This window comes from Podarcis gaigeae (assembly GCF_964106915.1).
Source record: "Podarcis gaigeae genome assembly, chromosome: 6".
NCBI classification, from domain to species: Eukaryota; Metazoa; Chordata; class Lepidosauria; order Squamata; family Lacertidae; genus Podarcis; species Podarcis gaigeae.
In genome coordinates, this window is record NC_139682.1 from 69,391,134 (window position 1) to 69,606,080 (window position 214,947).

General features: G+C 43.9%; 7 protein-coding genes across 23 annotated transcripts; 1 reads left to right on the top strand and 6 right to left on the bottom strand.

Moving 5' to 3' along the window:
• Positions 1-1,492: 1,492 nt before the first annotated feature.
• LPAR3 (lysophosphatidic acid receptor 3) lies at positions 1,493-28,269 on the bottom strand. 2 transcript variants are annotated; one of them, XM_083743524.1, is made up of 3 exons: positions 27,740-28,269; positions 14,211-14,967; positions 1,493-3,654 (listed from the first exon to the last, which is right to left on the bottom strand). In XM_083743524.1, the coding sequence occupies exons 2-3, from the start codon at positions 14,944-14,946 to the stop codon at positions 3,326-3,328; spliced, it is 1,065 nt and encodes a 354-aa protein (XP_083599650.1). In that variant the 5' UTR covers positions 14,947-14,967; positions 27,740-28,269; the 3' UTR covers positions 1,493-3,325. The 2 variants fall into 2 exon arrangements, with proteins under 2 accessions (XP_083599650.1, XP_083599651.1); XM_083743525.1 differs by lacking the exon at positions 27,740-28,269 and adding an exon at positions 16,862-16,898.
• Positions 28,270-39,273: 11,004 nt separating this feature from the next.
• On the bottom strand, positions 39,274-57,469 carry MCOLN2 (mucolipin TRP cation channel 2). 2 transcript variants are annotated; one of them, XM_083743425.1, is made up of 14 exons: positions 57,330-57,469; positions 54,393-54,555; positions 50,073-50,246; positions 49,681-49,834; positions 48,653-48,728; positions 48,467-48,563; positions 46,729-46,828; positions 46,141-46,253; positions 45,017-45,166; positions 44,763-44,864; positions 44,425-44,547; positions 43,423-43,629; positions 41,823-41,938; positions 39,274-39,915 (listed from the first exon to the last, which is right to left on the bottom strand). In XM_083743425.1, exons 1-14 carry the CDS (start codon positions 57,446-57,448, stop codon positions 39,879-39,881), a joined length of 1,731 nt encoding a protein of 576 aa, XP_083599551.1. In that variant the 5' UTR covers positions 57,449-57,469; the 3' UTR covers positions 39,274-39,878. The 2 variants fall into 2 exon arrangements, with proteins under 2 accessions (XP_083599551.1, XP_083599552.1); XM_083743426.1 differs by lacking the exon at positions 57,330-57,469 and adding an exon at positions 54,839-55,098.
• On the top strand, positions 52,715-123,928 carry DNAI3 (dynein axonemal intermediate chain 3). Of its 6 annotated transcripts, XM_083743325.1 has the most exons (24): positions 69,262-69,480; positions 78,238-78,340; positions 99,736-99,893; positions 101,636-101,677; positions 103,154-103,335; positions 104,234-104,338; positions 104,442-104,588; positions 105,382-105,584; positions 107,160-107,276; positions 107,923-108,113; positions 109,209-109,333; positions 109,458-109,547; positions 110,300-110,389; positions 112,192-112,320; positions 113,154-113,227; positions 114,717-114,864; positions 115,728-115,815; positions 116,926-117,056; positions 117,370-117,433; positions 118,564-118,694; positions 119,544-119,748; positions 120,634-120,725; positions 121,358-121,480; positions 123,419-123,928. In XM_083743325.1, the coding sequence occupies exons 3-24, from the start codon at positions 99,752-99,754 to the stop codon at positions 123,563-123,565; spliced, it is 2,766 nt and encodes a 921-aa protein (XP_083599451.1). In that variant the 5' UTR covers positions 69,262-69,480; positions 78,238-78,340; positions 99,736-99,751; the 3' UTR covers positions 123,566-123,928. The 6 variants fall into 6 exon arrangements, 5 of the variants coding, with proteins under 5 accessions (XP_083599448.1, XP_083599452.1, XP_083599451.1 ...); XM_083743322.1 differs by lacking the exons at positions 69,262-69,480; positions 78,238-78,340 and adding an exon at positions 52,715-52,849; XM_083743326.1 differs by lacking the exons at positions 69,262-69,480; positions 78,238-78,340 and adding an exon at positions 57,632-57,648.
• MCOLN3 (mucolipin TRP cation channel 3) lies at positions 62,423-86,369 on the bottom strand. Of its 4 annotated transcripts, none has more exons than XM_083743437.1 (14): positions 86,174-86,369; positions 81,581-81,813; positions 79,360-79,527; positions 75,572-75,725; positions 74,025-74,109; positions 73,844-73,940; positions 72,044-72,143; positions 70,541-70,653; positions 70,283-70,432; positions 69,062-69,163; positions 68,806-68,928; positions 67,753-67,959; positions 65,672-65,802; positions 62,423-63,006 (listed from the first exon to the last, which is right to left on the bottom strand). In XM_083743437.1, exons 2-14 carry the CDS (start codon positions 81,809-81,811, stop codon positions 63,000-63,002), a joined length of 1,668 nt encoding a protein of 555 aa, XP_083599563.1. In that variant the 5' UTR covers positions 81,812-81,813; positions 86,174-86,369; the 3' UTR covers positions 62,423-62,999. The 4 variants fall into 4 exon arrangements, with proteins under 4 accessions (XP_083599563.1, XP_083599562.1, XP_083599564.1 ...); XM_083743436.1 differs by lacking the exon at positions 86,174-86,369 and adding an exon at positions 86,021-86,161; XM_083743438.1 differs by lacking the exon at positions 86,174-86,369 and adding an exon at positions 84,863-84,904.
• Positions 123,929-125,395: 1,467 nt separating the features above from the next.
• SYDE2 (synapse defective Rho GTPase homolog 2) lies at positions 125,396-170,782 on the bottom strand. 6 transcript variants are annotated; one of them, XR_014565387.1, is made up of 8 exons: positions 168,587-170,782; positions 162,704-163,402; positions 152,171-153,270; positions 150,871-150,997; positions 142,935-143,116; positions 138,955-139,186; positions 129,176-129,278; positions 125,396-125,853 (listed from the first exon to the last, which is right to left on the bottom strand). XR_014565387.1 is itself a non-coding variant. In XM_083743206.1 (8 exons), the coding sequence occupies exons 1-7, from the start codon at positions 170,043-170,045 to the stop codon at positions 132,395-132,397; spliced, it is 4,290 nt and encodes a 1,429-aa protein (XP_083599332.1). In that variant the 5' UTR covers positions 170,046-170,780; the 3' UTR covers positions 129,285-129,469; positions 132,392-132,394. The 6 variants fall into 6 exon arrangements, 5 of the variants coding, with proteins under 5 accessions (XP_083599332.1, XP_083599335.1, XP_083599334.1 ...); XM_083743206.1 differs by lacking the exons at positions 125,396-125,853; positions 129,176-129,278 and adding exons at positions 129,285-129,469; positions 132,392-132,885 and having other exon boundaries at positions 168,587-170,780; XM_083743208.1 differs by lacking the exons at positions 125,396-125,853; positions 129,176-129,278 and adding exons at positions 130,583-132,885; positions 133,468-133,522 and having other exon boundaries at positions 168,587-170,781.
• Positions 170,783-194,813: 24,031 nt separating this feature from the next.
• On the bottom strand, positions 194,814-199,651 carry LOC310846644 (UPF0690 protein C1orf52 homolog). Its single transcript, XM_083743602.1, has 3 exons — positions 199,035-199,651; positions 197,166-197,376; positions 194,814-195,388 (listed from the first exon to the last, which is right to left on the bottom strand). The coding sequence occupies exons 1-3, from the start codon at positions 199,317-199,319 to the stop codon at positions 195,309-195,311; spliced, it is 576 nt and encodes a 191-aa protein (XP_083599728.1). The 5' UTR covers positions 199,320-199,651; the 3' UTR covers positions 194,814-195,308.
• A 2,251-nt stretch (positions 199,652-201,902) lies between these two features.
• BCL10 (BCL10 immune signaling adaptor) lies at positions 201,903-208,825 on the bottom strand. 2 transcript variants are annotated; one of them, XM_083743584.1, is made up of 3 exons: positions 208,487-208,825; positions 205,917-206,205; positions 201,903-205,296 (listed from the first exon to the last, which is right to left on the bottom strand). In XM_083743584.1, exons 1-3 carry the CDS (start codon positions 208,556-208,558, stop codon positions 204,938-204,940), a joined length of 720 nt encoding a protein of 239 aa, XP_083599710.1. In that variant the 5' UTR covers positions 208,559-208,825; the 3' UTR covers positions 201,903-204,937. The 2 variants fall into 2 exon arrangements, with proteins under 2 accessions (XP_083599710.1, XP_083599711.1); XM_083743585.1 differs by having other exon boundaries at positions 208,499-208,743.
• Between the last annotated feature and the right edge of the window lie 6,122 nt (positions 208,826-214,947).

A 214,947-nucleotide genomic window follows, 5' to 3' on the forward strand; every position in this document is an offset into this window, starting at 1 on the left:
GAAAGTCTCAGGATTAGTCCCTGACATCTCCTGGCAGGGCTGGAAAAGACCAGACCCTCCAAGTGTCCCTATTTTCCAGGGACACTCCTGGATTTCTGATTTGATCCTGGAATGTCCCACTGTCCATTAGGATGTCCCTATTTTCATCGGAGAGATGTTGGAGGTTATGCAACCCCCAAGCCAAGGAGATAAGTGACTATACAAGCTATGGAAGACATCCGAAGGCAGCGCTGTTTCGGGAAGTTTTTAAATGTTTGATTATGCTTTTATATATGTTGGAAGCCACCCAGAGTGGCTGGGGCATGTTGCAGGATACGGAAGACTCCTGCCAGAAACCCCGAAGAGCCACTGCCATTCAGCATGGACAATGCAGAACCCGATGTGCCTGCATCCCAGGATTTGGCAATGAGAAGTTTGTCCGGGGGTCTTGGAGATTTCACAGGAGCTCAAAGAGCAGAAGCCGTGTTAAAATGGGTCACTGGCATGTAGGGGTGGAGGAAGGGGTTGTGGTGGGGGCGGACCACCCCGGGTGTCTTCACTGAGGTGGGTGACATTTGGCACGCTGCCCACCTGTGACTCCCAAGCCTACCCTGAGCCGTCGGGGTAAGGGGGGAGCTGCGCCGCTTTCATGGCGCCATTCCCCCCCCTTCCCCTTTTGTTTTGACAGCTTGGGGGAGGCTTGGGAGTCGTGGGCAGGTGGCGCACCAAATGTCCGCCATCAGCGGCTTGCTCTGCCCCTGGATGCAGGGCGCGTGCACCACTCCATGCACCCGAGCTGCTATCCCGTGCCTGGGAGGGCACCCTCTGTGCCCTGCCCCCTCTCAGGTCACGCTCTGCCCCCCTTGGGAGCGCACCCGCCCTCGGCAGTGCGGGCATATGCATGCTCCAGCAGTTTGGAGGCAAAAGGGAGAGGCGTGACCAGGCAGTAGTTAAGAGGATGAAAATCCATCAAGAGAGAGGATGTGATCTTTGTACAGCAGGCACCTGAAACGGAGAGACAGGTTGGTGATGCTATAGGATAATAGTGAGGGATATGGCAGTCAGGAGAAACTGGACCTGCAAGGGCGTGCACAGGTATTAGATGAGAGCAGCAGACTGACACAGAGATGTATACAATTTTAGATCTTGGTTACACTAATGTGAGCCAATGACATGCCTAATAAAATAGGAACGGAGCATCCTGCAATTAGGCTTTCAAATTTTCACATTGCACCGTAGGCTGGCGTTGTTGTTTTTTTCACTTCTAAGTTAGCTAGCAGTGTGCAACTGGGCAAACTGTATCACGAACAATGGGCATCATTCCTTCAAGGCTTAGCCTTCATCTGCTGGGCCCCAGGAGATCTAACATCAAATTCCAGTCTTAATTCTTCTTGCCACAATGCCCTGGTGCTAATTATTTGGCAGCAGTGACTGCAGATATCTCTGAACACAGATAATGACACCTGCTTGCAAAACGATTGAGTAAGAGAAAAAAACTGGACTGATAGACTGGTTTAGGCATGCTATTAAGCCAGACCTAAGTAGGCCTGGAACTTTGTTTATTTTTGTTTTCATGCAGGGAGCATGCAAGAAGAGAAAGTGCAGTTTTCTCTCATTTGACATATTATTTTGCAATCCTAGGAGATGCATAATTTTAAACATTCATGAATTTGATTAAATGCACATGCTAATAAGAAGTGGTATTTCTCTCGCCAAGGTAGGCGGCAAATTCTGGTCCTGTTTTCTGGCAGCATTTAGAGGGAAAGGTGTCTGTATTGCTTCTAGAAAAATCCCAGTGTCTGAAGATGGTCCCCCAAACAATGAGGTACCCAAACTCAGATATAAAGCATTGCATTTATTTACAGTTCTGGACCATCGCCTGAAGTATACCACTGATCTCACACACAGTCCACAGGAGATAAAACCACTTAAAAAGTACAGTGTGAAAATTAATCTATGCACATAAAAAAATACTTTGAAATAACAAAAAGTATGATCCCATGCCGTTGCAAGAAGTTTTTCCCTCACTAACTTGAAAGGATTCAATCCATAAATCACAAAGTGCACATATATTATGTCTCTGTTATACAGGTCTAACTTTCACCACACAATAGTCTAAATCCTTTTTTTTTTTTTTAAGCCGGGACTTTTCAGAAACTCAAATTTAATAACCAGACTTCCAGCATCTTTTGTGCTAGCAACTCAGGCCTGAACTTGTGACAGCTGAAAGGTAAGACCAGAGGCTTAAAAATACCGCTCATTGCCCCACCTTCAACTGAAACAGACAGTGATTATTTGGCTTGTTTCTTTAAGAGCAAACAGTTCTCTCCCTACAAACAAGTCACAAATGTTGCATATGCACGGAATAATATGTTATTGGGAGATTGGCTGCCTTTACGTGCAATTAGTTTATTGCAGAAATCTCCTGAACTCCCCCACCCCATAATCACAGCTTGGAAGGAAAGTCAGGATGCTCAGAAATCATTACATTTACTGGGATGGGGCAGGGGCACCAGATAAACATGAAGAAGAGCTGTTTTGGTTTTGCAACCCTGTTACGCCATGAAAAAGAAAAATGTTTACTGGAGGAGCACAAACACCGTACCACACAGGAGACTGAAGAGCCCAGTCCGATATATGGTTACTCGGGAGCAAGTCCCACTGAGTTCAAGAGGGCTTTAGGGCTGCAATCGGAAGCAATGCATATCATTTGGAAGCAAACCCCCCCCCCCCACTGAGCAAAATGACACATACTCCAATGTAAACATGCGTAGGGACAGGCTCCAACTTTGGTCTGGATCTCACAGTATTGAATAGCCCTCCATACAACAACTAAAATAAAATAAAACAAAAATATTTCCACGGTGAGAATTAAAACATGAATCAGAAAGCTAGTTTACAACTCTTCTCCCTGATATCCTAGTTCTCTATGTGGAGATGATAGATGGATAGATAATAGATATAGATAGATACGGATTTAGATGTGAGAACCAGCCTCATCTCAGCAGTCTGTAGTGGTATATGCCACACACATTGGTAACTAGGCCTCTGAAGAATGAGGACTCCACAATGCCGGTTGTACAGGTTTTCCAACTTAAAAACACACACTGCAGAATAAGTCCGCTCCTTCTATTCTTCTCCATCCCTTCCAGCATATCCCCCCCCCCATCCAATAATTATTTACAATGATGTCAGGCCACACTGGGGTTTGGGTTTCCTGGCACACAGAGTATGTACTTCTGCTGTTTCAGGATTATGAACTCGGCTGGTTCAGTGCTTGGTCCGTTTGCATCCGCCGCACAAGCCACAGTCCACTTCTTAAGGAGGAAGAACGAGAGAGTGTGACTCAGGTGTTTCCTTTGCCACTGATCGTCCCTTGGGTGATGCCATTTTCTAAGTATTGACTAGAGGTGTCCATACTCCTGTTGAGCACCGTGGAGGGGATCCGCGAAGACCGGCGCTCCGGCCTCTCCTCAAAAGAGCAGCAGATCATGCGCCTCATCGTGCTCGACATCTCGTCGTCTTTGTACGAGTAAATGATGGGGTTCATGAGAGAGTTCAGAAGGGCCAGGAGGAGGAACCACCGCTTCACATTCTGTACCTCACAACGAGTGCAGTTCAAGCCATCGAGAAGAAGGACGACGAGGCCGGGAGTCCAGCACACAACAAAGGCACCTATCAGAGAGAGAAGGAAGCAGAGAGAGAGAGAATGGATGTGTTTGTTTGTTTCAATTTGTTTGGATTTGTTTGTTTGTTTGTTTGTATTGTGCTGCATTAAGTATTTGAGGTTAGGACAAGACAAAGAGGACTACATAGCCTTCAGTATTCCTCAGATGAAAACAGGAGCATTTCTCACTCGCCCCTCAACTGACCCCCCTCAACCTCCCATTTTTTGCCACACAGACCTGCCCCTGCCGCAGAGCACCACTACACCAATGGGACACAGAACACCCACCCTCCACTGTCTTGAGAAACCCACTTAATCCAGATTTTATTTTATTCTTTGGTAGATTTACAAAACGAAAAACACGTATCAATACAGTGGTACCTCAGGTTAAGTGCTTAATTTGTTCCAGAGGTCCGTTCTTAACCTGAAACTGTTCTTAACCTGAAGTACCACTTTAGCTAATGAGGCCTCCCGCTGCTGCCGTGCCACAGCACGATTTCTGTTCTCATCCTGAAGCAAAGTTCTTAACCCGAGGCACTATTTCTGGGATAGCGGAGTCTGTAACCTGAAGCGTCTGTAACCTGAAGCATATTTAACCCGAGGTACCACTGTACATAAATTTTAGAAAGGAGCAAGATTAGACATGGACATACAAAGCATTAAAAGAAGAAAAGAGACTCTGCTCTACTCCTCCTTTCTTCCTGCCCAGGGCAGCCCTACCCTCTGCCTGCCCCTCAGAGCCAGCACATTAAGCGGGACTGGGCCTTGCTGGCGATGGCAGCCTCTACTCCTCGTTGCCTGCTCTCCAGCAGTTGCTTCAAGCTGCCCAAGGGAGGAAGCTGGCAGCTGTGGCCAGGAAGAGGCCATGGGGTGCTTCCTTCGCAGCCATCACTGGAGGAGGCAGCTGCTGCTCAAGACAAATACTGGTTCATCCTTCTCCCCGACCTCAGCAACCCTGGTATATGCATGGAAAACCACGTTGCAAAATTCAGAGAAATTTGGATTTTGAAGGATGGCTGTGTTTCAATTTGAGCATTGTTTCAAAAAGTGCAAATTTGGGAAGCTCACCTTCAAATGCAAACCAAGTCAAATTTCTTTCTTGCAATAAGTTGAGAAAAACTGTGGTTCGTCGCCCATTTGTGATAGTGCAACAACCGGTTTGCAATATTTATCTCCTGTCTCGAAACACCTCCCGGAACAATGTGCAGACCAGCCAGGCATGCAGGTTGGTGACGCTGGTCAGAATCTATGAACCACCACACGCAAGCACTGCATTTCTTTTATTTCATAAATTTATATTTCGTACATCAACCCTGCTGGGTTCCCAGAGCAACTAACAAATCAGGGAGACTAAAACCACACAGTAAAACAGACAAACTCAATTAATATTTATGGAACAGGCTAATTGTATCGCTCTTTCATCTCTGGTGCCGGCATTGCCGGTTTGTCATTCCATGCTTCTTAGTGCAAAAAGAGAGAGAAAGGGAAGGAGGGAGGGAGGCCAGAGCTAATGCACAAACCAGCATGTGCTTAGCTCAAGCCACAATTGCTGCCTAGTTTACAAAAATAGGAAAATTACAGCTCTGCACAAAAGGCAGGCTGCAGAAGACGCACAGAGGAAGTGCTACCCATTTATGTGTTGTTGTTGTTGTTTAAAAAAATCAAAGTCAAAAGCTTACATTTTAGGAAGCCTTTTCCCTTCTCCCCTAAAGCCGGCAAAGAAATATTCCAGCAAGTTATGCCAGCGCTCTGTTTCCCCGCCTACAAACCATGCAAATGTAGGGCAATGGAAACCGAATCTGAACGGGGACAAGAGTTCAAATCCCAATCCCGCAGTCACCTTGAAATGGGCAGCTTTATTTCAATTCCCCTATCAGTGTTGCAGGCATTGTAAGAAATGCATATGGCGGTGAGACCTAACTGTGGGCAGATCAATGCCGTAAATTCAAAGCACATGCCGTTCCTCAAAGAACCCTGGGAACTGTAAGTTTGACATGGGTACTGGGAACTGTGGTGAAAACTACAGGATTTGGGGGGGGGGTTTGAGGTGTTTTAAATGTACTTCAACTGTATGGTGTGGCTCTGCCCTGTCCCTCCCTGCATTCCACGTACAGGACAAGTCCAAGGCGAAGTACATCTCAATCACTTTTGAAACAGCTACTCACTTCATTTGCACAATACAAAAAATGTCAGTGTAAGCTATATAGACGTAAGCGATACGAATTTATACGAAGAGAGAGACCTTTTATTTGCTTTTTGGTTTCTGCAAGCATCATTTCTGCTCAAATATAAGCATGTTAGGACAGACTGCCGATCACTCTTCAGCTTAGCAAAAACCAAGGTCATGTGTGGACTTGCCTGGAATGTCACCTCCTTTCCTTTCAAAAGGCTGCTTTGCATTTTTCACTGCAATGCTTCTGCGCAAGCTACATGCAGTGAAGCATCTAGACCATGGGGGGAAAACACTGTCCTACTAGATCGGATGAAAGATCCATCCAGTCCTGTCCTGTGTTTTTAAGAGCAGCCAACAGGAGACCGCTGAAAGCTCAACATGACCTCCTATTCATCCTTAGTTGTGAATTCCTACCATAGGTGACATTTCCATTTACAATCATACCTTGGAAGTCGAGTGGAATTCGTTCTGGAGGTCCGTTTGACTTCCAAAACATTTGGAAACCAAAGCAAGGCTTTGAAAGCCACAGAAGCCCCGTCACACGTTAGGCTTCCAAAAATACATCGCAAACCGGAACACTCACTTCCAGGTTTGCAGCGTTCGGGAGCCAAAACATTCGAGAACTAAGCTGTTTGAAAACCAAGATACGACTGTAGCTGCACTGGCTAAATAGAGCTTTCCACCATGGGTGTGTAGCTCAACAAGGTCTGAGCATGCTCACAAACTTTTGAGAGTCTAGAAGAGTATGGAAGAGTAGTGAATTTCATGAGACAACAGCACATTGCGTGAAGATACACTTTATTTTCTTGCCTGCAAACCTATAGTCAATGGATTAGGTGATCCTGAGTTCTACTATTATAAGAAAGGAAGAAAATATTTTATTTTATAAACCTCTATATCACGATCCAGGGACACAGGTGGCGCTGTGGGTTAAAGCCTCAGCGCCTAGGACTTGCCGATCGAAAGGTCGGCGGTTCGAATCCCTGCGGCGGGGTGCGCTCCCGCTGCTCGGTCCCAGCGCCTGCCAACCTAGCAGTTCGAAAGCACCTCTGGGTGCAAGTAGCTAAATAGGGACCGCTTACCAGCGGGAAGGTAAACGGCGTTTCCGTGTGCGGCTCTGGCTCGCCAGAGCAGCGATGTCACGCTGGCCACGTGACCCGGAAGTGTCTCCGGACAGCGCTGGCCCCTGGCCTCTTGAGTGAGATGGGCGCACAACCCCAGAGTCTGTCAAGACTGGCCCGTACGGGCAGGGGTACCTTTACCTTTACCTTTTATATCACGATCCAGCCGCCACTTAAAACACCTACTTGTTAAACAAGCCAGCCTCGTATCAACCCATTGTTTGAAGTTGGCTTGTTTTAAAATTGACGAGTGCGCCTTTTAAACCACGATTCCTAGTTCACATGGCAAGGAATGAAACTGAAAGCACAGTGAATTCCTGATCACCTGGATTGCTTAAAGTGCAACTGAATACTGATTTATTCTGCCTCCTGACTGCAGGGGGTACACAAGAGGAGAGTGCTTGAGCCCAAAGTATCACCTAGGTTTGCAAAGGCTTGTGCACTAAACCATGGCTTGGCATTATGTGCACATTGGACCACTGTGCCTCTATTCATAGATTACTTGTGCAATTGATTAATTGTACTTATTAACTACTTTAGGCTTCATTTCAGAGGGAAAAGGAGGGAACAACACAACCATAAAACGCAATGAAGCATCTGTTGAGTGGATACTTGAATTGACAAGCAGTTATCTGGATCATTTTCTGCTAAATCTGGATCTGATCACGTCAAGGACAAACAAAAAGCCGGGGACTATGGAATTGTGGGTTGGGATCCATGCTGTGTTCTTAAGGGAAACTCAAGTGGGAGCGGGGAATCACGAGGGGAAAGGAGCAAGAAGAAGAACAAAAGGGTCGAAGATAGAGCTCTCCCCTATCTGTCCAAGGGTCAGAGTAACACAGACATTGCACACGTAGGTCAATGGAACTGGCAACCACAGCAAGTAATTTCTGTCTAACGTTATCTAAATTTCTCCACCTCTCAATTGGGTAAGCCTCCCAAGAAGACAGCTATCATTATCCAAAGATATGAGAGCACATGATAAAATTGACTCGGTGGAAATATTTGCTAGTCAATCACAATAATAAGACAATGACCGGATAAGAGTTTTTCTTCTTTTTCTCGTAATTCTGGGACACGGGGTCAACCAGTAAACCTGAAAAGTGGAGATGTGGGCCAGGACACAGGAAGTGCCTCTTCCCACTCAGCACAGCTAAGCCAAGGAGCTCACTGCCACAAGATGTACTGAATGAGGAAGTGTAAATTAAAGGATGGTGAACTTTTCCACATGTGGTGGACATGCGAAAAAATGGGGGGGGAAATGGCATATGATATATAATGAAATGAAAAAACTGTTTAAATACACATTCCCAAGAAACCAGAGGCTTTCTTGCTAGGGATAATAGGAGATGAAGTAAGAAAAGAGGATTGTAAGTTATTTATGTATGCCACAACCGCTGCTAAGATTCTCGTGGCCCAGAAATGGAAAACCCAGGAGATTCCAACTTTAATAGAGTGGCAGACTAAAATGTTTGAATATGTTGAGTTGGCGAAAATGACTTATAAGATTAGATACCAAAAAGTAACAAAGTTTGAAGGGGAGTGGAGTAAATTTGTTGTGTATATACGGAATAATTGTAGAAGCTTAAAAACTGTAGCAGGGTTAATAAATCTTGTGATGTGGATGGAGTGTAAATAAGAATCTGTAAGAGTGGACGTTAATTTGTGAAAGCCGAAGCAGGGAAGGAAAGAAGTCCAAGCGCAACAAAGCGCAGGGTAAATAAGAAAATACTAAAATGTTGAATGTAAGAGTTTATGTTTTATTTGACTTTGTTTCTGAAAATTTATTAAAAAGCATTTAAAAAATAAAAAAAGATGTACTGAATGAGGACTATCAAATTGGAAAGTTTTTTGTAGGGGAGGAGGATACAACTATTGGTGGCTGTAAAACAAGATGAGAGGCATCATGGCTCTGAATGCCAGCTGCTGGAGAGCAGCAGAATAAGAGGGTCAGCTAGCCCTTATTTATGGATCAGGTTGGCTGCTCTGGAAAACAGGGTGCTGAAAAAAGGCAGCCTAGAAAGGGTTCTTGTAATCTAGATGTTGGTATCACGTTGGAACAGAAAGAAGCAGGCAGACTGGGAATAATGCAGAACCATTTCTGGTCTGCTTTCTAGGAAATGGAAAGATGAAATGAATTCTCACACAGGCTACAAGTCTAAACATCTTCAACGGCTGACAACCAGAAAACCGTTTCAGATAAAAAAGGAAGGCACTCAAAATAAATTGAAGGCATTGTGACTAAAATACGTAGTTTCCAGAGAGTGGAAACTGTCATTTAAAGAAACCCAGCTAGATTCTAATCTCCCAACATAATAGGAGAAGGAATCAGAAACATCTGAAAAGCAACTGGCATGACGTCTGACTGGAGTGAAAATGCTGCTCTCCTGAGCAAATTAATAGGCTATAGCTTACTGCGAAACTAAGCCCTTATCTGGCCCTGCCAAAATTTATGGAGAGCGTTGCCATCCATTTCGGTATGAGCTGGGTAAAGTCACAGCAGTGCATTATTTTACAAGCGGTTTGCACCAGCGGGCTCTGCTTTTCCACTGAAAGGCAGCAAAACATACTTGAATCAGTGCAAATATGTGCACTGGGAACCTTTCATCCAGAGGCAATTGCAATTCTTGTTAGCAGTACTTATTTGAGGAAGGCTTATTGGGTATTCGTTCTACTTGCTTTCCTGCTCAGGTATCTTTAAAAACTAAGTAATAAAAACCAATTGCTGCTACAAGTTTTCAGAATTAGGGTTGAAGCCCCCTTTCCCTGGCAAGACTCTTTGCCCCTGTAATGACTGCAGAAATTAAGCAACTGAAGTTCTCATTATCACTGTGTATTCAGGCCAGGAAAACAGTATTCGCTTCTTAAATTTCAGCCTGCCATGCTGCTGGTAAAAAGTGCAATAGTTTTGTGTGTGTGGGTCGTAGATATATAGAGTTCAAAAGCTTACGGTAGGTATTTAGGGTTGCATCTTCTCTGTATTTAAAAACTAATTTTTAAAGGTTATGCCTCACTGTAGCACAGGGGTAGCAGTCTTAATAGGATCTGGAGGGGCACCACAATCTGAAATGGCATCAGAAGGCCTCAGGCTATGCAGAGAGAAGTTAGCTCTAAGCAAGGATTCTCCACTGACAAAGTCAAAAGGGCGCAATCAAGGTCACAGCCAAGATATAGCAAAAGCTGGCCAGAACTCTAGGAACCAGAATCACCAACGGCAAGTTTGATATTGACCCAAGATAGTACCCCACTCCCCACTAGGTGTACAGTGGTACCTCGGTCTATGAACAGCCCTGTTAATGAACTATTTGGGCAACGAACTCCGCAAAACTGGAAGTAGGTGTTCCGGCTAGCGAACGTTGCCTTGGAAGCCGTACGGTGGAAGGGCACCAGCCCCTGTAGGGAAAGCGCGCCTCGGTTTAAGCATGTTTTGGGTTAAGAACGGACTTCCAGACCAAATTAAGTTCGTAGACCAAGGTACCACTGTACTTCTTTGTCCTCTCCCTTATAAGTGAATGGATGACGTACCCTCATATCTGTATGAGGAAGTACTGCACTGAGGGGGTTGAAGATATGCCCCTCACAGTGGACATGTTCCAGCCATCAGGAGATGGGAGGCGCAATGCATCTGTGCACATGCACGCGCACAAACGCACACACATGAACAAACAAACCACAAAGCCCCCAAAATACAATTATCTAGGTACATACACACAACCAAACCATAAAGCCCTTCTTCCATTTGTAACCTGCTTATTGTAGTAGTATAGTTAAAAGTCACTAAAAAGAAATTCCCACACCCTCTAACTTTAGAAAGTCTTTCTTTGATATCAGAAGTGTGGTCATTTATTGTGGATTACTCAGCAGTAAGAGAAAGGTGCTGTTGCTTTTTACTGTGACTTCGGCATTCCTGAAGAATAATTATGGGGCTAAGAAGCCTGAACAAACCATGGCTCAAAACACATCTTGATGCTATAGATGCGTAAGATTTGACGAATAAGAGAGCAAAGCTTTTGCTGGGACTGTGTTGGTTCTGGTGTCCTGTAACCTGTCTCCCAGCATGTCCAAACAGGCAGGGAAAAGAAGGAGAGGAAATGTAAACCACCCAGGGAAGAAAAGAGAGAGGCGTGGGAGGATTTCTAACCTCCCAGAATGCACATCATGGTTTTAAGCAAACAGATTGTGTTGCCTCCTACCAATGGTAATAGTCAATAATATAAGACTATATGGGGTAGGGCCATAGCTCAGTGGTAAAATGGTAAGTGTGCTTTGCATACAACAGGTCCCAGGTTCAATCCCTGACATCTCCAGGTAGGGCTGGGATGAACCCCATCTGAAACCATGAAGAGCTGCTGCCAGCCAGAGTACACAGTACTGAACTAGATGGGCCAATGGCCTGAATCAGTATAAGGCAGCTTGCTATGTCCATCTACCCCAGTGTTTCCCAAACATAGATCTCCAGCTGTTTTTGGACTAAAACTCCCAACCCATCATCCCTAGCTAGCAGAGCCAGTGGTCAAGGACGATGGGAATTGTAGTCCAAAAGCAGCTGGAGCCCCAAGTTGGGGGAGGGAGGAACTGCTCTACCCAAAGCTATTATTTTGTATCTACTAAAATCAGCTGCATTGACCCAGTGGAAAAACAAACGTGCCTCACAATGGGACAGCTGTATTGTAGAAGACAATCCCTACTTTGAATTCACTATGTCAACCACAATGTATTTGTTTAGATCTCATAGCTGGGTCCCCGTCCCCCTCCGCCTTTCCCACACATACTTTGTGTTGCACTACGAGAAAACAAGGCCTCCTTGAGAAATTCTGATGCCAGACCTAAGCAGCGGAGTCCTTGGGCCTGGCATTCAGTAGATAAATGGTCGAAGCATTCGGACTATGAAAAGAGAGGCTGTCCTCCATGTTACAGATATCTTGCAATGTTACAATAGGGTCAGTAGCGGTCTCCCCCAAGCCAGAGCAATGCTTTCTTTTGTTACCTCCTGTGAAAAGGACATGGCATGGTTATGAAAGAAGCTATTCGGTGCCTGACAGGCAATTGCAACATGAATAACAGCCACGGCAAGATGCTCAGGGTCACCTCATCTCACTTAGCATTCCTTGACTGTTATAATATTTGCACTGCACACTGTAGATGCCCAAGCAGGTGAGAATGAAAATTCAATACTAGATTTGGTTTGGATATAAAGGCGTTCTGTAAAACAGCCTTCCCCAGCCTTCAACGTGGTGCCCTCCAGATGTTCTGGCTTGCAGCTCCCATCAGCCCCTTAGCTAGCATGGCCAAGGACAACAGGAAGTTGTAGCCCAAGATAAACAAGAAGGTACTACATCAGGGAAGGAAGCTGTATTCGGAGTCTTCCAATCATGGGAGAGGGTTCACCTGCCAGTAATTAGAATAGAGGCTCCATCTCAGCAGGTTTTCAGAACCTGGGCACTAGGGACAGAGCAATATAATGATTGTGAGGAGAATGAGCTCTGGGGAGAGGGAATGGGTAGAAGGTGATAAGCTTTATAAACAGGGGAAGTTAAGATCTATCACAGTGCCAATAAACCACCAGAGAGATTCTAGACTGGCCTTACTTATAAAAGGACTGCATTTCAAGTTGGAAGGGACCAAACCTTCCTCTTAATACTGTGGCTGAATTGTGGTAAAAGGCACTTAATGAAACCCCCAAGTTCCACACACACCCAACTCCCATCCCCATTTTACTCAAATCATACCCATCCTATAGCCTTCCTAAAGCTGTAGCTGAAAGGATAACCACAAAAAAGGGTTAAAGGGCCAATCTATGGAGTAGATTGAACCCATCTCAATATTTTGGGACGCAGTGAACAAAAGTTAACAAGCCCACAGATTGGTTGGTTTATTTATTTTTAAAAACCAGGGCATCAGCCCAGCCACATCATTTATGGCCAGGACGTTAGAGTGAAGGGTGTGTAAGAAATTTATTATTATTACTATTATTATTAGCCTGACAGAAAGAGTGAACTAGCTTCTCTTTCCCTACCCCCCCCCCCAAGTTTTCAAGAGTTGATGTGCCTGGAGGCAATTCCAACTCATCTCAGATGACCATATATTTAGGTTAAAGCCTGATTCCAACCTATTTTTTTTTCTTGTACTACTACCAAGTATACTAACAAGCTTCATATAGTTTGTGAGACTTTGGGCTTCCTCTTGGGATCTTTTGCTCTTTGTTGCAAAGCTGTTGGTGCCAATTAATGCAATCAGACATATTGCTTCTATTCCTAGTTCTTAGGTTTCCCATCAGTGTATCCACCACCTGTGCATGACCTAGGGATGGGATTAAAATTCAATTCAGCTTGTAGTTAAAGCTATCAAATTCACACTTTATGAAACAATATGAGAACCAAAACACAACTTCTACAAATTTTGTGATGCAGTTCACTAAACAAATGCTGACTAGAATGCATATATTAGAGGAAAGTGTGCATAAAATGAACATACAATATTAATAAAAGAAAAAAAACACGCAAATGATGCATTGTATTAGGAGAAAATGATTGCAAAGAAGTAGTCAAAACTGCAGGTAAAAATGTGTTTATGAATTTACACTAAAATGCTAGTGAATTTTCCTGGTGATTTTATTTTTGGCTGCAGAAATGGGGAGAACCGAATTTAAAACTGGAAAAACGAGGAACCGAGAGAGCCAAAATTGACAGATCTGTCCATCCCTGTGCATGACTACCACAAACCCTAGAGCAGAATAGTAGGGTTGGGTGTGAAGTCAAGCTATCAGCATGAATGTCAGAAACCCTAAAGGAGGAGATATGTACAAGCCACCTCCTAAGATATTGCATTTGAAGAAGGGAGGGTGTTGTTACCATACCTCACATTTATAATTTTTCAGCATGCTGGGAATGCAAGAAGCTTGCAGGTAGATACATCCTCCATCTGCAGTTTAAATGGCTCTGTTTACCCACTTTGTAAACTAAAGCTGGTTATGATTCATAAGCAGCCCAAGGCCAATAATCAGGTCAATGGCTGTGTAGGCCTCCCATGGCACCATGAACATAGATCCAAGAGAAAGGATGAGGCATGGGGTAATAACACCCTCTTGCAGCTGAAGACAGATGGTGAGTTTCCATCCCAACATCCCAGAACCCCTATCCTACAATAAGGACAAAGTGGGCCCTAATCACTGGAAATGTAACCACAGGTGGCTCAACCAAGATCTACCATCCTTCTCAAACTGAATGATGATGATACAACACAAGCACATCTGCCCTCCACATCCTCTTACCTAAGACCGCCATGACTGTCTTCATAAGTTTCATTGGAGTCCTCCTGCGGCTGATGGATCCACTTGTGTGCGGAGATAAAACATTTGTTTTCCTCTGGACGTACATGTAGATTCTTATGTACACCACCACCATGATGAAGAAAACCCCCAGGTTGGAGACGGTCCAAAATATCAAGTAACTCCTGCTATAAATAGGAGCCAGCGAAGAGCAGGTTGAGATGTCACACAGGCAGTTCCAGCCCAAGGTGGGCACTGCGCCCATGAAAATAGCTATGGCCCAGATCAACAAAATGAAAAAGGTGACCCTCTTCTTTGTGAGGTTGCTGTGGACCCTCATCCGAACAACAGACAGGTGGCGCTCAACGGCAATGACTAGCAAGTTGGCCAGAGAAGCCGTCAGGCTAGTGTCCAGAAGTCCCTGTCGCAAAAACCACCTGTTAACAGTTAGCGTTTTGGAGACTGGGCCGGTGTTGAACATCAAGAATACATAAGCGATGCCTGCAAAGAAGTCCGCAGCTGCTAGGTTGGCTAGCAGGTAGTAGAAAGGGAAGTGGAACTTCTTGTTTTTGACCACAGCGGCTATGACCAGTGAATTGGAGATGAAAATGAAGAGGCAAAAGAAGGCCCCAAAACATAAGACAATGACGAGAGTTGTCCCCGTCCACTCATCTGCTGTGGCTGTGTTACTCATGTTATAGAAGAAGTCCATGCGTTTATCATAGTGACATTCATTCATCCTGGATTAGAGTATGGCATCCTAAGGGGGAGAGAAAAAGAAAGGAAGGTTAAAAAAAATGGAGGATAGGAGTGGTGCCATCTTGCAATTGCCATGGATAAGGAAGCTGTCCCAAACAAATATTTCTCACCTTCAAAAGTCAAATCATGCAACTACACAGGTTACGCGAAGCAGGCAAGCTAAATCCATTTATGTGCACATTTATGCCTTTTACTCCAGTTTCAAAACCTTGATGTTTTTAGGTAGAGTCCTTATGTGGACATGCCCCATTTTAAGAGTTCCTGCACGCCACAAGCAAGCCACGTGTCAGACTCCAGATCCAAGCACATTCAACACTCTTCCAAACGAATCAGATACTCTTTGTCACTTTATAGCAAGACATTCTGAGTGCCCGTTAATATATATAAAAAAATAAAAAACCCAGAGCATAAATTAAATATATAAATGCCTTTACAAATGGCTTATTTATGTAATTAAATGTCCCAAATGTCCCGTCCATGGATTTAATCACATGGAATTTACTAAATTTATTACATTTCTATCCCACTGTATTGGTCACAATATCAGGCACATATATTTGATGTGATGAGCAATCACATTGAGCCTTTCCTAGTTTTACTAAGGAGTCCTGCCCCGTTCTTTAAGAACCCCCAAGCCTCAGGGGAAACATTTGGAAACCCTTCAGGGCAATCAATCAATCAATCAATCAATCAAATGTTTAAGAGATTAGGAGTGGCAATTCTGCCGCAACCTTAAAAGTAAGTTCTGTTTCACTAGGAGTTGTGTTTGTTATATATATTTGCATATATTCTCTATACGGTAATTTATATGCTAGGTAATAATTTTCACTCTCCTAGGTTGCTAGCTTTATTTGTGCACACAAGAGTCAGTTAAGTAGGCATCACTCGCCATTTCTAACTTAAAATGTGCATACTGTGTGCTAATTGTGACACAGAACCCAGGTTCTCCATTCCTCCCAGTTTATACTGCAGAGCGCATGGGTGGTTGGTTGAAAAAAATTAACAGAGCTCTCGCACTTCTAACAGCTGTGTGGAAGAGAGGTGAGAGCAGCCTTCAGTTTGTAAGAACCAACTTCATTTCACCGCCCCCCACTGAACCCCAAGATCTAACTGGAGCCAAGTACAAAAGATGTCCACTTAGAATTAAAGAACTTTGCGACCAGGAAATAGTTCTAAATCCCAGAACTGAATGGACCTTGCAGCTCTTCCACACAACAATCCAATCCTGGTAACCTTTGCTTCCGCTTCCTTCATTTCAGCACTGTAATGTGGAGGGACAGGGGCATTTTGTTGTTGTCATTGTTAAATACTGGGAGTTTAGCATCCTTGATGGTCAACTTCAAATCATCCAAAGATCTACCACCCTACCTTCTGTCCACCCCAGGTATAGGAAGTGGCATTTCAGCAGATGTAGCATATAATGCCAGGTAAACCTGCTGAAATCCCTTCTGGTACACAGCGGTGAAAGGTGCGAGATTGGAATGCTTTGCTAAGCTGGAAGCCGTCACCTTTGATTCAGGTAGGCCATTACTTTTGGGAAGAGCAGCAGACCTGCCACAATTTATGCAACCAAGGCCTCTCCTTATCCCTCTATCACTTGCGAACCATAGAACTCACAATTTTCCTCCCTAGTTGCTATAGCTACTCAAATAGCACTAGTGTTGCTCATTCCCTACCAGTCTGATCCTGTCCTCTTCTTGTTCCTGTCAACAGTGTGTTGGCAAGCGCATGAAGAATCAGGTTCCCTGTGAGGTAACTTCAGAGTTTGAAGACTTAAAGGAAGAGGAAGGAATGCAGTAGCCAATGGTGTGTCAGCCAGAGGACTGCAATATTTTTTTGTTTTGTTTCTGGACAAGCTTTTGTGCAGAGCCAGAGGCAACAAATTTACAAGTTACCTTTGTATCATATGCTGGTTTCTACACAGACCTCCCACCCTTCATCTAGGCAAGCAAAAGATATCATCAGAGTTCAAGGGCACATTCCAGTCAGGCAAAAAACACACTCAAGGAGGCTGTGAAGCAAGACTGCTGAGGGACATGGCTTCAGGAGAAGTGGTGTGGTCTGGGGAGAGTCCTGAGGGCCAGACAGAGAGGGCGGGAGTCGCCTTGGGATACGAAGCCCTATAAAGAGAGAGGATGCTTTGCTTGATTGATCTACCTTGCTCGATTGAGCAACCCAATTATAAAGCCTTGCCCAAGGTAAATGAACAGAGGAAGGAGGCCTCCAGCAACCATGTCAAGAATCACATGTGTGCTGTTAACCTTCCCTGGGTCAGTCCACACAAACATTTTGGCCCTTTTTCTGGGCCTCAGAACAACTGAATCAAAGACTAGCTGCTGGCTTTTGGGGCTCCTCTGAGCCAGAACCTTTCTTGTTGAGGAAGAGCACTGGACCTCCATGACTGTGATCCATTGGAGCTCCTCCTTACCCAAGGAAGAATCGCAAGGTTGGAAAAGGACGGGCTCATTTGTTTCATTGCGGGATTCCACGAAAAATCTCTGCCACCCCTTAATTTCATCTCACTTTACCCCTCCTTCTCTCACCACACACTCTGCTCATCCGCTTCGGAGCATCTTCGGTTCACTAGCAGCAGTCCTTTGCATTTTGGCCAAAGCCTTATTTGGGATTTCAGGGAGATAGGCTGCTGTCGTCATATTCAGACCTGTGTGCTTGTTTCTCAAAGCAGCACACTTGTTTTACCAAGTCCGCTCACCTCTGGCAGTCGAGCATTGGGGCAATCCCTTGTTTTGGATGGAGGGGAGGTTTCAGTCCCCGCCTGCCCCTCCAAATGCTAGGGTATCCCATTAAAGGGATCCAGGGAGAGTGGTCGTGTCCACATGCCCAGGGGGCTGGGGCTGAAGACACTCCCCCAGAAGGCGGTCCCTGTGGGGGTCACCCTATTTGATGTAAGTCTTAGGAACCCCCTCCTGGATTGACCTCGCATCACTTCTGGCTGGCGGGCCAGAAGTATTCAGATTGCCCCATGCCCAAGCCAAACCTCTTTCATCTGTATTCAATAATGTTGTGGCCTGTTTTTACCCAAAAAACCAGCCTCATTTGTCTCTTATTTATATGTGTTGGGGTATGGGAAGTCCGATGCCTTGTCCTGCAAATGGACCAGCAGTTGAAGCAAAGGGGAGCCAACATGCTGCCTTCCAGATGTGAGACTATGGCTCCCCATCAGCCCCACTCAACATGGGCAATGATCAGGGATTGTAGCAGCTGTAGACCAAAACATCTGGCAGGCACCATACTAGCTTCCCTTGAATTAAAGGGCTGAGTGAAACAGAGTAGTGAAGCCTACACAAACATGGCGAATATAGGCAAATATAGCTAGTAGAGATTCTGCCCCCAAAACACTTTTATATACCCTCGCTTGACTTTCCTATACAGGGCTGCCTTCAGACGTCTTCTAAAGATTGTACAGTTACTTATCTCCTTGGTTCGGGGGGGGGGGTCACATAACTCCATACCCTCCAACATTTCTCCAATGATATTAGGGAAGTCCTAAAGAAAAGCGGAACATTCCGGGATCAAATCAGAAACTGGGATGGCTGCTGTAAATCCAGGACTGCCCCTGAAAACGAGGGACACTTGGAGGGTCTGATATTGGTGGGCATGTTACGGTACTTTTTCCAGAGGTGTGTTTGAGTGCACAGCCTTTAAGGTCAGGTGGAACTTACGTTATTTGCAGAGGAGGGTATAAGCAATCCCTGTCCCGTCTAGTTTTCAGGACTCTGGGTAATTCTGTAGATAATGCCTCACCAGGACTTTCCCATGGCAGAAACACCTTGCCTGCATTGTTATTTACAGGGAAAAGAACATGCTGCCTGTTCTTTACAGACACTGTGTACTCAACTTTCTGCTTTGCTTCTGCTGTATTCTCACAGAGCCACCGACCAGGATTTCAGCTGAAGGTGTGGGTCTCACCACCCCACATGCGTTTCAAGTCCTGAAGTGCACAATGGATAATGATATCCTCTCTAGAAAGGTGCTCATCTTGCACAGTAGTGCTTTATACCACCCACATCCCCTGCAAACGGCTTTGCAGGGTGGGTGGGTGTGTCATTCTGTCTGGCAAGCCGAACTGCTTGCACAGATGGAACAAGTGCAATGTTGAATTGCACCCCCTGACTTGATAAGGAGCCTTCCCAAGATGAAAATTGGGAGATGGGAAGCAGCTATGAGGATCAGTGTTCTTGCATTCTCAGCAACATGGCCACGCTCATGGGTGCGATCATGGGCGTACGAAGGGGAGCGGAGGGGGTGGTCCGCCCTGGGCACCACTCTGGAGGGGGGTTGACAAGATGGCCAGCTGCCCCCCTCCAGCTGTAGAGCAGCCGAGGGCGCACACACAGTTAGTATGGGCGCCGCTCGAGTGACGTCTGTATGGGTTGCCGCGCATGCGCAGTCCATACGGACGTCACACGTGCGCCGCCAGGTGGTTCGCCCCATCCCTCGGTGTCCCACCCTGGCTGCCGGAAAGGGTTCCTCTGCCACTGGGTGCGATCACACCTTTTAAGTCAATAGGTAACTCGGAAGAAGCAGCTGCATGGAGCTAGAGGAGCTACCAAGAACGCCAAGAAAACAACATAAATGTGAAATATGAAGACAAACGTTTTGATTGGGGTTTGATAATGTTCCTTTCACATAAAGAAGTGCTTGCTGGATCAGGCCAAAGGGCCTCCTCTTGCACAGCATCCTGTTTTCACAGTGGTCAACCAGATGCCTGTGGGAAACCCTCAAGCACAAATAATGTGGTCATCTTATACACACATCAATGAATCATTAACTTTTCACTTAGTGTAACAATGCAAAACGCAAATTGATTTGTAGGGAAAGGGTTTGCAACCGGATCTCTCTGATGGAGTGCTGGTTCACAAAATTAATGGCTCCCCTCCCTTTTTTTTTTTTTTTTTTTTTACACTGGAACATGCAGGCTTATTCTTTAAGAAGAAGAAAAAAAGATAAGTATATCTTTCCTGCGCTGGAATAAACAAGGTTTCTGGTAAAAATGAAGACATAAAACATTTCTGGATTCCATACATACATACATACATTCAAATATCTCAAGGAAGGTCACATAGAAGAAGGAACAAGCTTGCTTTCTCCTGCTCTGGAGGGCTGGACTTGAAGCAACAGCTTCAAGTTACAAGAATGACCGCTCCCGACAATAAATGGGGGGCGCCCTTTGCGTGGTCGCGCGCAGCCCCCTGGACCCTATGCAGCACCAATACCACAGGCTTGGCTTCACCTTCCCCAGGTGGGATACCTGGAGGTCTCCGCCCACCTCAACCAGTTGCCCAATCCCACCTGGGGAGGCGTTGCCAAGGTGATCAGGCCAGGTAGGGGGAGGGACCACCCTGCCCACACAATAGGGGGAGGATCTTACCTAGGAATCGTGACTAAACATGTGGGAAAACTTTCTGATGGGAAGAGCTGTTCAACAGTGGAACAGTCTCTCTTGGGAGGTTGTGGACTCTCCCTCCCTGGAGGTTTTTAAACAGAGATTGGATGGCCATCTGTCAGGGATGCTTTAGCTGAGATTCCTGAATTGCTGGGCTTTGGACTAGATGACCCTTGGGGTCCCTTCCAACTCTACAATTCTCTGATTCTATAATTTATAAAAAGATAGAGTTGGGGGGGGGATACTTTGTGAAATATTTATTAACATTTCCAAAAAAAAAAAAACTACTTATGAAAGTGTGCCAAGAGGAATAATAATAATAATAGGAAAAATAAATTTATAAACAGAAATAATGGAAAGCAATAGCATTTTTTTAAAGCTGGTTTTCAAAGGCACTTCTGCCAAGTAAGCAAAACCTCAATTGTTCAAGCATCATCAGCTGTTTGAAAGACTGGATAATATTTGACCATGATCACATAACATCTGACAAGTTAGTTTGATTGGTGTGTTGGCCAATCGTAACAATGTCTATTGAATACTGCGACTATTTAAATATATTGTACAGAAGATACCTTTGGATAATCCAAGTGAAAAGCAGTCCACAAGTGTGTCTTATCATCACTTTATTACTTCCCAGGCATGAGTAAATAATTAAAAGTCAACAGAGGCAAGCCACACACGGAAAGACAATATTATGCAATGCTAATGTTAGACATTGTGGGCCATTTTTGTACCATACTCCTCTAGTTCAAAGCTATTGCAGCCATGCTAAAACCTGTTAAGGGCAGACACCCAGTACATCTCTAGTTACCACAAATTTAGACTCTGGAGGCTTTCATAATTTAAGATCTTCTGAAATTACGGTTTAGGAAGTCTATACATGGCATCTAACCTAAAAACGTCATGACAAAGCTTTCATTTAAAGACTCCTAGAGTTGAGGACTAAAGAAAGAGTTGGCATCTCAGCCTGTAATGAGGAAATAATCTCAGCATTTAAGACATTATAAAGCCGGTCTCTATACTATTTACTAAATATGTATGTGCCAACTCCTTTCGTCACCATCATATCCTTTCCCCCTTAAGCTTTGCTCTTCACCCGGGCAGTATATACCGAGAGCAGGATTGGAATTCAGCAGAGATTACTGGATTGAGCCTTGATCGGGATGACTGGATACTTCAACATGTCGGCCAACAAAACAATACACAGCTGTGCAGAGTCACTGTATCTCAGCCTTTTGTCTTCTAGTCTAGACAATTCAATACAGAATCAGTTGCGAAGATATTGGTACTGGGAACGCAATGCAAATGAAGCTTTCCTCCTCCCCCCCCCCCCAAAAAAGCATACAAGATTTTAGAAGAGCAACTTCATTGACCTGTGGCAGCAAAAGCACATTTGCCAAGATCCAGAGGGGACATTCCATGCTCAGAAACTGCGATGTACACTTTGAGGAGCCATAGCTCAATAGTAGCGCATCTTGCTTTGCATGCAGATGGTCACAGGTTCAAATCCCAGCTGTCCCTCCTGCACTCCGTTCTGCAGCATTGTTTGGCACCTCTGCAGTGTGGCACCCAGCGTGACCACACCGCCTCTGTGGGGATGATTGGGCAGATAATACAGCAAATAAAAGTGTCTTCTGGAGGGGCTGGTGGGGAGTTGATGAGCAGAGTAGGCGGGGGCACAGCCCCTCCGGTATTCCTATATCTACACTGCCCTCATTACAGGAGTCTGTGCCTGCATGTTTGGGCCAGTGCAAAAGTTGCACCAACCACGCCTGCAAACGTTGTTTGCATTCTGAAAGCAGGAAAAGAGCCAAAGTGATTTTTGATCTCGTAAAGCCACGAGCAGGCCCCTTCAAAGTCCCTGAAATGTCTTGATTACAGTGGACTGAAAGTAAAATAAGAGTCCAACCTAGACAAATCTAGGATTTGCAGCCTGGTACAGGGTATATTTTCGTTTCGCTTTCCAGTGCACATCCAAAACTTATATAAAGAGAGGAAAGATAGAAATACCCATGTTGCTATCAATAGCCATCAAGCCATAAGCACTATATCAAGCATGTTTTCCTCTATTTCACACATTGCATAATTAAGTATCTGGAATGAGTTGGGAATAATGTCCAGAATATTTCATTGGAGAATGTGACACGTGGTATAGAATTTTAATTCAGAATGTTCCTAGGTTGTGGTTGCTTTGGCTTTCAGACAATATCTTAATCTAAATCACAGGTTAGACAAATAAAAAGTCCAATATCAATGGAGCAGATAACAGAAAAACTTCATTTGAGTTGGCTGGGCATATCCACACCACACATGGCTTTCCACCAAAGTATCCTGGGAACTGAAGTTTGCCAAGGGTGCTGGGAATTGTAGCTCTCTCTGTGTGGGTAAACTAAAGTTCCCATAATTCTCTGGGGGTAGCCATGTGCTTTAAATGTACGCCATGCATGTGACCAATGTCACATGTCATGGAAGGCTGCCATATTAAAGCAATTCTGAGTCCTTTCTCATGGTGGAGAATTTTTCTACCAGTTGAAACTATTTTTTACACGTGTGACTAATTTTCTGCTGCCCCAGTAAGTATAAACAAGAATAAAGATAACATCAACTGTTCGTCTCTAAGGTGCTACTGGAAGGATTTTTTTTTTTTTAATTTTGCTTCAACTACAGCAGACCAACATGGCTACCTACCTGTAACATCAACTGTTCTGACACAAATTAACAGTATCGGAAGTACTCTTGTTCAGATTGCTGTATGCAAAATCTTATTCTTACTACACTGGAAGAATGAAGGGCATGTAATTTAAAGTGGAAAAGTTTACACTGTTGGCTTGTTCTCTTAAGCCCTCTTGAAGCAGGAGAGGGGTGGGGACCCTTCTTCAGCTGAAGCACCACATTTTTTCTCACAAATAACCTTCTGAGCGTCAGAAGCAAACGGCTGGCAGGGCCAGAGGTGAAGTGGGTGGGATCAGAAGCAAAGGTGGGTGGAACGATGGGGTTGACTCCCACCTTTGCAAAGGACGTTGCAATCAAGCGACACAAAAGCTTGACACTTCCACCTGCCTGCCAATCTTGCACCACGGCAAACATGCAAACGTGCATCACTGCCATAGTACGGGGCGTATTCCAGCTTGAATGTGGACTATGAGGAGATCTGGCCAGAGGGAACTTGGGGCGGCATTTGGCCCATCATCTACAGGTACCTCAGTCAGTAGAGCACGAGACTCTTAATCTCAAGGTTGTGAGCTTGAGCCCCATGTTGGGCAAAAGATTCCTTTCATTGCAGGGGGTTGGACTAGATGGTCCTTGTGGTCCCTTGCAGCTCTGTGAAAATTGTGCAAATCCTGATGTAGGAAAAAAAAGGGCAGGAAGAATATGCTCAGCAGCAAAAGGATGATGTGCGTGAGGAATGCCGAATCCTGACCCAAACCAATGGCTGCCTCCTCACTGTGCTCTCTCTCCAAGCACTTTATTCGCAGCTGGGATGAGGAAAAGGAACACCTTGAGACATAGACTGTAGGCAAGGAATGAAGTCCACAATCCCTGAGGCCAGCTAATTATGCTGCCAAGTTCTGTCCCCTTTTTGTTTAAAAAGAGCCCTGTTTAAACGAACGGTTCCACTGCCATCACATCTAGCTTGGTCCTCAGACTTAGGACTCAGCTACATTAGTCAGAAAACAGTGTTTTGAATGCATTATAAGCATGCAACACAGGATGGCGCTGGAGAGCAAAAAACATTCTTTGCGATTTTCCTTAGTGTTTTTCCCCCTTTCGTTATAAAAAATTAATTTCTGACTTATTTATAGTATCCCGTCCCCCCATGTGTAGATCCACCCTTAGTGAAGGGGCAATTAATGCTGTGAAGAAGTAACATCCAGCCATCCCCAGTAACACACTTACGATGAAAAGCCACCACAGGCTGCAAGTATTGTGTTACATTGTGTTACAGAAATTTTACTAAAAATTTCTCAGACAAGCATGTACTTTATTTAGTACTTTTTAAGGTTATTTACACACCACCCTTAATTTAGAAAATCTCAGAACAGTTGTCAAATCCAGAGCAGTTTAGAGGGTAGACACAATGCAAGTATCAAAACACACACACACACACACAGAGAGAGAGAGAGAGAGAGAGAGAGAGAGAGAGAGACTTTAGCTCCTGGCTATATTTGATAACACAGTGAATTCATCACTGTTATCGGCCTCAGCAGTGGCGAACCTTAGAGCATTTAATCTCCACTTGGTGCCACTCTATTTCATGCATCGATTTGCCTCGCAATAGGCATTTGCCCACAAGGCTCAGTGACTTCAAACTCTGGCTTATAATCAATTACGTCTATTTGCTAGCCTTCCCGCTCAACAGTAAATGGAAAGGATTGCCGCGAATTCATTGGCGTTATTATTGTTGTTGTAGTCACAATTATTATTTTATGTTATGTACCATTAGCCAACTTCCAAATGAATATAGGTACAGAGGTTAGGTTAGCACGGCTGCTTAAGTGTATAATACTTTGCATGGCTGACAAAAATAGTCTCATCCTTAGGGACACTGTTCCTTAAAGAGCCACCCTCTGATTGTCACAAGGGAGGTCCAAGATAAGGGAAGAAGCCAACCCTTTGCATCTTATCTGCGGCCCAACAATGCACCGAAGAGCCCCAGCAGAATCCCAGTCTGCAATCACCCAAATGAATGATTAGGTTTCAGCCTTACAAGACACCCAGGATTATTACTGGATCCTGGTTTAAATATATCTGCCTGTCCAGGCGCTCTTGTAAACATATATCCCGAAAGAAGGCAGTTCCACTCCTGTTAGTAATATTATCTCTCAGGGTTGGAGCCTTATTGCAATTCTTTCCACTCTCCAGTAGCCAAGGATTCAGCCTTTTCCAGTGCTACTGCCTGCCCATGTAGTGAGCTGGCTAGCGATCACAAAGTGATTGAAAAGGCGACTGGGACAAGGCACTCAGCACAAAAACAAAGGCAACACCGCAGCCCTAACTTAAGACAACCTGTCTATTGAACATTCGTTCTGATTGGTTTGCACAGAGTTAGCAGGGAGGTTATACAACACCAGCTGTTTATTGAGCATTTGCCAGTACAGTGGTACCTCGGGTTAAGTACTTAATTCGTTCCGGAGGTCCATTCTTAACCTGAAACTGTTCTTAACCTTAAGCACCACTATAGCTAACGGGGCCTCCTGCTGCTGCCGCGCTGCCGCAGCACGATTTCTGTTCTCATCCTGAAGCAAAGTTCTTAACCTGAAGCACCACTTTAGCTAATGGAGCCTCCCGCTGCCGCTGCGCCACTGGAGCACGATTTCTGTTCTCATCTTGAAGCAAAGTTCTTAACCCGAGGTACTACTTCCGGGTTAGCGGAGTCTGTAACCTGAAGCGTATGTAACCTGAAGCGTATGTAACCCAAGGTACCACTGTAGTTCTGTTGTGCAAGAGCACCACGTTCACTTTAATTGCACAAACTGAATTTGCCAGTATGTGGTTGAATACCACCCTCAAATTAGCAACCGTCTGGAACGACTCACTGTCTGGATGAAGAAGAAGAAGAAGAAGAAGAAGAAGAAGAAGAAGAAGAAGAAGAAGAAGAGTGTGTGATTTCTAGCCAGATTAGCATTGCAGTCAAATGATGGATGCAGGAACTGCAAACGGGGGGGGGGGGGGGGGGAGAAAACACTTTTACGTTGGCCCCAAGGCGGTTGGATGAATAAAGCAAAGGTAAGAGCTTATGCCAGAATGGCTTCATCAGAACCAAACACGTTGCAGAGGAAAATCGAAATGGCGGTGCTCAATGGATTGTGGATGAGGATTACCAAAAAAAAACCCCCAAACAACTGCCCCTGGCTTGGCTGCATCAGAGTTGGTCACAACAACAAACAGGCATTTAGTAGCCCAGATACATGAGCGTATGAACATGGGCAATTGCCTGCTACAATGATACACTTACTCTGAAGTCCATACATTAAATTAAACACACTTCTTCTTGGTGGTGTTGGTGATGAGAAGTTCATTCTTCCCTTGTTGGCAATCCTGCCAGCTTTGCTAACAAGGCAAGGGCAGGTCACGGCTGCTCCCATCTCTAATTGCACACCTGCCCTCTCCCTCTGAAAGCAGGGGCGGATTTTGGTAATACGGCAACCTGAGCAAGGACAAATTTTGGCACACACACCCAATATGACAAATAGGTTACGTTATTATTTTGCGCCCCCTTGGCTCGGCGCCCTGTGAGGGGGGGGACCGCCGGCACCACCCTAAATCCGGCACTGCTGGAAGGCTCTACCTCAAAGGTGAAGAAACCTGTGGCCCTTCAGATCAAACTTCTCCCATCAGCCTCAGCCAGCATGGCCCATGGTAAGGAAAAATGGGAGCTGGGGCCCACAGGCTCCCATCTTTGCTCTACCTTCTGCCTCCTCTCTTTAGGCAGTGCTGAAAGGCAGCCTGGCTCTAGCTGGGTCACCTAGAGGGAGCGAAAGGTGACCCCAGGAACTCCATGGAAGAGCAGCCACCATTTCTCCTCACTCGTGCTTTCTCACTCTGTCGGGGCAGGGTGATGGGGCCCAATCCCCTAAACAGCACCACCCAGAGGCATGGGCATAGTCAGGGAAGGCAGGGGGTGGCTGCCCACCACCACCACAAAAATCAAGTAAATAAATAAAAATACTTAGAAATTGTAGAAAGATTTTGATAAGATTTTTCTGGGTTCCAAAGAAAGTAATTTGAAACAACTGCCGTTGAGACATTTCCTTCCGAATATGCTAGACAGAGGAGGGCAACAGGTGGGTGTCCTGCCCTCCTAGTTACACTCATGCTCAGAGGGAGAGTGCAAGCAAGGGTCATTAAGTCATGCAGGAATCTCAGGCACGGTCTCCCATCCAACCTGGAGCCACACCGGACCCTGCTTAGCTTTGCAACTGTGCTAGCATCGCTAGGAGAAGAAGGGAAGCTGCTCCTTCAGTGGCCCAAACTCCGGAGAGGAGAGAGGCGTCCCGCGTTCCCGATCCCCGCTGTTCTGTCGCTCCCCACTTCCTCGGAGAAAACTCTTTTTCCTTGCTTTGCACGTTGTCCACCCTCCTCCTCCTCCTCCGCGCGCGCGCGCCTCAGCACCGCGGCGGAAGCTGCTGGGCGAAGCAACAGTTTGGTCTCCGCGCGAAGCCAGAGGCGCTTGAAGAAGAAGGCGGCGGCGGCGCTCGAGTCCGGATCCCCGGGCACTTCCTAGCTTCCCACGGGGACCCCGCTTCCACAAGTGGAAAAGGCGCCGAGAAGGGAGCCACATTGCAGGCGTGTCAGTCACCCTTCCCTTCCCTACCCCACTCCCTGCCCGTCTCCCCTCACGGCAGGGCGCAAGCCCCTCACTCACCACAGCAGCCCGCGCGCGCGCGCCTCAGTTGCAGCCTGCCCGCATGCCCGGCTGGCACCCGCCACGCCGCTCGCCCGCCCGCTCGCTCGCTCTCCGGCGCCGGCTCCTTCCCGTCAAGCCGGACGGTGCACGGCGGACGTTTTTGGCGGCGGCGGCCCCCAGAGCCGCCGGCGTGGGCGTGGGCGTGGGCTGCCTCCTTCCCCCACCGAAGGCGGTGCGAGGGCGGGGAACCCTGGGGCGAGCCGAGGCGCCCTCCGTCGGTCAAGGCTGCCTTCTGGGCCGGCGCCGGGTACGTCGCCGCGCGGTTTCTTTCGCAACCTGCCGCTCTCGGGTCCTTCCCATTGGGCCCTCGGTAGTTTGTTATGGTTTCAGTCGCAAGCGAAGAGCTGAGGAGCTTCTCGGGGCGCTGCTGCTCTTCCCGAGCGAATGTGGAGCAAGGCGCAAGGGCAGCAGCGGCACTGGGAAAGCCCAGTCGCTGCTGCTTGGCTTCCCTGCCTGCTCCCGCCTCTTTCCTCCTCCTCCTCCTCCTCTCCCAGCCCCTGGCTGGCTGGATCAGTCCCTCACAGCCACGAGTGAAAAACTCCTGCTGCTCCTCTACATTTTCTTCTCCCCTCCCTGCACTCCACATGCGTGCATACTCAGTGAAGACTAGCCCCCCCCCCCCCCCAGGGCAAAGGGGGCAGTGCCCCACCGAGACCTGTCTGCCCTCACCTTTCAGGATTCTCAACCTGTGGGTCCCCAGATGTTGTTGGACTACAACTCCCATCATCCCTGAGCTCTGGCCTTGCTAGCTAGGGGTGAAGGGAGTTGTAGTTCAACAACATCTGGGGACCCACAGGTTGAGAAAGGCTGCTCCAACTGGTCCAGGGATGGCACTTCCTTGACGTTGTCGGTGTTTCCCTTGTGAAATGGGCCCTGGCCAGGATGGGGGCAGAATTGGAATGTGTGCCTGTGGCTCTGGCGCCACCTCCTGTAGGGCTTCCTGCCTGGATGGGGCATCTGTCACGAGATGCCTGCATCACAGGGGGGTTGGACTAGATGACCCTCAGAGTCCCTTTCCAACCCTTTAAGATTCTGTGATTCCACCCTACCAGCCCCCACAGGCATGGGGATTGTGGTAGCGTACAGATCTCCAGACTTCCGCGCGCATGCACACACAATTACTTCATGCGACAGAAGGGAGAAGGTACCTTCTGTCCTGTCTTAGCCTCTGGAAACTTGCATGGATGGCAGGTGTGCCTTGCTGCCCCTAATGCAGCAAGATTTGCAGCCATGCAGAAAAGTTATGAACCAGACAGGGGCTGAATTGGCCACCCCTGTGCAATCAGCTATGCCCAAAAGGCACTCTGATCCTTTGCACCTTGCCAGGACTTTGAGGTCATCAGAGGATGCCCTCCCCAGGTGCCACAGAATTTGGGGACCCATGCAATAGTGACACCTGACTCTGGACTGCCCTCCATTCTCAGGTGCAAACAGCAGCAGCACCCATGCGAGTTTTGCCACTAGGTAAACATGGCTACTCACCCAAGTAGTTGACTAAAGTGATACCCTTCGCTTGGCTGCTGCAGATATTAGTATATTGTCTGTTTTTACATTAAATTGTATGTGAATGAAATGTTGTTTTATTGCAGAGGTGAGGAACCTGAAGCCCTTCCAGATGTTATTTGGACTCCAGCCCCAATGGTAGCCCAGCAATATCTTTGTGTGCCGCAGGTTAGCCACCCTTGTCTTTTTGTGTTGTTTTAATGCTGTTTCTCATTCTTGGGGGTTGTGTGAACAATGAATAACATGTTACAAATAGTGTAAACAGATAAGCAGAGCAGCCATGCCCAGAGGCAGTATGGCTCTGAGTACCAGATGTTGTGGACCAACTATTGGAACACAGAACGTTTCACTAGCTAGACTTTGGTCTGAGCCCTCGCACAGCTCCAGTCAATATCATCAGGTGCTTGCTACAAGGAACTTCTGCCTGAGACCCCGAGGAGCTGCTGCAAATCAGTGTAGACAATATTGGGCTAGGTGGATAAATAATCCAACTTTGGCCCTGTTCGCCACTGGAACCCTTTTTATTTCTGTGCATTAGTTCTGTTACATAGAATTACCTCGGCAGCTTCCAATGTTCCTAAAGCAATTCTTATGCCTTTCCTCACCCAACACAGATATCTCCTTTCTTTGAATTTCTCCTACCCCACCTCCCTTTTTAAAAGCCAATTCTGTTTTCTAATTCCTTTCCTGCTTTTTACACAAATTACAATTTTGGTTCTGAGATAACCCATAGAGACTCAATGAACGAAGGGAAATGAGCGCTCATTCTCAGAAAACTTGTTAAGTGGCCATATTGATGTCTGCCTCCACTTGTGGGACAGCTCGCTGCATGAGCTAACCAGAAATCTGCCTTGCCGGTTCTTGTCATAGGCAGAATTAAGAGCTGATCTAAGCGCCAGGCATCTTCTTGACTTTATACCACCACAAAACATAAAGAGCTGACACGAGACTTTTGGCAGCCTACCTCTCGATTGTTGTTGCAAGACAGACAGCAATGAACATGACAAGTGTTTTCAGTAAAGCATTAATTTCCAGCTCTTCCACAATATTGCTTGAAACATTAATCTTGCCAATAAACAGCAAATCAAATCAAATAAAGGAAGATGCTGTGTCTTCGCTTTTCAACAAATTCAATTAGGAAGCACTGAAAGAAAGTATCGGACATTTGAGCTGAAATATTCATGCGCTGGAGTTTCAAAGCAAATATTTGTAGAGACCATCCGTAACTTTATCTAAGCAAGAAAACCATGAGCACTAGAAACCTAAATAAATATGAAAGCTGTGCTCTCGAAAAGTTCAGCAAGAAATTTCAGGTCTCGTAAAAGTATCAACTTTTCATATCCCTCTAATATAGAAGGTCCTTCTCAAGTCTGACATCCAGTGCTTTTTTCTGGGGTTACGCATACCCCTAAACATTTTGTGAATCTTTGTACTTTTGTCCATTTACTGTATTTATTTTTCTCAATTTGAACTATAAAATGGTGATTTTCTTGAGTCAAAATGAGAGTACCCCTAAACATTTTTTTAGAAAAAAAGCACTGCCGACGGGCTGTAGAAACATAGAGCCAGCAAAAGAGGTTTCAGCTCCCCAAACCTGTGTGCCTCTTTTTGAAGCTAACAACAGACACACCCTATATATGACTAGGCCAGACATGCAGTCTGATACAACCATCAAGCCCAGTTAGCCCTGTTGTAGACCCAAACAATGACTCGCCCACCTGACCAGTATCTCAGTGATCTTGCCCTTGCGTTTATTGCTCTTATAAAGTCAGCAAACTGGATTTGATATCTTTGCTGTTAGGTTAATCTGTAGTTGAGTCGTGATAGAATCATAGAACTTGTAGAGCTGGAGGGGATTGCCAAGGGTCATCTAGTTCAAACCTCTGCAGCAGTGCAGCTCCACCGTACGGCACGTGAAGCTACGGAGAATCAGTTGTGCGTGAGCTGTACTTCTGCAAGATTCACTCTTGCTCGGTTGGCAGCGAGCAATCTTGCCCACACCAATGTTTTACCTTGCATTATTACATGCTTTACCTCGGAGATGTTTTAAGGCACTAAAGAGAAATGAAACCTCTCCATTTATCTCTTCAGTGGAAGTAGCTTCCAGTAAGTTGGAAAATAATAATCATAATCATATTTTTTTATTCACACCCCACCCATCTGGCTGGGTTTCCCCAGCCACTCCTCAGATACCTTTTTGCCATTTGTTGAGGAGGTAATGCTGTGGGCAGAGAACCTGCATGTGACTGCTTGGCGGGGGGCTGAAATTCAAGAGGGCCAGAACCATCCCAAGCTATCCACATAGCAGCAGAAGGTGGGTCAGTGTCAAACAATATACACCCAATTCTGGTTGCCACAACATCCTCTTCTTGTTGTTTAAAACATTGTTCAGTCAGGGTATAGCCACCCAAGCATATGCATGATTACAGTTGCTCAATTTTATTATTTTTACTTTTAATATATATTAACCTTTGCTGCAACAAAGTGATGCTTAATCTCAGCTACGTGTCCATGAAGTTGAAATGAATGGTGTGGTTTTTTTGTTAATCTGTATATGCACACCACAGGGACGCGGGTGGCGCTGTGGGTTAAACCACAGAGCCTGCCGATCAGAAGATTGGTGGTTCGAATCCCCACGACGGGGTGAGCTCCTGTTGCTCGGTCCCAGCTCCTGTCAACCTAGCAGTTCGAAAGCACGTCAAAGTGCAAGTAGATAAATAGGTACTGCTCTGGCGGGAAGGTAAATGACGTTTCCGTGTGCTGCTCTGGTTCGCCAGAAGCGGCTTAGTCCTGCTGGCCACATGACCCAGAAGCTGTACGCTGGCTCCCTCGACCAATAAAGCGAGATGAGCGCCGCAACCCCAGAGTCGGTCATGACTGGACCCAATGGTCAGGGGTCCCTTTACCTTTTTATAAACACACCACGAAATAGCAATTGGAATATATGCCAAATAGGAATATTCAGGTGGATACTAGCTATGTGTATGAGAACTCAGAATCTACATTGAACTTCAAATCAAGGAGACTCTGTCTTAACACACACATAGAGGGGGGAGAAACCCCCATGTGCTATGGTACGTAATTGTTCCATTACATATTGTAAAACAGAAGGTCATTTTAGTTATTAAGATGGAGAGGCTGAGAAGACAGCTTCGTTGCCAAGGTTTGTTCAACATTCCATATATAATTTAATTGCCCCTGAGAACTTTGTGGAACTTCAAAAACACAGCGAAGCCAAATTTAAGTCACTTGGATCAGCCGAATTTATGAGCATGAACTTCACTGAGACTACTTGGCTCAGATTTTAAAAATTAATCTTCAGCGTTTCTTAAAATAAAATAAAAAGTAATGCAAGTCCCCACTTGGCGTTGTGGAATCCAAAGACCCTCCCCTTTGAAAAAGAAACTATAGCACAGAGGTTTGATAAAAGTCACACCCCACCCCCCCCCCCCCGGAGGTAAGCTTCACAACTTTAAAACCTTATACAGCTTATACACATTCATTTTTCTCTTTTGCATTTGAAAATGTAATGACAAAATACTAACTAGTTTGTGAGGAGCAGGTAAATAAGCCTAGCTTGCATTGTGGTTTTCTCCATTATCACCTCCAGTCTCATCTGTCAAGTTTGCTTTCAATAAGTACTATTTCAGCCACTTTAAAAAAAATCATTTTCTCTCCCATTAAGCTGAATAGTGTAGCTCACATTACTTAAAAGCTGTGCAACTGCAAAGCGTTTTTTGTTAGTTAGTTAGTTTCAGCAGGATGAGAACTCTGGATTATGAATTCTTCTCAGTGGAGACAGACTTTTCAAAAAATTGCAAACATATCTGCTGTTTGCTTATTATTATAGGCAAGCAGGCAAAAGGCTCATGGATTACACAGAGTCAACAGAGCCACTTTTATGCCACTCAACATTTCCTGTTGCCACTCTGATGCCACAGCTTTCCTATTTATTTTAATGTTTCTAGCACTCATGGTTTCCATATCTTGTTTGCTAAAACTGACAGTAGCAATACCAAAAGCTGGAAGCGAGAGGGTATAACGTAACAGTAATTGAAAAGCCATAATGATTTCCACACTGTAACAGGGCTGGATAATATACTCTTTCGGTATGTATACATTTAGAGGTAAGTGGAATGCTCTCCCCAGGGAGGTTCGCCTGGCGCCTTCATTATACTCCTTCAGTGTGGTGTAGTGGTTAAGAGCGGTAGACTCGTAATCTGGGGAACCGGGTTCGCGTCTCCGCTCCTCCACATGCAGCTGCTGGGTGACCTTGGGCCAGTCACACTTCCTTGAAGTCTCTCAGGCCCACTCACCTCACAGAGTGTTTGTTGTGGGGGAGGAAGGGGAAGGAGAATGTTAGCCGCTGTGAGACTCCTGAAGGGGAGTGAAAGGCGGGATATCAAATCCAAACTCTTCTTCTTCTTCTTCTTCAGCCGCCAGGTGAAAACATTCCTCTTCAACCAGGCTTTTGGCTAACATCTTAAATCCTTTTAAAATGTGTTTGTGGGAGTGAAGGTTATTGATTTGTGGTGGGGGGGGGTTGGTTATTGCTTTTATCATGCATTTTGTGCTTTTACATTGTGTTTTTATGTTGTGAACTTCCCTGAGATCTGCGGATGGATAGCAGTAAATAAATAAATAATAATAATAATGGCGCTGTGGGTTAAACCACAGAGCCTAGGACTTGCTGATCGGAAGGTTGGCGGTTCGAATTCCATGACGGGGTGAGCTCCCTTTGCTCGGGCCCTGCTCCTGCCCACCTAGCAGTTCAAAAGCACGTCAAAGTGCAAGTAGATAAATAGGTACCACTCCGGTGGGAAGGTAAGCAGCGTTTCCGTGCACTGTTCTGGTTTGCCAGAAGCGGCTTAGTCATGCTGGCCACATGACCCAGAAGCTGTACGCCGGCTCCCTCAGCCAATAAAGCAAGATGAGCGCTGCAACCCCAGAGTTGGCCACGACTGGACCTAATGGTCAGGGTCCCTTTACCTTTATCTGTTCAGGTATTCTGTTCAGAAGAAATTCTTATTAATGGCAACAAAGAGAGGGCTTCGTGTAAATTTATCTCAGAAATTTCATGTTAACTTATGAACAAATGTTGCAGTCTGGAGTGCTGTTGTTGAAGATTCCAGCCAGTTGTGCCCTGTTCTGGAGAACTCCATTCTGTTCGTCCTTACCCTGACAACAACCAGTCAGAATTCTGTGGCCACTGAGCATTCTCAGTTATGATTAAGCTGCTGCTCTTGTTCTAAAAGATTTTTGTAGTTCTGCAAACCTGGCATTTTACTGAAGCTGTTAGAACCTTCCTCTCGTGCACGAATGCTGCGACTCTGGCTACATTACACTATCAGCGTATAGGAAACTTGCTATCAATATATACAATAGTACTTTAGTTAGTTAGTTGATAAGTGGTCCAGCCATACTACATCCCTATAATTACATCTGAGAATGATGAAATCTGTGTATGTCTTGCTATATGAGAAATATTCTTGGAGTATTTTCATTTGAAAAACTGGGAGCATCAAGCAGGCTTCCAATTTGAAAAAAGACACAAGAACAACTGAGTGAATTAACAATGTCTATTCTGGAGAAAAGGGCTACTGTGGAAGCAATCAAGTCAGTAGAATACTACATTTTTCCAGAGTCTTTTACAAATATGTAAGATAAATGGACAGTTATAAGAATATATGATCAATACTGAATCATTTGAAGACTGAAATTCCTAACTCTGGAGGTTTAGGGTACTCAAACTCTTATGGTTAATGACTTGGTCCTGAAGATAGCTTTTCCTCTCTGTCATTAGGCTTAAACCCAGATCATTTATATTTTCCTTCCTGCAGCTGATCCAGTAAAAGGCTTTCAGTGAAAAGGCGGGAGGGGGGGACAAGAACTGGACTAGACCAAATGTACTCACAACAAAGAGCGCCACAGAATCGCACTACATCACTGGAGTGGAAACTTTGCACATTTATAAATACAACCAATTTGGGACACACATGTGGTTGTGTTACGCCTCCCCATCTAAAGCTACTAAAATGAAACTGTCTAGAATTAAATCAGTGGCAGAATGACCCCACCCACCCAATCTTGCTACTTGGTTATAACACTCACCTGTACTGCTCACCTCACTAAGGCCATGTACATTAAGTTTGTTGTGTGTCTCCCCCACCCACCGAAGATGGCAAATGACAGCATCACTTTCTGGTGTAGCAGCAAATTAGGAAAGTTGGTTTGCAGAGTTCAAAGCTGTCTTGCCTCTCCCTTCCACTGCATCTTAGGCCACACTTAGGTCTAGTTCTCAGATTTCTTGCTGCTACAGAGTGCTGAGTCATTGCCATCATTTCAATTAAACTAACGACTTTCATTCCCTCAACCTTTGAAGATGATTCATAGTAGGACTGCAACATATTTCTCCACAGTGGCCTCCAGCTATTGAAAGCATATTCCATGTGGAAATTCACAGCATTTCCGTTGTGCTTTGGGGACAGCATTTTTATTATTATTATTCCTCCTAGTTTTTAAAGGAGGACACACAATGCTAACACTAAATTAGATTTCTCTTGGGGGTAGAAAAAAAATTATATACTCTTCTTTGCTAGATTAACCTGCACTCACACTTGCCCAGATCTCATAACACAGAATCATGTTAATTATTCAATAGTGTGTGTACACATTATCCTAAGTCACCATAGACAATATTTACATTGGAGGGCAGGGATACAAGTTTATAAAACACAGTAACAGATCAACCCATCACCCAAACATTATAAAACATAATATTTCCCTGAAGAACATACCAATAATTCCGTTTTAGAAGTCTCTGGACTGCAATTCCTAGAAATTATAGTTTGGAAATAATCTGAATAAAAGCAATTGCAAAATTGTTGATTTTTCTTAGATGTGATCCAGACCAATACAGCTAGAAATTACTGAGTTCAGCTCCTCTACCACTTTAATGTAAAGTGTTAAGTAGCAAGGTTGGTCAGTATGATGCAACATCCTCTCAGTTTACCCCCTAGCTTAGGTTATAACTACTCTTTTGAACCACAGTCATGTTTCTAGCACTCCCTCCTCTGTCTATTAAATAAGGTATAAGGTGCTCTAAGTGCTTTGTAGAAAAGCACTCAAAAACCAATCAGGTCAATGAGATTTTCAGCTTATTAATTGCCTTTGCACTTTCTCCAGTATTACTTTGCCATTTAGGTAAGTTACAATCCTCCAAAATACATTTGAAATTAACTTGGAGCATTTCATTTCCCTCCCGAGTCACTGCTTTTATATAACGGTGCATAGTACTTGACAAATCTTCCATTGTTTTCGAATCTAAAGTCTTGGCTCCATCTTGGTTCCAATTTTTGCATTTCTTTTTAAGGGCAGTTTACTTCACTTATTCTAAGGGCAGTGGCATGTTTATTTACCTGTTCAAATTACTTCTAAGATACAAGTGAAATCTTCTTTTATCCTTCACTTCTGTTTTATCTTATCTAGTTCATATATTTTATCTTCCATCATTTTACCTGCTGCTGGAGAACCAGGTATATTATGCCTTCATTTAAGATCCTAATAGTTTTTATTTTTCATGCTGTGCTGTTTATAATTGCAACTTTACTACTAATTGCTGCAACCCCCTTGTAACAGATTTCATTGTGGTCCCATACCACTGTTGCCTTTAAGGTAGTACAGTATTGGATTGTCTCTTCCATGTTCTTGTAAAATAACTTAAAATTAAACCTCCAATTGGGGTGTCATATGGAGTCTGAAAATACAGAATTGTACCATCATGAGGCATGTACTAATATTTTGTATACCCTGGATGCAGATTGGGCACACAAAAAGGTTTATAGAGGAAAAAACATAACTTATTTTAGAAAAGGAACTGTGAGTGCTGAATAGAAGGTATACTACTAATGATTTGGACAGGGAGCCCTCGTATGCATATCTGCCAAATCAAAGCAGCAGTTTTGTAAAAATAATAATAATAATAATAAATAAAATTGTAAACATTTCTGCAAACTACCATTCCTCAATAGGGCAGGGCAATATATTGATACCTATATCATCCAAAACTAGTTTGAAGTCCATTATCGTGATTTCAGTTTCATAATTTTTGACCTGGCAATATATATCTCAAATCATGGTGTGTGTGATGCAAAAATCACAATGAGGGAAAACCATGAAGCCAGCCAATGTTTCTCTCAATCTTGCTGTTAACTCTTGGTTCAGCTCTCCCCTGGCTGCTACAGGGGGCAGCGAATCGTAAGAGCCAGCAAAAATCACAATGCAGGGAAAACTGTGAAGCCAGCCAATGCCTTTACATAGCTCCATCCTTATTTCAAACATTGTGTATATGGAGATGTTTAACTGGTGATATAGCACAATGTTGAAAACCATATATGGCCCAGCCCTATTCCTCATTCAAGGTTAGTCTGCATGTGGTCTCCAACCACCTTTAAATCACCTCCCGTTAATATTAGCAATTTTTGTCAAGGTCTTTCTGAGAAAGTGCCTTTGTGTTACGTTGGGGCTGTATACCAAAACTATTGTGATAAACCCTTGATAGTGACAGGTACCTGGAGGGGTGCCAGTAACTATATGGCACTTAAAAGGGGAAATTAGAGTATAATATGATTGCTATCCCGTGAGACTTTTAAGTGCCAGATGCAGAAAAGTGAAGTCCTAATTGTTTTTGTTTCAATGAACATTGCCAACAGTTAACACAGCAAATCTGAAGGCAGATCATGCTAGGTTCTTTCCTTATGTACTGGGCAATAGGATCTCTCTTGGCTGGGTTTCCTAGACCTTTCACTTTCCAATAAACCCGTTTTCAGTCGCTCTATCCACTGTCATTATTGGGAGTTGAACTGAGTTTGAACATAATAAAATCTACAAGAGTTCACTGCCTGATATATAGCAAACTTAGAACAAACACCCACCCATGTAACAAACAAAACAGAAAAGCTATTTTGCTCCAAAAGATACCAAGGGCTATCACACCTCTTGCAAGCATCTGGCTAAGCATAGGCTAAGCTACGCTAAGATCAGCAGGTCCTGATCTTTCCACAAAGGCAGTCCCACCTGCTATGCAAGTCTGACTCTCAGATATTAGCGCGTGAGAATTATCATCAATACATGTGTCGTTTGCACTTCAATAAAAGGTTTTATGTAATGAAAAGGTCCTTGCATTCAGGGTTTTCTAAACTAATTTTCTCGAAACAGCTTTTTAAGCTCGTTGCCTTTTAAAGCTTTTAGCAAAAGCATGGGTTGTTTTGGAAAAATCTGGTATGAAACCTGGTTATTATTCACCTCACTATGAACTGTCATTCCACTCTACCTAATTCAAAGGGCTATTTAATGGGGGCAGCCTAAGGAAAATAAAATAAAAATTCACCCTCTGCCACCAAACGGATAACAAAGAACAGGACCCCAATTTGGCTGGTTTGCTTGCTTCCCTTCCTTCTTAGGGTGCAGGCTGTAGCCTGTGCTGTTGGTTCCCCCTCTTTTGAATTTACTGCTAGGAGTCACACAACCTGCCTTGACTTGCCATTGTTTCTACTGCAGATGCCAGGAAAGACTTGGGGCTCTAATACCAGCTTTGAGGCTTTATAATTGCCTTAAAGTTCAAGCGGCTCACCCAAAGTTCCACCCTCCTTCTCAATCCCGCATTGTCCTCACCTGCACTACTGCTTTATACCTGGTGGACAGTGGTTACAAGAAGACACTGAGAAGTGAAGAAAGGCAGGGTAGATCTTAATAGGAGGCAAAGCCCCCTAGGCCTTCCTGGCTGAGGGGGTCCTGGTGGGGCTCTATCATCCATTGATGGTTTTAGGGTGCAGCCTCTTTTCTGCTTCGGAAGCCAATGAAGAGCGAACAGGCCTCCCATTGCTATGGATTTGTAAAGGATTTGCAGGCAAGTTTCATCTCCTGGCCAATGTAAAGAATTGCAGCCTCATTTAGATGCAAGGGGACAATAGGGATGACACACACAATGATTGATTCTTTGTTTGTTTTAAAGGGGGGGGGGAATGCACACCTGGCTGAGTGAACCTCAAATGACCAAACAGCTTTTTAGATCAATTTCATGAAACAAAATCCAGAAAGAAGAGAAGGCATTGTGGTACAAGTTTTGCATAGGTTTAAAGGGAAAACCTACATTTGTAATTCCAAAAAAAGAAACCTTAAAAATGGTACTGTCACCAAGAACCGCAATATTCTGTGTTCTTTTAGGAGGTGAGTTTCATTTAAATATTTTAATAAAAAAATACCTAGAAAGCAGGTTGCAAATCAAGAAGTGACCAAATGATAACCGATTCTCTGAAGTTCATTGACCACGACTTGCAAGATGAGCTATTTACAACTAAAGCAAGAAATGGTCATCAGTTGTTGATGAAATGCTAGCTCAAGATGTACAGTTTTTGAGCTTTCCAACTGTGGACTGCAGGACGACTCCACCACTTCTCCTTATAAAGTTGTAGACGTTGGTTCGTAGAGGGGGAAAAGAACCACATGGCGGTGGTTCTACTGCAGTTCAGGAGGCTCAGCTTTTCCCTGCAGTTACCTCCACATGTGCAAAAATTTATGCCAGCACCACCCATCTTCAGTTAATAAGTATCAAGTTGTCATCGCTCTTCCGTCTGCAGAAAGAAGAAGTTCACCGTTTCAGATGGATAAGAATGAAAAGGCAGGATAAAGCGCTAAAATCTGTAGCTGCAGCTGTTTTCTGCGCTTCCAACCTCCTCAGTTATCCTGGCAATGATGAGTCCCAGGCTCTGCTATCATCAGTCCCCTTTCATATATTTAAAGCTCTCTTTGGGTGTTCCCTACATCCAGAGTTCATGAAAAGAGGCAAGAGGGTCTCACAACACATTCCAGATGTTCAGCAGGAATCGCAGGTGGAACATCAGAAAGTTGCCAGTCAGGCCATCGGTCTATCTAGCATGGAGTAGTCTGCATCAAGTAGCAGCAGCCCCAGACTAGGTTACCTCCCAACAATATTTGGAGATGCCAGCAACTGAACCTGCATACAAGGCAGACCCTTTCCCACTAAGCCACAGCCCTTCAGTTATGTATTAAGCTTGGATCCTAGAACAATAGAATTCTAGAATGCAACAACTGATTGGCTTGCAGGAAAAGACCAATCAGGCTCCAGGAGGGAAGCAAAATCAGCCAATCAGATGGGACTCGTGTAAATAATGTATATAAAAGCCTGAGGTTTGGGGGGCAATTCAATCACTGTTTTACAAGCTGCAGCAAAGAGCATGAAATCACTACAGTATATTTCACCGAGTATATTTCACCTTCCCTGCTATGTGCCTACTATGAGGAGCCAAAGACTGGCACAACACCTTGGTGTAAAGAGAGAGATCCAGCAAAGACTGAATACTGGACAACATGCATCTCCAGGGGGCACTTGTGCACCCTCTATTTTAGTTCAAGGCTAGCGCATACATGTTCAGTGTCAGCAAACGACTGCTATGCTCGTGAGAGATATGCAAGGATAGACGTGGGGCAGGAAAACAAGTCCGGTGCGCTCTGCCCTTAACCTCAAGCTGTCCTTGGACAATAAATACAGGATGTGTCCATATGGGGCTATTTAAAAAATTATCCAAAATGGGTGAATATTGCTTCAATATTGATAGGCGTTTCCTTTCATTTTTGTAAAAAAAGAAGAAAACTAGGTCTTTAGGGATATTGAAGGAGCTATTTAAAATGTGGCATTCTTCAGCTGCAGCTTGGAAGTCTTGCTTGACAGAGGTGGGTTTGTAAATATTAACACTCAGGACTAAAAGACTTTAGAAGAAGAAAAATTGGTTAGTTCCATAGGTGAAATCCAGCACTTACTTCCATTCAACCCTTCTGCTGCTTGGTCCTAGTTGCTCCTGGAGCCCCAGTGCTAGAGCAATATTAGATGCCACAGCACTCTTAAATTTCAGGGTTTTAGGTTTGATCCTTTTTTTCCTATGTGATCACTAAGAGAGGCATTCTGGACAATACACCTCACAACCATATGGTCCCTGTTGGCTTCCTGGTGGGCAGCCCTGTCCTTAGCACAGTTGCTCCACAAGAGGAGAGATTTGCACGTGATCCCTTTCTTCCCCTCCATTGCTAGAAGAAGCCGCTTCCAAATAGTTTTATTTTATTACTTATTATAAATATTTATCTACCGCTATACCAGCCAAACGTATCAAAACAGTTTGTAACAGTGAGATAAAACAATACAAAAACAGTTTAAAAAAACCAACAAGGTTCAAAACAAAGACCAGTAACCCATTGTGGGGGATGTACTCTTCTGTCAAGGAGACTTTAGTGGCGATCCCTGCATTGCAGGTGATTTGAAGACATGACCCTTGTGGCTCCCTTCCAACTCGTATGATTCTTAACTGCTTGCATAAGCCTGGCAGAATTTAAAGTTTCCAGCAGGTGTTTAAAAGCTGGCACGGAAGGTATGACAGCAGAAAAGCCAGGAGGATACCTTAACCTGAAAGCTCTTTGCAAAGAACTCTATGGAATTTAAAGGAATCTGAAGAAACAACACACTGACCTCCTGCAGCAGCAGAAACTCCTGAACGTTCGTGGCTCTATGCTGTATTCTTCACTGTTACATTCTTTTAGGAATTCTTGTAGGTCTGTGTCTGGGAAACCGATCAGTTGGTATTTCTGAAACAGGAGTTGGGGTGGGGGGAACAATCTGTTTAGGAAGCCACTCTACGTTTCATACTGCTCTCCCGACCCTGTATATCACGGGTGGAGAGGAATGGATGAAGTTACAGCAGAAGCTTGCAAGGCTAAACCAAGTTGTAGGGTTGCGATCAATTTTTTTTCTTTTTATAGTGCACACTGTAAGGAGGGAGATAAAAATGCTCTCCCCTTTGCATCCTCTTATTCTAAATAGAACAAGCTCAACCTGCAACATCAGTACAAAACTACTAATGTACTTATGCATGGGCTTGACAAAATAATCACACAATTTGCTGCTCCCTATACCCTTTCCAAGACACACTCTGCCAGGCTACTTTAGTACAGGGTTTTCAATACTACTGTTCAAAACAATCAGGGCAGGGAAGACAGTGCTATCTTCTGGCTTTCAGTGTCTTTTGAGGCTGTGCAGCCAAAACAGGACTGCCCAGGCCCATGCAGAGGTGGGGGGGGCAGCCGAGTACACTTGCCCTGGGCCACGGAGGGGTAAGCTGGCCAGGGGGCTCCCGTCAGGGACCGACCACTTTTTTTTTTTTTTGCGTTTATAACTTTATTCCAACAAGACCTCAGATAAACTCTACATGGGCCTGGGACTGCCTTTTACCTGCCTCTCGCCCTGTGGAACGCCCTCCCACCAGATGTCAAAGAGAAAAACAACTACCAGCCTTTTAGAAGACATCTGAAGGCAGCCCTGTTTAGGGAAGCTTTTAATGTTTAATAGGTTATTGCATTCTGGTGTTCTGTTGGAAGCCGCCCAGGTGGGCGGGGTATAAATAATAAATTACCGTATTTTTTGCTCTATAAGACACACCAGACCACAAGACGCACCTAGTTTTTGGAGGAGGAAAACAAGGAAAAAAATATTATGAATCTCAGAAGCCAGAACAGCAAGAGGGATCGCTGTGCAGTGAAAGCAGTGATCCCTCTTGCTCTTCTGGCTTCTGGGATAGCTGTGCAGCCTGCATTCGCTCCATAAGACGCACACACATTTCCCCTTATTTTTTAGGAGGGAGAAAGTGAGTCTTATAGAGCAAAAAATACGGTATTATTGTTATTGTTATTATCCCTGCCTTATTATAACAGCAAAAGTTGGAAGAGCTGAAGTTTCATATTCTATGTGGAGAAATAGCTGTCAAATGGAACATTACCATTCCCAAAAATAGAGAAGTCATAGTTTTGCAATTTACTACAGACAGAGATTGGAAAGTTCCATCACCGTCACATATGGTGCATGCCAGGGCAAGCGAGTGAAATTGAGAGGAAGCCAATTTTCATGCCCCTTTTAACAAACTCTACCCACCCAGTCTACACAGTTACATACTTTTAAGGAGCATCAACAAAAGTTAGTAAATGTTATTGAAGTCCAGCTCACCATCTGGAAACTTCTTGTTACTGCTTGAACAATAGCTCATCTCTCTTGATAAACACAAACTCAATAAATTTACCTTTATTGTATCATATGCATCCGTAATAAGGGCAATGAAAAGGCTGAGAATCATGTATATGAAGAGGCTAATGAAGGAAAACAAGTAGAGTCGGCTGAAGAGCCACACTAAAGTACTCTTCTGCTGGATTTGAGCAAACGTCGCGAACATGTCATCGCCGTTGACCAAAGAAAACAGACACTCAGCTACCGTGTTCAGATCTTCAAACTAGAACGCAGGAAAAACTGGCATTAGAGACAACTGCACTTGAAAGAATCAAAGGCTTGCTTTATAAAATCTTTTTTTAAATCCGCTATAAATTGAACTGCACAGGCCTAAACATCATTCAAACCTCTTAAGTCTGAACTAAAAAGCCAAATGCCATCATATAAACGGTGTGAAATATAAAATAAAATTCTTTGTTCAGAAACTGCCTACTGAGTTAGAAAATAGTGCCGGGACTCTGCATAATGCACGTGCAAAGTTTTATAAAGAACAATGCGCCTTTTCTGTCAGCGATTTCAGCAAGATCAAATTTAAACTGCTGTTTGAAGGTATTTTAGACCAAAGAAGAGGATGGAAATGCTTGAACTTCTGACCTAACTACCAAGACCGTCTTCTTTCAGTGAAGAGATCATGTTCACAGTCGATGGGCAACTGTGATACAAGACTGCCCTCTTGTGAGAAACCTGAGGGTGAGCCACGGACAAAAAGCCCTACTAGTTTTCAGTTCCCTCCTGAGCAAACCGTTATTTCCTTCGATTTTCTTTTCCAGTAAAGAGTTTTGCTTTACAAAACCAAGTGTTGCGAGCTATTTGGACTCCAAGACATATGCGCTTCATTCAGAATGCAGTGTGAAGCATGCATATACAAATAAGTATCTTGAATGCAGAGTATGCACAGATTAATTTTTTTTTTGGCAGGCTTTGAGAACTGTGCTTCAGCCACACCTGGAGAGCAGCGTGTTTGCTTACATGTACTTTTTACATTATCCCAGTTACACAAGCTCAGACACCCACATACCTTGTCGTGGTATGGTCCTAAAACGATCCAGCCACAAAAAGTATATCCGAGGTATATCATCCCGGCACAGCAACAGAACCTTAGCACTTTGGGCAGTGAAGCTTGCATTGTTAAAATGAGCACCTATGAAAGGAGGAGAGTGTTAATTTCTTTTCTTGGAAGAAAGGTGGAATCTAAACCATCATTGTACCCACGGTTGTAAACATGTGGTTCCCAGGGAGTCTCCCATCCAGACATTGACCAGACCCAGACCTGCTTGTCTGAAGTAAGGTGGTGTTCTCACACGCATTAAAAGAAAGGAAAACTCTACTACTGATTTTTTTTACTCTAGTGCTTACATTATAGGTCTGGAAGTATCCTAAGTACCGAATGACTCCAACCCAAACGAATAAAGTAGACGTGCCAAGCAAAATACTGCAGACATCATAGCTTGTAAGATTCTGGAAGAAAACAAAGGAAAACAAGATATTGCACAGTTGATTCCTCCAATACCTCGAAAGCATGGCTTGCCAATTTAGGATTCCCACAGCCGCTGCTCCAGAACAGGCCAAAATATTTATGACTGGTTTTTTGTTTGTTTTTTAAGGCTCACCTTGGCTTTTATTTCCATTTTCATGATGGAGCCTATGATAGTCATCACATCACTGATAATCACCAGGACGTACCATCCATTTAAGAACTCCAGGCGGTCTGCATTGCACACGTGGCGATTATATCGCTCCAGGAAGAAATTCACAAATCTCTGTTTTTAAGCGTTGAGAAGAACGATTAGAAAGCTCCCACTCTTTCAGAGCAGAAAACCTATTTACTTCACGTTACTAGAGTCTACCAAGTGACTATAACAGGTATTGCACTAAATTGTAGAGTGGTTTTGTTTCACGACTATGGATGGCCACCAGAAGATTGCGAAAGATAACTAAATTTTATATTTGCCATAAATGTGTGGGCAATAATTCCTTTACACAGCGCATGACCCCTTACCGGTCTTGTTGTCTAGTCTAGCATACTGTTCTTACAGTGGCCAACCAGATTCCTTAAGCCCAGAAGCAGGGCATGAGTGCAGCAGCAGTACTCCCAATTCTGTTCTAAACTCCCCAATTGAAATATACTCGGAGTCGAGAGTGGATTTCATGCTCTTTATTCAGCTCATAGTGATGAGGAGGAATGGAAGTTCCCCCAGAATGTCTGCTTTATATAAATTATTTACACAATAGGCTCCACATGATTGGCTAATTCCGGAGGATTCTCCTGTAGGCCAATCAGGTTGCGGATTCACTTCCACCTGGAGCTGGATTGGGTGGCTCCTGTGAACCAATCAGACTGCTGCATTCTGGATCCTATTGTTCGAGGACCAGTCAGACTGCTGCATTCTGAATCCTATTGTTCGAGGACCAATCAGACTGCTGCATTTTGGATCCTATTCAACTCGGTACATAACACCAATTCTGTTCTAATCAACTAGTATTCAAAGGTATGGTGCCTCTGACAGTGGATGACAGCCTTATCCTCCATGTTGCTTGAGAGACAATCCAAAATTGCCAATGGTACAGCCACCATAGAGAACTCCTGACTAAGCTACAAGGCAGATAATGCCAGACAAATTGTTCTTACTTTATTTCTTGTAGGTTCAGCCCATCCTTCCTGTTTTAGGATAGTTTTTTGTTGTTGTTTTTTAAGCCAAGCACACATCTACTACAAAGACAAAGGTATGCTTACTTTTTGCAGCTTCAGAGCAAGAATGATGGATCGTGTGCAGAGGATAAGGGAAGCGATGCAGATGACAATGACAGCCCCATCAAAAACCAAAAGATACTGCGTGTTTTTCTGAACTATTAGAGGAGAGTAAAAAAATGCAAAATTTAATCAGCATAGGGGTGCTCAAGTAATTTAGAGAGAAAGTCTAAATTGCATTCCCCTTTCTTTCAGTAAGTCTTAAATGAAACAGAGGGCTGAGAAGCAAAAGAAGAGTTAATAGAATTCAGTCTTATAAAGAGGGCTTGCAAAACAATCCAAGTAGTGTCCCGCTTGAGCTAAAATTTTAACATTATTATAGCAAAGTAAAAATGCAGACATGGGATCAGGTTTATTGGCTAGCAGGATCACCTTTGCTAGCTGCAGCACAATGTCGCTGAACAAGCCTGTCCCTGTGTAAAAATTGCTGCTTGCAAGAAAGTTAGCTCTGCAAATTGCCACAGTGCCACCAGCCCCAACGCCAACTCATCAGCGAAACACACACGAAAATCCCAGGCTTCTTTGTGCTCATCTTCAAACATGGATATAGTTCTCTCACACACAGATACTTACGAGAGCCAGTTATGTTCCAGTCTTTACATTCTTCAATATCAGCATCCGTATCAAAAAATATTTTCATTTTACCACTGTGGGCTTTATTGTTAAAAGTAATCTGTTGAGATAAATGTTGTTTTTAGTTTACTTGCTTGAAGCAATACAGCATCAGTGTGCATTACTCACACACAGTGCTGTTTTTTCCCAGAAAAAGACGTGCTGGAGCTCACCATGAACTTCTCCCTTGTACTCTTAGAAGGGCAATGGTGCCCACCTGAGATGTGTCGGAATGGAGCTTCTGGAAATATAGGCCCTGCTCACACATATCAACTTTTACACACCTGAAAATTTTAAAATCAATATACTTCGTGTGCAAACACACACACAGACACGCACCTTCCAAAAGCCTGACAATGTTGACCCAAACCTACTGTGGCCAGAACACAACCAGCCATCAATACCCTGAAAATTGGGATCTATAAATTGGATGCTAGGTTAGACCCCTCCAATTCCACCAAACAAGCCAGAGCATACGTGTAACACACACACACACACACACACACAGCTTTCCTAAGGGGTCTGGATATAAGTAAGAATTGAACTGGGATCTTTTTAAACAAACATGATGTCACATGGTGTCTCCAAAGAACCACCATCCGATTTAAAGACTGCGCAGTAAAAATAAAAAATAAATCACACATCCAATGCATTGATGGAAGGCACATATACTATGTAAAAAGAAAAAAATTGAGGATCCATGAGGGTAACAACAAGGCACAGAACACATCTGTGGACACGTGATCTATAAATTTGATGGCAACCCTTGTAAATAGTATGGTGATCTGTAACAATCCATGTCATTCATTCATTCATACATACACATTACACACACACACACTTTGGCAGCGCTGGAAAACACCACATGTGCTATTTTTTTGAAGTGGCATTACAAAATAAAATAATATTATTATTATTTTGTACATGTCTAATAGGGTCCCTTTTGAAAACACTGAGGATGCTGGCATAAAGCTAAAAGTTGTTAATTTTCTTAACAGGTGTAATAGAAAAATACAGACCAAACCTTTAAGACACTCTGTGCCCAATTATGGCAAATATGCATTTGGAACGAGGACTAAAACTGAATTGGACAATATTTACAACGAGAAATAGGCAGAAGTGTTCTCATCCAATATTATATCACAAGGTTGGTGTAAAAATCAGTGATTTTTACTGTTCTGTCAATGGAAACAATTGCAACCTGTGATTTGACAGAGGTTGAGGGAAGTGGGGTGCGGGGAATTATGCACTTTATGTTACAAATGTTTCATTGGATCCAGTGCGTGCATGTTCTTTCTTTCCCTTGCCCCACCCTGATTCTTCTGGAATTCAAATTCCCACCCACCCATCTCCTTTTTCAGTGTCCCATATTGCTCCCCTTTACCTCCTGTCCATAGCTGTCAACTTTTCCCTTTTCTTGCGAGGAATCCTATTCGGAATAAGGGAAATTCCCTTTAAAAAAGGGAAAAGTTGACAGCTATGCTCCTGTCCTCTTGGCCACTCTTTGCTGATCCAAACTTGGAGCTAAAGAGGAAGTGTAGAACTCTGCCACTCTGCCAACTTCCTCCTTCAGCTCTATGTACTTTTCAAGGTGGGGGCGGGGAGCCTATTGAACTGAAAAGGAACTGAAGCCCATTGTAAGTAATTTAAGAGACAGGATCACATTGTCTATGTGTATAATAACAAGAACAGCACTTACAGTATTTTCAAACTCATAGCAGTCAGGCAGTTCACGAGAATGGATGGTTTGTAGATCAATGCCTTTCAGTTTGAATGAAATTATCACCTGTATCAGCCTGGGTGCAAGAAGATACTGTATTATGTTAGGTTCTCCCCGCTTCTTTAGAAACACAAATAAAACTGGTGTCCCCAAACCGCACTTTACCTATAAAACTCAAAGTTGAAAAAAGACGAATTCTTAAAGTGGCCCGTTTCGTCGTGTGGTTTCACAACAATGCATTCTGGAAGTGAAAGGAAAAACCAAAAGACATAAATGCATTTCTAATTGTACCACAAGGAACCTAGAACTGTGATCCTAGAGACATCTACTTGGGAATAATTCATTTTAGGACTATTAAGACTATGGATGATTATGCAGCAAAACAGCAACCTTTTTGACCCCAGGGTTTGACCCCACTTTGCAATGCCATGCAATGGCAAATCTCAAAAACAGTCTGTGTCATCTTCTGCATGTAAATAGCAGGCTACTTCTCTATCCATGCAGCCCAAAGTCTATGATGCATGTCTAATTCCCACCAAATTGGCTATGGGGAACAATAGGCTCTGTCTGTATATAAAGCGAGTCCATGCAGACAATGAAACTGCTCCAAGAATTTGTTCATCTGTATTAGTTTGCCACAATGGTAAGGAGTTTTAATATGCATTGGGGGCAGAATAGTCATATGCAGTATACTGTAGCTCTTGATTTTATACTGGTACCTCTGTCAAGACACAGATGCAACTTTTAGTGCATGTGTTCAAATATAAACCCCAAAGAAAGAAATCTACAAGGCAGCAAGAGCAAATTCACAGGAATACCTGGAACTTCTATACAGGTTGGTAAATTGTTGTGTGCTGTAATCACATCAAGGAATGGAAGACTTGTGGTAGAGAGACGCCACAGCTGCATATTTTTTTACAGATAGGAGCATTCGCAAGAAGTAACAACATGATAAAAGCACTTGTAAACAGCCTCAAAGTATAAAATGAGTTCCCTGGTGTAATGGGAAGCCTTGAAGATTCTACACCTTCATACACCTGTTGTTTTTAAAAACATTGTACTGTACTGTACAAACTGTACAAAAAGAGTACAAACCTGTATAAAAACAGGTGATATAATGGGATTCAATTCCTCCTTCGTCACTGAAGTTAGACCGATTTTCTCCCAGAGGAAAAAAAAAATTAGCACCATACCTTCTTCAACCGTGCTGTCTATGTGCAGTGTATCATTGGAGGAAAGTACTGTGCCTTTCTTATACTCTTCTTTACAAATCTTTAAGCCTCGCAAGTCATCTTCATCTTGCTCATAACCAAGTGTACCCAGGGATATATTCTTCAGTTGCCGGTACTAGTTGAGAAGCAAACACACAAAACAAAAACACTTCTTCAGAAAGGCTGCAAACCAGTAATGGCAAAACCGTATTTTCAAGTGATATGCTAAGAGTATCTGTTCACATCTGGAACGAGATGCTGGTGAATATGGGTTTGAAAGTGGTTGTTGCTACAACCCAGAAACTGGACCATCTAAAGCAATGTGAACTATGATATTAAACTCTGTGTGTGGATGCCATAAAACGGAAGCTTACCTGATCAACCACAAAATGTATGCTATCGTAAGCATCTTGCTGTGTGTACACACTGCAGCTGTAGTCATCCTCATCAATGCCAGGGTAGTTTCTCAGAAACAGGTGCTTGAAAGCCATAGTGTTCTCCTCTTTGAAAGAAACCACCAACTGGTTACTCAGACCAAAAAGGACGAGCTTTACATAAATGAAAAAAGAAAGAAAAAAAGAAAGAGGTAGGTAGATTCTGTCATACATAACACAATGCATCCAATGATGGGCCCTTTCAGATGTAACACACCCTGGATCACTAGAACATGATTCAGTAATGTGGGAGCAAATATTAGGCCTGAAAGGTGCTGCTTCATTCCAGGTACCAACATCAACAATTCAGTCCTGCATATACTAGCCAGGATATTAAACTAATTTGCTCCAGATTTAAGATCCTGGGGAGTAAGCAGACTTTGTAAAAACAAGGATTCCCCACTTAAGAACCCTGACATGATCAGAACACAAGGTAAACATGTGAAAGGGAAAACATCCAATTGTTTTACAGCTAAACTATGGTTCTACCACTGAGAGAAACTATGGTATAGCAAGCTTGGATTGTGGCACATTGCTTAGGAATTTGACCATGATCAATCTGATGACTGGAAATGCAGAGGGAATGATACGATCAGGTCATTCATTTCTTGACCTCAATCCCCATTATCATATATTGTAAAACAAAATGTTGCGTCTCATCTTAAGTTGCTGTATTATGGCATGGAAAATGTCAAGACTTTCCGTTAGAGATTGGGCACCGATTTATGAAGAACTGTATTTACCTTACTGTAAAGTCTTTACTGTTAGCTATACTGTAAATGCTTCCCTTTCTCCCCTCATCCACACAAATCCAATTAGCACTCCACAAAGTTCCAGGTAGAGGCCATGCCTAGCATGACTGTCAAAGAACTTTTAAACTGGAAAAGCAGGGGAATGTACCGTATTTTTCGCTCCATAAGATGCACCTGACCATAAGACGCACATAGTTTTTAGAGGAGGAAAACAAGAAAAAAAAAATCTGAACGAAACAGTGGATGTATGATTTTTGTGGTTCATGCTGTGGCCACAGACATGATATGTGATTTGACAGTGAGTTTGGGGTAGCCCAATGCAAAAATCCTGAGAATCCATGTGGATCTGTGCCATTGCGGCCCCATGAAACAGTGGATGCGTGATTTTTTGATGCAAGCTGTATCAATGGGCATGCTATGTGATCTGATGGTGAATTTGGGGTGACCCAGTGCAAAAATCCTGAGGATCTATGTGCTTTTACCTCCCCCTCCCAGGCAGCCTCCTTTATCTCTAGTCCCTTATCCCTCCCGATTGCTTGCCAATCAGCTTCTCAGCGGTTTTGTTTCAACACCCCCTTCCCTCTTTCTAAAAAAAAGAGGCATGAACTGCTTTTTGCCCCTGGGCAATTCGTCTCCAGGGACTACACATTCGCTCCATAAGACACACGGACATTTCCCCTTACTTTTTAGGAGGAAAAAAGTGCATCTTATGGAGTGAAAAATATGGTACTTGGATTCTAATGAACATAAACCATGAGCTATGGCTCCCCCGCCCCCGAATCATCTACAAATGATCTGAAGGAACATAAGGAGTACACACAGTGTCGCGTATTAAATGAAATAAATGGTTTTTAAAACCACTTTAGGCATTTAAAGTTGCTGGCCTTTTAAAGTTTTCGTAAGGGTAAAAAGATGCTTGGTTGACATCTCTTTGATGTTTCATGACCAGCGAGAAATGAACATCTTCAGAGTAGCAGGGAGGAAGTTTTGTGAATCTAGAGAGGCTTTCCCATAACTAAGTCTTCAATAATTCTGAATGTAGTCATGTAGGCTTAACAATCCGATGAATACTCCCAGTGATCTTAAATATCTGTGTAGAGCTTAAATAGATAAATAGCACTTGGGAGAATCCATCTCTACCACGGGGCAAAGCAGCTGGGGAATTGAATTGGTTCTACTTCTGCTCTTCGCAGTGGCCAACACAAGCTAAATTAACTCAGGTTTGTACAGCAGCTTCTAATAATCTCTTTCTCTCTTCCCCTCTCTTCCATCTTCAAATCCCTACCAATCTTCTGACAGTAAAGAGGTAACGGTAAAGGGACCCCTGACCATCAGGTCCAGTCGTGACCAACTCTGGGGTTGTGGCGCTCATCTCACTTTATTGGCCGAGGGAGCCGGCGTACAGCTTCCGGGTCATGTGGCCAGCAGGACTAAGCCACTTCTGGCAAACCAGAGCAGTGCACGAAAACACCGTTTACCTTCCCGCCCGAGCGATACCTATTTATCTACTTGCACTTTGACGTGCCTTCGAACTGCTAGGTTGGCAGGAGCAGGGACTGAGCAACGGGAGCTCACCCCGTCGCGGGGATTCAAACCGCCAACCTTCTGATTGGCAATTCCTAGGCTCTGTGGTTTAACCCACAGAGCCACCCACATCCCTTTCTGACAGTAGCAAGCAATAAAAACCAGAACATCCAACAAGAAACAAACTTGTTATAGTTGTTTTCCTAAAATTAGCATTACTTTTAAATTATCACAATGCATTTGAGAATGTAAGAGCCTGCAGGATCATGCCAATAGCCCATCTAATCCTGTATCCTGTTTGCACAGTGACAGCCAGTGAGAAACTGGAAAGAAGGACTTGCACACAAGAGCACTCTCTCCTCCTTTAACTAGCATTCAGAAACACAATACCTCCATGGTCCATGGATTTTACATCTTTCCTGCCCAATCAAGAACTGACAGGTAGGCAGAATTTTTTTTAATTTTTTTAGTCTAAGAGGTGGCCTGAATGTGCATTCATTTTATAGCTCTAGGTTTATAATTCAAAGCAGCACATGCTAAAACAGGGCAATCAATTCACTTGACCACAAGAGATTAAAAAACACTTTTTGCAATGCAAAGCTACCGAGGCTGCAAGAAAGTGACCCCAGGTGGAAAAACACAAAGTACGGTAAATACTTCATCCTTCATACTTACATGGCAGCATACTGCAATCCAGCATGAAGGCAAAAAGGAAATATTTTATTACTGTAGTGATACGTCAGCACTGCCCTCAAAACTGTTCCGAGATTAAAAGTCAGCATGTTCTTAGACAAACTGCTCCTATGACCCTTTAACTTCAAAACTCGGCACTTGTATATTCACATAAATACGTTGCACAAACTTCTGAACCCTCTTGCCTTTTGTAAAAGTTTGATGTCCCCGAGAAAGTGCCAGGACAATAAATACACTCAAGTGGGGGGGGGGGAGGTGCACAGAGAAACACAATGAGAAGCTACAAGGGGAAAAAGGGGTATTTGTAGGATACATGAGCTCTGCTTCCCTAATGGCAGAAGAAGAAGAAGAAGGGGGGGGGGCTTTTTGCAAATTCCTCACTGGCGTTTTCGAGACATTCTCTATGGCTGCTGAAAATAGGGCATGAGTGCAGCAGCAGTACTCCAATTCTGTTCTAAACTCCCCAATTGAAATATACTCGGAGTCGAGAGTGGATTTCATGCTCTTTATTCAGCTCATAGTGGTGAGGAGGAATGGAGGTTCCCCCAGAATGTCTGCTTTATATACATTATTTACACAATGGGCCCCACGTGATTGGCTAATTCTGGGATTCTCCTGTAGGCCAATCAGGTTGTGGATTCACTTCCACATGGAGCTGGATTGGGTGGCTCCTGTGGACCAATCAGACTGCTGCATTCTAGATCCTATTGTTCTAGGACCAATCAGACTGCTGCATTTTGGATCCTATTCAGCTCGGTACATAACAGCTGCAATTCTGTTGACCCCACATGTTTACAAAAGTGTGCAGAGCCTTCTAAGAAACTAGCATAGCTCTAGCTTGGGTTGATTCTGTGCTGAGCCACTCCCATGCTGTCAAGCACATGGCACTGCTCGCCATTCGTACATTTCAAGGCAAGGCTATCAAGACAATCCTTCGCAACATCTAGCAGCTTATTCTTACCCAGCATCCAACACACAGGTTACTCCAATAATAAGGGAGGTGCAAGGCTGGAGGTCCCCCAAATGTGGAAGCCCATCCCTGTATGTGGAATACCTTTCAGGCATAAAGCACAAGGAACTATCAGGAACTAAGGCTAAAGTTCCAGCAGAGTGAAGTTAAAGGAAGAAGGGAAAACATGCATAAACAGACAAATCATCATGATCTTAAGCTGAATACCATCCAAAGGAAACATTAGCAACCTGGAGTCACCGATAGGACTGTTCATTTACTTATTCATTAGGCATGAAGAAACAATATCCGATTCCGTGCAAGTAAATTTTTTAAAGTTACCTGGGTAGTAACCAAAACTATCTTCAAAATCTGAAGTCCCAGTTTCCATGGTATCTGACGTCTAGCTCGATATTTATCACATGGATTCATGAAGTAGAACTTTAAATCCTCTTTTAGGGACTGTTCTTCTTTAAAATCCATATCCAGCTGTGTCATCATACTTCTGCCACAAACAAAAGGTTGAGGATTTAAATTTAACACATCTTAACATTGTGCACACGGATACTCCATACCATCATTGAAAAGCATTAAAGAATAAGGCCTTCGCATTAAAGAGAACGAAGGCACATTGCCCCAGGTTCCAAAGGGAAGGTTTGTTTCATCACACCTTGTCAGCCTGCTTATACATCTCTGCTGGCATTTTAAAAAATAGCAGCTAGTAAACATTAACATAAAGTAAATCAGATTAACCCAAGATAAGCCGAAGTCTTCTGTAACCTAGATACCTTTGTAAGAAGACTTGAATTGTTCTTAGGATTTTTCAGACTTCTTTCTGCAAAGCAACTTCAGTATAACCAATCTGAGCTATGGGCTAAGGTCCAAATTACGTATTATACACAAGGGGAGGGACACTTCAACCCATTTCCCAATCCAAGACAACTTCCAGCCCTTGCCTGCAAGATTCCATGCTTCTGAGGGTGTGCAATAGGGGAAGAGCAGAAGAAAAGCAGAACAAGGGGAATGTCATTCTGCTTTCCCTATTTCACCACTGAGAATCATGTGCATTGTTCACTCCCAAATCTGAGGCTTAGCAAAAAAAAAAAAAGGGAAAAAGAAAGAAAGCAGGCTGTGAAAAAATTCCTTGCATACAATTGCATAAGGTACAGTTTGGTTCCTAAGACACTGGGAGGAAGGGTTCTCGCAGTGTGTTGTTGACGCCTTACCAACAGAAAAGCAGCCGAGACAATTTCGTTTCCTCTAACCTTTTTGCTATAACTAGTCCTGTAAAGCTGCACAAACGTCAAAGCTATAAAAACATCCCACTGTCGTAAAAGGAATTATTGAAGCCAAAGGTCTCTGTGGTTGTGCATTAGCCAAACAAACCCAGAACTTGCCACCTATCTCACGACTAAAAATAATCACACTGAAAGACCCACTGTATTCTCTGGTGTGAGAGCAAACACAGCCTTCCCGGAAAGTCCTAAATAAGTACTTAACTCAGTTCTGCCCTGCTAGTTGCAGAGCACTGAGCTGTGAGCACAGGAACAGCACCGTCTGCATGGTGCGCTGGGCAGGAGATATGCATGGATGGAGTCTCAAGCAGAGTTTTGGTATGTCACAAAACACTAGCTGGACAACTGCAGAATAAGCCAAAGCTGTTTTGAAAAGTCTGTGGGTTCCTGTGTAGTTTTCATCTTGTAATGCCCACGTCACTTAGCTTCAGAGGCAAACCCATCCCATCCAAACCCACCGGTTTCAAAGATGTGAAATTATCCAAGATGCCAACTCATGGCTTGTAGTAAAGATCTGCGGTGGCATCAGGGTACTGTGTCTTCTGATGGAGAATTTGAAAGGTTTGAACAGAAGCATTCACATGTTACATTTGTGACTCCAGTCCTGATCCTGTTACAACTCTCACCTACTTGCAAGACACCTATTTGAGTAGCATCACTTGGTGCAATTATTTCAGTAAAGCATTGCATAAATGCCCAAATCTTAACTATGGGAGGAAGATCTTACAGGCCTCCTTGTGGGTCTCTTGCTTCTTCTGCCTTATCAGGCCAGATCCAGATGTCATCAGCCTAATCAGGTAGGTTACCATTCATTTACCAGCTTTCAGGAAGGCTGCCAAAATCTCTGAAGCAGGTAGCTTGAGTTTGCTATACTCTCTGCGTCACTTTTCTTTAAAAAACAGGAAAACAACCACCAAAACAACAGCCAACTCAGTCAGTAGAGCAAAAGGCTGCTAATCTTAGAGTCGCAGGTTTGAGCCCCACATTGAGTAAAAGATTTCTGCATTGCAGGATGTTGGACAAGATTAGCCTTGTGGTCCCTTCCAACACATGGAAAGCGTAATGCTGGTGGTCAACAAAAGAGGTTTAAAGACTGTCTCAAGGCAAATCTAAAAAAATGTAGTATAAACATTGACAGCTGGGAAACACTAGCCTGCGAGCGCTCCAGCTGGAGAACAGCCTTTACCAAAGATGTCATGGGCTTTGAAGACACTTGAATGCAGGATGCAAGGGAGAAACGTGCTAAGAGGAAGGCACGCTTGGCAAATCCACATCGTGATCAACTCCCACCCGGAAACCAATGTCCCCACCGTGGAAGGATGTTGGATCCAGAATTGGCCTCCACAGTCACTTACGGACTCATTGTTAAAACCGTGTTTATGGAAGATAATCTTACTCGGCTACGAGTGATTGCCAAAGAAGAAGAAGAAGAAGACAATTCTATTATTGAAACGCCAGGTGAAGTTTGGCACACTCGTTCTGAATAACCCCAAGACACTAAAATCAATATCTGGGTATTGTTATAGATTTGGGGGAGACCCCTCTAAACACTAGAAATTAATAAATGGGAGGATTTTGATTAATTGTGAAATAGATGAAAGTACAAGTTGCAGAACTGTTCCAGTTGAAATAGTATATTAAACTTAGCTAACTTGAAAAAGGGTACCATAGCACCAAACCAGGTTTATTTATTAGCTGTCCTTGCACTTCTAAATTCTACTGCATTTTTTTTTTTTTAAATCCCTCTCCCCATGGACCAACAGTATTGCCTGCATAATTTGATGAACTCTTGGTTTCAATTTGGAGAGGGTGGGGAGGGCAGTTTAAAAATAATAAACGAGAACAGATCACAGCGCAGCCCTGTCGACGTCTACTCCGGAGTAACCCTGCCAAGTTCATGGGGGCCAACTTGCCGCTTCTGCCCCTCCGCTTCAAGGAGCGTAGTTTCCGCGAACCCACCTCCCCGCGCCCGCTCTGCGCTCACCTGGTCACCCCCGCGGGCAGGTAGCCCAGCGCCATGCCGCTGCGCGGAGACGGGGGCTGGGCGCCTCCTCCTGCGGCTCTGCCCGCGGAGACGTACTCAGTAAGCCGCGCGGGACTCATCGCGGAGGAAGAGCCCGGCCGGCGAGGGCGTCACGTGGAAGGAGCGAGGAAAAGCGAAAGCTGCCGGCGCCCTCGGCGGCCGCGCAGCCCCGCGCCGCCTGCGCGCTTGGGCGAACTCGGAGCGTCGGAGGACCCGCTCCGTGCGCGCCGGAGGGGACGCTCCGCCATTCGGCTTTAAAGGCGCCCTGCCGCCGCCCAAGGTGAGGAGCTGCTGCGGTCAGCTGTGGGCGAGACGCCGGCTTGGGCTTCCCTCAACGGGGCGGAAGGCCTTTTCGCAGGTGAGAGGGAGATCGGAGGCCCGTCGAGTCGGGAGAAAGGAGGGGTCCCCAGCGGGTCTTGGCCAGTCCTAGGCGTGCATAGGTGCAAGCAGGGGCGCCAACTGGAATAAAAAATGTGTGTGTGTCAGGTAAGCCCCACGCTGTATGATTATCACGAGGCACACAGCGCATGCACACCTTTGGAATGGGAATGCCCACCAATTTGCCCCCCCCCCCCTTAGCACATTTTGCCAACTAATGCACCTTAGCTGTTTGGAAGGGAGCCCCCATGTTATGTAATGAAGTTCTCACCCTGGGCCAGCAGGGGGATACTGTAGATAGTTTTCACTCAGGTCCACATATGCAAATAAGGGATGGAAAGTGACGTTCAGTGATTGGATAGTTACAGAAAGTTGTTACAGTTGCGTTGTAGTGGAGCTCTATCGGAGGCTGGCTGAACCCTTCAATTCAGTTCAGTTCAGGCCTGTGAATAAACAAGAGTTGTTTGAAGAATCGCTGTGTCTTCTGATATGTTCACCCACAACTTAACACCCCATAAGGCCGTTTCAGAACCCAGAGTCAAAAATGTCCTGAGGGCACATCTCGAATCAATTCCCATTTGGTTTAATGGGGTTTGCCATAGTGGGAGGGAGAGGACTACTGTCTTGCAACCTATGTGGGAGCTTGTTGGACTGACTGGTAGATGGATCTTCTGTCTCGGACAACAAGGCTTTTGCATTCTTCCTTGGGCCCAGGACTTGAAGACTTTTAAATTGCAGAGATAAAATAAATTTAAAAAGATCCACGTGCTTAAACCGTCCACTCCTGCCATAGATGCAGCTACATTAAGAAAATCAATTAAAAAAGTATAACTGAGGTCATGCCCCTTTCATAAATCCTGTCTACACCTGTGGCTCCTGGCACCAATGAAATAGGTCTAAGCAGAGTTTCCCAAATGTAGGTCTTCAACTGTTTTTTGGACTACAACTCCCATCATCCCTAGCTAGCAGGACCAGTAGTCAGGAATGATAGGAATCGTAGGCCCAAAACAGCTGGAGACCCAAGTTTGGTAAACCCTGAAAAGACCTAAATGCCCGAAACAGAGCATAACATTGGCCTGTTAGGCAACTCTCTTATGCATACTTTGTAGAAACCACAGGGTGTTTTTAAAGTCTTGTGTGTGTGTTTTGGAGAACTCAAAAATAATTTTTGTGAATGCAATGGTTAATTTAATCTGTTTTTTTTTAAAAAAAAAATTGATCAATTTGTATTGCTATTGTCTGTTAAGAGACAGGATGTTTTGTGTTGCTGTGTTCCATGAAGTGGGACTATTGTCTTTTGTTCTTTCTCTCTTTGCTGTCTGATGAGAAAGAGAAAGGAGCTATGTCAGAATGCTCTGAGTGTATTACAGTGGTATCTTGGGTTAAGTACTTAATTTGTTCCGGAGGTCCGTTCTTAACCTGAAACTGTTCTTAACCTGAAGCACCACTTTAGCTAATGGGGCCTTCTGCTGCCGCTGCGCCGCCACTGCACGATTTCTGTTCTCATCCTGAAGCATATGCAACGTGAAGTGTATGTAACCCGGGGTACCACTGTATATGTAAATAAAGTAAATTAGCCAAAATGCTGAGCTACTGAGTTCTGTTACACAATCTGCGGATCCCTAAGTGTGCTGATGCTTCTTAGTATCAGACGCTGTGATGTTTGGGTTGGAGAACGCTTTTGAAGCTCCGACCGACCAGGAGGGAGAGAACATGCCAGTCGGGCATGTGTCTCTGCCAGGGTCCTACATGAGAGTACAATGATCCTAACATTGCCTACACTGACTGGCAGCGCTTCTCCAGGATTTCGAATAGGGAATCTTTCCCAGTCCTTCTACCTGGAGATGCCAGGAATTAAATGGGGAACCTTTTGCATACAGAAGAGATGCTTTGTCAAAGAGCCGTGACCTTTCTCTGATTAGGTATCTGTAATACAGCTGCTGTGGGACAAGATGGTTGGACAGTGTTCTCAAAACTACCAACATGAATTTGACGAAACTGCGGGAGGCAGTGGAAAACAGAAGTGCCTGGCGTGCTCTGGTCCATGGGGTCACGAAGCGTCAGACACGACTAAATGACTAAACAACAACAAAATACAGCTGCATCTAAAAACTTCACATGGCAAGTGCTATTTTATGAAAGGCCAGGATGATGATTGCCTCTTCTAAGATGCTGCAGTATGATGGATAATTCATCACGGAACTCAAATGACACAAGATGTGGTTGCAACAGCTTTCCAGATGGATTCCACAAATGATGGTTTGTGGCAATGCTTCTATTCTTCTGCTTAGAGTATGTATGTGTGGGGTTTTGTGTCAGCGTCACATGTGTGGGTTCTCTTACTATTCGCTTGTTGTATTTCCTGGTGGTAAGAGAGGTTGGGGGGGTGGCCTAGGGTGTGGTTGGTTGTCTGTAGTGAGATTTGTTTTTGTGTGAGTGGGGTATGTATGTGTGTGTTTTTGGTTAGCTGGATTGATTTGTATGGTGCCGGCCAATTCTCCTTGTTGTCTTGTTGGGCTGTGTATGTGTGAAACGGGCACCTAACCTAACAATGTATGCAACACTAATGTCTCAAAACAAATGAAACTGATCTGTAGAAAACACAACTTGAAAAAAGAGACAATGCACGTATTTTTGTAAACTAAGAAATCTTTAATAAAAATATTTTTTTTAAAAAAAGCACAACAGCTAATAACCATGATAGGCTAACAGAGCATTTCTGCTTCAAAATAGAATGCATGGGGGCAAACAAATAGAGGTGCTGCATTTAATTCCTTGAACAGGGTTTGAAATTGTGTGTGGTGCCTACATGAGTAGAAAGGACTAACCTGCCCCAGAACATACAGGAAGTTAGCATGAGTTCATGTTGCCTCTTTGCAAAGCCTGAGTAAGGCATTTCCTTCCACTCTCAAGGTCTTAGTTGAAGTAAATAACCTGTAAGATACCTTCTCACTCTTTAAGACTTCTATGACAAGCAGGATTCAGCAGGTGCCACTTTTCATGGTAGAAAAAGGGACACCTTTTTTTACTTTTAACCTGTTGGATAGGTGTTAAGAGCTGCAAGAGCTGTGTCAGAAAGTGGGTGAAAACAACCCTAAAATTGGCAGTGGTTAAGTGATAGATACGTGATGAGGCTTAAGCTTGCCTGGAAGACATGACTTTGAAGTCTTGTTCCTTCATTCCAACCAATAGAGGCAGCTCTGCTTACTTAGTGATAAGATAAAAGTTCTATAGCCTTAAAAATCTAGTCAAAGGAGGAAGGGCATCAGGAAGCACCAAAAAGACAACAGAGAAGGCAGCTGCCTAATATTCTGCTGGAAGAAATTCCAGAGGCTAGGTGCCAGGGTCCTTGAAACAGAAAAACGTTTTTTCTGGACTTGCCCCCAAATAAAGAAATTCTGGTGACATTAAAAGCAGAAACAATTGTTTTTGTTCACTGTTGCTGCTTTCTTTTGGTGGGTTGCAATCTGGATGGTAGGCATAAAGGATTTTAGTGGGAGGTGGAGTTAATCTTCTTTGTAATAATGCAACCCTGCAGTTTTATGATTCCGCTTTCTTTTACCATTCTCTACAAACTTGGGTAGATCCATTTTAGCCAAACCGCAACGATAAACATTTTCCAAAATACAAGAAAGAAGCAACGAGAAACTGCAGGTTGAACAAAAATTTATTCTCAGTGTCAATATTAATTAACGTTCAAGTTAAATACTTAACCATAGCATCCTATAAAATGTGAACAAACAACACATAATGTTTCCCAAAGTTTGTACACAGTACATAAAAAGTATTTCTGCTCATTCAGTAGTACTCTGTCATGATTGTTGCTTTTACATTTGAAATATTTAAAAGTCAAAAAATATATTTCCTTTATTTTTTCACATTTGCTTTCTCAGTAAATACATTTTAGCAAATAAGGCATCTATAAAAGTCGGGTTCCACATAAAGGTTTTGGACCAGTGTTTAGCAGTTCTAACATCTAACACAAGTTGCAGAATTGTTTTAAGAGCTATATTTAGAGTAGTTCTATGTGCTTGCCCACTCTTACGTTATTGCAAATAGTCTGCACTTGTTTAATATAAAGGCTTGAAAAATTACACTACATTTGCAATGAAATGTGTTCACATCTCTGACCACCTTGTTTCGTGTTAATGGATGTGAAACACAGGAATGTCCCTCCTTCTTTCGAGCAAGTGTCAATCCTGGCCTCTTTGTCCACTTAAATCAAAATAATGGCAGAGAACACCAGCCACTAAGACTTTGTTTACACCACATTGAAGAAACCTGAACATCTGTGTAGCAAATTAGAAAGATTTTTATGTGGTTTCATCAACTAAGTTGATCAAACTCCTTTTTCAGAAGGATGGAAATCCCATTTTCCAGCTACTGTTCCTGCTAAGTGCTATCAGTTCATTTGAGTGTTTGAGAGGAACTGCCTCCTTCCTGTAAGTAGGACCCTTGGGGGGGCATCTACCAGCAGAGATTGGGGACCTGTAGCCCTCCAGATGTTGCAGGACTATAATTGGAGGGCCACATGTTCTCCAGTCCTGCCATAAAAGGAGGCAAATTCTATCTGCATGATTTCTGGTGGAGTATATAATACTCTGCCTTGCCAACCCAGTTCTCACTGTCATTGGTTTAATCTATTTGTCTAGCCAAAGACTACAGCAGTTTCCAGTGCTCTTGTTCTAGAAAAAGAAGTGCCAGAACTCACCGTGAACACCTCCCTTGTTCTCACAGAATGGCAACAGCACCCACCTGAGAGGTGCTGGAACTGAGGTCCTGTGAGTTCCCTCTGAAAAAGGCCCTCCTGAAGCCCATTAGGTTTTTATAAGTTTTGATAGTCTCTGCACCCTCACTTTGGCCCTGATCCCTTGGCAGCATCAAGAAGGCCACTGCCTCAACTTATAATGCAGATGTGTACACAGAACTAAAACAAACAAAGCAGTTTTGAAAAACAACTAGTGTCCTTAATCATTAGTGGACAGTATTCACACATGGTGCCTATAGGACTAAGATAGTAATATACCTATATTCAACAATGCTTCTAAACCCAGGCAATTCTGCTTTGATTTTTGCTGAAGTTCTAATGAATGCACTAGGAAGTAATTAAAGTTAGCTAATCTTGCAAGGACCTTCGTGGGTGTTTCGTGCCTTGTGTACAGGAATTTTCTCTTTGATGGTTCAGTTAAGTATCTGTAATGAGAGCGCCGTCCAGGAATCTCCAAATATATTCAAGAATTCTTGCTATTCTCATTAAGACCTTGAAAACGGGGGAGGGATCAAGATTAGTTCCTTGGAACACAACTAATGGAACAACTAAAACTATAGCATAGTTACCTGGAAATAAAGTCTCAGTGAACTCAATATTTATTTCTAAGTAAACTTGCTGTATTGGGACGCGGGTGGTGCTGTGGGTTAAACAACAGAGCCTAGGGCTTACCGATCAGAAGGTCAGCGGTTTGAATCCCTGCGACGGGGTGAGCTCCTGTTGTTCGGTCCCTGCTCCTGCCAACCTAGCATTTCGAAAGCACGCAGTGCAAGTAGATAAATAGGTACTGCTCCGGCGGGAAGGTAAACAGCGTTTCCGTGCACTGCTCCGGTTCGCCAGAAGCGGCTTAGTCATGCTGGCTACATGACCCAGAAGCTGTACGCCAGCTCCCTCGGCCAGTAAAGCGAAATGAGTGCCACAACCCCAGAGTCGTCTGCAACTGGACCTAATGGTCAGGGGTCCCTTTACCTTTAAACTTGCTGTAGGGTTGTACTGCATGTCTGATAATTGAATTGATTGTGCATGTAAGCAGTTTCGGCTGAGCTTGGTGTGCTCAAAACACCGTATCATTTGGTTTCATGAAGCAATACTTCTTGTTTTGTGTGAAAGACATTATGTGTACTGCATTTTACGGGCAAGATCACATTTCTAGTTCCTGCCAAAAGAGTACAGTGGTACATGCTGTGGCCCATTGTTATGGCCCTGCATTAAAACCCTTCTCACAACATGTTTCTTCTTAATGCATCGTCTGGATCCCTCATGAACGTGCCTTAAGTTTGGGGTCATCAATGTGGTACCCTCCACTCCTTTCTTTTGATACCTACCAATCCCAATTTTTGGATTTTAAAAAATTTACCTCAGGCTACCTTGCTGGAAGGGACGCGGGTGGCACTGTGGGTTAAACCACAGAGCCTAGGACTTGCCGATCAGAAGGTCGGCGGTTCGAATCCCCGCAACGGGATGAGCTCCTGTTGCTCGGTCCCTGCTCCTGCCAACCTAGCAGTTCGAAAGCATGTCAAAGTGCAAGTAGATAAGTAGGTACCACTCCGGTGGGAAGGTAAATGGCGTTTCCGTGTGCTGCTCTGGTTCGCCAGAAGCTGCTTAGTCATGCTGGCTACATGACCCGGAAGCTGTATGCCAGCTCCCTCGGCCAATAAAGCAAGATGAGCGCCACAACTCCAGAGTGGCCAGGACTGGACCTAATGGTCAGGGGTCCCTTTACCTTTGCCTTCCTGGAAAGCTCAGATTTCCAGTGGCACCCCCTTTCCAATTTGTTTTCCCCTGGATGCCTCTTGGCCCCACACAGGCCCAGAGATATTCCAAGAACATGACGCAGGCAGGGCGATTTGCTGCCCTGTTTGTTGGCAGCCCCAGTTGCCTTTGAAATGGGGGTGAGGAGTGAAATGTTGTTGTGCTGCAACTCCCAACATCACTGAACTATTGACCAGCACCGGGGAGGGCAACCTGCCACTCAGGGCACATTTCCCCATTCACACACCCATACCTCATTCTGGGCCTGCATACCCTGATGCAACTGGGAGACTTTCGCTTTCCAGATGCCCATGAATCCTATCCTGCTCAATGGTTAATTTTTTGCTACTCTCAGATATGCTGCTTTAATGCAAATCTGTGTGAATATAGGTATAAATGACTATGGAGCGTGTGTTATGCATTTCTACCTAAACCTGGTGTCATTTGGAGCTGCCCAAAGCACATTTCTGGATGGTTTTTAAATCCACAGGCCCTTATAGCTATACTAAATCTGCCCGGTGGGGGGGGGGGGTATCACATTTAATAACATATCAGGCAAATGCAATAGTTCAGGCATAGGCCTGATGTTTGGGGACTACAACTCCCATCATCCCTAGCTAACAGAACTCAGTGGTCAGGGATGATGGGAGTTGTAGTCCCAAAACATCTGGAGGGCTGAGTTTGCCTATGCCTGCAGTAGTTTGTATTCAAATAGAACTAAGTGCATCTTTGCAGAGGGTGTTTAATACAGAGTGGCTCAATGCTTATTTTGGAGTATAGAGTAATACAGGCACTCCCCCCACCTCCATATGTTTGACTCGTGCATGACCACGCATACACACGGCACCGGGAAATAATTCAATTCATACCCAGAAATGGTAGGAGAGAGTGTGAAAGTCCTTGTGGCTCACAGAGACACCCTCCCCAGAGCCCAAAGAGTACATCAGTGTGGGTGGAGGAAGCTTATGAAAAGACAGGCGGCACAGTGGGGCTTTGTTTACACTGCTTAGCCGCCCCAGCTAGCAGCTGGCGTGCAGGGGAGTGCAGCAGCAGAAGCTGTTTTCCTGAATGCCCCCCAGCCTCCTGCTAACACCAGAGCTTCAATTCTAGTTGTGGATATTTTTGGATACAGTATTTTTTTGTTGTGGATTGAAGAGAGAGCGGCAGGGAGGGCTTTTAGAGGGTGCTTCCCCACTTCACGCAGGTTCATTTATGTGCATGGGGCCCCGGAATGTAAGTGGGGAGTTGCCTGTCTAAACTTCAGTTCTGTAATCTGGCAACTGCCAAATTGGAAACTGTAGCAACCAGTTCAGTTTTGCATAATTGGGGTGGAGCAGTGAGCACAAGCTAGCAGTGATACTTTCTGGAAACAACTCTCCGTATGGGTTTGCATTTAGTTACTAACCTTTTACAGCAGCAGAAGATTGTTACAGGGCCTTCGTCTTCTAACCTGTACCTCCCAGAGTTTGGTAGATCTTTGCACTGTGCTACGAATGCACGGAGCTCTGTCTCTGGAAAGCCTTCTTGCTGGTAGTGCTTAAAAAAAAAGCGTTGTTGTTAGCATCAATGCACAGAATCTCAAACAAACCACTGTACGCAAATCAATGGAGAGATGTAATTTTAATTGTTATTCAGCATACCATTTCACCTGTGGTTTTTTTTAAAAGGGGGGGTTGGAGTGCTGTGGGTGGACTTGCTGGGTAGAAAATTTGGGCTAGGAGAGAAGGATAAAGTGGTTTATTTTATTATAAAATATTTTTATATACCTGTCATGTAAACGTGCAAAATGCACTTTCTTCAAACCATGGGAGACGAATCTTCAAAGTATGAAGGAAAATCATATTCTTGCTAATGCTTTCCCACCTCCCCACAAAACTCCCAAAACAGGCTAGAGATTAGGGCAGCACATGCACAGTGCCTTGATGCTTGCCTTAAAAAAATCTGCTGGTACTAATTCTCAGCTGCAGACTCCAAGGTCTTTCTTTAATGTCTGATGCAGATAGATGCTGGAGATGTAATGCTGAAAATGCATTGCATATGATGCAGGTGTGTCCAGTGATATTTTCCTTTGGGTCTGAAGTTACTGTTGGCATTAATTTTGTCCTGGAGAAATCCTAGATATTTGCAGTGTCCACGTACTTTTAAATTATATTCCCGTGGTATGGGAACCAACAGCAGGACAACAAAAGTGTATCTAGCAAAACCTTCTGGTTGCTGGGACTTCAAGCGTTTGGGAAACCCAAAATCTACTATGCAATTCTCCAAGCACCTCACTGCAATTGTTGCATTGGAATGTATTCCCTATAAACATCGAATTCATTTGGATATCTATTGGGACGTTTGGATGTCATAGAAACATATATGTTTAAACTGGGGCTGATTTATTTGGTTGCCCTTGACTGCTTTATGTGAGTTGGTGTTTTCTTCTACGTCTTCTCTTTTTCTTTCTCAACTCCAACGGTAGCAGATGAGGATTTGTATTGAAGTATTTACATTTTTAAATGGCAAGTTTAATTAATAAAGAAAAGAAATACAAATTCTCAGCTGATAAAGAGCTGGAGAAGTCTGAAGTGAAACAGGTGGCCTGCCATCTACTTCCCTTCAAACCTAGAGCCTAAAGTGGAAAAGAATGGGGCTCCTTCCTTCCACAAGAGACCAGCTGCGAACCTTTTTGCTGAAACAAGATGTTTTGGCTCAAGCAGCCAGACTGCAGCAGTTGTCCCCAGGGCTGGCCCCCTCTATAGCAGTGGAGAAGTTTAAGGGAGAAGTTTCTTAATAACTGGGGAGTGGGAGAAAAACATTAACATTGGTTCCCTACAAGGAAATAATAATAATAATAAAATAATAATAATAATAATAATAATAATAATAATAATACATAATACATAATACATAATACATAATATTTTATTTATACCCCACCCATCTGACTCGGTTTCCCCAGCCACTCTGGGTGGCTCCCAACAGAATATTAAAAACATGATACAACATCAAACATTAAAAACTTCCCTAAACAGGCCTGTCTTCAGATGTCTTCTAAAAGTCAGATAGTTGTTTATTTCCTTGACATCTGGTGGGAGGGCATTTCACAGGGTGGGCGCTACTACCGAGAAGGCCCTTTGCCTGGTTCCCTGTAGCTTCACTTCTCGCAGTGAGGGAACTGCCAGAAGGCCCTTGGAGCTGGACCTCAGCATCCGGGCAGAACGATGGGGGTGGAGATGCTCCTTCAAGTATACTGAGCTGAGGCCATTTAGGGCTTTAAAGGTCAGTACCAACACTTTGAATTGTGCTCGGAAACCTACTGGGAGCCAATGTAGGCCTTTCAGGACTGGTGTTATATGGCCGCTCCCCGTCACCAGTCTAGCTGCTACATTCTGGATTAATTGTAGTTTCCGGGTCACCTTCAAAGGTGACATAGAGCACATTGTAGTAGTCCAAGAGGGAGGTAACTGGAGCATGCATCACTCTGGAAAGGTTCACACATACCTTAACTGTTTCATAGGTGTCTGTAATGAGGGCAATGAAGAGACTCAGAACCATGTAGATAAAAAGGCTAATGAAAGAGTAGAGGTAGATTCGACTGAACAGCCAAACCAAGTAGCTTTTCTGCTGCATCTTTGCAAAAGTAGCAAACATGTCGTCTCCGTTTATCAACGAAAAGAGACATTCAGAAACCATGTTCAAGGAACGGAACTGGAAGAGAGGAACCAGAACAAAACAAAAAAAGATTGGTGTTTGTTTTTGACAGATTAGTGAAGCAAGTTCAAACAAACATGTTATATACCTTATTGGGGATGTGTGGGTCCCAGCCACACATAGTGTACAGTAAATACAGTGGTACCTCGGGTTACAGACGTTTCTGGTTACAGACACTACAGGTTACAGACTCTGCTAACCCAGAAATAGTACCTCGGGTTAAGAACTTCACTTCAGAATGAGAAGAGAAATTGCGCAGCAGCGGTAGCAGGAGGTTCCATTAGCTAAAGTGGTGCTTCAGGTTAAGAACAGTTTCAGGTTAAGAACGGACCTCTGGAACGAATTAAGTCCTTAACCCAAGGTACCACTATAGTAGATCATTTGGACAATACTTTAATACTATCTCCGTATACAGGGCCATACATGGGAATGGACAGGCAAAACTGGAGTCCCAATCAGAGGTAAATTGGGTGTTGTGGGCATAATCTAATTTTGTGCAGACTGCCACTCGTGCAACAGAACTCCTCTCCTTTTCCGGTGTGCCTCCAAAATATGTTACAGAGAGTCCTCCAACTCTTCACAGCAGATTCTGAGGCTGCACACAAGGCTGCAGGGGAGAGGAGAGGACAGTGAAGTCTTGTTACACAAGCTGAATGCGATTCTTCTTCTACACAGACAGCTTTGGAAACTACTCTGTGTTTGGGGCATGCTGCCCTAAATAAAATCCACGGGTGGCTTTTTCATCTCCCTCAGTAGGTATGGTTTTTTATGGGGCAGAAGGAGCTAAATAAATTTATATGCAAGGCTTAAACAAACAAACAAACAACCCCTAGATTGCAATACCTTGACGTGATATGGGCCCAGCACAATCCAGCCGCAGAAACAATAGCCCAGATAAATCATAGCAGCACAACAACAAAATCGGATGACGTTGGGCAAAGCCGCACGTAGTGTCAAAATAAGCAGCTGCAGAAAACAAAACAAAAAGCAAAACAATCCAGTGTTGCCGATCAGACTTCAGCCCTGCATTCAGTACAGCTAGATAGCAACAGGAAACAAAATAAATGCCAACAGCATGGAGGTCCTAGGTAATCCTTACATTGTACTTCTGAAAGAAGCCTAGGTAGCGAATCACTCCAAGCCACACGAGCATGGTGGAGGTTCCCAAGAGGATGCTGCAGACATCGTAGCTTGTTAGACTCTGTACGAAACAGAATTTTGGAACGTTATTAGCTGTTTTGTATAACTACCCAGATTAGGTATAATAGCATTGAATCTTAGTCACATTATGGTGGTGATTGGGAGGATGGGAGCAAGGTAGATCTGGATCACAACCTGCCTCCTTATCAAACACCTGTCTTGGTGAGATGTAGCATTTGATAAGATACGTGGACTGCATTTTGTACAAGCTGTCCTAGATAAAACCCTCTCTATTCACTATAAGACAGGAGGCACCCCAGACTTGCCAGACAAAAATCAGGGGGAAACATCAACTACTTTTGCAGCAATAGCAGACAGGTAAGGCCATTCTTTTCCTGAGGGGTGTCACTATGACCCAGGTGAACAAGGATCCTCCAGAGGCTCAAGGTGCACTGGAGAGATAAGTAGAGATGCTTTTAGATCAGGGTTCCCCAGCTGTTTTTTGTACAACTCCCATCATCCCTAGCAAGCAGGACCAGTGGTCAGGGATGTTGGGAACTGTAGTCCAAAAACAGCTGGAGACCCAACTTTGGGGAACCCTGTTTTAGATGAAATTAGTATTTGGAAAGTGGTTTGTATTAGAACATTAATTTAATATACATGCACAACTGATGATATTCCTCCACGTGCCCAGAGATGCTTCTGGCTCCCACTTCATACATTAAACTATGGAACTCACTCCTACAGGAGCCAGCAATGGCCTCCAAGCTGGACGGCTTTAAAAGTGGATTAGACAGATTCATGGATTAGACAGATAAATGGCTACTAGCTATGGCATCTGCCTCCACAGTTATAGAAGCAGCAATGCTTCTGAATACCATCTACTAGAATCTGGTCAGCCTCAATGTAAGAACAGGATGCTGGTCTTGATGGGCCATTGGCCTGTCCAGCAGCATCTTCTTATCTTCACAACATGAATGGGGGGGAAAGCAGGCAAAAAATATTTAGGCAGCAATCCCTAGACCTACAAAGCTGGGAGTATGCCCCATTGAACTTAAGACTTATTTCTGAACTGACATGTATAGGATTGCTGTTAACCTAGGATGCCAAGAAATTAAAGGCCAGTTGAAGAGCAGGGGAAACATTTGTTTCCTGTTCAGCATAAAAGCCTGCTACCTACCTTAGCCTGTATCTCCATCTTCAGCGTAGAACCAATTAGTGTTAGAACATCACTAACTATGATCATGATATACCAGCCATTCACAAATTCCATCTGATCCGTGAAAGAGACTTCTTTCTTATAGTGTTGTTGGAAGAAAGATACAAATTCCTGAGAGAGGGGACACAGACATAGAGGGAAAAAGGGGAGGAATTATTATATGAGAAGCTGCAAACGACAATACACTGGGAAGTGCTGTCCAGCAAACCCTAAACTCACCCTCTGCAGACGAACTCCTTTAATCACAGATCGTGTGCAGAGAACCAGGGATGCTAGACATGTCAATATGACAAAGGCGTCAAAGATCATCATGTAGTGCGTGTTCTTCTGTACTGGAAGAGAAAGAGGGGGAAAACCCTAACAAACTTGTAGGTAATTGTCATTCCCTCCTCCACCCCATTCTCATTCACACCAGTACGTTTGTGTAGGTCAGAGTAGTATCTTACAAACGTAGACTTGCCATGGAAGGATATAATGATATTTGGAATTCATTTTTATAAATACCATATTAGGCTAAGGGCTAATAACTACAATAACGTTTCATTTTATTTTATTTTTGTAATGTATACAATTTCCTTTTCATTTTTTGTCCTTTTTCTTTTCTTTTCTTTTGAAATTCATTTTTATTAGATTTTGCAAACAAACAAAAAAAGTTTATAACAATTCCAAATACATATCCATTTAAAGAGATTTCTCTCTTGTGACTTCCCCCCAGCCCTTCCATGGGTTCTAATGTGAACATTTTCAGCTACATATTATTTCCTAATCTATATTTTGTATTCATCCATATTATGCATAATACCTGTTACATTACAAGTAATATTAAAATCCTGCTAATGTTTTCATCTGCTTACAGTGGTCTCCTAAGTAAGTTATAAATTTTTCCCATTCTTTTAAAGAGTTTTTGTCCTCTTGGTGCCTGAGCTTTCCAGTCAGCTTTGCCATTTCGGCTAGTCCATCAGCTTAGTTTGCCATTCCTCTCTGGCAGGGACTCTTTCTTCCTTCAATCTCTGGGCTGGTAGCATCTGTGCAGCTATTGTCACATACATAAATATTTTGTTTTCTACATGGGTACTATTCATTTTTGTGTTTTATCTTACTCTGTGCACTTGTAATTATGTACTTTTTATTTTTCAGTAAAGTGTGCATATTCTCTCTCTCTCTCAAACACACACACACACACACACACACACACACACACAGTGTGTGTGTTTGTGTATAAAAGCCAGACACACCTTTATTGAGGTCTTGGACTTCAGCCCCAAAGCCAATGGCAATAATTTTTTATTTTAAGAGAGTGTTAAATGTCATCTTGCTAAATATGCCTTCCTTCTCCTTCTCAACAATAACACCAACAATATCCATAAACTGCTTATCTTTAAAAAGTGCTAAATGAAAAGTAGCCCTTAGCAATGATGCTAAGTGAGAAGTCGATTTCCTATTGGGAGACTTGTCCTCAGTGGAGATGAGGTTTCTATTTTTCGTTAATATTTGGATCATGGTGCAACTTCGGTTGGCCAAGCAATTCTACTAGTCAAAGTTTTCAGCGAACTTGAGGGAACATGCTCATGAATATGAAACCTTCAAGGAAACAGTCAAAGCCGATACAGGGTGGAATTCATCCTTTCCCACCTGTTGCACTGATTGAATATGCATTTTTTAAAAGACCTGGACATTGAAGAAGATGAGACAAGAAACCTTGAATATGAGATTTTTACTTACGTGATCCAGAAACATGCCAGTCTTTACATTCCTTGATGGCAATATCGTTGTCTAGGCTAATTTTGATTCTCCCACTGTGTGCTTTGTTATCAAAGACTATCTGTGGGGTCAGAGACAAAAAAGCAGTTATCTATTTGGAGAGAAAGCTCTGAAGCCATATATCATACTGACGTGCCGTTGAGACAGGCTGGATCTGACAAACATTCTTCTAGCAAGACACATCAGATTGAAACGTCTTATGATTCCCAATTGTTTGCTCGAAAGCAGTTAAATGGAAGCAAGGATGAATAGTTGGCTGCAAGCAGAATTTGAAACACAACGGACAAACACAATGTTTTGCAACTTTTCATGCCATTCCCAGCATTAGAGAGCTTTCCACGGAGATACTACACACCACTCCTGGGGTAATAGCATTCACTTTTAGAAGATAAGCAAGTATCTAACACAGAGATAACCAACACGTAGTGTCTGCCAGATGTTGTTTGATTATAGCTCCTGTTGGCCCCAGCTAACACGGCTCATGGTCAGAAGTGATGGGAGATGGGCCACGTCTGGAGAGTGCCACCTTGGCTATTCCTGGTTTAGCTATAACTGCTGCACCATGATAGCCAAAATTATATTCTTGAAAAGAGGCCTGGAGTTGGCGCCTGGAATCCTTGGGCAGCTGCAATGCCCATAACGGATGATTGACCCGGAATCTTCTTTTTCAAAAATCTCTTCTGTGCTTCAGTTGACACCAGGCAACTAGGCTTGGAAGCCACCATTTTAATTTCCCACAGTGCCTTGGCAAAACCTCAGCTAGTGGGAGGAATTAAAACAGCAGCTCATTGTCTAGCAATGGTTGAAGTGCTGCTGTCCAACACCACCAAGTTGGCCTGCCAGGACCCAACATATAAGTGGTCCCCCCTCACCCCCCCCAGTACTTCTGCAAGGATGCCCTTAGCCCACTGATGAAATCTTTGAAGTCAAAATGGCTGAACTGCCTCAAGGAAAATGGGGCTTCGGTGCTCTGCGCATCTTCTCAACATCTCCCTTGGCTATTGTCACTTTGTCCATGCCTCTGTCGGCATCCTTCGGATCATGCCCTTCCAGCCATGACAATCCCCCGATCCCTGGTGCGACATAAATCAGCGACTCAGACTTCAAAAGTCTGACCACGCTATATTAGCAGAGCATACTGTGCAAACAGAACAGGCATGAGGCTTGTGGAAGCATACTAACAGCTAAAGATTCATTAAATCAGGACAAAGAAAACATGTCGTCTCCCTTTCTTCTCCTCAGAGAGACAGTGAAAAGCAAAAGCTATACACACAATGGAAGTTCCCAGCAACTGTGCTGGTATGTAAACAGACATGTGACATGCAACAGTTCCATGTCTGCAACTAAAGGTGGAATGGAATTTTCCAACATCCTCATCCTCCATATACTCCACTGGCAAAATCCAAGTTGTAATGGAAAAGGAAACATGAATTTATACTTCATAAACTGGATATCCCTGAAGTGCAAGTCTATACACTTTACCTATGTTCCATATGCCTTAATATTGTTTAGTAAGTATTTGCAAATGGTGAACCAAACTATTGATGTTAAAATAACAGAAATGATCCCTGCCACATGACTTGGCATCTGGTGCCCCTTGCAAGGGATAGCTTCAGCCCCATGATTTGCTAGGCCCTTTCTGCCTCGTACGTCTTCTTGAAGCTTTGAGTTCACCATACCCCTTCTCCAAGCTGCCCTTTGGAAAAACTGGTTGGGGCCCTACAGCAAATGGGAACATTTCAACCTGAAGCCTGTACTTACTGTCAGAGTGAAATCATAGCAATCTGGTAGTTCGTGGTGACGGACTGTCTGGAGATTGATAGCCTTCAGTTTGAATGTGAGCTGCAGAGTCACAAGTCTAGAAGAAGAGTTTGGGGATTTTATTTCACCATTACTAACAACAACATGCGAGTGCACCAGCAACCGAGAACTCCCGCCTCACCTATGGAAGTCTAGAGTGAAGTTGAAAACGCTCTTCCCCAGTGTCCTGTTTTCCAAAGGCAGCATGGGTTCCACATAAAAGCATTCTGTGAGGAAAAAACAAGACAGATTTTGTGGGAAGTACTCTGCATCTCGCAAGGCAAAGAAGAGTCTAGATCAGTGTTTCCCAAGGAATTGGTGGTGGATTACAGGAAAAAAAGGCGGACATTCAGCCCTTGTATATCAACGGGGAACGGGTGGAGAGGGTGGCGGAATTCAGGTTTTTGGGAGTGACTATCGATCAGGGCATGACTTGGAGCGCAAATACCACTGCTCTGGTGAAGAAGGCCCAGCAGAGAATTTATTTCCTCAGACTTTTAAAGAAGAACAATCTGAGTGAGAGACTGCTGGTGTCCTTCTACCGAGGCTCCATAGAGAGCATTCTCACATACTGTATTTGTGCCTGGTTCTCCAGCTGTACAGCTAGGAAGAGGAAGGTGCTCCAGAAGGTCATAACCACAGCCCAAAGGATTATTGGTCATCCCCTCCCATCTTTGGAAGAACTGTACGGTTCCCGTTGTCTTAGGAAAGCAAACAATATCCTGCAGGATGCATCTCACCCGGGACACAGTCTGTTTGTACTACTGCCTTCTGGCAGGAGATACAGAAACATCAAGTCAAGGACAAATAGACTGAAAAATAGTTTCTATCCAAGAGCTGTGGCCTTTTTAAATGCAGTAACTCGATAGTGTGACCTGGGAGTTTGATGGGTGTGGGTGTGGGTGGAATGTGGTTTGTTTGGTTGTTGTTGTTGTGTTGCTTTGTTGTTTTTAAGGGATGGCATCCAATTTCGTTGCACTTGTGCAATGTTGCACTTGTGTAATGACAATAAAGAATCTATCTATCTATCTATCTATCTAAACTTGGGTTCCCAGCTGTTTTGTGACTACAAATCCCATCATCCTTAGCTAGCAAGACCAGTGGTCAGGGATGATGGGAACTGTAGTCCAAAAGCAGCTGGAAGCCCAGGTTTGGGAAGATCCTGCTGTCCACAAGGGTAGGCATGTTTGATTTGACATGCATTGGGAAGCTCTCCCTTTGATTAAGTTACCCACCATGTACCTTTTTCTCCCTGTACTGTGCCCCAGGAGAAGGAAGAAGGAAGTGGTGGTTTTGATCTTGGTATATGGCCACCCACAACTTCATTGGGCAGTTAAGGATAAGCCCCTCAGTGTCAGGACTGCCGACATCTGTTTTTCAAATGTGGGGCAATGCTGAATCAATGTGAAATGGGCTCTTATTTCAGAATGAACACCAGTTTCTCAATAAATAAATAAAAACCAGGGGAAAACAGCAACACAATGGATCTAGATTATGTATGTGGGCTATATAGGGGGGGGGAGGAAACCAAGTACTTAAGTCTCCATTGATTCTAGAATGAGATGGTGTGTGTACAAACCTCAAGAGTAACAGTTGGTATTGCATATGAGTGATGACAGGAAATTGACCTCTTCCCCACCCCCTTCTCTCTCTCAAACACAAGACTTGAGTAATAAAAATATATATTACCAGTTTCGATTTCTGGATCAATATCAAAAGTGTCATTTCCAGGACAAATGGTTCCTCGCTTGTAGAAGTATTGGCATATGGCCATAGGTGTCTCTTCGGCTCCTTTCTTCTCGTAGGCGTGATTTCCAACAGATATGGTACGCAGCTGTAAATACTAACCCAAAACTGACAGATGGTTAATGAACCCATATGAACCTGCCTGACAATCAAGAGGAAGCTCAGATGGCTCTCTCTCCATCCTGTTGATGCACGATATCAGATAAGCAGCTACTGGAGGCAGGATCATCCCAGTGGTGGTTCCAAATGTGTGTGGAACGTCCTCCCTTTGGAGATACAGTGGTGCCTCGCAAGACGAAATTAATTCGTTCCGCAAGTTTTTTCTTCTTGCGAGTTTTTCGTCCACCGAAGCACGGTTTCCCATAGGAATGCACTGAAAATCAATTAATGCATTCCTATGGAGACCGCCTTCAGACCAGCCTTCAGAAGAGTTCCCGCAGGGCTGCCTAGGCTGCGGATAGCAGCCTGCTGCCCGGCGCGAGGGGCGCTCTGAAGCAGAGCGCCCCTCGCGCGGGGCAGACATCTCCAGCTTGGGGAGCCCTGCAGGACTTCCCCGCAGGGCTCTCCAAGCTGCGGATAGCAGCCTGCTGCCCCGCACGAGGGGCAGACATCCGCAGCTTGGGGAGCCCTGCAGGACTTCCCCGCAGGGCTCTCCAAGCTGCGGATAGGGGCAGCAGGCTGCTATCCGCAGCTTGGAGAGCCCTGCGGGGAACTCCTGCAGGGCTCCCCAAGCTGCGGATGTCTGCCCGGCGTGAGGGGCGCTCTGAAGCAGAGTGCCCCTCACGCGGGGCAGCAGGCTGCTATCCGCAGCCTAGGCAGCCCTGCGGGAACTCTTCTGAAGGCTGGTGGGGGAGAAGGGCTTTTCTTCCGACCGCCAGCCTTCAGAACAGCCTTCTGAATGTTGGCGGTGGGGAGGAAAACCTTCCTCCCACCACAAGCCTTCAGGACAGGTCCTGGAACAGAGGAGAAGGCGCGCTGCGCTTCCTCGCTGTCCCCGGAGATTTCCCTATGGGCTTTCGTCTTGCGAAGCAAACCCATAGGGAAATTTGTCTTGCGAAGCCGCTAAAAATCGGAAAACCCTTTCGTCTTGCGGGTTTTTTGTTTAGTGAGGCATTCGTCTTGCGGGGCATCACTATATTCTGGTCCCCTCTCTTGGTTTTTAGGTGATCAACTGGAGTCTAAGTCTACAAAAGTTTATGCCATAATAACATTGAGGTGCCACTCTTTGCTGGTGTTGCTGCAGCAGACCAGCACAGATCACCTCTCTGGAAATATTATTTAAAATACCTTCGTTTCAACATGCTTTTAATGTTTAATTTTAAATGTGCCGCTTTGAATGCATTTTATGTTATTGGCTGCATTAGGTTTTTGTAACTGTAATTACAAAATAACATTTTCTATTGTCTTGTCTTTGGTGTTTATTCATTTTGTAAACTCTTCTGATTTTCAGAAATAGGTCATCCTCCTGTCAGGTCAAGGGAGCATCTGAGGGCATCCAGATAAATGAGCTATGTTTGGTTTCACTGGGTTTAGTTAAATTTGTATGGACAAAGTCGAGATCGGAATCTGCATTTTATTGAGCTTCTATTTGCCTTCTTCCCTTAAGTAAGCAAAGAACAAGGAATTAGGACAAAGATGAGCAGTTTCTTTGCCCTTTAAGGATTTTTCACGGGGAGTTTCACAACAGAAACCCAAATAGTTGAAAACCAGCAAGTGACTACAAGTGACTCACAAAAAGCACACTTAAGGCATGTACCAATTTGAATGAGACTGTATCTACAGGCTCTTGAACTATGGTAGTTTATAAGTGGGAAGGAGTTTCTGGAATTCTGATTTGGGAATTAAGTTTGGCTCATGAGAATGGTGTTATCTATTAACTATTACTATGCTCAGACGCTGAAGACAAATAACAGGGGTTAGCCTGCCTGTGACCCTGCAGAATTACTACAGAGCTGGCCCTATCATTAGACAGGATGAAGTGATCGCTATAGACAACTATTTTGGGTTTCTTGAAAGGCCAGCAAATGGTTAGGTATTTAATCATTCTTGGATTTTTACAGCCAGAGACAAGGAGGAGCGCTTGGGGGGGGGGTGCCTCAAGAGCCAAAATAACTTGACTGGCCTTATGTATTCTGCACCTAGAATGGCAGCATTTGCTACTCTGCCTCAGGCAGTACAGTCTCTTGGGCCACGTGGAAACAAGATGGGATACAAGGAAATCCTTATATTGTTGCCCTTGCCAAACAGGTAGGTAGCCAGACAAGGACAGAAGCAGGTTCCACATCATTAGCTCCCAAATGTTGTGGTGAGAAAATGGTTTTCAAGCTGCTATCAAAACAAGTACATGTCCCAGATTTGGGCTCAAGTAGACTTCTTCACCTAAGCCCAAGGGTGGGGGACTAGGTCAATCTGGCAGATGGGTTCCTTCATCTTGACACACCCATCCATGAACTAAGCTTAACAGGTGGGTGGGGCCAGTCACCTGACATCACGCCCATTTTTAGCCTACATGGTTTGAAATCAAACTCTGAGGGGCAAAACATTCTGCAATGCATAGACATTCATCTGACTGTCAGCACTTGAGAAGCCTTGTGCAATATGTTTTTCAGGGACCACGGATCAGCCATTATCTGCCCTACACCATACAGCTAACCCAAGTCCTTTTTAGCCATTATCACTTGAGGAGTGAACACTGGTACGGCAGATCTGCAGGTACATTCTTTTGGCCTCACTCTCTGTAGCCATGCAAACTAGGTGAGGGTCCCTACTTCTCTGTAGAATGTGCAAGACACCTCTGCATGATTTTGCTGAAAATGAAGCAAAAAGCTGAATGAGTCATACAGCTCTGGGGCAGGGCTAAAGGTCTCTCTCTGCAGACAACAGCACAGAGATGGAGGAACCTGTGGGGTGCTCTAGATGTTGCTGGGCTCCCAATGCCCATCATCCCAGACCATTAAGCTCTGCTGGCTGAAGGGAGCTAAAGTCCAAGAACACGGGGAGGACTAACAGGTTCCCCATTCCCTGCAGAAGCACCTGAAAATAGTTTTAGTGTTGACTACTTTTGTTGTGCAATTCTGTCTGTACAGAAAGTCTGTATGGTCAGTGTAGTGTTGGACTAGGAGCAATCCAACAGGTTCAAATCTCTACTCATCTATAAAGTTCATTGGGTGACCTTGGGCCACTCAACCCAGCCTGTCTCACAATGTTGTTTTGAGGGTAATGTATGAACAGAACCTTGTATTTTGTCAGTCTTGAGCTCCTTCAAGTAAAAGGTGGGAGAAAGATGTAAATAATAATAATAAATTTTATTTATACCCTGCCCTCCCTGGCCAGAGCCAGGCTCAGGGTGACTAACACCAGTAAAATTACAATAAAAACATAATGGGGGGGCAATTTATTAAAATATGGGTTAAAATACAATTTAAAATGCAACCTCATTTTAATAGTAGCCCATAGATCAAAACCATCAGGGGAGGGAAACATAAGGTCTGAGTCCAAACCAATGGCCAGGTGGAACAGCTCCGTCTTGCAGTCCCTGCGAAAAGATGTCAAGTCCCGCAGGGCCCTAGTCTCTTGTGACAGAGCGTTCCACCTAGTCGGGGAGTAGTTGCTTGGTTTTTTTAAGCCAGCTTTAAATTTCATGGGAAACGGCACCCTTGTAGAATAACCCCAGCTGCTATATTTATTGTATTGTAAATTGCTTCTACATGGCTCGTAGGAAGTGAAGTTACCTGATTTATTGCAAAATAGATCTGATCATAGACATCTATCTGCGTATAAACTGCATAGGTGTCATCCAGTCTGTCCGTGTAGCCTTTCAAGAAGAGATGTTTAAAAGCCACCGTGTTCTCCTCTTTAAATTCCACTACCATTTGGTTGCTTAACCCAAACACTACCAGCTGAAGGCAACCGCACACAAAATGAAAGAAAGAAAAGAGAGCAAAAGTTGTTGTTTTTTATATTCCAAATAATTTCAGCTGGTTAAAAGCTGCATGTTTCTACACAGGCCATTTCTCTGCTGTGTGGACAGCTATGGCTAAGACCATATTTATATTTATCAAATTTATATCCCACCCTTCCTCCCGAAAGATCCCAGGGTAGCAAACACACATCTGTAATTTAAAATAAAAATGTATTTAAAAACAGTGAAAAACATACTTTTGAAAAATGAATCGCAATAAAACAAGTACCGCATTTTTGCTCTATAAGACTCACCAGACCATAAGACGCACCTAGTTTTTGGAGGAGGAAAACAAGAAAAAAAATATTCTGAATCTCAGAAGCCAGAACAACAAGAGGGATCACTGCGCAGCAAAAGCAGCAATCCCTCTTGCTGTTCAGGCTTCTCGGATAGCTGTGCAGCCTGCATTCACTCCATAAGGCGCACACACATTTCCCCTTAATTTTTAGGCGGGAAAAAGTGAGTCTTATAGAGCAAAAAATATTGTAACCAATGATGTGTCTGGATAGGCCCGTCGAAAACGTTTTCAGCAGGCATCTAAAATAATACAATTATGGCACTTTACCATAAACCTGGGATGCGGGTGGTGCTGTGGGTTAAACCACAGAGCCTAGGACTTGCCGATCAGAAGATCAGCGGTTCGAATCCCCACGATGGGTGAGCTCCCATCGCTCGGTCCCTGCTCCTGCCAACCTAGCAGTTTGAAAGCACGTCAAAGTGCAAGTAGATAAATAGGTACTGCTCCGGCGGGAAGGTAAACGGCGTTTCCGTGCACTGCTCTGGTTTGCCAGAAGTGGCTTAATCATGCTGGCCTCATGACCCGGAAGTGGTACGCTGGCTCCCTTGGCCAATAAAGTGAGATGAGCGCCGCAACCCGAGTCATCCATGACTGCACCTAATAGTCAAGGGTCCCTTTACCTTTACCATAAACTTATAAGGGCTGAGTTCAGAAATGCAACCTTATTCTTCTCTTCGGTTCTTAAATTATTCAGCAAAGAAAAAGTTGGCAAGGTAGGAGTATATTCTCAGTTTACTGGGTGTATCCCTCCCTGGTTCCAATCCGTTGTGTTGTGTGTTCAAAGCACATTGCTTCTGCCAGAGAATCCTGAGAACTGCGGTTTGTTGAGGGTGCTGGGAATCTCTGAAGATACAGTCCCTAGGATTCCCTAGGATTCTGTGAGGGGGAAATGTATGGTGTATAGTTGTATACTGTCCACCATGCTTGATGCAACAGCTAGATTAGGAGGCCCAGGGCAGGTCATGTGACAACAAAAGGAAATGTCTAGAGCAGGGTTTCTCACACTTGGGTCTCCATCTGTTTTGGGGCTACACTTCCCATCATCACTGACCACTGGTCCTGCTAGCTAGGGATGATGGGCATTGTAGTCCAAAAGCAGCTGGAGATCCAAGTTTGGGAAACCCTGATCTAGAGGGCTCCGAAAGAACAAGCGGGGGTAGCTCCCACCTCTCACTTTGCTTAGTGGCATAGCTGGGTGTTTATTGGGCCTCCAATATCAGAGGAGTTTATTTTTCTCGCAAACTTTCATAATTTGAAACACTGGAGCCATTTCCATTTTATTTCAAGTTTTGACATTTTCCATTAGTATTAAAAGTAATTCCAGAAATGTATTTCTCAAATGAGTACAGTGGTACCTCAGGTTACATACGCTTCAGGTTACATACGCTTCAGGTTACAGACTCCGCTAACCCAGAAATAATGCTTCAGGTTAAGAACTTTGCTTCAGGATGAGAACAGAAATTGTGCTCCGGCGGCACGGCAGCAGCAGGAGGCCCCATTAGGTAAAGTGGTGCTTCAGGTTAAGAACAGGTTCAGGTTAAGTACGGACCTCCGGAATGAATTAAGTACATAACCCAAGATACCACTGTATCTCAATTCAGTATCAATAGCCTCTTGCAGTCATGTCCAAGCAACATAATACGGTTTGGGGCGTTTCTAAAAGGCAACCTGCAGCTTTCCCATTGTCTCTCACCTGGATAGTAACCATGGCAATTTTCAGAAGTTGTATCCCAAGTTTCCAAGGCTTCCTCCCCCGGGCCCAGAATTTTTCACAGGGGTTCATGAAGAAAAATTTAAGTTTCCTTCTCAGCTGATCTTCCAGAAGCAACTCCTGACACATTGAAGGGCGCCTCTTGTAGCTGTAGACGTTTTCATCATCATGGGAACTGCAGCTGCTTACAACCACCACTTCAGGGTTTTCCATTGCTGGAATGTGCAACCCAGTGATTAAACCAAAGAGACATTAGCAAGCTCAGAATGACTAACAGAAAATATTACACTTGTGGTTAGGAGCATCTCTACTATATGAGCTGGACTATCGTCTCCATGAAGGAAACAGACAATCATAGAGTTGTAGAGTTGGGAGGGACCTTTGAGGGTCATCTGGCCCAACCGCCTGAGGCAGTGGTTCTCAAAGGGTGTGGCAGGAGTAGATGGTGTGGCAGGAAGATTCAAGGACCATCAAAGAAACTTAAACATTTTAGTGTAGCATTGTATCAGAATTTTATTTTATTTTTTAATTTGCAGAATCTGGACAGGTACATTTTCAAAATGAGAGCGAGAACATCAAATGATATTGAGGATAATCCTCGTTTTGACCCTGAACTGCCGTGTTGTGCTGGAGAGTGTTGGAGAGAATGCATTAGCTATTCTGCTGCAGTTCTCCACAACATGGTGTTGTGAACAGGGATTTTCAACTCTTGACAAATATGAAAGATCAGAAGAGAGAAAGCCTTCTTTGTGTTGATGAGGAGATGAGAGTTTGCTTGTCTCAAATTAGACCTAATATAAATGAGATTACCCAGCAAAAGCAAGCTCATGCCTCTCTCATTCAGTTTGAATAGGTACATATGTAATAGGCTCGTTTACAATTATATTTTGGGAATGGTCCCATGTTCTTATGTAGCTGCATTGTTTTTATACTTTCTGGATGTCCCATGATCATATTATAAAGTAGTTGTGTTCTATGTTATATATCAAGCACTGCCAGGAGTTGGTTTCTTTTTGTTTTCCAAAGTATTTCTTATCAATAGGAAGATTTGGTGTGGTACGACCAAATTTTTATTCTGAAACTGTGCCCGAGAAGAAAGAACCACTTTGAGAACCACTGCCCTTAGGAGTGGCACAGCCCAGATGTGTACGGTGTAAAACAGAAACCAGGTATATACACTCATCCCAAGGACCAGCCAACCCATATGATCAGGCTTATTAGGTCATCAACTAAGCACAGCAGGGAAGGGTGAATTAGTTAAGAGTACAGAAAAACTAATTCACACACAGTTCCCATGCTTCACTCACAGAAAGCACTATTTTTAGAGATGAGCAATGGAGGCATTTTCCATAAACACAGTATTTCCACATCTTGGTTTTTTTCTGGTTTTCCTACTAGAGCTTGGATACAATAGAAGACAGATTTCTTAAAAAATAAAAAGCTATGCAAAAAACCACACCCTTGCATATAAATTCTTAATTGGAACTTATCTGTATTTCTTATAATACGGGTCATCAGATCAGAGTGTTCTTTATTTCTTACCCACATACAGTTCCAAGATACGGATTTACTAAATCAGCAATCCGCGGTTCTCCAGCTATTGTGCTCCAGTCATCAGCTTCAGCCAGCATAGACAATCATCAGGGAATGCTAGGAGTTGTAGTCCAGCAACATCTGGAAAGCCTCAGGTTCTCCATCCTTTCACACGGGGTTTCCCAAACATGGGTCTCCAGCTATTCTTGAACTACAAATGCCATCATCCCTAGCTAGCAGGTACAGTGGTCGGGGATGATGGGAACTGTAGTCCAAAAACAACTGGAGACCCAAATTTGGGAAACCTCGCTTTCACTAAATACAAATCGGTATCAAGATAATTATTTGCAGAATGCAGATTCTTTAAAGGTGAGGAAACCAAAGGGAAAGCATCTCTTTACCCCTGAGTTTTAATTTACTAACTTATTTCTCTGACCAGCAATGAGGCTGTCAAACAGGAAGCCTGGTGCCTTCTAGATATTGTTAGGGCTAGGGTGGCCTGTAGTCAGGGATGAAGGAGGTTTCCGTCCAGCAATTTCTGGATGGGCACAGGTTCCCCAACCTTGTAGTAACGGGAAGGAAGGTACTTGGAAGTCTTAGTTGCAACTGTGCAGCTGCTTTAGATTTGAGGTCCCCAGAAAGTAGATTACATCTGGCCAATGGAGAACATCCCCTTTGCTCTACTTGTTACACAAATGTCGTAGAAGTGCTTACAGCTTGACCGATGACATTGCTTCTAGTTCTCTTGCCCCTATCTCTTGCAAGTGGTATGTGAATTATTTAGCGTTTTACCTGCAGCAGTGACCAAAATATGCCAAGAGCCTACAAGCAGGGTGCAGTGCATTCATTTAAGAACAGGTATAGCTCAATCTGAAGGTATGCTTAGAAGTAAATCTGATGGTGCTTTTCCCAAAGGAAATGCACATTGGATGACGGCTTTCAGCAGGGAAGTAATCCCACTAGGGGCCTTAACTTTCAAGTAAACATACATATAATCAAGTTGTTAAAAACATCACAAAACGCTGACCTGATCTCTTTGGGTCATTTAGGCTGCAATTCTATACACATTTACCTGAGAGAGTATGTTCTATTAAACCCAACAGGACTTACTTCTGAGTAGACATGTATAGGGTTACTGTAATTGCCATTATAGAAAACAAGAACAGCTCAATTTTTGAAAGAAAATTCTGCACACGTGAGAAAGCAGCTGCTTTCTACAAAGTAGTGACTTTGATTCACTTTTTGCCAAACCAGGGTCCGTAACTACAGACAAATGCAGCAAAATTCTGCACTAGATAGAAGTCCCTAATTTAGCTCTTTAAAAATATGTTAACATACAACCTGAGCTTGAAAAAACCCACAAGGCTGGCTATGCAGCTGATAAGTGCCAACCTATGTCGACTCTCTTGTCTCCCTCACACACCAATTGATGGAAACAAGGGCATTGCAAGAGTGGCACACATTTACACAGGAATTGATGTTCTGTTCATTTTCACAGCTGATAGCATGACAAGATACACAGCACGGATACATGCAAAAAAATGCTAACTAACAGGAGCATCACACAGAGTCCCTAATGTATCCATAAATGACTGCAATTAAAATTGCCAAATGCGTTGATCAGGAACATTTTCATGTCCAAAGTTTCCACATTTTGTGTTACTGTTTGAACGAGAAACTTTGTCATGGCCACATGGGTAAAATCATCAGGCATTTGGAGTGATTACTCACATTTCTGCAAGGTTACTGGATATACCCATATCAAAGTCCCACCAGTGGCGTAGCGTGGGGGGTGCAGGGGGGACAGCCGCACCAGGTGCAACATCTGGGGGGGCGCGCTCGCACTCGCGAGGGGATCTATGGGGACCCTGCTCCGGGTTAGGGGGCGCAAATTACTTGCCTTGCCCCGGGTGCTGACAACCCACGCTACGCCACTGAGTCCCATATCTACTGATCTAGAGATTGTAGGTGAAGACTTCATCTTCACCATCCCAGCCTCTCTTAGGAAGGAAGCAAGGAAATCAATGGGGCATATTCCCAGATAAGTGTGGTTAGGATTGCAGTCAAACTTTCAAGTATAAGTCATTGTATGGATAAATCAAATTGGTTTGAATCAGATATGTGATTAAATCTGCATAAGCTTACATGACTTAAGAATAGTTTTGAAACAAAGGGGGAAAGCTTGGGTATAAATTATCCAAAATCCATGAATAAAACAAATTGATACTTAACTTGCATTTTTAATTGTCCATTTAATAAGGATCTCCTTTTAATCAGTTGCAAGATGCTGAATCTAATATATTAACCAATTAAAGGTTGCAGCCCCATCTATTTCCAGTGCCACCCCTCATCCCTGAAAATCTGACCAAGCAGGCTATGCCTCTGAACATGCACAAAGTGCCTTTCCCTCTACCAATGAGTTCCCTCCAAAGCACTGGAGAAGAGAAGCAAGGATCCCTGGGGGCATAGAATTGGAAGGTACCCCAAGGGTCATCTAGTCCAACCCCCTGCAAAGCAGGAATCTCAACGAAAGCATCCATTTCCATATACCAACTGATCATGGGAAAGAGATTCATTTAAAAATCCTTGTGCGCGTCCACCTGCCTGTCTGGTGCTCAGCTCCAAAATCCAGCATCTTTGAAGAAGGGCCACAAAACGAAGCAGGGAAGGTCTGTCTCCTCTCCCTGCCCCCACCCCGGTTATATGACCTCCGCGGGATCTTCAACCAGGAGGAGAGCCTTTCCTTGCCTCGGAGAGAAAGCAGGAGCGCCCGGACTGACCTTTGGAGGGACGGCGAGAGAAGCAGCGCATTGGGGCGCCTGAGCCTACCGCGCCTCTCCCTTCCATGCGCTCCCCCCATCCGTGAACCAGCCTCTCCGGGCGACTTACTCATTGAGGCGGCCCCAAGCGCTTACGGACGCCGCCGGCTGAACACGACACCACCAGGGACGCCGAGAGAGAGAGAGAGACTTCCTCGCGCCCGGGCGCAAAGCGACACCTGATGCCCGCGGAGAGGGCAACGCGCCACCGCCGCTCGCTTACCTGCCCGGGAAGGGCGCGCGCATCGCCAGGAGGAGGAGGCGGCCGGCGCCTCAAGGGGAGTCCGCTTTCATCCCTGCTGCTGCCGCGGAGGAGGAGGAGGGGAGCGTCCTCCTCAGCAGGAGGCGGGAGGGCGGCCCCTCACTCCGAGCTGGTGCCGGCGAAGCTGCCCGGGCGCAGGAACTGCAGCGGCGAAGGCGGCGCAGGAGGAGGACGCGCCACGTGACTGGCGAAGCGCGCTCCTGCAGCAGCAACAGCACCTTGGGCCTCCGCCTCCCTCAGGGGAAGATAGCCAGTGTGTGCACAAACTAGACCAGAAATGCCGCCCTACTTACCTCTCTTTATCTACAGCAGCAGCAGCAGAAGTCCAAGTTGAGAGACACAGCACACACACACAAATGTTTGAAGGCCCTGGCTCCCCCAAAGTTAATGGGCATTGCCCAGTGCAAAATTTACGTATAACCAAATAAAAAAAAGGAAAAAAACTGGATGTACATTTCCAAGTGTTTTGTGTTGTGTATGTAGGCTCCTACAACTTCTTCATGGATCAGTGCCTTGTCGTGGCGAAGGGGCTTGAATAACTCAGAGAAGCTATGAGCAGGGCCACCCAAGACGGACAGGTCATAGTGGAGAGTTTTGACCAAACTTGATCCACCTGGAGGAGGAACTGGCAAGCCACTCCAGTATCCCTGCCAAGAAAACTCCATGGACAAAGACAACAGGCATATAAAAGTTATGACGCAGGAAGATGAGCCTCTCAGGTCGGAAGGCGTCCAACATGCTACTGAGGAAGAGCGGAGGACAAGTACAAGTAGATTCAGAGCTGATGAAGCGGCTGGGCCAAAGCTGAAAGGTCGCTCAGTTGCGGATATGCCTGGAAGTGAATGGAAAGTCCAATGCTGTAAAGAAAATATTGCATAGGAACCTGGAATGTAAGAACCACGAACCGTGGTAAGCTGGATGTGGTCAAAAATGAGATAGCAAGAATAAATATTTACATCCTGGGCATCAGTGAACTAAAATGGACGGGAATGGGCGAATTCAGTTCGGAGGACCATCATATCTACTACTGTGGGCAAGAATCCTGTAAAAGAAAGGGAGTGGCCCTCATAGTCAACAAAAGAGTGGTGAAAGCTGTACTGGAATGCAATATCAAAAATGAAAGAATGATCTTGATACGAATCCAAGGCAGACATTTTAACATTACAGTACAGTGGTACCTTGGGTTACAGACGCTTCAGGTTACAGACGCTTCAAGAAGAGATGGCAAGAATACACAGAGGAATTATACCAGAAAGATATGGATGGCTCGTACACCCCAGGTAGTGTGGTTGCTGACCTTGAGCCAGACATCCTGGAGAGTGAAGTCAAATGGGCCTTAGAAAGCACTGCTAATAACAAGGCCAGTGGAAGTGATGATATTCCAGCTGAACTATTTAAAATTTTAAAAGATGATGCTGTTAAGGTGCTACATTCAATATGCCAGCAAGTTTGGAAAACTCAGCAGTGGCCAGAGGATTGGAGAAGATCAGTCTACATCCCAATCCCAAAGAAGGGCAGTGCCAAAGAATGCTCCAACTATGGCACAATTGCGCTCATTTCACATGCTAGCAAGGTTATGCTTAAAATTCCAGAAAAACATCTACTTCTACTTCATTGACTACACAAAAGCTTTTGACTGTGTTGACCACAGCAAACTATGGCAAGTTCTTAAAGAAATGGGAGTGCCTGATCACCTCATCTGTCTCCTGAGAAATCTCTATGTGGGACAAGAAGCTACAGTTAGAACAGGATATGGAATAACTGATTGGTTTAAAATTGGGAGAGGACTACGACAAGGCTGTATATTGTCTCCCTGCTTATTTAACTTATATGCAGAATTCATCATGCAAAAGGCTGGACTGGATGAATCCCAAGACGGAATTAAGATTGCCAGAAGAAATATCAACAACCTCAGATATGCTGATGACACAGCCTTGACGGCAGAAAGTGAGGAAGAATTAAATAACCTTTTAATGAGGGTGAAAGAGAAGAGCGCAAAATATGGTCTGAAGCTCAACATCAAAAAAACTAAGATCATGGCCACTGGTCCTATCACCTCCTGGCAAATAGAAGGGGAAGAAATGGAGGCAGTGAGAGATTTTACTTTCTTGGGTTCCATGTTCACTGCAGATGGTGGCAGCAGCCACGAAATTAAAAGACGCCTGCTTCTTGGGAGAAAAGCAATGACAAATCTAGACAGCATCTTAAAAAGCAGAGACATCACCTTGCCAACAAAGGTCCGTATCGTTAAAGCTATGGTTTTCCCAGTAGTGATGTATGGAAGTGAGAGCTGGACCATAAAGAAGGCTGATCGCCGAAGAATTGATGCTTTTGAATGATGGTGCTGGAGGAGAGTCTTGAGAGTCCCATGGACTGCAAGAAGATCAAACCTATCCATTCTTAAGGAAAGCAGCCCTGAGTGCTCACTGGAAGGACAGATCCTGAAGCTAAGGCTCCAATACTTTGGCCACCTCATGAGAAGAGAAGACTCCCTGGAAAAGACCCTGATGTTGGGAAAGAGTGAAGGCACAAGGAGAAGGGAACAACAGAGGACGAGATGGTTGGACAGTGTTCTTGAAGCTACCAACATGAGTTTGACCAAACTGCAGGAGGCGGTGGAAGACAGGAGTGCCTGGCGTGCTCTGGTTCATGGGGTCATGAAGAGTCAGACACGACTAAACGACTAAACAACAACAAGGCTTCTATGATGTAAGCAATGGGCCCCACTTGCTAGCCTGCTCCCTAAAATATCACTGGTTTGCTCATTTCTATATATAGGGTGCCTACATTATGCATGTGCAAATGGCTTTAGATAGGTATTAGGTCCATAAATTACCATATAGCATATATTCAACACAAAAAACAGTGACAATTTGTTGTTGACAAAGGAAAGCTGGACATATAAAGGGCCCCATTTCCTTCACTAGCTTAGAGCCTCATCAAACCTAAATCCGGCCCTGGTTGACACACACACACACACACACACACAAATATTTGAAGGGCCTGGGTCCCCCAAAGTTAATGGGCATTGCCATTCAGATGGTGTGTGTGTGTGTGTGCCACATCTTGCGATTGATTATGTGAAGTGGGGTTTACCTGGCCCCCACAATATGTTATTCAAGTTGGCACACCTGGCTTAAGCTGCTAGTACAGTACAGCTAGATTGCTGCCTGCAGCGGATCTAGCTCTTATCTTATGGGGTAATGGACAAAGGCAGCATGAGGTTATTTTTATTTTTCTTCCACCCAGAGGGTAGCCCTCTTGGTATAGACCAGGGCGGTCCAACTTTTCATACTAAGGGTACTTTGGCACAGAATCTGCGGGCCGCACAGCGAATTACATTTCCATGCTGTAAATTCAAGTGTTTGCAATATATTTAATGTTATTTAATATGCACACAATCAGTATATTGAACTTATATTATTAAATGCACCATTAATATCTTTAATAGAGGTAGTCATTAAATAAATTTGATACACAAACAGATGAATGAGTTTCATTAGCAAAGCTGACTCAAAAAATATATATCAATTTTAAGGCTTAAATATGTTTTTTTCCTGAATGTTGCCACCATTCCAACAGAACGCAGCAAAACAGGTAATATAGACTGGAGAGGTGCTGCAGTTCTGTTCACCTGCTTTTCTCCATGAGGTGCACAGGTGGGTGGGAGAGAGGAAATTTATAGCACCCTGGGAATACACCCATCCTTGCAGAACGTGAGCTGCATTTACTATTGTAGACTAATTAAAAGGTACTTCCAGCAAGTATCGAGAGTCAATACTTTAATAATAGACCTCTGGGAGAAGGGAGTGCCACAATGATTGTTCAGTTAAAAATAACTTTCTAAATCCCTTTTGCTGTTTGAACTTGTTGTACTGATGTCATAAGGACACTCTAGTGGTGGAAGAAATGAGGGAAGGCAGTATCTGTGGTATACATAGTGCCTAATAGACCAAGATCTGCCCCTTCTTGAATGGTGCCCAAGGGGTCATAGGTGGTCAGATGCTGGAACAAAGGCATAGTGTCCCCTGTGACCTGTCTGGGTGAGGTGGCAGGTCATTATTCTGCCTGTATAGCTCAGTGGTGCTAATAACGCCTGGGTTGCAGGTTCAATCCTCATATGGGACAACTGCATTGCAGGGGATTGGACTAGAGTCAGATATTCCTCAGTATCCCTTCCAACTATGCAGTTCTGTGAATGAAACATACTATAGCTATGGAACTTCCTGAGCAGTTATCAAGGGCATCCCCTCGTGTTCTGCATTAAAGCAGCCAAGCCTCAAGTTTATGGCCGCATAAACCCCGGGTTTTAGATTATGACTGGATAGCATTACACACTTGCACTTTTCTCATAAGATATGGGCTGTGGAATGCATATCTCACCATCACTGGCATCTGAGTTTCTTCCAGGCACACCTGCAGACCCAGAAGCACTCCGAAATAGCAAACATGGGAGCATCCAAATCCTGTCTCCTCATCTACACACAATGATTCTTATGACTTCTATTCAGCTTTAGTTATCTCACCTACAGCTGGTGTCCCACCATGGCCAGATTTATTGTTAAGCTCGTAATGCGCAGTATATTTCCACCTCATAATTATTAAAATCCCAGAGGAATCCAAGAATTCCACAGAGCAGAAAGGTGTGGTTTCAAGAAGGCTGAAACCCCCACACTTTGTAGTTTAGAAATTAAGCACAAGATGGATAAGTACATAAAACTTCCTGTAGTTCTTGCTCTCTACCCAGGAAATTTGGATATGGTTAGAGTTATTGAATAGTGAAGGAAAGGCTCTCTACACAGTCTGTATTGGCATTACCGTTACTTCGTAATTAATGTATCAATGCAGCATAGCTTTAGGGAAACTTTTAATGACTGTAAATCTTTCTTTTTGAGCTGTAGGTTATCGCATTACCCATTACAATCAATTTAGAAATTCAAGATCAGTCTCACTGGTACTAAGATGTCGAGATTTATTCATTTTATTCGTCATAGCCACCGTTTTAAAAGATGGTGACCAAATTATAAGATTAGAAATATAACCCAAAATAAGTATCAACCTGGGCACCTTGGAATTTGTTTTTGTTATTAAAAAGTCTCTGGAAATACATTGGTGTTATAAAGATGTCTGGAGATACGTGTTGTTTTTTTTAAAGATGTACAGTCTTTGTGAAAACATTTTATGTAACAGCAATTGTGTCAGTCGTTCCTCGTTCTCTCTCCCTCCCAAATTCAGGAAAGAAAACTGCATGCAAGTTTAGTTCCTGAATCTTTAATGAAATCTCCTTTTCGGTCACAAAGTAACAATTATAGGGAGCAATCTCTTGCTAGGGGAGAGCTACTCTGAATAGCTTCCTTTGACTGCATCTCCGCAGATGTAATCCAAATAACGCTCAAGTATAATTAAGCTCTTGAAAGTTATCAGATGAGCAAGTCAGCCACAGACGCGAAGGCATATTTTGCTGCAGTGATCCAGCCGCCTTCTCTAGCTTTCCCAATGGCTCAGCACGTTTTATCTTTCGAAATAAAATTGAAAATAAAATACAAACGCCTTAAGGATAGGGAAAAAAGAACTGCAAGCTGAAAAGTGGACGTTTGGTACTTCAAAGGAAGCGCCAACAACGAGCTCCAATGAATCGCACCCCAAACCTGCGCAAAAAGAAAACTACAATTCCCCCTCCTCTTTCCACCTGTGGCTGCGAGAAGGCCAGAACAAGTGCATGCTGGGAGTTGTAGTCCTCTCGATTTTCCCCAGCGTCGTTTGTCGAAGCGTCCAATGGCTCTTTCCTCCAGGAGGGACGGGTTAAGTCCTTCGAATGCTTATTGGCTCTTTCAACTGCCAGTCTTTAATAGCAACTGTTGATCATAGCAACTGAACGACGCCGGCTGTAGGAAGGCGGCATTCAGATTGGGAAGCGGACGGAGGGTGGGGGACGCTGCAAAGCAGGTAAGGAGCGGGGACAGTGCAACTTCGGGCGGGGGGCAGCTGCGTTGGGGCACCCCAAGTCTCCCATGGAGCCAGCTAGGTCGCTGACCGGGAGCTTGCAGGTTGCAGCCAGAGTGTGCAAGCATGCCCTAATTCTTTATCCGAGCTATTCCCTCAAAGTCTTTCGTTTCATTGGCGTCTCATCTAATTCCTTAGAAATGCACCTTCAGCCGTGCTGTGCATGCCTGGTCACCAATCTGAATATTGCACCCAGTGCTATTTTTCTAGGGAAAACAAGTGCTGGAACTCCTCATGAACGCCTCCCTTGTTCTCTTATAATGGCAATGGCGCCCACCGGTGAGTTCCAGCTGGGGAAAAAAAAACCCTGATTGCACCCACTGCATAGATAGGGAACTGATGGCATGCTCACATCCTGCCCAGATCTAAACACTCAGCTAGCCCATAATTATACTTCAAGTTTAGCTTGGCATCTGTTTATGTGAACTCTGGGCCAACCTATACTGTGCTACTTCCCTCTGGCTTAAGGAGGAGGAAGAAACAGAATTGCTTGATTCAGGGTTTCCCAAACTTAGGTCTCTGGCTGCTGTTGGACTACAATTCCCATCATTCCTAGCTAGCAGGAACTATGGTCTGGGATGATGGGAACTGTGGTCCAAACACAGCTGGAAACCCAACTTTCGGGGTTTGGGAAACCCTGCAGAGGCCACATCCACACCCTTTAAAGCACATTACTCCGCCCCAGGGAATCCTGGAAAGTGCAATTTACCGCACTCACAGAGCTACAGTTCCCAGAATCCTTTGGGTGGGGGCATGCTTTTTAAATGTATGGTGTAGATGTGACAAGAGCCGGAGACTCTTCATTCATCTGGCGAAGTCTTTTCCAGAGCTACCGACTGGGAGAGGCTACTGTGGAGGCTTATTGACTACAATGACAGCACATTCACACAGGGAGTTTACTGATTAGTTCAAGACTAATCAGCTGCACCTGCAAGTGAAGTGATCATTTTCAACACATGTGTCAGGGTAGGGGAATTACAGTCAAGAAAAGTGGTAATCTGCATAGGACAGGTTTGGGGAACCAGTTCCTCTCAAAATGTTGCTGAACTACAACTTCAATTATCCCTGGCCATTGGCCATTCTGACTGGGACTGATGGGAATTGGTGTCCAATGACTTCTGGAAGGTCACACAAGTTCCCCTGTCCCTGACACTGAGGAATATTACACAAAACCAGAGCTTTTTTTTCATTGCAACTCAGGTCCAGCACCTCTCAAGTGGGCACCATTGCCATTATAAGAGAACAATGGAAGCATTCATGTTGAGTTTTGGCACACCTCTTTTTCTACCACTGCGCAAATCTGATCCTAAAGAATGGAAGAGAGGGGAAAATAAATAATTAAATCACACATTATGGTTGCGGGATCAGTAATAAGTCAAGAGATATAGCTAGATAATGGCCCAGAAAAACTGGTTGATGTTTTCTCAGTCAGAGTGACTGCTTGGGAGAGAGATGAAGATTTCTCAAGCATTAATTTTGCATGTGACATATGCCTGTTGTATGGAGCAAAGATGTTTCAAAGAGACAGAAGGCAAAGTTGTTGTTGTTTTTTTTAAAGAGAACTAAAGGATATTAAAAAAATAAAAATTGTTTCGATGTGCACTCAAAAACCCTTACTGTTCTCTACCCCACATGGCATCTATAAAACATATATCTGTAGTGAAAGTTGCTTAAATTTGTTTTTGGGTAAATCTGAAAAAAATGTACAAGCAGATTACTTCCAGAGGGTTAGTGATATTTTGCTGCAGCAAAACAAACCAAAGAAACTTGTGGCGCTTTAAAGATTGACAAAAGTATGGTGACACAAACATATATGGATCGCAGTGCACTTCATCATATGCTTCTCCTTGTATGGTAGTGATACTCTGAGCATATTTCCTGTTGCAAAGGCACAAAGTAGCACAGCAGTCCAATGCACAATGTAAATCCATTCAGCAACAAACATGTAAAATGATTATCACCTGCAGGATTACTGTGTGCAATTGTGTAGAGAACTACAGCCTAAAATGATGTGACCATGGTCTGCAGCCTCTGATACTAAACCCTCTCTTTCATACAGACCATGATGAAGATTCCCCCACTTTCATTTCCAAATGATACAGGATTCCATTCCACATGATGCAAAATATTGAAAAGATTAACCTGACTTGAGTACTGTTATCACCTTAAGTATATTAGCAGCAAGGCCTTCCTAGGGCAAGTGCACAGCAGTTGTCTTCGCAGGAAGCTCATTGGAGGAGCTGGCTGGCTAGTTAAAGGGCACCTGTCTTATTTTGTAGTTTTCTGCTTCTGTAGAGATTATCCCCATAGCAACCTTGTGAGGTAGGCCAGGCTGGGAGACTGTGGCTGGCCCAAAGTCACCCTGGTTGAAACCTGGTCTCTCTGGTTCTGGCCCAACACACTAATCTCTACATCATACCTACTCTCTTTACCCCAGTTTTTGACAGCGCTCTCTCTCTCTCTCTCCTCTTCCGTTCATGATGCACTCACTGAAATTGTTGAGTTTCTCCACATTCATACCTTCATTTCCCATTAACTGGATTCACAAACTGGGTTTTTAGAAATTATGGGCTTTCAGAAAAAAATACCAGAGGAGTCATAGAAATATATTGTGTGGCTGCTGTACAATTTTCAAGGTTAAAATTAAAACTATCAGATAGTAGATCACTTCAGTACTCAGATATTATATCTTTTCAGGCTTTAGCTGTAAAAATATGAGGCAGTTTGTTTTCTGACAGAAGCATGGATCTTCAAGGACTGAGATATCAAGCACATTTGTTAAAAAGAACTTCATGTTTTACACCTGTGTATTCTGATGATTCAGTTCTTTTGTAATGAAATAAATTGCAGTCTTTAATGGGTACTGCACATAAACATGATGTTTAAATAGTTCAATCTGGTCACTGATTAATCGTTATTTCTTCTTGATACAGACATCATCCATGCTTTGCTGATAACTAATTAACTTTCCTCCCCTTGCGCACCTAGCAACATGGTAGTTTGGTTTCATAACGCTAACTATTTCAGCCCATTAGATAATTAGAAGAACATACTTCTCTGTTTTTCTTACTTTTAAGTTAATACAAAATACTTAGATACAAAGTTAACAGCCGCCTGTAGTTCTGCTAATGCACTGTCAGTTCTAAACATTATTTCTTCATGACTCAGGATTTAGGTTGGCTAAATGCACAACTACAAACACCTGGGCTAAAACACTTAACAGTTGCCTTTCACTCATATAACAGTTTCATGGGAAAGTGTTTTTAATTAGCCCAAACCAGGTGGGGGGTGTTTGAGCAAAATATAATTATATTTTTGAGCTGCGGTTCCAAAAGACCAAACACTGTCTACCTAAATAAAGATTGTAGGGAAACAGTAGAGGCCCTTAGGAGCCTTGGTCACTACCTATTGGGATTTTTTTCCACCTCAAGTGAACTGCATTAATTTTTATCATTCTGTTCCACAGCACTCATGTCAAAGAGTGCAGGAGGAGTTTAAAGAGCTGTTCCCTTCTGTTGACTCAGAGTAAAAAGATTGTGGCAGGACCTTTTCATAAGCCACACCCTCAGATCTAGTTGTTCTTCTGTAATCTTGGTTGTGTCATGTCTGGCTGTGGTTACTGAACTAAGGGTATCTGAAGAAGTGTGCATGCACACGAAAGCTCATACCAAGAACTGACTTAGTTGGTCTTTAAGGTGCTACTGGAAGGATTTTTTTTTGTTTTGACTATGGCAGACCAACACGGCTACCTATCTGTAACTGAACTAAGGGAGTTATTTAACATGCACAAAGCTATTGTGATTATTTCGCATATTACAGGGCAGAAGTTCTAGCACTTAAAATAGGTCCTGATGGCCGAGGGTTCACATATAGCCCTGAAGAGATGCTCCTTTGTGCCTTCCACCATGGACCAAAATCATCATGCTTCTAGAAGGCTATGTCTGTATTTGAGCTTTTGAGGTGTGGTTCGTATGATCGTGCAGTTTGTTCAGATCACATGTAAAAAAACAACAACATGGATTGATTTGTTCTCCGCTTCCATGTTTGTTGTCTCAAAATGTAGCATCTCAATGAATATGCACCAAATTTGCCCATGATTAAACTTACTGGCTGGAGATTCAGAACCGACTAAATGAAGGCATTTTAAAAATCATGTGCATAATTCATTTAAGGCAGGGTTGAAGAGCCTACAGGGTTTTTTGTACGATCCTCGGCACCCTCCCAAGGCTACATTCCCTTCTTCCCAGTGCCACACATTTCACTGGTGCTGCTTCATGCCTTAAGTGCTGGGATCATAGACTCATAGAATTGTGGAGCTGGAAGGGACCACCAAGGGCCATCTAGTCCACCCCCTGCAATACAGGAATCTTTTGCCCAACGTGAGATTCAGAGTCTCCTGCTCTACCAACTGAGCTATCTCAGAGTTGCCAAAACTATCCCATTAGTGGCCAGTCACTAAAGGCTCACCCATACTTTTGCTTGGGCCATATTTTTATTGTACCCTCCTGCCCTGAGAGCTTTTCTCATTGTTCTGATGCTGTGCCTTGTGAAAATCTGATTTTACTCGCTGTGTCTGATTTTTATCGGGTAATCCAAGAGAGATTTTGCTTAACCAAGCTTCAATTCAGCAGCCTCTTCTCTCATAGCCAGAATTTCTCCCCCCACTAGCATTAATCTGCCTAAAAATCTTGCATGTATTTTTTAAAAAAATGTATTTATTGATAGAACTCAGTTGAACTAATAAATATAAAATGGATGAATGTGCAAATGATGGCATTTTTGCTTTGCAAAGAGGAAATGATGGACGAGCTGGAAGGAACAGGAAATGAAGGCCCAAGGTCCATTTCAACTAGATACTTTTGCTGTTGAGAATTAGACAAGACTTAGTTCTGAGTAAACATACTTAGACTCTTCCCAGTGGAGGTTGGCCACTGAATATTTTTATGGGAAAGGTAGCATTTTATTACTTAAATACAATGCGGGACCACAATTTTAATTCTACTTCCATCAAGTTGTAAAACAGCAACACTTTAGCAGCTCAAAAAGGTCTCAGGGTAGAAAGATCCTTGTTTTGCTTTTCTACTTTACATAGCCCTGGCTATTTCTTAACAGTGCCTGCCCAGCCCTCCAACATTATTGATTGTAGCCATTAGCTACTAATGCTGTATTAATGAGCTCCTCTCACTCATTCTTGATATCTGGTATTCTCTTTCCACTTTCCAAAGTTTCAGCACTCAAAAAGAAGGATCAGAGTTACATGCATTTTTAAACAAGTCAACAAAAACAATACACCATAGCTTTAGGGCAATCAGTTTGATAAGTAGCTGTTTTTAGGAACTTTCTGCCTTGCCTTGTAAACCGCTTTTCTAAAATTAGCTCTGTGATTAATCTCAGAAACGCCAGTGTTGTCTTTGTTCATGTGACTAGAATGTTTGGATGACTTGAGAGAGAAGCAAATCACATGTTCCAATCTGTGGTTATTCCAGTTCCCTGTAAAGTGGCGATTGCCAGCTTCCCTAGCCACCAATTTGATGTTTGGGTCATCCTTTGTGATTTTTCCAGACCCTGGAAGTATGGTTGCCATCTTTCAAAAAGAGAAAATCTGGGCACAGAAGTTGTTGAGCTATCTTTGGCAATGTTTGCCTGAGTTTTCCTGGGCGTTTCAGCAATTTCCACTGTTTCTGGGGCTGAGTACCACCTATGTCTGTTAAATTCTGGACATATGGCAAATCTACCTGAAAGTCATACAGGGAAAGAAGAGAATATTTGCTTAAATCTCTCCCTGTGACATCAGGCTTAGCACTGAACTTAGGTTGGATCGCATTCTCTATTTCCCATCTCTTTTGTTATCCGCTTGTTAGAATTCGGTTTCTGGTATAGCATTGGGTTAAACACGGTGACACTTTGAAAAATAAATAAAAACAGTGACTCAAATTATGAAGCCGCTATTTCATTTCCTGTTATGCACATCATTTCCACATGATGGTGCTGGAGTTATCACTTTTTAAAAATCTTCCTCCATTCATCTTTTCTGTTTAAGCGATTCATTAATGCTTTGTTCTTAAGAACAGAACCAGCTGCTTTAGCAGAGCTATGATTTATATTCAACCAGCTTGACAACTTTTGCAGCCCCTTGCCTAGACCCCTGTCTTATCATTGTGGAATCACTGAGTTGTAAAGGACTGTGCAGTCGGTCATTTAGTCCAACCCGGCTTTGCAATTAGGTGTGTTGATAGTCTCGGGAGTGTTAATGAAACAGCATGTAACCTAATATATTTGCCTTAAGCAACCTTGCAAGGTCATAGAGGGACACTCAAATAGTGCATAGCTATGCTCAACCCAAGGAGCATCCTCTGTACTTTTTTTATTATTATGCAACCCAAGGAGATAAGTAACTAATATGGCCTTTGTAAGACATCTGAAGGCAGGGAAGGGTTTGTTTGTTTGTTTGTTTGTTTAAGTTTAATGTTTTGTTATGTTTTTATATATGATGGAAGTCACCCAAAGTGGCTGGGGCAACCCGGGCCTCTGATGGACAGGATATAAATAATAAAACTGTTGTTGTTGTTTGTTGTTATGGAATAGGACACCCCTGATTTCATCAGAGAAATATCGGAGGGTATGTTACAGTTGTACCCCATCTTTCCTCCAAATTAGCCTAGAGTGGCAAATCTGAAAAGCAATTTCAATACAGATTCAGACTTGGAAAAATCAGAGGGAGGCAGGAAGGCTTGTTGGAAGAGGAAGGTATTCAGTAGGTGCCAAAAGAAAACAAAGATGGTGTCTTTCAGGGAAGGGGGAGGGATTACACAGCACTAAAGGCCCAATTTCTTGTGCAGAGCTGACCTGCTGTTAAGATGGCATCTGCAGGAAGCCTAGCCTGTTGAGCACAGTGATCAGCTGGGTATATAAAGAGTGAGGCTATCTTTCAGCTATTCTGGTCCCAAGCTGTATAGGGCTTTGTTCACCAAAGAAGTAACTTCAGCTTAACCTGGTAGCTAATTGGCAACCAGTGCAAGTCTTTCGACAGTGGGGTGACATCTTGGCAATGTCCCACCCCAGTGAGTAGTCAAACCACTGCATTTTGCATCAGCTGAAGCTTCCGGACCAACTTCAAGGGCAGCACCACAAAGAGTGCATTGCAGTAAACCAGTCTGGAGGGGACCAGTACATGGATGACAGTGGTGAGGTAAAATGTACTCCTAGTCATGGAGGTCATCTGGGCCTCTAGTGATAGATGTGGAGCCAGGAGCAGCAAAATGACTTGGGAGCAGCAAAATGCTTGGAGCAGAAAAATGACTTGGGCTAAACTGAAGCAAACATCATTCTGCCTCAGTAGCACATAAGGCAACCTTTTGCCAACCTGGTTCCATTCAGCTGTTTTGGACTACAACTCCCATGTCTCAGCCAGCACTGTCTCACAACTAATGGGATGTAACTATCATGTTATGAATGAGTTTTTAAGCCACCCCCCTGAATTCCGCCTCATTATCCACATTGATGTGCCACCTATTTTCCAGGCAGAAATCTTTCAAAATGGCTGAAAGCGCAGACACTCCCGTACCGCGTTCTGCTCCTGGTTCAGCGAAGAAACCTAAAGCTAAAGGATCGCCGAAACCTAAAAAGTCGCCCAAAGGATCGCCAAAAGGCTCACCCAAAGGGAAGCAAAGAAGTGCTGGTAAGTATAATACTGCAGAACTGTGGAACTAAAGAAAGTAATTTGTCAGGAATTTGGATGCCAGGCAACAATACATGTGACAGTATGCCCAACAACATTTCTCTGTGATGTTTTCATGTACAGTCGTACCTTGGTTGTCGAACGGAATCGGTTCCGGAAGTCATTTTGACTTCCAAAAATGATTGACAACCAAAGCACGGCTTCTGATTTTCTGAGTTTCCTGCAGCCAGTTAGAAGCCATGGAAGCTGCGTAGGACATTCAGGTTCCAAAGAACGTTCACAAACCGGGACACTCACTTCCGGGTTTGTGGTGTTCAGGAACCAAAACGTTCGAGTCGCAAGGCATTCGGGATCCAAGGTATGACCGTGCTCAAAAGCTGAAGGTTTTCAGTTATTGTTGATGGCTCCCCCACCCCTCCATTTCAGCTAAGGCAGCTCCTTGAAAAGGCCGGGGCGAAACTCAACATGTTGCAGAAGCGAAAGTGGTAGGTTCAGTGGGTTGGGTCCTCAGAATAATCAGATGAAGGAAGCACATGTGGAAGTAAATTGCACCTTCCCCCAACCCCCTCTTCACCACAATCCCCTGCACTTCCTGAAAAAGTTGGAGGATTGGGCAAAATTGGGTAGCTTTGCATTGGCTTTGTGGTTTTAGACAGTTCTCCCTTTTCCCCTACGGAGTCTACCATACCCCATCCCAAGCCATGCCAAGTTCTGTGATAGGAAAAGAGGGCAGCAGTAGAGTTGGGAGGGCAGATGCACACATGACTCGCCCCTCCCCCCAAGAAAGATCCTGGAAACTGTGGCTTCCCCTTCACAGAACTACAGTTGCCAGTACCCTGAACAAACTAAAGCTCCCAGGATTCTTTGTGAGGGGTGTCACCTGCTTTAAATGTGTGTTGGTTGTGCTTTAAATGTATCAGTGTAGACCTGCCCTCCCGAGTTTTTAAAACTTTCCTTCCATGATTTTTCTTCCATTGTGTTTTTGGGATCCAATGCGTTGTTGGGAATTATTAGGAAAGGGCTGAAAATGTATCTGCCAGTATTATGTACACACGCACACACACACACACACAGAGAGAGAGAGAGAGAGAGAGAGAGTGAGTTTGGCCACATTTGGAGTAATGTACATTTGGCTGTTATTATCTTGTCTGGGGAATCATATAGCACTGGCTATGAAAAGAACAACCGAAATGATAAAAGTGAAACTTTAAAGTGTTTGGGGGCCTTTTGATTCAGGAAAAAATATTTTGTGGGGAGCATGAGAAAGGTTTATAAAGTTGCGAATGGAAGAGATTTTAGCAGCCGCAGCCCCCAGGCTAGAGCTCACCCACTGAAATTGATTGACGAAAGGAGGTTTTAAAATGGAATTCAATTCATGGGGTATACTAGTCCTCATCATTTTATGAAACCTCCAGGTGGAAACAGAATTATAGCTTTTTTATTTTAAAGCGCCTAAAAAATGTACTGTACACAGATCAGAAGCATGAGATCGTGTCCACAGGCTTACAATCTAAAAGTCATGAGGGGGAAAAGGGATGGGAAGAGAAAAGGAAAACAAGCAAACTCAGATAGTGTAATACAGTGTGACCTCTGAATAAGAGATACTGGAGAAGACAGTGGTGTGAGTGGGTTGTTCATGCCTTCGGTTCCAGAGGATACTTGACAAGAATTTGCCCTTGGTCTGCTTCAGCAGGGCTCTTCTTAATGTTCTTATGCTTAGACCCCACTTTATCTCATTTCAGCAAAAAAAGATGAAGAAGTGGATTTATCGATGGCAAGCATGGGTAAGTTCGACACGGAAAAAACACTTTTTGAAGAATATGCAGCAGACATAGAGTCTTAAGGCCATAAGACTAGCTGTGAAAGGAAAAAAGAAATATTTCTCTTCAGAAGCTGCATCTTCTGCCTTTTAGCTATGGGGAAAATAACACACAACACATGTCCGTTTGAGATTTTGTAGGAAAGAGGAGCAGATCATTAGCTGGGATTCATAAGTGCTAAGTAGAATACAGTAGAATACAGTGTACAGTGGTACCTCGGGTTAAGAACTTAACTCGTTCTGGAAGCCCGTTCTTAACCTGAAACTGTTCTTAACCTGAGGTACCAATTTAGCTAATGGGGCCTCCTGCTGCCGCAGCCACGCAATTTCTGTTCTTATCCTGAAGCAAAGTTCTTAACCCAAGGTACTATTTCTGGGTTAGCGGAGTCTGTAACCCGAGGTACCACTGTATCTCATAAGACATTTGGTATGTGCAGTGCAATGGTTGGGCTGGGATCTCAGAGACTCTGGTTCAAATTCCCTTTTGATCATGAAGCTCAGCCAGCGACCTTGGGAAAGTCACTGTTTCTCAGCCTAAACTACCCTACATGGTTGTAGTGAGGAAAACATGGAGAGGGGAGAACCATGAACTCCTTGGAGGAATGGTGGGATAATATCCATCTATCCATCTATAGGGCCCACCATTTTTGTCCTACTCCATTTGCAGAAGGTTTCTGGCCATTTGTGTGGGCTTGTGGGTACTTTCTGCCTCAAGCGAAATATCTCCAAGCCGATTTCTCTTGGGGCTCCTGGTGCCAAATTTACGAATATGCCAGATATCTCTCTCCTCCTTTTGTAGGTTTTAATGAATAGCTGCAGTTGAGCAGGTGCAGTGGAGGACCAGAAATGACAGGGCTTAAGGGATAAATGTAGGGTTTATGAAATGTAACATATTAAGTGAGAGACGTTTGCTGAGGGATTTAGATTTCTGGATGAGCTGGATTAAAATAGGATTTAGCATTTTGTCAGTTCAAAAAAAAAAAAAAAAAGGATTAAGTGAGTGAAGACTTTCTCCCCAAAGCATGTGTACATTAAGCTTATCAATATTCCCAAATTTATATTTCATTCAGCTTTGTAAATGCCTAAAAATAAAGAAGCCTGTCCTTGACATCTTCACGGACATAAATTCCTTCACCCTGAGCCACTGAGCTCTTTTCCATCCATAATATATCCACAGTGGTTGCCTCATTAACTGCAATAAAGGGGTTTCGTTTTAGGGCAGCGTACATCAAGTATGGAAAGAGTATATGGCAAAAGAAGTAAAAAGGTATTGCTCTGAGGGGGTGGGAATCTCGTTTAATTTCACTAACACTTGTAAGGGTACTAAAAGTATCTAGTTATACTTGTTGAAGAATTCTAGAGTGTGTGGGACAAATTGGTACTTGAAACACAGCAAGCCTTTTAAGAAGAGGTGTTTCTATACTGTTCTTTACTCTTTCAGGCCACCCGGAAATCTTCCCCTTGGTCCTCACTGAGAAAACTCAGGAGATATTTAATTGCCGTGCTGACATCGATGTCACGGCGGAAAACCCTCACAAACTTTTGAAGAGAGAGGACATCATTGATGACATGAAAGCAAGAGCTGCAGTTTCTGACTTCCACCCTTTCAAAAAAATTATCTTAGTGAGTTACCCTGTCGGGGCATGTTGTATACCAGGGGTTGTGGTGGAATTCGGTAAACTGATCGCCTAACTTTATTTCACTTAAGATTTGTTACTCCTCCTCCTGGCAAACAAGCTTAGAAGTGGTTGTGATGGAGGGATGAGGTTCACAAAAGGAATGCCCAACATTAACCCGGACTGTGGTGTATGTGTTGCCCACAACAGTATCTCTGGTTTGTAAATGTACCTATGGGCCCCAGAAATGACCCCTAGTATATGGTGTGGGATGAGCATTTGTGATCTAGAAAGAAATCAGTTGCATTGGCAGGCAGAGGGCATTCTAGAAAGTAATGGGAAGAAGGAGGATGCATTGAGGAAGAAGCTTAAGAGACCCTGCTCCTCTGAAGCAGTTAGTGCTAGACCAAAAACGTAAGCGGAGAACCTTCCAATCCATCAGTATTAAAGTGATGTCATGGAATCGTAGAATTGGACGGGACCCCAAGGGTCATCCAGTCTAACCCCATGCAATGCAGGAATCTAAACAAAAGCATCTATGACACATGGCAATCCAACCTCTGCTTAAAAACCTCCAAGGAAGGAGAGTCCACAACCTCATGAAGGAGGCTATTCCACTGTTGAATGGCTCTTACTCTCAAGTTTTTCCTAATGTTTTGTTGGAATCTCCTTTCTTGTAACTTGAATCCATTGGTTCGAGCCCTAACCCTCCAGAGCAGGAGAAAACCAGCTTGTTCCCTCTGCCATGTGACAGCCCTTGAGATATTTGAAGATGGCTATCAGATCTCCTTGGTCTCCTTTTTCCCAAGCTTAAACCTATCCAACTCCTTCAACTGTCAGTTATGGTTGGATGTAGAAATCATTCAAAACTGCTTAAAACTTTTCAACTATTTGTATTCATACAGGAATATCCTGGGGAAGAACTTCTGGTAGTCTTTGACAGGGAATTAAAATATGGGCAAATATTTTATCTTATTGCAACGGAAGAGGCCAAGGAAAGCATTTTACATGTAAGCATTTAAAAAAATAAAATAAAAAATACTGCATTTATCTTTATTTGTATCGGATTGATACACTTTGTATTGATAAATTTGCAAATATTTTTCCTGATAGCCTCCCGAGCCAGAGGAAGAGGAAGGGGAGGTCAAAGAGGGCACCCCGGAAGAATATGTGTACAAGCCTCCAGTGTGGAAACCTTGGGTCTCGCTTGGAAGTGAAAAAGAAATTGAAGAAGAATCGGTTAAGGAAAGAACGACAAAGGTCAGTCTTCCTAACAGTGTCTTATACAGTCGTACCTTGGAAGTTGAATGGAATCCGTTCTGGAAGCCTGCTCGACTTCCAAAATGTTTGAAAACCAAAGCGCGGCTTCTGATTGACTGCAGGAAGCTCCTGCAGCCAATCGGAAGCTGCGAAAGCCCCGTCGGACGTTCAGCTTCCAAAAGAACATTCGAAAACTGGAACGCTTACTTCCGGGTTTCGATCGTTCGGGAGCCAAGACATTTGAGAGCCAAGGTACGACTGTCTACTTTAAATAACAGTCTTAAATATACTATATTTTTAAAAGCAATAAACTGTAGGATCCTGGGTTGCCCAATTTTGACTAGAAATCTTTCAGATTTCAAAGCCTGAGTACGGAGTAGATTTAGAAAGCATCCGGAAAAACAAGAACCAAACTCTTACATAATCTTTGCTAGCCTTTGCCAAAGTGTGGATTTTAAGCAGAGAAAATGAGGTGGTAACCTGTGAAATACTCCACAGAAGAGGACCTCTGGGTGTGAATGAGAAGGTTTGGTGAGAATACTTGAGACTACTCCACCAACAAACTGGTCCCATAACAAGCACGTCCCAAGAGTTCAGTTGTTTCTTCCCATGGGGGAATGATGAGCATGTTGAAAAGCGGTCGTAAAATCAGATCAAACGCAGGTCCTGTAAGAGAGCTTAAAGATCTGTTATTCTCTACTTCATGGCTGTGTGCCATACCCTCAAGACAATGCACAGTCAAACATATAAAAACCAGAGTTTCCATTGAGAAATATTTTGGCTGAAATTTCAGGTTAAATATAAGATTTCTCGGCGGCAGAGAGAATTTGGGGCTCGGGTTAAATTTCACAACAGAAACGCTTCGGCTGACCCCAAACACGGCTACGTGGAATGTACGAGTTATTTCGATAAGAACTTTACCATTCGGCAGCTTGAGAAAAATGTTGGCACTCAGGTTGTCCCGATAGTAGAAGAAACAGGAACTCAAACAAAATGGTAAGTATAAGACACACTCTCTCTCCCATTTTAAATAATTGTTAAAAAGAAACAATGCCCCCATTAATTTTGGGCCATGTTATTTTCTTTCGTTATCTGAATGGAGGGAAATCTAGAATTGGGAACTTTTCACTTTTTAAAATTTACTTTCAAGCAAAGCCATATGAAGCCGGGTGCGCCATTTCAGATTATTTATTTTTAATTACACCCTGCCTTTCTTGCCTGATGCGGTTCAAGGCAATGTACATGGGCTTCCTACTTGGCCGCCCATCCAGTTACTGACCAGACTTATACCTGCTTAGCTTTAACAAGGATTGCTAACCACAACATACTGTTATAGCACTAGCATAGCACTTTAATAGTCATGGCTCCTCCCCATGAATCATGGGAACTGTAGTTTGTTAAAGGTGCTAGGGACTGTAGCTCTGTGAGGGTTTTCCTAACAACTCTCAGCACCTTTAACAAACTGTATTTCCCATTATTTCTTTTTTGGGGCGTGGGGGGTGAAATCCATTACAGTGGTACCTCGGGTTACATACGCTTCAGGTTATAGACTCCGCTAACGGGGGTGCGGTGGCAGCAGGAGGACCCATTAGCTAAAGTGGTGCTTCAGGTTAAGAACAGTTTCAGGTTAAGAACGGACCTCCAGAACGAATTAAGTTCTTAACCCGAGGTACCACTGGTACTGTTAATGTGGTATAATAGCACTTTAAAGGTATGGTGTGGTTTCTATATTATGCAACTTCAGATCATTCCCAGGGATATGTCTTCTGACTATTCCCTGAGATTATGTACTTCAAACATCACTTCCTAACAAACGACTACATTTTCTTTTGTGAGGATGGGACTAGGCACAATATTAGATGGGTCTAATGCAAAAAAAAAAAAGTTCTTCTCCACTCCTCATATTTTTTACTACTACTATTATTCATTATTTATTAAATTTGTATACCACTCTTCATCCGAAGATCACAACATAAAACTACAAAATGCGGACACAAAATACATAACGAAACGAAAACAAACCAATACCCCACCCCCTTTTGGCATTCAAAAGGCCAAAGGATGTTAATCAGCCAAAGGCCTAGTTATAGAGAAACGTTTTCGCCAGGCGCACAAAGGGCACCAGGCGAGCCTCCCTGGGGAGAGCATTCCACAAGTGGGGAGCCACTGCAGAAAAGGCCTGTTCTTGTGTTGCCACCCTCCGGACCTCTCGCTGCCATCCTTCTCTCCGCTGCCACCGGTGGGTCAGGTTTAACAGGTCCAAGCATGACTTTGCCTGCCCCACAAATGATGTCTTATATGCCTTCAAGCATAGGCCTAGTTAGGCCCACAGGTCAGAGAGGCTGCCCACAGCTGGTTTAGCCAGACTTACCTGTGTGCTTTCTCATATCCCATCAGTAACAGGTGGTGCTGTGGAGCAGGAATGCGGGAACACTGGGAAATGTGTGGCATACACAAATCTGGCTAAAGGAGGAAACACTCTATGAAGTTGCATCAATCCTGCCTTCATTGTTTTGGATTTTCCTTTTCCCTCCCAAATTTTTCTGAACAGTATGTTTTCACTCGCCTTAGGACCTACCCCAAAAACGCAACAACGCAGTATTTTCCAAGGGACTTTTCAGATGAAGAAAAAGAAAAGTATTTGTCATCGGAAGACCTGAAAGACTTCATTGTCTCTGTGGCTTTAAGGTGAAGTATCAAGGTCCACTGAAAGTTCTGTATGGAGACATAGGCAATATTTCTTGCAGTCATAAAGTATGAGGCTACGGTGACTTGAGGAATACTCAGCCCAAGAAATTATATATAAAACTGTTGATCTTGAAGACTTCAGCTTTCCCTCCTTAGGGTTCTTAATCTTTAAACCAGACAGCCCTTCAAACAGAGAACTGTCCTCTGTAAAGGAGGACACATGACCACTCTATAAGGCACCTGGACATATTTTTTATCTCCAGCATCTTGAGCAGCTCCTGGTGTCATGTAGAAAATGTCTTCCTCTCAAACGTGTGCCTAAGATCTGTGTAATAGGTCTGGAGCAATGTTTCCCAAGCTTACTGGGAGGTCTCCAGCTTTTTTGGACCACAGCTCCCATCATCCCTAGTTAGCAAGACCAGTGGTCAGGGATGATGAGAATTGCAGCCCGAAAACAGCTGGAGGCCCAAGTTTGGGAAACACTGGTCTACAGTATCAAATAAAGAAGCCATGGCACATAATCCTTTAGTGCTAGTGACACTATTTTTAAAAATTCCCCAAAATAACAAATCTACACTATACCACGATTTGAGATGCAGTATCTGAATTTTTTTTATTAAAAACAAAAAAAATGTCCCCATTCCAGAGTTGAAATAGCACTGCAGCAGAATGAGATCCTGAATGCCTTTTTTGACGACTGGAAAGCCCTTGCGGAAGACGAAAGTGGTTTTGCAGGCAAGTCCGACGTTTCCCTCAAGGAGTACCAGTCATTCACAGACCTGCATTACCTCAAGGACAGGACCGTGAGCTGCGTCTGCTGGCACCCAACCATTTATGGTAAAGTTTGCAGAGCGTTCGGTTTGTGGGCAGAAACGTTGTGAGGGTTGTTCTGAAGTCTTGGGTTTAAAGATTAGCCACTGTCCCCGTTCCACTGGCCCTTTCTCTGAACAAATCAGCAACACGAAGGAAAATGAGATGAGGAAATCTTTTGTAACGTGCTAGCACAAGGGTAGTCAACGTGGTGTCCTTCAGATCCTGTTGGACCTCAACTCTCCCATAAGCCCCATCCAGCAGTCAATGGCTAGGGATGCTGGGAGTTGGAATCCAACACATCTGGACTGCACCACATTGTCTGCCCCTGTTTTAGCAAACTTGGGTTACCTCACGCTAGGCAAGCTGTAACAGAAATGAAAGTGAAACGGGTGTTATTGCTGCAGTCCCCTTCTGCTTCATTACCATGATCTCTTAAGAGTCAAGCTGCATGTTAACACCAGTGGCGTAGCATGGGGGAACCACGGGGTGGTTGCCCCAGGCCCCAAATTGTTAGGGGCGCAAAATTTCAACACCCGACACTGCCTCAATACAGGTGTGGGCTTCCGTTGAAAATGATGCAAACCAGGAAGTGAGCTCTCCAAACCACGGAACAACTTCCTTTTCTTATCCCTGAGGCTGCAACCTCTTGGGTGATGCAGACACTGTTAGGCCGGTGAATGTGCATGCATACTTGCATCCATTTCCCTCCCTCGCAACCCGCCTTCCACACGGCTCTGGGCACCAGCAACCCATGCTACTTTAAAACTCCTGCTACAGGCAGGCTAGTGCTCCACTTAGGAGGCAGAATATAAAGCAGTGTCTGTAACGAATGTCGGCAGAGCAGATAAGAGAGTTGTTTCTTCACTGCCACTCCGCACCATCGCATTAGGTGGCCCAGAACCTTGATTAGTAAAAGACTGAGGACAGCCAAAAGAGAAACATCTCTTCACATAATGCTTGTGGAATTCACTGCCATCAAGAAGTGAAGGTGATGATTAGCTTTTAGGATTTGTACCTCCTTTAAAACACCCCTGGACAATTCTTGCCGCAATTTTTGACAGTGTGGTTGGGTGTGGTTTTACCCTTGCAAAAGGTGAAATGACATTTGTCTTCAATCAGGGATTATCGCAGTGGCAGTAACAGAGCGACTGTCTTACGAGGAGCGGGTGAACAACTCTGGGCGACTGCTCTTGTGGAAAGCACCAATTCTCTTTTGGAGCTTCGCAGACCCAATTCACCCCCAGGTATTTCAAGGAGGGCTTGAATGTTTCTGAGGTGTTTAAAGAACAGAACCAATAATTTCAGCATAAGACTGTCCTCAGATCTGATCTATTCCTCCCTCCCCATGTGGATATTTATGTTTTCTAGCTGATGCTGGAGTGCCCTGAAGATATCTACTGCTTTCAGTTCTCCCCAAGCAATCCCAACATCATTGCAGGAGGCTGTATAAATGGACAGGTTAGGATTCCGTTACTTTTCAGCTACTTGTTTGCATTTGCAACATACCTCTTCTACATCAGTATTGTGGAATAAGTTGCTCCAGCAGGTTTGCAGATGTTTGGGGGACCAGCAAGGGCTAAGGCCCATGCAGGGTCTGGTCATTCTCATCTAAACCTCGAAATCGGGGGTTCCCAACCTTTTTTGGGGTCTGTGGTCACATTTGCAAACTGGAAAAAATGCCAGGGGCATCACATACACACCACAACCAAGCACACACTACAACCTCTTCTTTTGGTGACAGCAGAATGCTTCCTTCAAGCCTGCTTTCAGCACAGGAGTGGGATCCTATGGGTGCCAGGGAAGACCTCTGTGGGCCCATGGGTGTCTGGGGGCGCTGCATTGGCCAAGCCCTGCTCAGAATGCTAACTTTGCCTACATGAGTACTTTGAGGCCTCCCTAGATGTTGCACCAAACCCTCGTTTAGATAATTCAGGGTTTATTGAAGTATGCCTGGAATCCCCATGCCATTGTGTGGGACTCCTCAGTACCGGAGACATGTTAATGTTTTTGGTTTTTTTAAAATAAAATAAAAATGATTCCCTTTCTATTAGTACAAAACAGATTTCTCCCTGTGAGCTCAGCTAGCCCTCTCTGCATATTCTGTAGAGTCATATTCTACCCTTCCATCACGTGGCACATTAAAGTGTCCATTAAAACAGGACAATCTTCCTTCTAACGTGTCGTTTCCCCTCTCTGCCCTCCCATTCCAGGTTGTACTGTGGGACATTTCAGCATACGAAGAGAGGTTACGAAATGCGAAGTCCGGCACAGGCGGGAGCAAGAATGCCACAGTTAACATGGTTGGTACTTTTAAAGATTCTGCTTTTAGCGTTCCGTATCATGAATTCCTCAAGGAACCACTGAGAATTGCTTCACGTTTTCTTCTGTGCATGGATGAAGTTGCAGGCTTTCCAGAGCACTTGTGTGCACACAAGTGTAACGTAGGAATAAGGGGCTGGAAGTGGGGCAGATCCACCAGGCTCGCTTTCTGGTAGGTGGGTTGCTTGTGGCTTGCCAGAAGGGGAGAGGAGGTGGCGGGAGAGAAGCTAGCATGCTGCAAATGCCCCGCCAGGAGCATAAGATGGGCTGTTTTGGTGTGCTCATGTCACACCTACGTCTCTGCCACCACATTCCCTTCCCTTTCCCCTCTCCTTTGAGCAACAGCAGCCCACCTGCCAGGTGTAACAGCTCGGCTCTGCTTTCTCCCCTTCAGCAAGATGCTTCTGCAAGGCACCCCAAAGCTATAGCCCTTAGCAATTTCCATTTTTGTGACCACTGGGGAAAGTGAATGCCCAGTTCCCACATTGCATTTGTTTATTGCATGCAGTATGTGGAGCAAAGTGCCATAGGCCTGAGAATGTACACATTGCACCGTTTATTATAGTTTATTGAAGAAACAAGCGTTTGAAATTTGCAACGATCCTTTCAAGGGATCTGAAAGGGACTACTGTATTTTTTTGCTCTATAGGACACACTTTTCCCCCTCCAAAAATTAAGGGGAAATGTGTGTGCGTCCTATGGAGCGAATGCAGGCTCCTTGGCTTCAGCGATAGCAACATGAAGCCTCCAAAGCGCAGAGGGAGCGCTCCCTCCACGCTCCGGAGGCTTCGTGTTGCTTTCACTGAAGCCTGGAGAGCGAGAGGGGTCGGTGCACACCGATCCCTTTCGCTCTCCAGGCTTCAGGGATAGCTGCCTGAAGCCTTCGGAGCGCAGCCCGAGTTCCTGCTGCGCTCCGCAGGCTTCAGGTTCCTTTCGCTGAAGCTGGGAGAGCAAGACTCTCCTGGCTTCAGCAGAGAGGGAGAGCTGTGCAGCGCCCCTTCAGCCAAGCGGGAGGAGAAATGGAAGGGGCTCCGTTTCTCCTGCCGCTTCGCTGAAGGGGCGCTGAGCAGAGAGGGGGATTTTTTTTCTTGTTCTCCCCCTCTAAAACAAGGTGCGTCCTATGGTTGGGTGCGTCCTATAGAGCGAAAAATACGGTAGTTCAGGTGTGAAAGGAAACTGTGGCTTTGTGCTTTTAGTTGCCCCTGAAAAACATACGCTCATACAATGTAGAAGTATTACCGCATTTTTCATGTATAAGTTTTTCCCCTAAAAAATAATGTCACTGTCCTCCCATTTTCTTAAATCTGAGTCCCCCCCCATATAGGGGGCATCTTATACATGGGGGCGACTTATAGACGAAAAAATGTGGAATTTTTTTTCACTCAATTCATATAATATGGGCTAGCTTGATAGGTCAGGTTATATCAATGAATGCTTGGCAGTTCCCCCCCTCCCAAGATGTATCAAAAATTATTCACTATAAAAACAGGAATGGCAAGTGGATGCAGGAAGCAATGCCCACCAGGAACGCATGGAAAAACTAGAAAGAGCTGGGTCATGCAATGGATGCAAATGATAGCTCAGTCAGTAGAGCATTAGGCTCTTAATCTCAGGGCCGCAGGTTCAAACCCTGTGTTGGGTGAAAGATTCCTGCATTGCAGGGGGTTAGATTATATGCAGGGCGTTGGATAACATATGACCCCCATGTCCCTTCCAACTCTCAGCATTCTATGATTCTGTCATGTATGGAAATTAGTGGACACTAATTTGTGTTCAATTTCAGCCAAGTTTCATGCTGGAACAACAAGTTGGGAAGGAGCCACACTTGGTGAGATACTGTGCAGTCTCTTCCATCGAATATGGCCATAAATCAGTAATAACAGATATACAGTGGTTGCCAGAGTTTTTTGAGGTAAGAGTCCATCCTAAGTACTTCATATTTGTACCGTTAATGCAAAAGAGAAAAATTACAAATAATGCCCTATTTGTTACATCTGTATAACTGTCTGGGACCAACACAGGAACAGTGATCTATACTAAGCAACTCATGCATATTAAGCTCAGTATTAATTACCCGTGTAATTTCAAAGGGCTGCTTCACACCATACTTCTTCGTTGTGTTTTGGTGAATGAGATAAATTTAATTATTGCATGAAAAACTCTGCATACGCTTGTAACTCGTGTTTGTGTCTGTGTGTGTGTGTTTCCCTTGTGCCCTTTAAAAAAAATGTGTGATACGGATGTTGAGTGAATACGGATGTTGAGTGTGAATTTCTAGCCTGTCCTCATGACAGCGACTATAGATAATTCCCCAGTGTTCCAAACACTTTTTACGTACATTATTTCAACAACCTTTTCAACAGCTTTGTAAGGTAGGCCAAACGATCGTCATGCCGCAGTCGAGGGGGTATGGCAGTGGTTTGTCTTAGGCGCCCTAGCATGTTTATGAAAGAGGCAAGATTTGAATTAGGCCCCATCTGCTCTATACATTGATAGCAGCATCATGCCGGTTTAAACCTTCATGGCCTCCTCCAGAGAATCCTGCGAACTGTAGTTTGTTAAGGGTGCTTGGAGTTGTTAGGAGATCCCTATTCCATCGCAGAGCCACAATTGTGTTCTTAACAGCTGGGGGGCCACAGTTTCCCCATCCCTGCTGTTGAGCATGCCTTCTCCAAAGTACTTGTATAGCTACTGCATTTTGTATTTTTGTTCCTAATAAACGTTGTTTTACTTGCTATTTCTAAGGTCAACAGAATGGGCACTATGTTTGAAAACAGAGCTGGAGTTTGTGTACAGCTTGTCACCTGCTCACCAGACTGGTAAGTATTTCATCGTCTTCAAGGTTTATTACGCAAGGCCCAGTTCAGATGTCACAATCTCCGACTTTTAAACCCTGGTTTATTGGACCAGGAATGAGTTGTGTGCCTGCAGGCTCCCTCCTTGCCCATCCTCTTTGCTTCTGCTCTCCTGTGGCTTGCTTTGGCAAAGATACCTCGATTTCCTAAATCAGTTTCCTGTGATACCATAACCAGGAAACTGTGGTTTGGCAGTGTCTTCAAACAGATTGTGACTTCTGAGCCAGGTTGATAAGGTACTGTCTTCACTCTTTCTTCAATTCCCTCTCTTTCTTTCCATTGTTTAGTGTAACAACTACTCCTTTTGTGTAATAACTACTGAATACCAATAGATGAGAGAAGAGAATCCTGATGTCCCATACTACCAATTAAGCTGTTGAAAAATGTTACTTACTTTAGCACGAGCATTTTCACATAAGAGTATTCTTCAGCTGCTCCATTACCATTGAGTTTGCACATGCCGTGGAGTGTCTAGATGTTAGATTTAGTGTGTTGGCAAAGGAAGACCAAGAGCAGGAAAGCCTTTCTCTTTCAAACCGGCATTCGGAATAGTCCTCTAAATAGGAGAGGTTTCAGAGACTGACTTGGATTACCTTGCCCCCCACATGCTCAAGGTTAGAATTGGTGACGTGCACCCAAGCTAACCACAGCCAGTCTGCCATGTATGGAAAACCCATCAAGAGGCTTGAAAGATATTTTGTTTCATGCTACCTACCTGGAACTGCAAAAAGGGGATTACCAGATAGCTAAAATGGGCTGCGTTTGGCTTGGAGGATGAATCACAAGTTGCTCAGGGCTGGATGAGAGTAAGAATCCTGACGAGAACCAGCTCGCCATCAGTAAGAATCAGTCTCACACAGAGGTGGGTTGAAGAATTATGGCTGCCTTAGAGCTGCAGCAGCACAGCCTTTATTGTGTAAAGTCCGAAAGATACAAAATACAAGGAATGCAACTTTTTCTAAGCCAGCAGATAAGGACCATCGCACTAGACCACGCAGACAATCAGGCTATGTTACGTGGACCAATCATTAGGACAGCATGAGCTGTCCACGCGTTGATCATGCTCCAAGGATGCTTTTAGCTATGAAAGCACCCTGCAACTTTGCTCATGCTCTTATGTACAAGCAACCATTTCCCCACAGAATCCTCCCCTTTTATTGTAGATTAATCGGTGGATTTAGGGCTTTCTTCTGCTCATTTTACTTCTCCACCACCTCCCATCTTGACCTGTTTCTGGTTGGCACCCCAGTAGGGACTCACCTTTTACCCTGTCGGATGCTCTCCGTTTGTAGCGTACTGTAATCCTTTTGACACCCCAAGGGGCTCCTTTTTCTGTGACATCTGCTTACCTGATGTATTCGGTTGTTCCTAAACAACTGCTATCTCACTGAAAGTGGATGAGGCAGGCTGGATCTACAACCTAACTTTTCTATCGTTGTCTATTCCTCCGCAGCACAATATATTTTTGGGATCTCCGAGCCCACAGGCCTACTCTCCAGCCTTCAAGTGAGAAGAAAAAGGAGGATAAGCTGATTTTGGCTCCGCCTGATGTGCCTACTACCTTCAAACACCTGGATCTCTGCTGGAGGCCTCTCATTAAGGTACGGGGCTGTGAATTTAGAAGAACCGCCAAGGTCTATTGATAGAGATGATGTGGCTACATCATATAGTTTTATTGTTAATTTCTCCACCGTACTTTTCATCTCCTCAAGGCAGTGAGGTTTCTCTCTGAGCAATCTTATGTTTCCGGGGGAAAATTATTTAAAATTGCATATACAAATTGTCCCACTCTGCAGCAGGGATGGTGGATAAACATGATTCATTTAAAAGCAAGCCCTACCCAACCCACATGTTCCAAAAGAAAATGCAAACTGAAACACAGCCGTCCTTCTGGTTTCTCTTCAGATCATATAAATCTTTTGCCTTTTACGAAATTCGCACAGCTCTGAATTTCACAGTGCAATTCTCCAACCGGGGAATGTTTACCAAAAAACCCTGCATCCCTAGGGTAAAGTGTGCATTCGTGAAAATAGCAGGCACAAATGCATTATTATGGAGGGAAACCTGCTTGGAAAAAAGGTGTATATTAGGCAAAATGACATAGGAAAATGTGTTTGTGGGGAGAAATTCATACTAAAATGCTGATGAGTACACATAAGGACTTTATTTTTTTAAAAGAAAATGCAATCTGATGTGGAAATGGAAAGGAACTGAACTTATGAATGGAAAAATGATTTGGACAGCAAGCCCCACAGGGACTGATGGGAGTTGTAGTCCAAATCGCCTGGCAGGCACCAGGTTGGTGAGGGCTCACATGGCACAACGAACACTTCTGACCTCTTATCTCAGTACCACTGAATGTGTAAGCTGCCTTTCTGTCTGGTCACACCAGAAGGTGATGTAACTTTTAACTCAAGTTTCTTTGTGGAGTATACGGTCCAATGCTCTTCGTATCTTAAAACAGGTGAACCTGCCCAAGACAGATACAGGTGCAGAGTACAGCCCTATAAAACTTAGCTTTAGAGAAGAGCATTACCATACCAAAATTCAAGGTATATATATATATATATATTTACATTATATATGCATGCATTATATATACATATGGACTGATGCCAGCATATCTCCCTCCACCTGGTTTCTACACCATTCAGCGTTGCCCCTAACCCTCTGGGGAGAGGTTTGGGGGAGCACAGGAAGCTAAGCTTTCTGCTTGCAAAACCTCTAAACCCAACACTATACCCATAATGTGGGTGCTTATTAAATCTACTTTTAGTGGAGAGAGGTGGGGGGAAGGGAGCAGGGGTGCAAACTTGAATATAATATTGGGGGGGCAGGTACACCCCACCCCACATAATTGATCAAAAGACATGTCGCACACACCCCATTTTAATGGCAATGCTCATCAACGGGGGGCGGGGAGGAGGCTGGTTCCCTCAAATATTTGGGGGGGAGGTGTCCTTGGTCCCTAGGAGTTTGAGAGAGCACATTCATTAAATGCCATACATTCTTTTCTCGGGGCATGTCTATTCGCCATAACATAACCTGGTGAAACTGACAGCAGTTTCTCTCATAAAACACGGAGAAACATACCCATTGAGGGAGTTAGATAACAATTCTCTATTGAGAACTCCTCTAATTCAGGGGTGGCCAACTCCCGAGAGACTGCGATCTACTCACAGACAGGGAGTGGCAGTGATCTACCCCATTTTGGGGGGTTCAGGTTAAATTTGCTGAGGTGTTTTTTGGGAGGGCGAAAGCCCAGTTTTTTAGGGGTTCATGGCAAAATTGTTGAGCTTTTCTTCAGGGAGACAAACTTGTTGAGCTGCTTTGGGGGAGCCAGTGATCTACTGCAGACGTCCAGTGATCTACCAGTAGATCACGATCTACCTGTTGGACGTGCCTGCTCGAACTGAATAAACTGCAGGACAATGACAATTCTGGAATGTGGATTTTCCATAGCTTGCCACCTTCTGCCCACCTGAGCTTAAAGATGATAGATGAAAGGCATTAATTAATGGGAACGATTGCTGTGCTTAGTAGTAGTTGTTTTTAATGCAAAACACGTAAAATGATAGCAATGAGCGAGTAGGAATGTGGAAAGTTTCGAGTTTTTTTGTTTATACAATTCGCATAATGATTTTATCCACATTCTTCCAAAGACAAAACACAGCCCCAAGTCAAACAGGAGACACTTGTGGAAAAGCTGCCATACAGCGAGATACAGGCCACGTCCATGAAACCTCTGAAGCTGCTAGAAAATGTCACCAGCAGCTTTTTTGTTGGGACTGAGGTAAGTTGGACATTTGGGTGTACAATTGTTCTTTAAGGTGGGGGAGGGTAAGAGACAATTGGAGAATGCAAGGCCTGAATTTAAAGGAAAAGTAATAACCACACCATAAAGTATTTTGTTTTTTTCAAAGCGCCTCTTAAACCATCCCGGCATTTCTTCTTCATTCTCTCAGCTTGTGGCCCATCTTAAAAACAAGGCATCATGCAGGAAATTGTTTCGATTTTGCAAACACTTTTGTATGCTTCAAAAGAGATCAAAGCTCAGCTTAAAAAAAATAAAATTGTGACCAGTATTTCACTTTATGGCATTGCAGGATGGTGAAGTCCTTTATACCGACTGGAAGATGGAGAGAGATGGGGACTCAGGAAGACTGCTTAGTATGCTTTGAATTTCTCTGGGTGGGCAGGGATTGCTGTGGGATTTGGGTGGCTTTTGTTTTGGTTTTTTAAACTAACCAAGGACAACACAGTTCTGAAAAAAAATCTGCATGTAACAGTTTCTTCAGTCAATGTTAATGTTACTCAGCTGAACAGGATACAGTAGTGAGTTTGGCATTAGAGAGGTGTTGCTGAGTAAAAGAGAGAGGGAGAGGTAGAAAAGGCGAATAAATGCTGAGAACACTACTACTAGCAATGGGGCATGGGGGATAAATTCAATTCTCTTCGCATTTCCAAAGCAACAGTTGAATCAAAAGGAAACCACTGTTGAAAATTTACACTTCTCCAAATTGTGCTGTGTAGTTTTCCAGCCAAGCAATGCTTTAAAAAGTGCATGTCTTCAGGGTAATATTGCTTTGGCAAAACATTTATATCAGGAGAAATCATGTGGGTATATTGGCAGAAACTCCTGACAAATTTTCATATGGACTTTAAATTCTCCTCGCACACTGCAGCGAAGGTTTATTACTCAAGGAGATACATGCATGTATTATTGTGCTGTGGGGTTCAGATGAGAACAGATTAACAGAGCATCTTTCAAAAACTAGATGTAGGTAAAGGAACTGGTTAGATTAGGTTAAGGGGCAATGCAAGGGGGTTGCCTAGAGTCCTGGGAATTTTTTTGTGCAGGGTGGGACCTAGATCTCCTGACCCTCCTTTAAAACACAAAAACTTTGCTTAAAGGGCAGCAGAGCACACGGCAATGTGTGGGGCTGGTAAGACCCAATCTACCTTCTTTAATTTGCACTGAGGAACTATATGTATTTGTGCAAATATGTGGCATATGGGCCTGTACTTTGAGGCCTTCTTCACATCTGCACACATGCCATTTTAAACAATCATGGCTTCCTCCAGAATCCTAGCAACTCTAGTTCATTTAGAGTGCTTGGAATTGTAGCTCTGTGACGAGTATCCTAGCAATTTTTCTCTTTATCCTGACCTCTTTAAAAGGCACAGAATAGTCACTTACCAACTAGTTCAACACCTTGCAAGAGCCAGATAAAATGTGACAAAGAGACAAATGTATGCACATGCAAAACACGAGTCTCTCTCTCTCTCTTTCTCGTAAGGTCAAAAGCCATCCAACACGTACATCATCCATGATGGACTTGTTCATACTGTACAGAGGTCTCCGTTTTTCAAAGACATAATTCTCACCGTTGGAGGCTGGAATTTTGCAATATGGAAAGAAGGTGTCACGGTATGTTCCTCTGGAATGGGAAATCCTTAAGAAAGGGGTGACAAGTCCATTCCAAATGTAGCACAAGGTGATTCAGAAAGGTGTGAGGAAAGGTAGGAACATGTTTTCAGCTGTTTTTTTGGGGGGGGGGGCTGTTTACCTATTTCCTTTGATATCCTGCAGATGGTTTATATGTAGATGACTCCTCTCGGTGAATATAACAGAATATTTTAAAACCAGCCATGATTCTCTAATCAAGAGCTGTTATAGCTCGGAAGATATTGGGTATTTTTTGCAAGAAACAAAAACATGAAAATACCCCTATTTCTTGCACCTGTTTGAATAATGCTGTGCCCCACTGATTCAGGACATAATGAAGGATATCCTTCAGTTTCCCACAGGTGTAGAGATTTCACTATTTCAATGTATATGCATAAATTCACGAGGCAAGGGTAGCTTCTTCTGCCAACAGAGTGGAATTTATCAGTTATGAATATCTGATGAATTTATCAATTTATCATATCCCCATGCACCTGCCATAAACTGAGGATACAGATCCCCAATAAATTTCTATTTTAATCTTCCTGTATTCTTCAGTTGCGGTTAAGCTACCCAAATATAACAAAATCCTTTAAAAAGCACTCTCACGTAGAATTGTAACTGGTTGTACAATGTGTAAGACCTGTCAGCATAATGATTGAAAGTTGATGAAGAGTTTAATGGGGATTTCCCCGCAGCCACCATTTTAATGGGATGGGATGGGAAAAGGCAGGAATACTCAAAAAAGACAGGAAGATGGAAGTGTTAGGTGAACAATTTTAATCTGGTATTTGTTTCATGTAACTATTGGCCTTTGCTTTTTTAATGAAGAGCGGTCCCCTCCTTGAGTCAAGTTGCACAGCAAAGAGATACACTGTTGGGCAGTGGTCCTTATCAAGGCCAGGTGTTTTCTTCATTGGGAGAGAAGATGGAAATATTGACATTTGGGACCTGTTGGAGAAGACTCACGAAGCATCTCAGACCCAAAACGTCTGTATTGCACTGATTACTTGCATCAAACCCTGGATTTACTCTTGTATGTCAGTGGTACCATATTTCTTATTTCCTTACTTTGAATGTGTAACTTTGCAGTGGGTCGGCCAGGTTAGAAAGAAAGGCAATGTTTTAAAAAAGGAAGGCAATTCAAATGGAGATATCAACTTGTATCACATGCACAGTTGGCTATAAGATGGCGAGGGAAAGGAAGAATAGGGAAAGCAGCAATGAAATTTTGCCTAAGCCTGCTGGTCTAGCATTACCCTCCGTCTTCAGCAGCTGAAAGTGGAATGAGTGCTGGAAAAAAGGCCTTGGGTGAACTACACATTACAAGCAGATGCATGAAACAGAGTCCAGGTGCCATTTTTTAAAATATGAAAAGCTGCTTCAGGAGCCACTCCCAGGTGGTTTTCTAGGGGAAATCCTTTCCTGACACCCCATGTGGTTTCACATTTCTGCTTTCCCCCTTGTTTTGTCAGCACCAGTTTCCAACCTCCCCAAATGGCCTTTTAGTTTGTTTTTAAATAGCACTGGGACTCAGTTGCACATATGAATGTAGAACATGTAGTTAGCTCTGCAGTCAGACACGCAGAGAGTTAATCTTTTATCTTTGGATGTTAGAAGTTGTAATGTTTTGTTGTGATATTTCTGTATGCACACTGAGATATTTGCTCCTGCTTTTAGCTCTCTAGTGCCAAACTCTGAACAAATAGGCTTATAAACTGTATTTGGGGATTCCAGTTTAATAAGGTTTGGGGGAGGAGCCAAACAGGACAGGCAAGGCGGCCACGGAGAACATGCAAGAGATTGAGTTCCCAAATTGACCCTTACAGCTCATTTGCTCTCTGCCATAAATACTAAACACAAAAAAATTCTTCTATGTTTTGTGTACAACTCCTTCTGCATTCTCTGTCTTCTCTTACAGCGAAGCAACACTTTTTAGCGGTATCCGACGACTTTGGCACCCTGCATGTTTTGGAAATTTCGTGGACATTAAGCCACCCTTCCCTCAATGAGGTTTGTAACCTGTTCCAGAAACTTGGCTGGGGCAGGGGAGCCGCAAACAAGATTTCTTGCATGGGTTTCTAAGAGTTACATGTTGTAGTTGGCTTGGCACTGCAGGGGGGTGGACTGGATGACCCTTGGGGTCCCTTCCAACTCTATGATCTGGTGGCATCCTGTTGACTAACAGAGAAAAATGGATGTGCCATTTATTTAGACAAGGTATGATCGGAGGTGCAAACACAATGGTTTGTTGCATTTGTGTAACAGTCATATCAGAAAGCCGGCAATTGTGTAGTGAGGCGAATGTGAGCCAAACTCAACTGGAAAACAGGCAAATTACCTTGGCCAGCCACTTTGGTCGGGGAAGAAGACCTAAATGCAGCCTCTGATTGGCATAACTGACAAACTTCTGGCGGCTGGATTTGGGGGGAAACTAATTACCAAGAGACTCATTCGTTCTTTTCTTAAATTAAATTTTAATCCCACTATTCTTCTGAGCAGCTCAGATTAGGAAGGTACATGGTTCTCTCTCCTTCCTTTCCTCATTTTCCCACACATCATGGCTGGAAAAGGGGCAACTGTGTTTTCGTTGATGGATATTTAAAATGCCTCTGTCATAACCTAAAAATGCCTTGGAATATCAGCGTTCTAGTGTCCTTCATTACTTTGAGCGAGAAGTCAAACATCTGGAGTTTTCTGAAAAGCGGCGAGAATTCAGAGAAGAAGAAAGAGAGAATATGGAGCGTGAGAATATGATGAAGAAAACGGTAAGATTCTTTTAAAGTGACAAAAAAAGTTAGGAGTGCTAAGGTTTTGAAAAATGTGCCTATTTTTCATGTATTCTATTTATTTTCCATTCCTTTAGTTTATAAGCAGTCGGACCCTGTGCAGTATAGGGCAGCTAAATTTAACCACAATCATAATTTAAGGAAGGTTAGGTTTCCCCATCTTCCCGTGTGCTTCTTCCTCTCTCCCTTCATTCGGACGTTACACAAAACCATGGTTTGTGATAGCCACAGTTAAGAGCACCATGGTTAGCACTAACAGTGCTTTGTAAACTGGCTTCAATTAATGGTTGGCTCCAGTGCTATTTTTCTAGAAAAGGAGGTTCTGGAACTCACCATTAGCACCTCCCTTGTTCTCTTACAGGGGCGATGGTGCTTACTTGAGGCCAGCCCCTACTGATTCCATGTCTGAGGTAGCAAATTCAATGAAGGATACCTTTTAGTACAGCATGTTTGAGCTGCTGTACTGGTAAAGTGTTCTTGTTTTAGAAGCAGGGTTTGTACCCTGAATATGAACACTTACCGTATTTTTCGCCCTATAGGGCGCACCGGCCCATAGGGCACACCTAGTTTTCAGGGGGGAGGGAATCAAGGGAAAAAATATGATTCCCCCCCCCTACAGCTCTGGGAACAGCAGACAGGCTGCACACAGCCTGTGTGCTACTCCAAGACCTCCTCCCTGCTTTTGCGGGAGGTGATGGAATTCCCCCACATCCTGCAAAAGCCTACAGGAGCCGCGCGCGACTCCTGCGGGCTTTTTGACCAGGAGGGAGAAGGGACTGAAATGGCCAGTCAGTCCCTTCTCCCTCCTCAGGGAAAAGCCCCCAAGAGCAGCGCGCTCTTTAAAATATCCCCCCCCCCCCCGTAGAAAAGCCAGCAGAAGCTGCACAGCCTTTAAAGAGCGCGCGGCTCCTGCGGGCTTTTCAACCCAGCTTGTGGGGCTGGCGGTGGGGGGAAGCGCTGCTTTCCCCCACCGCCAGCCTCAAAGAGCAGACTCTCCTGGCTTCAGCGAAAGCAACGCACAGGCTTCGGAGGCTTCGCGTTGCTATCACTGAAGCCAAGGAGCCTGCATTTGCCCCATAGGGCATATTTTTCGCTATATAGGACACACTTTTTCCCCTCCAAAAATTAAGGAGAAATTTGTGTGCATCCTATGGAGCGAATGCAGGCTCCTTGGCTTTAACGATAGCAAGGCAAAGCCTCCGAAGTGCAGAGGGAACGCTCGCTCCGGGGGCTTCGCGTTGCTTTCGCTGAAGCCTGGAGAGCGAGAGGGGTCTGTGCGAGCAAGATTCTCCTGGCTTCAGCAAAAGGAACCCAAAGCCTGTGGAGCACAGCAGGAACTCATGCTGCGCTCTGAAGGCTTCAGGGATCTTTGAGGCTGGCGGTGGGGGAAAGCAGCACTAGCCCCAAAGAGCAGGTTGAAAGGAACCCGAAGCCTCCGGAGCCTAGCGGGAACTCCCACCACGCTCCTGAGGCTTTGGGTTGCCTTCACTGAAGCTTCGGGTTGCCTTCATTGAAGCCTGGAGTGCGCACTGACCCCTATCGCTCTCCAGGCTTCCAAGGAACTCCCGCTCACCTTGACCGCACAGAACACACCTTGTTTTAAAGGGGGAGAACAAGAAAACAAAAATCTCCCCCTCTCTGCGCAGCACCCCTTCAGTGAAGCGGCAGGAGACATGGAAGGGGCTCCGTTTCTCCTGCCGCTTCGCTGAAAGGGCGCTGAGCAGAGAGGGGGAGAATTCTTTTCCTTGTTCTCCCCCTCTAAAACAAGGTGCGTCTATGGTCGCATACGTCCTATAGAGCGAAAAATACGGTATATCATTGCCTACCTAAACAGGCTATATTTTAAGGCTTTGAGAATTAACTTTCCCCCTCCAACTCAGAAAATGTATTTATAACTTACCCCCTCCTTCCTTGCAGAGAGCACTTGGTGGCCAGCGGTCAAGAGAATTAATGGAAGAACAGACAAATCAAGATTATACAGAGTTTTTGGATCTAGAGAAGACCATTCTGACTCGTCTTGGGGTGCTGAAGGGGCCAGACAGATACGCCTCCAGGACCAACTAGCTGCATAAGACACCAGTGTCATATTCAGGACATTGTAACTTGTTGTAAGCAACATATTTAGAATGACACTGATCCAAAGACATGGGAGCACCTGAGGAGACCCTTGTGTGGCTTTGAAAATTTGCAATGCAGGAGAGCTCCCGCAAGCCAAAAGGACCTGCTGCTGTACTGTTGAATTTGCAGCTTGTCTTTTTTTTTTTTACTGTAGGACTGTTGAAAATGCCCCCTTCCCCAATATGGTTGTAGGTGCTGTTCCTCCATACCTCTACACTATGTATCATAATAAATATACAGGTAAGCAACATTTTCACACATGGCTAAAGGTGCGTATTGACAATAAAATAATAATTGGTTTTGCATTAATTAGAACCTGTAGCACCTTAATGCAAATATTAAAAACAATATTTAATATTGTTAATATGTATGCCCATTAAGTGCCCTGGAATACAGCATAATATGGAAACAGCAGCAACGCCAGGAAGCATCACAAGTAATCATTTCAGAAATGCACATCAGGCTTCTTTCCATATCTACTACATATTCAGTCGTTATCACATAACATTCTCTGTGTATGCTAACAGCTGGCCTCAGCAACACTTCAGTTTTCAAAGTGACTAAGGTTGATTTAGGCCAGAGCTTTTCCAAACTTTTCACATTGGTAACACACTTTTTAGATCTGCATCATTTCGCAACATAGTAATTCAGTTTTACTAGCAAACTGGAGGTTAAACGAATGCTGAATGAAAAAATGGGTGCCGTAACAGCCATGACTTAACGATTAACAGTAAGCAACCAGCCACACAAAAGTCAGCGGTTGCTACAACCCCTCCACAAACACATCATCTCCCCATGTAGCCAAGCAAGAGGCATAATCACCATTCAAACTCACCTGCAGTCAGCTTGTTTATTTACATAGTTCTTCTGTCCAATACACATTCTCAACATATGAACGTCAGGATGCACAAACTGCAATAGTAAAAAGATTTGTGTTGAAGGGAGCACCTTTCCCTTGACACACAAAAGCAGGTCACCGGCTGCTTGTGCTGCAGCAGGAGAGCAGCTTTCCCCCTGGAGGAGTTAAACAACAGCTTGACTATTTACCTGTGCAAAGGAACAGCAGCTGATTAATATTAATGTCGCTCTCTTATCGGTTGGGGTGACATTTTTCATCATGCAGTGCTATGTTACCAGGTCAGGTGCCATCAGAGACCATTAGGCAGAAATGAAAGGCTTCAGAGAAGGGCAGGTTAGACTCTTAAGAGGGTGAATCCACACTTTCCACAGCCTGCTGTGGTAGCAGAGGCTCCTGTCAGACAAGCGTCCATACAGCCAGGGCAGAAAGTGGAAAGACACATGGAGACAGTTTGCAAAGCGACTCTTACCGGTCTGAAATATTCACTGCTCCTGTCTAGCTTTGATCAGTGAAAATAACAAATCGGGAATCATAGAGTTGGAGGAGACCTCAAGGGCCAACTAATCCAACCCCCTGCAATGCAGGAATCTCCACTAAAGCATCCATGACAGACGGCCATCCAGCCTCTGTTTAAAAGCCACCAATGAAAGGGAGTCCCCAACTTCCCAAGTGAGACCATTCCACTGCCAAACAGCTCTTACCCTCAGAAAGTTCTTCCTGATGTTTAGTCAGAATCTCCTTCCTTGTAACTTGAATCCATTGGTTCGAGTCCTACCTTCCAGAGCAGGAGAAGACATGTGAAAGCCCTTTAAATATCTGAAGATGGCCATCGTACCTCCTCTAATTCAACAATCCATAGTAGACGCTAACCTGCTTGGGGCACAGGAAAGTGATAATTAGAAGCTGGGAAGAAAACATTAAAAAAAGAAGTAACAGAAGGTCTAACAGAATACAGTGGCCAAAGACCATTTTAGGTCTCCGTCCTCCTTTTTCTACCCAGTCCAAATGATCTTCCAGCCACCAACTCTTAGATCCTCTCTCACACACCTGGTAGCAGCAGGCCTCTGAATGCCAGTTGGAAGAGGGGAGGGCTCTTGAGCTCAGATCCTGCTTATAGGCTTCGTATAGGCATCTGGGTTGGCCACCGTGAGAGCAAGACAAGGTAGCCTGTTGCTCCGATTTACCAGGGCTCTTTTTATGTTCTTACATGACCCAGACTGTATGCCCAAGGCATGGTTCCAGACAGCACATTCAAATATCACGAGATGATGAACAAGTAAACCCTTAAAATATGTTTACCCACCTTTCTCTTACATACGCAGGCAGGCTAAAGAACAGCAAAGGTGGATCCCTGCCACTACCTTTTCAATAAAAACTGAAGTATTTGGGTACAGCCACAATTATATATATATTGTGAGAAACATGCTTCAAATGTCACACATGCATTTCGTGTACTAGACTAGCCCCCCTAAAACATGAGTGGCCTTGAACGACCAGATGTGTCCCAAGCTTATCAGATTTAGAGATTTGTGCTGCAAAAATCCAGAGGATCTATTTTTAGACGAGAAGTTACCAGCTATTTTTAGCATAATGTAGCTATCTCTGCCGCCTGCCCACCCCAACGCCAGGGCAGTGAGGAGGGGACTGGCTGACTCACCTAACACTAGTTTCCTTGAGCGTATTTTGCAAAATAAGCTACCAAGGGCCCCACAAAAATGAGCTGGAAGGTTCAGCCTAGGTGAACAAACTCGGGGCCTCCATCTGAACCATATGGTGGAGGCAGGGTTAGATCAATAAACTTGTACTTGACCATGTTCCATCTGTCAGCATTCAAATATGAAAGGTGGACAGAGACAGATGGAGGCAGATAACAAGAGGCCACAGTTCAGTAGTCTCTGTCAAATGCATCTCTCTCTATTCACGAGTAAGGAATATGAGCGGCTGCACTTAAGAACTGAAGAACCAAAATGCCTGCAAACAAAAACTTCACTATTGTTGGAATTATTGCACTGCAAAAGGCTTCCACACAAAAAAAGAGAGCATTTTAAAAAAGTTAATAAAAAGCACACGCACCCCTTAAACTGCAACTTTAAGAATGATCACATGAACCATTCATTTGCACTGTTGCATAAACCTAGACAACCCTGCTGAAGATGCCAAACACAGATTAGCTCTGCTGGCCTGTTTGCACCATGCTGACCTCAAACCCCCACCTCCCGCACTCCATGCCTGCCTGCTGCAGTAGTAAATCAGCCAGATGGAAGGCAGGTAAACGATATGGGTTCACCAAGATATCCACTATTGGCTGACCTAGAATCTTCTCTTGAAAAACTGAAAATCCTAGGCTCGTCTGTTAGAAGATGATGTTCATCTTCTTTCCTAAAGCAAACAAGCTGTAATCCTTGCATTTATTGTTGTTTATCTACAATCTGAATCCTAATCCTATTCTTTAGGGGGCGGGGAACTATGCCTGATTGCAATATGTACATAGAGTGGATCCTATTACATAAACTGTTACATAATATAACAAGGAACAGCTTATACAAACATATATCACCAGTTTAGGTGGCTTGAACAAAGGACAGAAAGCTGAAATTTGGTACAGGTTTGGGGCTCTTTTGCATTCACACACTTAACCAGCTACGGACTGGGGGTGGGTGGGGGACTGCACTACCAGTCAGCAATGTATTTATGCTGGTAAAATGTAAGCTGTATTAACCAGGGTGGAATCCAGGGATTCCTCTGTTCTTAATAAGAGCAGAAAACATTGGTATGCATGGCACTGAAGTGAGCAAAAACCATCAAGTGGGTCATCATCACAGTTCTTAATTTCCACACATCTAATTTGTAAATCATGCAGGCACACAATCTACCTCTAAGCAGGGATGTGCTGAAGCCATTAATTTAAAACAGATTTGAAGCCATTTAATACAGGCTCTCAGATTGCATTTCAATTTAACAAATGCATCATTAAATTGTTTCCTGACAGATGATGAATTCCCATTTGGGAGACACAAGTTTTCACATAATTTTTTTATCATTTGTGCTTGTTGAAACAAGCACAGCTTTCTTTCAGTTCTAAAATAATGTGTATGGAAAACGTGCATCTCTCCCAAATGGCCACAAACAATTGCTACGAAGAAAACAGATATAAATACACCTGACATGGTGGACTTAATATTAGGCTTTCTTAAAACTAAAGTTTTTTGTTGTAATCTAACAAAAACTACTGGCCAAAATGCCAAGACGACATGAAGTCTTGAAATTTGCTAACAGAATTACATTCAGTCACTGCTCATACATTACTGAGTTCCACAGCCTGTTCTATGGATGGGAGAACAACCATGAACTTCAGCCTTGCTTTCCTGAAGAGGGCCAGTTTCCAGCCCCTAGAGCTATACCCCTTCCATGCTTGCCCTGAGCAACCACAAAGGTGAGTTGCCTTGAACTCTCTCTTTAGGCCAGTGGTGAGGAACCTGTGATCGTCTAGATGTTGTCAAGACTACAATTCCCATCATCCGCAACCAGCTTCATCAGCAGGGATGGTGGGAGCTGGAGTCCAGCAACATCTGGAAGACCACAGTTTCTGCACCCCTGCTTATAGGCAGGTGTACAGGTCAGGCCCAGTGGGAAAGTGAAAGTGAATGGCAGGTGGGCACAGAAGTTCAAGGGGGGGGGCAGTGAGTGCACCCCCCACCACCCTTGGAAATGGTCTGGATGAGAAGAATTTGCATGTACAGTCATATGCACAATGGCCTAATTTGTGTGATTATTCCCCCTCTAACAGATATGTTGCAGCAGGGAGGTGGGGGGACGACAACAATGACAATAGAGTCCTTGTGTGCTTGTAGCTCATTAGGCCTCTGGGAAATTGATCAAATTACTCAACAACATGATGTTCTGGCTCGAGATACAATGTGGATAGAGTAGAATTTTACTCATTTTCTGTTGGGAATTTGTATGTTCAAAAGCTGTTCAAAAGCTGAACATTCTGATAGCATATCTATGTGCGCTAAAAGGGCATTGTGATTTTCACAACGTGACAAAGTAGGCTACTTCCATTCTCATTATGCAAAGGGCAAGCATGAAAAACGCAAAGCCCATTATTGAGCTAGGATCTCTCTCTGGCTCAATTCCAATCATCTATCCGCTGAGACATGAAGGCTTCGTTTGTACATCCATGTTCATTGCTAGACAACTGCAACACCAGTGGCTTTCCTGCATGAATGAGACCCAAAACTACGAAACAAGGTTTTGCTACTTATTCTGATGTACAAAAACTAAAGAGTTTTCCAGTGTTGAAGTTCTCATTTATCGAAAACTAGTCAGCGGAACAACACAAATGCAGAAGATCAGAAGCAAGCAGATCAGACAGGCAATGAGTTTTCAAAGGTAGAAATGGTAAGTTGCCTCTGGGAAGACGTTCGGAAGGAGACAATACTGTACTCCATCTCTAGAAGTGTATCCCAGAGGACCAAGATGGCAACAGAGAAGAAGGCCATAACATTAGGAGCACTTTCACACTGTAAACTTCAATGACCAGGCAGGTCTATTATAGGAGACATATCTTCAGCTGAACTCATTCCATAACAAGCAAAATATTAAACCTGGCTTGGTAGCAAACAGCAAAACACATGCTATAACAATGCAACAATTCAGCCAGTGAGCTGGAAACAAATCTGTTTCTGATAAACTACCTCTGTCTGGGAAGAAATAGCACTGAAGTTGCCACTCAAATTCTTGCATGAGATTAGGCCTTCATCCTCCCTCTCAGTTGCTGAGCGCATTGAACGACTAGCCCTGAAAAATATGAAGGAAAACTTATATTCACAACCACAGCAAATTCTGTGTGGGCAAATACATTTTCAAGGTATTATGTGGAATCAGAAATACATCCAACTTATCTTCAAATAATGGCAACCGGGGCTTTTTCCAGCCGGAACTTGCTGGAATTCTGTTGCGGCACCTCTCAGGTGAGCACCATTGTCATTCTAAGAGAACGAGGAAGTTGTTCATGGTGAGTTCCTGCACCTCTTTTCCTAGAAAAATTGCACTGATGGCAACCTTTTACAAAATGCAACCCATTTTTATTCTTAATCCAGATTTTATTCAGAATTAACATTTATATTTTTAAAAATAATCCACTTCCTGTACATATATACTTTTAAAAAAATACATCAGCTTATCAATAAATGCTTCAGGTTAAAATTTCCAAACAGTACCGTTGTTATTTAATTGCAATGACTGTATTGTGTACTGAGACACTAACGATAATAAATTAATAAAAAGGACGCTGGATAAAAAGTGGAGATATTTAGGAAAAAACGTGGCAAAAAAATCGTGCACCAAATTTGTGCATCCTATTGTAAATAAATAATAACAATAACAACAACAGTAGCCAGACAAAATATAGGAGGGGAACAAACAATTAAAATAGCATTTTCACAAGGTCCATAGGCCAAGAGAGCGGCCGCTAACATAATACAGGAGAAAATGAAATCTTACAGTGTGTCATGAGTTTGCAAGATCCAAAGCACTATTTAAGAAACCTTTGCTGCCTTATATTTTTTAAAGCATTTCCATTTAAGAACTTACTCATCTGCATTATTAATAATGCAGCCTTTTTTAATGAGGCAATTGGTTGTATAATTTTTATTGCTCGGATCTTATTGCTAGACAGTGGACAGAAGTTGAGTTTTCATTTATATATTTGCATAAGACTTGCATTTGCTTTGGTTAACTACTAAGATAGCCAACATCCGAGGACAAGTTTAATAAATGTTTTGTCACATTTACCCTTCTAAGGGAAGGGCTGAGGAGCTGTCAATAATATTCATTTAAGACAACTGGCAAGATAAACAGTAAATTGATAGTCTCATTTAATATTTCTGGTATGAGAGCAAATATTAAGAACTTCAAAATGCATTCAGGACCTAGATATATTATTTTTAAAAGGCACTTTCTCAATTCACATGTCAACCTTTAAAAATAGGATGGACTTTTTTGGGGAGGGGACTACAGCCATTTTAGCATCTACTAAGCTTTCAGAACATCTAAAATACCCCACTTGAATCAATATGACTACTCTCCTCCTTTTTTTAAAAAAAACAAAAAACAGGCCATAATTTCTGATCACTGCATTTGTAGTCACGAGGACTACAGCTTCATAAACATGGTTCAGCATAGGGATCTGCACTCTTGAATTATGTTTGCTACTTGAGGCTGAACCAGAAAACATGTTCAGTCTTTAAATCCATCCCAATTTAAGTCTCATGGAGTTTTGTGTGTGCGTGTGCGCGCGCGCATGTGTGTGTGTGCGCATCTAACTGATTCTGAACATTTGCCTTTAACAGAGCCTTTGATCATGCATGAAATACTGCTCTGTCCATCGTTTGCATCTGGCTGAACTTTGGAAAGGGTTACAGGGATGTGTATTTGGGGGGCAATGTGCATTTCAAACAATATGCATATTTGTGAGCCACCACAGTGTGAAATTTGGACTCTGGGAAACAATCGTTCCCATTCCCAAAGCCTCTCTAGAAACTCTTAAAAATGTGGAAATTGCACGATGCGACAAGCACACATTATGTGGGAAAGTTACGCACTTGTACGTCTGAGAGATATCAATGTCATCTGTGGCCTTCGAACTCCTCGCGGGTATTCAGCAAGTCCCTTCTGGTCCGACCCATATCCACTGCTGCTTAGCTGGCCATTTATTTTGGCATCGCGCAACACACATTCCTTTTAGAAGTTGTGCTCATGTTTAAATCTAAAACGGCCCTTTCCTGAAGTACCGATGATTACAAAGGGTTTGAGACAGGCAGCAATTGCTCTTCATAATGTCTCATAGAACTTGCCCTGCAAGGCTCTCATTTCTTGACTTGCGGCGAGGGAAAGGGAAGGCTGGACAGGGAAGAGGAGGAACGCAGTGTCCTCCTATTTCCGACAAGCCAAGTATGCTGCCTGTAGATGCATAATGCATGTGTCTTGCAGGAGGAGGCAGGATTTCCTATGCTATGTTCCAAAGCAGGGATGGGGAACCTTCCACCTGCAGCTGAATTTAATCTGTCTCCTTGCTGCTTATCAGCTGGAACAGCTTAGCAGGGGGGAACAGAGGGAAGACAGGGAGGGCTATGGTGAACTCCCCATGCTCAAGCACTGTACCCCACATGGAGTAGATCAAGCCCAATGCTTTTTAATATATGTATATAAATATGTACAAAACAAAAAAAAAGTTAGAAAAATATTTAATTTCTTTTCACTTTTAAATAATTGCTGGAAAGTGTTAATGCAGGAATACATTAATATTTGTACATTTAAACGTTTTCATATATAGCTATATAGGTATATATAAAAAGCTTTTTTTTTTCATAGCAGCCTTTGCATTGCAAGTGAATAAGGTGTCAAAATATGGTAGAAAAAAAATGATCTACCTACAGTTTGCGCTGCAAATTATCAGGTAAGCAGCAATGTTAATCCTCCCTTTCTGGGAAAACATCTGTACCAGGGCTAAAGTTTCAGGAACAAATGAGTGCTGTTCCTGTTGTAACGTAGACAGAGATGGTGCCTTGCGTACCTTGCATAAATTGTCCAGACTTCCTAAGTGCATAGTACCTTGAAAGGGAAACGGAAATTCTGCAATCATCTTATGAAAAGTAACGTACCATTTTAAACCCAGAAGGGCCAACCCGAAACCATCCTCAACAGAGAAGAAGGAAGGGGGAGGAAAATTACAACAAAGCAATAAACAGATTGTGTAATGTGAATGCACTAAGCCCACGGTGGATCAAAATCGCTGCACGATGCAATGGAAATAACAGCACTGCACCCGTCTCTCTTTTGGGGAAGAAACGGGGGGGGGGGGGGAGAGACAGCAAAAAAAAGAGAGAGGAGGTATTGCAGGGGGAAATTACTTATCAGTAACTGATGTTGAGCTTGTTTTTATTGAGTTCCCGTTCCAGGTTTCCTATCAGAGTATCAATGCTTTCCTGCAGATCTTTGAGGTTTACTCTGTGGTTCCCTGCAGAGTCCATGGCTTGCACCGTCAAATAGGCCTGAAAAGTGTGTTCTTTGGACATGCAATGGGGCCGTTCAGCGAGCTTCTCCGAGCCATCCACTCTGCCACCGTCATCGCCACTTTCGGCATCTTCCGAAGGAACATCATCATAGTCTGCTTCGTTCAGGGCCTCCTTGGGGCTGACGAAGTAGCTCTCTCCACAGCCACTCCAGTCTCCGGCATAGCGGTTGCTTGAAGGGCTATCCAGTCTGGCTGGCCGGGACCTGAGGATGCCTGACATCTCAGTACTGCTCAAGTTCAACATCTGAGGCCGCTGCTTCTTAGGTCTCAAGTAATTCACAGACGACTGCTGCTCAGACAATGCAGATTCCTTGACAGCTGAATGTTGCACTAAGACAAACAGCAGTTTTAAGACATGTTAGCTGAACGGTGTATATTACAAGAAACCAACAGTGTTAACATTTGCATTATTTCTCTCTATTTATCTACAATTGGAACATGCATGTATGCATGCACACTTAACAGCCAAAACATTCTACTACTGGGGTAGTGGAGCTAGCTAGTAATCCTATATTAGGAGGGGGAAGCCTGGGAGAAAACGTTCCATCTCAAAACTATCATGCCTTAGTCCACCTGCAACCGCAGGAGTCTGTTAAATTTTCTAAGCGCCTCAATGAACTCTGCACGTTAATCACAAACCCGCAAACGCAACGCAGTTCAAGTGAGGGCTGGGCTTTCATCTGCCATCCACATTCAGCTGTGTAAGACAAAAGCAAGGCCCGGCAAGTGTTAAAACAGCTTGCAAATATAGCCACCACTCTAGAAAGCTGACCATTTTGGATCCAAGTGTGTGCAAAGCCAGCTGAAGCTTTTCAAAGGTATCTTTCCCCCCCACCTCTAAGCAGCCATATACTCCAGCTCAGAGACAGTGGTGGGGAATACATGCAACACACATCTGACAATTTTTGTTACCTGAACTCATGGATCTACACCCCAAGAAACTAAGTCTCCTCTGGTTACCGGCTCCCTATGGTTAAATAGTACAAATGTTTTATTGGCAGCTGACGGCTGCATATTTCAACTGTAAAATATCTTTATCCCATGGTGCTTCTACCATCATGCCATTTTTGTTCAATTTTAGCTGTTTGCTGACTGCAATATGGAACATGAAAGGGGCATAATTCCTCCCCCAAATGCTTAAATACTTGCTAAGGTTAGGGCTGGGCGATATATCGTCCAAATCTGAAGTCCGTATCGTGATATTGGTTACATAATCGGTAATTATAATGTGCGTGCGCACGTGTGCTATACAAAAATCACGATACGGGGAAAACATGAAGCCAGCCAATGTCTCTACATAGCTCCATCCTTATTTCACACATCATGATATGTTGGTATATTGCGAGGTTTAGCTGTTGATATATAATGCAATGTTGAAAACCAGGTATCGCTCTGGCGTGGCTAAGGATGAGAGAGAAGGAAAGGCTATCAACAGAGAACTATGGGGGAAATGTAGGTTGTCATGATCCAGAAGAAACTGAGGGGACCTGGTAGCAGTGCTTGAATCTGGGACTGGGGTGAGGGGAAAAGGGGGCCTGTCGTCACCACATTTTGTGACAGGGGACGACTTCCCATCTTCTGTATTTAGAAGTCTACAGGAGTGGGGCACCGTGATTTGGAGAAAACTGATGAAAGTCTGGGGTGGGCCTTGTGGATTTCATGAGAGGCCTCCGCTACCTTTCCCCTCACAGTTCAAGCGCTGAGTAGGATAGACTAATCCAAGTCTGGGGAAACATCTTATTTAGGTATGAAGATGGAAGATAACTGGGCTAAGAAAAAGGGGAGGATAGGATCATGCATGGCATGGCGGACATATGAAAGGGGAAAGGGAGAGAGTTAGATCTTGTTATGCTTTGACAGTTTGATAGACAGAAGGGGTCTTCTTGCATTTCATACTTTAAAACTACAGTTTAAGCCTCTCAGATATGATTCTTGCTAATATGGGAAAGGATGCGGACGTTAACGTGACAGAACATTCTAGGAAGCACAGGTTTGGCAACTATATTACAGAAAGCCAGTGTTTTTGAACTAGTTTTTCCAACCGTGCAAACTCCCCATCCAACATCCCACACTAAAAAAAGAAGACAAATGAACACACAGGGGCCATCTCCCCATAGATACAATACATGGCCAGACAGTCCAAAGGTCTTTGCATCAGTGGCGTGCCATGAAATTTTTTGTACAGGAAGAGTTAGGGCCAGAGGTGCCAGCTTGCCAGGGCGATGGGGTGACGTCACACACATGTTTTGATGTCCTAATGCCACACACATGGGCATCGTGTCTTCCTCCCTAAGCTGGACAGAAGCTTCCTGGGCTTTGGGAAGGAGGGGATAGGGCTATGACAGGATGCTGGAGTCCTCCTGCCTGTTTCCCAAAGCTGGGAATTAAAAAAACAAACAAACCCCACAATAAGGCGGCAATTCTGCAAAAGCTGCTCCTTCAGCCATATGACTTAGTGGAGTCAAAGCAGAGTGATGTTGGCAGTTGTGTTCATTGTGCTCTGCAAACAGCAGAATGGTCTCTGCCAGAGCATTCTGTATTGTCTGCAGAATCAAGTTACCAACCAAGGAGCCTTTTCAGATGATTTCCAGATGGTCTAATTCAGACACAGTTCAGGCCTATAGTTGGTCAATCTGAAGGGCTTGACTAGGAGATGGAGGACTTTAGTGAGGAAAGCAACAAGGGACTGAAAAATCTGTAGTAGTGTTCTGGATTGGGGCATGGAGAGGATCCCTCCTCCCTTCAAGTTCTCTGAAGATGAATATTCTCTGTGCCTCTCGTATTTTTGAGGGAAATGGTGAGTCTAGCTACCCTTCCAAGAAAAAAAAAGAGAGAAAATGTTTCCACTGATGGAAATATTGATGTTGACTTGTGTTGAAAGTACGCGTTCCTTGGCTTTGAAAGACAAGGTCAGATTCTTTGCAGGGTCACCAGATTACAAGAGCACACTGCTGTGATCCTCAGCCATGTAAGTCACTGAAAAACACCATAGAAGTCACCACCAAGAGGCTCAAAAGTACAACCGTAGAGGTCAAAAGTAAAAAAGCAGGACATGTTACCTGCACAAAAATGGGGAATAGGAGTCTCTCTTTTTTGAAAAAAGTAAAAATTGCAGGCACAGCATTTGCAGTAGTATGTAAAGAGTCAAATCCTGCCCATAAACAGCACAGCACAAGCTGGGAGGCCCCTGCAAAAGCAGGTCTTATTGGTGGGGATACGTCTTGTTATTAGTCTTTAACAATTCGGCTTTTTTTCTTTAAGAAACCGGGAGTGGGGAGAACCCTCCACAGCAACAAAAGCTCTTCTGTTTAGGCTTTGCTCTCTTAAGGCAAAAGGGTCATGTGTTAAACCTTAAGTGCCAGCGTTGTTGAGCTTTCCTACTGAACAAGGAGCATGTGTTTTCCATTAAAAAATTTAAAAAAACCATGAGGAGCACAAACATGGTTATCTAGTTTTTCAAATCCATTGGAGGCGTAATCTCTGAGAGCCCAAGCTCTGGCTTTTGGCTCCTTCGTTGGAACAGAGCTCACTCCACAATGTTTAATTAAATTTTTGAAGAGCCGAAATACGCTGTACAGTATCATGCCTCTACAAGGAGTTTTTGCAATCCTCTCGTTTGTGCCATGGTTAGCTTCCTTGACAATAATCACACACACACACACACAAATTTTATAGCAAAGCAGTCTCCATACATTCTGTACGTTTATAACTCCGACATTCAAATCAGAGATTCATAAATCCTAGGCAACCAGCCATAGCCCTCATTTCCTGGGCAAACATGAAGATTTGTCCAATTACCGAGACTATCTCAGCTTCCACTGACAGCACGGCCACATCATGGTTGCAACAAACAGACCTTGAAAGCAAGGCTGCAGGTTATAGCTAGCATTATACATGTGACCACCAAAAGATGCTGTTGCTTAGGAGCAGAAACATTACTCTGAAGGCACTTTCTTCTTTCAGCCTGGCCTGCCACAGCAGTTCGGGGAGTAGCTGCCTTGAGAGGTTTCCGTTGTACCCGTTATGGGAAAGGTGGTGAACGAACTTGTACAGCAACTAGGGCGTTGCAGAAGCTCTCATGGGCAAGGAAAGACAAAAGCAAGAGCACCAAGGAACAGGGACCCATTTGGTGGGGGATGCTCCTTGCACTTATAGAGCAGCAAACAGAATAGCTCAGGGGACAGCATCAACAATGGTATTTCGTGGCACGTGGACAGCAAGTGAGTGCTTCTAAATGTTTGGGTTCAGTTAAATATTTTTGTCTTCATTGCATTTGTGCAATATCTCTTCTGCTCCCAATTCAGCGAAATTTAATTGCAGATCTGCACTGCATCCTGCTTGCTGGACTCACAGAATTGTAGAGTGGAAACGGACCCTGATGATCAACTAGGTCCAACCCCCCGCAATGTAGGAATATGCAGCTGTCCCATACGGGGATCAAACCTGCAACCTTGGCGTTATCAGCATCACCAACTGAGAATGTTAGCACACAACTCCAGACAGCTATGTTGCTATGCACTGGGTGGACCAACAGGTGGATGAAGAATATTCCACATTACTGCACAGATTGGAAATGGAGATATTGTTGCTACATAAACACTGGAAGGCCATAAATATCCATTTCTAAGGGTGGGCTGGGCTTTCAGTACATTACCAATCGACAACCTGTAGCACAGTGAAGCTAGGGTTCTGCCCTGAATACCCAATCTTTCCTACCATCAGGGTTTGATGGTAGAAACTGGAATGGTAGGAGATGGACACAATTTCTAAATGTGGTGTAGGCACCCAAAGGGCAGTTGAAGCAGACTTGCCCCATCTACTCTATGGTCCGTATCAGCAACCAGACTGGAACCAGTGGGTAGCACAAGGGAACCCTCCATCTCCTCAGGGAAGCTTCAGATGACTCATCTGATCTGGCAAGTGATGCCACAAACCTATCGCAAAATGAGTTTCACTTGATCACAGCTGACCTTAACAGCTGTCATTAAGTGTGGCTCATTCAAAACTACAAAAAGGCAGACAATCGAAAACACACTTATGCAGAAAATGACAGTCCTCCCTGTACACAGCCTTTCACAGACTTGCCTACTTAATCTGCTGCGATCATCAGCTTTATTCCTGACTACTGAAGCAGTTCTGCTTGAAATGGGATTAAGAGCTTGATATCAAATATTTCTGGCTCTGGAAAGCATTCTGGAAATATTCCTAAGACATAAGTTATTTGCTGAGGCACCAGTAATCGGCAATGGAGAAAAATACTGAGAGTGTGTGTCTTTTGCTGCAACCACCAGAACTATATGGTGATGATGAGCATTCTGAAATATCACAAGCAAACTCTGGATTCATACCTAAAATGGCATTTTTTTGCTATGCTATACATTGGGGGTGGGCGGGGGGAAGGAACACTTCAACATTCATATTCTATTTATCCACTTCCTTTCCTCTAGTTGGCATGCCAAAAAATAAAAAAACCACCACCAATTTTTATTTAAACCCGTTTGCATCACCTTTCTCAAATAAACTCAAGAATATACAATAAATAAGTGAATATATAAAAATAAAGGTTAGAACATTTCAACTTCCCCATAACACAGTAACTGACCTTAAGGTGGCCATTCTCAAGCAAAGGAACTTCACGTGGGAAACTCCAGCTTGACGCCTGCTGAATTACAACTTATCAAGAAGTTTGGTCCTATCACCAGCAGCCTGAATCAAGGTAACTCCACTATAGGTGTGATTAGCTTACTCATGCCTGGATTGTGTATTTGTGTTACCATCAACACTGCTTTGTGAATGGTCCTTGTTATGACGTTACATTCATTCCGACTTTAATGTAATTGTCACACTATGCAATTTGTGATTTTCATTTGCCCCTGACCTCATTGCTTATAATACTGTTTCCTCCTCTACAACAGGTGTGTGTGTGTGTGTGTGTACATACATATATACACATATATATGTACCTATACTTGCCCATTTAGGGCATCGGATGAAGTGGTCCCTACTCTGCAAAAGCTAAGCTGTAATACATGTACTAAGACACTCTGGTTTGTTTGGTTTTTTGCAGCAACAGACTAAGACTGCAATCCAAATCTGTCAGAGCTGCTGCTACTGAGGCCCTGCAGGCTGCATCAGGTTTTTTTGCTGGCCAGTGTCGGCCCTGAGAGCAGCCTGGGCTCTAGCAGGGTTGGGTCAACACTGCCCTGCCCTTGAAATGCCCCATTTGAGGGCTATCCACTGGGCAAACCAGTGGGGAACCAGCTGAGTTGGCAGAAGTGAGCCTAGGAATGCCTCACTCCTAAACCCAGCGTAGGGGGTTTGGATTACAGCCCAACACAGCCCCCCCTCTGCAAATAAAGAGTTAAATTACTTCCAGATATGCTCCTCTAAGACTTTTACCTGGCCACAGCTGGAGGAGGTAATGCAAAACCTCTATGTGTTTTTTGAAATCCAAGGCACTGGCAAGCTCTTCTGAATCTGTGAAAACTCTGTTGTTGTGATTGGTGGTTTCCTGCCGCTGGCTCAGTAACACAGGCCCAAAACACACAGCTAAGTTCTGGCATGTCATTCTGTTTACTTCATGGTACGAAGCCACCAATTTCAGATGGTCCAACAGCATCCTTAGAGTAGCCTAAGAATAAAATAAAAATGGGGTGGGGAATAATTTGAGTTAGTTAGCTTCAGGGTGGTGGGGGGGGGGAGAGAGGGTTTTTGTTTTGTTTCTAATCCTCTCGAAGAATCGGGCCTTTTCACATAGCCACAATATCGTCATTTATGCATGATGCCAACAGTCAACAGAAGATAACCTTTCGATAGTACCTTTTTGTGTGCCACGTAGAAGGGTGCAGATAACTGTTGTTTTCACAGCTGCTCTGTGTTCTGTAATTCCTTCTTCAGGAAAAAATTGCCAAAGAGCGCTAAGCTGCAGTCCTAAGCACACTTGCTTGGAAATAAGCCTAGCTGAAAACAGTGGGATTTGCTTCCACATAAACATAGAATTGTGCTTCATCACATACTTGGGTGCATAATCAGTCACAGATGGGCCATTTTAGTTACAGTTTAAAAAATCTTTAGTATGTTTTATGCTCACACTGGGTCCTCCCCCCGCTCTTTGGAAGAATTATAAAACACATTCGGTCTCAAAGTGAAGCCTTAGCTATCAAGGAACTGTTTTATTGGCACAGCAGCCCATAGGATCAAGGGCCGAATTATAACCATAATGCCAGCACAGAAATTCCATCTCCCCCCCCCCCAATAAACAGCCCTGCAGCTAGACTGCAGGGGGCTCTTTGCCTCAGCACTTGGCTCTTCAGCAGTGGGCATCACGACAGCAAAAACCAGAGCAATGAATCTACCACAGCATGCATGGTTTCCTTCTGCAGGTGTGTCCTTTTCTCCAACTGGTACCATCACATAATTTTCTCTTACGCCAACAACAGCAACATGTGAGAGTTCCACCACGGAACTCACCTAGCCAGTATCCCTCCAGGATGTTGTGGGACTACGATTCCCATCATCCTTTCTGTCAGGGTGGGTGTCAGCGATAACTCACACGGTGGCAGTAAATTTAACTTTCTTCATTCAAGGAAACAAGCTCAGGAGGCCAGGCCTAGTGAACACAACAACACTTCCTGGTAGATCTTGCCCCAATGTGGCAGTTGCAAGGACTGAAAGTCCACGTATTCCCCCAGCTCCCTAATTCGCCTCCTCCCCCAGTTTTCCCCCAGGCAATCTGGGGCTCTGTCATCTTGCGTGTCTTTGCTCTACCCTCTTCATACTTCTTTGGGTTCTGGGAGACCAGAAAGGAGGTGAGGTGGTTGCAGCAGGAGGGTGGGCTTCAACACCAGCCTGCCTCATCTCTGCCTCTTGGATAAGGAAAGGGTAAGATGCCGGAGGAAAACAAATATTATTTTTAAAAATAAAGCTTTGGGATTAAGTAACTCAATGTAGAAAAAAAAGTCTCCCCTGTCTAGCTGCCCGAGTATAAAATGGCGCAGCTGGTTCCCTTCACTGGGAAGGTTAGAATGCCCACATGCCTTGGCTGTATGTGAAATTAATTAAGCAGCAGTCTTTCGTTAGAGGTACTTGAAAATTACAGTGGCCCAGGGATAGTCAACACGTGGCAGCTTAGCAAGTCAATAAAATCATTGTCTCCTGATATATTCAGAACAGGCACACGCATTATTGTTGACTGTCGGTTAAACATTCACAGTGTTTGGGCTTTGCTCAAAATCAATGGGCCTTTCCATCAGCATTGCTGAACGATCTCGCCTTTCGTTTATTTTCAGTCACTCACAGACGTCGCACCATCTCATTCATAAACAAAATGCTGCACTTTACCGTTTTTAAATTACTATTTCAAAGCAACCACACAGCGCTTGCCAAAGCTGCTTTTAACAGCATGGGGATCTAAAAGGGGCCATGCATGCCTAAGAGAGAACTGTTGGGAGATTTGCTTTTTTATTTTCCACTGTGGAAGACAAAGCCACTGTTCAGTCCCCCCCACCCCCCACCCCAGTTTCTCTCTTTGGTAGTGGGAACTGTGTAGAAAATAAACAAATAATTAAAAGCAGAGCTGTAGTTGCAGGTGTTGTTTGCTGCCATGTACATATGTTCTTTCTTTGGCTCCCAGGCCCTCTGTTTACATGGGAATGATCTACTGAGATGGAGCATTAAGTTGCTCTGCTTAGCAGATGATTTTAAACATCTGCGGTCTAAAGTTCGTTTTGCTCACTACCGGGGACATGGCGACAGTAGCAGAACACTAACCTTCTTGCAGGACACTTGCAATCTACCATATTTTTCGCCCTATAGGATGTACTTTTTCCCCTCCAAAAATGAAGGGGAAATGTGTGTGCGTCCTATGGGGCGCAAATGCAGGCTTCAGGAAACTATCCGCAAGCCTTGGGACCCGGTGGGAGTTCCCGACGGGCTCCCAAGGCTTGCGGACAGCAGCCTGCAGCCCGAAACCCAGGGAGCGCAGCGGGGCGCACCCTGCGCTTCAGGCAGATATCTGCAAGCCTGGGCTCCCAAGGCTTGCGGATAGCAGCCTGTTCTGGGGGCTGGGGAAGCTCAGGCTTCCCCCGCCCCCCGCCCCACAAGCTCCGGGAGCGATGGTAAGGTTGCGCAACCTCGCCTTCGCTCCCGGACCCCCAGCCCCGAGGCTAAAAACGAAGCCAGGACAGCGAGCGGGATCCATCCCCTCGCTGTCATGGCTTCTTTGCTCTTTGGGGCTCGGGGGGGGGGGAAATTTTTTTTCTTTATTCCCTCCCCCCCCCAAAAAAAATATAAGTGCGCCCTATAGTGCGAAAAATGCGGTATATTATCTAGATACCAAGTCTGCAGGTTAGTTTCCTAACACACTCTCACATCCATCTCTAGCGCACACACACACACACACACACACACACACACACACAAACCAGGCAAACAAGAAGCATTATCAGAGTTCATGGATCTATTTGAGAATGATTTCCACACTGGAAATGGTAGGTCTATGAGAATAGTGGTCTCTTTAACACTCTTAACCCAGCACGCTTAAAAAACTAAGGTTCTGATCATTCTATTCACTGTGGTGGAATTAAATTTCACACAGTTTAATTTCAGATTTACAGGCATCTCTCCCCATGCAGTCTAGAGAAATATGGTTGTCATGATTTCAGACTGGATGATATTATTTAATATTATTTAGGTTCTGTATGCCCTGGTCCTTAGGGTGGATAAATTATTGAATTTTCTGTTATAGTTTAACAATCTCTGTGGTTCCATAATAATTTGAAAGCTAATACAAATATTTCAAAAACAAAAAACCTAAGTTTCCCATAATTCTTTGGGAGACGTCTTGACTGTTTAAAGTAGCACGTTTACTGCTTTAAATTTATAGCGCAGAGGGAGCCACACAGAGAAAAATGACTTCAGAACTGCATAGTCAACTGGACCACATTCTACCTCAGCAAACATCATGCCACTCTCAGCCTGGTTGCTAAGCGACAGCTCCACCTATTCCCCTCTTGACTAGTTGACTTTAATACCAATAAAATTAAACCTTTAATTTGCACATGGAATGATCTCTGCTGTTGCACCTCCAGCAATGCCAACATAAATCTGGACAGAATGTCAGCTAACACTATTTAGCATCATGGACAACCAGCAATGCAAAGACAAATACAGCTTAATATTGCCGTGAATAAGAATGGGTTCACTAGACCGATCTAACTACCCGCTTAGCAATATTTTCAGACGCCCCTGTTGTATGATTCATGTAGTCCAACATCTTATGGAAGAGCCCATTTGTCTCAGGTCATGACGCAATCCGTTTTCTTTAAAACGGATTTGGAATTTAATATACCATCTACAACAGACCAGTATACGATACTTACCTTCTCCACTTCCGGAAGGCAATCCAAGAGAGCCACGGTATGCTCAGAATCACCAGGGTTATTATCACATCCATTCGCTGTCATTTTCAAGGGCTTTTTCACCATGGCATCTAACACAGCTTCGTAGAGTTGTTTGGTTATCAAGGGGGAAGGCAGCTCTCTTAAATAGTCCTTGAGAACACCTTCAGAAGAGATGCAGACAAGGTGCAATGAACAAACAGACGCCTCCCTGCACACACTGTGAGCATATGTACAAAGCACAAGGGTACCACTCCCAGAGCATCCCAGACCTCAAGACATGTATGTATGAGCATATATCCCAAGGCATGTATGCATGAGCACATGTGTTACAAATGGCCCATTTTGCATATTATAAAATCCTGCAAATAATTCCAGTTCTCCGATCTTGCAACAATTTCTAATTCCGATTTTTAAACCTTTCCTCACGAATTCTGTATTCAATGTTTGCTAATGGATGGATGGCCAAAAAGAAAATAGTATCTAATAATTAAATAATACGGGGAAGCTGTCACAACACTATAATGCTTTCCATTTCAACGTCAGATGAGTTATGCCATATAGAATTCCAATAATCTTAGAACTGGGCATTCAGGGTAGAATGCAATGACTGGGACATTTTCCTTTTCTGCATATTCTGTTTTCCCATTTTGCTTTATCCTCTTTGATAGTGCAATACTCTTATGGAGCATGGGAGATACCTTATACTGAGTCCATGTCCTTAGTGTTGTCTACAATGATTGGCAGTGGCTCCCTAGAGGACATTCCTAGCCCTAGTGAGCCCTAGTCCTACCATTCACCATATCAGGAAATCTTGTAGTACCAGTTCTTGAATAGCGGCAGAAGAAAAAGTACTGTTAACTTTACCATTGTGATGCTATTCAAAGCCCAGAACTGGCGCTCACACAAAAAAACCACACCCTAGGGAGAGAAATCTTTACAGCCTGAAGCAGCTGCTCAAACCTAAAGCAGCAAGATGAGGATCGGCTGAAGGGAAGAAAATTAAGCTTGCGTTTAGAACTTTTTACACTGTGGTTGGGTCTATACCCACAGCAGAACAAGGTGGCAGAATGGATTATATCATGCTTCAAGCTAGAAGCATGCTGCTTTTAACCACTCCTCTACTGAACTCCACCACCCCCTAAAAAACCCAAACACATACCTCCATGGAAATATGAAAGTAAATCATTGAGGAGAAGAGTTCTAGTCTACCTTTCTGCCTATTGTGCTGATCAGCTTGAAGCATTCAAAAATTGGAGCATTCAAAAATTTAATCCCCCCGTTTCTAGCAACCTCTGGTCTGAAATGATACCATCGATTCTACCGCCTCGTCCTGTTGCATCTGTAGACTGGACCTATGATGCCATCTTCCACAGGAGTGTGGAATGTGTTGTGGTTGTGGAAGAGAAACTGCATCAAGGAGCCAGCAAACATTTCACCCGCAAACCAAAAATAGAGGGGTTTTGGGTTTGTTTGTTTGTTTGTTTGTTTAGCAACTTCTGAATTCCTCTGCTACAATTTAGAACAGTTTGTTGTCTATAGGTCTCTTTACTCTTGTTAGTCAAGTGTACAGAGTTTTAAATGTGGTGATGAGTGCTACAGGGCTGTGCACTGCGGTTGCCATAGCTTCTGCAGCAGGGACCTTTCACCATGTACATCACACAGCTTCCACATGTTTGACTGCTCCCCACTGAGTACGCTTTGGCAGACACGGTGGAGGCAGGAGAAGCCATGCAATACTGGAAAAAGAGATAAGCAATCAACCCTACCCTTGCCCTCTCTTCACATAAGTAACATGCCAAACACCAGCAATATTCTATCACACTAGGTTTTCCCCTTTCCAATGCAAAGCCACTACAGGAAACGTAGGATGATGAGCGCAAATGCAAATTTCAATGTAACAGGTACTTGTGCAAAAATAAATCCTGATGTCAAACACATAGCATCACATCCGTGCGCAAGAGTATTTCATACTAGCAGAAATACCTGGCATTACAAGAGTAATTTCATACTAGGAGAAATACCTGGCATCACTTGAATTTGTTATTTTATTAAAAAAAATAATCACTGCAGTTTTAAAATCAGTAGTTAAAATCAGCACACTTTTGAAAGGTTCAGTCTGCCATCTTGCTTGAAAATGGTGTCCAAAGATACAAATAAATAAATAAATAAATGCTCCTTTAACTCAGGAACCAGCCAGCATGCAAAATCTGGTTGTGGTATCTTGAGTTGTGTCCAAATGCCAAGCGAACAGAAGACGACAAACAACTTTCCGAGATAGATAGTGAGATCTCAGACACTTTGTATAGTTTGCTTTGTAGATCATGTAACCGTATTCATTTCAGGCCCCAACATTTTGCTTTGAGAAACTAAAGTCAAGCAGTCAAGTTAAAACAAACTGCATCCCCAACACAAAATTCTGCAACCATACAAACTTTAAAACTACTGCCTCCCCTTTTTAGGAATACCCCAAATGGCAACAAAGATATTTGTTTTATGCTACCAAGTATCTAGGCTCAGAAATCCAAACACCTAACTTTATAAACTCTTAAAATGGCAGCTCAGTTGTTTTAATTGGGAGGTGGGGCGAATGCAGTGGTGCACGAGACCTTTTTTGTATTGTTCACAACTCATGGCCCAACTAGGCAAGCACAGTCTGCTCTTCAATAAATAGCACCATTTAATGTAGAATGAAAACAAAGAGAACTGAAAATAGGAAGCCGAGATACCAGTTTAAGTATCTGCCAAATAAAGGCCTTGCTAATCCTCGAACCATGACAGAAATACCACTGCTGAGTGTTCCTTAACAAAGCAAGACTTGTTGCAAGCCTCAGTGTGCCTACCACAAATCCTGCCCTATGACCCAACTGTAATGTGAACTGTGTTAATTGAAGACTTTGTTAAGAGCAAAAATCCTTAAGAGTAAAGTGAGGGATTCTATTCTCACTCTTTGTTTGGGGAAGGGGGGGGCGCGCTGCTGAAAAAGCCCTAAAGACTACATAATTTTGATGTCAAGGAATATTGGAACCAGCCAGAATGTAAAGGCTAATTGTTTAATCACAACATGACACTAAAGAGCTCTTTATGAATTCCACAGCTCCTAAGTGGCCCATCTGACGCAAGAGTCTTCAAACCTTGCTAGTAAGTGAGGAGGGTTTGATGGTTACTTTGCAAGCCAAAGAGATGCATTTCACACAATTATTTCAAGTCTAGGTAGGCCTAAATTTACAACCTCGACAAGCAGTGGAACCAAATAGACAGAAGCTGGTCTTTGTAAATCATGGTTTGGGAATACAGTGAAACAGGGTGGGGTGGGGATATCAAATTCTGTCACCAGAATGGTTAAAAAAAAAAAAGGTTTTGCAGACAGCTCATATGCAACTGATAGGAAAGGAATCTGTCCTGTACAGTATTTTAAACACATTCAGTTACAGAGGCACCACTTGCAATGTCTATTCATAGCATCAGCATTGAGCTATGTAACAGAGTAACCTGGCATTTCCTTCTCAAAACACTTTCTCCTGCTTAATTCCTGAACAGAATAACTTGTGAGCCCTCTGACCCACATCCCCTTTCCAAATCCTTTCACTAGCTGAGCTCTGTAAGAGACGGCAGTTATTTTTATGGAGTTGCCTCTCCTGACAGCTGCGTTTTTCTTGAAACACCACTGTCCACACAGAACTAATTTAGGCAGCAAGCAGAAAACACATAGCTCCCCCAATCCACCTCATTAATTTCCCATTTTTCTGACCCACTGAACTGTTAAGAGTATGACATGCTTTACTCCAAGATGAGAATCCACATGGCTGGAAGCAGAAATGATGCGGCAATGTCAGAAACCAACCAGGATCCAAATCCAGCAGAACACATTATTCTAAATCACATGTGCATTTAATTGCTTGCCAGCCAGAGGAGCATTCCTCAGTTGAGGTTTAATAATTAAATGCACATTCCTTGACCAACTGGAGTTTTCAAAGTAAAACAGTGCCTTTTAGAGTCTTAGGGACACCCCACAGTTAATTAAAAAGTGAGAATGGGGAGAGCATCAAATACGAATCAGCTTTTAAAAGAACTACGATTTATGCTGAGGTTTCAACAAAATACTTTTAACAAGAACAATGTGTTTTATCATACACATGTACACATCAGCCTCAAAATAATAAATGTTAAGAACTAAAACCGTCCTCAATCCCAGCAGTGAAATTGCACCCATTTCACTGATACACCGTCTGCACCATCCACATCAGTAAATACATATCTTCTAAAAACAGAATTTGGTATTTGGAGTTAGCACCCAAATAGTCATACCCTTCAAAGCTGTAGGACAAGTTTCTAGCCCTCACAGTTGCAAATGCCTACAAAGCGCCTGCTGAAAGTTAATACAGTGGTACCTCGGGTTAAGAACTTAATTCGTTCTGGAGGTCCGGTCTTAACCTGAAACTGTTCTTAACCTGAAGCACCACTTTAGCTAATGGGGCCTCCCGCTGCCGCCATGCCACTGGAGCATGATTTCTGTTCTCATCTTGAAGCAAAGTTCTTAACCCGAGGTAATATTTCTGGGTTAGCGGAGTCTGTAACCTGAAGCGTATGTAACCTGAAGTGTATGTAACCCGAGGTACCACTGTAACTCCATGGAGAGTTGAATTCTCCTGACCTTTGAAGGAGTCACAAGATGAGCTTTAATGAAAAGTATGAGCCTCTGTTGCGTTTCCCTGGTTACCACTAGCCCTTTTGGTTCCTACTACCTTTCTAACACAATGAACACCTCCCATTTCTATGTCTCTCCTTCCCTTTCTCTTTACCACAGTGGTCTACAACTTCTGGTTGGCCAAACCTTCTGCCAACCCTCACACCAGCATCAGCAGGGAGAGTATGCTGCTGGCAAAAGAACTACACGGGCGACTTTGTGCCCAAGTGCTTCTCCCCTGTGCAGGACAGCCTCAACCCAACTCTGCAGTTTTGACGCTGGGAGGAATCTGGTTCCTCGCCAGAGGGCATTGCCGCCATTGCCGTGGCAAAGCAAAAACGGCTGAAACCTGCTTCGTTGTATCTGATCTTGTCCGAAAACAAACAAACCTTTCAAAGACCCGAGTCCACCAGCACTCTTCTTCTGAGAAGGGGATTCTGGTTTTGCTTAAGCAGCATCCGGTTTGGATTTCTGTTACAGCCATTATTGCTCTCATCTATTGAAACAAATAGCACGGCCTTATCTGAAGCGTTGCAGGGCTTACGAGTTAAAACACATGCTGGCAAGCAGCACTGTGCGTACTGTCAGGCTGGCAGCCTGGCTAGCCCACAGTGTTGCCTGCTTTGACTGGCAACACTCTGTAAGGTCTCAGGGAGCATATTTCCCCAGCCCTGCTCCTTTTAACTGGAGATGCCAGGTCCCCCGAACCTGTGGACATCTGCATGCAGACAGCAATGTCTTTACCCATTGAGTTATTATTTCTCTTTGTTTCTGCTGAGCTCCCAGGTAATTTCAACAGGTGCTGCTGAGGCTCATTTAGGCTTTTGACTAACGACGAGAGCTAAAAAAATTTCCTGTTTTGTTGTTTTTTTAAGTGAAAGCTAGGATTCTTATGAACTCAATAACAACACACACATCTTACCATCCTTGCATTGGGCTTTAAAGACTAACCATTCAGCAGTCACACACTCAACTTGATGCAGGCATTATTGGAATTTGTCATTAGCTGGGGAACAGTGGTTTTTTTGTTTTGTTTCTTTAAAAAGGGCTGCCACCAAAATGAAGGATACAGGCACTGCAATGTTTGCTGGAGAGTTGAAGTACAATCGTACCTTAGTTCTTGAACAGAATAACCATTTGAAAACCAAGGCACGGCTTCCGATTAGCTGCAGGAGCGTCCTGCAGCCAACTGGAAGCCACAGCAGACATTCGGCTTCTGAAAACGGTTCAAAACTAGAACACTCACTTCCAGGTTTCAATCGTTTGGGAGCTGATTTGTTCGGAAGACAAGGCATTTGAGATCTAAAGTATGACTGGAACTGGAATTTTCACCAATGCTCAAAAACAAAACCACATTTAAATGTAATATATAATCATGCTATGGATGCTAGCCTAGATGGCTATTTTAAAAGAAGCATTATACCAGGGATGGGGAACCTGTGGACCCCACCCCAGATGTTGTTGGACTACAACTTCCATCATCTCCAACCACTGTTCATGCATTCCACGCTTTAGACAGATTAATGCAGGATAGGTCTATGAGCAGCTGTTTGCCATGATTGCTAAACGAAACCTCCATGTTACAAAGTAGCGTACCTCTGTATACTAGATACTGGGGAAACACAACAGGCAAGGCCTACTGATTTCTTGCCCTCCTTGCAAGCTTCCGAGACCTCTCTGCCTGACTTATGTTGGGAAACAGAATGCTAGACTAGATGGGACTATTGACCTGAGTCTTCTATGTTCTCATTACTGCACAGTGCTACAAAGCCTAGCCTGTGCACACAAATGAAAGCAGAGCAGCCGCAGCACCTCAAATCAAGAGAGACAAGATTGAAAGAGACATTCTATTCTCAAAACGGCTGTAATTCAGATGGCGTTGCTTGAAACTGTCCATCCCACAGGAAATTCCACACTTGAGGCTCACTGTCATCCAAGATGGAAAAGGAGCACAAAGAGGAATTTTCCATAAAAAGGAACCCATGAGCATTTTTATTCAGCTGAGGGGAAAGCTTAATCGGAGATTTCAAGAGATGAATCAAGACAGTCCAAGCAAGGTACTCAGATTCATCTACACCAGAGAAGATGCTCAGAATTGCTATATTTTATTTCAGAAGTTTTTACTGAACTAATAATGGACAGGTGCAGCACTGCCCAGACTCAGAACACAATTTAGTCAAACAGGCCCTAGTAAACACACACTTTGAACCTTGTGGGGCTAACACTTGGAGGTTGAACTGAAGTAGCAAGATGATGTGTGAGGAAAGGGTTAAGGGCTCATTCTCTCCCCCTCACTTCTCTGACCTAAATTCCCCTCCAGTTTGCTCTTTTAGACAAGACTGTTAACAGGCACCAGCATGTAATGTGCAGTTAATACCCCCCAAGATAAGCAATTTCGATGTCATAAAAGTTGTCCTTGTTGCTAAATTCTAAAGCAGCTCTAAAATCTCCTCCAGTATTCCCATGGCTTTGTGACCCCTGAAAACTACCTGGGGAGGACAATTCCATCAGCAAAATAAGTCAAAATATATAAATTTTGTTCCACCCTAAGCCAAACTTGGGTGGCACTGTGGGTTAAACCACAGAGCCTAGGGCTTGCCGATCAGAAGGTCGGCGGTTCGAATCCCCGCGATGGGGTGAGCTCCTGTTGCTCGATCCCTGCTCCTGCCAACCTAGCAGTTCGAAAGCACGTCAAAGTGCAAGTAGATAAATAGGTATTGCTCCGGCAGGAAGGTAAACGGCATTTCCGTGCGCTGCTCTGGTTCGCCAGAAGCGGCTTAGTCCACATGACCTGGAATCTGTATGCCGGCTCCCTCGGCCAATAAAGCGAGATGAGCGCCGCAACCCCAGAGTCGGTCACGACTGGACCTAATGGTCAGGGGTCCCTTTACCTTTACCTTTAAGCCAAACATGCAGGACAATCTGAGCAATTCTCTGTTTGATACTACATTTTTGGAAGCCGAACATCCGACACAGCTTCCGCGGCTTCTGATTGAGTGCAGAAAGCACCTGCAGCCAATCAGAAGCCACGCTTTGGTTTCCGAATGGTTCTGGGAGTTGAACAAACTTCCGGAACGGATTAAGTTTGACAACCAAGGTACCACTGTAATGATATCTATGGCTCCACTTGTAGACTACCAAAATGAAAATAATTTTCACATTGACATTGACAGACATTTTAAGCATATTCTTCCGTAAAAAAAATATATCAAGGTTTTTAATTTTCTTTACCTGTTATCACATTTATATCTGGGTACTGGGTTTCACAGAGGGTAACTGCTTTGCTATCCTTCTCGAATGCCTCACGGAGCTCTTTCTTGACGGCTGCTGAGCCACATAAACGGTAGAGGCCTACAACCTAGAAGCAAAATCATAACCTTACAACATGGCAGAGGTTTGCTACCTAAGGAATACTAAGGTTGTAAGTTAAATACCAAGCACAAACACAGTTTTCAGTAAGCCCAGTAGAAGCATCAAGATATTCATGCAAGACCCCCAAAGGTGCTGAGAGACATGCAGATTGTATCATTGGCACGCAGTACTAGTTTTTCGCGAGAAAAAGACATAACGGTTATCAATATTCTATGGAGTACTCTGCCAGAGATATAACGAAATGGATTAATATTGTTGGCATCCATCTGTCTCGGGAGACAATGGAGGAGTGTGCCTTGGGGGTGGAGTCAAACTGTTGGAAGCCTGGAAATTAATATCAGGTGATAAAATAAGCTGAAACTGAGAATTACAAAGGACATCAGTTTGCTTCTTTGGAGGCAATGAATGCTTTCTACATAGATAGTCAGCCAGTAGGCAAAATCGTCTTTAGGCTATATGTAGCAAAGTTGTTTAGAAATTGCCCCAAAGGCTCCTTTATTAGGAACCCATAAAAGGCTTAATAAATAAGCCACAGGGAGAGAAATCTCTCTCTCTCTCTCCACTCTTGGAAATTCAATAATCCCATTATGACCAGAGGACGCAATAACCTCTGATAGGAATTACATGCTCTCAGCTTATCATGTGATGACTGTAATTCCCATAAAAGCAACAAAACATTTAAACTTGACCTGTGAGGAATCTATCCATCAAAACTGCTTACTACAACTTCATCTTCCACACTGGGACAGTAAAAACTAGCTGTTTTGTTTGTTCAGTTTTGTTTAGATTAGCACACAAAAAAAACCTCCAATTAATTTCACTACCACCATATTCCAGGTTTGGAAGTTCCTGAGGCCAGAGGAAACTTGGACCCACAATAGATTTGTTGGTGTTCCAGAAGGCACAGACTGCTTTTATCCCTCCACTTCTTGTATCATACAAACACATCATGTCTCCATGACTGAAAAGAGCAGGAGAGAGCAGCCTTCATCCCACTGCAATGCAGGTGTACTACCCCAAACTAAAGAAGTGAAGGATATGGTGAAACCAACAAAGGCAACATTATTTATAGCAAAAGTAAATAAATAAGGGTAAAGCTCTAAGCAGCAAAAATTAAATGCAGAAGAATGCAGTGGTTGTTATTTTTAATTAACTCTACCTGGCAGCCTCTTTTTTCAATCTCTATAATGCACTTCTTCATCAACAGGGGCACCATCAAGCCTACGTTTTCCTTCTCCACAACCTTCCGAGCATCTACTCCAAACATTACCGGTTCTCTTTCTCCATCTAGTCCATTGAGAGAATTCTCCCACTGCTCCAGAAGGGTCAGCTTGACATAAATAATACCTCGGGGCTCCAGCTTTACTGCCAACTGATGAGTCTTCGTCACCCGAAAAAGAGCAGGGAGGACCACCGTCCCATGGCAGCAGACCCGGTTTTTCCTCGGTGTGGGCTCCCAGCTGAAGACCACCAATTTCAAATGCTGGGCGTTCTCTATTTCTATGTTGAAAGTGTGATCCATGTCCAAAAAGGTCGTCCTGCACGTCAGCAAGGCAGTCCTCGCTTTGTTTACCGAATCTACCTGAATGGCGCAGAAGACGTCTCTGGAGTCCATCCTTGGCGGTTTCAGGTCCTCCGCGCCATAGAAATGGATGCTCATGAGTCCAGATATGTACTGGGAACATTTAGGTTGGTCGGAGAAACTGTAGTGCCTGAAAGCGTCAATGTCTATTTCCGCCTTACTACCGTTGCTGCTTGGGAATGCTTCCTTTCCTCCTTTCCCAGCCCGGCTTTCGAGGCCGTGCTTCCCTGATTTTGTTATAAGCTCAGGAGAGTCTCCGTCGCTGAGGTAGCCGCCTTTGCTGGAGGATTTTGAATTGCCACTGCTTTTCTTTTTGTAGTTGTGCTGAGAGGACACGCTGCTGTCAAGATGGTACCGGCTTATGACATTCCTGCTAGCTGCTGCCGTGATGTTCCTGGAAGAAGGTAGCAACCCGTGACCTATGACCTGGCAGTTATTCTTAAGCAACGAAGAATTGTCCGTGCTACTATGGCTTGAATTTCCCTTGACACTCAGCTTCCTGCTCAGCTCTGGCAATTTTTTCATTTTCATGGAAAGTTTCCTCACCGTTCTCGGGGATTTTATTTTGTCAGGGAAGGACCAGTTTATCGAACCACCTTTCTTCAAAGGGTTAGAACTCGGAGGAGAACCTTCTGCTGCTCCCATCTCAGACTTGCTTGCAGACAAGATTCCAGGACCTTTGCAGGGGTGGGGAAAAGAAGAAAGGGACATATTAAAAATGAAGGGAAAGGATACTGTAATTTAATAAGCTACTAATTTGCCAGGACCTGAAAAAGATATGTGTGGTATTATTCAGGACAACGCAGAGCATCAGATGCACCTACAACATGCTCTGACCTATGGACTGTACTTTTCTGCCTTGTTCTGCCAAAAGCAGAACCACACAAGCAGTGGCGTAGCGTGGGTTCTCAGCACCCGGGGCAAGGCAAGTAATTTGCGCCCCCTAACCCTAACCCCCAGATGTTGCGCCCGGCCCCCCCTGCACCCCCCCCACGCTACGCCACTGCACACAAGGAACCTGCCCCATCCTTCCCTTAAGAATCTGCCTAGGAACAATTAACTGATCCCTGCCCGGTTATGTACTGTTCTGTCTCTCTGCATTGCCTTCTCAGACTTGTTAATTTAGCTTCTTTCAGAAGAAGAGACTCCTGAATGAAACTGTTCTTTGCAAGCAAGTCATTTGGGGGGGAGAGACTCCTGTGCCTTGTCTGCAGGTCAAGCCACTGGAAAAGAATGGAAAATTAAAGGGGACCTAACTTTGCTCTGGGACGTGGGTGGCGCTGTGGGTTAAACACGGAGCCTAGGACTTGCCGATCAGAAGGTCAGCAGTTCGAATCCCTGCGACGGGGTGAGCTCTGTTGTTCGGTCCCTGCTCCTACCAACCTAGCAGTTCAAAAGCACGAAGTGCAAGTAGATAAATAGGTACCGCTCCAGTGGGAAGGTAAACGGTGTTTCTGTGCGCTGCTCTGGTTCGTCAGAAGCGGCTTAGTCATGCTGGCCACATGACCCGGAAGCTGTACGCCAGTTTCCTCGGCCAATAAAGCGAGATGAGTGCCGCAACCCCAGAGTCGGCCCCAACTGGACCTAATGGTCAGGGGTCCCTTTACCTTTTTTTAGCTTTGCTCTAGAACTTGCATCTTTTAAACAGCTGCATCCCGTTTAAGCATAGTTTGCCCCCTCTTATCAAACAACCATGTCCGCCTCTGCTTCTGATGGGCAGGGTGGAGATGGAATGCTTTTGGAAGTCTTTTAACAGTTCTAACTTGCCTTGCTTCCTCAAGCCCCAAAGTGCCCCTTTCTGTGTGTCATGGAAAGCTGCTGGCTCCCAGGTGATAGCCACCTAGGAATTAAGAAAGCATCCAGTGGATTCAGCAAAGGATTACCAGCTTGCATGCTGATCCAGGATGACTGTTCTTTTTTAAAAAATAAATAAATTATCATAGCCAGGAGAAGAAAAACTGAGCATTAATCAGAAGCCCTGCATCCTGTGGTTGCATGAGGGCATCATAACAAATTAAGCTTTATTATGGTAAGCCTAGGTGAGTCTCGAGGAGGAGATCGGAAGCTCTGGCTTCTGTTTTGACTAACTACAGGGTTTGGAGAAATGTGACCTCTAAACCGTGGTTAATCTTAACTATGGTTTGCTGAAATAGGCCAGCTTCCTAACACCTAATTTCTCCAGTAAAACTATTTTTATCTGCCTTAGCTTTTCCAGATGACCTGTTTATTGAGGGTTCATCCTGGTTTGTTTGCAGAAAGATTAAATGATCAGCATTTAGATTTTTTTCCCAAGGAGCCTGGAAAACGTTGCAATGAAGCAAAAGTTATTCCACACTTTCCATTGCATTTTCGTTCACTTTCCATATCAGAAAGAGTCCTACCTTTTGAGGAAGCAGTTTCGTTGCACAAGAAGCTTCCAAATCAGCTTTGATTTCACAAGCTGAATTTGCCAGTATATGATTGAATCCAATCAGAAAATAGCAAAGAAACTGCAAGTACTCTTATTTACTATTGTACTTCACTATGATATCTGCTCATGTTTAGCAGTCTGTAAGTTTTCCAAATAAATAAGATAAACTGTGCATGCTTTTTGTTGGGTTCTGACAAAACAAGCTGTAGTTAACGAAAAATAAAAGCACCTGCTCTCCTTGTGAGTTACAGTTTAGTGCAAAGTCTCAATTTGCAAAGCATGGTTTGAGATCAGCCAGCAAACTAGAATCCAAAACCATAGAATATGTTTCAGCTAACCATAGTTGTTATGCTACCTCTGGAAGCTCTTGCACCGAGAAACAAGACTGCTGATGAGATGAAAAGTAAAAGCAGGCATGTATCTCTAAAAAAGTTGGCCCGTATGCTGGGAACTCAAACAACCATCTGGAATCTAAATTACGGTTAGTGCAAACCACTCTCTCTAAACAGAGAGAAAAACAGTGGCTTTATTTCGATTTTCTCTCTTTGGATTTACAGAGCTATATCAAAAATGTAATTCACATTTTTATAATTCACAACAACTGGCGAATTCACAGAACTGGTCATAATTCATAGGAACTGGTCAGGTGAGATTCTAGAATATATTACTGTCTTTCTGACAGTTTCTCTTTAGCAGCATCTGCTACCAACTGCTTCCTAATTTTTGTTATCAGAGCAGACTCTACTGAGGCTGCGACTTCACAAGAAGCTGTTAACAAGACAGTTGCTCCACTACAAAGTTATTTCATCTGGATGTTTTGGAGCAGCAGCTATTGAGTGTACATGTGATTATGTTACAAAGAACCCTTCCACCACTGCCTCAATCCAAAAATCCCATACACCTCAGAAGCCAGCATACTTCCAAAACTAACAAAATTATCTCCTGAGCCTTTCATAGACCAACAGGTTAACAAATGCCTATTTGTCTAATTTTAGCAATGACCATATTTTGGACAGAATAAGAATTGAAGATTCAATAACATTAGCATTGCCCAAGAACCTACTCTCATGCCAAGAGAGACTCAGGTGAAATATTATTCAGTTTATCCTTTTACTTATGATGTATAGCGGCTGCTCACTCCAGGACACATGCAAAGGTCATTAGAAAGCAGTTAGGTTAGGATTCATAACAAGAAGAGTTTTCTTAGTTTCCTAGTCTACGCAAAAGGAACCAGACTGAACCTCTAGGCCATCACTTCCTAACCTACAATGAGAAGAGGGACTGAGGAAGTACTTCCATCAGTCACAGCAGCAAAAAGTTCAAATAGTCACACTGCATTCTCACTTCCGGTGATAAAAATTCCTGCTTGAAGGAAAAATAAAATGAATTCTTAAACAACACTATAATACAAAATGATTTCCTCCCTCCCTTTTTTATTTTAAAAAAATACGCACCAAGTACTTCTACTAGTAACTATGTACTGTACATCTTTACTGCACTTTGCCTAGAAATACCAAACCTGTTGACTAATCACACAGGACAAAGCAAGCATGATTCTTCAATACCCATGCTACGTTTCATGTTAGAAAACGAAGCTCAACAAGTTAAAGTTCATCAAAATCCTTCAGGAAGCTGAATAACTCTCTTCCCAGATACAAATTCACAAGGAGCTTCATTTTTTTAAAAAAAAAGACAAAAAAAAGTTAAAAGAATACAATGCTGCACAAAGTCTGTTTTCCAAACGCCTCAGTGAATCTTCTTGTTTCTCCCAGTTGCTACGCTTCTGTTGAAGCTGTTTCCCTGCAGGGAACAGACTATTTCTAGCACGCCTGCTGTGCTTTTCTGGCAAGCAGCTCGCAAGAAATGCGGTGTTTGATAAAACCGGACAAAGGCTTCCCTTGTACTGCAAATCGCAGCGTAGTCCCACTGGTGGCCTGCTCTGGAGCCTTCTATAGTAATCAGTGCCATGCTTTCGCCTGCTAACATCAATCTTCCCTTTCTGTCAGAAGCCTCTGGCAAAGGCTTAGGAAAGCCAGCCAAGATATTAGAAAACTTTCCTCGGCTCCATTACAGCTGAGAAGTCAATCTTAACGTTCTTGACGTTTTCCCGTCTAACTTCCGGTGGCTTCAGTCCTTTTCTCTTCCCTCACCCAAATTTGTTAGAGTGACAAATGACGTCGAAAGGGCAGCACTGGAATTCTTCCTGGCAGCGTGGCATCCATTTATTACAGATGTAGATGCCAGAGACATCTCTGTTGCTAAGCCGTCTAAGTTGCTTATACCTTTTCCATATGGTATCCATGAGGAGGTTCAGGCCTTCTCATGGCCCTACATGCATGTTCAAGCTATTTTTAAAATCAATACTACCGTATTTTTCACTCTGTAGGACGCACCCAACCATAGGACGCACCTTGTTTTAGAGGGGGAGAACAAGGGGGAAAAATCTCCCCCTCTCTGCTCAGCGCCTCTTCAGCGAAGCGGCAGGAGAAACGGAGCCCCTTCCTTCGGTGCGCACCGACCCCTCTCACTCTCCAGGCTTCAGTGAAAGCAACGTGAAGCTTCCGGAGCGCTCCCTCTGAGCTTCGGGGGCTTCGCGTTGCTATCGCTGAAGCCAAGAAGCCTGCATTCGCTCCATAGGACGCACACACATTTCCCCTTAATTTTTGGAGGGGAAAAAGTGTGTCCTATGGAGCAAAAAATACGGCATATCTATTGTTACAGGCACTGGGTGCCTGGCATGCATGTATGACATCACATGGCGGGAGGAGACCGCAAGGCCCACTGCAGCCACAGGGATGCTCTGCAGAGCCTATCGCAGGCTATGGAATATTGAGGGGCCCCAGCCCACTCCTTGAAAATTTAAAGGGTGCCCTCAGCCTCTCCCAAGATGGCGCCCCAGTCTATCTTACTGCGCACACAGGGTCTAGAGCAGAGCTTTCCAATCTTTTCATGTTGGTGACACACTTTTTAGACATGCATCATTTCATGACACAGTAATTCAGTTCTACTAGCAAACCCGGAGGTTAAACTTACCCCTTTCCAGCCCCGGGAGGAGCAAGGGGAACGTTTGTGTGACACATTGCAGCCAAAACATTAACGTGTCGCGCCACACAGTTTGGAAAGCTCCAGTCTAGAGCGTTTGGTATTTTGTTTTACATTGCTAAATTTTACTTTCATTACTGGCACTTAGCCAGTGACCCTCTGCCTATCTGTGCCTTCCCCATTTTATGGTAAAACCTCGCTAAATTATTGCAAAACCTCGCTAAAAGTAGAATATGTACGCAGGTGAAGGGGAACAGAACAGTGATCAGATGATATGTGAATGTGCAAAAGTCTGAACAGAAACACACGAAGGTATTTCTCGCATGAGTCGTAAACTATATGACTGTTCCAAAGTCAATCTAATTCTGCTTTGAAGGCATGACTGCTGTTTTGCTTGAAACAAATGCAGAATGTAGCTTCAGTACAGGCTGGAATAGCACTCCCTCAATGGAAACTCTACTCATGCGCCTCAAGCCACTAGTCTCCCATCCTCCTGAAGCAGCAGCTGTTTTAAAATGGCTATCACCTCACAAGGATGACTGTCTCCAGCTGCTCAGGAAAGAATGAGGTTAAGGAGGGACACCTGCTGTCAGCCAAGGAAAATGGGGAAGGAAAGGGTGGATGCGGGAAAATATCCGGGGGGAGGGAAGCCCATCCCCTACAAGAAGCCTTGGTTGACAGAACCCAATCCCCCAGTCCTTCAGAGAACGAGTTCTGCTCCCAGAGTCTCTCAACCAAGTATCTCTATTGTAGAACAAGTATGTTGCTTTTGCTGTATATTGTCCTTTATGCACACTGCTCTCTGAAAGTGAGAATGGAATTATCAAGGAGTATTATATAATGGGGGGTGAGGGTGACGCTGTGGGTTAAACCACAGAGCCTAGGACTTGCCGATCAGAAGGTTGACGGTTCAAATCCCCGCGACGGGGTGAGCTCCCGTTGCTCGGTCCCTGCTCCTGCCAACCTAGCAGTTCGAAAGCACGTCAAAGTGCAAGTAGATAAATAGGTACAGCTCCGGCAGGAAGGTAAACGGCGTTTCCGTGTGCTGCTCTGGTTCGCCAGAAGCGGCTTAGTCATGCTGGCCACATGACTCGGAAGCTGTATGCCGGCTCCCTCGGCCAATAAAATGAGATGAGCATCGCAACCCCAGAGTCGGTCACGACTGGACCTAATGGTCAGCGGTCCCTTTACCTTTACCTTTATTATATAATAAAGAATTCACCTATGCAGTTCCCACTGGGACAAACAGAAATACCGCTGTGATCTTTGCCACATCCCAAGTGCATTATCAGATATTTGTAATGAAAAGCAAGCGCTTGAAAAAAAACCAAAGTCTTACAATAAGTCAGCTTTGGTGGTTTTTTTTTTTTTTGCCATCATAAATACGTGTGCAGACACTCAAAACAAGTAACAGAGAAAGAAAAGGCATCTTTTGCGGTCAGTTTAAATTCATCATCTTGGCACAGAGGTGTCGCAAGCTTTTCAATATGGGACCTGGGGTGGAGGTGGGGAACTACACAAGGTTATAAACTGCCTTCTGCAGATAACACAAAAAGTGAAGATAGCCACATTGGCCCGTGAGCTTGTGTAACCTAGTTTTTAAAAAGTTATAGAGCTTCTGCAATAAAGCAATTAAATGCACAGCCACACACCCACTTCTTTCAAAGCTAGAGACCAACAAGCATCACATGGGAATCACTGTACTTCATAAAGTCAGATCTCATCTCATCTACTCAATCGAAGTCTATTTAATCCATCAAGTCAATCCTAATTAAATCAACATGTACACAACTCTGCTCAGACGCAGAAAGGCTGACTCAAATTAACCCCAGAAGTCAATACTCAAGAGTCCTCAACGTGCTCCCCCACCACCAGTTATACTAAACGGATACAGCTATTGTCTTGGACCGAACACATTCATTTGGTCTAATGCAAACTGGCTATATAAAATTGTGATCAAAAGCACCAGCCTTCTGTTTTCGAAGGAAGTCTGCAAGGCTATTTATCTTTCTCCTCCCACAGCTACACATTCATACAGAAAGCCTTACCAACTCTGAAGCTGCAGTTCTTATATAAAAGGCAACGCATTACAGTAAAAACAGAAAGCTTTTTTATCTAAATATGGACTACTTGGCTGCAGGATGGAATGCAAATAATGTTCCTTTCAGTACCTCCTGAACTAAATATACTGCTCTCCCTTTTTTATGATTTGAGGAAGTCTTAAGGATGCTAGGTATAATTCAGTAAACATTATCTCGGAAAACCTCAGCAGCAAACACTATAGTTAAGATGGAAATAGCAATAGAGAGACACTTATTTTCAGAAAGCTTGCAATTGTCTAAAAAAGAGATTTCCTCTATGGCAGGCAAGCAGTTTAGGATTGCTGTTTTTTCTTATGAGAGTCCTGCTGCTTAATTCTGGAATGGTTAAAAAAACACAGCATAGCACATACAGGAGAATTCTGTACCAAGAAAATAAGACAGTAAAATGCGAGTGACTTAGAAAGCATGATGAGTATTAAACAATGTGATGCTTACTGAGAAGCCAACTCATGCAGCCTTTCTGCGGTCACGCAGTTCAAGACTTCTGTTTCAGCAGCCCTTCAGGAGGGATGGTTCTGTTGCCAGGTTTAGATATATACATGCAGAGTTGGAAGAGAAAGTTGCTTTTTTTGTAAAGGGGAGGCAGTATGTCATCTGCCTCTTGCTGGTTTTAAAAGTCAGGGAGAAGAGTTGAATGAAAAATGGACAAAGCACAACTGTCGCTGTGAACAGCACAACCATGCCAAGTTCACCCTTCTGCACTGGCTAGTAAAAGTTATCCTGTGTCCTGACAACATCATGTTTTGTGTTTTTTTTTCCCATCGGCAACAGTCAGCAATGTGCAGCAATGGCAGGAAAGGTAAGTTCCCCTACGTTGTTGCAAAGCTTGATATTGAGTGTCGTGTTTGATGGCAGCCCTATCTTGATTTGCAGGAAAGTAACAATAAAAATCATACTTAGTGCAAATCAGAACCTGGAAAGATATTAAAGACATTTATTAGTAAGTCCCCTTGAAGAAGCACTACACAAAATTCCGTTTGCATGCAACGGTTAAGCTGTTTAGTCTCCATTACGGGCAACAAGGATGATTAGATGATATTCCAGATCTGCTAAAAGGTATTCTGAGAAATATAGCAATCATATCTGTTGTGCTGTTATGGAAACAGGTCAATTATGGACAAGGAAAGTATTTCAAAATCAATACTCAGCATAAAAACTATACATAAGCTGGCATCTGCCCCACCCCAAAGGATATCCCTTTTGGGGGCGGGGGAAATATTTAGAAAATCACTAGGCAGAAGACAGTAACAATCAGCTATGATTGAAAGCCATGAAGACATTTACATCCCACTTCAGAGTAACTGCATGTGCTACTCAGTACTACACATTCATACAAACAAATTGATTTGCCCTGCTGCCATTTATGTGACAATTTTGTCTGGAGGAGCTGTCATTTCAGCTTTGACTGAAATTAACTGTAGACACCTTAACAGGATTAAAAGAATCACTAAGTACTCCTTAGCAATAAAGCCAATTACGTAACAGCAGGGACTCTCTTCATCAATTATTGCATTCAATGTGATTACTATTCAATGGACACAGAGGCAAGACTGCATTCATTAACTCAATACACAAGGAACAGTATAGGATAAATTTGCAATCAATTTCACCAGGGTTCATTATAGGCACCACAATCATGAACCAATCTTGATTTAGTTAAGCAACAAATTTTCCCCAGTGAGTTGAAAGCCTCTATATAATTTCCCTTAATTCAAAAACGAACTTTAATCTATCAGAAGTCCTCTGCCAATACTCGTGGGAGCTATGTATGTATTAAGAAATTGATCCATGAAACATGGCATAAAATGCATGCAGATTTCCTACAGCGGTCATATTTACACTTTACCAGCTTGCAAATAAAGTATATATTACTATGAACTCAGTAGAAGCCACAAAAAATAGCTAGTATGTCTCAAGAAAAGCATAACTCTGATGTTGTAGAAATTAAAAGCACACACAAAATGGAATCCGCCCCCCTCCTCGCTTCTTGTTTTGTTTTTGTTTTTTAAAAACAACCCTGAGAAGCAAAGCCAATTTAGAAACAATGTTAGGCGTATCCCTATAGACAGCACTATTAAGAAAAATGTTCAATAAGTTGTAATGGGCAATTTGTGTTATATAGTTTGTTCTAAGAACTGAACAAAAATTAAAATGTCAGTTCTACGCAAACAAAAATCAACGGCAGATCTCATATTGTAGGATATAACTAATTCCCAATCATGGCTGAAAATAGTGTTTCTGCAAACCTACTAGAATGATTGGGAGAGATGTTTCTACATGAGCAAATGAAAGTTTCAGAATTCGTTACAGAAGAAACCCAAAGTAGGCCTAGTGAAACTAAAGCTTTCTAAAAGAGTAAGTCTGGTTAAAAAACTCAGTTCATTTCTGAATGAAGATGCATTGATCAAGCTGTATGAGTGAATTAATGCTTACGTAAGACTTGAACTTCCAGAGAAATGGGACTTTCAGCTTACCCCAAAATGATAGCTAGTACCACCTTATGAAATGCAATATTTAACAACATCGCTGTAGGTTAAATGTTTGCACTCCTCTTACCTCCCAAAGTACCTTTTAATGTAGGGCTATCTTCCACTGCAAACCCAGTCTGAATACTGCATGTAGGCTTTTGCTTGTGTACTTGCAAATGTTCCATGGAATGTACAGCATCTACTTCATTAATTTCCCTGGGCAGAGTGTTTCCGACACAGTCTAGGACGTGTGCGAGGCCTTCGTTAGGCCTTACGACTTTAACCAAGTCATTCCCAGAAGGCACCTTGCAATTAATGGCTTGAGGGTCCAAATGGTCAGCATTACAACCAGGGAAATTGGGCTCATCGTCTTCAGGGATAGGGTTGTACCATATTTCTCCTTCATCATCTGCATCGTTATCATCCCCAAAATCTAAAGTACAGTTTCGCTGTGCCAAAGAGCTTGCCCCATTCTCAACAGCTCGTACGCAACCAATTCTTCTTTTAGGGCTTTCATGCCCTAGAAGTTTGGGGAAAAGGTGAGGCATCTTCGGCTCAAGCAATGGGCTGGGTGATTTCTGTCTCTCGTGCGTTTCTTTTGAAATTTTCTTATACGAGTTTCCTTTTTCCAAACTGGGCACCCTTGGAGAACTTTGATGTAGCCAGTTACGTTTCTTGGACACGGTGATGCTGGCAATCCGAGGCCTGCACTCAGCGACTTCGGTGGATTTGAAGTTCTTAAGTTCTCTTCTGCTCACCGATGGTATGTACACTGTTTCAATCAAATCTGTAAAGGACGGGGAGGAGGGAAACAGAGAGAGCCAATTGAAATTGGGGAGTGGGGTGGTCTACAGCAGCACATTGCAAAAGCTCTGATGGAAACAGAGTTCCCTTGATTTTACTTCCCCCCTTTTTTAAATCAAAAAACTACACAAACTCTGTAGCTATACATTATACACACATTATATCCGTATACAGGCATAGCTTAGCATACAGGCATTCTACACAGTTTCAATATACAACAGGGATGGCGGACGGGGAGGGGGAGGCTGTATATTTTAATGGCTAAATATTCAAATATGACCAGATGCACAGATCCGACAGCAATAAAAGTCTTGAAGTAACTACAAATGGTAGGACAGTCGTGTCTGAACATGCATCACATTCCAAGTGTGCAGACACAGCGAGAAAAGGACCTACCCCACCCCCACCCCAATATCAGACACTGCTTGATAAACATTAAGTTAGGGAGCATGTTATAATGTAGCTATCATGGCCCACCAAGGGACCAGATTCTTGACTAGTTCAGATTCTTTCATCCTTCTGGGACTTGGCTTGGGCTACCATCATGGCCTCCCAATAGTCCATATGCTAAACAAATACTCACTAAGAAAATCCTGTAATTTTACTAGAACATGGAAGCGGGGTTTAAGAAAAGTTTCGCTGTGTTACTGTCTCCTATGGAACAAATTAACATTTAAAGTTATTAGGCAAAAAAAAAAAAAAATTGTACAAATGAAGCCATTAGGCAGAACATTTCCCATCAGCCAATCAAACTCGGGGTTACGACCAAGAACAGAATAGAACTTGACTTCATTTAACTTTACCCATGCCTCCATACAACCTATTCAAGCAGACAGGATTCATTCTACCTATTTTTAAAAACGCAAATGGGTAAGTTCTTTGTTAAAACACTACTACTAATAATAATCACTCGCTATGTTGGTTTATATATTTTGTTATTACTCAAAATCTGAAAGGCTAAAGTCCGCCCCTGTATGGGGCAAGAAACATTCTTACATCTCAACCCAGATTTCTGGAGTAAGTCTTTTTCTTTTCCTGCGACTACTCAAGTCTGTACAATTAACAGGCACCTTGTAATTATGTGCATTTTTACCTTCCCATGTCTGTAAAACAATACACAGAATGTAGTACCATTGTGCAACCAATACTTAGAATGCTCTGGCTAATTATATTTTTCTGAAGCAGTGTTTTGCAATAAATCTAGGAGGATTTAGAGCAATGAAACTTTAAACCAGGCATGATCCTAAAACAGAACTTAAAACAAAACTGGGGAGGGGAGAGGCACCCTCGAAAAGCATTTTCCACTGAAGCTATTCCACACACACTTATGTGGAAAAGTTAAAACATGAAAGAAACTGTATTAAAAAGCAACTGCTTCTTTCAGTTAAGATTAGAGACCACACACTGTTAAAGAGGAGTATTTGAATAAATAAGTTATTAACGTTTAATTTACAAGCTGGTTCATTCATTATAAAAAGCACCGATACCTGCTAATGCAAGTGACTATTTCACACAAGCACTGTTAACACTAAAGTGGACATCCTGGAGCTTTGTTAAATGTCCTGGCTTTCCTGCAATATCTAGACTGATCACAGCCATGGCTGTGGGAGAATGGGCCACTTGAGGGTACTGGGGGCCAGTTGCCATGAGATGCCCCTGGGGGCAACATTTGCAGAGGAGGAGGAGAATCCCTTCTCTTTAACTGCCCCATAGAAATGAGAATTTTGACAGGAGCACTTGCTGAAATTCCCTTTCCTGTGCAGTCTGTTTCTTTACAACTGAGCACCTTAGCAAGATACACATCTCTGTGTTTGTAGGACGATGAAGCAATTCACCAGTGTCCACCCTATATTAAAAGGGCAAGTTTTCCCTTCTCCATTAGGGACAAGTTAGGAAAGCTAACAGCCCTCCGGAGAGCAGTTTCTCAACACATAACTCATATCCATAGCTACTCAACATTAATCACACATGTACAAACTAGACCTAAGGCTATGTCTAGTTTACAAAAACAGCAGAAGCAAGTTTAACAAGGGCAAAGCACCACAGCGATCCTGTAGATTTATTGCAGCAATCCTAATTAGAAGTTATTTAAGGTGGGGGGGGCAGGGGGTGCTAAGATGCAATGACAAAACATATTCAAACCCTGTGTAGTCTTTGAATTGTGTGATCTTATTACCTGGAAGTAAATCCCGCTGAACACCATGGGGCTTGCTTACGAGGAAGCATGCCTCGGTCTACACCAGAGGTTCCCAAACTTATTTGACCTACTGGCCCCTTTTCAGGAAAAAACCAAAACAAAACATTACCCAGCACCCCCCAGAAAATCTACCTTCTTTACAGAAAGGTGCAGTGACAAATTTGTGTTCTTTTATGTATCTATATTTCTACCTATGTTCTACAACATAGTAAATAAAGATGTAGTTGTAAACAACGGATGAAACATGTAGTTTTTCAAAATTTTCTTCTCTTCGTGCTTCCACTGCCCCCTTATTTTTATTCAATGCCCCATCCCAATTGCACCCGAGGTTACTACCGCCCCCATCATTCCAGTGCCTCCCCCCAGGGGGCGGTATCACCCACTTTGAGAAGCATTGGCCTACACTGATATACAGAATTTGTCTGTTTTGGAAATACTTTCAATCAGCTGTGCACACATTGTACCTATAGAGTACATGCAAAATGCATTACTTTCCTCAAGAAATTCTGGGCACTGCTGTTTAAGAATTGCTAGAAATTGCATCTCTGTGAAGAATAAACTACAGTGCCCAGAATTACTGTGAGTGAAAGAATGTGCTTTAAAGACGTAGCAGGTACACAGGTCTTGCTTTAATTGTCACAGAATGTGATCAGTGGTGTGCTAAGTACTGATTTCTTGTGTGTGACCTGGGCACTGTGGAGGGTGCCTTTGATTTAGTACAGAACACAACAGCTGATTTAAGGTGGGTGCCATCTTCCCTCATACTAGCATCTTTAATATTTGTCTCTCCCTGCACTTTTTTGTCTTGACGAACTAGATAAGGTAATACAGTATAGGATTTATTGAGCTGTACTGTTTCTTGGATGTTAAGCAGAGGGCGATACAGCAGAAAATGGTCCAGAACAACACAGAGGGCCAAGGACAGGTTTAACAGGTGGAAAGGCCTGTATCTCCCCTTAGGATAAACCAATCAAAACTACTAAGCTACCCATTTAAATTAGAAAGCTCTTTGATTAAGCATTTCTAAAATCTTCTAAATAAATAACTCAATGGGGCTGCTCTAAGCATGACTCAATTTGGATCCAACCCAATGTTCTGATGAACTTGAAGTATTTCACAAAGGAAACTTACTATAGGCTTGCCCAGAAAAAGATAATTAAGCACTTTCCAAGTATTTATCATCATCATGACTGCTATTACTATTATTCGAATCTGTAGCTTCTCATTTCTACATACAATACTGGACTATCCACAATAATGTGGACTTTATAGAGAAATTAAACACCAAGGGACCTAGAAACTGAAAGCTTACTTCATATACGGTACTTTAATAAGTGAGCTATTAACACGGTTTAGCAACACGTTGCGAGATTAATGTATAAAAGGGAGGCATTTTTCTGGAAGCATCCATGTTGATTTGCCAACCCTTCTGGGAATGTTTCACCCCCTCAGGGCCAATAGAAATAAATGAGGCAGTGGTGCTTGACCAGATAACATTAACATGTTCCTCCCCACCCCACTGTGCTTCCCCCCCCCACTCCCCCCCTGTTTTTGTTTTGTCACCAGAATTGTGAGGTGTACTTGTGAACCTGCCATTGGGCAGAGATTTCAGGGGTGGGAGGGAGTTAATAAGTGTCACACGTCCATTATGATTTCACACAGAGGTTACAAATTAAAACAGTAACTGGGGCGGAGAGAGACAAATTGCTGGGGGGAGGAGGGGAGAAATAGTTCCAGACTAGGGATGACTTTTCACACTGTTCACAGCTGGGGAAGTGCTACTGGCAAACTCTCTGCTCTGCAACTTGGGGTAAAATGAGGACTGTTTATGAGGCAGCTCCTCCCCATCGGATTTAGAGTAGCACTGTGCCAGGTAGGGTCCTCCTCAAGGCTTACACCAGAGAAAGGGGTTGCACTGCTGCACCAGGCTCAAATGCTGCCAATGTGGCAAGTCCTCAATATTTCAATTTTCCCCCCAGTCTAAAATAAAATAAGCTCCCTGCACATGAAAAACAGCATGCAAGGGTAAATGTTAGGATGGAACCTCTCTCCTTGCTATGCCAGCTTTCCACCTGCAGCGATATTTGATGCGGAAAAGCCCTCCCCACAACTTACCTTTGGAGAAATCGAGGCTCAGAAGCATTACGCCTTCCCTCCCCTCCCCCCTTAATTAATATTTTAATGGCAGAATACAACAGAGCCAAAGGCAAGATTTTTTAAGTTTTTGCTGAATTTGAACGGGGGAGATCTATGCAACTGCTTAACTCTCCCAATGAAATAAGTGAGATGTAAATAAGCTTAAAAAAAATTCCAGCTTGCGCACTGGAATAAGGAGAAGTTATGGTTACTGTACGGTATTTCTTCCTATTCTACATGTACTCTCCTTTCCTTTAACTAACCTACTTGTCCTGGTCTGCAAACACAAGTGACCTCATTTTTGTGCGTGTGTGTGTGTTTTCCCTTCATGTGAATCCCACACACTACTTGCAAATTAGTATTTGGCAGGCAAACTTTACGAAAGCCTTGTCTCTTTCTCAACACTCTGCATGCCTGTTATGGCAAACTTGCTATTTTTATGCAATACTGCAGAGAGTAGTCAACAAGCTTCACATGCCGTAAGCATTAGTTGTATACTCCATCCAGCCCAGAAATTGTGACTATTTTGCCTTTAGCAGAATGCAACAGAGCAGGTGAGGCTTGGAGTAGGCCTGCTCCTTAATTAAAATAAACAAAAGGCAAGTCTCCTGCACCTGAAAGCAATTCAGCCAAGTGAAGCTTTTCCCAAATGCAAGGGTGCAAGGGTGAGGCAAACTGCACTGAAGTGTTTTCTTTCTATCAAGCAGCTGTTAAAAGCACTGTCCATAAAATAAAATAAAATAAAATAAAAAGCACAGAGCAACTTTTGGGAGGCTTCCAAACCCCCAACCATGGGAAAGTGAGGAGGGGGGAAGTGGTCACAAAAATCATTACCTGTCAGCAAGATTCTTTGGTTTGAAGGGGATCCTAGGCCCTTTCCACCTTGACCCCTCAAGGGGGCAGGAGGCGGCGTTGCCGGCCCCTCTTCTCTGCCCAGAGGTGGCCCGCAGGTCCTGGATGTTTTTGCGGGAGACGAAGACGACGAAGCCCCCGCTGGCTCGCTGCGGCCTTTCATGCCCAGGGAGAGGAGGCGTCCTTTGTACATCCATTTCTGCAGCTTCCGGACCGTCACGGCGGGAGGCTTGAAGGGGCCGCCGTGGGTGCCTGCCGGAGGGCGCACGTGGCTTCTGCCGCCGCCCCCCTCCGCCGCCGGGTCCGCGGCGCCCTTCAGCGCCACCGCCTCGCCCAGGGCGGCGCACAGCTCCGAGCCCAGAAAGCGGCCCAAGTCGTCCCGCGGCAGCGCCGACGGATGTCCCTCGCAAGCGCTCCGGCTGCCGGGGCTTTGCTCGCAGCTGCTGTGGCCGGAGCAGCCGGCGGCAGCTGCGAGGCCGCCGCAGCCTAGTCCCCGCCTGGCGCCCGGCCGCTGCAGCAGGTGGCCCCGGGGCGGGGGGCCGAGCGCGCCGTCGCTGCTGCACCTCCGCAAGGGCGGCGGTCTGGCGGGCGGCTGGGCAGCGGGGAGGCTCTCCCAGCTCTTGCTGATGCCCCGGCGCCAGGCGGGGGCCCTGCCGGAGCCTTGGGAGCCGGAATCGGGCGCTCGCGACGGCGGGGACCCGTCCCCGCACGGGAAAGACCAGCTTGAGGCATCGTGGCTCCTCCCAGCCGGGGAGAAGGGCAGCGGGTGGGCAAGGGGCTGCGGGGAGCGGGCCCTGACAACGGGGCTAGCCGGGGGCAGGTCGTGCATGGCGTGGATCAGCAGGTAATAAGCCTCCTGCAGCTGGCTGCGAAGCCGGCCCGCGCTCTCTTGTGCCTTGGAGTGGCCGCCGCCGCCACTGCCAAGGGCCACGCTGCCGTCGGCGTTCCCCTGCGCCCGGCACGCCAATTTGGGGCAGCTCCAGCCGGGCAGGCTGTGGTTGTCGTAATAGTCCTCTTCCTCGCTCCCGCCGCCCCGCTCCAGTGCAGAGCCCGAGTCCTCCCCCCGGGGGAAAAACGACGACGACGAGAAGCAGAGTTCGGCCGCCGGCGGGGGCGCACGGAGCCCCGGCGGAGCCAGCTGCCGCGTCCCTTCCACGCGGTTCTTCGGCGGGCAAAGGCGGGCTCCGGGGGATTCTTCCTCAGGCGCCGCTGCCGCCTTCCCCCGCCGGGACCAAGCCTCCGACTCCTCCAGGTGGGGCGCGAAGACCCCGCCGCTGCCGAGCGCGCACGGCGCCCCGTTTCCCGGGCGCGCCAGATTCTGCTGGGCTCGGCTTCGAAGGGCGCCGCCTCCGCTGGGGTGCCCGGCGGCTTCCCCCGCCGCCCCTCGCTGCGCCCGCCTGCCCCGCAGCTTGGAGAGGGTCCTGCGCAGAGGGTCAGCCATGCCTGGCGCTGGTCGTCGCCTCTCTCCGCCTGGGGGCTAGTTGCTGGGCGCCGCCGCCGCTGCGCGCAAGGGTCCCCCTGAGGGAGACGGCGAGCGCGGCAGCCCGGAGCCCGGCTGGCAGGAGCGCCCCATGGTCCCCTCTCTCTCTCGCGCGCGCGTCCCGCTCTCTCTTCTTTCGCTGCTGCTGCTGCTCACTACATATTTGGCATAGCTGAGCGGGGTGAGAGGGCGCCCTGCAATGCGCATGCCTTGCTGCCAGCAGCTGGGCTGAGCGCTCTCGCAGGAGCCTCGCGCACACGGCCTCCCGCCGCCTCCTCGTTCCAGCCCCGAGGCTGCACAGGCTGGGATAGGACGTCGGAGAACAACAGGAGAGGCGAAGATTTTTTTTTCTTTTTTCTTTTACCCCGCGCACCTCCTCCCCTCCCCACGCGCAGGGGCGGGGCGAGCGCCGCTCCCTCTCCCCTCCTTCGCCTGGAAATTAACCCTTTAACTGGCCCCTCTAAGGCCCCTACTTTGCGCGAGCCTCAGTGAGCCTACCTTGGGCAAGGAATTGGGTTTAGCCGCGAGGCTGCTTGGCTTTCTTCTCCCTTTTTTCTGGGGAGGCTCCTCTGCCTTTGATAGCTAGAGCCCAGGGCAGTGGTTCTCAAAAGGTGTGGCAGGCGAAGGAGATGATGGCAAGTGGCTCAGGAAGATTCAAAGACAATCCAAAAACATTTAAACGTTTCAGTATAGCATAGCATAGCAATAATCTGCGGCGGGGGGGGGGGGGGGAGATATACAACGACAATCTCCAAGCCTTTCTTCAAAGACCATTGGCTATTTTTCTGCAGTTCTCCACTACATGCTGTTGTGAACAGCGATTTTCAACTCTGACAAATACTAAAGATCAGATAAGAGAAAGGCTTCTTTGCGTTGATGAGAAGAATTTGTCTGTCTCAAATTATACCTAATACAAATGAGATTACGCTGCAAAAGCAAGCTCACACCTTGCACTGAGATTGCATACATACTTACGGTAAATAAGCAAGCGGCTCATTTATGATTATATTTTGGGAATGGTTACTGTTCTTATGTAGCTGTGCTTTCTGAATGTCATAAAGTAGTTGTGTTCTGTGTTATAAATCAAGCCCTGCCAGGAGTTGTTGTTTTTTCTTCAGTGTGTTTCTTATCAATAAAATAAGTTTCGTGTGGCAAGAGCAAATTTTTATTCTGAACATGTGGCCCAGAGAAAATAGTTTGAGAACCCCTGGTCTAGGGAAAAGCACCCCTTTCACCTACCTGCCACAACCATACCACCTAGATGGAAGCAAAGGGTGGAGCCGGTTTAGGGTCTCCGCAGGTCCACGTGGGGCAAAGGGAAACAGATCTGCCATGACTCCATGTACAAGATCCTACTTTTACTTACCGGAAAGTTGATGAGAAGTTATGACCACTCATTTGAAGGGCTCTAATTCATGGAAGGCAAGGCTGCCAGCAGCTGCTAAGCACCATGGCTACTTGCTGGGAAACACGGGTGCGGAGAGAACCATCAAGCTCAAGTCCTGCTTGCAGACTTCCAGTGGGCATCCTGTCTGCCGCCGCTGTTAGCCCTTGGCCTGATCCAGCAAGTTTCTTCTGTTCCTATGCCTCAGCTCCCTCATCTGCACAATGAAAATAAATGGGTCTGCTTGCAGGGTTGTTGTAAAAATAAACTCAGTGTAAGATTTTTAAACATTTTCCAGGTTTGCAAGGGTGTTGGAGGACAGCCCAGCAACAGGTAATACGGCAACTTTGGTATTACCGGTATCGGGCGTTGCATCGGCATATTATTACGCAGACAGATAGCTCCCTCGTTTCCCCACACAAAAGGTCCTTCACTGCTGTTGAGGGGAGAACATCCTCCCCGCCACTTGAGGGCAGCAAGCCAGCCTAGGAGGCACAGGAAAGATCACACGGGGGGGGGGGTGAACACCCAATTCCCCCCAGCCTCAGTATGTGAGGAACACTGGGCATTGTGGTCCAAGAACACCTGGAGGGGGACAGGTTAGGGACCCCTGTGAAGTCCAACATCTCATCAGTTCTCTCCACCCTTCAGCATCTTTTGCCTTTGCATCACTTTGACTAACAGGACCTGGTGCCTTCTCTTTGGAGAGGTTCGTATTCAGCAAACATGGCTTCTCCTCCAGGCAGAGGCTGGATTTCTCCCTGCCATATGGTCGCGCAAGCGAAGGCATTCAAGGGCTTTGGAAGATGAGAAAAAAGGGAGAGAAATTATAATGGGATTCTAGTTGCAAGGATTTATGATTCTAGCAGCAAGGATTTTGTATGTGAAGTACTGGAAAAAGAAATAGGTATTCCCAACTGAGGGGAACAGACTATTAAAAACTTGGGAACTGGCAACTTTTAAATAAAATCGCCTGGATCCTTTGGGTCTGATGTGAAAAGAAAAGAAATAGATCTGAGCAAGAATGGAAAACGTTTAAAGAACTTTGGAATAAGCAGGCAGAGCGAGCACAGGATTACTTATAATCCTTTTGCAATTACATGAGAAAATTATATGCAATTCACTCATGTATGTTGCTCCTTTTTTCCTTTCTCTGAATTATAACAGCAATTATTGTTATTTAAAATGCACTTTTATTCTGGTGTATCCATGCAAATGGCAGCTATTCTTTGGGTGCCTGTTTGTTTCTCTTTCATTTAAAGTAATATATGGAAGCCCTAGTTTGATTTAGAAGTCACACTCATTGCCATGTTTTAGAGCTGATCTACCCTTGGGGCGGCGGGCGGTCTTGTTTAATTTTTTCCTAATCGATTGCAACTTGCAGTGTCCCTTTTCGGAGCCAACACCATGGAAAAGCCCTGAAATGTCTCTGCACTGCAGTCTCCACAATGGAGCGCTACACTTACCTGCAGTTTCAATGTGACCCTTTAAAAGAAGGGAGCAGTTGGGCAAAATAGGCACTGTCTGGGGATGACAACCACCACCAGCAGCCCCTTTTTTTGGCATTGCAGCGTCACCTGGCAGGCAGGAGCAGCCTTGGGGGCCAGCTGTTGTCTCCTGACCCTGATAAGGTTAGGCAAGGACACTGCCCTGTCACACTGCGTCCCCAGGGGCTGGAATCCTCTCTGCCAAAGGGAAATTGCAAGCTAAGGTCAAAGACTTACTTAGTCTGCAACTTGTCCCAGGAGCTGGAGAAATAGATGAGTTGCCATTTTCTGCTCAACATTGGGAATTTTGAAAGCCCCTAGAATAGAAGCGAGTTGCTGTTTTGATCAATCGTTAGTACTACTGTATTAAGAAACAAGGCAAAATTGTGTTATCTTTCCCCTCCTTATTTTGGAAATTTCTCAGAGAGGGAACGACAGAGCTGATGCTGTCCGGAGTGGTATTTCAAGTGTCCAAGAAGGGACTAATGTTATTGTACATTGGTATTATAACTGGGCTGTTTGTTAGAGAATAAAAACAATTACTCAGGGCATGGAAATCAATGTGGTTTTTATAAAAAAATTCTTCTGTCACATAACATTCCTTAAATTAACACATGGTGAGCAATATCCATAATGACTGTTAAGCACATTGGATTACATCTACTTATGACTTTGGCTGTATATGCACTATATTTTAAAGCACATTTAAAACACCTGACCTGGGAATCCTGGGACCCATAACGTGTTAAAAGTTCTGGGAATTGTGGCTCGGTAAACTACCTTTTTCCGGATTCTTTGGAGGAAGTTGTGTTTTTAAATGGGTGGTGTGCCTGCAGCCCTACTCTTTCAAATCAATTGACTTAATTTACTTAAATCCATTGATCTGAATGCATCAGCTCTGGGTATGGCTAATGTTGAGCATCGCCTGTTATGGTTTTGTTTAAAACTCATAATAATGTTTAAATGTGATAAATAACTATGTAATATACTTGTGGGCATTTTCTATTGATTATTTCTTTTTCTTATATCCAGTATTTCTCAACAAACATTGCAGAAAAACACAATGAAGCAACAGGGGTTAGTGGAGCTGCGGAGAGTATTTTTCCCTTGTTTGCTTTTGTGTGAGGATAGGGAAGAAGAAGAGAGACAAGTGCAACAGCTGGTCTCGTATAACAGAAGAAAACGTGCTGTGGAATTGGTCACAAAGTGGTTTTTGAAGAAGAGCCTTTTGAACCGCTGATCTTAAAAATTCTGTCAGTGTTCTCCCACTAACAACTTCATCTTGGGAGCTTGTTTGATTGAAGACATTGAAATAGGGATGCCAGATGTCCCTTGTTGAAAATGACTAGCCTTTATGCAAGCCCTTTTGTTGCAGAATACACTCTATTTTCCCAGAACTCCCTGCAGCACACTGATTTACCATCAGCTGGTAGAAACGTTTTATGTAATCCAAGGCCTCGGCTACATGGTAAATGGTGCCAAGGGACCAGTTTGTGTCACCAGGGGTCATCATTTCATTCACATGCCCATTTTTGAGACTGAAGTATCCTTCAGTATTCATATTGCAAAACGACTCTGTAAATATATCCCCAACTAATCCAAAGACGCAGACCTAAGCATAAAAGTACAACACAGTGTACATTTTCTCAAAATAAGTATCAGAAGTATTCCATCTACCGGATAAATGCTGACTTCCTTACTGAAACCAGTATGTTTCATTAAAAGAAAAAAATCCAAGCCATTTTTTTGATAAGCCAAAAAGATGGTTGATCTTTCCCTGGGACAAATAATGGCTTCAACCTATCTTTCCTTTCACATTTGAAGGAAAACATTGCTCTGTGTCTTTGTTTTCTTTCACAACAGGGATAGCCTGGATGGGATGGGGGAAATACAGTGGTACCTCAGGTTACATACGCTTCAGGTTACAGACTCCGCTAACCCAGAAATAGTACCTCGGGTTAAGAACTTTGCTTCAGGATGAGAACAGAAATCGGCTGCAGTGGGAGGCCCCATTAGCTAAAGTGCTGCTTCAGGTTAAGAACAGTTTCAGGTTAAGAACGGACCTCCGGAACGAATTAAGTTCTTAACCTGAGGTACCACTGTAATTAGAATCTTATTAACCTAATAATGTATCTTTGAAACAGGGTTGAAAAATATTCAGTATGGTGATGGCATATGCCAATGGATGAATTATGGATCCACTGATAAGGAGCTGATAACACACCTTGCTTTCATGTAGGGTGACCATGTACTGTATCCTACTTTACAGAGGACAGCAGTTTATGTGAAGGCTGTCTGGTCCAAGTCCACTTTAGCTATATGTTTTAAAAAAACAACAGAAGGGAGAAAAGAGGCCCTGAAGTTGCTCGTCAAAGGTTAGTGCTTAGACAGTAGATGTTAGCAAACCATGTCAGCATTTACTCTGACGTTTTGGTAACAGGATTGTCAAAGCAGTGACATATTGGAAATTAATGTTGCTTACTTGTGAATGGTTCCGTTCTTTTGTGACTTGGTGTTAGGGTGCCCCCATGGGGTGAAAGAAAGGCTTATCAATGTAACACAACATTAACAAAAATACGGCATATTGGAAAAAAGGTAGCACAGATCAAAAGGGTTTCACAAGCCAGGATGTAGTCCAGAAGCTGTTTTCAGTGGCGGGACTGGAATACTTGATACAGCAACAAAGAAAAAAGTGCCTCTAAGCAAATAAAAAATATTTGCCATTCACATCTGAATAGCTACGATCAGTATTTTAGTTTTCGGTGTGGTGTTAGTTGAGGCAACTGCACAAAGTGGGATCAAGGAGAAGGGGGATCCAATAAACAATAATTATTTTATAACTAGGGCGGGAAACAGTGCAGTATCTTGCTTTGCATAGCCAGAGCTTTCAACATGAGCTTGGAGTCCAGCCTTGGAATACACGGCGCAAAACCAAGGAGGACCCGAGAGCATTCTTTATCTGTCATTCAATGTCTTGCCTGCCTTCACCAGAATCTCACAGGGTGGGTTACAACAATTTTTAAATGCAATATTAAAATCAGTGGCTGGAATTCAGCGCCACACCATGACAGATGTTCCATCTGCACAAGCACAGCAGCTTGCCAGACAAAGTGATCTGTTCTGCACACTGTTCTGGGGTTCTCCTGATATCCCCAACCTCAGAGCAGACATATGGCACATTCCTTCACTTAACTGAAGACAGTGGGAACAAATGACATGCTACTTCTTTTGCATCACTAGAGCATCAAGATATCACTTTACGATGATTTGGCATTAAACAAAATTTGAAAACCTTGTTGTGCAACCAATAGTCAATTGCTACTCAATAGATAGCAACAAATGATTATTAAGAAATGATCCCATTGCCATAAAATGGAACTTCCCAGTAAGTTTGTTCAGCTATGGACAACAAGTGGTAACTTCAGTTTGCAAGCACAGCTTAATCTATAATAGCATGATCCAAAAACAAGCATGAAACAAGTCCCTTTGATTCCAGTTGGAGAGTTCTGCAATCCTATACACACCTGCCTGAGACGGAGAGCAAGTTTCATTGAATTCAGTGCAATTTACTTCTGAGTAGACAGGATTCCTTTGTGTAGCCTATGTTTATGAACTTTCATAAGATCGCTCTGAGACTTAGCAGATTGTTTCCAGCAAACTGGTGACTGCAGAAAACAATTTAAAAAAATCACTACCCTATATTTGCAAATAAATTTAATTTTTAAAAAAATCAGATCCCATTGAGGTCCTGTGTTGAATGGATTGAAGCCAAGTATTCTAGAACTGTATTAGTGTTTTCCTGTACAGGTACTGTAAAAATTAGGCTTCCAATAGCAATCTAGGAAATAATGCTTGCCCATTCTGAAATTCATCTCAGGACCTTGTGTTTTGATTCACTCATTGTTACATTAAAATAATGCTGCTAAATGCCTCAGTACAGATTCAATCACATACTTCTCTAATAAGTTAGAGATAGGTAGCCGTGTTGGTCTGCCATAGTCAAAACAAAATAAAAAAATTCCTTCCAGTTGCACCTTAAAGACCAACTAAGTTAGTTCTTGGTATGAGCTTTTGTGTGCATGCACACGAAAGCTCATACCAAGAACTAACTTAGTTGGTCTTTAAGGTGCTACTGGAAGGAATTTTTTTATTTTGTTTTCTCTAATAAGATGCAAGTAAGATTTCAGTCCCTGCTCGCTTGCATTTTTTGGGCGCCTCAGCTATCAGATATGGCACCAACGAAGTGAGAATATTAATGACTGCCATAGGCCTGAAATTCAAGACGCTTGTAATGATAAAAGTATTCGGCAAAGCACAACTCCGTGGCAAAGGAAGAACAACAAAAAGCTCACACGCAAACTGGTTTAAGTCTCTTGACCCATTGGCTGTGCTTCATTCCCAGCTGTAGGAATTACTCCAGCGTAAGTGGTTTTAAGTCCCGCAGCTGATATTGAACTGAAAGCAAGGACACCTGCCTGAGGGCTAATTTCAATTGAGGTAAGGCAAAAATAAAGTGGCTTGTTCAAGACAGCTGGCAAACAACTCTGAGTGACCTTGCTTCTTCTTTTCCAGGGTCAATTCTGTCTCAGCATATCCCTTTATGCAAACTGAGCCTTTTTGAACTGGTGCACAACAACGAAATTTCAATGACACTGGTGTTCTGCTCTGTTTTTAAATTGATCTTGATTTTAAAATCACCCGTTGTGCTTTACTCAGCTATCTACAGCATATTACATTTAAAATAAAAATAGAAATTCTGCGTACTATTAACAATGCCCCTGTATTTGCTGACCAGATTATAGTCAATATTAAATGGCCTTGGGACAAAAAGAGCAGGTCGTTGAAGGTTGATTCTCATATCTACTCAACCAGGTATGTGCGCTTGGCCGGCTGCCGATTCTTAGCTGCAATTTTTTCTTTTTAAGGTTTTCGCCAGTGCTGTTGCATTTAACCCAGAGTAGGGACATAGGAAGCTGCTTGAAAGCAGGTCAGGATAGAGAAGAGTCCTGCCTGAAACCCTTAGTATTATGTGCATCAGGAGTGGAGGACATTTTTTAGCCCACAGGTTGGCGCTGTGGGTTAAACCACAGAGCCTAGGACTTGCCGATCAGAAGGTCAGCGGTTCGAATCCTTGCGACGGGGTGAGCTCCCATTGCTCGGTCCCTGCTCCTGCCAACCTAGCCGTTCGAAAGCACATCAAAGTGCAAGTAGATAAATAGGTACCGCTCCGGCGGGAAGGTAAACGGCATTTCCGTGCACTGCTCTGGTTCGCCAGAAGCGGCTTAGTCATGCTGGCCACATGACCCGGAAGCTGTACGCTGGCTCCCTCGGCCAATAAAGCGAGATGAGCGCCGCAACCCCAGAGTCGGCCACGACTGGACCTAATGGTCAGGGGTACCTTTACCTATCCTTCCAGGAGCTGCATTCCAGTGATGGGCAGAGCCAACAGAAGAAGTGGGTGGGACCAAAACAGGAAGGACTGGAGCTGGCACACATAGAGCAAACACCCCATGTACCCCCACTTTTTATATATACAGTGGATGCTCGGGTTGTGAACGTGATCCATGCAGGATGCACGTTCGCAACCCACAGCGTTCACAAACTGCAGCGGCGCATCTGCGCACGCGCAGGTTGCAATTAGGCAATTTCGGGGGGTCCATAACCCGTAAAAACACAACCTGAAGCATCTGTAGCCCAAGGTTTGGCTGTATATATATAAAAAGTACCAAGGAGCTTGTACACCAGCAGTGACTGTGGATGCATACAAGGCTCTCTTGACTTCTCAGATCACCTTACTGAGCAATTTGGAATATGTTTATTCAGAAATAGGTCTTGCTAGGTGCAATGGCCTTTATTCCAACATTAGCATGTTCAGACCGGTAGCACTGGTGTCATTTACACTTGCCTGTCTCCAAATCATCGTCATCAGTTTTTATTGGTCAGCCAAATACAGGTTATAGCAAGCAAGCAAGCAAACAAACAAACAAACACAGGCAGGTCTCAAAAACATATTATAGAATATGTGGTTCAAAATACAGATATATAATACATATCACTGATATACACAAATAGTGGAAAACTCAGGGCGCAAGAAAGGATTCTTGGGCTTTCCTGAATTGAGAGGCTGTATTAAACATAACTGGTCTGTTTGAGGTATTACCACCATACCTTTTTAAAAATAGATTGATTTGAGTGGGAGCTGCTGCAACAAAATGTTGCAGTGCAGAGTGCTCCCAGGTTCCAGCCAACCACGGCCTTTTCTACCCTGCTCCCCCTTGTTTTCTGCGCTCACTCCTAAGAGTCAGCCAGCCTTCCATGGCCACTGAGCACGCAGAGTCCACATTAGGATGTACTTGGGGTTCCTCCTGCCATGTTTTTCCTTTTCAAGTTTTGTGTAATTCTGGGGGGAGTGGGTTTCCCAAACCTATTGTGTGTGGATGGTGGTGCCATTTTGATTACATAAAGATAGGAACTTCGAGAGTAGATTCATTCTTAGGCTGCATATACACCATATATTGAAAGCACATTACTTCTTCAACAGAATCCTGGGAGCTGTTGTTTGTTAAGGATGCTGTAGATTCTAGCTCTGTGGGGAGCCAACTACAATTCCCAGAATTCTTCTCTCTCTCTCTCTCTCTCTCTCTCTCTCTCTGTGTGTGTGTGTGTGTGTGTTGCAGTGGGTGGGTGGGTAACATGCTTCCAATGTGCTTTAAATGTATGGTGTATGTGCAGCCTTAGTATAAACTAGTTGGCAGACCACAACACAATACTGCAGTATATTCCTGCCATAGGGAGGGGTCTTACCTGAGCCTGTGGTTGGGAGCGGGGGATTAGCATCAAGGACAGGAGTCCCCTGCTCTAACTTGGATGTTAAGCCTTGTATAAAATGTATTTTTTATTTTATTTTTAAGGTTTTGACCGGTTAAAAGAGCAAGCAGTTTGCACGCAAGTCAACAGAGCCTGAGGTTTCAGCATGCAGCCTGAGGAGGCAATTTAAGTAACCTGACCTTTGCTGCAACCTGAGAGGTGTGGGGTGTTTTTTGACTGGGAATCCAAATCAGCCTCAGCTCCACCTCTGACCTGCAGCGTTAACAGTGGAGCGCAGTTGCCTGGCTAGTGGAAGCTACTTGCGGCACAGGCCTCCAGCCTGCCACAGGGGTGTAACAATGAACCGCCCTGCTGGATTCATGCACACTGGCTCAACGTGCAGCATGGGGATAAAAAAACAGCGGACAGCATTGCCAGATTTCTGGATTCTCCCTGCAGAGTAACACTGCCAGGGTATTGTAAAGCACTCAGCATCTGCCCTGCAGTATTCAGTGTGAACTACACGGTTCGGGGTGGATAATGAACTGTATTTGCTTTGAAATGTGCGTTAGCGAGGTTAAAAAAAAGAAAAGAAATAACATTAAATAATCAGCGAGTTCGAAAAAGCAGGATTTTTACCCCTTTTGCTGCTACCTTAAGTTTTTGTTTAGTTTTGATTTATGAGGGGAAGGGGGATGCACACTGGGCCCCAATCCGGGGTACATCAATTTCTCAATTGATTTGTATGGACAGTTTTCGTTTCCATCCCTCGGGACATTTGAAAACAACTTTTCACTGTGAGCCAAGAAACGATCTATCAGTAGAGATGGAGAGGGGGGTCATTCCACACTTTCTATCATCATCTCTTCTATCTTCCGACCATCCCAGTCACTTCATTCTATTCCCACTTCAACCCAGATACCAGCTTTCCCCCCCTACAGACATTATATTTATCCGTATTGAGATGTTTTCGGATTCTAGCCCCAATTTATACTTTTTTCTCCTTATTTTGTGTCCCTACAAACTTTGGGCTTCCCCCAAATTTACTAATACCTCTCACTTCTGCACGGGTAACGTTTTTGCCCTATTCTTGTGTGTTTTTTAGTCTTGCACCCCGTGAGATGTGCATGACCACACAAACACACATTTGCTTGTCATAAAATCACAGAATTTAGAGTTGCAAGGACCAACCCAGCGGATCAACTAGTCTAACCCCTTGCAATGTAGGGATATGCAGCTGTCCCATACGGGGACTGAACCTGCAACCTTGGCATTTATCATTGCCACACACTAATCAACTGAGCTCTCCAGGCTTAGTTCTGTTTAATAAACAAATAAGTAATTCAAAGCTGAACATGTAGCTATGGCGGCGAGAGCATCGCCTGAAGCATTTATACCACCAAAAACCATATGCTGCTCTCTGTTTAGGTTAATGAGAAGGCTTATACTGCGGTATGAGCCAGAACAAGTCGTCGCCATCATCATCACCATGTTTCCAACCCCCCTCCCTTAAAAAAAAAAAAAGTTTGTAAAAGTTGTACAAAAGACTGTGGATTTTTCTTTGCAGTTTTATACGAGAGCTTGAAGGGGGAACCATTTCTGTGGCTGTATGTATTTCGTCATTTGCTAATTAGGGAGTATATTCATGAGCTGCATATGGGCAGTTTCAGTAATATACATCGAAAGGCTGTAAAGCCAACAGAAAGAGAGGAAGAGGCAGAGAGAAAGAGAGAGAGAGAGAGAGAGAGAGAGAGAGAGAGAAGTAAAAAGCTAGCAAGCAAGCAAAGTCCAAAGCTTAAAGTCAGACTGCCTGGAGGCATATGGAATTCTACGTCTGTTTACTCTGCCATGCAATTAAACAAATGAAATATTTCACATATGAGTCACAGCTATGTTAGACATACACATAGTGGTTTTAAAGCGGGGGGGGGGGGGAGTATTTCTTTACTGAAACCAGAATGGGCGGGGGGAACCCTTTATGAGCACATAAGTTCATTGCTTGCATATGCAACGCCAGTGATTCTGTGCCACAGCAAAGGGCTGGAAAAGCATTTTAGGTATCAGAGTATAAATAGTTGCACAGAAAGTCTTGTGTGTGTGCAGCAGGGTAGCTTCTAAGAACAGATAGCCATTTGTATTGTACCCTTTTAGGGAGTTCACAGCTCTTCAAATACATTATCTCGGCTCTCTTTACAACAGCCCTGTCAGTAGGCCAATGTTATCACCTCCGTATCATAGAAGAGAAGCTACGAATGATAAAACATTTTGCTGCCAATACAGCCACCTTCTGAAGTGATGGCACAGTTGAGATTTGCACTGGGGCTTCAGAGTAGGGTTAACAGAGGACAGTGCTGACTTTATTAGTTTATGGCACGTGGCTCATTTGTGCTGACCTTTGAAGGGTTTGCTAAGGCTAGGTCTCTGCTACTGAGTTGCCAAATACAACACCGGAGAGTGTTCATGTGCTTTTGAAAGCTGCATTTAAAGGAAAAGACTGAGCAGGGAAGCTTCTCCCATCACAGGGCTGCAGTGCTTTGCAAAGCAGCACCTGTCAGAAGTCTCCTCTTTGCAACCATTAAAAGCAATTGAGCTCCTGCTTCTTTTACTGAACCCCGTTACCCTAACACATGGCAATCAACTACCGGCAATTAAAGAGTTTCTGCCTAAGCAGCTCTCAAATCATAGAAATAAAAGAGTCACAATAGGACCACGCACACACACATTTCCCTTCCAACATTTCTTGGATGAAAATAGGGACATCCTATTAAACAACAACCATCACAACAACAATGGCGTTATTATTCATACCCCGTCCATGTGACTGGGTTGTCCCAGCCACTCTGGGCAGCTTCCAACATATATAAAAACAAAATGGAACATGAAATATTAAAATACAGGGCTGCCTTTGGATGTCTTTGAAAGGTTGTATAGTTAATTATCTCCTTGGGGGTTGAAAAACCCTCCAACATTTCTCTAGTAGAAATAGGGATATCCTAAGGACATTCCGGGATCAAATCAGAAACCGGGACGTCTTCTGTAAATCCGGGACTGTCCCTGGAAAATAGGACATTTGGCGGGTCTGCATGAGAAGCGTGAAGCAACGGCATTAAGATTTTCCATTCTGGATAAATATATTTAGCTGACTCTGTTGTATACATGCAATCAGGTCTGCGAAGCGTTCTGTACCCCCCGCCCCACTCTAACCTCACAGTAAGCCTGGTCTTCCGATGGTGATTGCTGTTGAGAATTTTTAGAGGTCAAAGATATTCAAAATATTTGCATTCCTCCAATGGATAAAAGCACTGGTTTATTCTAATCTTTGCTCTAATAGTTTGATTTCGCAGACATCTCTCTTGGCATAATCTTTCCTATTCAGTCCTAAAGCACTGGCAACATTTCAATAATTTTGGGGGTGGGGTGGGGAGGCAGGGAAATACCACATATGCACTAATCTCTGTTTATAAACTCATATGCCGTTTGGAAGATTAGGGTTGGAGTCCAGAAACCGCAAGCTCACAAACGGTCCACTTTGCCTCGCTGCTGAAAGGCTTGTTTCAGGCTTGCAACAGCTGGAATATTTTTAGAACGTCTATTAATACTAATAATTAAAACCCATTTCTTAAGTTTTTTTAAAAAAAGCAGTTCTCTCTTTCTGCCAAAGATGGAAACAGATGGGTTAGGAAACGCTGACGGTCGTTTTTGAAAAATGGTTTGTCATCTGTGATCTGGAGTGTGTATGGTTGCTTCTAGTGCTGTTTAACCCTTCAGCAGGCAGCGTATAATGCTGAACACAAACACTGTTCCACTGTATTGCCATTTGAGGAGGCGGTGGGGTGAAGCATTGCTTGATCTGAAAGCAAATAGAAACCCTAAGATACAGGAAACCTTCAGACTGAAGAATGCACCTGGGAATCACCCATGGGTGTGGGTGTAAATTTCACTCTGTAGGGACCCCCAACCAGCCACTTGCCTTCTTAATTTGCCCAAAGTCCTTTAAGTACTGTAGCAACACCTCTGCCTGTAACAGAAAATCATTTGCATGTTTGCTATAACTTGATCATGGATGTGGGTGCAAGAGATGTCCTGATCCCAAAACTGGCCTCTACGTTTGCTGACCACATCACCTTGTGGAGCATAGGAATGGGAAGGCTGGTCTTAAAAAAAAAAATGCAATTACAGTGGTACCTCAGGTTAAGAACTTAATTCATTCTGGAGGTCAGTCCTTAACCTGAAACTGTTCTTAACCTGAGGTACCACTTTAGCTAATGGGGCCTCCCGCTGCCGCTGCACGATTTCTGTTCTCTTCCTGAAGCAAAGTTCTTAACCCGAGGTATTATTTCTGGGTTAGCGGAGTCTATAACCTGAAGCGTCTGTAACCCGAAGTACTACTGTAGAGGATAGCATTACGGAAGGAAATCCCAAATGGAATCTGGGCGATACTTGTGACCTGAAGCCACAAAAGGAAAAGAATGTCACATAGGTCACTGTGGCACAAAACCTGATTTTTATTTTTATTTTTACTAAGGGTTGTCCCAGCTGCCTTTTTGTTTAGGAAGTTCAAAAAAACTTGCTGGGATGGAACGCAGGTAAGAGCAGAGGCATGATACAAGAGAAATCAGAAGCTGCCTGGTTCTCCAAGAATGAGGGAGTGTTCTTAACACATCAGGTGTGTGTGTGTGTGTGTGTGTGTGTGTGTATTGGGCATCAGGTCTGAGAATTCCTGCAGTTTACAGAGCCGTAAGAAAAATACAGAACTCATTATATGATGTATATTGGGATATATCAGGCTTCCTCAACCTCGACCCTCCAGATGTTCTGGGACTACAACTCCCATGATCCCTACCTAGCAGGACCAGTGGTCAGGGATGATGGGAATTGTAGTCTCAAAACATCTGGCGGTCCGAGGTTGAGGAAGCCTGGGATATATGATATATTATGAGAATATAACTCATTATATGATGTATAATGAAATTAAAAAGATGTTCAAGCTGATGATTCCCAAGAAACCCAAAGCTTTACTTTTAGGAATTATAGATAACGATGTAGTAAAAAAGTTGGTTAATTTATTCATGTATATAATGACAGCGGCATGAATACTGTATGCCCAAAGAAAGGTGGACAGAGAAGTTGCAACAAAAGAAGACTGGCTTTTGACAAGGATGGAGTTCGCGGAACTGGCAAGGTTAACAGCAGAGACCCAAATGATGAAAAATTCCTTGAGGACTAGAGACCTTTTATTGTGCATTTAAAGAACTACTATGGTGAGATGGGACCATAGAGGGACGCGGGTGGCGCTGTGGGTAAAACCTCAGTGCCTAGGACTTGCTGATCGTATGGTCGGCGGTTCGAATCCCCGCGGCGGGGTGAGCTCCCGTCGTTCGGTCCCAGCTCCTGCCCACCTAGCAGTTCGAAAGCACCCTTAAGTGCAAGTAGATAAATAGGTACCGCTTTATAGCGGGAAGGTAAACAGCGTTCTGTGTGCTGCGCTGGCTTGCCAGATGCAGCTTGTCATGCTGGCCACGTGACCCGGAAGTGTCTGCGGACAGCGCTGGCTCCCGGCCTCTAGAGTGAGATGAGCGCACAACCCTAGAGTCTGTCAAGACTGGCCCGTACGGGCAGGGGTACCTTTACCTTTTATGGTGAGATGAAAACACGAGCAGGACTTGAAATATGAGCAATAGTGTGAATTATTAAGACAATTTGGTTAAATAGTACATGTGAAATATGCAGCATTCAAGGGTAATAAATATGGAAAGGGAGGATGGGAAGTCAATTGATAATGTAATTTACAGTCTATGTTTTAAAAAGGGGGTGGGAGACAAAGAAAAATACAGAACTTATTCCACGCTTGCCAGTTCTTGGGTTAACAACTCTAAACACGTTGTTCTAAGCATATTCCAGTTGTGTCACATGGTTATTGAACAGGCTGAACTGTGCGATAAAAGAGGCAATCCCTACATTGCAAGTCTTTCTGACTTGATGTTGTTGCATATTTGTGTGATGGATAGGTCCCTGTTTGGGCACCTATTAGCAGGTCAAAGCCTGCAGGCCTTGAAAGGAAGAATCTTGGGAGACACACACACACAGACACACACAACTGTCTTAGGCAGCTGTAACCTGCCGGGCCTGTTTGGTAGCTTCCCTCCTCCTAACTGTTAGAGCAAGCAGAGAAAACTCCCCAGGAGAAGCCAACCACCTATGTCAACAACAAAAATCCCTGAAATAGTAAGTGTGGCTTTCGAAAACATTTAAGCAACTGCCGGTTATTTATTTTTATTTTTTAAATGGCATATGTTCTAGGCAAATCCCTGCGGTGATTTGAGGGGAAATGATATTGATAAACCATATCCCCCACCCCAAATGATTTGCTTTCAGCTGAAGAACACTCAGAGCAAGGAAACCATTTTATTTTTTTACAACTGACTCAGGCTAAAGGCAGAATCCAGCCTTCAGCAACCCTAAAGGCAGAATCCAGCCTTCAGCAACCCAGCGTTACACCATACCACATGCAACATTGCCATGAGGACAGAGATGGGGTGGGTGGGAATCAATCATTAAACCCATCAAACTGCAGCATGCCAGAATCCAAATAAAACCAGCGCTGTCTCATGCCAGAGAAGTAACACAATGCAATTCAAGGAGCAGTTCAGTTGGCCACATGCTCTAAGAGAAGATAACAAGGGGTTGGGTTTTTTTCTCACCCAAGCCAACCAGGGGAAGATGCCTTTATTATCCGACATTGTGATGAGTGTGGAGCGAAACTCTTCCGTGCCACAGAGAATCTTCTAGAGCAGCCTTCTCCAACCTAGGATCTTACAGATGTTTGGGGCTACAACTCACAACCACCAGCCTTAACTGTGCTACCTGAGACGGATGGCAGTCATAGTCCAAAAAAAATCTGAAGAGTGCGAGGTTGGGGAACGTGGCCTTAGAACAAATATTTTGAGGGCCTCTTGCATTCTACAACGTCCATATCTCATCTCAGAGGCTCTCTCAACCTCTTACTGCCAGAGATAAGAGGTAAACCAAACTAATACCAAGATGTTAACAGGGGGAGAAGAATCCTTCTTCGTATCAGGGAGACACCGATGAAAATGGAACCATAGTCATCACCTGTCCCAGTTCTGTATATATTGACGGCCATGTGGCTCTCTGCTTCTGTGACATCACCACTGTTCAGAAACCTCTTCCTATTCTCCATCTGAAGCTTATGAATGGACGGCTTGAAGTTACCATTTCCCATACCAATGTTCTTCATTAACACTGAGTGTTCTCTCCACTCTACTGAGTTTACAGAGTGCCGTCATGACCCTCTCTTTCTAATCAAACCCACTTGTTCCATGCAAATACTTTATTTCAGGCATTACCCTCCCTGTTCCACACCGTGATTCTGAAACAACCGAGAACAATCCAATGCACCTTCCAGGCTCTTGAGAGGTGAGCAAATGCTATGGTCTTTTCTGTGCAATAAATGCTGATTTGTTGTTGTTTAGTCGTGTCCAACTCTTCGTGACCCCATGGACCAGAGCACGCCAGGCACTCCTGTCTTCCACTGGTCAAACTCATGCTGGTAGCTTCGAGAAACTGTCCAACCATAGAATCATAGAGTTGGAAGAGACCACAAGGGCCATCGAGTCCAACCCCCTGCCAAGCAGGAAACACCATCAGAGCACTCCTGACATATGGTTGTCAAGCCTCTGCTTAAAGACCTCCAAAGAAGGAGACTCCACCACACTCCTTGGCAGCAAATTCCACTGTCGAACAGCTCTTACTGTCAGGAAGTTCTTCCTAATGTTTAGGTGGAATCTTCTTTCTTGTAGTTTGGATCCATTGCTCCGTGTCCGCTTCTCTGGAGCAGCAGAAAACAACCTTTCTCCCTCCTCTATGTGACATCCTTTTATATATTTGAACATGGCTATCATATCACCCCTTAACCTCCTCTTCTCCAGGCTAAACATGCCCAGCTCCCTTAGCCGTTCCTCATAAGGCATCGTCTCCATTGTTTCCATCTTGTCCTCTGTCGTCCCCTTCTCCTTGTGCCCTCAATCTTTCCCAACATCAGGGTCTTTTCCAGGGAGTCTTCTCTTCTCAAGAGGTGGCCAAAGTATTAGAGCCTCAGCTTCACGATCTGTCCTTCCAGTGAGCACTCAGGGCTGATTTCCTTCAGAAGGGAGAGGTATGATCTTCTTGCAGTCCATGGGACTCTCAAGAGTCTCCTCCAGCACCATAATTCAAAAGCATCAATTCTTTAGTGATCAGCCTTCTTTAAGGTCCAGCTCTCACTTCCATACATCACTACTGAGACAAATATGCAAAAATGCAGCAACACAGAAGTGTGGCTTAAGAGCATGATGTCCTGGTTATAATATTAATCCCAAGAGTAATTACACAAAGAAAAGACAGAAGCATGTAACAATAGTAATAGTCACCTCCTAACAACTCTCAGCACCCTTGGCAAACTACAGTTCCCAGGATTCTTTGGGGGTAGCCTGCTTAAAGTGGTAGGATATGTATTTAGATGTTTAGTGATGGGGTGGGACATACAGTTTTACTGTTTCTTCTTGAGGTGGGGAATCTCTCTTCCACAAAGGGGCAGGGAAGTGGTCAGCGGGGGTACAAAGCCAGAACTCATTCACACATACATACATATGTCATGCCTCATTCTCTGACTCTCTCTCTCTAAACGCTCCCCCCCCCCTTTAGAGTACACAGACAGCTGCAGAAAAACTCAGCGAGACTTCAAGTGGAGAGTTCACCTACACTAAACATACACATGGTATTTCCTGTTTATCTTCTTTCTGGCCCACAGAGAGACTTGCAATTTTTCAATTCCCCAAATCCCACTAGCTTCCACTGTCTGGGTGAGGACTAACAGTCAAGTGAGAGGAGTGGAACTTCTTTCCTCCCCTTGTATCCCAGTTCCCTCAACTTTTGATACTTCTCCCAAATTCCTTTCCCTCAGACCTCCCACCACAGACAGAAGACGTCTATAACTGCTTTCGGCTAAGTTTATCTTGTTCCAAGACTGCTCAAATAGCCCGACAGGGAATGCTTTGCGAGGGCAGTAGAAAGGGAACAAAAAGAGGCAGCGACTTGTTCATACTCTCTCCCTCAGGGCAGACACAGAGGGGACCATCATTACCATACTGTAATCACACTGAAGTCTCTATATGTTGAGAAATGTGGAAAAGCGGTGCTGGAATCTAATGCAGAACACATAGCCTTGTGCTGATTGACAAAACCAAATGGACCCTTCCGAGTTTTCCTGACGAATGCTGAAAAACAATTATCTCAACCTAGTGAGGACCTTTATGGGTCTTTATCTTTAAACTCGACTTGGACTCGGCAGCCCTTTAAACAGGTGACTGTCCTCCGTAAAATAGGACACATGGACACCCCAGCAGTTAGTAGAGAGCCAGGAGGGGAAATAGAATTGAACACAGGGAAAAGGCTGGATGTCAAGAAGCAGGGCTTTCAGATATCAAACTGAAGCAACTATTTGGCTGAAAGGTTCTACTGTTGTTTCTGAAACTTCTAAAAACTGTATGGCAAATAGATAAGAGTGAGAAATCCCTACTCCCACAAAGAACTGAGAGGGCCAAAAAGACAACACATCCCAATTTAGTTTTAAATATACCGTAGATTCTGACTGCCATCATCATTCATGCTTTCATTTGCATGTATAATGTCATTCATACACACACACACACACACACACACACACATACACACACACACACACGACAGCTTGGGCAACCAAATAAGTAATTGCCTGAATGAGAATATCCTTATGGATTTCTCAAGACACAGCATCCACTTCCCCATAAAGAATGAATCCAAGTTCTGTATGATAAAATATCTCTAGTATTCCCTGTAAGTTGCCCTCGGACAAAAAATAAAACAGTACAGTATTAAGGGTATTTTTATTGCCTGAAGTAAAAAAAGAGTCCCCTTGGAGGAACAGCAAGCTACGTCTGTTAAATCCTTCACTCTTCAGAACAAATGGAGGGACAGAATGCCCTGAGGTCGAACGAAGACTGCCACCGCAAGTGGAAGAGACTGGCAGATTTCCAAATACGGATGGACCACAGTTCATTTGCATAAAAATTAAGTCACTTCCAGCTGTCCTCCTCTTCGGTGGTGCAGGTGCAGACTCAGCATGCAGCCGCCTTTGATGAGCTCAATCAATGGCAATGGAGGTTTTCAAGGACTGGGAACTGTAAACTCTCCCAACAAAAATCAAATCAGGGCACCATGTGAAGAGTCATGTTTCTCAGATACAGAAAACAGTTTCGAAGCATTTGTGAGTCAAGGGAATTCCTGTGGCTGTGCACCTAGAGCACTGTTTGGGTGTGGACGCTTCATGTTTGAACCGCTGCTCACTTTGTGGCCTCGTCTCTCAGCCTAACCTACCCCTGAAGACCTTCAACTTGTCTGGGTAGCGCATTGGCGGCCAGTGCAGTTCTTTCGGCAGTGGCGTTGCACATTGTTCAAAGGACCACCGCTTCTGCGATCTCATTGCACCCTTCTGCACTGGCTGCAGCTTCCAGATCAGCCGTAAGGAGAGTCACACACAGTGTCCTGGGTGGAGGTAGCTGAGCAGTTCTGCCCTAGAAAACTCCCAGCATGTTCGCTGCCCGCACACACCTGACTTCTGCAGGTTCTTAGGCTGTCCTGCTGTACCAGGGTAACATCCTTGATGCTGGGATCGCAAGCCATGTTACTGTACCAGCCGCTGCAGCTGGTAACATTTGGCTTGTGGATGAGGCTGCACCACCTCAGGACGAGAGTATCTTGTGAGACCCAGGTAGTAGGATGTAGCTGGGAGCACGTGACCAGAAAACCAAGGACCCAGCATCAAAAACCAATTCTGCAGCTGGCGCCTGGTGCAATGACAGCGGAAAAGTGACTCGTCATGTTTTAAAAAGGAAATAATATGTACTAGGACACAGGATATGGTTCAGCCCAAACCTCAACGTCCAGTAATCAAACCATGGTTATAATCAGATCGCCTCCTCTCTGCCATTTAATGAAATCATCAACAACATTGCTGAAATTTTAACGGTTGCATTTTCGTTGTGTTTACAAAGCCGTCAAACAGCGAGAGAGGTGCAGAATAAAAATGCTCAGTCAATGAATGGATTTCTTTAGTCCTGGCTTGTTTACATGAACCTCAGTACCTAAACCCCATATGACTCAAATAACCTGATTCCAATTAACTGCTAGTTTTATGGACTTTAAAAGGAAGCAGACCGGCTTAAATCTAAATCTAGTTCATGGTTCAGGAACACGCAGAGATTTATCTAACATTCCACAATTGCTTCCTGGGACATCTGGTGGTAAGACATTTGCCCCGGGGGGGGGGGGGGTTGAACTGCTTTGGTTAACCTTTGGCCTTTTAAGTCGCAACACAGAGGCAATTTCTCTCACGCACATTTCTTCACATCGAGTGAGGCAATTTTACTCCAGGGTGAGAGAACCAGAATGTGCCAAGTGAACATGCACAGCTGAGGCACTGAAGAGGGGTGGTACAGGAAATGCCCAGAAGAACAAAATTTGGAGCAAATATTTTGAAACAGCATAACAACAACCCCGAATTTAAAGCTATCCACAAATAGAATGTACATTTCTATCTGGTATTTGCTCCACTTCAAACTTTGGATGCTCCAGTTGCACAAATAGTTTGTGCAGGACAAATTGTCAAGAATGATACTTTGCGTGCGCGCCTCTTCTTTCCCCCAGTGTTGGTTTTATGAGCACCCAGCTGTGCCCTGACACTAAATAGAAGATGTAAATAAGGAGTTCAGGTCTGAAGCCCCAAAACACCATTTTCAACCTCCACAAGTAGCCATAACTTAAGGCTGACATGGCTATTTAAACATATTTATTGGGTGAAGAAATACAAACACAGCCGCTTGAGACACACAAAAGCCATTTCAAGCAACTGGCTAGAGCAAACAAAAAAAAACGGAACGTTGCAAAGACCGTTAAGCAGAAACAAAGCTCCAGGTCAGAGGGAGCACAGATTCAAGACAGCAGGTGTGCAACCTTCAACAAGGAGTTAGTTGAGTGGAAAGTTATTTTCCCCCCCTCAGTCAAAACAAATTCCTGCCCTATTAAAAGCACCGCTTCAAATGGAAAAACATCAATTTAGCACCTCCTAGTGGACTCTCAAGGAAATGCAGAATAAAAACTTTGTTTTCCTGACCAAACTATTGATGATGATGATGATTAGAAAAAGAAACAGTTCAAAACAATTTAAACTCATGAAAATAGGGTGGGTCCTCAAATACATACCTCTCAGGACCAGGTAAGTGGTACATCTTCAGCATTTGACAAAAACTGCATAGTGAAGTTGCTAGACTGAGTTCTGTGGGGAAAGAGTTCTACAACTTAGGGGCTGTTTTTATTAGTCGCTTTTTTTCAGAAAGGTTTGCTTATTCAGTTCTCATATTTAATTGGGTGACTTGGTCTGCAGCTTGCATCGGTATAACTCAAAGAGGATGATGCTTCAACATGCTACAATACATACTGCAGTCAGAACTGCAACAGGGAACAAGGGCTGAGGCCTCTGCCTTCTGCTAAGTGCGACAAATGGCTTATTTAGCTCAGAAAGTTAAAGGTAAAGGAACCCTGGATAGTTAAGACCAGCCAAATCTGACTATGGGGTGTGGTGCCGAAGGAGCAGGCGTTAGTCCACAGACAGTTTTTCCAGGTCACGTGGCCAGCATGACTAAACTGCTTCAGGTGCAACGGGACACCGTGACGAGTGCCAGAGCACATGGAAACACCATTTACCTTCCCGCCACAGCGGTACCTATTCATCTACTTGTGCTGGTGTGCTTTCGAACTGCTAGGTTGGCAGGAGCTGGGACAAAGCAATGGGAGCTCACTCTGTAGCAGGGATTCGAAGCACCAACCTTACGATCTGCAATCCCAAGAGGCTCAGTGGTTTAGACCACGGCACCACCCTCGTCCCCATAGAATTGTCTACTACACAGAAGGGGGAAAGTTCTCCAGGGCTTCAGATAGAATTCTCTGTTGGTTGTATTGGTTGTACCTGGAGATGCTGAGGATTGAACCTGCGACCTTTGGTAGGCAACTTCTGTCTAGAGCCTCCTTTTCGTGACTGTGAGGGGAGAGACGTCTGCTTTCCAAGCTGATTGGTGATTCTCATTTGACGCCTGAAAGCACACAAGGATCTGGGTTATTTACTACACTCATTGTTCTCCGAGAACACAGACTGCTCCAGGAGAACATCTGTCACTTGCAAACATACTGAGCACAAGCAGTCAGCACTTTTTTGTGAAGGCGAAAGCTCCCAAGTTAGCTCTTAAAAGTCAGACCCACTTTTATCTATCCTTTTAGCAAGAGCATATGCTGCATGAATAAGTAGCACCTCTGAAGACAGGCACCCAATTACCATTTATTCTTATTCCTGGATACCAGATGGAGGAGCAATTGTGTGTTCATCCTAACAAATGCTTGCTACACTGGGCAAGAAACTGCAACTCAAGTGAAAAATTTTAAAGTGTTAAAATGTCATAGGTACTAAGCAATAAGCAAAAATAAAAAAATTATTCAGCTTGCAGCTAAGTCTCTTGAAAAGACAAACTGGAGGAACGGTTTTCTGTCACTTTTTCTTCAAGACTAGAGCATGGGCAGAATTGGCTTTCTGTTGGATCAGGGCCATCTCCTTGTCAATCTCCTGATGCCGTATGACACCAGGAGATTTTTATTTCAATCCGAAGCAGACAAAGCTTGAATTGAAATGAACTCAAGTGCCAAATTGGAAAGGTGGTGACTTCAAGCCATGGCTGCCAAAGAAGAATATTTCCTTTTGAATTCAGCTTCACCGTAGCTTTACCTATTCCACACCTGAGATCAGGTGATGAGACAGGTAGGTGTGGCTTGGCTAAAACAGCCTTGTGAGCCAAATGTGGAGGCCTAGTGGCTCTCACAAGGCCTGCAAAGCTAGAGGTTCTCCACCACTCTACTACAAAGTATTATTTTTTATTCACTTTATCATCTTGTGTTAAAAAAAATCCTTTAAAATCTGAATGACTGAGAGATGACAGAAATCTAAATACAAAAGGGTCATTTTTTTTAATGGTCCCTACACTACTCAGAATAAAGTGTAACTATTGTCTGATTGTAGGGACGCAGGTGGCGCTGTGGGTTAAAGCCTCAGCGCCTAGGACTTGCCGATCGAAAGGTCGGCGGTTTGAATCCCTGCGGCGGGGTGCGCTCCCGCTGCTCGGTCCCAGCGTCTGCCAACCTAGCAGTTCGAAAGCACCTCCGGGTGCAAGTAGATAAATAGGGACCGCTTACTGGCGGGAAGGTAAACGGCGTTTCCGTGTGCTGCGCTGGCTCGCCAGAGCAGCGATGTCACGCTGGCCACGTGACCCGGAAGTGTCTCCGGACAGCGCTGGCCCCTGGCCTCTTGAGTGAGATGGGCGCACAACCCCAGAGTCTGTCAAGACTGGCCCGTACGGGCAGGGGTACCTTTACCTTTTATTGTCTGATTCATATAATCTGCTTCACTTTCCTCGCTGTTCTCAGAAAAAAATATGCAGACATGTTATAAAAAAATTTGCTGCTGCTGCTGCAGAGATGCTTGATGGCTCTCAAAAGCTTGCAACACCATTTAAGGCAACTAGTTGGTTAAATTCAAAGAAAGCAAGGCGGGGCTAGACTTACAATTAGGCAGAGTGAGGCAACAGAGTTTGAGACAGCAAATGTCAGATATTTTGGAACACTGTGTTTGTCAAACATTCTGCTGTTTTCTTGCTTGCATCCCAACAATGCCTTCTTGTAGACAAAGTCCTTTTCTGAGTCTGAGGAAGAAAAGTCAGATGGCACATCTATGGTGGTAAAAACTAAAAACAGCAAGAAAAGTACAACTCACCAGGTGGCGGGGGCATGGCGAAATCCTATTAAAACATATACAAAGCTTTGTGTGACTCAACACAGATATTCTTGATTTATAGGAAATTATGGAGTTTTTTATTATGTGCATTTTTGTCAGTTTTGGAGTAAGGATACCAGATACACTTCCAAACATATAGTTTTATTTCAGTGAACTATTTACATATTTTACATACATTTCAAAATAGCATCACTATCACCACAATACATTGTTGAAAACTTCACCCCTTTAAAATGTCATTTCTTGATTTTAGAAACAAATATCTTCTACCCCAATGGTAGTTCAGTAAACAATTCTCACATTTTTTTTTCAGTTTCATGAATGAACAGAACACTCTGAAATTCCATAGCCCGCACAAATATTTACCACAATATTCTAAAAGGTTGTGTTTTAATTAAAAGGGTTCTAATTGAAACATTGTGGGTTTATAGACATGACATCTAAAACAATACCAATCAATGCATTCTGTAATTTCCTGTATAATAATAGAGTCCATAAATGTGCTGTATGGTTGGCAATGCCTTTTGTTCCCTGGTCCAGTGGTGAAATCAAGGCTCAGCAGATGCTCTATGTGTTCAAGAACAACATTGTCAGCAGTCAAACTTTTGTTCAATTCATCACTGCTTCTTTTTTCTCATCTGCTCCTCAGGGTCTAGCTTGCGTTTCTTAAACGAAGCGGGTTCATCTTTTTCATCATCTTCAAATAAAAAAGTATTTATAAATGCAAATATATGCATAAGATGGAGATTTTTAAAGCCCCATTTACAAAAGCTTGGCTTCAATTCATCTGGCATAATGTGTCCAGTTCTTGGCAACACACTTTGGAAGAAGGATATACAGTGGTACCTCGGGTTAAGTACTTAATTCGTTCTGGAAGTCCGTACTTAACCTGAAACTGTTCTTAACCTGAAGCACCACTTTAGCTAATGGGGCCTCCTGCTGCCGCCGCGCCGCCGGAGCACAATTTCTGTTCTCATCCTGAAGCAAAGTTCTTAACCTGAAGCAATATTTCTGTAACCTGAAGCGTATGTAACCCGAGGTACCACTGTAGAATGGTTCAGAAGGTGGCAACAAAAATTATCAGGAGTATAGAAAAAAGTCGTATAAGGAAAGGTTGAGTGAAGGAATTTTATATTTTTAACCTGGAAAAAATTGAGGAGGGACTTGATATTCCTTGAAGTGTGTGTTTTCTGATTTAGCAGACTGTAGGATTACATCCAATGGGCTTAACTTACAGGAAAGTATATAGTTGAACATTAAGTGGGTATTAATGGTAAGAGCAGTTCAACAATTTTTAAAAATGAAGTGTTTGGTACAGGGACGATTGTGCTGGCACATCTCTGTGGCCAGTAATGGTCTACAGTCTAGTAGTTTCTACTTGTGAGCATCACCCATTAAGCATGGGGTAGAATGGAGGTACATTTTTATATATTAAACATTCTAGTCAAAGCTTGCATCTTTAATAGGAATAGAAGTCAAACAAAAAGCACACACAGAAACAAGGGTCCAAAAGAAATCTAAAATAGCAAGTTAAAACATTTATTAGAAGCAGCAATATCCTCCAGTGATTGAAGCGATGAAAAACTCAGAGTTAGTATCAGAATATTCAGAGATTGTCCTGAAGAAGAAACTACTTAAAATACCTCAGAACATGACACACACCTTCATTATCAAAACAGATAGTCCCGCGCATTAGTAAAATCCAACAGACAAAAGTGGCTTTGAACGTTAGGAAAGCGAAGGAGGAAGAAGAGGAATAGATATTATACAGTGGTACCTCAGGTTAAGAACTTAATTCATTCTAGAGGTCCATTCTTAACCTGAAACTGTTCTTAACCTGAAGCACCACTTTAGCTAATGGGGCCTCCCGCTGCAGCTGCACCACTGCTGTTCTCATCCTGAAGCAAAGTTCTTAACCTGAGGTACTATTTCTGGGTGAGCGGAGTCTGTAACCTGAAGCATATGTAACCCGAGGTACCACTGTAGTTTGAAAATACACGAAGATACAGCCTTGCTGATGCTAAGCAAGTCTGGATCTGATGCCTTGTGACTACCTGGAAACCACATGTATGCCATCTTGGATTCCATGATAATAGAAGAAAAGTTGGACATAAACATAATGAAAATGAATGTCTTGCACTCCCCCACCCTGTTTTTTCCTGCACTATTCAATCCCTATCTTGAGAGGGAGATGCAAAGATTCTGTTATAGGTAAGCATGCAAAAACAGGAAGTGCCTTGTACTTCCTGTGCCCCCGCATTCCATGACAAACAACCCAAACTACTTTCAGGTGTAAAAATGTAACGGGAAAACTATGCTACTTTTACTATTACATCGCAGAAAAAGCCACGGGATGTATTGCTGGTTAAAAGTATGCCTGGATTCAAAAATATACTACACAAATTGGCATTGATGGAAGTATCTAACTGGCACGGGGGAGATTTAAATCAAATTATTTATATACAAAGGGTTACCTGATTCTACGTGCTCTTGCTCCTCTTCTGCTGGTAAGAAGTTAACTTTGTTTGGATTCCTTGGAGCATCATCACCATTATCTTCATACATATTGGACCATTTGATTGCCATATCGAGCTCAGGAGGTGGCGGTGGCTTTGTTTCTTTGACACTATAAGTTTCAGGGGGCGGAACAGCATGTGTCGTCCATGCCTTGAACTCTTTTGGAGGCTGTTTGGGGGAACACATTGGATTAAAATACTGTGCTGTCAGAAGACCAAGTGCAGGGACTACGTATCTTGTAATACATTTTAAAGGCATAGGTGCAATCATGGGCACAAGCTGTTTTGCTCTCACATCTGAAAATATACCCAACATCTAATGAATGAGCAGTATCACTGATGAATGAATAAAGCAGCAACATAGTATCATCAATGCCACAGCCGTTTAGAAATCCAAATGGTTTAAGCAAATAAGCCAAGCCACTCATTACAAGGATAAATGGAGGAGGAATACAACAACAAGTAACCCTGATCTAGGAGAAAGACTCCATCTTCATCCCAAATAGGATAAATAAGTTCCATATTTTGGATACAAACAAGAAAGCAAACCCCACTGACCAAGGAGTTCCATATCTTTAATGCTAGGCTTTAAAGCAGCCTCTGGCTCTAGGGAAGGTTTGGGGACCTGAAGCTCTCCAGATGTTCTTCCGTGTCAACTCCAACCAGCTTCAGACACCATGGCTAATGGTCAGGGATGATGGGAGCTGGAGTCCAATGCATCTGGAGGTCCACAGAATCCCCATCCCTTCCCCTAGAAGGATGGAAGGACCAACACAGGATTTTCATTAAAAAAATTAATTATTTTTGTAATTAATTATAAAAAATTCAAATATTTAACACTGAGAAGTTGTAAAAAGACAAGTGCTGCTGGGGCAATTGCTATTGCCATAGGCTGGACCTTCAATGACAGACCTTTCTGTTCCCAGACAAATAGTCAGTACCAGAATATCTAGATCTGTAGTTCCCAACATGCGGCACACGCCCAACAGGGGGGCAATGTGATTTTAAAGGGGGGAAATTCGGGAATCAGTTAAACCAAGTTAATGGCCTTTTAGGCTTCCTCCACATGAATAGGAGTTCACTTTTTGAATAATAAGAATTACTGTGTATGTCACAGGTTTTCAGAGATGTTTAGGTGGGGCATGGCCAAAAAAAGGTTGGGAACTACTGACCTAGATACTATTTTTATGTGTAGCCATCAATTATGCATAGCCATTGATTATAATGTAATTAACACCACACACAACTTTTCAGCATTCCATATGCACCTGAAACTCAGGATAACACATATCCGATGAAGCAAACACTTAAAATAGATTTGTGTGTGTATATATGTGTGTATATGCCCTAGGTGGGGCCTAAAAGTCTCAAATACCCTCTCCAGCCAGGGTCTCCAATAGCCCTAAACCAACCTTTTTAGGCCACAAGCCACCCCAATAAAATAAATTTAGGACACAAGAAACGCAAATATAGACTGCCGGAAAAGCTACAGGCCCCAGCAGCGAGGCACACATCGGAGCCAACTCCTAGGGGCCAAAGTCCCTTCAGCCACCCAATAAAATATGTGACCCCCCCTCCCAAGTTGCCATTCAAATAGTGTGCGTTTATGCACTGTCTTGTGGTCGGTTATTAGGGGGGCTTACCTGCTCCCCCAAAAAACATTTTATTTACCCCTGGATGCACATCATGTGTGTATCCCTCCCGTATGCAACTCCGCCCTTTAAGAATATATGATGTTAGGTCTTCCCAGCGTGGTCCTCCCCTCGTCGCCCGGCTCTTGCTGCTGCAGGAGAGCGACCCCCAGCCCCCCGCTTCTTCGCCACCCACCTCCTCGGGAGCTCGCAGGACCCGGCTCTCCCAGTCGATCTCCTTGTGCAGCGGGTTATAGAGGAAGGCCGGCCGGTGGACGCTGCGGAACAGCTCGTCGGGCCCGGGCAAGCGCGGCCTGCCCTCGGGGCTCCCTCTCGGCAGAGGAGGCGGCCCTTTGGCCTCCCCGCCGCGGCCCGAGCCGGGCCCTTCCTCGCCTTCCGAGCCCGCGCTGTCCGAGCTGTCGTCGCTGGCCCCGTAAGCGGCGAAAAAGCCCAGCGGGTCCTTCCCTTCCGCAGCTGCCATGGCGGGGGACCGGTGCGGCAGAAACACCCGCCCGTGGAAACGGAGGCGCGAGGAGAGGGAGGTTCCGGGGAAGGGGGGGGACCAAAACACCACCCCTTGCCTTCTCAGGCCTGGGGAAGGAAAGAGAGGGGGCGGCCGAACTCAAGCTGCCACCTCGGCTGGGAAAGAACTCTCCTTCTCTCTGCTGCTGCCTCATTTGGGGAAAATATATACAGTATATATATCCAGTGTTAACATATAACTTGTGTTGAGGTCGATGGGGGCTCTCACGCCCAAGTGAACGTGTAAGGGATTGCAGACCCTCCAAGTGTTCCTATTTTCCAGGGGCGTCCCTGATTTACAGAAGCTGTCCCGGTTTCTGATTTGATCCACTTTTCCTTAGGATGTCCCTACCTTTACCTTGGAGAAATGTTGGAGGGGATGGAATAGGACCTCCCTATTGTCGTTGGAGAAATGTTGGAGGGTATGGAGTTTATGCGACACCCGCCCCGCCCCCCCAGCGGTCTGAAGGCAATCCTGTATAGGGAAGTTGTGTTTTTTATGTTTTTATATATGTTGGAAGCTGCCCAGAGTAGCTGGGGCAACCCAGTAAGATGTGTGGGGCATAAATAGTAAAATTATCATTGTGGAATGGGACGTCCCTATTTTCATCGGAGAAATGTTGGAGGGTATGGGATTGTAGTCTAGTCACTTCCACACATTTAAAGTACATGGGCCCCCCTCCCCCAAATCCTGGGAACTTTAGTTTGTTAAAGGCTCTAGGAATTGTTGCTGACTGTGGAGTAAAATAGACTTCCCGGGATTTTTTGGTGGCTGGGAACCAGGTGCTTTAAATGCATCCTTTATGGGCTGATGCTAATATGTGTTGAGTTATTTGAAGTAGTTCTACTGGGCAGTGAAGTTGAGGATGCAGTGGCAGAGGAGAAAGTGGGTTGCTTTGCCTGTGACTGCTACACAATAGGCATGGTAACATGCTCAAAGGCATGTTCACTCACCTTTATAGCAGGTCTTGTCATGGGCATAGCCGGGGGGGGGGGGAGTGGGGGCAGCTGCCCCCCCAATCAATAAAAATCAGTAGCCGAGGTTCTGCCCCCCTAACAAAAGGCATGCCCCCCCCAACAAAAATCCTGCTTACACCCATGGGTCCTGTATTATCAGCATTCTAGCTATTGTACATCTTGCTTCATTGCTCACAGCTACCTAGTTTTCCATGGCATTGTGGGCTTTACTATGTTGGAGAGGGTGCTCAGCAGCAATAGCCTTGATGTCCTTTCACATCTCACCTCTCCACAGTGAGAGAAGGGCCTCAACACTTATCACCAGTTCTCTCCACTACAGGAGAGTCTGCAGAAGACCATGCAGATAGGTCTTCTAATCCCAAAGGGAGAACAGTCACAATGAGTCAAAACTTCACCAGGTAGTTATCTGAAAGTTGTTTGGAATCTCACTGCTGCATTCAGACCACTCACCTCTGCCCCTGCAGCAAAGACAAAATCCAAAATTGTCTCATTCTGTGCGTTGGGTCCCTGACAGTCCCAAAGTTGCCATAAAGGCCAAGAGGTCCTACGGAAACCTAGAATAGGCTCTTCTAATGCTCCTTCCAATGTAATCTCTGCCAATTTCGTCAGGGAGGCTGTAGTGCAGCAGGGTGGATGGTACACTTCTGGCATCCCCAGTCTGCCTCTTTGGGCCAGGGGTCAGCAAACCTTTTCAGCAGGGGGACAAACCTGTCCCTCAGACCTTGTGGGGGGCTGAACTATATTTGGGAGAGGGAAATGAACAAATTCCTATGCCCCACAAGTAACCTAGAGATGCATTTTAAATAAAAGCACACATTCTATTCATGTAAAAACACCAGGCAGGCCCCACAAATAATCCAGAGAAGCATTTTAAATAAAAGGACACATTCTACTCATGTAAAAACATGCTGATTCCCGGACTGTCTGCGGGCTGGATTTAGAAGGTGATTGGGCTAGATCTGGTCCCTGGGCCTTAGTTTGCCTACCCATGATCTAGGCCCAATCCAAGATACAGGGGTTTCTTTGTGATGGGAGTGTCTCTGGACCACAGCAATGCCTCATCACACCAGTCTGTATTAGTATAGCACCAAGTACCTGGCTGAGCAGAACTACACTCAGCGCAGTTCACAATGCTTTATAAACACACGTGCAAACCAAGGATCACACTGCATGCATCTGATGAAATGGACTCTGGTCCACAACGGCTTGTGCTGTAATCAATTTGATGTGTAAAATGCTGCAAGACTTTATTATTCTGTGTGCAACAGGATATAAAAAGAGCACAGACCTGGTTACTCAAAATCCTGTAGTTAAAGGAAAAACTAAGCTTCAAAGAGCAGCACATTACTGGAAGCTTATAAACCCTTGTACTAGCTATGTGGTCCAAAGTTATCCCAAAGCCTCTCTGTTCCAGCAACCATCAACAGCTGAGATTTTACTCTGGTCACCTACAGCAGGTCCAAGCTTTGGCAGCCATCCGTTTTCCAAAGCAACCACACATTCAAACACTGATATCTTCCACCCAAATATTTCTCACCTTATATTCCAATAGAGAAAAGCAGAGTATGGTCAAAACATTATTTCATTTTAAATTCATTCTTACATAATTGACAAAAGCCATTACAGGGTAGGAAGAAAATATTTTAACACTCACTGTCAAATTCATTGATGACCTATTCCAACAAGTATTCTGGTGCAAAATATATTTACAAATACATTAAATAACCTGCCTTATGTAGCCATATAGCCTTACTTGGATATAAAACTTTTGTTTTTTTACACCCTTGCATTACCATAACAATCTGCTAGAATGCATTTGTTATGGCATTTGGCTAGCATCAACTGTGGTTTCTATAGTATTCCTGAAAAGTTACAATGTTAGAAAGAATTGTGACCAAAACAATCTCAGCCCACTCCTAAGAGTAATGCCTTAGGCAGATAGTTATGGGTAGAATTAAGCAGAAACAAATTATCATATTAGAAGAAAAATATTCTGCCCAGGGCACCAAAACTTTAAGTATTATGTGAGACCAGGGTCTCTCTTCCAGCACTTTTTCCAACAGCAGGCAGCCAGGTTCTTCCCAGAAGTCTACAAGCCAAGTATGAAAACAAGCCCATTGCAGTACACACACAAGCCTCTAATATGCAGAATACACGGGTTCTTAACATGGATGTTCCTTTTCATTATCATGGCTAATGTATCAGAGCCTAGTGCTGTAAAGGAACCTGCTGAAGGCTACAATGATCCTCCAATTCTGAAATACAACAAAGATATAACCTGCTCTAAATGTATTTTATTGTCAGGTGTCAACAACCCTTAAACAATGCTGCTCAGCAAAGCCATTAAGAACACAGCTGCCACTGAATAGAAAGCAAACTTAGCACATGTGAGGTGTACTTTAAAAAAGAACAACCCACCTAATGACAATTTATTAGAAATTAATGCTTCTCAGGTTGCTTGTTTCAAAAGTTAAACTCTACAAGAGAAATATTTTTGGAAAGTTGAGTTTAGAGTTTCCAAACATTTTTTTCAGTTCAGTATTGTTTTACACTGGTTGTACCTTTTTTTGGGGTGGTGGTGGTAATACAGCAGTTGTGAACAGTCCGCAATTTACACAGTAGAACACATTATGGTCAGAAATAGTCACAGAAATAGTGGCAATTTCCACACAAGTAAATTTTGGATTATAGGGGATCACATGCTTGGGAGAGGAATAAACCCTAGTGCAATTTCAAAATCTAGAAAGCCATAAAGCTTTTCAGGGGAAAACATCGCACAATATTAAATGTTAAGTTCACGGTTGTGTGAATACAAGGTTTTGTTTAACACAACAACATCTAGAGTAGGTAATCATATAAAGGAACTTAATGCCCTGAAAATCACCAGCATGGAAGTTTGAGTTCAGGCAAGTTACATGGAAAGCATGTGCTTAATACACTGCGACAGAACCACCACCAGATCAGTTTGTGCTTAAGATCTACTGTGTTCTGCAGACAGTGACCAGTGTAATTGACCCATTACCATCAGATCAAATGTTCTTAAAATATTTGCCTGTAATCCTAATACAGCAGGACTTACTTCTGAGTGAACATGCATAGGAACAGGCTGTAAATTAGTGTAATTTATTGCACGTTTTAATCCAAGGGCTTGTGAAAGAAAAATGCAGGCACATTTCAATACGTTGGTATTTCTGAGACAACTTTTTTTTGACTGGATATAAAAAAGGCACTGCTTCCCTGAGGTTTAGAGTAGACATACAGTTACTACAGAAGACAGCAAAAAACACACTACATCCCTGATAATGCCCAGAGCGCAAATACCTTTTAAAGTGTATACATCTGGAATTAAAAAGAATATCATGTTCGTTTAGTTGTACGTTCGCAAATGTTGAGAAGTACGCATCTTTAGTAAAGCTAAGCAACAATAGTATTAGAACAGAAAAGAGGTTTAGAAAAAATAGTATTAAGAGTAGAAAAGAGGTTTAGAAAAAAGTTAATAAAAAATGGCAAATCCTGGAAGTTCACAGGAAAGCAAGGCCCCTCTTTACTGCCATTTTCTTTTGCTGCATCTTTTCCCTGTTAGTTAGCACCAATAAATCCCTTTAGTGGCTTGCAGCTAATTCATATTTGTGACAACCTGTTTCACTTTGAGAGCAATTAAGCTGTTAATTTTAGATATATATTCAGTATTTGTAAAGGCATATGTACTAAAACGAAGTAAAATGCCTAGAAAGTTAAATACTTTGATAGTGAATAAAAATGAATTTGATTTGTGAAGTGCACACTTAATTGCTTTTGAAGATCAGCGGCAGTAGAATATTACTCAGAAGATCATGTCTTACTCCAAAATAAGGCACTTAACCCTACAGCCAGGAATGTGTTCATGTCACACAAAAACTGGACAAGGCAGGCGCCCCATGATACATTACAAAACAATCATATACTTGGGTTGCAAACCAAAGAATACGTCTCCCTATGTTCGGAGGCTTCTTTACTTCCTGTCAATAGTAACCAAGCAGAACTTACCAATGTAATGCCAACACCAGTGAGATGTAAGACTCACCACCCTCATTCATGACTACTATGTTCATCTCAAAACTTTCCTCGGTGCAAACTTCCTTCCTCATGACACTTCATCAGCACGAATTGATGTATGTTGGGAGAAAACTAGGAAGTTCTCAGGAATCAGCAAGCCCCCAAAAATCACCAGATTAAATTGCTCTTACGATGCAAAAGAGGATCAAATTATGCTTTCTCGGTGTAAATTTTATGCAGACAGTGCATATAGAAAACAGTAGGAAAAACCTCCTTAAAATGTTCAATTGAGCATCATTTTGCCTATATTGTTTTTGAATAGAAAATACTATTTAAAAGCTTTTACACTGCAAAAAAACCCAATAAAAGCATACAAACAAACATTTAAAATATGAATTAATGGGGAAACAGTTCAGATTTTTTTTTTTATAAAAAAAACTTTTAAGATGCGGTGAGTTATAAGCTATTTCTTGATCTATTGTGACTTTACAGTTAGACACTTTTTTCCCACCACCCAAAACTGTTCAAGGCATCCAGCATGATAGTACTCAAGGAAAAATATCGCTATGGAAGAAGAGAGCGGGATCTTAAAGGCAGGAAAGGACTGTCACTCGAAGTCGTACATGTTTCCTCTTGTTCATTTTGCAATTGCGGCGGAAGAGGTGGGGCTCCAGAATCTCCAGGGCCGGGAAGCGTGGCCGAGAAAACAGAGTTTTCCGTACTTCCAACCTCAGTAATCGGCAAATTCATTGAATGAAGAGAAGCGGCGGATACAAAAGCAGATGTACTAAACTCTTCCGGATGAAGGTAGGTGGTTTCTCTGTCTTTTTGTTTCTCAAAGAGATTAGATTCATTCGATTGTGATCTAGAGAGATTGTTCGATTGGTCATACCCTGAAGCCATGCAGTTGCTACAGTTCAAGCCTGTAATAAAGACATAAAATGTATCATTTGCATACAATTTACATAGTGTGGTGGTTTGTTTGTTTTTTTAAGTCTACAACACTGCCTCTTGAGTCCATGCATGCGGTGTTACGAGTACTGGTTCTTATTTTTAAAAACTGGTGTTACATTGACCACTTTCCAATCCTCAGGTATAGAGGCATGTAGTTGACCACTGTGACAACAGGATGCTGCAGTAGATGGGCCATTGGCCTGATGCAGCAGGTTCTTAAGAGGTAAAATTAAAAGGCAGAAACCAATTACCAATATAATCCAATGCAACTACCCAGGCCAGACATGAAACACTCAAATAGAAACATATTCAGTTCTTCCACATATCCCCTTTCCAAAGGACACCCCCACACTATCACCTGACTTTGACCAAACTAATTCTGGTCAGTAGCTTGTGCCTTGGGTTTATTCATCTTAAGTACAAAAAGAGGACCAAAACCCGCAGCTGAAAACTGAAGTTTTACCTGACATAAGTCCCTCGAAATCAGTGGAACACATTTTTGAGCAAACACGCACAGAAGCAGGTTGCATGAAAATTATTTTTTACAAAACCTTTTGGAATAGATTCAAATGCATGTTATTCCATTTACCTTTGAGGCTTTCCAGTTTTTCATTTTTTGCCTTCAAGACAGCATCGGTTATCTTTTCTAACAGGAAGGTCTGTGTTTTTTCCCATCTAATAGATTCTATTAGTGCATCTAGTCCTTTGGGATGTTCTGCTAAGTAATCCAGCAGCTTCCCAGCTTTCTTCCTACTTGAAGATCGACAAGAGATTTCTTCAGTGTCCTCTCTGCTGAGTATTTTTTTTGAACGTAGATAATCAAAGTGTCTTTCTGCAATTATTTTGTCACACAGATAGCGGCGCAATCGTTCCAAAACCTAGCAAGAAGAAATGACAAAGTTAGCAACAGGTGAATTTTTCATCTTGTATGTTGTGCTATGAATATATGTGTGGTAGTTCTTGGTGCACATTCAAATACTCATCCTAGCTTTCAAATTGTAACAAATTTCATTAATCGCTATCATTGACCAACACACACACACACACACACACACCAGAAAGGAACCAGATGTTTCAAGTTAAGGTAAAGTATCTGTATTTTGACTACAGAAACAAAAAGGAAATTGCCAGCAAGGGGTTACCAAAGGTGTTTCAGCTATTTCTCTCTGCAGTATTCTAGAGCTCCCGAATCAGCATGAAAGGGGAATTTTTTTAGCCACTGAGAAGAGGTCTTCTCACCCTTTGTGCACACTGGAGCCAATCCAATTGAAAGGAGGAAAGTCAGCCTCTGAAGATTGGCTCCTAGGGTCACTCGGGTGAAGGTCCATGGAAATAAAGCTGAGGCGTATACTCCAAAGCTTAGCATTTAGGAACACTGAAAACACAAAGTGCTTCAGGTTCAAGAGAATGGTGCTCAAATTCTGTTAAGTACAATGGAACTTGGAGGAAAGTCACTGTAAAATAAAATATTGCAGCACTCCAATCATTTATTTGCATACATGCACAGAAAAAAATTGTATCTAGCTGAAAAGCAACAAATGGAGATCTGCATTGATGATTGCAATGCATCCCAAATTATTACTATATTATTACGTATATTATGGTGCAATCTAAGAAGAGGAGTGGCCGCGACATCATGAAGGGACCTGGACTTCCTAAATTTATCATTACACTAAACTGTTATTACCCTCTGGCCCAGCATAAAGTAATAACGTACTGAGAGAGATTTATGGTTCTGAACAAACCTCGTATATTCCACACACAGTATGTGGACTTCATAGCAGGAAAAAATAGAACTAGCAAGAACTACTTTTATTGACTCATACATGTGTCAAGCTCAGAAACAAAAGAGGGGAATTCCTATAAACACTCCAAGAGAAACTCCTACGTAGAAATTTACAAACGGGGGCAGAATGCATGCGATTTAGTGGACCTTCCTTCCTCCTTTTTATTGTTCTTCTAGGACACGAAAGGGCACTCACCCAGAGACTTTTCTGCAATTCAGAGAACAACCTTCCCTGCCCCCCAAGAGTGACATTCCTGTGAGAACATGCCCCACTGTTGGGAACTGCAATTGTCATTACTCACAGCTCTCACCTAGTACAGTATATTTTACGTTCTAATACAGCCCTTCCGGTGCAGGTTGAGCAGTGGAGTGGGTGCACAGAAGCAACCAACTCAAATGGGCTAGGGTCTCTTCACCCCTCCCCCAATAAAATATTTAAGGGGGCCAGCCCCCACAAAAAAGTTGATGGACATGGCCATTCAAGCAGTGTGTGAGTTCCACATCATGCGATCCATTGTGTGGGGGCGAGGCTTACCTGGCTCCCCCAACTAATATTTTATTCAAGTCGGCACCCCTCGGTGGGTGGTGCACTGGGGACCAAGAGTAGAAGGGGTGGCGGTGGTGAAAGGAATACAGAAACCTCCATTATGCTTATTATTATTATCAACTGAATTTATATACCACCCTATACCCAGAGGTCTCAGGGGCAGGTGGTTCACAGAATAAAATACAAAATACAAAACCGCAAAATACACAATCAAAATAAAAACAACCCAATAACTACCCCACCCCCCAAAAGCCCCACATTTTAAAAGGGCATATGATCTTCACACCATTACCCCAGGACAATATCCATCTTACAGGCCAGAGCCAGGATCTTATCCAAGGCACCCGCAGGTATGCATTTCCTCCTTCTCACCCTCTTGCTACATAGCATGGGGTTTTTGTTGGGAGTAGTGGGGATGGGGCAGGCCCTCCATGAGCTAAGTATTTTTATTTATTTTTATTGATCTGGTGTCGGGGGGGGGGGGAGGACAGCAGCTACTACGCCCATCCCACAGAGGCAGGAAAAGGCATCTCCCCTTTTCCAGAAGAGAAACAGACAAACAAAAAGGCGGGAATCTTGGCACAGAGGAGCCATAAACAACCCAGCGCCTTTTGCTTTTAGAGAACACGGCAGCCTCGGCATTCACTGCCTTATAAACAAGCACCCCGCCACACGCCCCCTCCCCAAAAGCTTTACCCCTCCCCACCGCTGTCCCCATTTCCCACGACACGCTTTTCCATTCACACGATACGAATACCCCCCCCCCCCCGCTTTCCCTCCCGCCCCGCGTGTCTGGAGGGGCAGAGGCTCCTCTCCCCGTCCTTACTTCCTTCTTCACCTCCGCCATTTCGTCGTCTGTGAGCGGCCGCCCGGCAGCCGGGAGCCCAGAGTCGGCCATGGCGGAATCGGCTTCGGAGGGCGACGGTGAGAGGGCGAGAGAGGGAAGGGAAGAAAGGGAGGAGGGAAAGAGAAGGGAGCCGCTGCCCCCCTCTTCCTCAGCGGCCCTTCGAGCCCGACTCCCCCGGGGAGATGCCGAAGCTTCCGGCGCCGGGGTGGGGAGAAGCCCCGCCCACCTCTCTCTCGAGGCCACGCCCACTCCCCGCCGGCCGTGGCGAGAGACCACGCGTAAGGCTTACCGTTGGCGCAGGCGCGCGCGCCCTTCCGGACGCTGCTGCCTTCCTGCCAAATCGCAGGATCATACCATTCGAAGGGACCGCCAGGGGCCACCCAAGTCCAAGCCCCCTGCAAACGCAGGAATCTTTTTGCCGGGCGTGGGGTTCGAACCCATAACGCTGAGATAAAAGAGGCAACTCGCTCTACCGACTGAGCTCTTAATCTTATCTATCTAGGCAACTGCCCCCCTCCAAAAAAGTAAATCAATAAAAAATAATTAGCTGAAGTTCCGCTCCCTAGCATTAGTCGTGGCAGCGCTCTTTAACTATTGCTAATCGTTTCTGCTTGGTCTTTTTGTGCTTATTTTGGCTGTATTATTAATATTATTATTCTTTCTGTATTCGTTTGGTCAAACTCATGCTGGTAGCTTCGAGAACACTATCCAACCATATTTTTAATTAAATTTTCTGTTTTACAATTTAGAATACTCATTTAAAACATCCTTAAAATACCAGTGACTTCCCTTCTTCTCTTTCCATGCTTCATTTTGTATATCAAAAAACCTTGCATATTTTACACAAACTAAGCCACTCAGTATTCCATTATTACATCCATCAAAACTTATTTATCTTAATGCTGCCAACGTTTTCAAGTGTACACAATTCCCCCCCAGTTAGAACCAGGATTCAAGGTGGCTCAAAACAAATCTAGAGATAGAACACACATAGCTTAAAACATACAAGGTTGTGGTTAAGCACTAACTGAAAATGTAAATAAAAAAAAAAAATCGTTCATTTATTCGCCATCAGTTTATATCTACATCAAGCTTCCTCAACCTTGGCCCTCCAGATGTTTTTGGCCTTCAACTCCCATGATCCCTAGCTAGCTGGACCAATGGTCAGGGATGATGGGAATTGTAGTTTCAAAACATCTGGAGGCCCAAGGTTGAGGAAGCCTGATACATCCATAGACTTGCACAGTACAGTGGTACCTCGGGTTAAGAACTTAATTTGTTCTGGAGGTCTGTTCTTATCCTGAGGTACCACTTTAGCTAATGGGGCCTCCCACTGCCGCTGTGCCGCTGGAGTATGATTTCTGTTCTCATCCTGAAGCAAAGTTCTTAACCCGAGGTACTATTTCTGGGTTAGCAGAGTCTGTAACCTGAAGCGTCTGTAACCTGAAATGTCTGTAACCCGAGGTACCACTGTACAATCATGGATCTGCTGCTTCATGGGACAAAAACGTGAACCCAAGGCATAAATCCCTAAGAATTTGTGTTTGACACACCCACCCTCTGCATCAAACTGCATAATATATATATGGGTGCAGATGTGCTCTGTGATTTGATGGTTGTTTGACGGAATCACATACAGTGGTACCTCGGGTTACATACGCTTCAGGTTACAGACTCCGCTAACCCAGAAATATTACCTTGGGTTAAGAACTTTGCTTCAGGATAAGAACAGAAATTGTGCAGTGGTGGTGTAGCAGCAGCAGGAGGCCCCATTAGCTAAAGTGGTGCTTCAGGTTAAGAACAGTTTCAGGTTAAGAACAGACCTCCAGAACGAATTAAGTTCTTAACCTGGGGTACCACTGTATAAAAATTAAGAGGATGCGTGAGGATCCGTGCTTAAGCTCCATACTGGTGCCATAGTGTTCTTTTTATTGTACAGTCCGAGGACACGGGTGTAACCTTTTTCTTCACTCAAGTTTGGGGAGATGCCAGGAGAAAATCCCAAGTATTCCGTGAGGATCCACGCCCTGTAATCATGTTTTTGCACCATGACGGTGCCAGGAACTTGTGCCACACCTGTGATTTTCCCAGTCTAGTCTATCGATATGGAAACGACCTCTAATTTTATAGTGGTTTTGCTGGAAATCTGTACAAAATCATGCAAATTCTTTGGGATGCATGTCTTAGATTCGTGTTTTTGGGTGCACTGAATCTTGGTAGTGGCACCTGCCCTGTGGAACGCCTTCCCACCAGATGTCAAAGAGAAAAACAACTACCAGACTATTAGAAGTCATCTGAAGGCAGCCTTGTTTAGGGAAGCTTTTAATGTTTAATAGACTATTGTATTTTAATATTCTGTTGGAAGCCGCCGAGAGTGGCTGGGGAAACCCAGGCGGATGGGCAGGGCATAAATAAATTATTATTATGTTTTTTGGTGCAGTCCACAGGTACAAGCATGAACTATAATTTGAAGGTAATTTTAATAGGATCCCTTGTAAAAAAAATCTTTAAGAATTGTACTGTACTGTACGTACTTCATTCCACCTGAGACAGCAAATCTCACAGACAACTCTCATCCCTCTGGCAGCAAATATACAACAATAAATTAAATTATGAATTAAATAGCTAACCTTTTGTGACACCATCACAATATATGCCTCTTATGTTGATCTAGCCAGGCCCTGAAGCCATTTTTAAGAGAGATGTGTTTTTTAGTTTCTTCTTTCTTTGTTTCTTTCCTCCTTTTTTTACAGTCACATTCTATCAAAGTAATCACTTGTGAAAAGACCCTTCGTTTTAGCTAGCTAATGTTAACAGATATGGGAAACACAGAACTACCTGAGGAAACTATTGTGGGATTTCCCTTTGTATGCCTACTTGTAAGGCCTTAATCCTGTATCTATTTAAGTCAGTTAGACTCATTTTTGAGTAGTCATGTGAGCAGGATTGCACTGGTAATTAATGCTTTCTTCACTATAGTCTGAGGCTAGCAGTAATAATATAATATTGTCATATTATTATATTACTGTGAGTGAAAAAAGTATTTTATCCCCTGCTAAATTTGCCCATTTGCCCCCTGACGAAGAAATGACCAGTCCATAATTTTAATGGTAGGTTTAGTGTAGCTGTGAGAGACAGAATAACAACAGAAAACACCCCAGAAACCATTTTTTAGTAGATGGTGGAGATTGTTTTTTCCACAAAAGTAAAACATGTTTTTGATAATGTCAACCTTCCTTCAAAATACTGACCGTTATACTAAACTATGGGAGATACAAGGCTGAAGCAAATTTGAGGCAGTGCTAATTATTGAGTGCCCACTAGAGGTCTCTGCTGTTTAACACTTTCACCCCAACAAATCTCTCCCCACCCCCCAATCATTTCCAGCATTACTTTAAATTCTTATAATTTATAGCTACTAGATTGAAATTTCCACCTACATTGTAGAGAAAGAGGCAATGGGATAGAAGTGTATGCATGGAGAAAGTGGCTAGAGAAGTTTCTCTCTCTCCTAGCACTGGAACTTGTGGACATCACGGGTTCAAGTTCCATGTTGGGCAAAAGATTCCTGAGTTGCAGGAGATCAGACTAGATGATCCTAGTCTACAATTCTATGAATCCATGGCACAAAAACAAGGCTTAGGGTAGGAGACAATGCTGAAAGAGATATCATCTCAAGTCATCGTGTTGATGATCTGGTGCAATTGTGTGCATACTTGTTGAAGCCGCTTGTGTTGTGTACCTCTGTGTTGAGTAAGGAACTAGCAACCAGGAACCATGTTCAGTCTTGTAACACACAGCCTCCCCCTGCCCCCTCCTTTGATACCATATCTGAGAAACTCTCTCTCCGTGTAAGCTGTCAGTTGATGAAATCAGTTTTCCTTATCAGGAAGAGGAAGATTTCTCTCTCTTCCTTCTAAACAGCTCTGAAAGGAGATCGCTCAGAATGATTGCTGTATCCAGGTCATCTACATGTGATGTTCATAGCTCTTGACTCTTTAGCCCTCTTCCCAGCTCTCTCTGTTGTGCAGGTAGTGGTTTTATTACCGCTCCTTTCCTCTTGCAGTCGCATGATTAATCCTTGACAATCTGAACTTCTGTTGGCTCACAATCATCAAAGGTCACCTTGAAATAGGCGGCAGACTTTTAAGGAAAAAACACATCGTGCATGCAAATGTCTTCCTAAATGCATGTAACATTTATTACCTTTTACTGTTCGGCCAGAGATGCTTTCTTGGAAATGTGGCAACAGCATTCATCCCTGCTTTTGCCATGGCTGTTGTCTGTTTCCTTCCACATTTAACTCGGCTTCTGCATCGTGAAATGGACCTTCTGTTTTTGATTTACTCCCTAATGCAAAACTCATCTTTCCGCAAGGGGACTGTCTTCCACGGGCCAAGATGGGAATTTGCAGAAAGTAATTTTGCAATCTTTTACCTCTCACCTTTTACCTTCTTCTTTACAATGTTATAGCGAACCCAGCAGAAGCCTCCTTGGCATAAGACTGCTTCATATGTTCTTATCAGTGGAAGAATGATACCCCACAGGCTGAGCCTGCCTAGATCAATCTCATTGATTAGACCACATTGTGGCAGAGAACACTTGCCATGCGGAAAAATGCTTGCAGGGCATCTTTCTCCAGGAAAGCCAAACCCATGTATTACAGCAGAAGGTAGGCAAGGATCTCTGGTCAGTTGGGATACAATTTTGTTCCCTCCTTGAAATACCATTCTGAAATTGACCAAAAAACCCTGCATATTGGATGGCAAGGGAACACAGCAATATACCAGTCCCCAACTGAAATCACCAATCTCCAAGTGTTTTTAGTTGTAGGGGGCAAAAACATTGCACCTGTGCAATATTAGCTGCAGTACTGCAGTCCCAATCCAACACATACATACCCAGCTACTATTTAACTTAAAAAAAATAAATATGTGGGAGATTCTGATCATGGGCCCCGTGTGTTACACCTGTGCCTTACGTATTCATAAAACTGTGCCAAATTAGCTAAAATCACGCTTATATGGTCAATCCCTGGTATAGTGGTTAGAACAGAGCTTTCCAAACTTTTCATGTTGGTGACACACTTTTTAGACATGCATCATTTCACGACGCAGTAATTCAGTTTTACTAGCAAACCGGAGGTTAAACTAAGCCCTTTCCAGCCCCAAGAGGAGAGTTCACACAACACACCTACACATTGCAGCCAACACACTGATGTGTCGTGACACACAGTTTGGAAAGCTCAGGGTTAGCGTTAAGGCTGACAGGCAGGATTAAAAAAACTACCATTCAGCCATGAAGGTAAAGTGATTAATTAATAAATAAATCTAAATAAGAATAAAGCAGACATGAGAATAGCCTGCTGGATCAGGCCAGTGGCCCAGCTAGTCCACATCCTGTTCCCACAACAGCCAACTAGATGCTTGTGAGAAACCCACAAGCAGGACCCAAGCACAAGAGCACTCTGTCCTGCAGTTTCCAGCAAGTGGTTAATGCAACCTTTACTGTAATATATCAACTATTTGTATATGTGTGTGTCTGTGTGTATAGATAGATGGATGGATGGATTCACACACACACACACACACACACAAATAAATAAATACAAATCTATATATTGTATTAACGTAATGTGATTTATACTATGGTAAATGTTACATGTAGGCTTTAATGTTGCATGTTAATAGTCATACCAGCCTACAGTTGTCACTAGATGGTACTACAATACTGTGAAAAACCCTTCTCTCTAAATATATCCTCTATATGCTGTTCTTTTTTAGACACACGCACAAGTTTTAATATTATCATATATACTAATCAAATGCAGGTAAAAAAATATAAGCAATATACGTAGAACAATAATATAACTATTCTTTCTGTAACCTAGATGGTTTTGCTATTTTAAAAAATGTAAGAGCATTATCCTCTCTTTAAAGAAGCAATCCTACACACAGAGTAAGTTCAATCGATCACAGTGGGATTTACCTCCAAGTCAATATTTGTAGAGCTGAGCTGCAAAGTTCTCCCGACTTAGCACAAGATGCCGCCTCGTTCAAAGGATACCACATGAAATCAAGCCACAGGGAAGCTGATGCTGATGAAACATTGCAACTTTAGGGCACCTCTTCATGGATGTTTCTCCTTCTTGACTCTCTGCTTCACAAGAGCTCCAGTTAGGTTCAAGTACTTACAAATGACACACCAGTGATTAGTGGTGGCCCACCTAGCAGTTCAAAAGCACATCAAAGTGCAAGTAGATAAATAGGTACCACTCCGGCGGGAAGGTAAACAGCGTTTCTGTGTGCTGCTCTGGTTTCGCCAGAAGCGGCTTAGTCATGCTGGCCACATGACCCGGAAGCTGCCTGCGGACAAACGCTGGCTCCCTCGGCCTATAGAGCGAGATGAGCACCGCAACCCCAGAGTTGTCTGCAACTGGA

Bases quoted from the DNA above. Each gene is read 5' to 3' on its own strand.
- MCOLN2 (XM_083743425.1), bottom strand. From the start codon at position 57,448: ATGAGTCCCGCGCGGCTTACTGAGTACGTCTCCGCGGGCAGAGCCGCA. The intron at 54,556-57,329 runs GTGAGCGCAGAG...TGTTTGTGGCAG, and splicing joins CTGCCCGCGGGGGTGACCAG to AAGTATGATGACACAGCTGG. The intron at 41,939-43,422 runs GTAAATTTATTG...CTCCTGTTTCAG, and splicing joins ATGCATATGATACAATAAAG to AAATACCAACTGATCGGTTT.
- LPAR3 (XM_083743524.1), bottom strand. From the start codon at position 14,946: ATGAATGAATGTCACTATGATAAACGCATGGACTTCTTCTATAACATG. The intron at 3,655-14,210 runs GTAAGAGGATGT...TCTCTCTGATAG, and splicing joins GACAGTCATGGCGGTCTTAG to GTGCCTTTGTTGTGTGCTGG.
- BCL10 (XM_083743584.1), bottom strand. From the start codon at position 208,558: ATGGCCGACTCTGGGCTCCCGGCTGCCGGGCGGCCGCTCACAGACGAC. The intron at 206,206-208,486 runs GTAAGGACGGGG...TCTTCTTGCTAG, and splicing joins TGGCGGAGGTGAAGAAGGAA to GTTTTGGAACGATTGCGCCG. The intron at 205,297-205,916 runs GTAAATGGAATA...TCTTTATTACAG, and splicing joins AAAACTGGAAAGCCTCAAAG to GCTTGAACTGTAGCAACTGC.
- MCOLN3 (XM_083743436.1), bottom strand. The intron at 72,144-73,843 runs GTAAGTACAGGC...CTGACCCCACAG, and splicing joins GCTATGATTTCACTCTGACA to ATAGTCTTTGATAACAAAGC. The intron at 69,164-70,282 runs GTAGGTAGCAGG...TGTTTCGTACAG, and splicing joins AGATGGAGATACAGGCTAAG to AGTCTAACAAGCTACGATGT.
- SYDE2 (XM_083743206.1), bottom strand. From the start codon at position 170,045: ATGGCTGACCCTCTGCGCAGGACCCTCTCCAAGCTGCGGGGCAGGCGG. The intron at 163,403-168,586 runs GTAATGATTTTT...CGTCCTTTACAG, and splicing joins CCAAAGAATCTTGCTGACAG to ATTTGATTGAAACAGTGTAC. The intron at 143,117-150,870 runs GTAAAGAAAATT...TCTCTTCTGAAG, and splicing joins AGATATAAATGTGATAACAG to GTGTTCTCAAGGACTATTTA.
- DNAI3 (XM_083743322.1), top strand. From the start codon at position 52,803: ATGGTCCATGGATTTTACATCTTTCCTGCCCAATCAAGAACTGACAG. The intron at 113,228-114,716 runs GTAAGTATTTCA...ATTCCTCCGCAG, and splicing joins GTCACCTGCTCACCAGACTG to CACAATATATTTTTGGGATC. The intron at 121,481-123,418 runs GTAAGATTCTTT...CCTTCCTTGCAG, and splicing joins AGAATATGATGAAGAAAACG to AGAGCACTTGGTGGCCAGCG.
- LOC310846644 (XM_083743602.1), bottom strand. From the start codon at position 199,319: ATGGCAGCTGCGGAAGGGAAGGACCCGCTGGGCTTTTTCGCCGCTTAC. The intron at 197,377-199,034 runs GTGGGTGGCGAA...TCCCCCAAACAG, and splicing joins TCCTGCGAGCTCCCGAGGAG to CCTCCAAAAGAGTTCAAGGC. The intron at 195,389-197,165 runs GTAACCCTTTGT...TTTTATTTGAAG, and splicing joins GCAAGAGCACGTAGAATCAG to ATGATGAAAAAGATGAACCC.